The 288,358-nt window shown below is 43.7% G+C and overlaps 2 protein-coding genes across 2 annotated transcripts; one reads left to right on the top strand and one right to left on the bottom strand.

Annotated features, from left to right (window-relative positions):
• Nucleotides 1-318: 318 nt before the first annotated feature.
• LOC131288804 (protein patched) lies at nucleotides 319-41,258 on the top strand. Its single transcript, XM_058317979.1, has 7 exons — nucleotides 319-2,110; nucleotides 35,483-36,033; nucleotides 36,105-38,025; nucleotides 38,126-38,333; nucleotides 38,401-38,672; nucleotides 38,765-39,291; nucleotides 39,349-41,258. Exons 1-7 carry the CDS (start codon nucleotides 1,973-1,975, stop codon nucleotides 39,626-39,628), a joined length of 3,897 nt encoding a protein of 1,298 aa, XP_058173962.1. The 5' UTR covers nucleotides 319-1,972; the 3' UTR covers nucleotides 39,629-41,258.
• Nucleotides 41,259-115,100: 73,842 nt separating this feature from the next.
• On the bottom strand, nucleotides 115,101-225,683 carry LOC131283977 (microtubule-actin cross-linking factor 1). Its single transcript, XM_058312826.1, has 33 exons — nucleotides 225,149-225,683; nucleotides 216,122-216,183; nucleotides 198,030-198,089; nucleotides 197,274-197,363; nucleotides 197,012-197,182; nucleotides 174,623-174,902; nucleotides 172,585-173,293; nucleotides 172,317-172,521; nucleotides 171,880-172,248; nucleotides 171,650-171,673; nucleotides 170,320-171,235; nucleotides 168,796-169,426; nucleotides 168,587-168,722; nucleotides 167,219-167,302; nucleotides 165,351-165,572; nucleotides 153,114-153,250; nucleotides 142,642-153,028; nucleotides 139,060-139,206; nucleotides 131,483-138,993; nucleotides 128,732-130,911; nucleotides 128,462-128,648; nucleotides 127,962-128,027; nucleotides 127,491-127,535; nucleotides 126,702-126,782; nucleotides 126,160-126,449; nucleotides 125,853-126,082; nucleotides 125,647-125,764; nucleotides 118,354-118,529; nucleotides 117,741-117,895; nucleotides 116,609-116,905; nucleotides 116,202-116,261; nucleotides 115,970-116,035; nucleotides 115,101-115,260 (listed from the first exon to the last, which is right to left on the bottom strand). The coding sequence occupies exons 1-33, from the start codon at nucleotides 225,681-225,683 to the stop codon at nucleotides 115,101-115,103; spliced, it is 26,787 nt and encodes an 8,928-aa protein (XP_058168809.1).
• Nucleotides 225,684-288,358: the final 62,675 nt, after the last annotated feature.

Below are 288,358 nucleotides of genomic sequence, written 5' to 3' on the forward strand. Positions count from 1 at the left end.
TCAAACGGCCTACATAATTGTCATAACAGTGCTGTGCAGTGCGTGCGATAGGAAAAGTACTAAAAAATTACAATACCATAACCGTCAAGGAGTTTTAAGGAAAATCTCGGCAGCTGCGAAATCAACTATTCTCGACACGATTAGAAAACTGTAGATCTACCAATCGCACAACGAAGCAACAGCAGGTGGTCTGGAAAAGCGAATCAATCGAGAGTGGGCCGCAAAAGGAAAAACGGAAGTACTCGATCGTAGATTGTCTCGAGGAGCTCCAACAGCTTCCCTAACATCATTATCTACAGCTTCATCGCCCGCGCGGTGGGATGATCTAAAAGAAGTGCCGGTTTTGTTGGTGGAAAATCGAAAAAAGTACGACGTCACTGCAACGGCGAGACGGAGAGATCGGAAAACGTCTCCGGTACACGCATGCAACCTTTTCCGCGTATGTGCGTTGTTGTGACCGGCTCTGTGTGTGCACCTCAAGATCGTCATTTATGTTTATGCTGCATGTCTTCTCCCCACGGGACGACGGCGCGCCGAAGTAAGACATAAATAACCAAACCCAACGGAACTGGGAAAAGGTGATCTCGAGCGCGCGCGAGAGCAAGAAGCCACGCATTCGACCTTACGAACGTACGAACGCGCGTGGAGTTGAAAGAAAGCAATCAACAACGGAGTAGAGGAGCACGAACGAACAAAAAAAAAAACGGAGGTCTGAAGCGAAGAGGGCGAAACAAAAGAAAGAAAACACCCAAGAAGAGGCTCGAAGGGAGAACGAAACGCAAATTTGTAAAGAAAAGGAAACTTCCAAAAGAAAACCTTCCCTTCGGTGGGCTCGGCTGCTGAAGCGAGCGGGCAAGCGAGCGGGAAAAGGGATAGCCGATAGGTCGAGCCGGGGAACGGCGCGGAAAGGGCGAAAGGCAGGAAAAGTCCAAAACGAAAAGCGGAAGGGCAAACGGAGAAGATATCTCTGTTCGACGGAAAACAAAGTCAAAACGACGGAAAACGATCTTCGCCGGCGCGGGGCGAGGAGAGCAGCAGGCAGGGGCAGTTTGAAAATCGAAACCCCGCGAGCGGTCCACAGCAGGACGAACGTGCCAGAGCGAGACAGAGGTAAACAATTTTTGGGCTTGTCGCGCACGGCCTGTGGATTTGTGTGTTTTTTTCTCGTGTGTCCTCCTGTCCGACCCGACACAGACTCCGGACGGTTCGAAGCCGAACCGAATCCGTCAGAAAGGGCCTGCCGTCGATCGGAGAGCGTTTATGTCGTGTCGCTCGTCGGTCACAAATTCCGAACGGTGGAAAATTATTTTTCCCCGCTACGACTACAGAATCCCGTTTGCTGGTGTGTGACACAGATTGTTTCTTTTATTTTTCCGCGAGCAAGTGTTCTGAAAAGTGCAACTGAGAAGTAAACACCCAAGCATCCCTACCGAGTAGGGTGTGTTGTGCACCCCCCCACGGTTAGCAGTTCAGTTTTGGATTCCCAAGGAAGGTAGGAGCAAAAATGTGCACCTCAATCGTGGCACGAGCGGTGATCAATGGTTTCGATTTGAATTTCTCCCCATCGGCGAGAGTTCTGTGAAGTGGCCACTTCACAAGTGGCACGGTGTGCGATCGTCGTGGTGAGCCAGGAGGGGCAGTGCGCGAGTGCTAGGAAGTGAAGGAAGCTACCCTCTTTCACCTCTTCTTCACGGTACTAACGAGAGTGAGTTCATTGGAATGAAGAAGAAATAAGCACGAGTGAAAGAAAGTGAAAGAAATTCTGGAGAAAAGAAGCGAAAAGATCCACATCTCCCCAGAGCCTACTACAGCGCAAGGATCTGCGTGGGAGTTTGTGTGTGCTTGTGCGTGCATATTTGTCTGTGTATCTGCGTGTGTGTGTGCATGTAAATTGAAGGGTGCGTGAGGTGAACCGAATTTCGAAAATACGATTGTTTGTAGCAGCAGCAACAACGACAACGTCAAACAAACTATGGTGGTGCCAACGATGGATAGCCTCCCGAGGGTACCCGACACCCACGGGGACACCGTGGACGAGAAAGTATTCTCCGACCTCTACATCCGGACGAGCTGGTTCGATGCGTCGATAGCGCTGGATCAAATAGAGAAGGTAAGCTCGACTGTCTTTTCAGCGTTGTTTATGTGGACCATATTCAAACTTCATCCATTTCTTTGTACTAGCGAAGGTTGAGAAATGTGGTTTGGTATACTGCAGATATACTGCAGCGGAGTTGATCAAGGTTGTTCTTATAGTTTACCCACATTGTATTTGAAGAAACTACACTAACAATATGTGTCACCTTTGACCTTTCGTAAGGTCTCACTGAAGACGAGCAGAGGGAAGGAGTACTCACAAGTCATACACAACAGCATACAGTTATTAAGGTACCTTTCGTAACGCTGTATTTGTCGACTGTCAAAACTGTCAATAGAAGGGACCATCAGAGTTTAATTCAATTCCTATGGAACTCGTGCATTGTCCAAGAAAAAGTATGAGACAGAAGATCGCCTCGCGGTTGAGAGATCGCCTCGTGGGGAATGGGACGCAACCAAAACAACGTCACGTCATCCCGAATGGACCACCGCAGTCGGCCGAGACTGCGGCAAAGTCAGCTCCCTCCGGACGATATTATTCCATTAACCATTACAACTCAATCGACTCGCCCGTCCCCGGGGGTGAGTGCCGCTGGTACAAACGTGGCCGATCGAAAACGGTTACGCCAACCGGAGGCTGCAGGAGGCATGGCAGCACGGGGCGGGGAGGGTGGAGAAAGCGAAACAGGCGGATAGATAGACGGCGTAACATAGCCGTGCAGCATAAGGCAACCAAACCCGCTGGCAAAGCATAGCCTCGCGCTGCCAGCGGGGCACCATTGCCACTCCGTTCAGGCACAAGGTGGTCATTCGTGTTCGGGGCTTGGCTCTTTAGGCGAGCACCCTCCGCCCCGACGACGGCTTATCTCCTTTTATTTCCTTTCTGCCTCCTGAACCTTTGTCGATCAGCGCGTCGCCCCATCGACGCGGCAGAGCGATACTTACGAAAGACGAAATGGGCAGGAATGGAGGAAACGAGCGAAGGAGGGAGAGGAAACAACATCCAAACCCAAAACGAACGAACACAGCATACAACGGTGGACACAGCATTCACAGTGTCAGCGCTGGAAGGGACGGCTGGGCAGGGTAAAATAAGACATCAAAAGAAATCATCTAGCCCTACCTCTCCTCTGTCGATGTCAGTGTCGACCCTCGAACGATCGCTCGGTGGTGGAAAATTCGATGTGGGTTTTTCGGTCCCTTTTTATTTTGGACGGTACTCCGCAGCGAACCTTCTCCGAAGCGAGGGAGCTGGTGGTGGTGGTCTCGATGCATTATTGAACGTCGACCTCCGGCTATATATCTTCCGTTCCTGTGGAATCGGGCGAGGTCGGTGGCATATGGTGAACGGCTTTCCTTCTCCTTTAGTGACGGGATGAAGAGGGTTGAAAATACCGCCCCGACAGAGGCAATGCGTCAGGGAGGATTAGCGTATTTACGACTCCCAACAGTGTACACAGGCAGCGGTTTGGGTAACAGGATTCTGGATTCTGGAGTTCCCGTCACCTCCTCTGGAGCGATGGAGTTTGTAACGGACCGGTTCTGGAATTCCATTCCCCAAACTTCAAGCAATGACACGAGTGTCGTCACTAGGAATTCCAAAACGTCCCGCCTAGTCGTGGAAGTCGTGGGCTAGAAACTGCGGCCACCCAGCAAATCGAATGAATGAACATCGCAATTGAATGAAATGCGATCGGCGGAATTGTTATTGGGTCCTTGACTGTGCCGAACGATGTCGCGGCACGCTCCAAAGCCGCCCGACGCCTGATAAGGCGCGGCCCAGTCACCACAACAAGGCATCGAATTTACAAACAATCCCAGCGACATCGTTCCAGCAGCTGATCAGGCGCGCTGTTTCGAAGTAGGCGCTACTACGTGCCTGGACTTCACATCAGCTCCCGGCGGTCGCCTGACATCGTACATCATCGGCTAGACACAGGCTGATGCGAAACGTGCCAAACCTCCACTCCAGACGGCGCAAAGGCAGAGACATTCCTGATCGATCAATACCGTTGCCGCCAGCAGAGGTCACGTTGGATCTTCGATGACGACTGCGATGTCCTCGATATTAATCACTGGGCAGGGCAGAAGTTTAACTTGATCGATTGATTCCCAACCATCAATATCGATTTGGTCTTGAGAATTGTGTCTGTTTTCATATTCTCTTCACATACTTTAAGGGAATAAAGTCTATAGTCCGTTCATTATGAGCGGAAACCCTAAGGGTTATATTTGGTACTAGGGAACCTTGGTCTATTGTCTTAGCCATTCAAACCTTTGGGTCTTTGTTGGGATCTATGTAACAAAATCAATGGACCGTTACCAATTGTGATAAGAGTGTTTTAAACCACAGCTTTGTTGACAGTTTCAGGTTTTAAGTTAATCTACCTACGGTTCAATCCTCCACGTTGCGTGATCGCAATCGTGGTTACTAAAATAAAGGCAATCTCTGGGATTGGCCATAAATTACCGACTGACTGCGTGAAAAAGCGTCAAGCGCAAGACACGACCGACCCGGGGCAACCTTCCATTCATGGTCGAAGCATGGACATGTCCGCACAGCTAGACACCAGATTTGCATTAGAGATGAAACTGTCACTTCGCGGGAGTCTGTGATCTTTATTTGCGGTCCGTTTCGTACGCGGTCAACTTTATCCAACAGGCTCCAAGCTTCACAGGTCTAGACGTCGCCGTGCCGTGTCTACATTTGTAGGCAATTGGATCTAAAACGCACCGGAGGGGGACTGTGTCATGCGTGCGCCGGCACCGTGTTATTAATCGTTTTTCGTACGCGTGCGGTCAGTTTGGAACGACGAGGTAATTTCGAAAGCTGGCAGAACTTGATCTTCGATGTTTCAGATTGTGAACCGAAAATCCGTTGCGAGCTTAAACCTAAGCCTTACTACAGACGCGGTTTCAAGACTTCGTTATGTAAGATCAGAGTTCTGTAGCAATTGGTTGGTAACAAATTAATACATCAAGTTTAGGGAATATGCTGTGACCTACTTTAGTCATAGTTTATCGTGGCCGAATATAGATTTCTTCAGTTTCTCCTTTAGCTCTAAATCCAGCATGACTCACACGATCGGCCCTCGTGCTCTCCGAGGTGCTAATGGGCTTGACCTTTCCAGAGCTTCTTTTTCGTGGCTTTTGACTAGGCCACACATTCCGAACCCATGGGCAACTAGTTTTTCTAGTTTCGTTCGAACGCCAGAATGACCGACAATGCGATGGAAAGAAGTTCTCGTCGGTTGTTCAGACCATTGTGAAGTAGAAGAAGCACAGCCATGCTTTAAAGGTATCCCATATGAAATAAGTTGTCCGAGTTCCGCCGCCCTTCGTATAGCAGACATCCGTGCTTTGACAGTTTATGCTAGCGGAATGTCAAAAGTACGCAATCTTCTGATGCCATCTTGCTTCACTTCTCGGAACACGGCCGAACCGGGAGTGTGGAGCAATTGGGGCCACCATTTCAACTCATGCGTTTTCATTAACATCGTTTTCTGCTCGACTTCTTCGCTCCCTCAGTTTTTGGTGTCCTCAGTGGGTCCCCGTTCTGGGTGGTTGTCCGGTGGTCGTTAAAGAAAGCCACCCAAAAAGTACCTCTCCAGTTTATTGCTTTATCTGAGCGCTGCAATCTTGACGTCGTAGCCACGGTCGCCGTCATCGTCGCTGGGGTGTATTGTCTCTGGTGCTACCGGATTCCGCCCATTCTCGACGGCAACGGTTCGGATCTTCTGAGCCATAATTTGTTATTCTGGTTTTGTTTTTAATCCGGTCCGGGAGGTTTGCGGAGATGGTTACGTAGCCTTTCTTCTCAACCGAGTGCTGGTTTTAGTGTGTGTGTCTGTATTTCTCTCCATCCTTTTTCACTGACTTCCCGTTTACGACATTTCTGCGAACCCATTCCGATCATTCACAAGATCGTGGCTGATGTTGGACCGTTTGCAGTTTACTCCATACGATCGCTTCGTTAAAAAATGTCTCGTGATCGAAGCGCATACGCTGGTAAGCCTCGATCGAAGCCATGCGGAGAAATAAACACGGATGCGGATATTTGTGTTTACGTTAGCGCGCAATAATATGCTTTGACAGCTTCTCACTTGGCAATATTTTTCACGGCACGGCCCCGAACGACGTCGTGTTCTCGGGCGGGAAAATATGTATAAATCAACTCCACTACCGGTCGGCGGAAGCAAAACAAGCAACAAATGGAGAAAGGAAGTCGACCAAAGTGTGCTGCTACTGTGTGTTTATCGGAATGCAAACAAACCTATCCTCTCCGATCTTCTGTACTCCCCCAAAAACAACTTGCAGAATGATTACTCTAGCGAAATCGCAGGATTATGGCTTTGCTTTTATTTTGTTTTGTTTCTGCCACCATTCCTGGCTTTGTTTGTTTAGTCGTCTGCCACATCGTACGTATAATTTACGATTGCAACTGCACCAGAAGTGAGTTCCCGTCGTTTTCCTTCGTTAGCGAACAACTCGCTGCAAATTGTGGCAACGGTAGCAAAAAGATTAAAGAGAATGATAATTAATTGCTGGTGTGTTCGGTTAATTAAAGCTTGAACAAAGTGTGTTTAATTAAACGGTAAAATCGCGCTCTGCGGCGGGAAATTCGGTTCTTTGGCTCCCAGAGACTGTTGAGAGTTCAGACAATTACTGCAACATTGCTTGGCGATGTGTCCGTTCTTCAAATTAGCTGCGGTTGTAAACCTTTCAGCTTTGGTGAATTACTTTACGGACGACTTTCTCTTCTTTCGACCCGTTGGACGACTCGCTGTTTGAAGATGACACACGATCGAGAGCGTCACTGCAGAGGCCGTAAGTCCATCATCTCTATCTAGCACACTCGAGAGGAGGTCTCCGAGGTTGTCTTCCGCAGCACCTTTTAGCTCGACGTGCAAAAGGTGGAGAAAGGTCCCTTCGATCCGCGATCCTGGTGGATCAAAGCCGAATGGCATGGGTTCGCGATTAAACTTACATGTTTATTACGCAATTATTTCAACCCTTGATTGCTCGTGACTCGTGGAAATATTACAACCGCTTGCGTGCGCATGCCGCCAAATGCATCTAGCAAACGATCACACGACTCACCAGTCCAAGTCTAGTCCGGCGATGGTTCGCCTAATGAACCTGAATGCTGCCACAACTCCGCAGGTTTCAACTATCATTCGCTTGGCGGCTCGCGTTTGATTGGGTTGATTTGTTGTAATTAAACTGTTCGATTGTTCGTCGACGGCCGGCCGATTGCATTAGAAGGTTTATGGGAATTGGTTTAGGTTTAGACAACCTCTCGGCGCCAATGTTGCTATCAAATGCACGCGCAATAACAATAAGCTTCGCATAAAAATTGCTCATAGCTGTCACCAGTATGGGGGATTTTCTATTTTATGAACCGATGAACCATCGATTGGTCGACCATACCAACCCTGCGACCGCCTAGCAACATTACATTGACCAGTTCGTGAATTAACTTGGATGGTGCCTGTTGGATCGACGACATACTAAAGATAAAGATGGCGCCTCTGAGAATCGGCTCAGTGACTGAGTGTGCAATCGCCTGTTGATTGCGCAGGTTCTCGCTTCGTAATACGTTGTTTTGGACGCAAATGCCGTGTGAAATTAATAGCATTTAATTTCCATACATGATTTGCAACCGCCAAGCACCAACCAACGGGGAATGAAGTAGAAGGTAAGGGTGAGCAACGGTAATGGGGCGCACATCCGGTGTGGAATGCAGCCCAGAAAAAATCGTCTGCCTGGCGCCATTTGCTTGTTGGCTAAGTGAATTTTAAGAAACATTTTCCTTCCGCTAATTAATTTACCAAACTGTAGAGGTGTGTAATTCAGATTCAGACTCATGAATATGAATGACTCTTTGCTACGTTTTAATGATTCCGAGAGATTCCGTATCGGTTTCCATCCGATCACATCTCTTTGGTGTGCTGTCAACTTTGTCTCCTGACCCCTAACACGGCATACTGGATGTAAACAAACATCAAAAGGAATGTAAACACATTAAAAAAATTAAGCTCACAAAATGAGCCAAGAGTCCTTTGTTGTTTTAGGTCGCTTGAACGAAAGAATCATGAAAGATTCATGAACGATTCGTGAAGATTCATTGAGGTATCGAAAGATCCCAATCAATGTTTTAAGATTCGAATCCCAAAAGAGTTATAAATCCATCTGAATGAATCTTCGGTGAATGATTCATATTAATGAATCTCGTCGAATACTACTTTATACGTCACTCGTTGACGTGTGTGTAAAAATTGTACCTGCCTGTGTGCACGCGATCGCACGCGATCTCCGCTCCCTGACGTGCCGCTATGTCCCCCCTCCCCTCTCTTCCACTTAATCCGCACACATGGGACACGCTGAAGATTGATTAGCCCTACCTATACGCACACAGCGGAGGGTGTGTGCCGTATTCTGGCTGCATTTAAATCCGCGTAGGTCAGTGACAAGACGCCTCGGGCTGATGGCACGGGGAGAGAGGTATGGGGAGATGGGGGAGCGCCCGCCAGCGAAGGGATTCGGATTCGCGAGTAATAAAAAGAAATGGTGATGATGGTTTCGCGATTTCCCATTCACTTGCGAGAGAGAAAGAGAGGGTGAGACTCGGTGGGAACAGACTTGACTCTTCCTTAGTTTGTTGCACGATCAAACGCGGCACATGTACGTTTGTTCGTGTGTGTGTATGCATGCAGGTGAAGCCGTCAGCCAAGCCCCATGTGCATCTTCGGCACGTCGCACTCCGTGACGACACACTCCGCATACGGCGTGGCACAGGACAAGAAAAAGAGGATGAAAAAGAAGGACAAAATTGTCGTAAGAAAACACGAAGAAGACAAGCACCACCTTGGGAGAAGGTGTGTGGATCGCCGATCCGACGATGGATGGGCCTCCGGACGGAATCTCCTTATTTGGCATACGGGACGCGATCTCCAAAGCAACCCCTAACAACCGAACGACACGCCATCTCGCACACTCACAGCACAACAGCACTCGCTGTCGTCGTTCTGGTTGTGTTGCTGCTGCTGCTGCTTATTGTTATGCTTATTCCCTGCCCGCTGGCTGCTGCTGCTGCTGTTGTTGTTGATGTTGTCTTTCGGGGCGTGCGGGACCACCCGGCTAGGCGACTCTCTCTGTCTCTCTTTCACCCCCGCTGGTTCGCGATCTCTTTCGTATTGCACCCATCAAACCCCCTTACCAAAGCAACTCCTCCCTTCAGGTGCTTTTTCCCACCGGCTTGTCCCGGGATGGACGCCACGGTTCAGTTAAAGGTTTTCTGGAAGATTATTGGATGGTTTTATTGCTGGCCGGAATGCTGTCATGGGTCAGAATTCACTTTCTCGCTCGGGGTCTTCCGATTAGAGGCGATCCTCCTGGCGCTGGTTTGCTCCAATTGTGACCACCTTGACCTGACGGTGGTTTGCGCTCTTTGCAGTTATCTTCGTGTGAAAGTTACACTTTAATCAAAGAGCTTTAATTGCGTTCGAAAACATCAAACCTTGTGAACATAAATAATTTTGCATCTTTCAACTTACGATGCTTCTTGTTGTTCATAAATTAACTACGCTTTTTTGGGCATTCTTAAGACTTTTGAAACCGATCAACTTGCTCAAGAAATTGCAGTTGAATTCCTCTATTAGTAGTTGTCCGCAAAAGTTGTTGCTGTAGAAGAGAATTTTATTTTAATTGACTATTTATTGTTTATTTTCATTAATTGTTTCTCGCTAAAATACTTAAGAAAATAATTAATTTAAAAGAACTTTTCAATGGAATATTTTCTTGGGGCTTCGCAGAGGATTCCGAGTGTTTATCATTTGTCTTACACACTTGTTCACCTTGTTCCGGTTCAATTGGACCAAAAGAAGCGTAACCTTTTGCTCGTTAAATTGGTGCAAGGTTGCGTTATTGCAAACGCGATAAGATAAATTTTATGATGTTTGTGTTGATCAAATATTCTTTAAAAAATGTTTTTTTCTTTTAATTAATGTGTCACGTGTCTGGTTTGACTTGTTTTGTGAATTTCGTTGATGTTTGACTGCTTCATATTTGACCTTAGCCAAGATTTGGACCAGTAAATTTTGGACAGGATCCAAAGGAGCTAACTTTAAGTTTTTTTCTGTTGGTTAACGCATTTTTATATTCATATGTTGTATGTGCTAGCTAGAGGATATGGTATTTTGTTGGAAAATAAATATTTTCGAGTTCTTTCAATGATGTTCGATTATTCTTCTACTCAGGATTAGTCAATTTAAAATGTCACCTAATTTTTGCGACGTTTTCTGACGGAGAGATCCTTTTTCTTCGTCTCGCTGTTTATCCCGGATGACCTTTCTTGGGATGACTTTCTTCAAAAAAACAAGAAGGGCCGCTTAAAAAGCGGAGCACAAACCAGCGCAAAGGACGGGCGACGATCGCGCATCCGTACTATGAATGCGTAGCGCCACGATCGTGCATCGATGTGTGTGTGTATGTGTGGGTTTCTGATGTAACGCACGCGGCGGCGACGGCAACCCGGCATGTTCATCTCGCGAACCCCGCGGAGATCAAGGCTTGAGTAAGGCGTTTCGTTGCGTATGTTTTCGGTTTTCGCCTCCTTCTGCCCCTCCATCTCCTTTTGCATTCCTCTGTGCGCCTGTGTGTGTGTGTCGCGGTAGTGGCTGTGCGTAGACGCCGCAAGGGAATTCCCTGCACTAGCGGTTGGCGGTGACGAAGACCGGTGTGTGTGTGTGAGAGAGCTGCGGGACCGCGATGCGGTAGGTCCGAATATCAGATTAAACAATTCCCCCATCTGCCTCCCTCCCTCCCCCCCTGACATCTTCTTCGTCTTCTCCTCCTTTCCCATTCCATGGTCTTCCCTTTCTCGCGCTTTCTCGGCTCGCATGCCGCGCGCTCGCTTGAGCGTGGACCGCATTTTTCGAATCGTTCGTGCTTCGCTTTTTGCTCTTTTTTTCGGTCGTCATCTTGTCTTCATCTTCTTCGCTTCCCCTTTTTTCTCTGATCTTCTTCTCGCGCCCGGCCCGCGTGCGTACGTTGGGGGTCGTCGTTCCACTGAGAGACGTTGGCCGGGCCCGCACTTCCTTGGCTCCCCTTCCCACCCCTTTTTTCACCTTCCACTTCGCGTCCGCATGTCAACCAGAATCGTTTCATTGAGCGCTTATTCGTTGCGTTGTTTTACTCTTTTTTTATGTGTGTGTCTTTCGTGGCCTTTTTTTGTTTCTTTGGTTGGCGCTGTTTCCCTTTTTTTATACATCGCGATTTGCGATCCCGCTTCCGTTTATCGATCGTTCGATCGATCAGCGTTTCCGGAAGTGGAACCCGTTGCCTGCTTTTCTGCGCCTTCTTGTTTTTACTTCCCTTTTGCTTGGTCGGTTTTAGGTTTAGTTTCCCTTCTCTCCTCCCCGCCTAATGGATGGCCCCCGTGGCGTTCGATTTCGTTTGCTTGTTCTCGATTTTTCTCAGTTTTTCCCTTCCCAAAATCAAGGGAAAAGTCACACCTTTTCGAGCGCCCGGGAGCTCGATTGGTGCCACTCCGAAAAAGTTGGTTCCCAGAAACGCCACGAATGGGTTTCCCCGGCCACCCCAAAAAAAAACACCGTCGATGGATGGGGGATGGTCGCTTCGAAAACCCGCCGTCGACGCCATTCTTCAATTAACGACCAATTTACAGTTCTGCTCAATTTATCGCCACACTGGGAAAGTGTGAAAAGTAAATAGCCAGCGTCCACTGTGGTCCTGTTTGTTTACTGCCCTGAGCTGGAAGGGTGGGATGAGAGGGGAACAAAGGGGGAGGGGAGGGTGGAATAAAATAATAAAAACACTGCAATCAACTACCGTTTTGCTTACGCGCATTCCTTCATCGGCCGAAAACATCTCGTGGGTAGCAGTAATACGCGATTGTTGCCGTGTTGTTTTGCTATCTTAGTTTTTTTCTCTCTCCTTCTCTTCTTCCTCCTACTCCTCCGCCACTCGATCAATCAACTCCCACTGCTGAATGTTAGATTCGTCGCCAACGCATGCGTTCGTCCCTAGATGGAGAAAATGTGTTTATTTTCTTTTCCGAAACGAAAAGGACCGCCGTGATCGTGGGTTAGTTTGTGCCCAAACCTTTTCACTCGTTCGATAGCCTTTCTGTTCCCTAAATTTCTTCGGTTTACTGTGCGTGACCTTAACACCTTTGACGTGATCGAGTTTTTGTCTTCTACATGTTCGGTCAATATTGTTGTTCCATTTGCACTGGAATTTGTTTTTCGGTGGTAGCGCAGAGCGTGGAATTTTATAAAAATGTGATTGTGTTGTAAAGCCTGTTTGTTTTTTTACTTATTTCTCAATTTTTATATTATTTCTTGACCATTTTAGAAGATATTTTCTACTTTAATTTTTTTTCAACTCAAGTTACTCTACCTTAACACATTAAGCCATCTCGCCTATGATGGAATGATCGAGAGAAGCAGCTAGTAAACATGGTCGGTGGAGCGGCTTTTGTGATGGCTTCATCATCTCATCGTTCCTACTAAATATGTCATTACCGATTCACCGCGCCATTCCGTGCGATCCACCGGTTTCCCGTGGCTGTATTTCTGCCGCCGCTGGTGGGCGACTCGAAAAGGAAGGAGAGCAAAACAAGATATAAAAAACAACAAGATGAGGAATAAAATAACAACCGACCGATTACATCGTGCGATGGTAGAAAACAACCATGATTTCTCACCCAGTGAGCGAGCGTGGAACGCTGAGAGAAGGATGATGACGGTGAAGATGAGGTTAATGATGCTTCACTCCCCTTTGCTGTTGCGGCATCTCATCAACGATCGTGTCTCATCTCAGCCAAGCCTTGCGTGATCTTGCCACTCGCTCTCGCTCCCGATCGTGATCCCGTGTATTGTGACGTAGCCCAACTGCTAGAGACACTCGGTGAGAGTGCTTCGGCCTGGGAATTCGCCTTGGCGACCACAACAACACCACCCGGTACGGCAGAATAAACATCTTAATTATATTTTATTTCTTCATCGTCCGGAACCGAACCTGTTGGCCGTGCTGGAGCCACGAGTGGAGCGAGACGAAACAGAAACCCACCGTTGCGCCGTGCAAACAGAGACAGCACGAGCGAGAAAAGGTAAAACAAAGCAACGGTGGAGAGTAGAGAGGTTAAAAAAAGGAAAGCAAACGCCGAGATAGCGCCGCGCGCTTTTGGTGGCGCTACGGCAGACATGAACGGGAAGATCAAGCTCAATTTCTGATCAATTGGCCGTCGCCGCCGTCACCGCACACTCATCCGCTTTGCCGTTAATTTTTTCTTTCCCCCTTCCCTCCCCAGTCTGGCGTCCGTCCGGTGGTACGTACTTTTAGGACGGGCATAATTCGTCATCGGTTTGAGCGTGCGAGTAGCCTACACAGCTTGGGAAAGAGCACCGACGGAATGGATGACCAATCGACGAACGTTTACGAAATCAAAAATCGATTAATGTCGACGATCGGTTTTAGGTTGTCGCTTGGGCGGGGTTCGATTTTTTAAAACGGTGTTTTCTCTTCTATTTAGTTTTAAGTAAAAAGAGTAACCGTCGAGTGTTTTTTCAAAGGTTTTCACTAATGTGACTTTAAATTAAAAAAGTGTGTTTAGAAATAGAAATATTTAAATTTATCTCGTTCCGTAAACTTGTGCTTAAACCTCAAATGGATGTCGTTTCGATGTGTCTAAAAGGCTTACAGTCAGAAGAAAATGCTTCCACCTCGTTATGACCGCAAACCAATAATCAGCAGACAGGATAACAAGGCGATCGAACGCGGGAAAACACCCGCCTCGCCAGTCGGGCACCTTATAATTTAAATCGTAAATAAAAATTTCATCATAACGATAATGCCCACCCCCACTCCCCTCCCCCCGCCTTCGAGTGCTTTGTTGATGTGCATATTGTGATTGTAATATCTCTATTTACGGCTCGACGGCTCTGCATTGGCGTGCCGAGAATTGCAATGTTTTCCGCACCCCGCACACCCCGAACCGGGTCGCGTCGTCCGGAAAGGGATAATACCGCAGATGGTGGTTGTACCAGACTCCATTAACCGACCGCCGAACGGGTGGTAGAAGGTCTGCTGCTCGGCCCTGATGGGGCTTTAGTTGATGCCTTTCGCGATTGAGACATAAGCTAGAGTCAGCTGAGCGTCGGCACGAAGATCGAATCGAAGCCGCGGGGGGGTGGATTAGGAAAATGCGGTTGGTATGTGGAGGTGGAAGGAGGGAGGGGATGAGGCGGTAGGAATGTCTCACGACGGCGGAGAGCGATGGGAAAACGAGAAATGAAGTAAAATCCGGATGCGTGCAGCACGATCCCACGATGTCGAAGGTACGAAAGGTACATAGAAAAATAACCCTTGCATGATCAACGCGTTGGCTAATTAGTTGTTTTTTATCAAAAATACAAAAAAAAACCCTTATTGAAACCATCTTTTCGAGCTTTTGGGATAGAAATATTAGCTTTTTTACTGAAACAGAAAGAATATTGTTTCTTAAATTACATTCTTTTAAATGTGTTTTTCTTTTCGAAATAACATGTTTTAAAAATTCTGCAACGTTTACTTGTTGTAACAACTGGGAGAAGGAGAAGTCAACCAGACATCGCAAGGTTAAAATGCGCTTGGCGCACGTCGACTCCAATAAAAACGGCGCACTTGGCCGGGATCAGTCGGTCAGAAGACCAATCATTTTATTTCATTTTCTTTTCCCTTGCGTTTTTCGTCCACGGTTTGTTTTTGTTTCCGCATATCCCGCTGGCGGATCCCCACCACCCAATCCCCCTCCACCCCATTCGCTGCCTTCATATCGTATTTCTGTCTCCATACCGGACTCCGAAAACCATCCCACGTCGCTCGGCCGAAGCGGAGAAGACGGTTCTCGAAGAAATGCCTTCTCGGGTTCGGTGTCTTGTCCGTCGCTGTCAAGACGGGTGGCGGCCTTCCTCGCTCTTATCTGGCTCTCTGGGCCATTCGCTGCCGGGGTGGCGTGGGACGGTACGGGGGGACGCGGGGCTGTAACTCGACGAAAGATTGCATTCTTTCGCTCGCCGCGCAAACCGACCGCGCGATTGGAACTCCGGGTGGCCTCCGCCTTGCGGAATGCTGCACCGGGTTCGAGAGAAAAAGGGCTCGCCGTTTGTGTGGGGACGAAGGTGGTGGGAGGGCTGTGGGCTGACTTTCGTTATTTACGCCATTTCCCGTTGTCCGTCGGCGTCGGTTTTTTACCTTACCACGACCGTTTTTCGGATGGCTTTTCATGTGGAGCTTTTTGCGTCGTTTGAGGTCCGTGCGATGCAGTTTGGACGAAATTTGAGTCGATTGAGGTGAGCAGAAAAACTAGGGCCAGGATATGAGGGAACACTCGGGGCTTACCGTAAAGAGCCTTCAAAGTGTCGCATATCCTTCACACGATAGTCGGGAGTCAATCAAAACAAACGCTGCCCAATGATGGTATGCTTAGTTTATTCCACATCGAGATTGCTCTTCCTTTTGAATTTTGTTTTTTTCCTAGGTATTATGTAGGGAAACCCTGTATCAACATCATTTCAAAATAACTCAATTGCTCAACAAGCATATTTTGGCAAGGGTATATTATTATTACCGGTTCTTTATAATTGCATATTTTGATAATTTTGTTCTTTGATTGTTCTTGTTGTCTCAAAATGTGACAAAAATGGTACATTATTGCAATTTCCTCATTTGGACATGGAAAGCGAGGTTTTTAAATCAAGTTAAGTCTTTGTTAAATTTTATATTGTTCTTGTGTTGGTTTTTAAGTCTGAAAATTGTGTGTTATTTGCCAATTAGTTTGCTCCTTCCAAAACAATATTAAATTTGTAGCTCGCAAATAACATAGTTTGTGCTTTAAGGGTTTAAAAGAGGTGCTGAGTTCTCATGGACCGTATTTTTGGACATTTTTAAAATAAATTTTTCTACACTTGTTTTCTTGATATTTTTGCTAGGACGTCGAAGTGATTTTGCTGAATCTATTTGGCTTTGCTCTTTTTCTTACCTTCTGTTTCTTTACTTTTTTATGTTTTTGGGTATAGTAAACCCAACAAAATTGAAGTGTTTTTTTCGGAAATGTAATGTATTTTTTCGAGATACTTTGTGAATCACTTCCCGGTGGATACACGCACGCCAGTCAGCATCCAAAACAGTCGCAGCCTCCGGCGCTGGTTGTTTGCATCTTTTCTCTTTCATTTCGTCTCCCGGCGCGGAACCCGGGCCAAGGCAAACATATCGCGCACGTTTCTCCCGGTGTTCGTAGTATTTGTGTGTGTGTGTGTGTCTGAGTCGTTGAGGGTCCTCCGGTGCGCTCCGGTTAGTACTTATGCACACCCTGGTGCAGCCCCAGCCCTTGGGTGGTTCGACCTCCATCGGTTCGATCGATCGATCGTAGAGCATGACGCCGATTCATTTGTGGATGTGGAAGAGCGGAGGGCTGGTGGCGGTGGCGCCTCCCAACCCATCCCCTTTGAACCCACCCGTCGGTGGCCCATTAGAAGGCATATTTTCATCCGAAGAAGTTGGATGTTTTTTTTCTCTCTTCGTTCGCGCGTCTTTTCCTTTCGTGCTCGGGAGGGAGCTTTTTGTTTCGTCCGCGCCTTCGCGTGTTCGGCCCATTTTCTCTTGTGTCTTGCGTTTTCTTCTTCTTCCTCCGCCACCGTCCTCCTCCTGCTCGTTCGTTTGTGTTTTGTTCGCCTTTTTCTTGCGGCATTTTCCGTCCGGCAAGCGGTGGGGACCACCGACCGATCCGCTGATTGCGTTGCGGCTCGCCGGCTGCTGCGATTTTAATGTCTCAATTCAATCCCGAGCACAAGCGGGCGCTGGCCGCTTTGGGAGGGAACGGAGGGAGGTGTATGGTAGTTGATGAAGTTGTTGTTATTTTCCCGCAAAACAGCGCAACGGCAGCTGCTGCTGCTGCTGGCGGCGACCGGGACCCGCCAATGAAGTCGAACCGAACCGTCATCCGTGTTGCGGATAGTGGTGGTGGAAGTGAATGATTTTTCATCGTCGCGCCATCATCATCGTGGCAGGAAAGCCCGGGATCATTACATTACGAATCGGTGGTTGCCTTCCTTTCCCGTTGCTTTTTATTTTTTTGTGTCGAGCTACTGTTTGGCGGCGAACGCAAGGAAAGGTCTCGAAGCGAAAGAAGAAGAAAACTAAAACAAGACAAACACCGCCATGAAGCAAATCCAAAACCTCTTTCTCCCGCGCGCGCGTGTGTCTGTGTGTCGATTTTCTTCATCCCCTCAGGGAGCGGCGGAGGAAGTTTGCTGGCGTCAGCTGGCCGCGTCCGGCGGAACCGGCACAAATCGTACACGCAGCTTCAATCAATCCGCGGCGACCGGTGGTCAGTCGCAAGTCATCCTAGGGCCAAAGACCGGCAAGAAAAGGCGAAGAAAACAAACCAAATACGTGGATAAACTAGAGAACATCATCCAGCGAACGATGGACACACCGTGTGTGTGTGTGTGTGTTTGTCAGACGGCGCCCGACCGTTCGGTTTTGATTGGTTTTTCCTTCAACCGACCGTTTTTCCCCGTGGGTGGTGGCCTCCGTCGACGGGGTGGAACGTGCATGCGGGGGAGTGAAGAACCGGGGGGGGAAAGAAATGAATTCCATTCGCTTCTGGTTCCACAGTGGCATGTTTGTGTTTTCCCATTCAGCTCACAACACTCCTGCCCACTCGATCGTGCGGCGTGGGTTTTCCTTCGTTCGTTTGCAAATTCAAACCTCTCGATGCAGCGTAATTAGACGACTTAATCAATAGAAAAAAAAACGGACCGAGTTCACGTAAGCGGAAGAGTGAAGTCCTCCTTCGTCCGACCGAAATTCGCAGCTCATAAAAATCTGCCCTAAGTGTGGATTAAAAATAAGCCACAAATTGCAATCCCGGCTGACCACAAATCATTCGCTCGCAAATGTCATCATCTTCTGGTGAAATAGAAAATTATGAAACGTGTTGAGCTCCTTCTGCCGGATTGTTCGACCTGGGTGGATTATGACAAAAAGACTCACAAGAATCAAGTTACTTTTGACTTCAAAAACGCACTCATTAGCGATTCATAAATTATAAACGAGAACGACCGGAAAAAAGGAAGGGATGTAAAGTAACCGGTAATATGACAGTAATGTGTGAGAACGCGAATTGGTTCATTTCGAGAAGAAAACGTGAGTAAAACGAAAGAAGTCGAGGTTAAGGAAGGTCGACGAAAAAAGCGACTCTACGACGTGAGGGGGGTAGACGATCGAGGCGAATGGCGCTATCGGAGAAGATTTACATAAATTTTGCATGCAAAAAGCCAAACACTCACAAAGTGGCTCCTGTCAACGGGTGGATTGTAAAGAGGAGTGCTACCAAGTGAAGAACTTTTATATGAGGGTGTCCCCGTTGGTAGAAACCTATCGTTTAATAAGTGACCATCATCATCATCATCATCATCATCATCGACAACAAAATTATGAACATCCCTCTTATTCTACATTGCGAGCCTGTGTTGACAGATCGCACAGAGCAATCTCGATCGATTGATCTTTATTTGCATTCGCCCCGAGGACGTCATCTTCTCCTCTGTCTTCTTCCCACTCACAAATCTCAAGTACCGCGGTTCGTTCTCATTACCGTTGACTTTCGACCGACATCAAAATGGTCATCAAATATCAGCATGTGTTAGATACACTCCGACCCGAATGAGATGATTATTGCTAGGCGCCATCCTCGTCGTCGCTACCAGTTTATTGTTTTGTTCGCTACAGACGGATAGTTTAGTTTAAATTTATTCCCAATTAAGCGTATGCTTTACGACCGGCGAGGTAGTTTGATTTGTGTTTTGCGTATAAAGGGGATTTCCATGTAAGTAATGAAAATGTAGATTATTGTCAAGTTTTATATGTTTTTAATTCTTAGAAATAAATCTATTTCCTTTGGCGATATTAAGATTCTTTAACATGTAAGTGATTTTATACTTCTTCTACGAATTTATTATATTTCGTCTTTGATTTTTATGCTTTCTATACACTAGAGATCATATTATTCGAATTGAGTGGATTAAAGCATTTAGTTTGAGATCTAAATGTTCTTATAATGCAATATTTGTTGTGTATGCAGTTTTGTTCATACTAAAAACTTGACCAATATTGAACCGTGCCTTCTGAACACATTAAGCTTAAGCACTGCATATGTTGTTGAATATTTGTTTGATCACTATGTTATGATAGAATTATTTAATCTTTATAATTGAAACTCAGTTGTACTAACTCAAATAAAATAAGTATGTACACTTTCTACACTTGTTGTAAAACAGCATACCATAAAAATGCATAATTTTTGCCATTTTGTTATTTTAGTTAATACAATCATTATTGCTAGTAATTTCGGAAATTTTTTTTTATGAATATTATTCAAATCAAATTTAGCTGTAAAGTAAAGAGTTACACGCAACTATTTTCTCCAGCCTTTCTTAACCGGCACAATTTTTGGGAACGGTTTAAGGCAAGTTCACATTCTCTTGGGATTGCGTATTTTTCTAATTCTATGTTTATCTCCTGATCGATTTAAATATGACCATTAGATCAATATTGTGGGTGTATTGAATATAACAACTAAACGTTAGGTGATAAATTTGTTAAAGGATTGAAAGAACTGCCTCACCTCAACCGGTAACCTCCCTCTTCGCAAGATAACGAGCTCGCGCTTGTTAGGCGTACAATTTACCGGCAATTATTATCTTTTCGAGCGTCAGACCTTCCAGGAAATTCCCCGACCATTGATGTCCAATTTAGAGCGGGCGGTCACCACAACCACCCAACATTCTCGCCACGGATCGTACGCTTCCCCCCTGCTCGTCCCACCGATCGTCTATGAATGTAGGCTCATAAATTGTTGCTCACCGATGGGTAAAAGATTAAATGTGTCATAATTTATGGTCGCGCCGTCGCCGGGGTATAGTCGTCCGCATCTCGAGGGTGTGGGTCGGAGGGAGCGGAGCGGAGCGGATTTTCTTTTCCTTTCCCTTCCTCCCGGGGCCCAAACCGATGGGGGGGAGGTCTGTGTGTGGTCAGCGTGCGCATCGCTTTCGATTACGATTTTCCTCCCCACGAATGCCGGAAATCGGTATGGAAATCCTGCCCCTTTTCCCCCCTCCCCCTCTCCCACATTGGAGGCCGCCGATGATAATCCGCTCATTGAAGCGCACGGAAATGGGAACGAGTGGGTCGAAATGGTTGCGCTTCGATGTTCTTCGGTGCTTACGAAACTTTATACTCCGACCCCGGTGTGGTCCTGTTGGGAGTTCCTTTCCTCGCCCGAGCGCGGCGGAACATTATCGATCGCCGTGGGGTGGAAGCAAGCGGGCGCGGCAAGGTTCTCCAAACCGGTAAAGGTGGACATTGGTGCTTGCTTGCTTGTTGTCTCCATTCGAATCTCTCGCCCTCCGTCGTCGTCGTCGTTGCGACGGTTTTGTTGTGACACCGAGTGTGGGCTTAATCTAATAAAATTTATATCCCGCTTTTCTAATCCCACGAAAATTGAGACCCCCGGTTTCGAGGCGAAGGCAAGCCAACCCAAAACCCACCGAGCTAAAAATAAGAAATAAATTGAAGCCAACCTAGACAACAACCCGTGAAATGCGCGCCCGATTTGGCCGATAAATCTTGCCGAACCCGCGAGAACAACCGCGACTCTCCAGGGCAGGGTTTGGGGCAAAAATTGTTCCAAAAACATAATTCCCCCCACCCCTCCCCGGTTCCCCGGTTCTGCGATGTTGCTGTGGCAACATTGTCGTGTGGCGCATGTTTGCTTCGGCGACCCACACGAATGACGGATGGAAGGGAAGAAAAAAAAACCCAAACTCCAACACCAAACACGCGATCGTGTGGCGGGTAGCCGTTTTCGGGCCGCGTAGGTTGGCTGCTCCCCTCGGGTGGATTTCGTCCGAGGGAGGCGACAGCGAAATTGAGCTCTCAACATGATTTACCAATGGCGGGATGGGATGCTTTTTTTCTTTCTCAAACGCATTTTTTAACCCCTTGATTCCGTCGACCCAAAAACAGCATTTCTTTCCGGCGTCGAGCCGTCAGCGGGCAAAACCACGGAGGATCGTTTGCGAGCATTTGACGGACGGCTCGCCGTGGTGCCCCCTGGGACCGATCTTGTGTTGGTTTTTCGACGAACGCTTTACTTTGTAGCGAATGCTGCACTTTTGCCGTCCGCTAATGATGAAAACGAAACGGATGTTGCTGCTGAATGTCGAGAAAAGGGGGGGGGGAAATGGTCCAAGGGAAGAGAAATAGGGACGTAAACGATTGGCCTTGGTTCATCTTCCAACATCAACTGCAGCATAATTATGCTGTGCCGGTAGGAGAGGGACTTGAAAATTATTATTAAACTAGCTGGCTCGGTTGAACTGATGAAAATATTTGGTTTTTGACTACACATTTTTATTGTTCATCCTTTAGGTGTCATGCTCTGCCAAAAATTAAAGAGCTCAAAAACTCTGTCGGATAACTTACAGCTTCGCGGAAGTTGCAAACTGGATCAATGAAAATATATGATGTATGAATTCTAGCCTTAGTTTTGTATTTTAATATTTAACACTTCGACGTTTGCATGTTTTTGCTTAGACGGATTACATTCACTCATATGTCATAGGTACCAAAATCTGTTATTATTACCGACAAATAACAAAGATTGTTCTTGTTATTGAAAAATAACGATTTGTTCGAAATCAACTCAAGACACTCTGCGAAAAGGCATGCTGCTGTGGCCGTTTATACTTGCGAGTTTAGATTATTCTTCATGTGTCATTGCTGAATGTAAACAAACAAACCAATATACGACGATAGAAAATCGTAACTAATTAAAAAAGTATGTAGGTTCCAGACGTGAGATCTAGTTAAAAACCTATTCTCACACCTACGAAACATGTGAAAAAACTTTGATTAAAAATGGTATAGCCGTTTAGGAGAGATTCAAACACCAACACCGTGACACAAGAATTTTATATATATAGATAATATTTTCAACATCAACGAAAATAAAACCTCGGCCTCAATGAGCAGAACTGACCCGCATGAAAATTGATTCCTGCTTGCGTGCGTTGAGGTTTTACATTTTCCCGTTTTTGTCTGCAAACAACAAAGCGTTTGCGTACCTTTAAAACCATCCTTTTAATCACCACGTGCGGTGCATAAAGCGGTGTGCAATGAAACGCTTAAGCACGTCGTCGGTTTCAACCATCAAGTTGGAAGTTTTCCTCCGAAGGTGGTATCATCATCATCGTTACCAGCAGACAACGAACAGGAAGGAAACCGGTCGGTGTTGCTCGAAGAAACAGGAAATACCCGCGGATGTAACGTGACGACGTGAGGCTCCTCTCGGTTTCCCCGCGGACTATTTCTATTATTCCCCTTGCTATCGATTTCAGCCTTTTACGCTAACGAAACCAACCGGTGAAATGCGTATTTCTTTCCCGGGTCTGCAAAGGGAAATGTGAGAATCTTCATCAATCTCGGTGACATATTAATTAGTCTCTTGCGCGCATCCTCCTGGAAAGGCGCGGAAAGGGAAGCTGGATATATCCAAGGGGTTCGGCTTTAGTTAAAAATATTTTTGTTCATTTGAAAAAACCAGCATCTGCTTAAAATAACCAAAATTGTTTTCTTTGTACAGTTGGTTTATTTTAGGAACACAATTTCTTCGCGTTCACTTCTGGCTGGTCGTCATTTTTTATCGTATATTATTTTTTGTCAATAAACCTGCGCCTATGTTTTTCTTTTCAGCACATGATGAAATTTTGAACAAGCTGACAGATTTGAAATGTGATCGCACCCGGAAGCAGAATCCCTCTGGGATATGTTTCGTGTTGTCAAATTTGACAACACAAGCCCATCAGACAAGATGATTGCCAACGTTTGTTTTTCATCATAACCGATAAATTTCAACTGCTTCCGGTTTGGTTTCGTTCGAAATGGCGTGGCGTGGAAAACAAACTTTAGCGCACGATCGGGAATGTACGGCAAACATAACACCGCGACGTGTTGAGTTGACGGTTGGTTTTTGTAAAATGTGACATTTCAAACGTGTTCACGATCAAGTGTTGTTGCCTGCCTTGGCGATCGTTTGCCGTCTGCCCGGCTGTTTCCGGTTGGGGGCCAAATGAGCAGGCCGATGGAAATAGGGTCAGCGAGAAAATCAACAATGTTTTCGTGCCTCCCATTTGCCGCCGGTCGCGTCCGTGCTTGTCGCAACATCCGCCCACCGGGAGAACACGAGCGCAACATCGAGCGATAAATTTCGCTCCAACTGCGCTCAAGCTAATAACACGTTCGCCGATGACGGTCAGCTGCTGGCAATTAACCATTCCTTGTGTGGGGGAGGAATGGGGAGAGGGGGGTTGGGGGATCCAACGGAGCGGGAAGATGCCGTCAGCTGGCCAGAAGCGAAGTAAACAGTCGCACGTAAATAATCTTTCTTCGTGCCATTCAAATCATGAGCGCGAGTAGAGATGGGAATAAAAGTTCTGGATTGTAAGTCAGAGATTCGAATCGCAAAAGAATTAATGAGTGAGCTAAAGAGTTCCTAATACTATACCCAAATACTAATACTATGACAGTGAGCTCTTAGGCGCTATAAATGTTTTAATCTGAGGGATTTGAATCCCCTACTCATATAAACTGTGACGAATAGAAATTACTGATTTAACCGCTCATTTACACTTTGTTTAAAACTCTAACCTTTTCGAATTTGAACCCTTTTTTTGGGAATCGCAGATTCAATTCCTTAATTCGAATTTGTTTCAAAAAATTTCTACTATGATTTTATTTTCCATTTCATTGGCAAAAGCTGCTTTTACTCACACTCACAGCCGGGCACGTCTTTTTCTCTACTGACTTAACAATTTGCGGGATTGGTGTCCGTGCAATGCAGTTTTGGTTGGTTTTTTTCTTACAGTGATTTTTTGTTTTGTATTATTAAGTATTGATTTTGCTTCTAATTTTATGAGCATTTTGAAATTTTCCTGCTTTCTTTCATCATTCTCATTACGTTTGTGGATTTGCCTATAGCGTTATGTTTGATGTTTGTATTTTTATTAATAGTTTCTTGCAGGTAGAGATTAATTTTGTTTATTTGGGATTGTTTTTAGTTTAATTCGATTTGCCTTTTCCATAGAAGAATCAAGAGTGTCACGCAAGCCGTTGCGCTGGCGCGTCTTCAGGAACGTTTATTTAAACGACTTGCAAACGTGTAACAATTTTGCTAACAATAAGTGCCATTTTAGGCGAACAATTTCTTCTGAAATTGATCCTCTTGCGAGCCGTTGGTGCCGCCGAGTTCTTTACACTAATTCGTTGCCAATTGCTCTGGCTAATAGAGACATTTGCTCCGCACCGCAAACCCACCAGCGCGTTGCTTGACCGGGCACGTCTTGGGGAATCCACTGCCCATGGGGTGGTTGGGAGGTGGGCCGCGGCGAAGCTAAAGCGAAGGCATCCAAATTTGGCCGACCGCATAATTATCCGTTGGAACGGAAGGGAAAAATTATGAGACGCCAGCATGAATGATGTGCGCGTTTGGCGGCAACCAAGCGGCCGTGTTGGGAGTTGGGTGGTTTTCTGGTTTATGTTATTTTTTTTTGAAGAAGAACCCGTGGACCGCAAGGAATCTGAATGACGCCGTGAAGGAAGGCACGCACAAACCGGGCACGTTTGGATGTTGAGGAACTCCCTCCTCCTCGGTCGAATTATGACGCTGGCTTCTGGCTGTTCGAACCGAAGGCGAAGGACCAACCGCAGCAGAGAATGGAAGAAAATTATATTAAGAAATTATCGGAACATAATTTAAAGGCGGCCAGCGGTGCGCTCGGAAACCGGGACCTCCTCCAACGGTTCGCCGGCGGTGGGTCCGGCTCTGGAAACACGGTGCCTTGGGTTCGGCCCTGTAGGCGCCTCCGCGGAGTTGGTGAAAAATAAACTACCTCCAAGATCTGGCTAGCCGGACGCGCCCGCCTTCATTAGTTACGATCGGGCTGGTAGACATCTTTTTTGTAGATATGTCGAGATCATCGCCTGAGCTTGAGGAAAGCAGGGAGAAGGAACGAAGGGCAAGAAATTTAGAGGTTTACCGCAAGCGGCGACCGACTCCGATCGATTAGGGCGTCGTCGGGGCGTTCTCTCAGTCGCAATCGCTTCTAATGCCTACGTTGAAGGTTTGAGCTGGGTGGTTCTAGCGTTACATCATCATCATCATCATCATCACCATCGTCATTTACTTCATCTTCGCCGAAAACCCACGTTCGGCGATGATCGCCCTACATTATCCGCCGTGGAATGAAGACATCATCCGAGCGCAAACGAACGCACCGGAGTTTCGAGCTCCGGATTTCGGTTGAACTTTTTGTTCGACACTTCCTGACATTCGGTAACATCTGCTTTTTCTGGCAAGTTGTTTTTTTCCTTCTGAGAAATTCGCTCCTTTTTCTCTCCAGACCTCCAGCATGATGTCTTCTTCAAAGCACTTGCCCGCTGTGAAGGATAAGAAACACCGACCTCGGCGATCGAGTAGCGTCCTTCGGTATGCCGGACTTTGCATTCGTTCCGTTCCGGAGGGTGCATTGTGTTGTTTTCTCTCTCCCTCTCGACGACCCTCTAACGGTTGTGGGAAGGGCATGAGAAGGGTCGCAAAGTCCCCGGGGGGAAAACCGGGCTTGGACAGTTTTCGACCACCCGTTCCGCAAGCTTCCCTTCGTATTTCGCTGGAATTTCATTTCAATTTTCCGTCACTTCCCGGGAAGGGTCTGTTTGGGTGTTTGGCCATATTTTGTGGATGTAGCAGAGAGGTAGAAAAACACGTACATAGAAACGGAATGTAAAAACATGTTCTCCGGTGCTGGGATGGTAATGTCGTGAGATGGTGTTACTTATTCTAAAATTTCTATTTCTTTTTTCTGTTCTCCATATGCGAAAGATCTGTGAACTATGCGAAGTTCTAGGAAACGTCAAGCATATGAAAAAAGCAGGTCTGAAGATGGTGAAACAAATCCAAGAAAGCGTTGAATCAATTCAAGATGGTTTTCTGCTGCCATTTCTTTCATCTTTTGTTTTTTTCAGCACAAGAAAACTTCAGTCGCATCAAAGTACCTCGATATTCTCATGTTGTTTATTATCTTGACTTTGTGTATCTTCTCTTTGAAGTTGGATATTATTTTGACGTTTTCGATACGATAGTTTCGGTTTAGAATCAGAAGTTCAGTGGAACCACATGTAAAAGCGTAACGCTGGGAGAGAAGTGTATTTTTAAGGCAACATCTGCTTCAATATCTCGATTCTTGGGACAATCCGCTATGTAAATGTGACCATGGTTCCAACGTCGCGGACGTCGAGCATGATAAGATCGATGTCATGTACTGGCGGGTAAAATATGAGTCAAGCGAAGGAAAAGGACGGACGGAAGCAAACGCAACGCCTGTGCCTTCGAGGAAGACAGGGGGTTGTCGTGCGTGTACGCGCCATGCATATGGGCGTCCGGCAAGAGTTCCCACCGTCAGGGGTCGAAGGGGGAGAGCGGATGAAACCCCAAGAGATAGCTAATTGCTAGGTAAGAAGCATAAATTTCCTTAATTTCCTAGAATTTGACACAATTTCCTGGAACTGTCCGGCGCAGGAAGCCGGTAGGCCGGTGTGTTGGTTGGATTCCAAAGACCGGGCCTTCGGCGGAGAAAGACGAAAAAAAAGCTGAACTGCTGAATCAAAGAGCCCCCAACAGCCACACGCCGAGCACGCACGTCCACGCCACAGCAAACCGGCACCGGGGGGGTCTCTCGAGACCGCTGATGGTGGTGAAGATGGGGAAGCAGGAAGGTGGAAGAGGCACACCTGATGTCGATGTCTTACTTACGTCTTCTCCCCCGAGGGTACCAGCCTCCGGAGGGGCATTTGCAGCGTTGGGAGCGATTGGGGGGAGCTCGGGTAACCGGTTCACTATAATTTTCCCAAACCAAATCAACTTTCCTTCGGTGAGGTTATTTTTTCTTCTCGTGTCCTCTCTGTCGTTCCTCCATCTTTTGATCTTCGCTCGCGCCACCGACGAAGCCATCGTCGACGTGAGACGCTGCCTCACGATGGTGGCCGATGTTGATGAAGTTGTCCCGACGCTGAAACCGAGTCCAATCGCTGCCAAGCGGCAAAAGAGACCACGGGGCGATCTTTCTGATCTCCTACGGGGGAAGTTCTTTTTGCTCCAGGTTTTCACACGGATACCTCCTCCTCTGTACGCGGAAGGATTGGACCGAAGGTACCGATCATCTGCCTCGAACCTGTTGCTAATAACATGGGCTCAATCTGGTAGGACTTCGTTACGCACCAGACGGTAGTGGAAGATCGAATCTGGTGCGTTTTGGTAACGACGTTTAGTTCCTTTCGACATAGCTAGCTCTAAAATTTTCTAAACAAATTTGAATGCCTCTCTATTGTTCAAGAATTCAATCGTAATCTGTATCTGTATCTGTGGAGATCAAAATATCTGATCGTCGGAAGGAATACATACTCGCCTCCAAAATAACGCCACTGGTTCGATAACCAAGCGAATATAACTAACATAACAATATAGAGCACAAAACCTGATCACACGTCTAATCGACCTACCATTTTGAACACTCCACAAGTTATTTGACTGTGGAAACGGATCATCTAACATTCAACAGTCCTAGAAAGATTCATCTTGCGAACTAGCACGTATTGTTTCACATCGACTGCTTCAGAGATTCAAATCATACACCCACGTAAAACCAACAGTTCATTGACAAAAATGCCTATCCCCATTCCCAGGAAATACCAGAGAGCACAAGGTCAGCTCACGACTGGAGGTAATGAAGATGCTATACGTACGATTTACCCCTTACAACTCCCGAAATCAGTGGAATGTACGTTGTTTCAGTTCCCTGAAGGCAATCGGTTTGCGGTCCGTCTGCAGCCACAAAACCTGAGAGCCCCAATCAGGCGAACACAATCGGGAATTCCGTGGGCACACATCTGCTCGTTAGTCGTGAGCTTGGGCAGTACAACAACACGCCTTTAGCCTGCCGGTCAAGGCACACAAATGCCGAAATGGAAGCTTGAAGGCACATTCTAAACGCAAAATTCCAAACTTGGCTAAGCTTTTTCTACCCCACGTCTCATCTTTGTTATTTGCTGGCGTCGTCCTTCTCCGTCCTGCGAGTAGAAGGTAAAATGGTTTGGTTTGAGCTTAAAATTGGTTTTCCGCTTGCTCCGGTTTTGGGTTTCCAATAATTTTGCAATAAATCATTCAACATGGTGCCCGGGGAACCGCGCGTACCCAACCATGCTGCCTAATTTTGTGCCTAACTCTCCCACCCTCGTCGGAAGCGGGAGAACCCTCGACGGTTCGTGGATTCTGTCGGTTTACAAATTATACCGGCAGAGGAAGAGAGCGTAGCCGTCGACCCGATGCCGACCTCAAATGCTGCCATTTTCGGAACGTTGGGAAATGATTTGTGTTTTGAAATCGCTTTCGGCGCTTAGGCGTTCGTTCTGTTTTGTTCCTTGAGGTACTTGCATAGACCCGTCCTCCAACTGTTCGTTAGAAGCTCGTCGGATGTATTAATTAGCAATAAAAGAATGGTAATACCTTTGAGTGCCCGAGGCAAGCAACTTTTGTATGGCCAGAATGAAGTAATTTTTCGAAATGTAATAAAATTTCTTATATCTCCTCCTCTGGTAGCGTGTAAGTGCATCGCAGAACTTGCCTCAAGGACTGTACGTTGAAGGTCTTTCATATTAACCCTGTTTCCTTTTTCCGCTACTCAGTTATTGTTGTTGTTCTGGTTGGGGTGTACCTCAGGATACAGTTGTCCTTCGGAAGGTTGTTTCGGTGCGTCTGCAATGAATTGCCACTGTCAAGGATACAATCGGATTTACGATAGGATTTGGGATCGTAATCCTGTCCCGAGGGTCTTAAACGAGGATGAAAGTAGACGGAACCCAAGGTTGCCATGGAATGCGAACAATCCCACCCGGTGATTTGTTTTCCAACCAACAAGCTGGCAGAATGTGGTCCTTGTTAAGATGTTGACTTCTCCGCCGTCCTTGATCCGGGGCAGGTAGCAGCGTGCGTTTTAGGGATGCGATGTTTCGCACTCATCAACTACAACATCGGGCTGGAAAAATGGCGACTGGAGATCATAAAGGACCAACCGTTGATTGTGCGAGGGCAATCAAGTTGTTCTACATGGGGCTTCGAAGTCGATGTGCTGAAAAAACGAGTGCCAATAAACCCAACGGGGAAGGTTGCTCGTCCGGTCACTCTCCCTGGTGTCCTCCTGCTCGGTGGGAGTTCGGGGCATAAATCGATTAAAGTTATGCACGGACACTTGGCTGGCTACGACGGTATGCCCTTTTGTCCTTAGATTCTCTAGCACTCTCGAATGCGATTGCGATTGATTTACAATGCACCGGAATGTACGGCATCTCCATCGCCACGATTGGTTTCACCGTCGGACATTATTCCACCACCAGGGATGATGCATTCCTAGGGAGGAAATCATCACGACCGGTAAAGATAGGCGTCCGGGTGAGAGCCCGGTCACCTTCAAGGTGGTCTTCGGAAGGCTGGCGAAGGGCACGGGAGACTAGAACACTCTCTGGCAATAATCGTAAAGCAACAACATGTAGAGAACGGAATGCTTAGGTGGACCGACATCAGGGTTCGACCTTCGACAGGGATTAGAAGCGGAAATACGATGGAGATACTGTGAGTCAACTTCTAACATGACTTCAAATGTGTTTCGTGTTGGGTTGAAGCAACATGAACCGCTTTAAGATCCAACCAAAGAGGAAGGGATCCGAAAGTCCACGATACTCCCAGACGTTGGAGTTCTCCCGGATATAGGGTTCCTCCCAGGGTGGGCTCGAAATCGGGCTTGGGAGCGTTTGTTTCTCTTAATGGTTCCGCTGGTTGATAGGCCGACTAGGTACCCAATGGGTCCCCGGAATGGGTCTATTAGAGCATGAGTGGGACGCGGAGGGCGCGTGGCGGAGAATAGAAATCATCAACCAAGGTGGTCGTCCGGCGCGGCTGGTGAAGGTCGCGCTGCAGCACAGACGGCTTGGACCTGCTTTCCCGAAGCGCCCGTGCATGCTTATCTGCGGCGGACCTCCCGCCGGGTAGGCTTTCGAGCTCATAAAAGTGTTGTAAGCGCGCTTCAGCTTATGGCATCTCGGTGGCTGCGATTCGACGGTATCTGCGGAGTGTTCCGATGAGACTCGTAAAAAAATACATTCAAGAGCAGCGAGCATCATTATTAAAGCGGCCCCGGACAAACCCAGTTCCTTCGTTTGAATGGATCGAGCTATCGAAACTGAAAGCAAAGCAACACTCGCAAGCTATCGTATCTGCCCAACCACGCGGATGAAATGTTCGAGGTCGAGCATAAACATCTTCATAAGCAGCGATCTCCAACCCGCCGGGGAATGGGGGATCGCTGGACATCGCCTCTCTCTCTCGGGGGTGGTCGATTGACGTGGTGGAGCCTAAAGATCATCGCTCGTAAATGACGGCTCACGCTAGTGTTGGCCGCTCCGATCTTTTTACCATCTGTTGTGGGATCGGTTTCGATGTCTCCATTAGGATCGCGCCGCATCCTTCGGGAAGGTAAACGCTCGAAATGATCTTTGAAGAAAGCAACAAATCAACAAGAACGTCCGAAAAGGCACGAACGAAAAAAAGAAACCGAAAACAAAAAAGTAAGGTGAGCCGAACTGGAAACGGATTGGCAAAGATCATTTATTATCTCAGCGGGCTGCAATCTGCAACATCGATCTTTGGGCACTCCTGGTGATGGCAGTCCAGCTACGCTCTCGGAAGCCACCACCGTCGGCCGCATCGTAAAGCTGTTGCGCGGTATAGTGGAGTCGTATGCCGTTGGTAGAACGTTCCGCAGGAAAGGGCAAATCGAAGAAGCCGAACGTTTGGCATTCGGCAGACATTTTAGTGATTTACATTTTAGAGCTCTCTCACACGCGGTAGAAGAGATCCTCGGCGAAAGGCGGCGGGGCGTGTTTTTTTTTGGGTAGTTACTTCCTGGAATGGAGGAAGTCGTTAAACGGCAGTGGAAAAACAACCCGTATCCGTCTTCAGTTTCACATTACCGTGCTGTGTGAAGATTAACTTCTCTTGCCACATCCAAGTTCGCTTGTCCCTATCGCATGGAAAACATGGCATTACAAAACAGCTTCTCCGCATTCGCAGTGTATCGCAGACAACTTCAAAGGAACTGTCGCGAAGATAGCGCTGAAAGATGGCTGTCATTTTGCGTCCCATTCGAAAAAAGGGTCCCCATCTATCTCGTCGTTCCTCTGAAGTGGCCGCATTCCGGCCGGCTGCCAAAACACTCGCAGCGCGTAACGAGTGTGTGATTTACGAGGAATCTGGCGCGATTTGTTAGAGCACGGCAGCAGATGGCGGATGTTTTGCTAGCGGAGTTCTCTGAAATCGGTCGCTCCATTGACCATGGGCTGGCATATGTGGCTATTTATGTACATTGCAACGTTGCAGTGGACTGTTGGTTTTGTTTCTTTCATCTGTGTAGCAGATGTTTGCATGAGTTACCATAAAAAGTTTCATTGACCGTTCCTCATCTTGTGCTATTCCCAGTGAGCCAAGGAACTGTGAAGCACCCGTTGAATGAGTGATGACCATATTCGATTTCCTACGCACGAAAACTACCGAGAACTAACACAAATTTCAACTTCCAAACTAATTTAAAACAATAAAACTTATGAACAACAAGCACAATGACACACGAAAGGCAAGCGTTCCTTAAACACAAAGCCGGAATGCTAGCGGAATAAGCTGTCAAAGGCTCGTTAAACGGGAACTGGAACTTATCGGAAAAGGAACGGTTTGGATCGGAGGAATCCGTTTACGGGCGGAATGAACCCAGTGTTAGATCTCTGTTTGGTTCAAAGCAATGTAATATATTATACGATGGTGGCATGGTCTTACAGCTGCTGACAGGGGGAAATGTAGAGCACAGCACATTAAAATGTCGTTCGGGGGCCATAGTACAGGACAATGTTAATGAGCCGTAAGCATACGCTACATTGTGGGTAATTAATGCCCCATTAGTGGCGAGGGGAAACACCACCATTGTAGGCCTACTCTAGAGAAACCGGGACCACCTACCGGGTCATTTAATCTCTGAAGATCCGGTTTCAGAGCGAAGGGAACGAAAGGCGGTTGAACAACGTACTTGAATCGGCAATTATGTTTCAGTCTGCGTACAAATAACAACTCCATTTACCATCCATCCGTGGTTGCGATGGATTGTACTTGGTGTTAGCATTTCCTTACCTTCATTCATAGAACTTCATCCATTCTCGCGAGTTGTGAGTCTTCACTCAACACTCTGCCCTGCGCGTTGGGAGTGGAAATTGAAACGAAGAAACAGCTGAAAGGAAAGCTACAGCTCTGAAACCGGTAAATGGACGTAGGAACCGGTGGTGGTCTTGGAAGGGCACAGACGTAAGTTGTTATTTCCGGTGCCTGCAACCGGCGAACCCGTGGTGATAATCCGTGGTTTATCTCGTACCATCTTTAACCGTATTCAACTTGCAACCTTTTTTTTGGGGAGGAAATGGGGTGAGGTCCATTCATGGGAAAACCCACAAGCCAACTCGAGTCGTATTCATCTCACGTCCGATCGGTGAACCTAAACACAATGCGCCATATAGCGGACCTGGTTCTCCACCGGCATGTTTCGGCGTTGTGCCGTATCGATTCCGGGTGATCAACACAGCTCTCTATGTTTCCAAACTACCTCCTGAATAAAACGAACATATGTTCTGCGATACTTACCGTGCCGAACAGCACGTGAAGGAACACCAGCGTGTGTTAGATCATACCTGCCATATGATCGGACATTCAGGTCCTCCATTTCCCATTCACCATCATTCATGTCGATCCCTCGGCCCGACTCGGGTGGACTATTCCTTTTTCTGCCCGCGGCTATATTTTACTTACAATCCAACTCAGTCTAGTGTTTTTTGTGATGTCTCCAACCCTTCCCAACCAATAGCTATCTCTCTCCTCTAGTCACTTGCTTTCTCCCAAATGGCAACTCGTCCGTTCGACAGGCGGTCGGTCGCGCTCCTTTGACGAGGCGGGATTAATTCGATTAATCTTCCGCGTGCGTCTGTGATTGCGTAGAGTTCCATGCCGCTCCATCACGATGAACCGGTTGCGAGCCGGCCGTTACGTTTCCCATGACTTTTCCCAGCGCAAAAGCCGCACAGAGAGGCGTACGATGATTGCCGTTCGTGATTGATCGGCGGCGACGGGACGGGCATTCCACAGCGCCACGAGGAAGAGATTAAGACGTAAACATTTGTTTTAATTAAGACGTTCACAGGCGCCCTTTTCCCTTAGAGCCGGCCTTAGTTCAGAAAGCCGCTCGTGGGAGATTTGCACGAAAAACTTTGTTTTTGGTACGATGGTGAAAGGTCCCCCGGGAGGGGATTTGGGAGAGAGACCGTAATGGTGTGAAATGTGATGAAATGACGAGTGGTTCATCAAGGTTTAGTGCCAGTAATCTTGGGTTTTGGGATGTCAAATCCCGTATGAACATGGGAGTTAGCAATCCCACGAAAGTATTTGTAAATTTCACTCCTAACCATTTGCTGATGCTTTCACCTGACTTATTCGATGTTTCCAAATTGTGAGGTACATTCCAAGCATTTTAAACTATTCGAGATTTAAGAAAACAATTTTTTAAGCTCTTGATATTGAGTCTATTCAATCTAACAAAACTGGGAGAAGAAGTTTCTGGGAGATTTAATTTCTAAAACCAGCAGACGAGTCTAATGACATTTATATCCTGAATCGTAACCTGCTACCGAAACAAACGCCAGCCTGTCAATAGACCCTTCCAAAACGCTACATATCGTGAGAACCAGCAACCTCCGGTTAAATCCTATCTCGGTAAATTCGCTTCCAGAATTACGCATGCACGGATCAAACCTGTTTCTCTCTATTCGCTCGACACAGCGCCATGTTAGAAATTTAAAAAAAATTAAGGCGATTAAGGAAGCAAAAAAATCCCTGCCGACATATGTCTATTCGATTGATCTTTCATCCGTTGACGGGTTTGCAAAACCGCACGCTTCCCAGATGTTGTCCTTTTGGGAGAGGACGAATCACTGTGCTCCCAAAATTGTACCTGTTCCAGTTTCGCATTCCCTTCAATCTCGGTGTGTCTCCAAAAACTAAGCGATTCGTTGGACCCGGCTCCGGGTGGTCGCGAGCGAAATCTTTCCGTAACTCAATACCGATCAGTTTCCTTCAGTCCTCCGGGACCCTGTCGTTTTGGTTGGTTGGTTGGTTGGTTGCTTAAAGTTCCCGTCGTGAGTTCACTCGCTGGGCAACACTTCCGAATAGGTTGGAGATGAGCGTAATCGCTCCGACACGGCAGGAGGATGGACCACCGGGCACCGAGCAGTGCAGCTGTTGGGTTTGTCCTGTTGGAATTGCATGTTGGGTAACCCGATCGGGCCCCTGCCAGCTTGAACCCGGGCGGGGGGAGCTAAGGAAATGGGTGATACGACGTGGTACGATTTTCCGGCTGAGTAACCAAAAGCACGGTACGCTGCAATTCGAGACCACCACCGCCGTACAGGGGACACGGTCACGATGAAACCATTTACAGACACTCTCCAAGCCTTGGAAAGCGGAGGTCTACAGAAGTGGTTAGGAAGCCTAAAAAATGCAGCCTCTGCTTGTGTGGGACGGTGGCGCAGATGCGGTAGTTCAGATTTAACGCTCAATTAGACTTCGCATGTGTGCGAAACGAAGTCAATTAACCTACACGACCGCAGCGCCCATAAGTGTCACTCTGTGGAGAGGCAGCTTCCGTGGGAAGTGGCCTTTTTGTCCACGTCATGCGGTTTAGTAAACCACGAAATTCAAGATGAAGAAATTGATCCAATGAAACGTCACCTGGCAAGCTGGAGATTTTCTTCTATCGTGAAGAGTAAAGGGAATCGCGCTATATAGAATCTGATCGCACAAGCAATTGATACTCATACGAACAATGTCGTCGTCTTCGTAGAGAACTTCAAGTTCTTGAGGAGTGTTCTAATAAATTTTTGTTTTCAAACACACTGGGGAAGAATAATTGTATGCAATATGAGATCGTACAACCTTTTGCCATACAACAGTACATGGCAAGTTTTATAATTTATAGAATAGAATATTTATATAGCTAGAAGATAGACAGCTCCACCAACAATACTTATTACTTGTTGTTTAACCTGTTTACTTCTGTTTCTCAATCCCCAGGGCAAAGCACGGGGGAGACGGTCAGCAGTGTACATGCGATCGCTGTTCCAGTCCTATCTGTACAATCTCGGCTGTTCGATACAGAAGCACGCCGGCAAGGTGTTATTCGTGGCGATACTGGTGCTGAGCACGTTCTGCGTCGGGCTGAAGTCGGCCACGGTGCATTCGAAGGTGCACCAGCTGTGGATACAGGAGGGCGGGCCGCTCGAGCACGAGCTGGCGTACACGCAGAAATCGCTCGGCGAGATGGACTCGTCGACGCACCAGCTACTCATACAGACGCCGAAGGACATGGACGCGTCGATACTGCACGCGGACGCTCTGCTGACGCACCTGGAGGTGGTGCGGAAGGCGATATCGGTGACGGTGCACATGTACGATATTACGTGGAGCCTAAAGGATATGTGCTACTCGCCCAACATTCCCAGCTTCGACACGCACTTCATCGAGCAGATCTTCGAGAACGTCATCCCGTGCGCGATCATCACGCCGCTGGACTGCTTCTGGGAGGGTAGCAAGCTGCTTGGCCCCAAGTATCCCGTGCACATACCGTAAGTTCACTCACCCTCCCATGAATGTTAAGAGTTGTTGTCTAAGCTCACTGTTTTTGTTTACATTCCAGTGGTCAAACTAATAAGGTGCAGTGGACGTCGCTGAACCCGCAGATACTGCTGAAGGAAATCAAGGCCCAGAACTACCAGTTCCCGTTCGAGACGCTCGAGCAGTACATGAAGCGGGCGGGCATCAGCACAGGCTACACGGAGAAGCCGTGCCTCAACCCGAAGGACAAGCAGTGCCCGGACACGGCGCCGAACAAGAAGTCCGGTCAGGTGCCGGACATTGGCGCCACGCTGACCGGTGGCTGCTATGGGTTCGCCGCGAAGTATATGCACTGGCCAGAGGAGCTGGTGGTCGGAGGGGCGGTGCGCAACCGCACGCACCACCTGAAGTCGGCCAAGGCGCTGCAGAGCGTCATCCAGCTGATGGGCGAGCGAGAGCTGTACGACTACTGGAGCAACCACTACAAGGTGCACCACATTGGATGGAGCACTGAGAAGGCTTCGGAGGTGTTGCGCGCGTTCCAGCAAAAGTTCCGGGCCGAGGTGAACCGGATCACGCAGACGGAGGTGACGCCGGTGTCATACTATGGCGTGTACGCGTTCTCGTCCGCCACGCTGGATGATCTGCTCGGGAAGCACTCCAGTCCGAACCCGGTCAGCATCGGTATTGGTATCGCGGTCGTACTGGTCTACACGTCTTTCATGCGCATCCGCTGGAGGGACGCTGTGCTTGGCCAGAGCGGTGTCTGCGTTGCCGGGGTGCTGCTAATCGCGGTCACGTCCGCGGCCGGGCTGGGCTTCTGCGCGCTGCTGGGGATCGCCTTCAATGCTGCCACGACTCAGGTCATCCCGTTTCTGGCGCTCGGCTTCGGTGTGGACCACATCTACGTGCTGACGCACGCGTACGCCACCAGCGACACGAGCGAACAGACCGGCCAGGTGCTGAAGAAGGCCGGCATGAGTGTGCTGCTCACGGGCGCCTCGACGGCATGTGCGTTCTTCGCGGGCACACTCATCCCGGTGCCGGCGCTGAAGGTGTTCTGCTTCCAGTGTGCCGTGCTGATGGTGTTCAACCTGGCCGCCGCGTTGCTCGTATTCCCCGCAATGATTTCGCTTGATCTACGCCGCCGGAGGTCCGGTCGTGCCGACATCCTTTGTTGTGCCCTTCCGGCTCTTCCGAGCACCACGCATGACCTCGGCCGGTCACGGTATCACTATCATCAGCAATCGCAGCATCCTCCACAACAGCAACAGCAACAAGGACAGGGCCAATCGGCAGCTGGCGATACCGAAACGCAACGCCCCGAGGAAGACTCACTGATCGAATGTCAGACGCAGTCGTGGCTCAACTTCTCGATGTCACGGTTCGCCGCCAAACACTACGCGCCGTTCATCATGAAGAGCTCGGTCAAGGTGTTCGCCATGCTGCTGTTCTCCGGCATCCTTGGCGTGTCGATGTTTGCCTCGATGCGACTCTCCGACGGGCTGGAGCTGACCGACCTCGTGCCGCAGGACACGAACGAGTACCGGTTTCTGAGCGTGCAGGGCAAGCTGTTCGGGTTCTACAGCATGTTCGCCGTGACGCAGGGGGATTTCGAGTACCCGAACAACCAGAAGCTGCTGCACGAGTACCACGAGGCGTTCGTGCGCGTCTCGCACGTGATCAAGAACGACAACGGGGGCCTACCCGACTTCTGGCTCAGCTTGTTCCGCGACTGGTTGATCAATCTGCAGAAGGCGTTCGACAGGGACTATCGGGAGGGGCGCATCACGCAGGAGCGCTGGTACGCGAACGCCAGCAACGATGCCATCCTCGCCTACAAGCTGCTGGTGCAGACGGGCCATGTGGACAATCCGATCGACAAGAGCCTGGTGACGCAGGTACGCCTGGTAGACTCGGAAGGTGTCATCAATCCGCCGGCGTTCTACAACTACCTTTCCGCCTGGGCGTGGAACGATGTGCTGGCGTACGGTGCATCACAGGTAAGCTTATCAGGCCTATCCTTCGATAACCTTGAATCACAGAAGATAAATGTGTTTACCCAATGCTAACCTTCTCGCACGTTTGTATCGCTTTCTCCAGGGCAACTTGCGACCGGAACCGAGGGAATGGATCCACACACCGTCCGATTTTGAGCTGAAGATTGCAAAAAGCGCACCGCTAACCTACACCCAGCTGCCATTCTACCTACACGGGTTAAGCGACACGGCCGACATCAAGACGATGATCACCCAGATCCGGGAGTTGTGCACCAAGTTCGAGGCGCGTGGCTTACCAAACTATCCGCAAGGTAAGTGCGCAAAGTAATTGGCCGCCTTATAGCGTACGCTAACTAAGTTGTCTTTCGTTTCATGCAGGTATTCCATTCATTTTCTGGGAGCAGTACATGTATTTGCGTACGAACCTGCTGCATGCCGAGTTCGGCGCCATGTTTGGGGCGGCCATGTTCACCTTCATGTTGCTGTTGTCGCTTTGGGGCACGCTGTTGGTTCTGTTCAACGTACTGACGCTGCAGATTCAGCTGCTCGGCGTTATGGTGCTGCTTGGAATCAAACTGTCCGCCATCCCGGCCGTCATGCTGATCGCCAGCGTGGGGTTGGGCGTCGGTTACAGTGCAAATGTGGCCTTGGTAAGTGCTCCTTTAATGTTTGTGTCGGCAAGACGACCTTGTATTCAATTTAACTAACAATCGCCCGCTTTGTTTCCGCTTTTGATCACCAGGGTTTCATCACTTCGATCGGAAATCGCGATCGTCGGGTGAGGCTGGCGCTGGAGCAATCGTTCGCACCGACCGTCCACTGCGTGATGACGTCCGTGCTGTCCGTCTCCATGCTGTACACCTCCTCGTTTGAGTTCGTCGTGCGCCACTTCCTTTGGCTGCTCCTGTCGGCCATCGTGATCGGAGCCGTCAATGGTCTGTTTTTCTTTCCGATCCTGCTCAGCCTGATCGGCCCGGGAGCGGAGGTGATCCCACTGCAGCACGCGAACCGCATCTCGACGCCGTCGCCACCACCGAAGCGCATCAACAAGCTGTCCTCGGGCAAGCCGATCATCCTGAACAACCGACGGTCGTCGTGTTCGCGGAGCTGCACCAAACCGCACCATCACCACAAGCACAACAACGTCAACCTGAACAACGAACCGTCGCTGACGACGATCACCGAGGAGCCGCAGTCGTGGAAGAGTTCCGCCTCGTCCATTCCGTCGATCCATGAGAAGGCGAACGTCGCGTCGGCCACCGCCGCCACGTCCGCCAGCCATCTCGGTGGTGGTAGCAACGTGGCCGGCGTTGGAGGGGTTTACAGCCATCCGCACGCGCACCACTACCATCACCATCATCACCAGCAGGCGCCGGAACTGCAGAGCATCGTGCTGCAGCCGGAGGTGACGGTGGAAACGCACCATCACGGGGGTGAACACCAAAACACCAAAGTGACGGCCACGGCCAACATCAAGGTGGAGCTGGTGACGCCGGGACGCGCCACTCGGATGATGCACACGACCGCCAGCAGCACCAGCAGCAGCAACAACAGCTCGTCCAGCAGCAGCAGCGGCAATGGAAGCACTGGAAGCAGCAGCAGCTAACCCTCCCTCCGAAGCAGTATTTCGTCCCGAGCGGACGAGAACCTACCAATACCTAGACAATTCCACCATCCAACCCGGAGGATCGAGTCAATCACAAACCCATTAAACCATCAACCGAGTGGCAGTGGCGTGTACATAGAAGCTATTTGTTAGATTCGTTATTTATTTTCCTTCCCACACATCCGATCGATTGCGACGACTCCTTACCCTGTTCATAGGTTAACGCTAGCTGGCGAGAGGTTAGAAATCAAAGAAAGTGTAGCAGTGTGTGCGTAGTTAATAGACCGAAAAAACCGAGCAGAGTGACAGAAAGTATTACATTACACATGACTCTTGTGCATGCTGTAAGACGATAGGCATATCTTGTAGGCTCGGCAGAGGTGTTCAATAGGATGCCGTGACGCGTAGCGATTAGTAGCACTAGAGTTACCCCTCCCGTGTTTCGCCAGGGTAGCAACTGCGTTGGACTGATTGTAGTAGCTTTCGTTTTGTCTATTGTAAGTATTCATCATCGTAGGATAATGTGTGAAGACCTCAACCTGTATATTTGGGGGAAACTATCACGAACACGACAGAAAACGACATTAGTGCGTGTTGATCGAGAAAGATGGACGAAAGATAGAGAACACATTTTCAGGGGCTATGTAGATATAGGAGACGTTGTTTAGTTTTCGTTCTTAACTTGTGTCCAATGTGGGCCCGAGTCCAGCAGAGTCAGCATAAAACCCAACAGTACTTAATTGCAATTGCGTACTAGACAAACACGAATAGAACTTCACCTCGGCGGATCACGTTCGGTTGAAGAGAGAAAAGAGCAAAGAGGAGTAACAAATAACAACGATAACAGTGTAAATGATAGTTTGTAATAAACATTATTCAAAGGAAGGTGAAAACCGTCGGATTGCGGAGATGTCGCACCATCGGACGCATCGTCAAGCAGACACAAAACATGTATACCGAAAAGTATCAAAGACACAAACCAAACCGATTTTAACAAACAAAACGAACGAGGAACAATGTTGCGAGAGGAAACCGGATAATAAAGTCTCCGTTCAGCTGAGTTGAGGATCGAAGAAGAAGTTCTAAACCAACGAAACACAGCGCACCCCCGTGCGTGTAAATATAATTTGAAAAATAATAACAAAAAACAACTTTATCTACTTACGAAAATTCCCACCTGGTCGAAGTAAAAAAACAAGCGATCCACTAGTTTAGGGATAGGAAACACAAGCATACGTGAGGGTATTGGACGAGCACAGCGAAAACCTTCTTTTGTACGGCAGTCATTATAAATTCGATTAATAAATTGGAAATTCGATTGAAATTAAAATTAGGGTTACCAGAGAAGGGTTATCTACAATTTCAGCGGGTTTCTCACCGACAAGGGTGGAGAGTTTTTCGACACACTATATTCTGAATTCAGTTCCTCGGCGTAAGTAGTTTTTAGCGTAGGAAGCGAACGTCTCTTCGAGCTGTAGGTTTTATAATGTAGATGCTAGCGAGGAACAGGTGTATTGTAAAGAGTATATTTATTTATTTTGCAGTAAAGTGGTGTCTTTATTAGGTTCGGCTCCTCCTTAGGTGGCGATCGCAGTGGTTTCGAATGTTGAAGCAGAGAAATAATAAAAGATTCGTCAGATGCTTCAGTGTATGAAATATGTGTGTATTTGTTTTTGTTTCGAAATGAAATACCAGTATTTTGTAGGAATTTATCGACATTTCCAAGGCTTTCTACAACTTTAGCGGTAAAAAGAAAAGATCTACAATAGACATATTACATCAAAGGAATACGAAGGCCAGAAAGAGAGATAAGTGTATGGGGTATTCGGTTTAGGGTACCTGCTCGCAATCTGCGCTACTGTTACGAAAAATCAAAATCCCTAGCATTTTACACAAAACTGCCTCCGAACAAACTCTATAAAACTAGTCGCGCCGACTGCTGTGATAACTGGGTCATGCCGACTGCTGTACGTGTTCTCGGGGGAGTACATCGAAACGCAGATACTGGCCCAGATCAATCCGGATGATTCGGGGCAGATCGAGCAGATATGATACCACTCGTATCACTATATACACCTTATATATAGTCATGAACGTATCTTTTAAACGTTTACTGGAGCTTATTCCATAACGCCGCGTCTGTCTATGATGCTCTACACTCCTTCAACCTCATTACCACCTTCCCTTTCCCTACCTGCTGTCCTCGGCTGAACCCTAATCAGGTCATGTTGGAATCTGACTTCTCAGACTAGTATTCCTTATGTTTGGAGATGACCTAAAAATTTTCAGCCCTACATCCTCTGTAACTGATTGTTTTGCCTTCCAACTCCTTATTGATGAGTTTTCCATTTGGTGCTCTTCAAACGGATCATCCCTGTCCCTATCTACGTGTTCTACGATCGATCCTTGTGCTGATCTGGCCGTCCTCTGCAGCACGAGTACAAACTTAGTAATGAGCCTATAACCAGAGTGTCGATTTGCTTTCTTCCGCCGTGCATCATGACAAAGTGATAAGTTAGGTCTACCATACTCTAGGACTCCAATGTGTCTCAGAACCCTTTACTGCACCCTGGTCCGGTCTTTTCTAGAGTTCGCTTGCGTCATTTGGACCCCGTCCTCGCCTTCTATCATTGCAAGGTTTGAAAGGGTCCAGTGAGCATCCCGTTGCCCTCCTACGTTGCCCGATGTCAGGTTCTGAACCTCGAGCCACTGGAACAGAGGTGACGGACAGTGGCGGATTTACACCCTAAGTGGTAGAATGAACGGGGTCTCCACGTAATACCTTAAAAAATGATAAATTTCGTCTTGTTTATATGCTTTTAAAAAAAAATCATCGTCATCATCATCTTCTAATAAGGTCCGTTTGACTTAAAATGCTCTCAATTTACAGTCCACCAGTAGAAGTCTGCTTTGTTGTTTTAAATTGTTTTCGTCATCGCTGTTAAAATTGATAAAAAGATTTAATTATTTGAGAGCGATTTAAAAAACCATATTGCGATTTGGGACACATGAAAAACACCTGTGAACAGTAATCTACATCTACAAGCTACAGGTGGGCCAAAATAGAAGCAAAGCGGGCCAAAATAGCGACAAAAAGTGTGTTCGTAAATTGATAATTTTTCAGTAAAAACATCAAATAAACTAAAAAATATGAATTTTAATGTATGCTTATATAGCTACTCTACATTATCATACCCAGTTTATCGTAATATGATCGGTACAATTAATGCAACGATTTATTTTGTGGTGACCCTTCCCTAAGTGGGCCAAAATGAGTACTTTTACCCTAGTTTTCAATAGTGTGTGGCGCACAGCAGCACCATCTAGGTGTCAACGAGTCCATCGTGGGACCCAGTACGCCGGGGAACGGAACGGAGTCGAGCAAGTCCGGAACTCGCGATCGTCTTTATAAGGCCGGTCGAGCAGGACATCTCTTCTAGTGATGAGAAAACTCCAAAATTTCAGGAGCAGATCAGATCATTTGCTCTCAGTCAAAGATCGGATCAGATCAGAAGAGCATAATCGTACTCCAATGCCATGCCGCTACGGGTAATGGCGTCACTAGGATCATAATGGAGCAGATCAGATCACATCGCCATAGGCCCGCCGGCAAAGAGCATATTGGATCAGATCAGAACACATTGCCTTACCGCTACGGGTAATGGCGTCACTAGGATCATAATGGAGCAGATCAGATCACATTGCCATAGGTCTACAGGTAAAGAGCATATTGGATCAGATCAGAACACATCGCCATAGCGCTACGGGTAATGGCGTCACTAGGATCATAATGGAGCATTTGCTCTCATATTTTCGGATCAGATCAGATCATATAATCAAGAGAGCAGATCGGATCATAAGAAGCTATTCCTTCTTCTCATCACTAATCTCTTCTCTTCTTCGTTCATAGAGATGAATGTCGCCGTTAAGGCGCAAAATCTCTTAAATAAAAAAAAAAAAAAAAAAAAAAATTCTTCGTTCATAGAAACGAAAGAGGCCACCAAGGCTCAAAGTTTCTAAAAAACGTATAAACAACAACAACATCTTCTTCGTTCCAAGAGGCGAATGTAGCCGAAAGGCTCAAAGCCTCTATACAAATTAACCAACAACAACAACTTCTTCGTTCCCAGCCAGTAGTACCGACACACGCTCGCGTACCCATCGGCCCGCGTTTTAGAATCAAGAAACTATTGTAAAAAACGACACACGCGATCGAATAAAAAGTTTAGCTCTTTTACCCCGAAACAGCTAAAAGTGCTTTTGCATACATATCGCTGGGGACTTCAATTAAAGGGAGACATCTTGCGCGTGAAGATCAGGCACTGGTCGAACAGAGAGAGGGTAAGATTATGTCGTACTTTTTTATCCCGCAATTCGTATTTGTATTTGAACCCACTTACCGCTCGGCAATTGTCAACACAATATACCTTCGGTAGTAAGACCTAGAAATTGTAACGAGGATGGCATGGAACCTTCCAAGGGGCGGTACGTGAGCAAGGGACTGCCGACGGGCCAGGTACCTGGCCTAAAAAACCTAGTACCAACATAATTTCACATGCACTCCGTGAAAAGCTTGCTCAAAGCGGTAACTTATTACTGGATGATTAGTTTGACTAAGTAGATAATTTTTAATTTTATTGCTTCAAGTAGAAACAAAACTTCAACGTCATCAAGGTACACCGGTAAATAAGACACTGGAGAACTACTTTACAAAGATATTTACTCTGCCTGTTTAAAGCACAGGAACCAATAGGAGGGTTGATAAACTAGAACCACACTTTGCCGTCCTGATCGAGGATAAGAAACATTGGCATTTTGATTTAACAATTTTGAATCTTGAAGCGATTTAGGAAAATCCCGTCAAACTTACCACAAGTCCAGAAACGCACCTTTCGGAAATTTTAATCAAATACTATCAAGCATGTTGTTTATTTGAGTTAGTACATAATTGCAAGTTTCTCTCTCAATTTTTTGTCCTTACATTAGCAACGCTTTCGTATATGTTTAACAATGATAAAGTTTTTTCTCTTTCTTTTTCACGTTTGTATTATTTAATTCTTTATCAAATTTACCATTTTTCTATTTAAAAATTAACAAATCGATTGAATTTAAGACATCTGACTTTGCGATCGCATGTATACGTCTCGACTGATTTAACAAATTCGTTAAGATAATTCACATCGTTTGGGCTTCTTGTTGATTCTACATCGATTCATCCTTTTAAAATTTGATTTAATTTTGACGTAAATTTTATGTTTTGCGTCTAAAGTGGAATAAAGCTTCCAATCTGATAAAAACCGATCGATAACCATCCTTGGTAGTTTAGATTCACTCAAATGTTTTGAGAACATCAAAGCCCATTCTTCAACTGAAACAGAATTATTTGAGGGCAACTCCTTTCGTATAATATAGTCAGCAACGCGAACATTATTCAACAAAGCATAATAAAACACATTATGCTTTCTGGAATCCAATTGACCAAAACAGTCCAAAGGATCCTTCTCCATCAAGTAATTGAATATTTCCAGTTTGTTTGAAGCATTTTCACTTTTCCACACACAGTAGAAGAAAGCGTTCCAGTTGTTTTCTTTTTCATTGATTTCTTTTGCATCGAAACTAAATTGTTTAGTGAGACATTTCGCTAAAATTACCCAACCCTCAATGCAAGCGATATGAAGAAGATCCCGACCCGTTTCATTGTTTTTCCAGTCCAGTTCTCCAGTTATTTTCAAGTAATCGCAAATGATCTTTACCGACATTTCATCAACTAAATTATTTTGCTCAAATTGAAGAATCTTTCCGTAGCTATTGATGATAGATTTTTCTAGCTTGTCCATCAACACAGGGACTCGTTTTTCGATAGGAAGATGTTCCTGCAATGTACACTCTCGTTTGAAAATATTCTTACTAATATCATCATTATTTTTCGTCGCATACCAAAAGACGCTGGTTCCCTCCGAATCCAGTTGGCCGAAACAGTCGAAAGGGTATTTCTCCATCAAATAATTGAATATTTCCAGTTTGTTTGAAGCATTTTCAAAGTTGCACACGCAATAAAAGAATGCGTTCCAGTTGTTTTCTTTTTCATTGATTTCCTTCGAATCAAAACTATAATGTTCAATGAGACATTTCGCTAAAATTAACCAACCGTCAATGCAAGCGATATGCAGAAGATTCCTGCCGACTTGTTCGTCTCTGTAGTTCAGTTCTCCATTTTTTTTCAAGTATTCGCAAATGATCTTTACCGACTTTTCATCAACCAACTTATTTTGCTCGAATTTGAGAATCTTTTCGTAGTTATTGAGGTCAGAATTTTTCAACTTATACATCAACACAGGGATTCGCTTTTCGATAGGAAGATGTTCCTGCAATTTACACTCTCGTTCGAAAATATCCTTACCGATTTCATCATTATTTTTCGTCGCATACCAAAAGACGCTGGTTCCCTTCGAATCCAGTTGGCCGAAACAGTCGAAAGGATATTTCTCCATTAAATAGGTGAATATTTCCAGTTTTTTTGCGGCATTTTCAAAGTTGCACACGCAGTAAAAGAATGCGTTCCAGTTATCGTCTTTTTCATTAATTTCCTTCGCATCGAAACCGTAATGTTCAATGAGACATTTCGCTAAAATTAACCAACCGTCAATACAAGCGATATGAAGAAGATCCCGACCCGTTTCAATGTTTTTCCAGTTCAGTTCTCCAGTTGTTTTTAAGTATTCGCAAATGATCTTTACCGACTTTTCATCAACCAAATGATTTTGCTCAAATTTGTCAATCTTGCCGTAGGTATCGAGGACAGAATGTTTCAACTTGTCCATCAACACAGGGACTCGCTTTTCGATAGGAAGATGTTTCTTCAATCTACACTCTCGTTTGAAAATATCCTTACTAATTTCATCATTATTTTTCGACGCATACCAAAAGACGCTATCTCCTTCCGAATCCAAATGACCGAAGCAGTCGAAAGGATCTTTCTCCATCAAATAAGTGAATATTTCCAGTTGGTTTGAAGCATTTTCTCTTTTCCACACGCAGTAAAAGAAAGCGTTCCAGTTCTCGTCTCTTTCATTGATTTTCTTCGCATCGAAACTATAATGTTCAATGAGACATTTCGCTAAAATTACCCAACCGTCAATGCAAGCGATATGCAGAAGATTCCTGCCGTCTTGTTCATCTCTGTAGTTCAGTTCTCCAGTTGTTTTCAAGTATTCGCAAATGATCTTTACCGACTTTTCATCAACCAAATTATTTTGCTCGAATTTGAGAATCTTCTCGTAGTTATTGAGGTCAGAATTTTTCAATTTATACATCAACACAGGGATTCGCTCTTCGATAGGAAGATGTTCCTGCAATTTACACTCTCGTTCGAACATATCCTTACCGATTTCATTATTATTAACCGTAGCATACCAAAAGACGCTCTTCCCCTCCAAATCCAGTTCACCAAAGCAGTCGAAAGGGTATTTCTCCATCAAATAGGTGAATATTTCCAGTTTGTTTGAAACATTTCGACTGTTGCACACGCAGTAGAAGAAAGCGTTCCAGTTGTTTTCTCTATCATTGATTTCCTTCGCATCGAAACCGTAATGTTCAATGAGACATTTCGTCAAAATTACCCAACCCTCCATGCAAGCGATATACAGAAGATTCCTGTCCGTTTTCACGTCTCTGTAGTTCAGTTCTCCAGTTGTTTTCAAGTAATCGCAAATGATCTTTACCGACTCTTCGTCAACCAAATTATTTTGCTCGAATTCAAGAATCTTGCCGTAGCTTTTGAGGGAAGAATGTTTTAACTTGTCCATCAAAACAGGGATTCGCTTTTCAATAGGAAGATATTCCTGCAATTTACACTCTCGTTTGAAAATATCGTTACCTATTTCTTCATTATAAGCCATCGCATGCCAAAACACGCTCTTTCCTTCCGAATCCAGTTGACCGAAACAGTCGAAAGGATCTTTCTCCATCAAATAATTGAATATTTCCAGTTTGTTTGCAGCATTTTCAAAGTTGCCCACGCAGTAAAAGAATGCGTTCCAGTTCTCGTCTTTTTCATTGATTTCCTTCGCATCGAAACCGTAATGTTCAATGAGACATTACGCCAAAGCTAACCAACCCCCCATGCAAGCGATATGCAGAAGATTCGAGCCCTTTTGTTCGTCTCTGTAGTTCAGTTCTCCTGTTGTTTTCAAGTATTCGCAAATGATCTTTACCGACTTTTCATCAAGCAAATGATTCTCTGTTAAATATTCCCAAATCTTTTCTATGGAAATTTCTGACTTTTGTAACATGTCAAACAAAGCAAAAGCTCGCTGTTCCTTTGGAAAATGCCGTAGTTTGTCTAGATCTGATTTCAATAACGTTGTTGTAAGGTTTTTGTAAAACTTATGTAAATAATAAAACAAATTTTTCATGTTTAAATCACGGTGCTCGAAGCAATCGATAGGATCCTTTTCCATCATGTACAAAAAAAAACGTTCTCGGTTTTCCCTGAAACAATATTTGTACTCTGATACACAATAGAAGAATGCGTTCCAATCTTTTTCTTTTTCATTGATTTCTTTAACATCAAACCCATAATTTTCAATGAGACACTTCCCCAAAACAAACCAACCTTCCATAATGGCAATGTGTAAAAGATTCCTACCCTTTTCATCGTGGTATTGAAGCTCCCCGATTGCTTCTAGATTGTCAGAAATCAATTTACAATTCGTTTCAAAATAAAAATGTGGTTTAGGAAGATATCCTAACATTTGGTTTGAATCAAATTTTAAATGGAGATCTTGAATATATTCTAACATGCCCTTTGCATTAAAACCTGATGTTTTGAGGACCTTAATCAAATCACTAATCTGATCAGATCTGAAATCTTTTAACCTCTTCTTAAATTTCCGCTGGAGGATGTAATCAGAAATGTTAGGATTATTCTTGACAGCATAATAAAAAACACTTTTTTCATTCAAATCCAGATGCTCGAAACAATCGATAGGATCCTTATCCATTATATGCCGGAAGAAATTTAATGTTTTGGCAGTAAATTCAGAAAAACATACTGACACGCAATAGAAAAATGCGTTCCAATTGTTTTCTTTATTATTGATTTCCTTAACATTAAAACCGTAATATGCAATGAGACATTTCCCCAAATCAAACCAACCTTCCGTAATGGCGATATGTAAAAGATTCCTACCATTTTCATCGTGGTATCGAAGTTCCTCGATTGATTCCAGAGTGTCACAAATCAATTTACATTTCTTTTCATCATCTAAAAGTGGTTCTTGAATATATTCTAACATGCCCTTTGCATTAAAACCTGATGTTTTGAGGACCTTAATCAAATTAGTAATCTGATCGGAACTGAAATCTTGCAACCTCTTCTCAAATTTCCTCTGGAGGATATAATCAGAAATGTTAGGATTATTCTTGACAGCATAATAAAAAACACTTTTTTCATTCAAATCCAGATGCTCGAAACAATCGATAGGATCCTTATCCATTATATACCGGAAGAAATTTAATGTTTTGTCAGCAAATTCAGAAAAACATACTGACACGCAATAGAAAAATGCGTTCCAATTGTTTTCTTTATTATTGATTTCCTTAACATTAAAACCGTAATATGCAATGAGACATTTCCCCAAATCAAACCAACCTTCCGTAATGGCGATATGTAAAAGATTCCTACCATTTTCATCGTGGTATCGAAGTTCCTCGATTGATTCCAGAGTGTCACAAATCAATTTACATTTCTTTTCATCATCTAAAAGTGGATCTTGAATATATTCTAACATGCCCTTGGCATTAAAACCTGATGTTTTGAGGACCTTAATCGAGTCAGTAATCTGATCGGAACTGAAATCTTGCAACCTCTTCTCAAATTTCCTCTGGAGGATATAATCAGAAATGTTAGGATTATTCTTGACAGCATAATAAAAAACACTTTTTTCATTCAAATCCAGATGCTCGAAACAATCGATAGGATCCTTATCCATTATATGCCGGAAGAAATTTAATGTTTTGTCAGCAAATTCAGAAAAACATACTGACACGCAATAGAAAAATGCGTTCCAATTGTTTTCATTTTCATTTATTTCCTTGACATCAAAACCATAATCTGCAATGAGACATATCCCCAAAAAACACCAACCTTCCGTAATGGCGATATGTAAAAGATTCCTACCATTTTCATCGTGGTATTGAAGTTCCTCAATTGATTTCATACTGTCACAAATCAATTTACATTTCGTTTCATCAGTCAAATGTAGTTCTTGAAGGTATTCTAACATGTCTTTTGCATTGAAGCCTGATGCTTTGAGTAGTTTTTTCAAATCAACGATCTGATCTGAGTTCAAACGCTCCAACTGCTTCTCAAATTTTCTTTGAATGATGTAATCAGAAATCCTCCAGTTGTTCTTAGCTGCATAATAAAAAACACTCCTTCTATTCGTATCCAGTTGATTAAAACAATCCACAGGATCTTTATCTAGCATATGATCGAAGATATTTTCTCTGTTAGCATCATCCCTTCCGCAAATTGATGCGCAGTAGAAGAAAGCGTTCCAATTGTTTTCTCTCATATTTATTTTCGTCGGTTGGAAACCGTAATGTTCCATGAGACATTTTACCAAATTTAAATCACCGTGAACTACCGCAAATTGTAACAAATTTCTACCTTTTTCATCAGTGTCATTAAGATCTATCTTGTCGAGAAGAAAATGGTAGGAGTTTAGGCAACACCACTTAATTTTACAGTTTATGCAAATTTGCCTAACAAAACGATTGTCTAGATTTGTTTTTGATTTGTGCAATATGTAATCCACTGCTGATGCATTATCAAGATGCAATGCTCGTGCAATTAAAAGCTCTGTACCACTATCAACACCAGTATCGTCTCTGATTTCAAACTTTGTAGGAAAATTTTCCATAAGATCTTGTGGCGATGAAAATCCTCTTTTCCAATTCTTAGATTGAAGTGGAGTGTCTTCGCCACAAGTGATGTTATGGCTAGTACAATATTCGTGGTAAAGAGATTTGAATTTCGGTTCATCATTTTGCAAGTATGTAAGCAATTCCCACAACTCCCGCTCAAAATTGTCTTTTATCACATTCAAATACTGTGGATGTTCTGTGATCAAATACTGAAGAACATTAATCGAATGACATTTCAATGCTAACATGAAGTATTGCTTAGGTCGTTTGAGTTGAAAATCATCTGAATTTTCAATGATAATTTTGGACATCACAGAATCAACCATGATGCAAAACTCTAAGATTGGTATTCTACTGGAGAAGTCTTCAATAATTTTTCTTATGCGTTGATTTAGTTTTGTCAAGAACTTGCCACTCATTTCAACTCCGCGAAAAGCCTTAATCGGTATAATTAAATTAAGTACTTTATTTGAACCTAAATACTTCACTAAGTTCGTGAAAAACGTTTCAAAGTTTGGTGTGTAGTTTCTCTTTGTGAAGAATTCAATGATTAACACGTCTACGACCATCACGAAATATGTTGATTTAGAAAATTTAAATAACATTTCAGGAGTATCGATGGAAGCTCCTTTGTTTAATAATGTCAATACGCAGAGCCATTCTGGACCGTCATAGCTGAACAAGGTGTTCCTATTGGAACGAGGAATTATTTGGTTAGCGCATAATAGCCTAATCTTCCTACATTGTTCGAAATACGCGTCTTGTAAATTCGCGTTTTTATCATTTCTGAGCATAGTTTCCCTGTTGGAAGATTGAATTATGATGTCAGCGCAATATGCATAATCCAATGGAAACCATCCGAAATATGTGTCTTGTATATTCGCGTTATTTTCATCAATCCAATGCAATAAGAATTCAACCATTTTTTTATGGCTCTCAGATGGAGGAAGTAAAAATGACAAATGCAATGGAGTTCTTCCCCAATCGTCCCTTGCAGTAATTAAGTTGGGGTTTTTAGTTAGAATTCTCTCCATTTTACCTTGCGAGCCATCAAGAATGACCATATGAAGTGGACTTTTCCGACAAATCATTCTGTCTAAAAATTGTCTTATTTCTATTCTGCGGTTGGTCTCATAAAATTCACGTTTCAGGAAGTCTTTAACACCGTTCATTTTTTGATTCGAATAAAACCAAAAAGCAGAAAAATAATCTGCAAACAACCTGTGATTGAAGATTGGTGTGTTATTTACAATTCCATCGATAAGAACAAATTTTTCCGAACCGTTCTTAACATTTTCCATGTACCGAAGTGCAGTGGTTCGCGTTTCATTTTTCAATAATTTCTCTATATCATCTTCGGACATAATTGTGTACAAAGCCAAGAGTGAGTGGGTTTCTTTTACCTTTTCTAGTTTTTGTTTTGCATAATGCATTGCCTCGATCGTTTTAGAAATAGCAATAGTTAAACCGGTTTTCTCATTGTTCACGATGTCAAGCTTCTTTTTAACAAAACTTTCCACCATGCTGAGAGGTTCAAAACAATTCTCACAATCTTTTATGATTTGTTTGGAAATTGTTTCTTCTTTTACACTTATAAACGTTTTCACCATAGGCATCAACAGCTCTATTCCCATCGATAAAAACAGAGGGATTTCCATAAGATCTCCCAGGATCTCTCTTAAAATAGCAAAAACAACACGACATGTGCTTGCTTGTTTTGTATCGTCTGATGATTTGTAGCTGTCAAAGTGCTTTAAAAGATAGCGACCAATAAAAGAATATTGATCTCCTTGGTCGAATTCCAATAAACGATAGCATGCGCAATTCTTCAATGAGGTTTCTACTTCGTTTCTCAAACCATACGGACGACTAGAGAGGAACAACTTGCGAATACCGTCAAAGGTTTTAAGCATGGATAATAATCTAAGCACCACCGTCACGTAATGCGGCGCGATTTCGTCAAATCCATCCATCAAAATGACGATTTGTTTGCTGTTGAATTTATGTTCAAATATTCTAAGCAGAATTAATTCCTCAGAAGATATGGTATCCACTTTGTGTCTATCCAGCTTCAAACGACCGTTTGAAAAAATCAGTGCTTCCGCAATAGCCTGAGCATTATTGGATTTTTCATTTGAATCAATTCGAAACATGTTATCGACAAACCAAGCTAAATAGACAAGTTGAAAAAGAAATCTGATCGTGATCAGTTCATCCATAGTTTCACATTCACCCCTTTTTTTAAATTGATCGAATATCACGCAATATTCGTTTAGATTGAACTTAATAATCCACGAAGACGGACTCTTATCCTTCAGATATGAAGCTAACCAAGTCAGGTAATATGATTTCCCCGATCCGGCTTCGTTGAAAATAACATGTACTTTAGGATCGGTTTTATTTAATTGTAATTGGTCCTGGGTGTTTCCGTCAACACCGGGTGGGTGTGTGAATTCACTGTTTCCATGTAATAGAATGCTGTTAAACCTTTTGTTGTTATAATTCAAAAATGTTATGTAACTGATTTTATTCTCAGCTTCACTACCAGGAAATAGTTTGGTGAGGGTTGTACCTTGTTTTCTAGCAGACCAAAAGCTTCGAGTCGAAGATTCCCGTAATTCTTTTCTATTACAATGCTGCCATCTTCTTTGAATGAACACATCTTCAATTTTTTCATAGCTTGCCTTCAATTTGTTATATTCAACTCGTGGTTCACTGAAAAGTTGTACGATATCGAAAACAAAATCAAGATTATCTTCATCGAGGATAAGCTCACTGATTGATGTTTCGGTTCCAAAGAAATTTATGATCTTGGTTTGATTGATTACTTGTTCTCTACTGTTGTCTGTCAGATCTCGGACAAGAAGATCCTTTTCATTCTCTGTAGCATTATAAGTTTGATCAATTAGTATAATCTTTTTGATAGTTTTTGTTCGTATGCCTTCAACCCGCCCTTCTATATATCCTTTAATATTGTGCCAACTTTTGCATTCAATCACTAAAATAAGTGGGCTTTCCATTGTAGCAAAGGCATCCATTATTTGTTTTCTCCGTGATTCAAACTCTGTATCTCTAAAGAATAAAAAATCCACTTTGGAAGAGACAGACTTTATGATTTGAGGTACAACCCACGAAAGGGTGTTGTATCGATCAATATTCACGATGAATTCCTCATTTCCATTATGATATACTTTTTCAACCATCGAATGCATATGTTTATATAATTTCAATTGTTCCAAGGCTTCTCGTTTGCATTGAAATCCCAGATTGATTAATTTGGTACAATTAGAGTTTGATAAGCCCTTTAACTGTAAAAAATTTAACGATGAATCAATGTACAAAAACAACTCATTTATATCCCGTCTTTCAATAGGTGTTCTACTGTTGTCTTTCATCCTATCCAAAATCCACATTCCGACTTTGTTAAAAGTAAACGCGGCAGAAGATTGTTCTCTTATGTTTTCGGGTAGTAATTCGCCTTCGAGAATGCTGGCAGTGACTTGATTTTCCTCGTGTTTTGTATTGCAAACTATCATAAATGATTCTAAAAATGTCTTGATTTGATGATCTTCTAATTGTTTCGGTAATTCCGTTTTCTGGCCATTGTTGGATTGTTTTTCTTTCTTGAGACGGATGCCTTTGTTTTGAACATCACTCCAAATGTCTAGAGGCTCTGGTTTGAGCAGGTTTAGATACTCCACATCGAACAACCTTCTGAAATCCTTACAACCTACTTTATTGAAATTGTTTTCATCGACTACGTAACAACCTTTACGATTCTTTTTGTCTGTGGTAATAAACTTTTCTATGATATGTCGGTATTTTTGGAATACAGTAATCTGAAAATCAATATCCTTCTCGTGGTAAATATATTGGGCTAACTGTGTTGCAAGGTCAGCTAAATTTGCATTGCATATTCGTTTAAGATAGTTCTTGTCCTCAAACTCTGATGGTTTTGTCTTTCCAAGTTTAATGCCTTTCTCTTTTATATCATCACGAATGAGTTGTTCTATTTGTTGAAGTTTGTACTCGTGTTCAAAACGCCTTTTAAATTCCAAATTTTCATTGAAAAACTCTGCATTTACTTCGTAACACTCATGGCCTATTCTTTTCTTTGCGGCAACTTGGTTTTCAATGACAGATCGGTATTTTGTTTGAACCGAATCGTTGCGAAAATCGACATTTTTTTTCTGGAAAATATAGTGTGCAATCAGTTTTGCTAGACTAACTAATTCGGAGTCTTCTTTTAAGTAGTCAAATAATCGGTTTTTGGTTTCGTATTTCAAGATGTTCAAATCAATGTTATAAACATCATTAGAGATGGAATTGAGAATAGAATCAACAATATTTGTGCCAAAAGGGTATTCTTTAACGGCCGTTTTGACATCTTCGTGTAGTCCAATGTTTGTACAAAGTGCTAATACAGGATGCTTTTTCCTCTTAACCCATTCCTTTTCTAAAGAACAATTCAAGTACTTACTAATCGCAAACGGCGCATTTTTATCCGTCGATGTAAGGTCGTCCCATGTGATGGCGAAGCTCTTATCTTCCTTGTGCTTAGCTTGGATGAAAAGGTCTCCATCGTCGGACTTAAAAACAATGTCGTCAAACAATCCACCTTCTTTTTTATCCTCGTTGGTTATTGTGAAGATTAACTGCTTATCTTTTCGAATCAGAGTAGCGAATCGACACAGCATCGGTATGGACAGCTTTTGATGATAGGCTGCACCAACAAGAGCGCGTCTCGATCCATCGTTGTTTGGGTTTGCAGAAGAACCATTTTTGGGGCCTTTTGATGCATCGTTTGTTGGCGTAGCTAGAGTTATAGGGTTTGTTATAGGGTTTTGCTGAGGTGGATGCATAACTTCATTCGGTTTGACCTCGTCTCGTTGATTTGCTTGATTGAAAGTTCCAAGATCATATGCTGCTCTCGCTGATTTCGATCTGCGTGAAGTATGCTTGTATCCGACGAGGATGCGTTTTGTTCAAAGACTAATACAATATCTTCCTTGTGACGATTTTTTTCTTGGGACTGTGTATCTTTCGTTACATTGAAAAGCTGCAGCTTCTTGCTTTACTATTCTGTAAAGAGATATTTAAGAAATTTGGAGCAACGTCTACTGTAATTTTTTTGTAACTTATACTGGGTGACATGTAGAGTAATATACTATTCTCAATTATTAATTATAATGGTCTTCTCTTCTTCTTCTTGGCGTAACGACCTGTTGGTCATGCCTGCCCGTTAAGGGCTTACGAGACTTGTTTCCCTGTAGTACATGGATAGTCAGTCCTTTCGTACAGTGGAGGGTCCCACCCACGGAGCACTCGACCCACACCCCTAAACGGGCGACATACTTAGGCCCCATAATTATTTTAGAACAAGGCACTGCCTTGACATAGTTAAGAATAAAATTAATCCTCTTCGAATCTGGACATCAAGCGAGTAAGACCATTTTCCCAGCGACCATCCAAAATCCGACATCGATCCGAAATCGATCCCCAAAGTCGTAAGCCCCCAAAGACACACAGTGGCAAACAAAGAAAGAGGGAGATTGAAAGAGAAGACGAGAAAGAAAGAAAGAGAGAGAGAGAGAGAGAGAGAGAGAGAGAGAAGAGAGAGAGAGTGATAGTGAGAGGGGTGGGGGAGGGAGGGAGAACGCGAGAAGCATAGGACGGTATGTCCGAGTTGTGCGAGCAGGGCAGGTGGCAACCGAAGTTGCCGCGGCAAAAACGAAAAATGGCGGCCAGATTTCGTCGGAAGCTACCGAGCTGGGTTTGTTGGAGGCAAATCCACCACCGACCAGATCTTCACTCTACGGCAGATCCTCCAGAAGTGCCGAGAGCACCAGATCCCGACGCACCACCTCTTCATCGACTTCAAGGCGGCCTAGACACCATAGACAGGAAGGAGCTATGGAAGACCATGCGGCAGTACAGCTTCCCCGAGAAGCTGGTTCGGCTGTTAGAGGCCACAATTTTTGTTTTGGACGAGGGTTCAGTTTGCTCGATGCCCTGGAGGACTACGAAACACGCATACTCCCTCCTCTAGCCTTTTTTGGTTCCATCCTGCTATGCACCTACACGGTAGAAGCAATGACGGAAAAGGCGTCTGTCCCTAGGATAAAATCTCAGTTTACGGACGCTGTGGCACGCAACTAACTCCTGAAGGGTGAAAGCGCGTGTTGCTAAAGGGCTAACTGGTACCCCCTGCCTACCAGGGTCATGTTTCCCACGCCTAAAGCAACGGACTCGGTGCAGTACAACTTAAGCGGCTCAGGAGATCGATCCGACAGCTGACTTATCTGACACCACTACCTCCTAAAAACCCGTAAGTGGACTTGCGGTAGGTTTTGACACCTCTTGGGCGGAACACAAGGACGGTGTGCGAGGCGTATACCCGACTGAAACGCGAGGCCGCAAGGATTGGATTGATGATCAATGCGACGAAAACAAAGTACCTGCTCGTCGGAGGCTCTGACAGTGACAGAGCCAAGCTGGGGAGCAGTGTATCAGTGGACGGCGACGAACTTGAGGTAGTAGAGGAGTTTTGCTACCTCGGCACTGTCGTAACTCCGGACAACAACGTGAGCTGCGAAATCCGGAGGCGCATTGTTCAGGGGAATCGTGCCTACTATGAACTCCACAAACTCCTACGGTCCAGATGGCTTCTCCCACGCACTAAGTGTGCCATATACCGCACGCTGATTAGACCGGTCGTCCTTTATGGGCACGAATCTTGGACTCTACTCACGGAGGACGCTAACGCTCTCGCAGTCTTCGAGCGGCGCGTGCTCCGGTCTATCTTTGGCGGCGTGTATGAGCAGGGCGTGTGGAGGAGAAGGATGAACCACGAGCTAGCTGAGCTGTATGGCGAGCCGGACATCCTGACGGTGGCCAAAGGCCGGCAGGATACGTTGGTTGGGGCATGTCATGAGGATGCCGGACTCATGCCCCACCAAGAAGGTGCTCACCAGCGACCCGCCCGGCACGAGACGACGAGGAGATCAGCGAGCTCGGTGGATGGACCAAGTGGAGCAGAATCTGCGAGACATCGGATGCGACCGGGGTTGGAGGGCTGCAGCCATGGACCGAGCTACCTGGAAATCGATTGGTGACCAGGCCATGTCAGCACGACGTGCTCAACTGTGAGCGGGCCATTGAAGAAGAGAAGAATCACATAAAGACAAAATAGAAGAATGTTGGAACAATACCTAAATTAAATTGTTTAATTATTAAGCTATGTTCTCTTGTAATCGGAGCTGCAACAATCATTGCATTTCTTTGCAAGTTGAAGTTGTAATGATAAAAAAAAATGAGTTTACCATAACTGTTCCGTCTAGATCGGAAGTTACGGAACGCCTAAAGGTAGGCAATATAGTCAGAGCCATAAATCGCGAACACGAATAGCACACTGACAAGAATTGTTCATCACTAACCACGCATTGTGTAGAAAAAAAGGCAGTAGTTAGAAATTAGATTTCGCTATTATAGCATCCGACATTCTTGTTTCAACCGCCGAGCAGTGAAGACGTGCCTACACTCATCGCCGTTGGCACAAAACCACACATTTAAGACAAATCAAACTGCCTCCATGGCAATACTAATGTAAAAGCGTATGAAAAGCGTGCGATCGCTAAGTCTCGCAAAAACGATCTCGGAATTAGTTCAAATAAACGAAATGAATTTATCATCATCAGACGTGCCTACAGCAGCCTACCTCCAGCAGTCAGCTTTGTGTGCAGTGAAAGTGCTTAAGAAAGTGACAGTGATTGCTATCCTCGAGGGCGTTTCGTTGAAGAAATAAACCCAGAAATGACCTGTCAAGAAATTTGGCAACGGGTTTCTCTCCTCAACGGAACTTACAAAAAACCCAAACCAATCCTTTACCTGAATAACATGTACACCACAGACCCAGCAGTAATAGCAGAAACTTTCAACGAACATTTTTACAATACCTCGTCTACCCAACAATACTCAATCCCATTCCAAAGAACCAAACAGACAGCTGAACTCCACGAAATCAACTTTCCTACCCAAACGAACGCTCCTACAACAAACCTTTCGACGCTGCAGAACTTACCTGGGCACTATACAAATGCAAAGGAAAGTCTGCAGGACTGGATGACGTCGGCTAACCACTGCTCCAAAATCTGCCCCATTCAGGAAAACTGACCCTCTTATCCATGTACAACGACATCTGGAACACTGGCAATATACCCTCGAACTAGAAAAATAGTTTAATAGTCCCCATACCCAAACCAGGCAAAAACCCACATGAAGCAACAAACTATCGATCCATATCACTCTTAAACTGCGTAGGAAAAGTGCTAGAGAGAATGGTAAATCGTCGTTTGGTTTACATTCTCGAAAGCCAAAACCTTCTCAGCGACGCTCAGCACGCTTATCGTGCAGGGTGCGGTACAGAATCCTACTTCGCCTCATTAGAAACAATAATCCAGAAATCATTTTCCAAAAATGAACACATCTCCTGTGCAACAATAGATATCTCCAAGGCTTTTGATGGAGCATGGAGATACCCGATCTTAGATCAGTTATCGCGCTGGGGCATCGGAGGAAACCTTGCTTCCTTCATCTTCAGCTTTCTCTCAGACCGAACCTTTCAAACAATTATAGGAAACACCCGATCATCAACAAGACAGTTAGAAAATGGTGTCCCTCAAGGCGCCATTCTCTCCCCTACACTATTCAACATCACAACACAGACACTTATAAACTCACTCCCTCACGCCACTCATATACGCCGATGATATCCTTCTGATAGCTACTGGCTCAACACCGAAACAAACACAAAAATTTACGACATTTCCCCTGAGAAAAGCAAAATTATTTGTTTTTCTCAATTTTCTGCACGCCGCTCAAAACCACTATTCATCAATAATTCTAGAATCCCTAACGTAACAAAAACCAAAACTCTAGGAGTAGTCATTGACTCATCTCTTACCTTCATACCACACACTCAATATCTTCAATCTTCCACCAAAACCAAACTACAGCTGTTCAAGTATCTTGGCTGCGGTAAAAAGCGAGCTTCTCGCGAAACCCTGTTAAAGATCATGAACAACTGGCTTGTTCCGAAAATACTCTTTGGCGCCGAACTCTACTCTAGAGGCGGCCCCAACATCCAAAACAAAGTAGAGAAAATTTACAACCAGGCCCTGAGACAAATCTCAGGAGCTTTCCGCACCAGTCCCATATCTTCATTAATCTGCGAATCTGGACAGCTCCCTTTCAGTCACATCTTACTCAATAGACTAGTATCAGCACAAGCACGACTCAACGAGAAAAATTTCCCAGCTCAGCCCCTTACCAACAGAACTAAAACCCTCTTCAAACAAACTACCACCAAAGAACTCTTAGAAATAGAAAAACTAAACAGACTCAAAGACAGACCTTGGAACGCATCAAAACCCAACATAGACTGGACAATGAAAGACATTAAAACGGAAAACATCAACCCCATCATTGCACAACAACTCTTCCAGTAGCTCATCAATGGCAAGTACAAAACACATCACCACATCTACACAGACGGTTCTGTTCAAGCGAATGAAACTGGATGTGGAATATACTCTGAAACTACATCTAGCAGTCAATAATTTTTTTTTTTTTATGTGGCACGACATCCCCTAGTGGGACAAGGCCTCTCACCGAAGAGAGTTTGTGTGACCGAAAGACGGTATATTATAGATCGGTGGTCAGCCGTTCGTAATACCGGAGGGTGCCAGACTCGAGATTCGATCCCACACCTGTGGTGTGGTGTTTCCTCGCGCTACCGCTGCGCCATGGGCACCCCCAAAAACTCAATAATAATCTATCTATTTTTTCCGCAGAAGCTTTAGCCCTCCTAATAGCGGCCGATGAGGCCACAATAGACAACAAAGATAACGTTATATTTACAGATTCCGCAGGCGCACTTCAAGCAATAGAAAAAGGAACATCAAGACATCCCTACATACAATCCATAGACGAACACCTAGCCACTCGGAACATCACCCTTTGCTGGATACCGAGTCACATGGGAATCGCTGGAAACGAAGCCGCCGACCGATTGGCGAACGAAGGTCGAGCGAAACCGGACACCATCGAGACACCCTTCCCAAAGAGAGACCTCCTTCGCTGGGCCCAGGACGAAGTACGCGCATCCTGGGAACGCAAATGGAGATCGCTCATCAACGCCAAACTTCACAGCATCAAACTAACCACACTACCATGGAATGACACACCGAAACCACGTGACCAACGGATCCTCACCCGCATCAGAATAGGACACAGCAGACTGACTCATAGCCACCTTTTTACGAAGAACAGCCCACCACCAATGTGCATTACCTGTGGATGCCAGCTCACCGTCAAGCACATCATAGTGGAATGCGGAGCCCATGCTACAGACAGACAGAAATTCAACATCCCACAAAACCTCGAATCCGCCCTCATCAATTACCCCACTAGCGAAGACAACATTATCAAATTCTTGAAAGAAATTAAAATGTATAAAGAAATCTAACGCATAAGAAAAGATATAAATAAAAACGAAAAACACATCTAACCTTAAATTAATATTAAGGAAAAATTGTTCCCCCTCCCCACTCTTTCCTTTCCTTAGACTATCCCATGACTCCACTTCTCCCAAAAATGTAAACCAAAATGTAGATAGAGATGAATGTCGCCTTTTCGGCGCAAAGTCTCTTAAATAAAAAAAAATATATGTATATATATTATAGCATCCAATCGTGGGATGCCTTGACGCTACGAAATAGTGAAATACATGGACACTTGAAATAGAGAAGCATATGCATTATCTATCGAGGCAATTAGATCCGAACTTGAATCCAACCCACAGTAGTTCACTTTGGACAACTTTTTGCCGTCTAAGTCTCCATAAGTGGGAAAGCTAGAGTACTAGTCAGGCCTGCCCATTGACTTTACTGTTATTTCCAGAGCAAGTAACCTCAACCCGCGGAGGTTACTTCCGAGCTCTTTCCATCCAGGCAGTGGTGGCTTCCATCCGCTGAAGTTACTCCCTGAGTCCTTCCTCACGCCACGAGGAAGGTCGGTGGAAGTCTGTGCAAGTAGTTCGGTCGCACACCAAACAATAACCAATGAAAAAGATTTGTAAAACAAAGAAGAACATACTGCTATAAACTAATGACTTTAAAAGTACAACATTTGTTTCATATTCGTCTGCAATCAATTGTCTGTTTATCTGGAAAATATAATTCGAATCTAAAAGCTAAGCAGTAACTATGGGTTAAGGTGGAAAATTTGGGCAAAGTAAGTTGAAAATTCAAAAACATTCATTCAAACATCCAAATTTGGTAAGCTTGATCATTCGAGTTCGATTGAGTTAATTTGAGCTGATTAATTTCGAAATATTTTTTCAAACATTTCCTAGTATTTTGTTACAATGAAAAGTCGCTCGCAATGAAAACTTCGTCAGATTTTTCGAATCGTAAATACTTTAAAAGGCTGTTGTTTAATAAAAATGTAAGAAATAGAAAACCTATTTTTGAAATCGTACATCGTTCTAGTTGACGGCGAAGTGCATTAATACAACAAAACCCATAGCATAAATACAGCAGTAATAGTTATTGCAAATGAAAAAGCAAATGAGTTTGCGGGTAATGTAAACAAGTCTCAAATATTCAAGGAATTGTTTGTAATCATTGCAAGACAGTTCTCTATTTTCTAATTAGCACCCAGGCATTCGGGATAGACATTATCTAACGGTAAATGGAATTCATGTATGACTTATTTCATGCAAAAAGGAAAGTTTCTGAAAATTGGTTTGGCAATATTGAGAGCAGTAAACAGCCAAAATAATACAGTATGTCCCATAAAAAAATACAAAAATTTTCAATAACTATTTATGGGTAACTTAAACGTTATTTTTACCGTGGCCATGCGTGTGTGTAATCATTTGGTAGTATACTGTGAGAAGATGTAATCAAAGGAGTGATTCTCGAGTAATAAAGTTGAGAAAAATGTACGTTAATATGTTGTGACTAGTTTACTGCTCGCCCAAAAGCCCGTAAAACAAATTGTATCGATCGCGGGATGCCACCTGGCTACTGTTTACCGTGTCCAACGATCACTTCTTGATGGACCATATCCCACGAATCCAGGAAGTGGCCATCCATGGTCCACTCGCACGCCGAATGTCATCAGATCAATGAGAGGTTAAGTGAGGCAAAATCGCAGCCGATCGATCCGGAAATTGCCTAAGGAAGCCGATATTTCAAAATCTAAAAATGCATGGGTTGATCAAACATGACTTGAAATGTTTGTCCAGAGTCAGAGTAAGGCGTCACCTTGTAACAGACCGAATCAACAACTACGGCTGGAGTTCTCGACACGTTTGGTGTTAACATCTAAACAAAAGAATGGCGTCATCGTATTCTCTGATGAAAAAATATTCATCATCGATCCCGTATCTAACACACGTACAGACAGATTTATATCACCCAAGAAGATTGAGGATGTTCCAGAGAACCTGAAAATCAAGTTTACAACCAAACATTCGGCCGGAGTCATAGATTTTAAGACCATTTTGCCCAATAGCTTTAAAATGCCTTCAGCATTTATCAAAGCTGAATTAAAATTTAATACCGAGGTTAATATGAACATTTTGAAGGGCCACGTTCTGCCATAGATAAAAGCCAACTTTGTAGCACAAAAACACGTCATTTTCCAATGGGATGGAGCCCCGTGACGTACTTTAAAAAGGACTCAACCGTGGCTAAAGAAAAACACGGAATTTTTGGCAATTACATTTGACCTCTCACCAGCCCGGACTTGAATCCTTTGGAAATTATAAAAAACCTACACATACTAAAAAGTTTTTCTGGTGATATTCTCTTATTTTACACCCCAAATAGCCAAAATATTGTGTTGTATTGCCAATTTTAGGCTTGAATAGCTTACGGTCGTGAAAGGGTTAAACAACATGGGCACATGCTCAGGTTAAGGCCTGTGAACGTTCTAGCACCATTGTTGGATCCCTGACAGCTTCTATTGCCAAGGCGTGGATCTCGAAAACTGACTCATACTTTGAGAAGGTATGTTCTCAATTTTGTCCCCGTATGGAGGAGGCGATCAAGAAAAATGGTATACCTCATTATTAATGTAATCATTAAAGGCTTAAAAAACGATTCCTTTACTAAAATTACAATTTGTTTCATTATTTTGTTTGAAAAAAATTATTTAAATCTAAGGTACCGATTTTCGCATTTTTTTATGGGACATACTGTAAATACCGAATTGTTTTTAATAGAAATTTAGCTAAATTTAATGGGACTACTACTAAAATTTAATTTAATGGGACTACTAATACTACTAAATTCTCAAATGGGACTTGTATGACTCTGAAAAAAGTTTATGTGGCAAACTGGCGCTACATTGTAGACCGATGGTTAGCTGTACGACATCGAATGTCCCATGTTACAATGCGTTGTGTGTCGATGTCGTATATGAACACACCCAAGGAAAGGGTTTTATATGATGAACATAATAGAATTACTAGTTTCGTTACTGTTATAATATTTGTTAAAAATTACGTAATTTTTAAAATAGGCTAACGGTGACTCTGTGTAACCTTTATCCGGTGGAATGAAACCTTTTGATTTGAATGCGTAACAATCACTATTGCATGAAGTTTATTAAAGACTGTAACACGTTGCAATTTACGTAATAAACGTGTTGAATCTTTTAAACAAATATAATTGTGAACATGTACAGTCGTAGGCTATAGTAATTACAAAATGTATCCTTTTGGAAGCCTAGTGTATCAATGTTTTTAGTTAAGTTTAACTTGCGTGAGGTGGAGGGAAGTAGATGAAAGCAGGTAACGCTACAATTCTACCACCATTTTGGTACCCAGAACATAGCATGGTACAAACGTGATTGAGAGGCTAGGAATGTTTCCAAAATTTCGGTATTTTTTACAAAGCTTCTGATTTTAGTAGCTCTGTGCAGCTATTAAAACACAATTTATTGACCAATGTTACATGAGAGCAAAATCGAGTTATTAAACTCCTACCATAGATTGAAGATTGAGTTCAAGGGTATTTTAAATGGAACAGAATCGCCGAAATGATTTAAAAATATTGGTGTTTACCCAACCGTAGATATAAAAAATCAAACACCAAAAAGATCGCTCACCTGCCTGTTTAAATTGTTGCGCGAAAATGTGTTGTATCGGTTTTGATAACCAAGATGTGATCTTCTGCTTACTTAACTCAGATGTAAACACCGGGTGATGTACGATAAAAAAAAATTGATTGTTGGATGCTCTGGCGCGGCTTGGTTGATCGCAACAGTTCTGTGAGAACAGGGGTAAAAAGGAATCGTTACAAAAGGACGAAAAAGTAGACAATTCTATGTTTATGTACTTCTACATTATAGCTGTGCATATGTTGTATGCATGATATGACATGATCATGATCAATATGAGATATTTCTTAAGAAACTTGCTACTTCAACCATATGTATATTGTTCTATTCAATCTGTGCAGATCTTTGACGTCTACAGATTTCCTTTGTTCTCTCGTACCCATCGTCTGTCAAACATCCCTCCAGATATCCCGAATATCTCGAGGGATGTTGGAAATAGCTAAGGAAAGGCTGTAGACGTCAAACATCTGTGCAGATTAATATGTAACGTCTACGGTTTGCTACAAACGTTCAACCGGACTACCCGGGTAGTCCTTACATTTTGTATGGAAGATTCCGTTTTCCTGTACTTCAGACTAATTATCTTTTTATCGAGTTGTCGGATCGATTTTAAATTTTCAGGGAAGATACTTGAGGTTGTTTCCCAATATATTGTATAACTTTAATAATTTTAAAAATTCATTAAGTATGTTAATTTGGGGTTCCAAAAAATTTTACCCTTCACATCTAGATTCATCTATCTTTCTGTGTATTTCATACACTTTACAACTACTTGAAATGTTGTAGAAAGTTACATAAAATATTGTAAATATTAATAAACTTTTAGTCGCTTCATGCTATCTTCATGCTTCAACTGAGAACAGAGTTTTATCCGTTATTTTATTCTTTTTTCGTCGGAAATGCTGTTCCTAGTAATTCTTCTATGTGTCTGTTCGGTTTTATCTATACTTAGAATTGAGTTTTTCCATAGCTCTCACTTTTACTTAGCTTTTGTTGTACCTCGAATCACACACATAGTCGAGTAGAATCGGATAATAAACGTCTTTGCGGCGCACTTGTTCTGAACAAAATTATGTGTAGCATACTTGTATTTAATATTAGATTAAGATTTTAAGACCTCAACGTAAGGCATAAATGTGAATATAGAATTCGTGTTTCCGAATGAAACAATCCTATTTGAACATTTAACATTTCGAAAACATTCTTAGAAAAAATTTTTTTTGAAAATTTCAAGCTATTTAGTTTCAATGATCAAAGAAATGTATACTGAAATACAGAAAATGCAAACCATTATCTAAAATGTTGGAGCTACACAGGTTTGGGTGATAGATGTGAAGGGTGAAATTTTTTGGAACCTCAAACTAACATACTTGATGAAATTTTAAAATTAAAAAAGTTATACAATATTTTTGGAAACACCCTCATGTATCTTCATTGAAAAAGTCAAAATGATCTGACGTTTAGATAAAAAGTTATTTAGTCTGAAGTACAGGAAAACGGAGTCTCCTGGAGTTAGTCTACACGAAGCGCAAAGTAACCTTTGCAAACGGCAAAATGCTGTGAGTTAGCGGTAAAATGCTGTCAGTTGGTCAGTCAACTGTCAAAGTAAGCGAAAATCTGTTCGGTCGGCGAGTGAAAAATACATTTGCAAACATTTGCGCACCTGGTATAGAGTGCCGATGGATCGAAAATAGTTGTTTGTGATGATGTACAGTGGTTGTTGATAAGATTTCGGTGTACACAATACCTCTGTGCTGTTTTTTTACAATTAAACAATCAAATCAACAGTGAACGCGCTTACATCTGCATCGGCGCACGAATGTTAACGTCTACACGAAGCGAAAAAAAAGTGACAGAAATTATATTTTCGCCTGTATTTTCAGTTTTGCGCCTCGTGTAAACTAAGCATCCCATACAAAATGTATGGACTATCCGGGTAGTACGGTTGAACGTCTACGTAGGTAACTTTGGTTGAACGGGTGACGGTTAATAATATCATGCACTGTTGACCGACTTACAGTGTGCCAATCGGTAAGTGGGACGCTCGAAAAAAAACAAAAACTGACTTTGTCTCTAACGCGTCTGGCGTTGTCTCAAGCCGAAAACTAGGGAATAAACAAAGTAATTGTGGTTATGATACATTGTGAAACTCCAAGAACAATAAACATTTTTTTTGTATGCTTTATGGCGTGACTACATTAAGCGTACCATACCAAAAAATGGTGCGGCCCAGGTGGTAAAAACCGACTTTTCTCTCTTTCTAGCGCACCATCGTCACTGGTAAGCTGTCACTAGACCGTACCAGGTTTTTGGTATGGTAAGCTTAATGTAGTCACGCCATTAAAGCTAGTCTTATGCTTGGTCTACACGAAGCGCAAAGCAACCTTTGCAAACGGTAAAATGCTGTGAGTTAGCGGTAAAATGCTGTCAGTTGGCCAGTCAACTGTCAAAGTAAGCGAAAATCTGTTTTTCGGTCGGCGAGTGAAAAATAGATTTGCGCACCTGGTTTAGAGTGCCGGTGGATGGAAAATAGTTGTTTTTAATAATGTACAGTGGTTGTTGATAAGATTTCGGTGTATACAATACCTCTGTGCTGTTTTTTTTACAATTAAACAATCAAATCAACATTGAATGCGCTTACATCTGCATCGGCTCACGAATAGGAACGTCTACACGAAGCGAAAAAAAGTGACAGAAAAAATGATATTTTCGCCTGGATTTTCAGAGTTTTGCGCATCGTGTAAACTAAGCATTATGCATTTTTGAACAATTTTGCGTTTAATTTTTACACCTCCACCACCGGGTTAAACACCACAATGCAGCCTTCTTAGTTGACACACGTATGCATGCACGAGTGAAAAGCATACGCAAAATTGTTTAAAAATATATAAGAATAACTTTAAAGCATACAAAAATAATAATTGTTATTGTTCTTGGAGTTCTACAATGTATCATAACCACAATTACTTTTTTTATTCGTTGTTTTCGAGTCAACCCAGATTCGTTAGAGACAAATTCAGATGAGTTACTAGGGTTCCACACTACAGCGCGACGTCCCGTTTCAAAAGTAACCCAGTTTCGGTAGAACAATCGCGCAAGCAAAGCGCGACAGAGGTAGGGGAGTACGAGCGCCAAACTCACTCAGGGTGCATAAAATACATAGCCTAACAAATATCATGCATTACTACCTTAAAATGTAATAAAAAAAATTTCGTCGAGTTTCAATTCAATTAAAACAGAGTTTCATAACTGAATTACATTAGTGAAGGCTAGAAAGTACAACTAAAAATCCGATTTTTCGTGGATAATACACTGCGTCCCAAAATGATAGCCTCACCCAGTTTTTTCATTCATATGCTATTTTAAATGATCGCAAGGTAAAATAAATGACAGAAACATATTTCTTAATCTAAAAGAAATGTGTTTCAGTTCTAACTTATCAGAAAAATATATATATTATAACATTTTGATCAAAAATTTTAAAAATGAAATGTCCCATAATGATAGCCTCACTTCAAAAATCATTCAAATTAACAAAGCAACCCAGTTCCTAGCCACGTCATCAGTTTTCAAAAATAATTTTTAAGTTCTCTTTCTTTAGTTTGTAATTTGATTCGAACATTGGAAGCGGAAAACAACGCTAAGAACGAAAAAAAGTCAAATTGATGCTCAACGCTTTAATGGCAAGTCAAATCATGAGATTGGTGTGCTAATAAGTAGATCCACAAACGGCATTACGATTATGATTATGATAATGATTATGTAAAAGATTTCAGTTAATATGGTCTTCAGAAGTCTCCTGGTCGTCTTCAAAATCTTTCCTCGCGTGATAAACGGAGGATTTTTTAAGTTGCTTTCAATTCAACCAAAGGTTGCCGTAGGACAAAAACGATTTGTGGTTGAATGTACACAAAAAGCTGTGTTGCGAGCTTTGAATTCATGTTCTGATATTATAAGAGAGTTTATGAAGAAAGTTTCTGCCCTCAAGCTTCACCAAAAAGTCGCTAGTTTGGAGTTTGCTACAGAACATATGACATGGAAGAACGAGTGGAGAAACGTAAGTTGACACTTTGTAGTCTTGTTCAAAATTTTAAATTAATAATTCATGTTAGCTGGATTATAATGATGAAAAAATGTTCAATCTTGATGGACCGGATACCGGCGAGATTTCGAACGTTACCCACGTTTTTTTCTCCAGTCGCAATTTTGAAGGTGAATCGGTCATGATTTGGGCTGCGTTCAGCGGTCTTAGTAGAAGTGAATTGGCTAATGTACTAACCCGTATGAACAGCGATATGTTTATCGACATCCTGCCCTGGTGCAAAATCATCATGCTTTCTCATTCTGGTGGTATCAATTGTCAATTGGACAGAATGAGAAAGCATGCTGATTTTGCCACCGGGGTGGAGATTCATTTGAAGCCTTATCTAGAAAATCACAACACTTAACAGCTCATTTTTAAGCAAGAAAATACTGCCGTGCACGCAAGCAAGACAACAAAAGCTCACCATGCACGATCGAGTATCGAAACTATGTCTTAGCCAGCCGTTTCCCCAGACCATAATCCAATAGAAATTGTTTGCGGAATGCTAGTTCAAGAGGTTCATGAAGATGGGAGACATTACGAGACCATATAGGAGCTTAAACTTGCTATCCGAACTGCTTGGCGTTCCTTATCAGTAAATACGTTAGAAAAATTATCGAGAGCATACCATCAAGCATTTTCCAAGCAATAAATCGTAATGGAGAACCCACTGATAACTAAATCATGACTTTTTAATCCATTTATGCTATTTTTGTTGATAATTCGATCAAAATCCTAAGTGAGGCTATCATTTTGGGACACCACTGATTTTAGTTTCTTGATACAAAAGGGATTGTTTATTCGTTTTCTTCAACAATATTTATGCAAAGTAGTCATTGTATACTTACAAATATTTGTGTATTTTTTGAAAAAAGTTATATGCTCGGTATTCGCCGTGCACAGAAAAAACTAGGTGAGGCTATCATTTTGGGACGCAGTGTATTGCTCGTTTTGTTTGCGTTAGTGTTTCGGTTTGTTTACGGTTTGTCCAGCTGTCGGTTTGTTTACGTTTCGAATTGACCTTTGACAAGAGCTAGCGCGATGTCGCGTTTTTCGCTGTTTCTACACTAGGCATCATCTAGCGCGATTTGTGCGACACTTTTTTTGTATGGAGTTCGGCCGACTGTCAGGCGACGTCGCGTTTCGTGACGTGACGTCGCGCTGTAGTGTGGACCTCGAGATACACTCCCCGGATGCAGCAATATCACGACGTCATTTTTCCGGAGCGTCAAGGTCTCGTATCCGCGAATGCAATCTTTCGCTCCACTTGCTTCGCCTGCGATTGAAGCGGGTGTATTGACTTGTCGATCCCGATTGACTTTGATGCATTCTTTTGCAGCTTCGACATCCGTCTCGCTCGAAAGCGTCGTTGGACCCAAATGGTCACTTCGATGAGCCGCGCCAACTCCCGATCAACCCTCGTCATTTCCTGGGTGCATGACAACGCTGTAACCAACTTGGTGTTGTTCTGTGGTGACCCGAAAGTGTGTGTCGTGTCGAAAGGGTGTGCGGTTTGAAGCTTCGTGGAATCGTACCTCGTTGGTGCTGTTTCACTCCCCGGTCTGCACGTCGCCGAAAATTCTGTTGGTGTCCTTTGCCAACCAACCACTTTGTTTTGGTTCGGAACCATGGTGCAGCAAATTTGTGTAGAAGTGTTTGGTGCGCGTGTGGTAGTGTTGATGACGTAAAATGTCTGCGGTGGTTGACCCCATGCGAGGTAAATGTTTTTTTCCCCGTCAACTCCCGTGCCGTACTCCTTCGCGTGGCCAAACATCCAAGGTTGATGACCTCTCGTCGGGTCATCTACTGTCATTTCACCTTGTTGAAGTTTTATTGCCAAGTCCGAAACCATTCGCGATACTCCTTTTCGCCCGTCCATTGGTGATCGAGCCCGGCCGACGGGTTATCCGTGCTCGCATTGAACACGGTCGCGTTCTTTAACCGGGTCGCGTAGCGGTGATCTTGTCTCTCAACGAACGTTATGTCAGATCGATCCTGTACTTTCCTGCTTTCGACCTCCGCTTTTCTCGCGTCGGATAATTGGAGCTCCAGCAACGCCAAGTCTAGGACCATTTTCCGTTTCCTTTCTTCTATACGAGCCATTCGACTCCTCTGGTTGCCCGTTCTAGCATCGACGGTCGCGTCGCTTTTCAAATATGTGTCGGAAGATTTGCATTGAACGGAAAACTGCTGCCAGGGCCCCGAGCTCGCTGGAAACGCGTCACACACCGTGACGCTCCCGGCGTTGCCCTCCTGTAGCGGCGTTAATTGTGCAGTCGCGTTGAATGGACCTGGGCCGAACGAAGCATTACGGACGCCATCGCGCCATACCGTTGGACTCGTCGTGGGCGAAACATTGTGACCCCACGCCAAACTGTACGCTTCTTGCATCGGAGTGTCCTGAATCATCTTCACTATCACTTTCGATCGCGATATCGGCGTGCTAAACGCGGAACTATTTTACTAGAAAACTGAACGTTTTCTTTCACAGCGCGCGAGTACTTTTAACGTATAAATCTTACCGCGCGCGGTCAAACTGATTTTTTGGATTGTTAAAGACAGATTTTCTTTGACGGGGCTCTAAGTGGAACGAAAATAAAAAAGAAAGCACCCAGCTTTTCTTACCTACGCGAAAACGTTTTATTTTAACTGCAACAGCCAAAAAATCGTCTGGCTTTTCTAATTTACGTATGACGAAGTAGTAGTAAGTAGTTTTTAGAGAGGCTTTGAGCCGGGTGGCCTCTTTCACCTCTTATACGTATGACGAAGTAGTAGTAGTAAAAATGGTTTAGAGAGGCTTTGAGCCGGGTGGCCTCTTTCACCTCTTACGTATGACGAAGAGGACGAAGGCGCATCCTTCGATCCCTTTTATACATCTACCAAAAAACATCGCCGCCGCGGCTACGTTTCCGTTCGGCCAGCTTCGTTGGACCGAAACATTACAGCGGTTCCAACAATGTTATTTCTGTTATATTCTATGACTGTTTGTTGATGCATGGCAAACATTTTTACTAACTTTATTGCACATTTCTGCTCAAATTTCTTCCTATTGCGGTTTTGTTACCAAATTATGTTATAAAATGTTTGTAACATAGTGTACTGTACAATTTCACTCAAATCGGCTATTGGATTTCAAGCTGGAGACTCAGAAAGACTCATTTGAACATTGAGGCTGGTTTAGAGTAGTAACTTTTGTGATATTCGTAACTAATAGCGTGTATAGTTAACCTGGCGGAACTCTTAATCTTGGAATAGTCAAACTATATTACTTTTGCACTATTTCGATCATTACGCCACTTGGTGGTCGATTTTTAAGCTCTCATTTTGTACATGCTTCGTAGAAATATAGACAAAGAAGACGTGATAAACGAAATTCTTTTATATCAATTCTAAGGACTCTAAAAATGTCCGCATAGCCAGGCAAGTGCTCTTTTTTCAAGTGTCCTACTTACCGAATAGTGTATACGATTAGTGCATTTTATGAATAAATAAAGATTCTAAGCCCACAGCAAATTTAAAAACTTGTCAACTTTACGTTTGATGAACGTTTACGTCGCGCATGATGACATTTCATCAATTTCACCTAACCTTGCATTCGCTAAAATCCTTTGTCCGATACGATAGCATTTCGAATGCCTTTATGTCATTTGACCCCTGACATTTGCAATTACTTGTAATAGACTGGAAGATAGTGCAAATGACGATAATTATATCTTACTAAACTTCATACACATAGCAACCGGAATCTTACAGTTTTGCATTATTTTCACAGTTTTCCATGGGTCTTATTTTATGGAATAACAAGAAATGAATGTACCTCGTTACACAAGCGCCTCAAGAAACTTCAACAACAACGCGTAGGTTTCTCCAATGTTGCCTGCAGGAATTATGCTCACTTCTCCATCAAATCACCTTTCACTTTTTCCTTCTAAATGACTTTGTAAAATGTAAACAAAACGAAACTTTTTAAGGGCAGGGGACATTTTTCTCCTGCTTGTTTCCGTTCTATACTAAACGAGTGTCGAACTGGAAATGCTTCATTTCGATAGGAATGGGTTCCTTAAATCGGGGTCTCGTTATAAATACCTTACGATTGAAAATGGCAACGAAAGATTACCGCGACTGCTATCAAACGTTTTACTTTTTTCTTTCTCCATCTTATCGAAACTGAACACTAGAATACATTGCTTTGGAAACTTGCCCGAATGCTTTTTATGGGTCATTTTGACCTCTATTTGTAAAACGCTATAACTTCACTATTTTTGAAGATTTTTCAAATCCGTAAACTGTTACTTTTTAGCATATTTGTTGAATATCTTTTGGCGTTTTTAATTTTTTAATGTACCTCTTCATCATTCCGCTAGCTCGGTGTAAAGCAAAAACGATCGATTTGAATCGAATTTTAATCCTTTTCAACTTTTATTTTTTCAAAATGTATCATGTGAGGACACAATGATACATTGTGCGCTATGATGCTTATATACAAGACCATTTTTTAAAAAGAATTTAATATTTTTGAGATAGCAAATGACGCCACAAATTGACATTAAATTGTGGAATCGCCTGGACGATAAGGTGTTAGGTTCAGCATTAGGGCTTATTACGATTCTCGAACAACTCTCTCATTACACGGAAACCGCCGACTCGAACGTTAAGCTGCGGATAGACGGATGCAATATTTCAATGCAATGAAATAAAATTTGACATTTCTACCTAAAATGACAGTCATTGCAATATTGCTATGCGTATTTCATTGCAATATTGCAAAGATCCAAACGAGATGGTTAAGCATCGAAATATTGCATTCACTGTCAGTTTTGGTAGCAATGTCAAACTTTATTTCATTGCAGTGAAATATTGCATCCGTCTATCCCCAGCTTTAGAGAAAATTGCATTATAGTCACTTGTTCGAGTCGATGAAAGTTTCCAAGCGCAACTGTCAAAGTGGTGTGAATCGACTGTTGCAGTTTGTAAACAATGAAAAATCTGTGAAGAGTTCGGTGTGTGTTTTTTCTCCAATTTAAAGCGAAAAGATACCTTCGCATTATGAAAACGCTATATTTTACTTCAAATGTATCTTATGTATCGGAATTTACTATGGGAACTGCCATGAGGTTTCTTCGATTGAACTTTTTGGCACTTTCCGTAGCACTAGACTTACGGATAAAAATTTGTCGAATTCGAGTTCCCGTTCGAGAACCGTAATGCAATTTTTCCCAAATTGTTCGACAGATTACTTTGATCGACAAAAAAGTTCTCGAACGGGAGCCGAACGGAAACTCGAAGATTAGGCATATTGCAAATGTGACGTTCGAGTCGGAAATTCTCTAACGTTCGAGTCTCGTAATAGGCCCTATTGGTTTCTGCTGCAGCGTTGAAAACTCGTGTGTAATGCTTAGTCTACACGAGGCGTAAAACTTTAAAAAACAGGTGAAAATATCATTTTTTCTGTCACTTTTTTTTGCTTCGTGTAGACGTTGCTATTCGTGAGCCGATGCAGATGTAAGCGGATTCAATGTTGATTTGATTGCTCAACTGTAAAAAAAACATCACAGAGGTATTGCGTACACCGAAATCTTATCAACAACCACTGTACATCATCACAAACAACTATTTTCGATCCATCGGCACTCTATACCAGGTGTGCAAATTTTTGCAAATCTGTTTTTCACTCGCCGACCGAAAAACAGATTTTCGCTTACATTGACAGTTGACTGCCCACCCGACAGCATTTTACCGGTAACTCACAGCATTTTGCCGTTTGCAAAAGTTGCTTTGCGCTTCGTGTAGACCAAGCATAATGCTTAGTTTCAACTTTTATATCCGGTATACTAACTCCAGTAACGTGGTTCCATTAGACAGTAAGATTGAGCGAAGCGAGCACGTAAGCGAGATACACTGTTCTGATGCTTTTCTGATGCTAAGCTTAGATAGCAATATACGTAGCAGCGAATGCGAATGCGAGATGCACTGTTCTGACACTTTTCTTACGCTTAGATAGCAATATAGCAACGAACGAGCGAAGCGAGCGCGAAAGCGAGATGCACTGCAGCATACCGGTTTTCCCACGTGTTTGCTAAGGATACTAATGATGAAGGGGAAATTTTTGTTGCGCTCTGATCCGCCCTGGTGGCAAAATCAGCATGCTTTCTCATTCTGTCCAATTGACAATACCACCAGAACGAGAAAGCATGATGATTTTGCCACCAGGGCGGTGAACGATTTGATGAGCGAGTTTTTGGTAATACAGTCGGACGTCGATTATCCGGGGCCGGATTAACCGGGGTGCGGATTATCCGGGTGTCTTGCAACTGACAACTGCACAACCGGGTTAAATTGTTTCCATGAATATCAGGTTGGTTCACAACATTTTTTTAGGAATAGTGTCAAATAAAATTTGTCTGATCGAAACTAGCATTAAAAATTACCATAAAAAAATAATTCAAACATGTTTTATGATTAATCAACTAACTGGAACTGGTCAAAAGAGAACTAGCCAAGACTCAAACCAGGTATTATAAACGTATTTTAGTATATGTTCGATTATCCGTGGAATTCGATTATCCGGGGACCTCCCGGTCCCGACACCCCCGGATAATCGACGTTCACCTGTAGATGGTTACATTGATTATCGATGGTAACTTTGTCTGAAAATAAAACAAAGCAAAGCGAAAATCTGCAGACACAGTTTCTTTCAATGTTTGTAATAGAAAAGAAATGAAACGTTTTCGTGATTATGGAAACTATTTTTTCGAACATTGCATTTACTTTTGGGAAAGGTGGTGCTTCAACGTGATGAAAATAACCAACGCAGAATAAAATTAAATTAATAAAAATAAAACTACATCCATAAGGTTGGGCCCTGTAAATTGGCCGTGTTACCGGGTCACGTAAACGGGTCCTGTTATTTATTTATTTTTCAGAAGTGGACCTGTCAACAGGCCGTGTAAATGAGTCATGTAAATGGGCCCTGTAAACGGGCAATTTAACCGGGCCCTGTAAATTAATCGTGTTACCGGGCCATGTACAGGGGCCCTGTAAATGGACAATGTAACCGGGCCCTGTAAGTAGGCCGTGTTACCGGGCCCTGTAAACGGAACCTGTCAACGGGCCGTATTACCGGGCCATGTAAACGGGTCCTGTAAAAGGGCCCTGTACATTAACTGTGTTACCGGGTCCTGTAAACGGGCCCTGTAAATGGGCAATGTAACCGGGCCCTGTAAGTTAGCCGTGTTAACGGGCCCTGTAAACGGAACCTGTCAACGGACCGTGTAACCGGGCCATGTAATCGGGCCCTGTAAACAGACACTGTAACCGGGTCCTGTAACTAGGTCGTGTGACCGGGCCGTTTTACCTAGTTCTTTCAAAATGTATCATGTAAAGGCAGAAAATAAGTGTGCGCTATGTTGTTGATACATTAGGCCACCTTTGAAAAATAATTTCATATTCATATTAACAAATAACGCCACAAATTGATCTTGAAGATGTGGATTTTAACATTTTCCATAGGTAGTTTCCCTTCTGCGCTTTGTTCTGTTATTCCGTACCCGAGCGTTTCGAAGCGTTATGCGCGATGCGTTACTATGAGAATTGGCGTTATTTTCAATCTTTGAGGCCAATTTATGGAGTCATTTGTAATGGCAAAAATATGATTTTATTTTTGAAATGTTGCTCAACATACTAACTTTCTAGTGAACTTTTTTTTGTAGATTTACGTTATAGACTTTGAATGAATAAAAGCTAAAAAAAACGCAATTTCGACCATTTTTGCTATACACCGAGCTAGCGGAATTATGAAGAAATGCATCGATAAACCAAAAACGTCAAAATATAGTCAACAAATATACAAAAAAGTAACAGTTTACGGATTTGAAATTTTTTCAAAAATAGTGAAGTTATAGCGTTTTACAAGTAGGAGTCAAAATGACCCCTAATAAGCATTCTAGGGACAGTCATATTGGTTCTCGGAACAGGTCGAACAGAAAAATCTGAAATTTTTGTTTTGGATATAGCTTCGGATTTTAAGAAAAGCCTTATTTTTATGGAATAGCTCAGCTGTTTTCTAGATATTAAAATCGAAAACTGCGTTGGGGTCAAAATGAAGAATCTGCAAGAAAGTGCAGATTTAGAGTGAGAGATCTGAACAGTATCCGATTTTTGCGATTGGGACATGAGCACTTGTCTTCACCCGATTTTTGCGGTGTTGCGGTGTATTTAGGGTGATGCCGGATTAATTCATGCATGGCTTTACTGTTCGGATGAATGCCGCACAAGTGTATGCAACCATATCTTATCTCAGTCTAAAGAGGCTTAAGATTATATTTTCCATGGCAGGGTAATCAGTATTTGTCAGGTCCCCTTGAGGTTTAGCCGGTCCGAGGTTCAGCCCGGACCTGTAGCCGCGGCTATTAGTTAATCTACTCCATTAGACTTTGTTCATTCTCAGAAGGAGCTAAAGAAAGTTTGTCACGTTTCTTGATTACGTTGAGCAAAAAGGTAAAAACCAAGTATGATGTAACCCCCCCCCCCCCCCCCCCCACCCTCTCACGAAAGTCGAACACTGGTCGATTCTGCTCGATTCTGCTCGATCTTGTACGCAAAGGCTCTCGGGGCTAAAATAGCCGTCATATTGCGCCCAACACGAATCGGTTATATATTTTAAGCCGCCAGTATCAGTCGGTTGACCCATCAGATGGGACTTTGCCCAAGCGCGTGACGAAGCAGCTTACGGAAAAGCTTTACAGTTTTTTCAGTCATACAATTGCTAGTTTCAACCGGTAATTGATCCATCCAAACGCTGCGGAGATTCATACAACTGCTCAGTTGCGGCTTACAAGCATATAGTGGCGAGATCCAATCGCTGGGGAGATTCATCGAAGCCAATTGTGACGGCTGTCAACCGGTAGCAAACTTGCGGTTGTCTGGCAAACTTACAAGGACGGAACTGTTTACCGCACATTCTAATGTCGGTAAAATCCCAAATGAAGCCCCCCCAGCCAAAATCGCAGTCGTGGCTACACCATTTGCGAACGGATGTACCTTACAGGTATGCAATTGGTGAACAAATGCCGTTGTGTGAACCGTTTGAATTGAATTCTCGTTAAATTAAAGATGTTGATTGTACAGGAAAGGATGTACAACATAAACTCCCTCATGCATTACTTGCATGAGTGTATGAAAATTCGGCTACGCCACCAACCTAGAGGTGCGGTCTGAGGGGGACCCACGGGCCCCCCTTATTTCACAAATTTACAACAAACTCCCTTTTTCGGTAGACCTAGCGCAGTCCGCTCGCTGCGCCCGCTGCGGGCGCGCCGCCGTTTCATACTCATTTTTTCACTCCAAATCATTGGTTTATGCTGTCCATCTTGCCCAGTTCAACCGATTAGTTCAAATCATTACTGCATCTAACGGAAATTCAACGGTTCAAATATTCAAACGGAATTGATGTGCCATCTATTGCATCTTCAATTCCGTTTAAATATTTGAACCGTAGGATTTCCGTTCGAAGCTGTAATGATTTGAACTAATCGGTTGAACTGTGCAAGATGGACATAAACCAATGAGTTGGAGTGAAAAAATGAGTATGAAACGGCGGCGCCTCTGCAGCAAGCGCAGCGAGCGGACTGCGCTAGGTCTACCGAAAAAGGGAGTTTGTTATAAATGTACATCTTTGGTAGGAAAGTGCAGCACGGTTCTCCTTGGTTTAACACTAATAAAAGTAAATAACAGCTATAAACGTAAATAACGTGCCACTACGGTTGAATCGTTGCCAATTTTGACAGCCGGTATATTTCTGCACAAGATCTGAAGATTGGAAATTCGATTGAAATGAAAATTCGGGTTACCAGAGGAGGGTTATCAACAATTTCAGCCCGCTTCACACCGACGAGGGTAGAGAGCTTTTCGACACACTATATTCTGAATCCAGTTCCTCGGCGTAAGTAGGTTTTTGCGTAAGAAGCGAACGTCTCTTCGAGCTGTAGGTTTTAAGATGTAGATCGCAAGCGAGGAACAGGTGTATTGTAAAGAGTATATTTATTTATTTTGCAGTATAGTGGTGTATTTATTAGGTTCGGCTCCTCCTTGGGTGGCAATCGCAGTGGTTTCGAATGTTGAAGCGGAGAAATAATAAAAGATTCGTGAGATGGTTCAGGGTATGAAATATCTGTGTATTTGTTTTTGTTTCGAAATGAAATAATACTATTTTTAAGGGATTTATTGCCATTCTTCCAGTTTTCTACAACTTTAGCGGTGGAAAGAAAAGATCAATAAAGAACATTACAGATTACAGATAAAGCTCATCAAAGGTATATGAAGAGAAAGAGAGATAATAGGAAGAAAAAGAGAGAAAAAGATATTGCGGTATATGCTAACTACCAAAGTTCAAAAAACAATTAAAAGCACACGCAAAACAAATCAAAATTCATATTCATATGCATATTCATATTCATTTATTGATAATTCATCGAACACTCGGATTACATGAATGTTGGTGTGAGATTTAGGCTATTTGCCTGAGACGTTCACGAAAGCTGGCCTGTGTCAAGTTGAAGTCAAATACATCGTAGGCTTCGTTCAATGTTACACACATTGCAGCGTCTCAATGCCCAGTAGCAGGCACCTGGTCTCGTACGTGGGGAAAATATCGCGTCATTTTGCGCTGGATTGCTTTGAGTCGATTCATACATACCTGGGCCGTTGGAGGATACACTACGCTGCAGTACAGTACAGCACTTTAATGCAGATTGGGGCGCGAAATTCTCGCGACATTCGGCCGACGAGCCCGTGCATCCGGTTTCCTTTCGAAATTACGTTCTCCCAATGTACTGTGAAGGTAAGCCAGCTAACCAACAGAACCCCTGGGTCGCAAACGCAGTTCGTTCGCTCGACGGTCACACCATCGATGGAGTATGCGAAATCCAGGGGTATCTGTCTTCTCGTGAAGGAAATAACTAGGCATTTCTCCACACACAGGGAAAGGGTATTTCGGTTGCACCAATCTGCAAAAACCACCGACAGCCTCTTGCAGGCGTTGGCAGTCCTCGGCGTTCCGCACCGTTCGGTGTAATTTCACGTCGTCAGCGAACATCACAAATTCAAACACACGAATATGTTAGAACCAAAATTCCCTTTATTGCCTAAACATTTTTTGAACTAAACTTAATTTCAAACCAGCTTCGTTACCATAACCATCATAATAAATCATAATGATACAAAAAGGCAGGAATCCTAAAAAAATTTCATACAATTTTTTAACTTTAGACAACAATTACGATTATTAATTTGTAAGTTTGGTTTCTTACTAATGGTTTCTTGGATCCAACTAATGGTTTCTTGGATTCTGGTTGTGCAAATGCTTTTAAAAAACTATACATTTTATTTCTCTTGCTTTATCTAAAGTATGGGGTAGTAACTCGTAATTGGAGTAATTTGTTGTTTTTTGACGTAACGATCTTCTTGAACCCATTAAGTGGTTACTAAGCTACTTTCCTACATCGATGCTACAATAGCTTTGGCCAAGTTAAAATGGCGGTTGAATATAGCTAGACGTAATGGCTCTTTGCGTTCAATATCAAGGGCCCAAAGGTAATTTATGGCACTTGCTTTCGTCAACAGGTACATTAAAAATTGTTTGCGTGCCTTACAAGAAATGTCAACTTCAGTAGTATTCCTTTCCATTACACAATAGTGGAAAGAATTTCATAAGTTATACCTATCTGGTTCTCCTATTTGAAACCTTTTTTCATCTATAAGATGTTGTGCGACCAAATAAAGCTTGTGCTGGATTACAAAGTGTAACAATGTCATCCCTTCGTCTAATCCGTCCAGACTGTTTGCGTTAGCGATGAAACATTCTATGACGACAGATTGGTAGTGGTCTTTACAATGAAATTCTTTTGTGCTGCGTACTACCGAACGAATAAGTGAACTGTTAATAAGTATTCCAGTATGTTCTATACAACATTCTATTGCTTGTCTATGACCGCTTGCCAATGACGTGCATAGAATATTCAAAAGTCCCTTATCTATTCGTGTTTCCTCCGCTGCCTGCGTATTTTCTTCGATAGGATTGAATAGCTGCAGATCGGCATGCAGCAGGCCATTGGCGTCTTGGTTAGTTTTAACTTGCGTCGTGCTCATTTCAATACCCTTCTGGGCACAGTATGTTTTCAATAAAATTAAGAATATTCGTTTACTATCATTAGAATTGTTACATTCGTTCCAATCAGTAACAGTTTCCAACCACAAGCAAATCTGTTCTTCCAAATTTACGCTATAACCACAATCGAGCAACAGATATTGAATCAGATTACGGGCATTATTTTTCAAGGCTCGTTTTATTACTGTTTCTCCATTTTTATCCCAAGCTTCTTTCAAAAGCTGAGTCCTTTCATGGAGAGTTTCAAAAATGGCGTAAGCATCATCCCTGGCACAGTCTTCTAAATTAAACTTGTCGTGACTGTCATGAAAACTAATAACTCCTGTTAGAATGTTATTCAAATGCTCGTTTACGCACTCTGATTGCTCATTCTTCATCATGACATTAAAAAAATTGGCATAATCACCTAATCTCTTCAACATTTCCTGCCTATCATAAAGACGAAGTACACTAAGTATCACTTGACTATCTAATACTGCATGACAATCAAGCAACATTTTTACAACAGTTTCATCGTATTGTACTAGTGCGTAATCGAGTGCACTCCACCCTAAAACTTTATCTTTTTTGTTCAATTCCGACCATCCACTCATGAATTCAAATAGTTTCGCATCGTTCATCATCTCGCGAAATACGCTTCCAAAATTGCTATACATGTGTCTGATTACCATCAAGTGCAAAGTTGTTCTTCCTCCCGTATCAGTCACATTCAACAGTTCTGGATTATTGTGTAACAAATTCAATACTTTTCCAGAATCATGGTCAAGAACTGCCAAGTGAATTGGTTCATTCCGTTCATTAACGAACATCCTGTCAACATATTCTCGCAATCCCCAATTGTTTTTTTCCCAGAAATCATATGATTTCAAATAAGTTGTTACCTCTTCACGATCCTTATTATCATACAGCCAACGAGCACCAAAGTATTCGGCAAAGGTTCGGTAGATGAAGAACGGTTTGTTTTTGTTGTCAATATGAATAAGACCTATCTTTTCTTTTCCTTCAATAACTTCCTTAATGTATTCATGTGCTTCTGTAGCCGGAAATAATTTCATGCTATACTTGTTATCTATGACAATGTCAAGCGCTAGAATGGAATGCATAGTTTGAGCTACTTTATTCAATTTATCAAGCATTAATTTTACAGCAGGTGTATAAATAGGCATCTCGGCCATTTGGAATTTCTCCGTGAACATTCTCGGAATTTTTTTTTCGATAAACTGTTCTATTAATCGATCCTTTTTTAAAGCGTCCTTAAGCTCATCTATCAATTTATTTCCAAAAGTGCATTTTTCGAACGATAAATGTTCCTCAAGTAAGGGTTTAAGTGTATCCAAAGCCCAACTTACGTACAGTGGGCTTTCAGACAGCTTTTGCAAATAATTTTCTATTAAAATTGATAAACCATCGCATAAACGAATACTACTCTGCTTATCATATTTGGAATATAACTGAAAATTATGTTTCAAGAATTTATGTATTGCTTCTTTTCTATTCTCACTTGTAAATGGCTTCAATTGATAAAACGAAACATCATTAAACTTATATTTAAAATCTTCGTAGAAGTTATGTGGCCGACTAGTAAGATACATCTTTTTGACTCCACTCAAATTTACAATACGCGAGAGTAGAATCAGAACAATATTTCGGTAATGGGGAAGTATTTCATCAAAGCCGTCAAAAAGTAGCACAAGGTATTTCCGTTTAAACTTTTCTTTGAACAGTCGTAAAATTATCAGCTGCATTGATGACATTCCAGCATTTTGTAACATTTCTTCGTTAAGTTTAATTTCACCATTATCATCAAAATATAAATGATCGGAACATTGTTTCGCTTGTTGCCGAAGCTCCTTGATTTTATACAATCTTGTTTTGTCCAAAGATAAATGAATCATTCTGTACAGCATTCTCAATGCTTCTAAGTTACTTAGCTCTTTTTCTTTTTTATGCAAATTTGAATCAAAATCCTCTGAATACTCAATTGCATTTAAATATAACACCAACCACGATTCGTTTTTCTCTTGCAGATCAATAGCTAACCTCTTTAGATAATATGATTTTCCGCATCCTGCTTCTCCTAGGAAAATGTTCACTTTTTTAATGGAATCTTTAGTTTCTAGAGGATCGTATTGATTTACACTTTGTTGGTTCTTATTATTCTGCTCCTCTTCTTTTGCTTTTTCACTATTCGGAACATTAAAGCATGTCAGACATGTTGTATAGAATGTTAGCCATGTCCAGTCTGTCTCAATATTTTCTAAATGTTTTATCATTTTATAATTGGGTTCATTTGGATTGGTCTCAGACAGTTTTTCCAATTGTCGTTGAACGTACTGGGTTTTAATATACTTGTGACTGTTTGAAAACCATTGATTTTCATCCTTTATTTTTTGCAAGTCTAACAGAACCTGTACATCATCTTGCAACATCATCTCATATACAGATGTTCCGAAAAGTTTCAAAAAGTCTACAGATTCCAGATATTTTTCAATTGAAGCTCTCGTAAAGTTTTGCACCGTGCAATATAAATTAATTGGTGTATCTTTATTTGGTGCAATATAACTTGATTGGTGTCTTAAAATGAGCAGTATTTTTGGGGCATCTTTATTTTGAGTAATGGATCCAAGATATGTTTCATACCAATCAGAAGTACTATTTTTGCCAAAAATTACTAGAATAACTGGAAAATTTAAGGAATTCAAACATTCAGAAGTTTTTTCTTTTTGGAATTCTTTTACATCAATGAAAATAATTTCCTTCGAGTTTTTACAAGCATTCTTCTCTTCTTCAATAAACGTTTGAATAGTCTGTAAAACAATATTTGCACTGAAGTCGATATTGTAGGGTGTTAAAATGGTTTTTGGTTCGATGGTTTCGTTTGGTAGGGTGTCCAGTTGTTTTGTTAGAAACTCGTATAAGGGTTGTATTTTCAGTTGTTCCAATTCCAATTCGAATTCGTATCTGTTGTGATCTTTAATGTACTTTTGACTTTCTATCTCTAGCTGAATGTTTAGCCTATTGCATTCTATTTCATTCATAATATGTTTTACATTTATTTCTGTAAGATGCGGATTATTGGTTTGAATGTTTAGAGAACTCGTCCATTCGTCAATTATTTTGCAAAGATTATCAAACGTAAAATTCAACATTGAAGTACTAAGGTTCGGCCAGATATGAGTGCTGAGATTTTGTTTAATTATTTTGGATACATCATCACAACTTTTAGTGTGGACTAAAACAAACTGTTTGAGAAATGTAGTTTTTTGATCCTCCGTGACAAAATCGTTAGGAAAATCTATCGGAAGCGATTGGGAACCATCCGTGACAGCACCTTTTGAATGTTTGGTGTCTCGTTTGTTTGTTTGCATATTATTCGTTTTTTCATAAGTATGGTTTGAATAATCGCTGTTATTAGCAATTGTGGAATGTTCATTTTTGGTCTGATGTTCGTTTGCGCTGTTCCTATGCATTTGAATTCTCATTCCTTTTTTTGCTACATCAACCTCGACCGAAAAAGTTTCGTCAAATTTTAGTACGTTTTGTCTATTTTTTGCAGTTTCTTCGTAGATTTTTTCAAACAGCTCCCTAAATTTTTGCACATTTGGTTCCACACTGGAAAAAAATTCCTTTTTAATCGGACAACAGACTCCTTTATTATCATTTGTTGCATTTGTTTGTTTATTTATTGTTTGTTCTTCAGTTTTTTCCAGTTCTTTATCATCGATCATGTGATGAATTATTGCTTTTATATATTTGCCTAGCAAATACCTAAGCTTTGGCTGGTTACAATCCAGATCTTTTTGATCATAAATGTGGATCGCAAGTTGTTCTGCTAGCTCGTAAGCATCGGAGCATTTTTCAAATAATTCTAACAGAACGTTAATATTTTCAAATTCAGTGTCGAGATGAAAGCATTTCCCTTCCATGAATTCGAAACTTCGGGTCAAATCATTTGAAGTCATTTTAATAAAAAATCTGTTCAGTTTTTCTTCGATAGTTGCATTGGTACACAATATTAAATATTCCATGCCCGCTTTTTCGTTATTTGAATGCTTAAGAAATGATTTAAAATATTTCACTATAGCAAAAGAATTGGTAAAACTGCGTGTTTTAAACTCATTCAATGTTAGTGGTTTGTCAATTCTATGCTTTGCTTGTATTTTGTAGATTTGTTTGATGGTTTTCATTTTATATTCAAAATATATATCATCGAACTTTCCTGCTTCCCCATATTCGTTGGCAATCAAGCAACGAAAAAATTCGGATCCTTCCCCAGATTTGAATGCTTGTAGTATAAACATGGCCAAAATGTGATTCATATAGTTATATCCCTGCTTAGCACCTGCCATGGTTTTCTTTGTGTCCTTAGTACTATTTCTACCAACGAAACTGGTCGACGGATTTTGAGCGTTCGGTGTAGGTTCATCTGAGGAACCATTTTGAGGGTCCTCTGCCATTTTTTTATTGGTTTTTGTATACGGTGTTACCTCAGATTATGCTTCTGAAATTAAGTACAATGGTTGGATTAAATATATGCTTAGCATAAGAATGTTTTACACGCAAGATCGAGCTCAAGCATAAATGCTTTCTTGTTTTTGCTTTTGACATCATTCGTTTTGTTATGATATGACATAAGAAAACGAAAATGTATAAACACAGTTCTTCATTCCTCTATAACGTATATCAAGAGTAAAATAAATTGGGAGTGTAAAAACACCGGCGTAAAAATACAATTGTGAATGGGGTAGGATTCGACGACTCCTGAAGGTTACATAGGCTCTCCTTCTCAACTCCTATTCTGGTATGTCCAAGCCATATTGGGAGGATGGGTTTGCATTACTAAGGCAGAAGGGGGTTGAGCCGTCCGGGTTGCCGGGCTGCAACCAGGCACAACCAAAGCTGCTGGGTCGCAGGGCCAGTCACCCGGCCCTAGTATTAAGGACTACTGACAGACAAATTAAGGTAAGGGACATTTGCAACGCCCCCGGATAACGATTAAAATGGGCTTATGGAACGTACGCACAGTGTGTCGAAGCGGAGCCTTGAAACAACTAGATGACGAACTAGCCAAGCTAAACATGCACCTCGTCGCACTACAAGAGATACGCTGGCTAGGTAATGGTGTACAGAATAGGCGTGGCAGTTGCTATGACATCTTCTATAGCTGCCACAACCGCCACCACATGGCCGGTACGGGTTTCGCCGTAGGTCAACCCGCGAAGTCCGCAGTCATGGATTTCAAGGCTATAAACGAAAGGCGGGTATGCGAGACAAATTTTACAATATAAGCCTCATTAACGTTCATGCCCCTACTGAAGACAAAGAAGAGGAGAAGGACCTGACCTTGCCCCAAGTATGACCACAAAATCTGGGGGACTTCAATGCAAAAGTCGGTAGGGAGTCGATGTACCCGCAGTCTACTCGAGCACAGTAATGAAAACGGTAGTAGATTGGTCCAGCTCGCAGCAGCGAGCAATCTGGTCGTCGGAAGCACCAAGTTTGCACGACGGGACGAAACCACGTGGGTGTCCCCGGATAGAGCCACTTCCAACCAGATCGACCTCGTTTTGATAAATCGTCGCCACCAATCGGGTCTGTTAAACGTCAGAACTTATAAAGAGGCCAACACCGATTCTGATTATCACCTGGTTGGTTTAACGATAAGGATCGCCTACCATCGTGTCAATGTTGGCAGAAACAACCCGCAGACACGATACAACACGGACTCTCTTAAGGATAGTCGAGTCCAACTCTCCTACCAGGAAGCCATAGATGAGTCTACTGCAACAACGAGAAACAGATACGAGCGGGAGTTGGGATGCTCTAAAAACAACAATCACGAACTGTGTCAAAAACATATTAGGAGAACGTCGTGGCAACACCAGATCTGGCTGGTACGACGAGGAGTGTAGACTTGTGAATGAACGCAAAAACTGCGCATACCGAGCAGCAGAAGCAAAGAACACGGGCATGCGCAGAAGAATACCACCGGTTCAGACGAGAAGAGAAACGGGGTTTCAAGCGAAAAAATCAACTGTGGGAGGATGCTAAAATGCGAAAACTCGATGAAACCAGGGTGCGTTACGGACCCACAAGACAGTTTTACTAAGTAATAGCAGGCCACCGAAGCACCTTTACTTCGAAGAGGACCTGCTGTCGCAGCAAGGATGCAGATCTGGTCAGCAACCAGCCAGAGGTCCTCTCGCGGTGGGCTCAGTACTTCGATGAATTACTAAATGATCAGTTTAACGAGCAGCTGGAGGCTCCACCAGCAGATGAAATCATGCTTCATGGCAGTCATGCAGTCATGGAATATGCTCAGGAGGATTTTTGGACCAGCATGTGAGCAGGAACAATGGAGGAGCCGATATAATGACGAGCTCTACGAGCTGTACGGAGACCTCACTGTTGTACAGCGAATTAGACTCGCCTGGCTCCGGTGGGGTGGTCATGTCATGAGAATGACACTGGACGACCCAGCCCGTAAAGTCCTTTTAGGCTGTCCCCAAGGACAGAGGAGGCGTGGTAGGCCTACATTTAGGAAGGATGATGTAGACGAAGCCGCCAATAAAGCCGGGATACGGAATTGCACCAGTGTGGCGAGGGACCGTGGGCGGTTTCGGATGAAGCTTCGTCAGGCCAAGACCGGTTGTAGCGCCATATAAGTAAGTAAGTAGTAAAATTACAAAATCTTTACACAAGTTCAAATTTCTATGGATAAATGATGATTTTTTGTTAACAAACCATTTTATCTGCCAGATATATAATTAGATACTTCTTAAGTGACGTCACAACCGCAGAAGAATATTCACGTAACAAAACTTCATCCGTAGCTCCTCATTCGATCGCCTGGCAAACCTCTTATTTCCTTCGGTGCAGGACATTTACGGGCTGGATCGTCGGGTGCCATTTTCATAACTTGTCCAACCGACCCGAGCTTGGCGAATATAATTCACAAATAAAACTCGTGATCCAATCATCTTACTCATAAAAAAGATGGTCATAACGGTAAACTGTAAGGGAAAAATCAAAACCAACAAACTTAAAATAATTTGAACTGGAACCTTTACGATGACTTGCTACCCACGTAACCAAATGGAAAATCCTTAACCATCACGCGGTCGTTACGCCAACGAAAAATATTCTCAGACCATAGTGGGACTCGTAAATGAACAGCATGATAAACTTTATCATTATTACTCAATATTTCAATTCCGAAACATATTTTGCCACATCAAAACAACGGTTTACTATCGCAAGATCTAAGACGTTCCTGGCTTTACGATCCTCATCTAAAAGATACCGCTTTCCATCTCTTATATTAAGCAAGTATTTGAAAAACGACATCAGTTTCAAATTTTCATAGGGTTTCACTCCCGATACACAATAGTGAAGAGAGTTCCAAAGGTTTACGTTATCCTTGTCTTCCACGTTAAATCCTTTTTTCTCGATCAAATGCTGAGCAACACGATACAGCTTGTTTTGAATTGCAAAGTGTAACAGTGTCATTCCCTGTTCGTCTTTCATATGGAGATCGTTTGCAAGATCCATAAGTTTTATAAAACAGTTTTCAAATAATTCGTTTGAGTGATGTATACGTGCGGTATTCTGCATGAAGGCACGAAGAGTTAAACTATTTTCTGCTACCTTAGTTAAGTTCAGTATACTTTTTACTGCTGCTTCATTTTTGTGTAAGAATGAGATGCGAAGGATTTGTAAAATACCCTGATCGATCTCTGCTGCAGTATTTGTAAATGCTGTTTGTTTTGTCCGATTACTTTCTGCTACATTATATTTGTATTCTGCTGGATTTGTATGGTTTTGATGTTTGCGTCTATAAAAGGCAGTTAATAAAATTTCAAACAGTTCGTGGTTCAAAATAGTTGTTTTAATGACATTTTTAAGTAATGTTTCATTATCAAGCTGTGCAAAAACATCATACTTAAAATTATTGAAAAGATATTTTATCACATCAAAAGCTTCATTTTCAAATGCTTTTGATGTGGTTGCTTCAGCAGAAGGCAAGCTTCTACCAAGCACCTTGTCCAACCCTCCGACTGCCTTTACCAGATGTTTCATCACATTAACTGTGTCTTTGCTTATGCAATACTCTATTAAACCTTTCAATGCACCGGTACTTGGCGTTTTCATTTGTTTGATCAAGTCGATGTTTGGAAATACTATATTCTTTCTATTGCCGTACACCTCTTTCAATATGAATCTTTCATACGTAGCTACTTTACATATCATTTCTTCATTATTGCAACGCAGAAGCATGCCGTGCAATTCATTAGTGTCAATTTCATTAAAATTGTCACTAAGAACTTTAATAGTTGTTGCTTCGCATAAAACCATAGCGTAATCCAAAGGCCTCCAATTCAACATTTTATCTTTTGTTTTTAAACAATTCGCTGAACGAATTATATCTTGCATCTTCGCAATATTATTACCCTGCCAGTACATTACCATTAAATGTAGAGTTGTTCGTCCTGCCACATCCGTTTCATTCAATTTGGATTTATCTTCGATTAACATCTGTTCCACCTTATTGTAATGATTGTTTAGAACAGCCATATGGATAGGATTGCTGTCTCTAATGAGCATTCTATCAAAATATTCTCTCATTTCTCTTTTGTCTTCTTCCCAAAAATTGAATGATTTCATAAAAGTTGTCGCTTCCTCGTGATTTCTATTATTGAACAACCACAGAGCGGCAACGTATTTAGCAAATGTTCGATGGATGTTTTTGAAAAATTCGCTTTCCTTGTGTGCTACTCTAGCGCAAACTAAATCAAATGCTTCCTTCTGAAAAAGGCTGCTGGTATAGTTGGTCAAATTTTGTTCGTTTACATACTGCTCTGTAAACCGAAGCTTCTCAAACATTTCCATAGATTTATTAACAACGATGGTGTCAATTACGCCATTATTGAAATCAACATGTCCGTTTATAAAGCCTTTTAAAATTTCTAGAGCTTTTGGAATGAAACATGGAGTATTCCACACGAAAAGCCCAGACAAGATTTGAACGCCTCCCAACAGGTATAAAAATTGATCGTTTACGAAATATTTTGAAAAGTTGTTTTTCAAGAACGTATGGATTGCTACCAATTGATCTTTTCTTGAAAATGGTTTCAAGCTGTAGAATATACCTCCTCTAAAATTCATTTTAAGACCATCTGACACTTCGCACGAACGACTAGTATAGTAAATAGTTCTAACCCCTTCCATCTTTTCAAACCACGATAGCATAGCCTTTACAATATTTTTAAAAACAACATTAATTTTATCAAAATCATCAAATAGTAGAATAAGGCATCGTTGGTTTAACTTTTCTTTGAAAAGTCGTAAAAGTAACATATGCCTTGGACACTGTTTATTATTTTGACAGTCTTCCTCGTCAACTACAACCTCACCGTTGGAAATACTCAACAGGTTAGCATATTGCTCAACTTCTTTTTCTATGTTTTTCAAACTATGCATCGTTTTACTATTGATACTCTTGAATAAAATCGCTAAACAAGTCATTTGATAAAGTATTCTCATTGCCTGAGTTTCACTCATTGTCTGAACAACATCGCCTTTTAACAGTTGATTGAAGAACGTCTCATATTCGAGAGCATTAAATCTTAAAACCCACCATGATTTGTTAAGGTTTTGCAAGTACCAGCCAAGCCAGCTTAAGTATGCCGATTTTCCACAACGTGCTTCGCCTAAAAAAATATGAACTTTCGCTGGGCAATTGTCTTCAATTCCGGGGGGATTCTGCGTAACACAATTTTCATGGTCATCTATAACTCGTTCGATACCTTCTATTGTAAGTTTTTCGTAACTAAAACGCTTGGCTCCATTCAGTAAATTAAAAAATGCAATCCAGGATATTTTACGGCTTTTTAAAACAGTTGTTTCTAGACAATGTTTTGAATGATCATAATTTAAAGATTTATATTCTGGATCCTGTTGTTGCACATAATGACGGTGAACATAAGAATCCTTTATTTTCTTGAAATGGAGCCAAGCCAAGCTTTCATTGAAATTTAAGTCATTTCCGTAGTCCTTGAGACTTAATAATATGTTTGTAACATCTCGCTTTCGTTCAAAAAATCTGGAAGGAACAGATGTGCCAAAGAAAACATTTGACCAATTTCGTTCAAGATGCTGATCAAAGGATAATTTCCCATCATCAAGACATGAAGAATACTGTTTACTTGTAGTTTTCAAGTCAAGAATTTGTTTTTTTAAATCGGTGTTTATGTTACACTCCATAATTTCAGCGCTTTCGTGCTTTTTTATATTGCATGTGTTATTCGCATACATGATTTGTTTGTTGCCACGGGTAGTTTTTGACGAGAAAAATAAATGCTCTGCTACGTTATACAAGGTTTTGTCGCACATGTTACTGAGCTGTAAACTATTAATTAATGTTTTCAAATCGAATCGAACTATTTCACTGAGGTCTAAGATTACTTGACATTTATTGTCAGTGGAATTGAATGGAATCAGTACGTCATCGGTCCCTTGAGCTAAATCATTACTTATTTTGTATCTTTCACAAAATTGTAGAAAGTTCTGTATACAAATACACTTAACTTTCCAATTATCTTCTGTGTTTTGTTTTTGTATCAAACCAACTTGGTCTGAAGAGTTTTCTAAACTTTTAACTTTATTAGGGAATAATTTAAAACGTCTATAGGTAAAGGCAAAGGGTAGGGCAAAGGGTTTTGGAAGTTTTTCCTGATCAATCTTTAAAGTTTCAAGTTTATCATATTCATAACTTTTCATGTAAGGACATTGTCTTGCCAGCTTTGTTCTTGTTCTATTTTTCGGAATAAATTTCGGATGATCATTTGGATACATTATTCTAGCCTGGGAGCTTACAGTACAACCTGTAATAAGATAGTAGCAACTAGTCGCTGTGCCTTGAGAATTACTGGAACCATCATCGTTATATCCAGAATCATTATCTGCACATACCTCCGACATTATTTTTAAGAGTCTACTTGTAATTTATAAATCCTTTTGATTTTTGATGTAACAAATGTCTGAAACGATGAGAAAAAGAACGTTTAATGGTTTGTTCCAACCGAAAGTCTGCACATGGCCACTGGCATGTTGACAAAAAAATATTTACATTTTGTACCATTTATGCCATGCAGATCGTCGTGCAGATAAAACATGAAAGTATTGCAGGGAAAGAATATTGTGCCTGTACGAAGCACATTGTTGACTTTTATTAAATTTGATTAGCGAAAAGCAAAGATGTTGTGTTTAAGGTTCCTGTAAGGTTCTTTTTTACCCTTTTAGTTTGAGGGTAATCGACATTAAATAAAAAAGAAGAAGGTTGAAACAACACCTAAATTAAATTGTTAAATTATTAAGCGATGTACGTCTGTAATAAGAGCTGCATAGCATTTCTTCGCCAGTTGAACTTGAAATATTACTAAAAAATAAGTTTTCTATATGCAATCTAATAGATTTGTAAACCACAGAAGAAAATACCGCTATAAATTAATATTTTTAAATTTACAACTATACTGAATGCCAAGGAAAAAATATGGTGTAAGGTGGAAAATTTGAAACAAAGTGAATTGAATATTCAAAAACAATCATCCAAACATACAAAATTAGTAAGCTTGACCATTTCCATTCGATTGTTTGATTTTAAAAAAAAATATTCGAACAAAAACCAGTAATTTGTTAAAATGAAAAGCCGCTTGAGCTTCCTCAGATTTTCCGAATCATAAAAACTTTAAAAGGTTACTGTTTATTAAAAATGTAAGTAATAAAACCCATTTTTTTTTTAATTTACATCCTACTAGTTAACGGCGTAGTGGAGCAAAAATAAATGCAGCAAAACCCATAATCATAAATACATCAGTAATAGTTAATGCGAGTGGAAAAGCAAGCGAGTTTTCGTGTAATATAACCAAGTATCAAACATTTAAGGAATAGTTTGAAGTTATCGCTAGACAATTTTTTCTTTTCTAATTAGCACCTAGGTATTCGGGAGGGGGGTCCACGACAGCCGAGCGGTAGCGCCGCTTAGAAAATCGGCCCATGAGCTCCGGGGCTCACCACCTCGACGGCGTGGGTTCGAATCCCAACCGAGACCGGACCCTCCCCTGTACGAGAGGACTGACTATCCACGTACGCACAGAGTAGAAAGTCTCGTAAGCCCTTAATGGGCAGGCATAATGACCAACAAAGTCGTTACGCCAAGAAGAAGAAGAAGTAGTATTCGGGATAGACATTAGCTAAGCTTAAACGCGTTGATCGCGTCTGTGAACTCCGTTATCGAATCGTAAAACCAGAATATCTTGCAATCATTCATGACATCTGTGAACTTCGCTAATGATTCGATACACACGAATATGCCATCCTTAAACTTCATTATCGCCCTGTCAGATTAGAGGCTGGTTTGTTGTGTTATGTTTGATCCGATAACTCCGGTATGTAACTTTTTCAAATGATTGACTATTTATGTATGTATACATAATTTGCACCTATGACCCACAATAAACCGGCAATATTTGCAGTGGCGGATTTACACTTATCGGGTCCCTAACTGTTCATCTCCACATAACGCACTCATAGGAAACTCTGGTGAAACTCCTGTAAAAGTTTTATGGTACAATGAACGGGTTGCGGTACAATGAACGGGGCCCCAACGCAAAAACATGATAAATTTTTGTCTTGTTTATACGCTTTTCCACAAAATCAATGTTAGATATTATTTTTGTCCTATAACCAATAAATTTTCTGATGGAAAAAAATGTGATTTTATCAATTTTTTCTAACAATTCCTATTCAATAATTAGGGTAGCAAAATTATATAATTTTACTTCCCTCATTACGATCTGTTTAAATTATTTGCTTAAACTACTTCCTCGAAGAATGAATGAATAAAGAATGAATAACGATTTTCATCAAAAATGGTATGCAGCTTTGTCAAATGTATGGCAACATCTAACAGATTGCGTCAAAAACACATTTCTCAATATCAGTTGGATGAAACTGTTTAACGTTTTCAACACGTTATTTTAGTCCTATGCCTAATATATTCCAAAACCTTGTTGTTTTGATGGAAATACTACAGTTTAGTACATGCTTGTTTCCAATTTATTACCTATAAACCATTTTTTTCTGTTTCTCTTGAACTCAGATTATACGTATACCAGACCATTCTTTCATTGTTTCATTTGATTCTTTGTACTAATTTTTATAGGATACAGTAAAATTATCCATTACTGTCCGGTTCCAACTTGTCAATTATTAAAGAAAATAACTAATTCTATACACTATTTGACTAAATATAAATATTACAAACTTGGCCTTTAAAGATTCGGGAGCCCTTGCGACCTCGGGGTCCCCGCGGCCGCTCAGTCCGCGCTCCGTTAAATCCGCCTCTGAATATTTGGCAATATTGAGAGCAGTAAACAGCCAAAATAATAAATACCAAATTGATTTTATCGAAATTTAAAAAAAAAGGTTCTGGGACAGACTGGCGGTACATTGTAGACCGATGGTTAGCTAAACGTATCGAATGTCCCATGTTACAATGCGTTGTGTGTCGATGGCTTTTATGAACACACCCAAGGAAAGATTTTTATATGATGACCATAATAGAACTACTAGTTTCGTTACTGTTATACTGTTACTGTTATTTTTAAAATTAGCTAACTGTGACTCTGTGTAACCTATTTACCCCGTAGGATAAAACGTTTGATTTCAATGCATACACTATTGCATACAATAAATAAAAGCTATAATTCCACCACCATTTTGATACCTAAAACATGGCATTGTACAAACTCAAATCCTTATGGCCATGCTCTTTACGATGTTATAAATTATTGAAACATCAACATCGTTTTCGTGGTACGTATTGTGCAGAATAACTTTAAGAGATTTCAATTATCCAGAGAGGTGGATCCAGAGAGGCTAGGAGTTTTTAAAAAATTTTCAGTGTTTTTACAAAGCTTTTGATTTTAGTAGCTCTGTGCAGCTATTAAAACACAATTTATTGACCAATGTTACATGGGAGCTAATTCAAGTTATTAAACTTCTACCTTAGTTTGAAGAGTAGTTCAAGAGTATTTTATATGGAACAGAATATAAAAAATCAAACACCAAAAAGATCGCTCACCTGCCTGTTTAAATTGTTGCGCGATAATGTATTGTATCGGTTTTGATAACCAAGATGTGATCTTCTGCTTACTTAACTCAGACGTCAACACCGGGTGATGTACGGTAAATAAAATTCGAAAGTTGGATGCTCTGGCGCGGATTGGTTGATCGCAACAATTCTGTAGGGACAGGGGAAATAAGAAAACGTTACAAAAGGTCAAAAAGTGGGCAATCCTAGGAACGCTACCTTCTTCTTCTTCTTCTTCTTCTTGGCGTAACGACTTTGTTGGTCATTATGCCTGCCCGTTAAGGGCTTACGAGACTTTTTACCCTATGTGTACGTGGATAGTCAGTCCTCTCGTACAGGGGAGGGTCCGATCTCGGTTGGGATTCGAACCCACGCCGTCGAGGTGGTGAGCCCCGGCGCTCATGGGCCGATTTAACACCCGGCGCTAGCTCTCGTTGTTTTAACTATGTGTCTTTTATTCACAAGAATTTAACTTGTTGTCTTCAAACACTTTCAAATAATTTTATAACCAAGTTTAGACCAAAGTGGTCCGATACAAGTATAGCCGTAAAACCTCACGCGTTAACCGAAAAGCGTGATTCGTTTAAAAAATTGATTACTCTGCAGAAAACGAAACTTTCCTGTAACCTACAAATCTACATTTGCCAGATCATTTTATCCTATCCGGTTCAACTCCTAATACCTTTATTAGACGACCCGGTTGACAAAAATTCAAATTTTTTGCAGCTGTCATGTAGTACCAGCAAGTTTTTCCATGCCAGATTGCTGGGACTCTTGCTGGAACTACATAGTACCAGCAACAATGTCAATTTCTGTCAACCGGGGAGGACTTTATCTGTCATCTTTGCCCAGAATGTTCCACCACCATTTCCACCAACTGCGTTTGACAGATACATTCCGTCCTCAAAATCGGAATCGGGCACAACCGGTTCCGATTTTCTTTCGACTGGAATTTTTATGTCAAAGTGGCGATTTGTTTACTTTTTGCTCTGTTGTTTGCAATAGATTTTGTTCATTACTCTAGGATGATCAATACGCTAAATTCAAACATGAAAATGATCAAATAACTGGAAAACCCATTTTGCGGAACTTTGCGTTATTACACGTGCGGACATCATTTTTATGTAAATCGTCCTGCCCGAGCAAAAGACTGGGCAAAGATGACAGATAAAATCACCAAAACATAAACGCACAGATGACGCTTGGCTTAAATATCGACGATATACGAGGGACCAGCGATTACGCACGTTTACCGCGACCTTCAAACAATTTTTGTTGTATATTTTAAACATGTTTATTTTTAAATAATTTATGATGTTTTCTTTCTCTAGTTTTTAAACACATTATCAATCAATTTGAAACTACCACCAAAAGAACAAAATGCAAAATAAAATACCTGGTTGATCAGTAGCTCAAGAGCGTAAATCTTTCACAGTGACGTGAACAAGTCTGGGAAAGCTGCTTTAAGATTGCTTGGTTCGCTTGCTTTGATGTGAGTGCTGGAGATAGCGTGCGTTTTTGTCAGCAACCACTAAGGTGAAACGAGCTCTATTGTACCTAGCAATGAAGATTTGGAAAAACATGTAAGAAAAGTTCATAAATTCGATAAGTATGAGATGGAATACTACGAATACCAACTTAAACCGGCAAAATATTGCAAGCTAAGTCTACTGTACGATCAATCAGCCACTATTGTTTTACCTTAAAACTGTTAAAACATAAGTATTTCCAACGAATCATGGTTAGATTTGGCGTGTTTTACTTCTTTTATGCGTATTTGAAGCGAAAATATTTTGCGCAAGTTTGGCCTCTAATGTACTATCACCATCTATCTATAATCTTCTATCTTCTATCTATGTATATCTTCTATACATCTATCTATCTATCTATCTATCTATCTATCTATCTATCTATCTATCTATATCTTCTATTCTATTACATCTATCTATAATATATAAAATTTAGCAAAGGGCGCTTACAATTTGTAAGGCTTTAAGTTTTACAAGCTCAGCTTGCATGCAAGAATGCTATGAAACCAGTGTTCTGCTGCTGAATTAGAAAAAAAGTCCCAACCAACAGTCTTGTAATTGCAGAACAGAATTTGCCTCTTCATGGTCGGCGATTGTCCGCAATCATGAAATATGAACAAAATAACTAAGTGCATTTACTTTTGACAAAAACTACCAAACAGCTTTACCCATTACATAGTATTGAATGCTATAGCAGCCAGCGGGGGTCCGCGACAGCCGAGCGGTAGCGCCGGTTAGAAAATCGGTCCATGAGCGCCGGGGCTCACCACCTCGACGGCGCGGGTTCGAATCCCAACCGAGTGCGTTCAATAGAGTGGAGTGAACAAAAATGTTCGACACCAGGTAACTAGCAAGAGTCTTCGAATAATAAAAAAAAAAAGAAAAACAAAATGCAGTAAAAATTGAAGTGATGGCGAATTGCATTGTCTTCTCGAATACGGAGATACACGATTCTTCAAGTGCTTCGAAACACATACACAATTTAAATTTCATATAAAACATAGTCACACACAAAACAAAAATATCGCGAAAATTCACAATCCAACCAGAACGCAATCCAGAGCTACCTCCATTGGAAAACAAGCAGAAACTGTAGGAGATGTCTGATAGACGTCATTTGGCAAGAAATTGTTTCAAAGTCTCCTATGATTGGTATGAAATCGGACAGTACCGATTCCAATGGTTTGAAAAGTGGCCCAAGTGGACTTGAAATAAAATGTTGAATGAATGTAATGTTTGACTAAAATTCCATATTTCACCTCTTAGATATCTTTCACATAATTTGTGTGTTCATCATACATACTAAGGTTCAGCTTTCGCGACGCTCTGTGTTTCGTAAAGATTTTTACCGTGTTTTCGTCATCTAACGGCCGTTGAGTGTACCTTCCCATAAACTTTTAACGCCTCTGGACAACTGGAGTCTGTTTGTTTCGCTCGTGTGAGCCTCCCTGTTCTGCTTATCCAAAAAGTTTTGTGGTTCCTGTCCGCGGCACCGCCAGTTTTTCGGGACTAAACAAACGCCAATTTGTGTGTGTGTCATCTATCGTCATGGCCCCTACGTGTCCCGCCTGCGAAGATCTGGTTGACTCATCCGAATATATGTGTGCAGGCTTCTGCAAGTCAACTTACCACTACAAGTGCATTGGTCTGGCCAGCAACCTGATCAAGGAACTAAAGCGTCCCAAATCGCAACTGGTTTGGCTGTGCCATGGATGCCGGGATTTTAAAGCCAAGGGCATGTTTCCTTTGATCCGTGAAATAGACTCCCGGCTCACGGAAATTAAAAATGAACTTCTTAACGGTCTGAAAAGTGAGATGGCGTCCGAAATTCATAAACAACTGACCGGCTTCATCAACACCACCGTCTCCACCACCACCAACGCGCCTGCCGTATACCCTTCATCCGACCTGAATCCAAGGCTCAACTTTAACCAGATTAACACCACCGATAGAAACACGCCACTGAACGCGCCTAAACGTAGGCTCGTTGATTGATCACCGCCACCGTTACTAACAGGCACAGCGGACATCACCTCTCCATCGCTTGCGATCAGAACTATACCTGTCCCCGAGAGAGAACCTAAGTGTTGGCTCTTTCTAACACGCATTGCACCTGATGTAACAAAACAGCAAGTCGAGACAATGGTACAAAAGCACGTGGGGACCGAGGACACCGCCGTTTACTCCCTTCTTCCCCGGCTTCGTGAACCTTCGACTATCACCTACGTTTCCTTCAAAATCGGTTTGCCTTTATGCTTGCGCGAGAAGGCACTTAATCCTGAAACCTGGCCGAACGGTCTCGTATTTCGCGAATTCGTTGATCGTCGCCTAAACTCGGCAAATTTTTGGCGTCCTACGCCGAACCTACATCCGCAACCGTCTCAGCACCAAACTCCTCAAGTCACTGCACTACGCACAGAAACACAACCCACCGTACCACACGAACTTCACGTTTAACTGGTCACCAAACGAAACACATTTCACAACCCACCATCTACTACCAGAATGTGAGAGGCCTTAGAACTAAAACCGCCGAACTGAGATTAGCTGTGTCTGAGTGCGAGTATGATATTGTGTCCTTTACTGAAACGTGGCTCGACGATGCGATTCCATCCCAGATGATATTCCCATCTCAACCGACCTATGGTTACTCAGTGTACCGTACCGACCGGAGTGTAATGAATAGCACTCGCTCGCGGGGTGGAGGCGTGCTAATTGCAGTTTCATCGAAACTAAAATCTCAAGAGTGTCCCGCCGCTGTCCGATCTCTCGAAATGATCTGGGTGAAAATTCATCTCGACAAGGGGGTGCTCTACCTAGGGACTGTTTATATCCCACCATATTTAAGCAACAATTACGGAACACTACGCGATTTATGTCTTTCAATCGAAGCAGTTGTCAGCAAATTGAATTCCAATGATCGCCTCATTATTCTAGGGGATTTTAATCAACAAAACCTGATGAACAACAGACCGTTTAATGACATTGTTGACCAATTTGCACTGAATCAGGTCAACAACATTTATAACTCACATGGCAGGGTGTTGGACCTAGTCCTAGCGGACGACAATACTTCCCCACTTCTACATGTACTTGAGCCACCTGAACCTATGATGCCGGTCGACATGTATCATCCACCCATAGCCATTCAATGTAAATTTGGAACGGTGCTCAAACGTAGTAGCTCAGTTGGCACAGCTCAGGATCTGGACTTCTACCGCGCAAATTTTAATCACATAAACACTATTATCTCGGGCTTGAACTGGAGCGACCTGTACCGATCTAACATCACTGTAGACGAAGCAGTAAAAATATTCAACGAGAAGCTTACCGGCATATTTATGGAAACAGTACCACGTCAAAAGCGGCCAAATCATCCTCCCTGGTCGACCAATGGTCTAAGAATAATTAAACGTCATAAGAAGGCTGCTATCAGACACTATCACTACAGATCAACTTATCTTAATCGCTGCAGAGCATCTGTTTTAAGCCGAGAATACCGCTCACTAAACCGGTCATTGCACAAATCTTATGTCAATCGTATTCAACACAGCCTCCGACGCAACCCGAAGCGATTCTGGTCTTTCATCAAAACGAAGTCGAAGAAACAGCTACCTTCTTTCATGACATATAATGAAACTACTGCCAGCACCGAAAAAGATATTGCCGACCTATTCGCGTCGCGATTTTTTGATGTATTTGACCAACGCTCGCCGAATGAGGATGATATACTGAATGCCACACGTGACACGCCATTAAACATGCTCAACATTCAGAATATTGTCATAGACGAGGAATCAGTGATAGCCGCTATACGGAAGCTGAACAAATCATATTATCCGGGACCGGACGGCATTCCTTCCGTAGCTCTAGTCATGTGCGGGAGTAGTCTGGCTCCCCATCTCGCCCGCTTATTCCGTCTGTCTTTTCTCCAAAGCACTGTACCAAAGATTTGGAAAACCTCCTCAATGGTACCTATCCATAAGAAAGGCGATCTCAACGTTGCATCTAATTATCGAGGCGTAACATCTCTCACCGCATGTGCCAAAACAATTGAAATACTTATATATAACGCACTGATTAATCCGTCCGCGACGTACATCTCTTCGGCTCAACATGGGTTCATGCCTAAACGCTCTACTTCTACAAATTTAGTAGAATTTGTCTCAGAATGTATGAGTAGCATGGACAAGGGCAAGCAGATTGATTGCATTTACACAGACCTGAAAGCCGCCTTCGATAGTGTATCTGTAGATATACTATTAGCTAAGCTAGATAGGCTCGGCATGTCAGAAGCAATCCTGCTATGGTTCCGCTCCTACCTAAAAAACCGGGTGTATTACGTCAGCTATGGTAGATCTCGTTCTAACGCTTTCCTGTCCACGTCCGGAGTTCCGCAGGGCAGCAACTTAGGACCATTGTTGTTTTCGTTATTTATTAACGATCTGTGCTACGTTTTACCGACCGAGAATTTCCTCATGTACGCAGATGATGTGAAACTCTTCCAGCCAATGAGTTGCGCTAATGATCGTGATAGCTTGCAGCAGTGTTTAGATAAGTTTATCGACTGGTGTGACCGTAATTTCCTAGTCATTTGTGTTGAGAAATGCTCTGTGATATCATTTACTCGTCTAAAAAAGCCTGTACATGCTGACTATAGAATAAGACAAGCTATTATAGCGCGTACCGACCGAATCCGTGATCTAGGTGTCCTTTTAGATAATAAGTTAACCTTTTTACCACACTATGACAACATTTTAAAGAAAGCTAATAGGACATTAGGGCTAGTTAGGAAAATGACATCTGATTTTAGTGATCCTCTATGTTTAAAAACTATCTATTGCAGCCTTGTTAGATCAATATTAGAATTCGCTTCTGTAGTGTGGAGTCCAAGTGTCGCGTCCTGGACAAATCGGCTTGAGGCTATACAAAAAAGAATGACTAGGTATGCCATAAACCTTTTACATTGGCCCAATAGCAATGACATACCATACTCTACACGTTGTCTGCTGTTAGGGATAGAAACACTTGAGAGAAGGAGAGAAAAAGCCAAGGCTATGTTCATGTTAAAACTGTTAAAAGGTGAAATCGACGCCCCGAACCTACTGCAAAAAATCGGTATCCAAGTCCCACGTCCAACCGCTAGACATTACACCTTATTGATGACATCGCGGCATAACAACCAGTATGCCAGCAATGAGCCTATTTCTGCGATGATAACTAGCTTTAACAGAGTGTACCACAGCCTCGACTTCAATAGAAACACTCATGAGTTGTTTGAGGAATTAAGACACGTGTCCAGATGAGTCCTTGTTATATCACGTCCAGTAAATAACCATTTTAAATGTAACTATGTCTTGTGAAGCCCACGGAGGCCGACAAGTGTCTTAAACAAACAAATAAACAAATAAACAAATAATAAAATGTATAGTGCATCCCGTGTAACAGTGCAAATGAGCTAGTATTTAATAAACTCTAAGGATAAATCCCGATAGGGAATGTCATGTCACCAAAAATGTCAGTCATTTGTTTATTTCATATCGGTGTGAATGATAAGTAACATAATAAAAAATTAAGAAAAATATCCACCCTTTTTTACTCTCAATGTTTTTAATTTAGAAAATTTTCTTCAAACCGAAACCAAAACAATCTTGTTTATTGTTTCAAATAATGTGCCTAACGGTTTAATTTAGTTTATTCACTCGGTTGACAAAAATTCAAATTTTTTGCAGCTGTCATGTAGTTACAGCAAGGTTTTCCATGGCACATTGCTGGGACTCTTGCTGGAATTACATAGTAGCAGCAACAATTTAAATTTTTGTCAACCGGGCAGGGCATAGTTAATTCAAAGAACTAGAAAGAGTGAAAAGAATGAGAATCACATTACAAATTAGCTTATTTCTATAAATACAATTTTCCAATACTTTGTTTGTTTAATAGATCTCACCTGCTCCTTGAACACATTGATTCTACACTTAGTCAAAATATGAATATTCAAGTAAGAAAAAGGAAACCACACTGCTCCAGCGATTGAATTTCTTTTTAAATCCGGTTTCAAGAAATGTCAATCTTAGTTGGTCAAACTCAGCATTGTTCGAAGCGCTTATAAATATTATTCAAGTATGCATATGAGTGTAAATGATTAGATTATGATGATTTTATGTTTATGTTTTTCCCAATTCCCAATGCGGACCTATTGCGAATCTGAAAATGCTTAAGTAGGTGGTTCATAGCTCTAAGTGGATGCTGGTGCTGAACATCGAAGTACTGAAACCGGTTTTAGATTTTAGACATTTTGGGTAGTTTATTATTATTATTCCAAGACTAGTCCCAGGAATGTCCTATAAATTCCACAGAACTACAACTTCGTTGCTATAAGCTAGATAGGGATGTGATCCAGGCATAAAACGAAGCTATTATGTTTAGCCGGCATCGTAGCGTAGAGATTTTCGCGTTTAGCATAGTGACACTCCATCGTAGTGTCCAAGTTGGTCGAGAGGTCGTAGCCAACGCGAAAAATAAAATTGACACTACGATGGAGAGTGGGCGTTGAATGTGGAAAAATCGTTTGTTATTACTAGAGTTTCGTGATAAAATTTATGTAAAATGATACTACCGTACTTGTAATGTGCATAGGTGGCACGCATGTACCAAACATCGCTAAAAAAGTAATAATAACAAACAAATCGAATCGTTGAACATCTCCAAAGGTTTATTCTGAAAGTAAAGTGGAACACCTTTCTATACTTTACATACACCTTGATAAACATCTCGAATTCGGATTTGGAAATGCCCAATATCGAATCTCGAACGTAAATCTCGAACGTTCGGATCTCGGAATAGGCCAAAAAGTCTCTTTCTTCAATACCATGTCACAAGCATATGGTATACATATTATAACAAGTTGACCCAACGAACTTCGCCTCGTCCCAAAAAATCGTGGTACCACAGTAAAGTTTCACACCGTTATACCAATTCATTTTATGAACTGTTCTTTGGTTCCTTGGTATACCAATTCCGTAGCTACCATAGTATAGGAATAAAGTGTATGAACTAGAGTTGTGTAAATCTGATTCAGATTCATGAATCTGAATGAATCTCTGCCTTATAAGGGATTCATTAATTTTTCGTCGAGAGATTCATGAATCCTAAAGACACACCAACTGATGAAAAGCCACCAGCCAAAAATGGGTTGAGGGACTCCTTTTTGTTTTTTTTGCGCATTGTCCACGCCTATGAAAGAATCGGGGTGATTCGTGACAGATCCATGAAAGATTCATGAAGATTCATTAAGGTTTCGAAAGATTCATTAAGCGTTGAAGATTCGAATCCACAAAGATTCATGAATCCATCTGAATGAATCTTAGGTGAAAGATTCATATGAATGAATCTCGCCAAAAGATTCATTAAGCACAACACTAGTATGAACCAGTCTTTAGAATTTTGAACTTCGTTTTCACATAATCTTTAAATTATTATTTGTATAAAATAACTGATGTTATACGAAAATGATGTATGAAAAGGCTTCGATTGAAGTGCGAAAGGAACGGTTCAAATCCAAGAAGAAAAGATCTCCGACCCCCCAGGTTGACCGAAGTTTAAACTTTTGCTGCTATCACGTAGTTCCAGCAAGATTCCCAGCAATCTGCCATAGAAAAACTTGCTGTAACTACATGACAGCTGCAAAAAATTGGAATTTTTGTCAACCGGGTGTGTTATTTCTTTGTTTCTCCTGGTACCCCAAAATGTATATTTTTATGATGGTAAGTTTCTGCACTAACACTACATATACAACTTATGTGCTGAGAGAGTGGCGAGTGTACGGAAACAATTAATAATTAGAGGTTAGTCAAATGTATAAATGTACAAGAGATCACCCAGTGTACACAGAAGAAGAAGAAGTCAGTTCTTAAGTCAAAAGAAGAAGAAGTCAGTCAGAAAAACGTCACGAAGCTTAATAACTAGCTTTTTAACTTTTAACGACTTATGGTTTTCTTATAAGGAACACTCGCTGTAATTGCTTGTGGTTTATATATTAAAGTGTTGAATAGAAGTGTGATTGACTAAAGAAATTATCGCAAAAACATAACATCTGGAAAAATTGTGCACCTTATTTGAGTTTTTCCTTAGAAACTGTGTATCAATTTTACATTATTACATTCTTCGATACTGTTGCACACTTTCGTGATTTTGTTTTTGCGCGTAGAGAACCAACACACTTGTTGAACCGAACACGTTGCACACACGTTTTTAATCAAAAAGGTGTTGCTGAATATGTAAATGGAAACATTTTATGTCTGTATGATACTTTACTGTGCTACCACAAATGCACAGCACAATAAACTGTGTGTGATACTATAGTACGGTACTTCAAAAAGTGTTACTTGACCCAACACTATCCGTAACTAGTTAACACTAGAATACAATGCATTGGGATCTTGGCCGAATGCTTTTTAGCGGTCATTTTGACCGCTCCTTTTAACTCGCCATAATTTCGTTATTTCTGAAGATTTTTCCTGTTACTTTTTAGTAAATTTGTTGACTATTTTTTGGCGTTTTTAATTTTTTGATTTTCTACTTCATCATTCCGCTAGCTCGGTGTAAAGCAAAAAAGATCAAATTGAACCAAATTTTAATCCTTTTCAACATATTTTTAAATGTATCATGCAAATTCAGATAAAAGTTTATGCTGTAATGTTTATATATAAAGCCACCTTTAAAAAATAATTTCATATTTTTAATATAACAAATGACACAACAAATTGACAAACATACAAACTTTATAATTTTGTATTAAGAACACTAAGCTACTACAAACGTGCGCATTTGTTTTCTTGTCCTGCAAGCAGATGCATAGCGAGAAAATGAACGAATTGATAAAAATATTAATGAGAAATTCTTTCTAAAGAGTTGTCGTAAGAACAATAAAATGAAACTTAGGTAGCATCAGGAGATACATGAACTAACTAATCATAAAAAATCTCATGGCAAAAAGATAAGATGCACATATAGAACGCCGTACGGATTGCTTACAGTGTTTTACATCTCATCTAGCAATCCCGGTAGTATACGTAGAACATTAAACAATGGTAGCCTACTGTAAAGTATTTGATGTTTAATCGTCAAACCTCCTAGTTGCAACACCAAACGGATCAAGTAGAAAATTTGTCGCTTCCTAGGATCTTCATTTCTTGTGGTGTCCCAAATAGTGCATTCTTATTATGGTAAATTTCTTTACTCACACACTCACACCATATACACTTCTAATGTGAAAAGAGAATTACATAAGTGTACGGAAGCAATCGACAATTAGAAATTATTCAAGTGGATAAATATTAAGAGATCCACATAAACAGTGTCCACATAAGAAGAATTTAGTTGGAGTTATACCATACAAATGTACTTGAAATAAAAACGTCACGATGCAAAACTAAAAAAAAAGTTCTTTGAATAGGTTCATGGTTGATAGATAATTTCTTATAAGGGACACATTTTAAACATTGGCTGTAATTGGTTTATATATTATAGTGTTACATGGAAGTGTAAATGACTGCAGTCTTTATAGAACAAACATAACATAAAGCAAAACTATGCACCTTTATCGTGTTGTTCCTGAAAAACTATGTACCAATTTTGTATTATTCAGTTCTTGGATACTTTTGCATACTTCTGTGAATTTTTTACACACTTGTTGAATCGAACACTTTACACAGACTTTTTGAATCGAAAAGGTGTTGCTGAATAATTAGAGACATTGTATGACTTTATGACACTTTACTGTGCTACCACAAATGCACAGAACAATAAATTGTGTGTGGTACCACAGTACGGCACATCAAAAAGTGTTACTTGACCCAACACTAGTTCGATGTCAATCACTAGCGACTGACGCGGCGTAAAAGGAAGGTTAACTTTAAACTGCGACGCGGTTAACGTGTTAAATTTGCATTGCTCGACCAACTCTGCAGGTTAGCACCGCTGTCAGCTTTTACGATTTTTTCGCATAAAATATGTAAAACTAATACTTTTGGCGTTTTTCATTACGTATATTTCCACCACCACCTTATATGACGATAAGACGAAGTCACTACGAACTTACCTTGTATGCTAATGAAGCAACTTGACGCTTGGGTCGCTGATCACAAACAATTCGTTTCAGCAACCAGCTGCCTGTGTATTTGCTAAAACGATTAACGAAGCGAAGTACTTTTCATCAGTTGTGTAACTTTTAAACAATAAAATAGTAATAGTAACCTAACCATTTAATTATTTGTCTACAGAATTTTTCACTTGTTTACAGAATGTTTGCATTGGTTAGCGCGGTTGATACAAATCAATTCAAAGAAAGGCTTGGCTTTCACACTTTAGCACTATACATTCGTAGCATAAAACACGGTTTACATTTTCACGACCACACAAAAGCATTTTGATTTTTCCCTAAACTGTTTGAAAATTGTTGCTTTGTTTGTTGGTCTCCAAACACGTAGCAATGATTTGATCGGTGGTTCGACGTTAAATACTGTCAGCCAAACGTGTCAGTCGCTTATACAGGATATCTCTTAAAAACGAGAGGCTCAACCAGAGAGGTGAAAACCAGTTTTGTTATGTGTGCGATACGATACGAAGTGACGTGTTTCCAGATAGCGACAAATATGATAATTCTTTTTTGGATGTTGAATGAATTTGAAGCTTCCCAAAGACTACAACGAAAAGAGAGGATGAAGAATGGAAAACAAAATGGAGGTTTAGAGCAGCGATCGGGGATTTGTTCATGATGTCACATTTGCTTTTTCCTTGAAACGAATGTTGAAATTATTGAGCACAGTATTCATGTTTATTTTGCATCAATAATTCGAGCAATACAATTTTCGATTACACAAAACAAACAAAATATGGTTCACAACATACAAACCTTTTAGAATCTGAATTATTTTAGCTATTACGATAGTATGGCAGTAAAAACTTTTTCCAGCAAAATAAAAGGGATAAATTTGTAGAAAACAAACCATATGTCGATTTGATGTTTAAATTGAAAGAAAACAAAATTGTACGTTGAAAAAATACAAAATCAAACGAACATAGGTATCAAAATAAGAAATCAAAAGTAACACTTTGCAAGACTTTTGTCTTATGTTTATGTTACTTCTCGGAGTAGAAAATTGACACTCCATTTAAAAGGGTTTTAAACAACGTTTAAGGTAGCTGGTCCGCGGTTTCGGGTACTTTTCATCATCAGGAAACGTGTGCCGATCCCTGGTTTGGAAGTTTTAAGTCGCCGTGTACGTCAACCTAACGAGCGAAAGAGCTGTGAAGCACCCGATGAATGAGTGGCTCAATGACCCTTCCAATAAGGCTCCATTAGACAGTTATGCACCTACCAAAGATCTATTCATCCCAGTTATCACAATTGGATGGGGGTTGTATATACGTTGGATTGATACGCCGATTGACTAGAGATGCACTAATCCGAACATCTAGAATTCCTCCAAGGCTGCCGCTGATGACTATCGTCCACTCCTACCCACACAACACAAAGTCGTAGAAAGTTATTTGAATTTAACACTAGAACAACAGCGATTGATGTTCAACATTAAAAAGAAATTTTTATTTTGAATACATAAAGATAAAGAATAAATATTCCATTTGATGTGTGAAAGTCATGCATTCATGACATGAGTGAAGGCCCTTTTCCGGGGAACGGTCGATTTCGTTCTCGACGATTTTGACAGTACACAGTATGACAGTATGTGTCAATTACAGCTGAATCATCAACCGCGTTGTTTGTTTACTGTCGTTTGTTTACTTTTGAATTGTGATTTGCGAGATTACAATTGCGCGAAACTTGAAATTCATTTATTTTCCTATCATAAATGATGTTGAAAACATCAGAAAACTAAACATGAACCGTCGAAAGCTTCGGTTAACCTTCACCTCTTTTAACATAGTTACCTACGTAAATGTTCAACCGGTTTACAAGGAGATTTCGTTTTCCTGTACTTCAGATTTCATATCTTTTTATTGAGATGTCGGATTGATTTGAAATTTTCAGTGAAGATACTTGAAGATTTTTTCTTAAATATTGTATATGAGTCATAATTTTATTGGGGTTCCCGCAAATTTCACCCTGCAACCTCCTACCAGTTTAGACCATACATCATAAATGGAGGTTTGCTTTTTAAGCAATTTAGTTAGTTTATTTTCGATCCTCAAGTATCTTCACTTACGAGGGCTTACGAGACTTTTTACCCTATGTGTACGTGGATAGTCAGTCCTCCCGTACAGGGGAGGGTCCGTTCTCGGTTGGGATTCGAACCCACGCCGTCGAGGTGGTGAGCCTTGGCGCTCATGGGCCGATTTTCTAACCGGCTCTACCGCTCGGCTGTCGCGGACGCCCACATGTAGGTCATATTAATCTACTGATTTATGTTTCTTACGTGACGTGTGACTTTAAAATTGTCTTTGTCACGAAGGGAACATTTGTCAATAAGCCGGCGCCAACTACGGTGTAGTTACGCCGATTACACCGATTAAGGATTACGCCTACCCAAGGTAGGAGTATAAAAGGGAGACAATTGTAAAGGCAGGCCCTTGATATCAAGTTGTAAATCGGTGAATAAAGATACTAAATTTGTGGCGCATCAAGAAGCGACCAAAATTTACCCTTTTTCTTAAAACAATTTGCAACAGTCTTTGTGTACGTTTTCTCGGTAAACAAAACGAATCATCAGGTTTAACTTTCAGATGTGTACAGTGATTCAACGGACAAACCCATTTTACAGATCGGATGATATGGAAATACCTAATGTATTACACAAATACACCTTACGACACGTTGCGAAACCTCGGGCTCTTACTTCGGCAGGGGGCTTTCGATGTGCCAGGAAAAGTTAGCTTTATCGCGGTTTTATACTCTGGTCACTTGTATGTTTTCAATTGATGTTTTAGTTGGAGCTCAGCACAACTTAAAGTAAAAGTATTCAATACAACGACAGTTGGTAAATATAGATGAATAAACATTAAACACAAAACATCAAGCTTTAAACACTAAACACTTTATTGTTTAATATACAAAACATTTTAAATACAGATCAAAAATCAAACACTAAACATCAAACATAAAACATCAAGCATCATTTATACATTTGCTGATGAAAACAGAATAAATTGGTTAGAAATGAAACCCTAAAAATTTATGAACTCGAATAGTTGTAGGAGCAAACGTAACTTCAATTATAGATATTAATTTTCGAATCGTTTTCCTGCTGCATCGTGTATATAAGCATTTCTATTGCCTTCATACCCTGTAGCGTTATTATGAGAACGGTTAATCTGGTAGAACCGATTGTGTGAAGAACCAAATTTTTGATGAGCATTCCTCAAAGATGCGTAAAGAACTCGATATTATGACGACCAGGACCAAATTTCGTGTTTGGCTCGAATGTGTTTCGTACGCAACAAACTTGACATTTAAGCAATACGGTCAGGCCGTTCTTTCTAAAAAAAAAATAAATAATCAACTTGACATTTACATATTTATTCCATAGATTTCATTCATGGTGCTAAACCGGTTATTGAAAAATATGTGTGATGCGAAAAGAAGCGGATTGTAGTTTTCCGGAAAGATTTCGTTCTATTCAGTTTAATATATTCAATCTGTTGAATACGAAATGATCGACCGCACGCTAGGATAGATTTAAAATCCATCTCAGATTCCGCTTTAACAAAACAGCTTTAAAGTATTTAATTTTATGGTGATAAGAGTAGTATATACACTGTTATCATGGTCTATTCAGCTAAACCGTAATTCTTGTTTGGGGCTCTTATTAGGAACTACAATGTTGTTCTGGGTGAACTTCAAACTAAAACATAAAAAAATGCGCGAGCAAAGGCCCGATCTATTCCGGAGCCCTAAGCGATGGGTAATCGGAACCCTCTAGACATTTCTATTACTCTAATTATTTATATACCAAAGGCTAAAGTTGGACTTATTTGGTTTAAAGCGCTTGTAATCCATCATCCATAGTTTCTGTGTTTATCAATAGGAATAACATCTGAAAAAAATAACAGGATTCTTTATTTTTTGCCAGCTTGGATACATATTTTATAATAAATTTTAGTTGATATATGTAGATGGGGAATATGAAGACAAGAGTGTAAAAAAATGGTACAATTTGAAGCCGCTTCGATAATCTACGATCGGATTTCGATTCAGACTCTATTTTAAATTATTTCTATAAATTCATCTACAATATCATGTGATAGCTAATTGCCATTTGCGTTTGTCGCGGACACCTTATGTTTCTATTTATGTTATGTTTTACGCATGTTTATGAAATCTTGCTGTTTAATACGGCCTCTAAATCTTAAACCGAGCCAACATAATAAATTTATTTCGGAAACTAGTTTTGTAATACTTTTCTCCGACCGTTTCATTACTTTCTTCTTCTTTCTATCAACGAATTCAAATCTACTCTTGTGGTAATAGAAGAAATTTTATAATTTAAGTTCAAATAACTATAATTTTTCTTTTGATTTTTAATGATCTCACACTACATGTGAAATAGATCGCCAATTACTAAATCAGTTGATTGATTTGGTCTGCGATGAGGAAAATCATTTGGATGGATAACGATACAAATTTTTTTCAAGTGACCACAAGACGCATAGGTCTAGGTTTTCATGCTTTTTATGGAGAAATCAACGGAAAAATCAATCGAATATCGGCTTCGCTAATGATTAGAATTAAAAGATCAAAAAGAGAGTTAAGCATGTTTTTCGTTGAGATACACCTTCTCGCGATCTACGTTCTTTGTTGTATGAAATTGAAATCGCTTTGATTTAACTGGTATGGGCTGCTCTGCTGGTCTGGGATACAGGATTGACAGGATATACAGTGCCAGACATTCAAGGTCGGACACCTGAAAATCGGACAGTCTTCAGGTTTCGTTGTCTTCTTCTGTAAAACTGGTAACGATACGAAACTATACAGGCTACGCGCGAATGATGAGTGGAAAAACTTTATTTTAGAAAGTAATGGGAAGCAAGTGAAGAAAGAATGAAAACATATTTTTTTGTTTTTCTTCTTTTTTTGTTTGAAATAATTTTAGATAATGTTAAATTTTCTGTGTGGCTAAGCAGTAACAAATAACAATAAAATAATTTATTTGTTTCTTGAGCGACTTTAAATGCCTGATTTAAAATAAAGGTTTGTTTTTTTCAAATGAAGTTTTTTTTTCGAGCATCTCTTCCTTCCTTTTTCCAGGAAGAAAGATAGAATAAATCTCCTAAGCCAGAGGTATCGAACATGCGGCCCACGACCCCTTTGAAACAGCACATGGACAATTTTAAACCTATAGTATTGGCTTTCGTTTGAATGGCAATTTTTTTTGTGAAAGTGGTTCCACGAACTATGAATTTCATTCGAGCAAGAGGGCTGAACCACCGTACACTTTAAACAATTTCTATAAGAAAGTATTACTCACCATAGATCCACACCATGCCGACATATGGCGATGGATATGCTGTATGTAACCGACCAATCAGCATCGATCGAGACGCCATTCAAATATTTGTGGATATGAGTGCAATGTCGTAGGTCAGAAATTCAGAGTCAGGTTAAATCTAAATCGAAATCGCATATGGATTTTTTTTTTTTATTTAACGATCTGCCGTCTTGCGTTGATTTTCGAATGCATTCGTCAATCGTTTTCGTCGAAATAAATGATCGTTAAAATCAAAACAAACGATCGTCACTAACCTTGACCAACTTCGAGATCATCTCAAGTCTATGAAAATTGACGATCGCTTTATTTACCATCGTTAAAGTTAAACAAATCCGTATGCGATTCAATCTGTTATTTATTTGCTTGTTGATCAATTTCTTCACTGCATTCTGAATAGTAAAACAGCGGTGGTTAGATTAATTCTTTTCTTTATTTCTGTCAATTTCGTTTGTTACAGTTACAAATAAGCTAGAGTTAATCGTTTATTTCCTCCGAATGGAGAGCAATTGGGTGTGGGTGTATTTTTTTGTTTTTTTCTTCTTGTTTTTTCTAAAAAAAATCTATTAATCTACTGAACAACAGAGCGCGCTACGAGATTATGTACTAGGGTTTAAAGTTAAGTGTATGTATATAATTACAAAGGGGGAGCTAATTTTGCGGGGGGAAAGGAAACCTTACGGTTGCGCAGCAATTGTAAATGGAATTATAGTCGGGCTCGACGTTACACTTTGCCACCAACGCAGGGAAAGCCAATTATATAAAAAAAAGATAATGAACAATCGGCGCGATTGGAAAAGAAAATCATTAGCTTTGTGAAGTTAGTCGTCGTTTTTCGATCGTCCGTCGCCGTCCGGATCGCCCTCGCTTATATCACTACGTTTGTTACTATATTTTATCGAACACGGCGCGCGTAATTACTTTTATTAGTGTTTAATGATTAATTCCTGCTCGCTTGCTTTCCTTGCTTCGCCGTCGCTCCTTCCCTACCCTGCGCTTAAGGACTAAATGACTTTTTTGTTTGTTGAAATCGACACCGAAGGAAGCCGCCGGGTATGCGGGGACAGATGCTTTCCACATCCGTGCCCATTCAGCGGCATTCCGTTCGCCTCGCGGGACGCATCGATTGCGAAAATTGTATATAACAACGATTTTTTGTAAAAAAAAAACAAATAAAGACGCATGAATGTTAAGACGTAAAGAAAATAAAACAATAAACAAATCAATACTCTGTCCTTCTCAAAACGTTTCCATCATAATGGCTCTCGGTGGCCCAGCTGTCGTTCATTCATCGTTTGGCTCACGGCAGTCCGCTGCATCTTGGGTTTTCCCTTGAGACAAGAAAACCCCTAGCAGAACCAATGCATTCATTTTCGAATATTTACTCTGTTCTGTTCGGTAATAAATATTCTTCCATCGTACCGAGTAGTTAACAAGCACGGTAAAAGAAGAGGTTAGGAGATTCTAGTTGAAGCTCGGGGGTAACCTTTCGTTAACATTCGGCGCGGAATCGAAAAACTGGCGATTTTCTCAATCCCGCGCGCATTTTCTTTTCTATCTAGACTTTCAGATAAAGCAACGGAACCTCACACGAAAGGCTATCTCCTTCCCTCCCTGATCGATAATGTTTCCTTCATTTCTTCCCTATCTAGGTAAATGTCGTCCGATGTAACTATCGCTTGGAAACCGTTGAAAAAGAAACTCGACCACAAACGGTGGAAAAGCTGGCGATCTTTTCCGTCTCGTTGCGCGACGCGATTTTCTTTTTCAAGAACCTGTTTGCGATTTGGTGTTTTAGTTTAGTTTCTACCGAGTCCTATCGGATCAAGGATTGGAATAGAACGAAAAAATATTAATGTGACAATAAATAATTGATTTGTTTCCTTTTTTTCATATGATAGCTAAAGAGTGAAGAACATAAAAATATGAAACGAAAAGCATCGATAAAATCGATGAACAAGAACAAAAAACAACAAAACAGAAGAATGCCAAACCAACGGTCGGAGGCATAATTTTGCTTCGTGAAATAAACGGAATGATGCTTGGGTTTTGTGCCGGATGGATCGTTGTTGCTATTCTCCTTGGGCGTCGTCCTAGCTTCGGTGAAGGTAAAACTGGCGATTTTTACCTTCAAACCCCGCACACAAACGACGCAATACTATGATCTTCCGGGCAGATGTATGTTTTTGCTTCCAAGCATACGAATTCTAGTTATATTTCACAACTACTTTACTTTAACGTTTTCAGCAAAGAAAAGCTCTGGCATAACTGGCAACACCTAGTTTAGAACTTCCTGTTAACAATTTTCTGGCATTTCCCCCCACAATGCACTGTTGACTTTAGTTCCTACACTGGTTCAACCTTCTGTGGTCTATGGTTTTTTTTTGTAATGCGAAGGCGCTTGGTTTCAAAACTGTTAAAGAATCAAAAATAATTTGATAGAAAACCAAGAATTCTATCACCCTGCAAGTAGCCCTCTTATTTGTTGCTTTCATTTAACTTTTCACTTCTTGCTGCTCGTATCCTCTACGTCCGATCGTAGACTTTCATTTGTTCCTATGACTGTAGATCGATTGCATAAAAATTCTGTGCCTTGAGAAGAACGTTCGCACACTTTTGTTTGGCGATTGTTGTTTGGCCTCGCTTGGAATTGGTTCGTTCGTGTCTTAATGCTCTACTTTCGTTTTCGATCAGGATGATTATAGCGATGGCTCTGGGTGTACCGGGGGGAGGTGGTGTTATTTGTCTCCACCGGCCACGAACGTACACGTTGCGATGCGGATGCTCTTCTTCTCATTGGCGTTATTGGGGCTCACTTCCTAATACTTTTGCACACACCCGACCGCCTTTTAGTTGTGCTGCACCTTCCCCTTGTGTTTAATCCTGTGTGGCACTGGTTGACGGGGGAAAGGGGTGGGGGTTTTCTTACAACCGAAACGGTGCCCGCTTCTCGCTCGGGGTTGCCCCGCGTGAGTTGCGGCTTTCCGGCCGTGGCACGGTCGTCGTGCTGCCGGGCGTGCCAGGTTCTACCGACGTTCGGCGGGGCGTCTGCATGCCGGAAGGCGTCGATGCTCCGCTCGTTTTTCTGTTGATCGGTGCGTGTTGCAGGGGGGAAAAACAAACAAAAGAACGTTACGTTAGAAAAAAGAACCTGATATGTGATATGTAAAGCAACAACTAACTCAGTAAGAACAAAACTGAAATATAAGCTTTCACACTGACAATCGTTGTTGTAACAAAAACAATAGGATGCATAAGATCTAAATAGAAAATCAAATTACATTGCGACACAACGTCGTCACAAATAAATGTGAAACGTAAAACAAAATCATTTGGAAATTAGAATATTTGGTTTGTTAAAACAAGTTAGTGACATAAGCAAGCAATAGATCATTCAACTCATCAGCAAAAACATAACGATCACTTTGCAGTATGGAAAATACTATAAGAGAAATTGGAAAAGCATGCAGTTTGTCGTTCATCGGTTCAACCGTATTCGGTATGGAATAAAACATTTTGGGGTTTATGCCCATGTAACAAAATTTCATGTATAAAACGTAAAACTAATCAGCAACGAAACTTTGAGGAAGCAAACTAAGCGTACAAAACACGCCAAATAATTTGGAGGTTGTGCCAACGACAACGCGTTGTCCGGAAAAAAGGACGAAAGCAGAAACACTAACACGCAGGTGTTGTGCACACTAGCCACAAAGAGTAACTAAAGGTTGGCAAAACGAAACGAAACGGAACAAAACCGGGACGCTAGACGTTCCCGTTTGTTCTGCAACAATTACCCCGTCGCTGACGATGAGTTGGACACGTTGGACGTTTGACGAACCGGTATCCGTGAGCGCGGTTGACTATAGCGTTACAAGGTCCGGAAACAAATCGTTCGGTTAGTAAACAGTTAGGAAGGAGGTAGGAGAGAAAGAGAAACGAGATAGTGTGGGAGCTGTGGAGCTGGTGCAATCCGTTTCGAAACACTTTCACCGAGATTCGACACACTCCTTTGGTAGGAATAATTACCTGCTGTTTGGTAGTCCGATTAGTGTTGGTATGCTGGATGATCGACTCATGCCACCGTTCCTGTTGCATCCAAGCGAGTAGTTGCAGCAAACCGCCACAAGCCATGAGTTGTTAAGTTGCGTCAATGTGTTTGTTGAGGGTTTTGTAAATTATTGGATTGATTTAGTGAGCGATGCGCAGATGCGGTTGGTTGAGGTTGAATTTTAGGTCGGGTTAGGTTGGTAGGTTCCGTGTCGTTTTGCAGCAGGCGATGCAGTCAGTAAGGCATGGTGCGGGATATTTAGAGGTGTTGATGTGAGTGGGAGGGATAGAAGAGTAAAATTTATATTAACATCTATGACATATTCGAATTAAGAAGAACGGTTGAAGGTGGACGGAGATATGTGTGCGCCTCCCCGGATGGTTACCTCGTGGGAGCGGGCGATGCGGCCCCGGAAGCCGTCCTCGATGAGACCCCGTTCGTGGTGGTGGTGGTGGTGTTGCCGGTGCGACCCGAGACGGATCCAACCGACAGTCGGGACGGCCGCGGGGTCGACGTTTGTGTGAGACGGCGGGTCGGAATGCGCGACGGGGTCGCGTCGTCCGTGCTGTCCAGCGACAGCGTGGACCCGTGGCGGGATGGGGGCTTCGAGCCGGCGCGACTGGCCGGCCGGGAGCTGGGCCGAGAGTTCGCCCTCGAGCCACCCGGTGTCATTTGAGATCTGCTGGAGAGTCGATAACGGCATCGGGACGATTAGAAATCGCGACAAATCGATTTCAGATAACAACAAGGGAAGGGACGCAAACATCGAAATACACCGATGTTGTTTTCTTTCCTCTTTCCATTAACTTAATTTAGCTCGTACATAGAAGGAATCAATTGGTTGCAATAAACCGATTCGATTCACTAACACAAATTTGCATTTCTTTGCAGGAATGGTCAACTTTAGGGATGGAGTTCGAAAAATAAAAGTTGAAAAAAAAAATAAAAGTCTGTCCATAAAATCAAATTCTATCACTATTCCTTTAAACTTTATGGAACGATTTTGAATAATAGAAGTTGATCGATCGAAATTATTATTCCGTAAGAAATGTTCATCAAAGGTACAATTTCTTTAACATACATAGAACGAACCTAACAATTCATTTTTGTGGCTCTTCAACTCTATAAACGGAGTGATGACTTCGCGTAAACTATTTCTCAATCGAATCATTAGGTGTTGATACTTGTTGATTAAAAAAAGGTAGTGGTGATTATAATTAAATTTGTGCATTTTAGTTAAGCTTATTCATGACGGATCACTTTGAGTGTGTTCAGGTGAAACAAATTGTACAAATTAGGATAAGTTTTGATTTATCTTGTAAGTTTCGGTTTAGGCAGCCATCGGTGAGATCAGTATTTGTTTATTCTATTTTATATTGACTCCGAAATTGGCTAAAACAAATGCATTAGAAAGCAAACCATGGGGTTGTGCTGCTTCTCGAAAGTGTAAGCATCAATTCGACATGTTGAAAACATTTCTTCCAAAGGAGGGAGATGTTTTAAGTGGAAAGACTTACCTAACTGGCACTGATGTTTTACGGTTCGGCGTCTGGAAGCGTCCTGGCGTTCCGAGGCCGCTCTCGTTGTCGCTTAGCGAATCGGGCGTCGAGGCGGACAGCGATGAGCGTGAAGGACGCGACATCGAGATCGATTTTGCCGAACGTTCGCGTACCTGGGCGTTTGGTGGGCGTTGCGCAGAACGGGAAGCAGGAAGAAATGGGTCAGTAAAATGTACAGGAAAAATATTCACTGAAGAGGAAGGTCCGGGGGTCGTTAAAAGAGGAGAAATGATGGTGGAACAGGTGGAGCGAACGTCCCGAAAACAGATGACCTCCAGACGGATTTACGATTATCGATTTTCCTCCGGAGACACAAACCACACATACACCCGAGACACAGTTACAACGATCTAGATCAAATGGAACTTTTGTACTTGACACCTAGAGGGCGCTAACAAGGTTTGAAAAACCGATAACGAAACGATAGTTACGATGTGTTTGGGAAACGAAACGAATAAATAACCAAAAACGAAAACAACGCGATGGCAGACGACGGTGAGGACGTTGCCCTCTGGTCTATCTTCCTGATGGCGCGGCAGACTGGCAGGGAGCTGGCGTGGAACTGACTTACCCAATGCGTCGACGGATGACAGTGAGGGGCGTGTGGACTGAGCGGTGTCGACCGGGAGCCGCCACGGATAAAGGCGGTCCCACTGGACGTGACGTGCAACGGGTAGGTACAGGGCAGATTGCCCTGAGCGCGCAACTGCTCGAAGATTGGCATCAGTTCGGCCAAATGTTCGTCAGCTGGAAAAATTGCACGAGGTTTTGGTTTTTGTTTGTGAAACAGGCTACAGTATTCCTCGGTTCGCGTCCTTGTTCTCCTAGTTTAGCTACTTTGCTTACTATGCTTTTTACTCTGTTCATAACGCTTCAACTAAGCCGTGAGAGCCTGATGCTGGATAACATTTCACCTGAGCTGAATTAGCTACTGTTTTCCTTCTTCATTTCTATCAGGCTCTGTCCGGGGCGGAATTATGTTGCACGAAACCAACAATATTGCCACGCTTGACTTAGCAGCGTAGGGATCAGCGTGTAGCCTTTCGTCAGTGCTATAGCTTTTCTGTTTATTAACAATTCCAGCGGAATTTCGTTGCGAGCATGAAGAAGAATATTGCAAGTGAGATGCATGGCAATATGAGCCCTCGTATGATAAGCACGGTAAAATCGGGGAAAATGCATGTTGTTGCTATACTCTTATCGTATGCAATGCAAGATGTGGTTTTAGTAAACAATGGCTGACAGATTGTGAGAGCGACAATCCAATCGACGAGAAACAATGTAAAGCACACCCGTGTGATGTGGTGTACGAGAAGTGCGTGTATAGCCGGTTATACGCACACTCGACGGAGCCGTTGCAATATGCACAGTGTTAGAGAGAGGTAGAGAGACAGTGTGTAAGGACACCAGCAATGACGATATGGTGGTGAATCTTGCATTTGTATGACTCATGATTTCACCCCGTAAGAAATGAAATTGAAATAATAATATAAATCACTCAACAGAAAACAAAAGACATGCAAAAAATCCAACTCAAAAACTAAACCGATGAAAGATGATGAAATAAATAGAAAACACACATTCAAACATTCCCGAGTATCAAAATAAAAACATACTCTCATATCGCAAGGTGCTGCAGTAAGAGGAAAAAAAACAACAAAACAGGCAACTTCAAGAAACTAGGACAGGCAGGTGGTGCAATGGAAAACATTCATCGATACTTCGCAAAATGCATCATCCTTCGCATACTGTATGTGCAAAGATAACTGTACCAAACGAAAGGAACTACCGACAGTGACAATAACAACAACATCGAACAATTTCAAACTAGTCAATTGCATTTCAACACACATCGATCAACGTCGTCTAAGACATTCACTGTACGATCCAAGCGCAACACGCGATATACGTACCTTTTCGCAAATTGGGATTGACGGGAAGTGAGGGAGATCGGTAGAAGATTACGGAAAAGGATCATTCAATGGGATGGGACAATATTTTTTATGAAACAAGGTAACAAGAAAAGAGAACACGACCAAATGGTTTGGGGGAAAACGAATTTTTCGAAACGATACACAGGAGTATTTCATGGAAGAAAAAGAATAATGAAACAAACTGTTGATGCAAAAAATTAAGAAACAAAAAAACATTGCATTCATAAACTATCGACAAAAATAAGGATGTATGGGATTCGACACGTGAAATGAATTAGCATTCATTTATCAAAAGCCGAATGAAACTATCCAAATTTTCACGTCAAATATCACCTAGATGATATCGTTACGTGTGTTTTACCCATCACATATAGACATTGTGTACAGCGAGAGAATACATTCATTGATAATCCTCGCAACATTCATGATTGTTATTTTAGATACTGATAGTTGATAGAAGAAAAAAAACACATAGGAAGACACCATTTAGAAAGGATTTGAGACAACGAAAATTACAAAATCTGTAGACTACACTTAACGGCTAGAAACTATAGAACGGTGGTATATACACTAATCAAACCGAAAACAGCATCTGCCTCGGCTGGGAGAACCTAACGTGTGAAACGATATGTTACGAGACCCACACCAGTAGAGATCGAGTGGTTTTACAGTGGACAGGAGGGGGCGAGTTTAACGCCACCGCCGGGCCAGGTTTTGCACGTAGGTGATTGTGATCTAGTCATTCTATGGTCTCCGTAATGCTTTCCCAACTACTGACAAACGGGTGATTGTACAAGTTATGTGGACAGGGCGTAAGAAGATCTTCGTTCGAACAAAAGGAAGAGACGTATGAAGAATTCGAGACTGGAGAGATCTGGTCAAGTTTTGCAGAGAATCCGGTGTAGGGAATGTGCACTCGGGAAACAAAATCGAATAATCGTTTGCAGGAGGAAAAAGAAAAACGGAATGGAACAGTAGAAGATATAGATAGAGAATGGGAGTAAGACAAGAAAGTAACAGAAGTAAAGTAGGGAAATTATTCAAACATAAGTTCTTGTTGTGCAAAACAGAAACATAGAACCACGTCGAAACACAAATTACGTATGAAAAGATCAAAATTCAAAAAAAGTGTTAGGGGTAGGTTAAGGGATTTTTCAACAAGTACAAGAGATAAAATAAAACGGAACCTTCCAATTCTGGTGGACATTAAAAAAGAAAAAGACACATCCAATGAGAGAAGAAACTGGGAGAGAATAAGAAGGAGCAGAGTGAGAGACAGAGAGAGAGATAGAGGGAAATATTTACCTTCACAATAGGACCTTGTGTTGGTATCGGCGAGCTGGTTTGATTCGATCCGGAACCGGCCGAGCCAGACATACGCGGCTTAAAGGCGGCCATCGACTGCGACACACCGTCGGCTAGTATGAACTGCTCACGTAGTTCGATGTTTGTGCGTCCCTTGGCTATTATTTCGGTTTTGAATTTGTGGTTTTGAATTCCGATTTTATTCATTACAACGAGGCGGGTGAGTGAGAATGATGTAATGCGTGAATGCAGGGGAGAGCAATTTGAGGGGTCAGGTAAGTTTGATTAATTATAAATTGTATATCAATTCGACCAGCACACATGTGATCGGGATCGCGTCAGTTCAAAAGGTCACACGTAGTCGGTTTAGAATGATATTATTCGTCGGAATAATTCGTCCAGCCGAAGAAGGGATGAATATGTCCGTATCGTTCATCGCGTTACGAGTAGTCCAGCATGTTCAGAGATAATCAGTGAAATAAAGGACGATTGAGCGTAATGGGAAATGATTGTTTTTGGTGGGGGTTTGATAGGAAAGAAAACAAAATGGTAAGAAGGAGAAAAGAAAAGAATTCCGAAAATGAAAGATTTTGAAATGCAAATTTTGTTAGATCGTTTAATAATTTTTGACCAAGAATAATAACGAAAAATTGGGTACCCATCACCAAAAACCAAAATAAAGAAAGTGAAATTGGAATGAAGAATAAATCAAATCGAATGTAAATGTATGTAACCAAAGGGTAAATTATAAGCCAGTGGAAGGGATATATAATATTTATATTGGGAGTAAAGATGGAGCACAAAACAAAACGTTTAAAAGAAAGAAAAACAAACAAATATAAAATAAATAAACAAAACAACACAAATAAACAAATCAACTCAATACGATACTAACACTAAAACTTAAAACTAAAATACTGAAGAAAGGTATAGTTATAGTATCTGGTCGATCCTTCAACCCGATCAATTATTTGTTTAACGTATACATTTCTTCAGCAGTTGAAATAATAACTTATCAAACACACTCTACGGGTACCAACTAATAAAAAAGTATGTGCGTTACACCAGGTGAGGAACTCAAAACGCGGCATGTGTTTCACAAACTTAAGAAACAAAACGACGAGGGCAACTTATGGGTGCGAAATGGTTTGGATGGATGTATGAGTTATATTTTCAATAGATGTACAACTGCATCTATATATAATGTGAACGGTAAGCTTAGGTTGCCGAAATGTTTGAAGGAATTTGCCTTTAGGCTATATGATATGCAATTGTGGCAAACGGGATGAAATTTCATGTTCACTCTTCCTTTGATGAGTTTGGTTCGCGTTCGATTTATGTTCCTCTTTCTTCCAATTTTGTGTACTAGCCGAAGCAAACAATGAATGACGAAAATAGTAGGCTCTCACAAACAATGCGAAAGAAAGAATTAACTAAACAAACGGGAAGCTTGAAAATAAGTTAATAATTGCAATTGAACCAATAATGCACATAATTTTTCATTTAAAATAAAAAGAATAATATCATTATCAACATATTCTAGAAAATTTTTTTTGACATTCAGCGTAAAACTAAACTATGATATTCGCTAAAATATATTACAAAATTCAACAGTCAAACAACTTACATTAAAAACTAAGATAAAAATTAAGCAATGTAAAACAAAAATAAAAACAAACACAGATAAACAAAAACAGATGCCAACAAAACGTAACACGAAAAGCTTGCTTAGCAATTAGAAGAAGCATTTAGAAAGTATAGAAATATTGCTCACGATAAAAAAAAATGTGACGATAAAACAGTAGAAGGTGTGAAGTTGTAAGTGCGATGTGTAAAACATGAAGTTTAACGTAATGTTTAGTGTTCGTGCGAGTGATGAAAAAATGAAATCGGAAAAAGTGCAAAACGTACTGTGTGTACCAGGTGATTGATTTAAAAATATACTCAAGGTATAGTTGCCATATGTCAACAGATACTGCATTGAATGTACTGGAAAGTATCACTTCAAAATAATTGAACTCCTGTTACCAGGATAGTCATGGCGTGGACATGTTTAGACTGGTATGAATGATAGATTTGACGATTGATAATAACATCGTTTCGTTCAGACAAAGAGTAGTATATTTTCACGATTTTCTTTTCAAGATATAGCTACAAAAAATCTGCTCTTTATTTTTTACAACAGTTAACAAACAACATTCACGATACGTACAGCAAAAGAAAAAGAAAATCAAAACGTTAAAACTTTTCAAACAAAATTTACGATAAAAAAAATATTGCAATAAATAAAACAAAACGGACACAGAACTCGAAAAAAATGATTTAAGTGTTTCAAACGAAGTGAAATAAGTCATTGCATAGGCAAAAGAGAAACCGAAACCAAACTTATTAGCGACGAAAGATAGAAAAACACAATCACACACACATACGACGAAACACTAAAAAGTCTCAGCGTTCGGCAAGTGCACACAAAATTGGAAAAGACTATTGGCTCCGCATGGCGACGAGAGGCAACCACTGACCGCCCCGCTGTCAGTGGCCCTTTTCGTTGAGAAAAATGTACCGCGGGCCTCCGCCACCGTGGTCGGCGAACTGAAATTTCTTCCGCTGCCACATCAGCAACTGTCGAAGGCTTAGTAATTCAGGCTGCTTACACAACGGACAGCAGGCTTCGTGCTGGCGGGGATCGTTCGGGTTCGGTAGTGGCAATACCAGGGCCACTGTTGCCGTATAAGGACGAAAGTGTAAAGCATACGCAATTTGATTGGGCGACGGTGAATATAGCAATCCGTCGCCCGCGCGAAAATATAAAACATTGGCCAACATAATAAAAGAAGGCAGCAGAGTTTATAACAAATGAAATTAAAATCAAAATAAGGCATGGAAAAGCGGTCAGTTAAGTTAACAAAATCCCATTAGCGCGCCATGGTTTCCATGTTTGGATTCATTCAGTCACCCGCGTTAACGAAACCATTTGTGGTGTTTCCATTTATCAAATTTTCCGGACGCGACGCAGACGAATCCGCAGGATGAGATGATGGTTGAGATGTGTGTTTGTTGGCAGTGTTGTGTGTTCGTTATGACGGTGACATTGGTGTGATGTTGATATATGTTTTATTATGTAGTTTCACGAATATGTTGGTATTTATTTAATATTCAATATAATTGACGGTTGCGAGCCGTAAAGGAACGGATTCATGGTGTGTATGCGAGTATCGAGTATGTTAGCGTTAAAAGAAAGAAAAGAAGGAAGAAATTGGTTGATTAGTTTGTTAGAATCACCACGCGGCCAGCAAGGGGTGGATAGGTACGATGATGAGGCAAGTACGGCAGCAGCACGTTAAAAAAACACACGCACACATAAAAACACATACACACTATGAGAAGGACGAATGAACGGCGTCCACCTTCCGAGTGGATGCGAAAGGAAGATTTTGTTGCACAGAAAGCGACGATAGAATGATGCGTTTGAAAATATTTCAATATGAAATGCACTTCATTTAGTATTTAGTATAGTTTTCATTGCTTGCACACGAAGAACAAAAAAAGCAGTTGAGCATGGAAAAGTGCAGTGGAATGCTACATTTCCTAGTTAGCAAGGCGAAATTATTGCACATGTATAGAACACCTCATTAGCTCTTCAAAGTTTTAGCATCTGTTTCGAAAATTAACCTAATTTTGATGTACTAGTAGTTGTTCATGATTCCTTGTTGGTTGTTAGTTTTGATTTGATTGATCTTTTGCACCATTTGTTAAATGAGCTTCAGGCATCCAAAACCGTTGCTTTATATCGTCAAAAAACTGTTAAACACGATTCATCCAAACTAGACACAAGCAAAGGTGGTTAGCCACAAGATAAAGAGGAAATGTTTCTCTTTGGTATAACTGCTACAAACATCTCTTAAAGAGATGGGCCAGTGTTGTCACAAGGCATGCAAAACATAGGACACCGGGCGTTATAGTAAAAGGGTGGGGAGGAGCTAGCTTTGGAGGAATACAGAAACGGCTTCTTCATAAGAGCATGAAACTCCCGCGATGTTTAGGGATAAGTAGAATTGTTAATAAACAGAAGTTTGCGTTCTTGCCGACCATGGATTATTTTGTTGTACGCTTAGTGGCGATATTAAAGTAGCTCGTGGATTAAAAACTTCGCCCGTTAATATTATAGATTGTTTTTTGAAAGTGTCAAAAATTTTGCATTAAAGCATTACTTTATAGATTGGTTTGAGAAGGGCACTTGGGGAAGTGTTATCACAGCTCACCATTATTGTATTCATGTTTAATCATTTGCACCAGCAGTTAGAACTGGGAGAATTAGCGAATGTAAAAGAGTCCTCCTATGAAACCTCTTATTGGCATCTTTTTATAGTTTGAAAATTTGATGTTTTGAAAATAATTATTAATTATTGACTTTCTCTTCAGCCTACTTTAAAACGAAGCATGCGAGTAATGCTCCATTATCCTCTAACGAAGGAATAAATGGTAAGATTGAATTTGTCATGTTTTTCACCATTCAGCTGCACTAATCTTATCTATCTCTATGCCTAAAACTAACCTAAATGCACGCTAAAATAACGTGTAAAAGTAAAAAAAGAAAACAAGAGTGATGGAATGACAGTACGTACCTCGGCAAGGATCGTTCTTGACCAGGAACTCGTCGAGCGCTACCCAGCCACCTCCGACACGTACCATGACTGTGCTTCTCAAGATACGCACCAGGCGGAGCTTCTGGGAGTCACCGAACTAGAGGGCATCGAGTAGGAGAACGTATTACATTTTTGCTTTTGTTAGATACATGCTGCTTTTTCGCAGCCTGCACAACGAGACATACCCGATATTTGCCTTCGCCAACCTGGAACACGCGGAACTTCTGACGACAGGTGCACAGCATGACCAGCCGTTTCACCTCGTCGTGGATCTTGTCCGCTTCGGTCTTGGGCTTACGGTCCTGCCAGTCCGGTCGCAGGGCCGCAATGAACTCCTGCCAATCGATCAGGCCTTCGCCGTTGCGATCAAACAGATCGGCCACTGCGCCCATTTCTAGCTTGGATGTGTCGAACTCTGCAGGTGCAAGAAAATTAATATTAGAACCAAGTGAGCATTGCACTAAACCGCACACAACTATCCCTAGTACATACTTGTTCCGATGATGCCATCGATGAACACCTCCCGTGGTATCAGGCCATTGTTGTCCTTGTCCATCTTGCGGAACAGATCTGTGAGGCGCGACTTCTTGTGGTTCATGAACTTCAGGAAGCGCTTGCGCCACTCCTCCCAGCTGAACTGGCGGACGCGCTCCACGTCCTGCAGGTAGAGCAAGTGGTCGTGCAGGCGGCGCTGTCGTTCCCACGCCAGCATCCACACGTACCGCCACTTCTCCCACAGCAGCTTGGCACGTGGCGACCGGAGTTCCGTATCCGCTTGATTGCTGCAATGAAATGTTTGCAACGGTTAGCATTTTGTTCTAAGGTAAGCCTAACGCTTCATGCAGTGAGATAAATGATGTGTACAATATGATACAAATGATGTCCTGTGTATAGGAGCCACAGCTCGCTCTATTTGACGATGAGTACCATGATCATGCGAATGGCGAATGTTTATGTGGTACGATAAGAGGATGTGTTAGTGGTTCACCACAACCGACAATTTTCTAGAGCGGTACAAAACTAATCTACAATACCTTGGCGAAAACCGTGGACCGTAATGTGGCAATCGATCCCGCTCCGGCGTTTGCGTTTCGCGTCCAGGACTCACGCGGCTGCTGGTGGTGGTAGTAGTCGTTGTGCGGATATTCGTAACATAAGTGTGCACGCAGCGGTGGCAATGGAGAGGAGCAACGATTCACACAATGGATATTGGTATGCCATGTTTCCAATTATATCATTATTTGAATTTTCATTTTTCCCATTTCGGCAGTACCGAACGATGAACGATGATGCATGACAATGTACACAAAAACATACACACAGCGGCAAAAATGACGTCGAGTGCAGCATATTTTGGAAATTTCGAACCGCAGAATACATATTCACATAGATGATTTCCAGCCAGGCAAACGCATACACATAATAATACAGCATACATAAATTCAGAACGGCAGCGACGATGATACATAACGGCGAACAGTACATAAGAAAAAGAAAAAAAACAACCAAACAAAGATATATATAACAACAAGCATGCAACGAAATCGAATGAAAATGTATGTACAATAACGTATACAGCGAAGAAGAAGCCTGATAACCCTTGAACAGTGAAACGTGGAATGAGACAAATGTTTAAATAACCGTATTCCCCATATACCAAAATGAAAAACTTTAGAATACTAGACACAATTTAAGTTTAAGTGTCTACAAATGTCATGACATTTGTTTGACGAAACATTGAGGAAAACTATTGAGGCTTATTCGTGTAAAACAAAGAAACAAATACCAACTTAAGAGCTAAGAACCCATTAACCAATACACACCTTGTACGACGTGAATTGAGACCTTGATCACGCGATCCCTTGAAGCTGCACGAAATGAAGAAGGCGAAACAATAGGAAGCGAGAAAGAAAGATAATACACGCAAACAAACAGAACAAACATATGAAAATGATGAAGTGAAAGACACACGGTGCATGCAACGATGGTAAAAACTTATGAGCACAATGATATCATGCCATGCTAGCTTCATTAAGATAAGATGGGAGCACACTGACACAAATGAATATGAAATGCGCTATAATATAGGCTCCATGAATGCCATCATTGATAGATATAATATGCACAGCTTTTACAAAGAACAATGGCTAAAGATTCATGGTTGTTTTTTTTCAATTAAAGACTCTAAATAATAATAAAATATACCATTATTGTTTGTAGAGCTATGACAACTCAAAAATAAGAAACGTAACGGAGAAAAGTGAAGCACAAACAACCAAAAACGTAAAACAAACCTCTGCTTGCGTCCTAGGGTGCCGTAGTCTGGGGAATGCTCACGAAGATCGGCCTGGGATCCGCGACTGTTGGGTATGGGTGGATGGTTCGTACGGGGATGGGACATATTTGAATGGTTCGTGGAATTGTTGTCCAACGCAAACACACAAATAATGGTGAACGAAAAAATATAATAAAACAGGTGTTAAGTACAATAAAAAAAAATCAAAATGTGTATAAACGAAACAAATAAACACACGGATGCATGTGCGCGTTGAACACATAACGAGTTACTGTTATTTTGAGGCAGAATGGAAACACACTCCGATGCAACAATCAAACGGATTTTGTTCATTCAAAATTTAGTAAATCGATGCCGAACTAAAGTTTACTGGTTTTAGTTAATCATAAGAACAAATGAACAACAACACGCAAGCAAACAACTCGGTCTATGTTCATGAAATCTGCTGGAGGTAAGTTCCGTGAGAGATCTACTTGGAGTTTTGGAAATGGTACTTACACAGGTGTCTTCAGTACACCACGGGATGGTTTGCGTGTTTCTTTCAAACCTGGCGGAGGCTGTCGTGGCTTGCAGGCACGATCTACCTCGCCCTGGCGGCGCGCCGTGTTCTCCATGAACTCTTTGTGGTCCGCAATCAGAACCTCGAGCGGCGGAATCTCGTCGGGAAGTGGTTCCGTTTCAAGATCTAAAATGAGTACGCGTTCATTAGACATATCAAGTCGACAAATATTGCATCACCGCTACTCGAGGCGAAGCGTCAACACTTACTCAGCAAAGTTGCCTCCAGTCCAGCCAACCATGCCAGCAGTTCCTCGATCGACTCGTCCAGATCCTGCAGATCCTTCAGATGCTGTTCAAGCTTCGTTTGCCGGCTGATGGCCCACTGCGAGATTTCGTCCCAGCGCGACTGAATGATGGATATCCAGTTCTTGATGATGGGAATGGCATCCGGGTGCGCCTTGCCAAGGATGCTGTTGGCCAGGCCGATCGTGTCTTCCTTGTCGTACTCCTTCTCGCGCAGTTCCTTCATGAACTTAGCGTGCACGTCCAGCAGGTCCTTGGCTTGCGACTCGTCATCCGGGGCGGCAGCGGCAAAGCGTAGCTTCTGCTCTGCCTCCGACAGCCACTCGAGCAGCATATGGACGGACTTGTGCAGGCGTTCCGCTTCCTTCAGCGCCACATCAAGTCGACTCTTGCGCCGGTTGCTAAGCTCCTGCACGTCGTCCCAGAGCCGCTGCATTTCCTTCAAATGCTTGCTCGTCTCACGCGTCTCATCCGAGCGCTCTAGCTCGAGTCCGGTCTTCATTACGCTTTGCATTTGCGCCGATCGCTTGTCCAGGTCGGACTCCAGCTGCCGGTGATGCTCGACGAGCGTCGTTACCGTATCCAGATCGCCGTGCACGGGCCCGTCTTCGGCCAGCCGTGCCTTGGTTTTGCGCAACCAGTCGAGCAAAGCCTGCAGTGCGTCGGCAAACTGACCTGAAAGAAGTAGCGCTTCCTCGAACTTGCGCTGCCGCTCGACACTCTTGTGGCAAACGCGCTTCCAGGCGTCCTTCAGCTCGCCCAGCATCTTCACTAGCACCGGCTCGTCGGACTTAGGCGCACGGTCCATCAGACCCTTGCCGCTACGCATCGTGCTGTCGTACAGGCTCTCCTTCGATTGCAGGTTCCGTTGGATTTCGCGCAGCTTCTCAAGATGCTTCTTAATCTTCACCGCATCGTTGCTCGTCTCTTCCGCCAGCGTATCGAGAGTCTTCTCCGTGTCCTTCAGCCACGTGGTCAGCTGAGCCCAGGCATCGTGGAACTCACGGGCCTCCTTGTAACCGTGGTCGAGAGCTCGGGTGCGTTCTGCTGCCTTCGCCACCACCCGTTCCCAGCGATGCTGCACCGATACGAGCAGATTCTTGATCAGAATAACATCCTGCTTCTGGCTGAAGTATTTCAGATGTGTGCCCTTCTTGTCTAGCAGCAGCATCGATTCGCGGTGGATCGAAACGTCCTTCTGCAGCACCTTGTGTTCTTCCATCTGCTGCTGGATCGTTTCCAGTACGCGCGAGACGGCCGGTGCACTCGAAAGTTGCTTCTCCGCTTGCGTCAGCCACTCGACGAATGCTTGCAGTGCATCGTGGAACTCGGTAGCTTCCTTCAGCGCAATCTCCAGCTTGATCTTCTTATCGGACGCTCGCGATACGACAGCATCCCAACGCTGCTTCAGCGTGCGTAGGGTGTGCTGCAGATTGCTAGCCGACACTTGCAGTTGCGTCTGCTTGCGCACGTACTCCTGACCTTGCGCGATCAACGTTTCCACCTTCGCACGGTTCTCCTCGAGCTCGCTGTACACCTCCATGAAGCGCTCCAGCTGCTCCGATGCCGTCTCGGGCAGACCGCCAACCGGTTTGCTCGCACCAATCACCGCATCGACGTCACCCAGCCAACCCAGCAGGTCCTGAATTTCCGCCGTAAACGCCTGCGCCTCCCGGAGCGACTCCTCCAGCTCGTGCTGCCGGTCTGCAGCCTTCTGGAGCAGATCGCGCCACTGCTTGTTCAGCTGCTGCAGCTTGTCCTGTGTCGTCGACGCTTCCAGCGAACCACGATCGTTTTCGATCAGCTTCCGCCCGGCATCGTTCAGTGTATCCACCGAGCTCTGGTGGGCATGGATGTCGTTCGCCAACACCTTCAGCTTGGCTAGCTCAACCTCGAGCAGCTGCGGATCGCCCGGTATCGGCTTCAGCTCGTCCAGGTTAGCGTCGGTCTTGTTGATCCATACGAGCAGCTCGTTGAGAGCGTGCTGGAATTGGCCGAGGTGCAGCAGCGCATGCTCCAGCTGCTTCTGACGCTCGACCATTCCGCGCAACAGGTTCTCCCAGCGACGGTTGACTGCATTCAGTGGCTCCCGGATGGCACTAGCCTGCTCGGCGGAGGTACGTTCCGTCAACTCGACCGCTTGTCTGCAGAAAATAAAAGAAGCAATCAGTAACAGCACCGGCAAACGTTGTGTGACACATAAAAAGCAAAATTCATGCGATCAGCTAGCAATAATTTTTGTTTCGAGGGCTTTACAAGAAATAACCCGAGGTAGGGCAAGTGGTGTTGGCTTAAAGAAGGTAATTTTTAGTCAAAGAGAGAATGAGGTCCCGTTCGTCGTTTTTTTCGAACGTGACGACCAGTGATTCCAAAACAAAACCAAATCTCAGAGAACTAGTTTAAGCCAACATTTTCTGCAACCAGTGCGACAATATGCAAACCCACGATTCCTCTGTTTGCCAATATTTTCCCACGCAACGTTCCCTTGAAGGGAACAACAAGCCACAAAGCTACATCAAAGTTGTTGTGCCCCTGATACACATCATCTTCTAAATACGCATTCCGCAACTGTTAAAGCTTATCCATTTCTTGCCTGTTTAGAGCTCTAAAAACACATCCATATGTGACGGCATGAAAACGAGAGAGAAACAATTAACCCATATATATATAGGAATGTATAAACATCGTCAGGTCGTTCCATGGCATGCTACTTACCGGTTCAACGCCTCCACCTCCACCATGTGCGGATCGACATCGTCCTTGAAGTGCTTCAGCTGCTCGATCTGCTTCTTCACTGCCTCGATGTCCGAGCCGAGCGGTCCAAGCTTCTGGAAGCGCTCCTCGGCACGCGCCAGGAAGCTGAGCAGGTTCTGCAGCGTCTCGTGGAACTCCATCGCCTTCTCCATCGCGTCGATCAGATTCTCCTCGCGCTTGGCGTACAGGGCCGTAATGTTGTCCCACGCGTGGTCCAGATCCTCGATGTGTTTCTTCACCTCCGGCTTGTCCGGTTCGCCGCAGAGCGACATCAGGTTGCTGCCAGTGCGTCGTACCTGCTCCACCTCCGGTTTCGTCTGGTCGATCTCCTGGCGGATCTCCTGCAGCGCGACCTGCTGCTTCTGGATGGCTTGCGGCTGTGCCGCCGGTGGTTCCTGCGTCTGGAGCGCCTCCTGTAGCTCACGCAGCGTGTCCATCACGGCCTGCATCTCACGCCAGAACCGATCGGCCACGGACAGCGTATCGTTCAGCGCAGTGCCGCGCTTTGATGTCGTCTTCTGCAGGTCACCCCAGAGGGCGTTCAGTTTGTCCAGCTTCTTCTTGATGTCCCTCACGGCTGGGTCGGATTGGTTGGTCGCCTTTGCGATCACATCGCTGGCCGCCCGCTGAACGGCCGCGAACGCTTCGCCTCGTTTGTCGATGTCCTGCACCAGGGCTGCGTTTTCGTCGAGCTGGTCACGAATCTTCGGCGGATGTGCCGAGATCGGATCGGCCTGGTTCGCCTGGTCGGCCGTGTTCTGCAGCGCTCGGAGCATTCCTTCGAGTTTGTCCGAGAACTGACTCGACTCCTGCAGCGCCTGATCGAGTGCGTTCTGGCGTTCGCGAAGTTCCGTACGCAGAGCCGCGTACCGTGCATTGTCCGAGTCGAGCAGCTCGCCAATCTTGGCCGCATCGTCGTCCGCAACCAGCGCCATCAGTGCCTCGCCGGTCTTGTTCAGCTTATCCAGCAGCGGCTTGTGTTCGGCAATCGACTGCGTCAGCCGCTCGTTCTTGTCCTGCTGGATCGCGATCTGATCCGGGCGTAGGGCGGGCATCGAGAGCATCGAGATCTGGTGCTCCATGTCGCTCAGCCAGCCTACCAGCCCGGTGTGCGAGTCGGCAAAGTGCTCCGACAGCGGCAGTGCCTGTTCCAACACCGAAAGGCGGTTCGAGCAAAGAGCGGCCACCGTCTCGACCATTTCCTTCAGATCCTCAAGCTTCTCGCGCAGCGCCATCGTTCCGTCGTTTGGCTGCGATTCGCGCAGAACCTTCTTCGCGGCTGCAGTGACGTCGCGGACGCGACCCTTCTGGCTCGAGATGTCGTCGTTGATAGAGCGGTGCTCTTGCAACTGGGCGCGCACCAACTTCGGTGTCATCGCCGGTGGATCAGCGTCCCGCAGGGTGGCATCCATATCACGGAACCACTCCAACAGCTCGTCGATATCGGCCGTCACCTCGTTCGAACGTTGCTTGCTCAGGTGCAGGCGCTCGGCCTTACGCTGAATCTGTTCGACGATGGCCTCGAAACGGCGGTTGTCCCGCGTAACGATTCCCTCGATCGTCGAGGCACCCTCTCCCGGCGAGATCTGGCACAGTTGCGGTCCGATCGAGTTCACCTGCTCGAGAAGGGGTCGGATTTCCGACAGTTCCGCCTCCAGCCGAGCAATGTCGGATTCGTTCGCGTCACCCGTTGCCAGGGACGATTCGGCCGCTTGCATCCAGTTCACCAGGCGTAGATGGCTGTCGTGGAACTGTTGCACCAACGGAAGGGCGTCTTGGGCGTGTTTCAGCAGGTCGCCACCCTTCGTCGTCAGCTCACCGTACCGTCGCTGCAGCGAGTCCAGTTTGTCCTTCAGTTGCAGTGCCTCGTCGGACGAAATGTGCTTCATAAGCTCCGAACCGGCGTCCACCGTCGACTCGACGTTCGGTGAGCGGCTGGCGATCTCCTCGTTCAGCACCACCAACGCGTCCATCTGCTCGAGCAGCTTCTCCGTGTGCACCGGAATGATCTTGAACCGTGCGAGCCGGCTCTCCGTCTTCTCCATCCACGACACGAGATCCTGGTAGGTCAGAACCAGATGGCGCAGACCCTGCCGGGACTCGTTCAACACGTGACCGATGTTCTCGCTGGCAACCACCAGATCCGTGTACCGGTCGGTGGCGTTTTTGACCTTCTCGCTCAGCGTTACACCCTCATCGTCGCCCACCAGCTCCATCAGCTGCCCGGCAATGTCGGCGAGCTCGCTGAAGTCTGGCTTCTTCGAGAGGATCTCGTCGTGCAGTTGCTCGTGTTCGCGGATGCGTGCCTGGATCTTCTCCTCGTCCGTCGGCACCAGCTCCATCGCTTTGACGGCTCGCTCGGCTCCTTCCAGCCACTTGGTGAGCGGCACAAGCTGGTCCTGGAACTGCTTCGCCACATGCATCGCCTGTTCGAGGTCCAGCGTGCGGCGCTGCGTTGCGTCAGTCAGGTCGTCGAAACGACGCATCAGTTCCTTCAGCTGGCGCTCGATGGCGGCCTTCTCGGTGGCATCACAACCGGCGGCCACCTCCTGGCCGAGCTGGAACAACGAAGACATCGAGTCTTGCCTATCGAACAACAGCCGTGTCAAGACCTTCTGCTCCGCCAACTGCGCCTTCACGACCATATAGTCCGCCGATGGAGGTTTCTGGTTCGCAACCATCTCTTCGGTGTTCTTCAGCCACTGCGAGAGCCCGTCGAGCGCCTCCTGGAACTTGCCCGATTGCAGCAGACCCACATCGAGCCGCCGGTCGCGTTCATTCATCTTCTCCTTCAGCTCGCTCCAACGCTCGTTCAGCTTCTCGAGATCCTTTTCAAGGATCGCCGTCGGAACGCCACCCTGGGCAGACCGGATAAGCTCCTGGCCGGCTCGGTTGATCTCGTCGATCTTGCCTGCCAGCGGATCGACAACGCGCTGCCGGAAGCGGCGCATATCATCCTGCTGGTTGCGGATTTGTTCTAGCTCCGAGCTGACCGGTTTCATCTTACGCAGCTCGTCGCTCACCTCGCTCAGATCTTCCAGCGCGTGAGCGTGCATGTCGTAGAATTTCTCCAGCGCCTTCAGCGCACGCTGTAGTGTATCATCGCGGTCACGGGCACGATTCTCGAGCCGTCCGAGTTGCTTGCGGAGTGAACCAATCTGATCGCGTGTCTGTGCCGTATCCGGCGCAAACCCGCAGTCGACCAACTGTTCACCGGCACGCTCAACCTCGCTGACGTGCGCTCCTACACGATCTATCTTGCCCAGTATTCCGGCCACCTCGTCGAGCTGGTTCATCACGAGCTTTATCTCACGTGCCGGTGGGGCCAGCGAGTCCAGATGGTTCTCCAGCTCACCGAGATCCACTCCGAGAAGTTTTACCTGATCGTTGAACTGCGCGACGGCCGTGGCCGCCGACTGAAGCTCACCGCAACGGTCGTCCAGGCGGGCATGCAAGTCTTCGATGCGATCCGCAATGCCATCCACCTCCGTCTTGAGGTGGTCCGCATCGCCTCCAACGGCGCGAGCCTCCCCTGCGATCTCTCCCGCTAGCTTGCGCACCGATTGTAGTGGCTTACGCAAAGCGCCTGCATCGTCCTTGATAGCTCGTACTCGCTCCAGCAGCTTCGGATCTTTCGCCGCACCGCCAAGAGCATCGTGCGCTCCGAGCCGATCTTCGCAGCGTCCAACCGCATGATCGAGATCGCGCAGTTCCTCGTTGAAGTCTCCCAATCGCTTGGCACAGGTCTCCAGTGTTTGTGCACGTGCCAGCAACTCATTGTTCAGGCGCTCCCAGCGATCGCGCATGTCCTGCAGTTCCGCCTTGATGGCCTCCTTATCCACGTCGCACGCACCGATGAAAGTCTCCCCGAGGCTGCGGCACGTCTCATACTCGCCGGATCGTTTCCACACGTCACTGCGGAATGTTTGCAGCTCGCGCAGCTGCTGGTCGAGCTGCTGTTTCTTCAGCACACCCGGCTTCAGTGTGGCCAGTTTGTCCTCGGCTCCACGCAGCCACGCCAGGAATGCCTCGGAAGCGGCCGCATGCTTCTTGCAGTGCTCCATGCACGTCTGCAGTCGCGAGTGACGATCGACGGCCGCCGAACGAAGTCGATCCCATTGTTGGGAAATTTTCTCCAAATCACGCTGCACCGTCCGGTCCGGAGTCTGGCCCGGTTTCTCCTGCAGCTCGCGGCCCTTGTTGAGCAGCATGATGACCTCGTGCTCGCGGCCCATTACCTCACGGTAGATAGGTTCGTGCGTATCGATCTGATGCTGGAGCGTTGGTCGGTGGGCCGACACGAGCAGCCGATCGGTCAGATTACCCAGCTCGCCCGACAGCCAGCCGAGCGTTTTGGCACAGGTCTCGGCAAACTGACGTCCGTCCCGCAGTGCCGCGTCCGTCTCCGCCTTGCGCAGGTCGAGCTTTTTCTGCAACGTCTGATACTGCTTGCCGACGGCGGCCACGCGTGCATTTACGTCAGCTCGCGATGCCGGATCGCTAAGCACACGGCAGAGCGTCTCGGCAGCCGCTTCCGAGTCGGCCAACAGTGGTCGCTGGCCTTCGAGTTGTCGCTCGAGATTTTCAATCTTTCGCAACGCCTCCTGATGGTCCCGGTCGGTCGGCAGCGCGTCCAAGTTGTCGCTGATCGTCTGCAGCGCTTCACGCAGCCGGTTCAGCCCAGCGTCGAACTCCTTCGAGCTGTCGGCGGCAGCACCAAGACTCTGCGCACGCTCATCCAACCGTGCCACCAGCTCGTCCCACTTCTTCTGCACATTACGAAGCTTCGTCGAAACGGCTTGGCCCTCGGGCGAGGACTCTCGCAAGTGCTCCAACACCGCATTTCCTACCTCCTGCAGGTGATTCAGCTGCGGCTGTTGGCCGCGGAACTCCTCACGTAGCACTTGCACCTGCTGCACCTGGCTCTGGACCATGCGCGGGTCGGACGAAATCGGACCCAGCACCGTCAGCATGCGTTCCTTTGCACCCAGCCAGCCGTTCAGGTTGTCGTGCGTGTCCAAGAAGTCGCGCAGCTGCTCGGAGAACGTGATGCGGTCCTTGCACAGGTCGTTCAGGTTCTTCCAGCGGTCCGCCACGGCGTCAAGCTCCGAGCGCAGCCGTTCGGCACCCTGTACGTCCGGTTTGCGCTTCAGCAGGTCCTTCACCTGGGCGCGGGTCGAGTCGAGAAGGCTCTGGCGTTCGTACATCTCCTCCAGAATCTTGCGGGCCTGTTTGTTGCAGCGATCCGCCTCCTCCTTGTTGCTGATAACGTCCCGCGGAACTTGCCGGTGAATCTTGTCCAGGAAGCTCGCCAACGTCTTCAGACTGTCCGCGTGCTTTCGCACCTCGTCGCGCACCGAGTCGAGTTCGTTCTGACGATCGTTCAACCGGGCGCCGACCAAGCTGTAGCGATTGTTGATCTCCGTCAACTGCTGCTGGATCGGAGTCAGATCGGTTAGCTGGAAGCCGTCCTGGGACGAGCGCCGGCTACCGAATCCGCTCGATCCACTCGCGGGCGACAACGGCGATGGACCGCCGCCGGCACCGCCCTTAGTCGGGCTGGGCGAGCGTGTGTCTCCCGAAAGGCGTCGCATAGGGCTCACGGTCGAGCGCTTGATCGGGCTGTACACCGAACGCTTGCGCGTGGGGCTGTCTGGCCGAATCAGTGCGTCATACTGCGCGCCCAAGTCGTTGACGCGATCGATCGTCACGCCATACTCGCGGTGCTCCTTCACCAGGGGACGCACCTCCTCGATCTGGTACTTGATCGCATCAACGTCCACTGCCACTGGGGCAAGATTGTTGGTGCGCGTCTCGATACTCGACAGCCACACCAACACCTGCTCCTTGAGGTCTTCGTACGCGTGCAGCTGCTCGGCCTTCTGCTTGGACAGCTTCAGCTTCTCCTCCAACGTCGTGTCCATCGTCTTCCAGAGGTTCTCCAGCGTTTTCACCAAATCTCGTACCACACCAGAGTCGGTAACATCACGTTTGCCCACGAGCTCCTTACCCAGACGAACGGTGGCGTCGTACTGTGGACGCAGATCTCCCTTCAGACGGGACAGTTCCACCATACGCTGGGCCAACACCTCCGCCGGGAGCGACACAAGTTCACGGCCCTCCAGTGCGTCGTTCAGTGCGGTCAGTTCCTGCTCAAGGTTGGACGAATCGTTCAGGAACTTCGTCAGCTGAGACAGCGTGTCCTCGAGGAACTCTCCGCGCTTCAGAGCCTTATCGAGCAGCTTCTCGAAACGCCCGGTCACATCGATCAGGTTACTTTCGATGCGCTTGGCTAGACGAGTGTTCGATGGTGTCGCCATCAGCTCCTGTGCGGACAGCGTCACACTCTCCAGGCTAGTGCGGTGCGATTCCAAATCGTTCAGTAACCCACGATGCTCGCGAACCTGCTCGTTTAGCCGGTCCTTGATCAACGAAGCGGGCCGGTTCTGCAGCTTAAACTTCTCCTCCGACTGGTTGATCCACACGGCGAGTCCATCGAGTGCATCTTGCACGCCCTGCGATTGCACCAGCGCCGTATCGAGTAGTTTGGCACGGTCTCCCAGTGCCTCCAGAAGCTGGCTGTACTTGTCCTTCACCTCTTCCACCGGAATCTCCAGCGCGGACACCTCCGACGGGCTGAGCCGGCCGGCAAGTGATTTAAGCAACCCATCGAGGGAATACTGTACGTTGTCGATCAGACGGCCTTGTGAAAGGAACTCGCTCTGGAGCGCTCGAGTCTGATTCATCTGGTCTTGAACCGACTGCGGGTCCGCAGCGATAGGGTCGGACAGCGCGCTACTAACACGTGGCTGCACATCCCGCAGCCAGCTGCGCACCTTCTCAAGCGATTCCTGATAGTCCCGCTGGCGACTGCCGAGGCCAGCCAGACGATCCAACAGCGCGTTGGCCCGGTTCAACAGATCCCGGTACTGTGCCGTCACCAGAGACACCTCTTGGCGGATCGGACTGTCCGAGCTGGAAATCTGCTCAATGTGAGGCAGACGATCCGGCAGCGTCGTACGGAAGTCATTCAGCACACCCAAATAGTCCTTGCACTCGTCGACAAACTTCTGGGCCGACATGGTGATGAAGCGCAGATCGGCCTGGTGCGCAATAACGTCGCTGTGGAATTCCTTCACCGTGTCGGACTGCGACGGCAGATTGTTCAGATCGGACAGTGTGCTTTCCTTCTCCTCCAGCGTACGGCGTGACGTCTGCAGCCAGCCGGAGAACGTGTCCAGCTCGGTGCGCAGTTTACCCAGCTCGTCGCGGGCAGCACCAAGGCGTCGCAGCAACTTTCCAGTGCGGTCCTGTGCTTTGTCGACGCGAGCACGCAGTTCACGGCCCGAGGTCTCCAATGCGGACACTTCAGGTGCGCTTAGCACATCTCCACCGGTCAGCACCAACTGGCGCACTTGATCCAAGCATGAAGCAACCGGCCGGCTCTGTGCATCGATGTCTTCCTTGATTTGCTGCAAGAAACAAAAAAGAATTAATTTTAGGGTTGGAGAGAACGGGTGCAACTGTCGATAATTTACCTTCAGCGAGTTGATCTGATTGCGCAGATCGTCGACCCGTTCCTTGGGTCCACCGACGGCGGCGATGTCTTGCTCGACGCGAGTTATCCATTCCAGGAGCTTGGCTAGGTGGTCCTCACAGAGAGCGAACTTCTCGATCACTGCTTGCTGTTATTGGTATAATTGGGTTTTGACGGAGGTAGAAAGTAGAAATTAAATGCAATACAATTAGTACAGTTTCAGTAGAATGCAACAAAGAGCTCGACTGAGCACATGTCGTTCTTTACGAGTTTACAACGTTATGAAATGTACACAAATGTTGGGTAATTCATGTTGAAAGTATGATACAAAACAAAAATCGAGAATAAACACAACAAACGAGGAATAAAAAAGTTCATTTCAATGGTTCAGATATTAATGATGATGATAATGCACACGGTTCTAGAAAATAAGAAACATATAGAGTAAGAGAGATAAAATGAGAGAGTATATAAAGATACATACAAATAAACAAAATGCAGAAAAACAAAAAAGAGAAGACAACCAAAAACACGATCAAACCGAACACACAGCACAAACCAAAAGCAAACGAGTACGATAGAACGAGGGTAAAACAGAGCATAATCACAATCCCGATGCACACAACCGTGCAGGACTAGAAGAAAGTATGACCGTAGTGGGAGTAAATAAAATATAGGATATTTTTTAAATGATACAGAAAATCGATGGAAATAAACGACAGTTGTGAAAACACCACAGAGTTTGAGTACATAGGAAGAATATGGGTAAATAAATAGGAGGAAAACCGACTCACGCAAACATAACACGCAAACAAAAATGAACGAAAATATCACACAAACGCAATAGAAGCAGTGGAGTAAGAGATAAATTAGGCCAAACATCATAATGTGGAACATCGAACAAGGAGATACACTGCAGTGGGACAACACGCTGTTTTGGGTTTTCTTTTGTCAAAAAGAACTGTATCGTTTTGTTGACCGCTTCTGTGCGGATTTTGATCCACCTGACGTTGCAAAACATAGAGTAAATAATATTAAAATAAACATAAAAATTACTACGACCTAGGTAAAATGCCAAATGAAGCACACAAAATTTTAGTGGCTCTACGATAGCAAACATGTTGTTGTTAGGAGGTATGTGTTAGTATTAGCTGTGGTCAAACATATGCTTCGTGCACAACGTTGGTACGGTGTGTGTTATTTTTTCTATTTTAATGGTCCGCAAAAAAGGTTATATTATGTTCAAAAGTTCTTTAGTAAAATCAGTAGCATATTTACAAGTCCTGAAAAGAAATTTTGTTGTAAAAATTGTCAAATAATTTAAAATAATTTGAAAATATTTTTCATAATGCTACACTTGTCCCGACATCACGTCGAGACTCTACCTTATAAGTATTGTACGAGAGAAACATTACAGTTACGCCGTAGTGGCAAGAGCAAAAACTTGTCTTACTAATAATGTGCAAAATATCTAATAAAACTGTACAAAATTGGAAGCAAAAGTATTGAAGATGGCATTAAAGTTCTTAAATTGAGGCCCTTGCTAATTTTCCTTATTTCTATTTGCTAGGTCTGAAACCATCGTATCCTGAAACAGACCGGTTTTCACAATATGCTTTTTAATATGCAAACCTTTTTCTTCTCTAGCAGAAAATTTCGCATCCCTACACTATTCAAAAGCTGTTTTTGCTGCTTAGTTTTATCGCACATACATTTTCTTAAACAAGTAAAAAGCACACACACGCGCACACATGTTTTAAACCCTTTTTTGCAGTCCCCACAATAATGTTCACTTTTCCATTCCTGTTTTCCGCATGCAAATGTTTTTTCTTCATATATATTTTTTTTACCCAATGCAGTTTAGGTTTTGAAGGTTCAATATATGCCATGGTGAACGTGAATGAGCAGGCATGACAAGTGAAATGACATGAGAAAGTAAAATGTGGACTTGCACCGCGAGGTGTTGGAACAATTTTACGATTGTTATATTGTGTCCTTCAACATTCCTTCTACTAGTAATTCAAGACTATTTCAGTCCTTATTCCGTAGTGTGCAGTCTAAGGTAATTTTGCCCAGTAAGGCGTACGTAGAAACAATATCTATTTCTATTACTCGACTACCAACACTCCCACGTCCTCGAAAGGGAGTTTGCATCAGCATATGCTCACTATTTTGGTTGACCATTTCTTCAAAGACAGTTAAGCAAACAAAAAAGCACTTGATAGTCGATAAAGAAGTCATGTTACGACACTAAGCGAGTAAAGAAACAAGGGGAAGAAAATTGTTAATTGCTTTAGGTTAATTGCACTAATTTAAATAGATTATCATTTATAGGACGTAATCAAACCCAGTTGCTCTGCTCGTGAAAGATATCACATGCACAACAGATACAAACCGAACAATAGATTTGAAATAGAAATACAATGAATTGGAAACAACAAGAGTGAAGAACAGTTTGATATAAAGTCAACGATTGATTGTTGAAGGTACTATATAAGCGGTATTTTAAGATTTCCATGCGGAGCGGGAAAAAAGAAAACGTAGATTGAATGAAATTGAGAAGGAGTGGCCAGAAAAAAGAATGTCAGAAAGTAAAAAACCGTTATGCATTTGCTAAAGGAAGGAAGAATTTTGCATCATATCAATTTAAAAGGCGCTTGGTCTTGTTTGATTAGTTAAATACTTTTCTAAAGTGGCATTGAACTATTATATAAAAATAAAAAAATATAAATATTCAAACGAAAATTAACACTGTGGTTGCTTAACTTGCTGAAAAATGGCCAACCAAAGCTCATTCGAACACTTTGAATGAGAGCGAGAGATTAACAAAACAAAACTAAGAACAAATGAGAACTAGACATACTAACTGTTTTCTATAGTAGATGATGTGACAGTTCCAATTCTCAAATTAGTTTTATGATAATGGCTTTCATCTAGCATAAAGCTAAACAAAACCTAAAATAAAGAATCAACTGAATTTGTGTGAAAAAACAGAAAAAAACAACGCTTGCAAAAGCCACTTGCGTTAGGATATGATGAGAATGATTTAAAGACAAACGTTTCATTTCCGTGAACTTCTTTGGTTTAAAAACGATGCCAAAAAGGAAAACAAGATCCATTACATAATGCACAAGCTCTGTGAAAACCGCACTTTGCCGTTAAGGGAGCAGTTGCGCACACAATTCTCCACGAAAAAAAAAACAAAAAACGCATACCAAAACAAAGATGGAAAACATATTCGAATGGAATGAGTTATTGAGAATTAAGTAAAAAAAACAAACCAACGAAATAACAGAATGGATGAGAGCCCAGCGGGGATAAAAACACATAGAACGGAAGGATGGTTTTTATCACCGGGTTTAGAAAAAGAATGAAGAGCAGGAAACACGAAAACCCACCGATACCCTCTCTCCACCCCAGCAGCAGTTGCAGCAGCAGAAGGAGGGGTTTTAAATGAAGTGGAAAGAGGCGGCGGACGGGATTTGGGGAGAAAGAGTAAGAGGGCTTGGGGTTTGAGAGGTCCGAGAGGTGGGAGAGGGTTCGGTGAGAAACGAAGGGTTCGTGTGCAGCACGGCGAACTTACCCGTTGCTCGGCTAGCAAAAGATATCCTTTCTCACGTGCTTGCACGAGATCGATCGTGTCGTGATCGTCCAGGCGGTACTGACCGCGCGTGGCATCAACCCGCCCGCTGGCGATGGCGGCCTGCAGGGGCACGATAGCACCACCCCCACCACTTCCACCGCCACTAGCAACACTTGGTGCGCCGTCGCGCACGACCGTCGTGGACGGATCGAGCAGTCCGGCGTCGACGGTGGCCGCCAGCGTCCGGGCCGGGGCCGTCTGGTGGAACGGATCGCGGAAGAGGCCGCCGGCCGCGGGCGCGTATAGGCCGTAGTCGAGCGCCTCGAGCAGCCCGAACGAGCGGCGCGGCGTGGTGAGCAGGCCGGCCTCGACGGCCGCCTGCAGCGGCACCAGCTTCGAGCTGGCCGTGTCGAGCACGTGCGACTTCTCCGGCTCGATCAGCCCCTTGCGGAACGCTTCCGGCAGGTGCAGCAGCTTGCGCTTGGCGCCGTCCTTCAGCAGGACGGACTCCGGGTCGATTCGGCCCTGCACGATCGCGTCGCGCAGGGTCACAACCACCTTCGGGTCGGTGGCGGTCTGGAACCGTCCGGTCGAGAGGTCCAGCAGCCGCGACTCGACCGCCCGGTCGAAGCTGAGCGGCTCGCGCACGTACACGATGCAGTCGTTGTCGAAGGTGAAGAACAGCAGCGCCGGATCGACGGTGGCACGGGCACTTTCCTGCAGGATGGCGCCATCTTGCAGCGCCTGACGTAGCGTCACGAAGAGTCCGGTACGCGGGTCGCGCACCACCGACTCGTCGAGCGAGAGCAGCTCGTGCCGGAGCGCATCCGTCACACTCATCTCTTTCGGCCCCCGCCCGAGTGGGGACTCCTGCTGGAGCAGGTTGTCAATCGACTCCTTGCGCTCCAGGATGCGGCCCGTAATAGGGCGCGCCACCGTCACCAGCAGACCCTTGGCGAACGCGGCATCAAAGTTGTGCGCCCGATCGTGCTTCCGATCGAGCACCTTACCCTTGCCCACGTCAATGTCCCCCGCCCCGATAGCTGCCCGCAGCGGCCGGTCCTGCCCGGTGAGCGCGTCCTTGTACACGGTCGTCTCGCAGTCGAGCAGTCCGGCGTCGAGCGCCTCCTGCAGCGTAAGCAGTTCCGGCACACCCCCCCTCTCCTCGGTCGGGCTTGGGTCCGCGAACGTCCCCGACTCGGCCCGATACAGTCCCATGCGGATGGCTTTCTCGAGCGCCAGCAGCTTCTGGTTCGTCACGATCAGCCCCCGGCGGCGCGCCTCCTGAAGGTCGATCGCCGCGTCCGGCAGCCGGTAAACACCCTCCTCGGCATCCACCACACCCCGCTCGATGGCCGCGTCCAGGCGCATGTAGCGATCACCCTGGCGCACGATCGAACCCGCCGCACTGACCACATCCTCGGCGCACGCTTCGGCCAGCGTTATCTGACGTCCGGTGATCGGATGCAGAACGTGACCCGTGTCGGCCCGATAGAAACCCATCGCCAGCGTCTCGTACAACCCGAAGCCGGCACTCTCGATGTCCACAATCAACCCGAGAGCGAGCGCTTCACTAAGTGGGATGAACACCTCGCTACCTGGCTCTCGGAAAACACCCTCCCGCCGGTCGATCAGCTTCGCCCGGCACGCCTCGAACAGGTTGAGCATGGTTTCGTCGCGCTCGGAAAAGTAGCACGGAAGCTGCGGGTTCACGATGAACTTCCGCATCGCTTCCTGGAGCGTTATTTTACGACCGGTAGCCGGTTCAATCAAGCGCCCACTCGCGTCCTCGTAGATACCCTGGTGGATTGCGCGCTGCAAACTCACCGGTGCCTTCCGATCGTACAGCAACCCAATGTCGAACGCGTGCCGCAACGAGATCGTACCTTCCCCGTGCCGCACCGCGGCCGTTTCCCCGTCAATCAACCCGCTCGCAATCGCCTCATGCAGATCCAGATCCCGATAGTAGCCGGTGGCCGGATCGCGCAACTGCACCGAGTGTGCATCGATCAGCCGCTTGTCGGGCGAGATCGCCTGCGCCAGCGTCACCCGCCGTCCCGTCGACGGTTCCACGAACAGCCCACTACCCTCCCGGTAGACCCCCTTCAGCACGGCCTCGCTCAAGCCGATCGGCTTGCGGACCTCCACCAGCAGCCCGCGGTCGAACGCCTCGCGGAAATCGATCCGGGTGCCGGCTTCGTCGCGCACCGTTCCCCGGCGCACGTCCACCGTGCCGTTCTCGATGGCCAGCTCGAACGGGACGATCTTGCCGCCCACGTTCACGATGGTCGACTCCGGGTCGAGCATACCGCGCCGGATGGCCCGCTCGGTCGACATGCGTTCCGGCGTCGTCGTGCTGCTGAACTGACCCGACCGCGGGTCGTACAAACCCCGGTAGACGGCGTCCGGAAGGCTGCAGCGACGTTTCGAGGCCACGATCAGGCCCCGGTCCATCGCCTCCGCCAGGCCCATGCTGAGACCGGAGGCGGAGTCGACGGCGAGGCCGGCGTGGGCATCCACCAGCCCGGCCCGTATCGCTTCGCCCAGGTTGATCACCGTGCCGGACTTGGAGTCTCGAACGCACAGATCGGCGGTCGAGATTTCGCCCTCAGCGATCGCCTGCTCCAGCGTCACCGGCTCCTTGTCACCGCCGTCATCGTTGTCCCCGTCCTCCAGCCGGAACCTGCCCGTCGACGGTTCGTAGAAACCACGCAGCAACGCGTCGGCCAGCGAAATCGGCTTCCGGCGACTCAACACGTAACCCTTCTGGTAGGCCCGGTCGAGCGTGAGCTCGGGACGCGTCAGTACACCGCGCACATCGTCCACGAGCCCACTCGCAATGGCATCCCCACACCGGACCACCCCAGCTCGCTCCTCGTCCCTTATGAGCACGCTGTCAACCTCCACCAACCCTGCTCCGATGGCGTCCCGCAGGGTACGCTCATCTCCATTGGCCGGATCGAGGATTCCACCCGTGGCCGGATTGTAGAACTCGCGCGCCAACACGTCCAGCAGACTGTGCGTGACATGCCGCGTGTCCATCAGGTTCTTCTCCAGCGCCACATCGAGCGGCACCAGCTCGTCGCTGGCGGTGTCCTTCAGCTTGCCCGAGCCGGCGTCCAGCAGCTTCTTGTCCAGCGCGTCCTGCAGCGGCACGAGCGTGTTCTCCTTCGTGTCCTTCACGTTCGAGATCTTCGCATCGACGATGCCCTTGTCGACCGACCGCTGCACGTCCACCATCTCCTCGGTGATGGTGTCGAGAATCAGGCCCGACTCCGGGTTGTAAAGGCCCTTCCGGACGGCCGCCTCGAGCGAGATCGGTTTGCGGCTGCCCTCGGGCAGGTATCCGCGCACGAACGCATCGTTCAGATCGATCTCCTCCTGCGTGTCCCGGTTGAAAAGAACTCCAAGCCGCAGATCGATGACGCCCCGCTCGATGGCAACCGCGAGCGGCACAATCTGGCCGTCGGTTGGGTCGCGCACCGACAGCGACCCACTGTCGATCAGGCCCGCTCGCAGTGCCTCGGCAATCGGGATGCTTTCGCCGTTCCGCACGAACTCGCCCGTCTGCGGGTTGATCTGGCCCGCGTCCACCACCTCGGCCAGCGTTGGCGACAGATCAGCGTCGGGCGAACCCGCCGGCTCCCGCTGGACGATCCATCCGCGCCGGCAGCACTCCACGAACTGCACCTTCCGGCCCGTCTTGTTGTCCAGCATATGGCCGGTGTGCTTGTCGATCAGGTGCTTCTGCAGCGCCACGTCCAGCCGCTCGAACCGGCCCCGGCCGAGATCCTGCACGAACACCGTGCGCGGATCAATGAGCGCGCCGGCGCCGTAGATGAAATCACGGAACGAAACCCGCTCGCCGGTGGTCGGATCGAGGTAGTGGCCCTTCGCCGGATCGTACACACCCAGCTCGACCAGCCGCTTCTCGGTGAGGGCGGTGTCCAGCACCAGCAGGCCCTCGTCCTCGTCGCCCTCGACGAACGAGATGAGCTCCTTCGAGAGCACATCGACCACGTCGTAGATGCGCACGTTGCGATTGTTCAGCCCCTCCTCAACACTGTACGGCATCTCCTTGTCGTCCACCAGGATGCGGCAGCTCTTCGGGTCGATCTTACCCTGCGAAATGGCCTCGCCGAGTGTCATCCGCTCCGGTCGCTCCGTCATCGAGCGCCGATCGGGCGTACGCTCGTCGAACGTTACGTGACGTTCCGTCGCGTCGCCGGCAGGTTGTTTGTCTGACTTAAGCGCGTCCACCACCGCTTTACCAGCAAGCAGTGGAGCTCCCACCATGGCCATCAGACCCAGCTTTGCCGCATCCATCAACTTTTTGCCAGCGTCACCACCAGAGGACGCTTCGACTACTGGAGCAATTGTACTCTCCACCGACTTCGTTGAGGGTTTCTCCACCAACTGTCCAGCAGTAGAATCTGCCTTCGACGTTTTACCTTCCATTGGCACACCAGAGGCAGTCATATCTGGTTTATTAGCGGATACAGTTCCTTCCATTGCTTCTTCTGACTTAACCATCACTGGCTTTTCGTCCCCAACCAAAGGTACTCCCGTTTGTTGTGCTACTACTACTAAGGCATCCTTCTCCGGTTCTGAAACAATTGGTTCAAACTTCACGGTAGGTTGTAGAACTTGCTCTACCACGCTTGATTCTGCTAGTTGTGAAGTCTTCAAAGGATCTGTTTCACCTGAGCTAGCAACTGAGCCATCAGTATCCGTCTTCAGAGGCACTGCGGTAGCTTGCCCACTCTCCTGACTATCAATACCCGACCTAACAGGTTTATCTTCCTCACGGGCGATTTCCTTTTCAACTACTGGAGCCTTTTCTGATTCGGATGGAATCGTCACCTGCGTATCAGGAACGCTCGGCTCGTTAGTCAACGGTTGTTTGGCACTTTCTTGTTCCGTTGTAGGTTGTTCTTGTGCTACGCCGCTTGTTGCAATGGCCTCCTGTTGATTTGAGGCATCTTGCGCCAAGGGCAACTTATCTTTACTTTTATCTCTCGACTCGAGGGTGACTTCTCCCTGCTTCGAAACGGCATCATCATCGGTCGCTGCCGACGGGAGAGTCTTCGCCTGTGAGACAGATCTTTCGGCATCCAGGAATTGAACCAGACTGTCTTTATTTACTTGCGGTTTCTTCGTCTCCGGATGCAACTGTTCATCTTTACCCTGGCTTGGAGTATCGATGGCAGGGTCCTTTACATCACTCTTGGTGATGGGTTCTCTAACCTGATCTTGTGGGGAAGCAATTGATGGTTCAGTTGAAGCTACTCCCACGCCCTTTTGTATGTCACTAGCGGATTTCTGGTTTTCTACCTGATCGCTAGAAACAACAGAGGCTACTTCTGTCATCTTACTGAGTGATACGTCAATAACCACCTTTTGTTGTTCTTTAGCGGGTACTGATTCCAGTTGTTGTGGCGACGCAGAAGCTTTACCAGATGATTGGACAGGGATGAAATCCTCCGCCAGATTAACAAACGGCACCGTCGGTACTTCCGCGCTTCCGATAACCTCAAACCCAGCAACGGGTGCTCCGGCGTCGTCCTTGTCTTTCTTTTCGAAGGCTTTTTTCATGGCCCCAGCGATGGCCATACCGCCAAGCACTGGTGCTCCAACGACGGCCATAAGGCCAAGTTTGGCCGCATCCTTAATGCTGGTGCCAATGTTGCTACCACCAGCGCTAGCGGTCGAGGAACTTTCACCGGACGGTGTCGAGTAGGACGTAGGTCCGCTAGGTTCACTACGTTCCAAGGCACTTCTTCCCAAGGCAGGTGTGACGTCACCATCGTCGACCGACTTCTTCGGCGACTGCGACGATGGCGTGCCCTCGGAGACATCCACTCCCATCAGTTTGTGTACCATTTCCGGTGACCGATTCAGCGTCTCTTCGCTGGACGAGTGCGATCCAATGAACCCACGGTCGACAGCGACGGATATCGACATCACCTCGCCGCTGGTTGGGTGCGTAAACGTTCCCTTGGTCACATCGAGCAGGCCCCGCTGGAGCGCATCGTTAAATCCGATGCTGACCTCGTGCTGCGCGAGCTTCTGCTGCGACTCTTCCGCCTCCGAAATGATGCCCTGTTCGCGGGCATCCGCCACGGACATGATAGTGCCCGTCTGCAGGTTTTGCACCTCGTTGGCCGAAATCAGCGCGTACCCGGTTTGTATCTCGACCGTTTTGGTGGTGATTGTGTGGTACGCCGACACCGTTTCCTTCACCGAGGTGACGGCACGGTTCGCCTGAAGGGCGCGGATGAGCTTCGGCAGCGGTTTCACCACAAGCTGACCCGTCTCAATGGCTTCACGCAGCGGAACTTGACAGGCCTGGGTGGATCCTTTCACCGGTGCCAAAAATGTCCCACTGGTTGTATCGATGCGACCTTGCTCGATCGCATCCAACAGTTGCACCCCGTCCGGATTGGGCGTGTACGGTGTGGCCATAATGAAATCGCTCTTCAGTGCGTCTTGCAAAGCCATCGGTATCCGTGTGATGGGATGCAGCACCTGTTTCGCATTGGTGTCGAGTAGTCCCCGCTCGACAATCACCGGCAGTGTCATGCCGATCGGTGGTATTTTCGAATCATAGTTCGACGGCTGACAGAGGCCCTTATCGATGACCTCAGCGAGCTGGAGGTTACCAACCGTGGAGCGATCCTCATCGACCAACCCGGCCGTAATCGCTTGCTCCAACGGCATCTTCCGACCGTCGACGGTGACCTGGGCCAGCGGGTCAACGATTTCACACAGCAGCGCTTCCCGAAGTGTCAGCTGCTGACCCGACTCCGGATGGTAGATTCGCGAATCAACCGGGTTCAAAAGTCCCTGAGTTTCCAGCGAAGGTAAGCTCAGGGAGCGAGCGATCGGGATGAACACTTTGTTCGTTCCCTGCGGATCAAGTATTCCCCGCTGGGATGCTTGAGTCAGGTTGAGCACATGACCACGCTGTGGGTCTACGATTTGACCACTCTCCCCGCTCAGTCGACCACTGCGTATCACATCGGCCAACGTTAGCGCGGGATCAGCGAAAAGGCTTGGATCTTCCAGCTTGTCTGCCGTGGCCGCATCCATGAGACCCTGCTCGGCGGCGTCCTTCGGTCGGAGGACACACTTGCGAATCTTCTGCAGTTGCAGCGGCTCCCTCAGCCTGTCCGCCGGTTGTACCACCGCCTTCACCGTCACTCCCTCGGTCGAATTTCCACGACTCTCGACGCTGAACCTCTTGCGCAGCAGTGCCGCCCGCTCGGGGCTCGGCAGCTGACTCTGCGAGATGAGCCCACGCTCGTACGCCAACTCCACCGGCATCTCCTCTCCCGTCGTCGGGTCGGTGAACAGCTTGAGCGAGTCAATCGCTCCGGCAGCCGCCACCAGCGGCGCTCCGGCCACCAACAGAATGCCCTTCTGAATCGCGTCGATCATGCTGATCTTGGACGTACCGTCGGCCAAACGAATCTCACCCGTTTGTGCATCGATAAGGCCCCGTTCGATTGCTTTCGCGATCGATAGCCGCGTGTCCGGTTCACCCGGCAGCTGCAGCTGCACCAAGCTCGGGTCAATCTTGCCACTCGCCACCGCCCCCACAATGCTGTCCGAGCGACCCGTTTCGGCGAATATCACTAGCGCCGTGCTGGGGTCAAATATTACTCCCGGCGCAAGCTGCAGCGGCTCGGGGCTGAGCAGCTCCGGCGTCGGAGCGGCAACACTGCGCACTTCCACCATCGTGGTGGCCGCCCCCTTGAGGGAGGAAATTTCCACCCGATCCGGCAACCCCGGACGCTTGGTGATCTGTATTGTTCGATTGCGCGATCCGTCCGTGCCGGTCGGTAGACATTGCTCGAAGATGATGTACTCCCGCTCGATGGCTTCACGCATCGTTACCGGCTCGGTACCCTTGCGGATGGTGTACCGACCGAACGGGTCGAGTATTTTCTTCTCAAGCGCCCGATCGATGGTGACGCGACGCTGCGGGTTCTTCGGGTCGCACACGAACGCCGACTGGCGGTTAACGATGTGCAGCTTGATGCACTCCTCGAAGCTCACCAACCGGTCGGTACCGGGAATGACCAGCAGACCCGTATCCGCGTTAAGCAGTTGCCGTTCGATGGCTTCGTTCAGCGGCCACCCGTTCGGGGGTAGCTCGTACGTTTGCCTCTCGTCTTCCGCCAGGTACTCCGTGGTAATGTTCAGTGTCTTTGTCCCCCGTTCGACGCGCGTTTCGAAGCGGATTGATGCTTCCCCATTCCCATCCCCTTGTTGAGCGAGTGCTTCCGTGTCCGGTAGCAGCAGCCCGTGGTTGAGGGCCTGCTGGATAGAGTAAAGGTTACCCGTTGCCGGATCACGGTACGTGCGAGTACGCTCGTCTATAAGACCCTGCCGTACGGCTTCGGTGAATGAGAGCAGCACCTGTGGCTGCGATTCAGCCGCCTCGCCTGTGTGCGTGATCGTGACGTACCGCTTGATTTGCTTCGTAACCGTCTCGGTCGTGAGCGTTATGTTGAGCAGGCTGATCAACAGCAGGGCCCCCTCGGGGGTTATAATCTTCCGCTCGATGGCGGGCTCCAGCGGAACAACGCGACCCGTCGCATCGAGCAGGAAGCCCGTCTTCGGATCGATGCGCCCATGGTACACCAACTCCAGCAGTGTCCACTCGCGGCCCTCCTCTCCCTCGGCCGGTACGCCGATCGGACGGTTAAACATTTCGACCACCTCCGGTCGCGCAAGACCCTGCCCGACCGCTTCCCCTAACGGCACGAGCACACCCTTCCCACTGTCGAGCACAAATTTACCCCCGTCGCCCCGCCGAAGCACATTCTTCGCGAGTGCCATGTTGAACGACACGAACTCGCCGCTGTGCGGATCCTTGAACCCGAAGATGTTGAATATTGAGCGGATCGAAACGGACGATATAAGGCCTCGATCGACCGCCTCCGGAATGGTCATCAGCTCGCCCGTATCGTGATGGCGGTAGCGATTCTCGAACGGTAGCACAATGCCCTCGTCCATCGCTTCGGCCAGCGTGAGCAGCTCAGCGCCGGCCGTCTTGAACACCGACCGCACCGTCTCCCCGTCCAGCACCCCCAGACTGATCGCCCCCGGAATGTTCACCCAGTCGCGGCGCGTTGGCGACGCGATCCGCTCGCGCTTGTCGTACAGCTGCAGATCGCACACGTCCTTCAGCGTGAGCGGGCGCACGATCAGCTGCCGCTGGCGTGCCTCCGCGAACGTGAGCTTCTCCTTCGTCGCCGGGTTCATGTAGCGCCCGGTGCGCGCATTGATGATGCCCTGCTCGAGCGCCTGTGCCACCGTGATCTTCGTGTCGTGCTTCGTGTCGACCACCTCGCGCACGTGCGGGTCGATCAGCTGCCGCCCGATGGCCGAGTCGAGCCGGAACGTATCGCCAGTGTTACGGTCCGTCACCCAGCCGCCGGTATCGACCAGCCCCTGTGCGAGCGCGTCCGCCAGGCACAGTGTGTGCGGTGCTATCTTGATCGTTTCACTCCTAACCAAATACCCGCACTCGTACGCGTCGGCCAGCGAGAGCTCGCGGCCGGACGGGGTCCGGTAGAGCCCGCCGTCACCGCCGGCCGTCGTGTCCACCAGGCCCTGCCTGATTGCCTCGACAATACTTTTTGCTTCCTTAGTGCTATACTGTACAGCGCGCCTCGACGACGACGACGTTGCTGCGCCTGCTGATGGTGCGGCTGCTACTACAACACCAGCGACACCACCACTACCACCACTACTTCCACCGCCGCCTTCGTCGACGATGCTGCCGCCGCCGCCGCCCACGGTCGTTACCTTGATGCGCTTCTCCGTGCTCTCGTACGAGCCGCCGTTCTCCGCCTCGAGTATCTCCTTCTGGATCACCTCCAGCAGGCTCATCGGGCGCCCGTCCCGATCGACGGCCGCACCCGGGCGCAACAACTTGCCCACCAGCTCCGGATCGATCAGCTTGCGCAGCGCAGCCTCCTCCAGGCTGATGCGCTCCCCCGTTGGGCCCACATGCAGCAGCCCGCTCCTTACATCGAGCACGCGCAACCGGATGGCTTCACCGACCGTCAGGGTGCGCCCGGTCGCCGGATCGACTATGCCGGGCGTGTTCAGTATGTTGTCGCCACCGGTGGCAGTGTCGTTCTCCGGCCCGACATTGACGCCATTTGCGCTGGTGCCGACCGCTTCGCTCGTGCGTTGAATTCGCTTTAGGCTGCGAATTTCCGTGAACTGCACCGAGGAAGCACCGTTGGTCGGGCCGAGGTCGTTCGCCTTCGGCTGCTTGCCGGCCGGTGAGCCATCTTCGCGTGTGTTTGCTGCTCCATTGCTCTCGAGCGTATCGTAGATCAGTTTGTTGTTCGTGATCTTGGTAATCCTAGGAAAGGAAGGAGAAAAAACGTTCCATCTGTAAACAACACTTTGCAGAACCTTTTGCTGCGAGTGAATTTCGGAATACTTACTGCGATGTACTGTACGTTGTTGTGTAGATGTCCTCTTCGACCTCGTGGTGGCCCTCAGTGCCATTGTTCGCCGGCCGTCCTAGATTGAACTCGACCCGGTAGGTTCGAAGCGGTTTATGAAGACTTTCTGCGTAGCGCTGGATATGTAGAAAGGAAAAAACAAACATCAGTAAATTATGCCAGTACATATGATTCTGTGGAAGGAAAATAAACTAATCTGGAAACAGTCGAAGACAAGGACGATTTCAATTACCCGAAACTCGTACGAGAAGTCATACTCGTACACGTACTCATCGATCTCTCGCAGGCGCTTGGTAACGGTGGACGACGACGACGACGACGATAGCGAAGGCAACGACGATGGGAAGGGGGTAGTGGTGGCGGAAACGGAAGATGAGCTGCCAAAGATGCTGCTGCTACCGGTACTGCTGGTGCCACTGCTGGTGCTTGGCACGCTGCTATCTCCGGTCATTTTACGCTTGTTTCTCGACCCTCGAGACTTTTTCGCCACCTTTTGCTCCGGATGGCTCATTTTGTTTGCATTCACGAGGACGCTTTTTTCCTCACTTAAGGCAACTATAGCGAGCTCTTTCGAGCTCTTTTTATATGAAACGTATTTTCTTCTATCTTCACGTCACGACAAGACCTACCAATGACGCATGAGTTTAAAAATCAATCAACAACGATAGAGCAAATCGATCAGTCGACCCGCGGGTTCGACGTGGCACAATTCTCCCTCAAACTCTATAATCCACAGTGAAATGTTCGCAAAAGATGCCATCGTCAGCCATTCAAGTGCCCGCCCTCCACACTATCTACCTCTGCTCGATCAGAAGCTCAACACACAAATGACGTTCGAACACGCCAACCGTCGCCTCACCGAACGCCACGTAGGGTAGCGGTAAAAAATAAATAAAAACACGAGAAAACATCCACTTCCACACGAAGGTCGCCTCGAAGTGCCTTTGGATCACGTTTTCTTGGGAAGTGGAAAATTGCATGACTAAATTAAACTAGCGCCCAAACAACAGCAAACAATTGTTTAAAGCGCCGTTCGGGTTGAATTAATTAATTTCGTACCACCCGTTGCAAGTGCCAGTTCATGCCAGTTCGTTTTGAAATTAAAACCGGAAACGCTGGGATGGTTCAACAGATGTAGGGCGATCCATTTTTGTATCGTTTCCCAAAGGAGCAACCAAAAACTGAAACATTCCGTTGAGATACACTATCCCAACGTGTATGAATCATCTCTTCCTTACCCTTGTTACAGAACGAACGCCAGCAACAATAAAAACCTGACGTTCCTCAACCCGGTGAAACATCTGTGAACATTGCAAAACTCCCGTGCTTTTGTTGTTCGCTCAGAAACAATTTGCCAAGGAAAAATAAATAAAAAAAGGCGTACGTTGCGAATAAAAATACGACAAATCGTCGTCCGTTCCGTCTGATGCCATCTGTGCTTCGAGCGTCAACCGTGCGTTTGCGAAACGAAAGTGAAAACGCACACCCAGCAACGTGGCACGGGGCCATCATGTCATCCTTTCGCACGAATGTGCTTGTTGCGAAGAAGAAAACCGGTACGAAACCGATGAGGCAATGCATTCATTTTCGCGAACATTACATAATCGTGACGAAAATGAAACGTTTTCGTAAGCGAGATCGTACACAAATGGAAAAACGGAAACAAACATGAATAAATAAATTCTGAAATCCGTGTCTACGTCAGCGACTAGGCGCCTCCATTGCTCTTTGTGTTCCGGGTTTGCGAAAGCACTCCTTGGGCATACGGTTGCTTTTCCTCTGCTGTTTGACACGCAACAGAAACGCCCACACTATGGAATGCCCGTCCGATAAAGGTCGAGATGATGGGTGCGCACTTAAGGAGAGGAGTTTTTAAAACACTTTAAGGTGAAATCGGATCTTGCCCTAGAACAACTTATTTTTCTTCTCCACCCAGCGCCGTTAATAGAGTGCATAAATCACCACCACACAAGCGCGAGGCGAGTTCGCTACTGCAGGAAAGTCTGCAGCTGGCCTCGCCGTCCGGTGCGACCAGAGGGAAAACATCGATTACTTCCGCACGCCAAGGGTGTTCCACTCGAAATACCGGCACACGAGACGATGCCCTTTGGGGTTCGCCCTTCTGGGCGAGCGATGATGACTTGCTCGATTCGGGACTGCGGCAGCGAAGTGCCGTCACATGGCGCACCGGCAACAACAAAACCGTTTGACAGTTCACCGCACACACACACACACACACACCGTTGGGAAAAGGGTGGTCGGAAGAGATTACTATCCGAAACATTCTCCCTCTCTCGCGAGTACGCTAGTTTTCCCAAGCGTGTGACATTTCGCCAGCAATAGGTGTTGGTAGCATTAGGATGAAATGTTTTCCTAAAAGGCACACCAACACTAAGAAAAAGCGTCCGAACCGGAAGAGAGAACAGATGATCCACGTGAATGTCAAAATGCTGCAAACGTGGTCAAAACAGGAATGAGAATAGGGGTGACATTACTCGCAGACTTTCCTTCTCATCATTGCTGAGATGGCTCTTGTGAGATGCAGAGAAAGAAAATTGCTCTCCTTTTGAAAAAGGGTTCCAAATTTTCACGAAAAAAGGCTCACATGAACCAAATGTCGTTGCCACATAATCGCATAATTTTAAATTGTTTTGAATTAAACTTATTTATCTTTTTAAAATTTGTCAATTTGTTATAATTTATATCTTTGAAAACACAAATCATGGACGCGATTCCTGCATTGGTGTGAGCGACCATGCGCCTCCTTCGGTATATGCTGGTTGCATTCACAACCAATTGCATCTAAACTGCACCAAATCTTATCCATATCGAAATCCATACCAAATATTATACATATGGAAATGCTAGAATTGGCTAACATTGCCTTGAAAAATTGGCTATTATGAAGAAGTGGTAAGATATAAGCATAAATTTATGCTGCTAATGTATTTTCAGCTCGTTATTAAAATATTTTCTTCAAGTTGGTCCTACTACAAGACCCCACCATGAGAAGACCACATCAAGGAAATGATAACCATTGGAAAACCATGGCATCAGTTCAGAATTTTATCTATATCCCCTACGAAGCATTAGATTCCAACCCACCAAGGCCAAAATCAATAAACTGCGATGAAAAAAGAGTAGAAAAAATAGTCCTACAAACTGAACTTTATTCGTTACTCTCTCCCAAGGTCACAACACTTTCACCCAAACGAAAACGTGGCACGCGGACACAGCATCTTCGGACTTTAATCGCCACGATCTGCCCCACTATCCGTCTATCCGTGCGCTTCTATCACTTGTACTTTTGCCCCCCAGTGGCGTCACCTGGCGGTGGAAACTATTTATAAACCACGCTCGATCATCATCGTCTCCGCGTGAGTGACGGTATTCCCTCCCGTCTGGGCTGGGCGGTTTGTCATTGGCAAACATGATCGATCGCCCTCGGGGAGAACGAGGTTGAATTCTTTCGTAGCTGTTCGGTGGCGCCATTGTCGGTTACATGTTTCTCATGATGAGTTAATGGCAACTCATCACTTACATCGCCGGTTGGCAGTTTCGTCCGATTTAACTTGTTCCCCACACACACACCCGTGACCTCAACAAGTCATAAACACTTGCTACACGATCGTGAGAATGCCTCTGCTTAACGGTTTGCTGCGCTCGGTGACCTCGACGAAGGGCGTCCACTTACATTACCATGACCGATCGTCGCAGACATTACATGGAACAGAAGACGCCACCAACGTCTCAGAGTGCGTCATCGTTCTCGACGATCGTGTCTTCCTGCGTGCTGCGGAATTCACACAACCGAAACACAATTCCCCCGACGAAATATGATACTTGCGCTGCGAGAAATGGAAGTGCCACTTCCTCTACGGTTTTGGTAGCAGTACGTTCACTCCGTGTCATAGGCGGGTTTCAGCCCGCCCGAAGTGAGGCACTTCGAAATGAAGGCCACCAATGAAAGAAAAATAGCAAGAAAACGACTGCTGACAAATAGAAACAGAATAATAACAACCAAACGTACCGTAGAACAACTCGTAATCGTTTTAAACGAGCACATCAAAAAAAAAGAGGAAAGAGAGAAAAAAGATACAGCCGGTGCGCGGTGATAATTGAAACAGCACAACAGAGTCGCTCGTCTCGACGATTTCGGCCGGTCTCGAGCCGGAAACAGCTGTAAAAGTGCTTGCGAAGCATATGGGAAGCATAGTGAGCTTTGGAACAGACAAGAATTCCGCCATCAACATAAGGCACGATGTTAATCCAATTTGTTCGTACGCTTCGCCGCGAGTTGTAACAAGTCTGCCGAACTTGTCATCGGCCGACAATGGGCTAAGAGGTTTCCTTCATATGGGTTGTGTCGCCGCCGGTGGACGTTCCCCAGTGGCGTCTGGGACAGTCCAATCAACTCGGTGGCGGTGTCAATGGAATGATCAACAAACTCGGAAACCTTGTACGCAATAGCTGCATGCCAATGAGGCAGAGCTTGCGCAACTCCGGAGGTTTGGTTTACCAGTGAAAACACATAATCGCAACCGGATACACATAATGGAAGCATTGTGTCGCGTGCCTGTCTGCAGCCTTCACGAGAAAGAGGATACTGAGGAAGATTCGTGTGGTTAAATCCAACAACAAACGAAAAGGTATCCAAGAATGGGTTGAAATAAGGCGTATGCCATTGAACGACCCAGTATTTGCCGGCGCTTGACACACACGTTTGCCAACTCCAGGGAACTCTCGAACACCTTGGATGAATCTGTGCCTCGACCTCTCGCGAAATACTCACACCAAATGCTAGCAGAAACAGCAACTTCCAAGATGCTTGTCAAAAGGTTCGCAGAGTAATAAATGGCCATGTGTCAATTCATCTCACGTACAAAGGATAAGTGGCACAATGTGACTTTTGTAGGTTAAGGTATACAAACACCGGCAGTTATTGGCATGTCGGGGGTTTTACCCATCCGGCCGAGTACAATAGAATATACTTGTCGGTGCAACTCGTTGATACTCTGGACATACGTCATCATCTGTACTTCTCATGCAGCAACCCTGAGGTCAAATCCATTGATGTAAAAATAGCCTATCACGACTTCGGACGGTTGTGCTCCAGAGATAGTCCAGGAACTTTGCTTCCATTATTTCGTTCGGTAAATCAATTCCTCGCTGTCTGTGTCTACTTTATCGCAGCAACGCGACTTCGACCAGAATGAGTTCATCTTGACCACTCTCTCTCGCTCTACCTATCTAGTTATGACACACGCTCTGCTCTGCGCGAAATCGTGCCAATACACCCGTAAGGCAATAATTGGCACAAATAGAAGCGCTTACATGGCACTTTAGTGTTTTGTTTACAATTCTCCGATAACGCTTCATTTACACCGTCTTAAATACTTGCTGTCTCCCCGGAGTTAGCGGTGCAGCGCCGACGCCATGGACCAGCGATAGTCTTATCAAATGTGCTGTATTACTCCGCCCGGTGGAGGATCTTTCTGGTTATGCCTTTACCATTCGCTTTGCGGAATGCGTCGATAAGCAAGATACCAGCGACGGGAAATTACTATAAGTGGTTTTAAATCCTCCAGCATGTATTCGTGCGTGTAGTCAATGATTGCTACAACCTTCGACGCTTATCTACCAGCCACACCTTCACGTTTCAGCCCGTACGATCGGGTGCCATAAACACACGATTTCATTTGCAACACCACTGCACCACCCCACACCAATTGGTCTCGTCAAATCTGAAAATAAACATTAAGTCCAGCGTTGCCTCTGTTCTAGGGTGAGTTATTGCCAAATGGGCTGTAAACCACTGGCCAGTAACGAAACAGCCAAGCGTTGTGACGTGACATCATTGCATTTTGATCGTAAAAAACATTCAACAAAATTGTTAATGGGATATTGCGAAAATGAAATATGTCTAAACAAATAAATACTGAGGTTCTTTTTTTCTAGTTTTTTGTTGAAGAAATTTTTTAAACATCCAAACCAGTTTTCATTTTGTGACACAAGAAGTTGACGAAAAGACGCAAAACCCCCAATCTCTTTTATGCTATCATCGTGAGAAATTATGCACACAAAATATTCCCCACCATCCAACCATGACGGTTGGTGACGGTGGTTGCGCTTCATTTTGCCAGTGCAAGTTCTCATCCGGCTAAAATTTCATGCGGTCACAAAACGCCGAAAACCAAACCACGAAGCGGGCAAGAACAGCAAGACGTGCTCTTTCTATGGTTATCCTTGAATTTAAATTTGTCGCCTTCGCGTCCAATAAAAGCCGACCCAAAGAGTTGGCCGTTCTGCGCGAGACATTCTTCTCGTCTTATGAGCTGTTTCTTTTCGGATACCCCCGAAAAGAGAAGGAAAAAACAACCCCACACATAACTCCAAGCTCATCAGCAGACGAGTAGGTCTCTTTTGTAGCGTGTGCTGGGGCGGTTTATGCAGATGTTTGATGCTTGATTAATTTATGATCATGTTGTTGCCCCTTGCTGATGTTGACTGCTCGTGCGAAAGGTCACCGCCGGAGACGCGGGACCGATTGGATCGTAAATGTTGCGAGATTGCGAATGCAGACAGGCAAAAAAAACTAAACAAAATTTGCAACCAGCGAGAGGCGAGCGGGCAACATCGAACAGCATCGAATGTTTATGTCACCGGAAACTCGGAGGGGCTTCTACACTCATTCACATGTGGAGCAAGCACGTTCACACAATATTCATCTGGATCTATATTATTGCTGGCAGTTTGAGTTCGGTGGGACGCGCATAACTTACTCCCTTCTGGGAACAGGTTAGGAAGTGTAGATTAATCACCGAGCTTGGCAATCAACCAATATTCAAAAACATTTCTCGCTCAACACACACACAAATACCAAAATCAGCCGAGCAATGAAAAGGCATACCAGCATTCGCACCTTCACGGCCTGACGCAAGTAAAATGCGAACAAAAATAACATTTTAAACCGTTGACGACGGTTAAGGCAAATGTAAAAAGAAAAATAATCCCTCCGCCGACATTAATAAAGTGGCGAACCATTAAGACGGGCTGCTAAAATGAATATGCGCTCGGTGTCGGTTCGAACCAACTTCCCACCGCATTCGCGTGCTACCGGCGAAGACCTGGTCCGTCACGGTAATGATCAGTTTTTATCCGCGACTGATTCGAATATTCTTTCATCAACCTTCATGCGGCTTTGAACTTTACGCTCAAGGAATTCCATATTTTCCCGTGAAAATCTGCTTGAATAAATTAAGATTCGATTCAACGATGTTCTCAAGAACGCAGTGTAGCGTTATTAAACTGACTAGCATAATCTGAATCCAAACGACTTCATAAACAACCGTAAAGGTCACAAAGAGAGGCAACTCCGTGATAATGACCATGAAACGGATGCCGAATGAATGAAATGTTGCGTATGGTCGAGCTGCTGCATGGCGTGAGCAACGCATCCCCTCTGAGAGTCACTTCTTTTCCAAGAAGAAACTTTCCAAAAAACCATTGTTTCTTTTTATTTTATGACATCAGCATGATGCTGGAAGAAAAATTAACCAGATATGTTAGATGTTAGCCCATAGCCCCACTTTTAGCACAGATTTATTCACCAACAAGTAATGAATCATACGATTGGTTCCGAATTTTGTGTTCTGTATATAATAATTACAGCTTTGGTCAACTGTGGTGACCATATATAAATTTGAAAATAGAAGTCGTTCATCCAACTTTCCTTGTTGACCTTAGGGTGATACTGAAGCAAACATTCGTTTACGATTTCCTCTGGATTTTGTGTCGTACTTGTGGCGATAAGTATGGCAAGGTTTCATCTCGTCCCAAGTATCAACACAAGTTTCATGCAGCTTTGCTTTGAATCTCTCAGCTGAGCGTCTACGTGATCTCTTTGCGTTGGAGTCATGAAGCTGCTGCTGATAAGAAGTTAGGTGGTCGTGCACCACCGTCCTCTAGAACATTTCATCACTTTAACGAGCCTACATCCAACTCACAAACACAATATTTAATGTACAACGCTCCAGACGAATAGAATAATCGATTGCATAAGCGTAGTCGCATTTGAGCGATGAAATATTTCTAGAAAACTGTTTCCAAACCAGCTACAACTTTTGCTCCGTGATGCAATCGCGTTTATTATAATTCTTTTTAGTTTGCTTCTTTTCGATCGGTGCCGCCTCCCCTAACGCCCTTTAAAAATATCAACTTTGTTTACATTTCCCATCACGAATGCAGTCGCGTTGCACTCGCCGTTCCACTGTTGGGACCGTTCGAAGTGCAAACTGCATCTACTAACAAACGGTGCAGGCAGCATGGCATCCACGTTCACTAAGCTGGTTGATGATGCCGAATGTTGTAACCGAAACGCGGGGGGATGGAACGGGAAAAACTATTTTTGCCCCAATTACTTGAGCCCCCTATCGCTATCGGTCGGTTGTTTCTCTCCCTCTCTCTCTCTCTTTTCAAAGCCACACAATCTTTCCCCATTGCTCTACTACCGTACCGAAAAGGTACCTGTTTGTGTGCGTGCTGAGCCAACTTTCAAACGATTAGCTTCGGTCGAGTTCGGGAAAAAGAAGCACTAGGCGGCTGAGTCTATTATTGATTAGATGATTTCAGGGACAAACGGTGGATTTGTACGTTGAGCTCTTGGAATTCTAAAAGGATTAAATTTAAACATCCACAGTTTGTGCTGGTGTATGGCATCGATTTTTGCGTCACTGTGTGGATTTAGGACTCTCATTTTACTACTTCACATCAATAGGGTAATTCAAACATGGGAATGCATTTTCGTTTTGCTTCATCGTTGATGATCGATTTCGAGACTAGAAGTTATATCAAATCATGCCCCTTTAATGAAAGAACTTGAGCTCCTAAATTAACCTTATCAAAATCGAACAGATCTTCTCACAAAACACGTGCTGTGCTAATCAACACCGATTTCCACTTGACGGCTTCACTCGCAGTTTCCCTAATCCCAAAACATGCGATCATCACTGCTTCAATAGCGTTGGTTAACATTTCCAACACTACGGCACATATTCTGATTTTTCTGTCGACGCTGAACGATGGCGATAACGACAAGAATATCACTTCATTTGGCGACACTCGTTAGACATTTCTTTTTCCTTTGACTTTGCGCCGCCTCCCATGCGGGACGACCTTCACACGAAAATATATTCTTCACAGAATAACATCAACGTCACTACGGATAGCCACGAGCGGCGTACCGTTTAACGACGCACGTTACCGATGAAAGGAATAAATATAATTATTCTTCCGATTCAACGCTTTGTGCAACAGAGGTGCCTTGTTAAATAATTGAAGGAACACCAAACCAACGAACCTTTAACACTTTCTTGATCAATTCACAAACTAGTAACACGTTGCTCTTTTTCAAACTTTGCCCGTTGCCTTCTTCCAAATCTCGGCAAACCGGCTCACACCGCAACGAATTTCATTAGCATAGAAAACACCCCAATCGCACACACGCGCTTCACGTCAAACTGTTAGTATTAAAAGCAGTCACTTCGGAACAGTGAGAGAGAGCGTTCGCGCGCGCACTTGCTATCGGCTTCACTATCCTGTCAATACTGAACTGACCGGCCGCGATGGGGATGGTCAGTGGGCCCCAAACACAGAGCCGCGAGTTGCCGGCTCCCAACAACATCCCCCGGGGGGTCGCGAATCCAAGAGAATATCGCGAGCGAAAATAGACGCACGGAGAAGTTTGGCGCATACTATATCTCGGGCTTTTGATACGACGTGGAGGGGAAGATTCATGTGTGAGTTCCATCTGAATGGGAGGGATGGATATCTACTAGGAGGAGGCAATCTACTAAACAGACCACTCACTCTCCCAACAAGTTTGAGCGCGCTTCTCTCAACTAGTGATCTGTGGGAAGAATCGCATCGAGAGTTATATGACATCACTGGCACAACAGTCGCCAGGAAGGAAGAAAAATCGTGGTCGCACCCAAATAAAAAGTTGCACCTACATCTGAGAAAAAAGCCTGTTTTGATTTTTTAATGGGATATTTTTCTTCCTCTTCAGCAAACATTCACAACCAATTCCGGTGGGCAGCAACGACGAACGGTTTCTACAGATAAGAGCCACAAGAGGAGAACAACAAGAAGGACATCCGAGCAGAAACTTTATGAATCGCCGAGTGCCTGCCACCCGGGAATGCGATGGGTAAACAAATGTAAGCGCTGACGAGCCCGAATGGCGGTGACTCTGGAATGGGACAACTCGATCAGTAGCTCGGGATCTTCGCCTGCGCTCAGCGATCAGGGTTTGCGCCACAAACCCATGGCGAAGCTCGAGCTCAAGCAATCGGACGTCTTCTTCCCAAAACGATGACGACGCCTGCGACTTCTTCGGTGCGTATGATGTCAGACGCTATAAATAAACGTACGCTTCGGTGCGCTTTTGAGTCGCTGGTGGAACGAACACACGCCAGCAGGCAAGCTTTCTGGGGCCGGATTGCAAGCAATTAAGTTTCGGTTTTCCTTTCCGTTTCGCAGTGAAACGGTCCACTATCTGGTGGTCTTTCACAATCTGCCGTTGCGGAACGTTAAGTTTCTTGGTGTTACCTTCTACCCGCTAGTAGACAGTACGTTCAAGGGGTTTCTGCATCGCCCCCTACGTTTTGGGAAGTGCGATAACAAATAAACCACTCAGGACGTAATGAGTTGACCAAAGCTCAAACATACATATAGATAAAACGCATCGTGTTAGATTCCGAACAGTTTAATTATGATGAAACTGCAAAAATATGTTCGAAGATTAATCCAAGAGAATATGTCAGCAACAGTGTGCATAAAATAAAGCAATAACATTGCAACAGGCTGTGAAAGGTTATTGAAACAATAACGAATGATATTGTGCTTTTTACTCGACGTTTCGAGGGCTATTGGCCCTCGATTCGTTCATGGCGTCATATTTTATTATAGCTCCTACGTAATGTGACGGGCTCTGGGCATACGCAAATCTCATGGACAACTACTGATGACGTAAAGTTCACCTTGCTGGTATGGCATCGAACTAAACAAGTCAAGTCGTATATTTTACATCAAAAATATGCATAAAATGCAATGAACGATGACACTTGTCACCTCGACTAAGATTGGTAGGGTTTGTAATGATTTGACCGATACAAACATTCTGTAATGTATATGTTTTTTTTCCTAAACACTGTTTACTAACAAATGAATAACTGCTACAGTAACAATTATTACTTTCCAAAATGTTTATAAGTTTAAGATTAATTTGAAGCACAAAATCAAAAATGTCCATCCACATGAGTTGTCAAAAAAAACGAAACCGAATTCCGGGGTGCCTCAAGTATGCGCAGGTGGTAGAATTTCAACAGGTTTACTATTAACCTGGGCACAATCACCCAAGTGTTACCGTGACAATTGGCAACGCAAACATCCTAAACGCTGAGCGCCTCCACAGACGCCATCGAGACAAATTGGCATTTACCATTTGTTGGGCATGAAGGCGAGAAAGAAAAAGAAACCACAGTGTCAACGCTGATTTCATTCAAAAAGCTATAAAAACCTACCACAGTAGGCTAAAGAAGAAGATGTAAAATCAAATACTCCATCTCTGTTGACCTCTGTAGGCAAGAGAGGATCGAGATAGAAGCTGACACCAAGGGAACTGAAATACAAGATGAGATAGCCACCATGCGGTAGAAATAGGAAATGACGGTATTGACCGAGCTTGCGTAGCATGAATGAGAACTCGATCGGCATTTGTGCGAAACGAGAACCGACATCGAATCAACTCAAGGGGACGGTGATGATGTCAACCATATAGCTCCTATTGGCCCTGGTCTACGGAGGAACTGCTCCGAAAGTTGGAGCCCTCCAGATGGAACAGGATTTTGGTCGAACCAACAAGTTGAGGTGACGCCTTTATCGCTTTATTGCCCGACTTGATTCGAGACTTTTAGAAGTGAAACAGGTTTTTCTGGAAAAAGTGTTCTTATTTTTTACCAAAATCGGCACTGAAAACCAAACATCCACGAAGTAGAAAAAAGAATTTCACTACAAATACATGTGAGTGACCTTCGAACATCTGAGTGACTTTTTTGGAGCTTGAGTACGCACGACTGACTTTTCGTGAGAATTTCGGGTAATTGAAGTCCGGAAAGAAAATATTTACGGAAATAAGAGTTCAAATGCAGTACTTACCAATCCGTCCGCGCCATTCACCTCGATAGCCGTCTTCAGCCGCTGGGTCAGCTGTTCAAGCAGTGTCTCAAAGCGTCCGTTTAGCGTATCGAGCCGCTTCGAGTACACTTCCGTCGCGCCGGGATCCGCATCGGGCGGGCGCAGGTCCTGCCGAGGGGGCGAAAAGCTGGGCCGCACCTCACTCAGCCAGTCGATATAGTGGACACATTTACCATCGTAGATCTGATCGATTGACGCATGCCGCAGCAGCAATGGCGGAAGTTTCGGTTGCGTTGTTTGTTTATCGGTACGGTTGTTTGAGTTTGGGCCACGTTTCGGATCACGTTGAGATCGGTCGGAGAAGCGTAGTTGGCGTTGTGGCGGAAGTGCGGTGGCCGGTTCGGATTTGTTTGTGTTAAATGTTCATCCCCAGTTCGATGAGCATCGGTTCGGTTGTTCGGGTGCAGATATTAGGTTGGATTTGCCGCATATTTAGGGTGCGCAAAGGGTTGTTGTGAAACAATGGCGTATTGTTGGATGGTTTGTAGAGAGCGGTATTTGTGTACGAATGGTTTTTGGTATTTTTCGAATGAATAGTGTAAGTGTATGTGTATTGAGATCGAGTTATTATATTGATTAGTATTTGCAGTAACTTAATAGTGGGCATCAAAGTTCGGAAAGAGGAGGAAATGACTTCATCGATGTCGGTAGGTAGCAAGCAAAAGGAATCCAAAATTTGTCTTCCGGACGATAGGAAAACCGGGTTCGCAAAAATATTGCACCGACGTCTTATTCAACGCGGTTCCAAATTAATTTCGAGCTCGCTACTTAGCAACAACAACTACCGGAGGATTTGCGGAGGAATCGTCAAAAATGTAAGATATTGCAGGGTAAACCATAGCGACAGTGAACTTGCCACAGAGAATGCTATGAAAGTTCGTTCAGAGTCGTATTCGTGCTGTTCTCCCGCTCACACCGAAACGACATATTTTTTCCTTCTACTTTCAGTTAGTCAATAATTTGAACTGCAGAATTAAAAATTTTGTAGGTGCATTTTGTTTTCAATAAGTGCAAACTTGGTATTAATCACATCTACTGGCCGTTCCGGTGCGGTAGGAGAGCATTTTAGAGTTTCTGGAAGCTAAAATTGATTAAAATGCTTTCGACCCGGCAGGGCAACTTAAAGGTGACGTTCATTTGTTTGCCAAACTACTGCCATCGCAAACAAATTAACATTGAAGCGCAAAACTTGGCTGCTGTTTCTCTAACCAAAAAAAAGCTGTCAAATGTTGGAAAGCAATGAAGTCTGTCTTTGGTATATTAATGGATAAAAAAGCATCCTTACAGCTATGGTGGGAAAATGTGTGGTACCCGTTCACCAAATAATCCTGCATTCTGTACCATCAACGGACGGTGCAAAGAGAGACACGCACAATCGCACACACGCACGCATACACAATCAAACGCACACTCGCAGTGGACAAAAGTACACGGACAGAGCTATTGTCACAGCAGAAAGGAGGACACGCGAGAAAGTTGGCTCTCGCAAAGACGAAACGCAAGACGAACGAGGCACTGCCTCCAAGTGTATCATTGCACCAGGGACGAAAACAGGAATCATCATCACAGAAATATAGAACCTTTTTCCCAAGAGCATGGAATAGCAAACGCACTGAATACCAAAAAAAAACAAGGACGACAGACGAAAGGAAAGTTTTTGTTTTGCGCAATCCTTCCAACAGTACTGTACAAGCACGACATGGAAGGAAGGTTTTCTTACACTTTTGTAGATTACAGAAGGATCGGAAGGACGTTGATGGTGGAGAAAAAAATAGAATACTATCCCTATTCCGAAGAGGGAGTGGGAGAAGGACCAAATGACTACATACCTTAGCTTCTCGGATCAAGCGGCCACCGGTGAGATTAACCTGTTCAACCTTCGGAATGCGCTCCACCGTTTCACCGAGCATCGACTGCGTTTTCCGGAAGCGAAGTGATACCACCCGGTCGTCAAACCACACCAACACAAAGAACAACACAAACGCGCGGAGGGAAGGGCGCGGCACAGGGAGGTAAAATAGTGGAGCAACAACACAGCAACATGACCGAGATGTGTTTTGGGGAAACCAAGAAGACGGTGGAGAAGATTGTGTTGGTGTGGTATTTGTTGTTGATGTTGTTGTTGTTGTTGGTGGTATTGTGGTGGTGGTGGTGGTTGTTGATGTTTGTGGTTCGTAATTCGAAATTCGTGTCATGGTGAAGATTACGGAGGAAATGGTTGGAGGGAGGGGAAAGAGATAAACAAATTTACGCATTAGTATGGAAGTTATCTACTGTCGCTAACAACTAGAACATTGTTAGACGTTACAGTGGGTATTAAAACAGCTGCTAATAATGGTTACAGCTAATAAAGATTTAGGGGTGTAAAACTTCGGAAAAGTAATGTTCTTCTACGTTGTCATTAATCTACGTATAGCCTACAAGAATGATGTATGATTGGAGCGATAAACTCCTAAGTAATTGTGAACATGTCTGGACGTGTCGCATGCTTGTCAAAACCTTGAACCTGTGTGTTTTGTACTATAAAGAAAATATAACCTCATTACTACCACAAAATGTGACGATGAACAATCATACCAACGATTGAACATCTATTCCTTGGTTCAAAGCAGAATCGAAGACTCGAATGTAACTATTTTCTGTGTCCTTACGCGTGCGCCTTTGTCACCTTTTTTGTTAGTCATTGCTGTGTTCTAGTAGTGCTCGTTATATGAACTTCTTAAAGAACAGTCCCTTTTCTTGCACTGCTCATAAGATTTGAGGCACATTTTCGGTTGTCTAATAAAGATGCGGTTAGTTAACAGTAGAATTATGTTTTGCCTTCTCCGTCTAGTTCTGGTAGTACAGTTTACGTGCTCTATGTGCTACTTTACTGCTTTAAAGATCATTAATGAGTGTATGTAAGGAGTAGATTGGGAGTGTGAACCTGAAAACACTCTTCCTTCGGTCGTCGAGAGAGAAAGTTCCACCGATTATGGGAAAAAGGTCATCCTCTTATATCACAGCTAAGTACGAAAGCGGGGGTCTCTCTATATATCTCTCTTGAATCATCATCATTAACACCACTGAAATATGTCCACTAGTCCAGTTTCCTATCCAAAGCTTGCCCGACGCTGAACGTTCGAAGCGTGTCAAGCTAAAAACACGGTGCTGCAAACGAAAAACGGGTGGGGTGTCAACGACCAAGCCATACTTACATCGAGCTCCCGCGCGGATGTTGCCGTCGGAAGAGACTGCAGCTTTTCCGTCTGCTTTTCCACCCAAGTCTCCTCGACGACAATGCTGGTTTGCAAGTTTTTCATCAATCCGATTGCCGTTTCAACGCTGCGCATTCTGTGTGGACGAAATCGGCGGACCCAAGTTTAGTACATGATCAACCAAGTACGCTTGACAGATTCGACCCTACCTTTCAGCGAGCTGTCCGCAGATGTTGTTCCAGCGCAAATTCAAACGCTCTACGTTGGAATGCAAGCGCTTCAAATCTCCGAGCACCTTCGTCGGAACACCCATACGACCGAGCTGATCAGCCGAGTCGTTCATCTTGTCCATCTCGGGCTGCTGGCTGGAGATCGCCTCCTGGATCGTTGTCAGCCGTTTATACACCTCGTATAGACCGTCCTGTGTCGACGGGAGCTCCAGCTGGCGGGACAGTTTACCCTCCAAATCGGAGATGACCTGCTCGTTGTCCTCCAGTCCGGCCAGGGCACCCTCGAGCAGCTTCAGTCGATCACCGTGCAAGACGGCCTGCGTGTTCAATTCCTTCCACAGGTCCATCAGGTTGTCAAGGCTCTTCTTGAGCGCGGGCGTTTTCAGCGTGATCGTACGGAATGTTTCCTGTAGGTGCTTCAGATCCGGCTCAAGACCACCGAGTCGGCGCTTGTAATCTTCCAGTATCTGTACCGTGTGCTCGAGCGAGTCCAGATCGCGTGGCATCGGCGACAGGATGATATGGTCCAGTTCGCGAGCCATCTCCTCCAAGCGCGTCTTCAATGAAATGCATTGCTCGGTAAAGATGCGGCTCGCCTGTTTACTCTCCTCTGTAAACCGTGAAATCGACAATAAATATTTTTATCAGTTCTGATCGAAAAATAACCATTCAACACGACACTTTTTTCGACGTCGAAATCACTCTATCTCACCACGAAAAGATCGAAAACGAAAGACCCCCTTCATGTTGGGTAAGTTTCAAATTATCACAATTCACTTCAAGTTTACACAGAAAACTAAGCGAATGTAAATTCTTTTCCAAGCGGGAGAAATAAACTTTTATGATGAAATAATGTCTCAACTGTAGAACCTGACTGGTCCACGACAGAACACAAACTGATTGACCACAACTGGCTGCTCAATTCAGGAGAACGTTAAAGAATTGTCACCTACTCGATACCATCCGCTACCCAAAATTAACTAAACGAGAATCCAATGAATGGCCATTTTCACTGCACAAGCAAACCGATAGATCAACATCCACCCACCAAACGCACCTTGTTGGGAAAAACAATTGGGAAATAAATGACCACAGAGAAGGCGAACAAAACGTTGCCCACAATGTCTCCGAACAAAGATCTCATATGAGATCTTCAGTAAAAACACATTTGGATAGAAAACGATTATTCTTACCCACAAACGTTCTTAATGATTGGTCTATAATTCTTGACCTTCGCGACAGTCCCAAAATGGAAATGCAGTGCGATCCAGAGCATGCGATCACCCAATTATCCAATTAAATCGCCTTCATTCATAGCATTATCATTGATATTATTTTTCCTTGACATCCAAATATCGACACCACATTGGTGAGGTTAAGTGAAATATCGTTCGAATGATGGCTGAAGATGGCCACATACATTTTTTCTTGTGGTCGTGGTTTTGTAGAGCAAGTGATTTCGAATGACGAAAAAAAACTGTCGGCTCCTCGTGATGATTTTACCTTCTGCTCTGGCACGTTTCTCGAATTCATCGAACAGTCGGTTCACTTCATCCATCTCGCGACGCAGACGACGCAACTGTGGATCCGCCGGGTCGCCCTCAGCGAGCAGCTTGTCGGCATCGTCGTTTAGCGCGCGCCGTATCGCCGTGCGCTGTTCCGCTCCCATCGCCAGGAACTGCTCAAAGTCCCAGCCCTTCACCACCTTGATCGTGGCGAAGATCATGTTCTGTCGCAGGCGAAGCTGTTTCTTCTGCCAGAGCGCAACCGAGCGATCGAACAATCGCTTCAGCCGTTCGGCAGCTTCGATCGCTTCCTGATCGGGTGGTGGCAGGAGCAGGCAAACGCCGTGCACGGACCCCTCGACGCCCTTCGATGTCTTCACGCGCCACTTGACGCGCCCAGACGTGTCGAGCAGGGTGCAGGTTTCGTTTTTGTCCAGCGAAATGTTACCCTGCTTGTAGGAACAGATCGACTGCACCGTACACTGGCGATTCACCGGCTGCTTGCGCTGCTTGAGCGGAACGATGGCGGTTGCCTGGTGCTGGAGCTGCGCAATCGTTTCACCGAACGCGTTCAGCTCCTCCCGAATATCCTGCATGCCACGAAGCAGTGCCTCGCCCTGGTCAAGCGTGAACTCCGACTGCGAGTACTTGCTGTTCAGGATCTCGTCCCGCTTCGTCAGCCAGTTCTCGGCCTCTCGCACCTCGTCGAAGAACGAATGGTAGTCGGTGGCGTGCTTCAGGTGCACCTCCAGGCAAAGCGTTAGCTGCAGCAACCAGGACCACTGAGACTGGAGCGCCTGCAAGTGACCCTCGATACACTTCGATGCCGGATGAGATTGCACCAGCAGGGCTTCACCACGATCCAGGATGGTTGCGAAGTGCATTTCTCGCTTTTCCAGCTCGGACATGAGATTCTATAAAGGATTGAACATTGCGTTAGATAACCGTCGTAAAATCAGCAAAAGCAATAAAACAGTTTGCAAAAAAAAAACAATGAGACAAAATAACAAAACCAAAAACAATACGAAAAATAAGAAGAAATAATACTTTGAAAACAATCAGTAAAGCAAACGAATGAAGAACAAAACATAGCCTAGAAAATTATGTGAAATGAAGAAAATTATGTGTTTTTACCTAGAAGTAGGTAAAATGAAACGGAATCTAAACAATCCACAATGCAGTACGAACAAAATCATAGCAACATTATTAAAAATGAAGAATGGTAAAAAAATTCTTTCAAACAAAAGGAACAACAATAACAAACATGACAAAACTACCAAATACAACAAAATGCATCCACAAGTAAAAGGCTGAGCATGATTACTTACTTCCTCGCCATTTCCGTACGTACGCTTGCAAGTAGACTTTTGAGGTTAGAATTTTGGCACAAGGACAAGTTAGATAAAGAAAAGAGATAGGAAGTGAGAGTAGGTGAACAGAAGATGGACATGACGATCGATAACGGTGATCGTGTAGAATAAGAACAGAAGAAAAGTTTAAACCTATTCAGCGGTATACCTTCTTTGTTGAAAAAAGAATTCCGCAACCAAACACTTACCTCATAGTACCGATGCACCGCCGACAGGTCGAGGTTCTTATCCGCCCAATCACGGCTCACTTCGATCTGTTCGCGATCGTTCAACCAGCTCAGCTCGGCCGTCGCCGTGGCCAGGAAGTCAACGAGCGCATCCAGGTCCGACAGCCGTTTGGTCGAGGTGCTAAGTAGCTCGGCGTACACCTTTTGCAGCTGGCTCAACCGCTGGCGATACAGCTGCTGCTCCTCGCCGGTAAAGTTAGCGACGTGCCGCTCGCACTGGGCAATTTTAGAGTGGAACTGATCGATCACTTTGTGCTCATGCTGGTGGCGCTCCAGCTCCACTTTAGCGGACGGCAGGTCGGAACCGTAGTCGGAGGTGTGCAGTTGTTTCTAATGGAAGGAAAAGTTTGTATTATTATTTACGCAAAGTATTATAAACAAAGTATAATGCTGCTTACCAGTTTCGATTGGCACCATTCGGTGTACTCCTGGACGTCCCGGAAGTACGGATTGGTGCCGATTTGTCGCGTTTCCGTGACGACGCGCGTTTGCTTTGTGATGGTCGTCTCCTGCACTGGGTAGCTCAGACCGGACAGTTTTTGTACTAGGCTAGTATGGAATGTTGTCCGCAGCTGTGACCAACGCTGGTGTAACTTTGTAACCCTAAGGAGAAAGAAAATTACAATTAGTATTATTATGATATTTTAGAATTATTCCGGTGCTTACTTCTTGTGCAGCTCGTTAGCCTGCGGATAGCGACCGTCCTTCAGGTTGTGGCAGTCGTCGTTCATCTCCTGCAGCGGTTGTTCGAGCAGCCGGATGTCGCCATCGAGCCCTTCAACGATATTCTTCGCTTCCACCGGATGTAGCCGCTCGATGCGCCGACTTTCCTCTGAGATTCGCGTTTCGATCTTCGTGATCACCGTCTCGGTGTGCTTGTACTCCCGTTGCACCTTCTCGGCGAGCTTTTGGAGCCGCTCGAGCCGCTGCACCTCCTGCTGCAGGATAAGATCACGGTCAGCCAGCGCCGACATCAGGCGATGCCAGGCCTTTTCGAGCGCCTCCGGACGAAGCTCCGTTTCGACGTCTACTTCGCCGATCGACTCGAAGTACTTCTCCAGCTCCTTGTAGATTGCGAAGAGGTGCTGCTTATCGCGCTGCCGCGGAGGAACCTCCTCGGTGCGGAACCGGTTCAGATCGGACAGCAGTCGCTTCAGCTCGATCAGCGTGGTTGGGAAGGCACGCTCCTGCAGCAGCGAAGTCTTCTCGCGACACCAGTAGAGCAGCTGCTGGGCCTGCTCACGGTACTCCTGCACGCGCCTCTGCGAGTCCATGTCAAACAGCGGGTGCATCTGCGGTGGCTCCGGGAACACGTCGTACAGCGAGCTCAGATAGGTGATCATCGATTTCTCATCTGGCTCGTTTGTGTCGACATCTGTAGAAGACACCGGAAGGAAAAAGAAATTAGAACATTTGGTACAAAATGGGTACTTCAAAAGTGTGCAATTTTGATATTTGGTTTTCATTCGTTATAACTAACTCCTAGCGTAAATCCCCCATATGCTAAACTAACAGTGCTTTAAACCTTATGATCAAGACAAAGCATTTAACTTTAAACAATTCCGCGTTATGCTCCAAGGAAGCGACAACTGTGTATACAATGATTCTTAAGCAGCGCTTAACAAATTAGTAAATTCAGAAACCAAGAACCATGACAGCAATTTGATGCAATTTAATACACATTTTTGTATCATCAACTGCGGGGTAAGCCAACCAGAACCATCCTGTGATTCATCGGTGTCACCTTGGTTGGTATATTCGCTTCCGTTGTACACGATCAACAAATTTTTCTCAAGACTTATTTCGAATCCAACCTCTCAACACAAAAGGTCAAGTCCGTTTTGGAATGTTAACAGTTCATTTAAATATTCACAAATTGCCAATTCTGTTAAATATAGGAAAGAGATTCGACGAAAAAGGAAGGAGAACATCCAAAAAGGGCAATAAAATGACTCAGAAAGCTAAAATTTTGTCAAATTTGTCATATTTGGGATTTTTCCCTATTTTTGTACTAAAGACTATGGCTTAAAGGTGAAATCTTAGCTTCAAAAGTAAACAAACAGCATTAACAACTGAACCTTGAGGTAACCATCACTCATGTCTTACTACTAAACTAGGAGCAACGATGATCCCCAAGAGAAAGACCATGACAAAAACCTCCTTAAAACGAACACCTCAATCAAGGGACAACCCCATAACTCAGGCTAGAGAGCTCGTTCACAGATCAAGCGTGAAATATTGCCCTAAGGGCCATCAACAGTTTAGCGTTGGCATTGTTGGACTTGGTTCTACACGAAGCGCCTTTTTTGGACCACGACGAACGCGTCACTCGTCGTGCATCAAAAGACCTCCTTCGGTACACGATGTGTTTGTTTTGATTACCTACAGCGCTACGGCTCGCGGGCTCGTCTTTGATGTTGCCGCATCTGTTAAGCCTCTTTGGGCGAACTACTGACTTTTTCTGTTTGCTTTCGGTAGGTGTGCTCTTTTTTAGTACTCGTATGATGTAATTGATTTCATTAGAAAAGGGCATCTTAGTTAGGTTTCTTTTTGGATCTTTTTTTAATATCTCAGTGTCTGACACACTTCACGCAGTCACGCGACGTTTTCCGAACGACTTAATCAATCATCAGATCATATCAATCACCAAACCCCATATGTGTGTGTGTAAAAAGCGGTGCAAAATAAAGTGGCCGAGCCTTACCTTCCGGATCGAGCAACCGCGTTACGCCGTACTCCTTCTCCACCACGTGGAAGGCCATCTCGAGCCGCTCCCGCGGTCGGCGCGATCGTGATTCTCGCCAGTCGATCAGATCGGGCCGATTCCGGTGGATGAGCGCCGAGAACGCCAAACCGTCCCGCCACGAGCCGGTGAAGTCGTTCACCCGGACGCCCGGGTATTTGGCCGTCGAGCGGCGGGCCCAGCGAAGCAGCGCCTCGCGGGCTGTCAGATTGTCCTCTTGCCCAACGACAATGTCGGAAATCTAAAACGGAGAGAAAAAAGAACAATAAATAATGAGTTTAGAACGTTACTGGAAAAGATAAGAGGTTTGAGGTTTATGATTTTGCAACCGGAAGAGAGATAAGTTGTTTTCCCAAAATGAACTAAATGCTATTTAACTCGTTGTCTGACATGTATCATTGTTGACATCCAGCTGTCATTAATTCTTAAAAAAATTTCCCCACAAATGAATTAACACGTTGACTGCCATGGCTATCATTTTTGATAGCCAGTTGTCATTAGTTCTAAAAAGTTTTTGCCCTATAAATAAATAAAAATGCCACAAACAAGTTACAGTAATATTTAACATCAATTCTTTGGGAAGCTACGTTTTTGCTTAGACTTTAAAGTTGTGTGCTAGAAACGCTTGGCAGTCAACGTGATGGACAGAATTTATCAAACAAGTTTGTACTAAAAAAGTGCATTAAAAACGCTAGGCAGTCAACGTAAACGTTAAAATATCCTACGATTACGCAAACATTGTAAATTCTTTAGGAATTGTGAAAATGTGTAAGAAAACAATTCAAACATAGCAAAATATAAGAAAGAAGAGATTGAAAAATTGATTCAAACCATGGTTCCCACGGAGTTGATGATTGCTGAATGCAAGCTACTTTACTAGAGCGCAATAACAGATGCCAACGTCAATGCATCGTACAATGTTCTTCTACATGGTAAAATAACACATTTTAATACCAACCGCGAACTGATTTAAATCGTGCCGGAGCCCATCAGAACGGAACAATTCCACCGCAACAATGCACACACTGCATTGTACTTTGAATTGCCTATGGCGTGGCGTTCTACTGGTTCAATGTCAAATCAACACACAGAAAATGTGCCTCACACATAGAGGACCATCCCGTGGACCGATTGAAATGACAATTTCACGGCGAAAAGCGTCAACATCACCAACGGTAGATGGAAGGTTTTACCATTCCTCCGCAGCTCAAATGAGCTGTTGTATTAAGCCCAGATCACAGCAACCTGTTAGGGCTCAATCAACCCGTGTACTGTGCTGTCCCATTCGGCCATCAATCAATGTACACGGGAGGAAAAGTTGTCTGGTTGCCAACCCAACATACACCCAACAGTGTTTAATCAGCCCCGCATTCCATTTCACGATATACAAAATATCCAAAAAAAGAGCTGCCTCGATTAACTTGCGGTGTTGCCACCAAGTTTGACGCAGGTTTAATTGAATTAGGGAAAACTAATTAATTCATTTTACTGTCAATCTGCACCACCGACTCCCCTTGCGAGACGCCCCAATCATCTACCAACACGCGGCGAGTGGGGTGTTTTTTTATTTCGCTTAATCGTTTCGTAAATGATTTATTCTCCTTCTTCGGACCGATCAATGTCCAAGTGGCTCCGCCTCCCGTACAACCATCTGGGAAGCGGCAAAAGGGTAAACTGCCACATCATGATCGCATAATAGTGCAGGATTTATCGGGCGGTCGGACTGATTATGTTATCCTTTTTACTCCTTCTTCGACAGGGAATGTGTATCCGACAACGAGGCTAAGAAAGGTAGATTTATTGCCGGGAGCATAGCTTTTGTGCTGCTTTCGGTTCCATTAATATTGCACGACCGGTTGTAATGCTGTCGCATTTGTGTTGGACGAGGTGTTCCGCGACGATTTTGGATATAAGTTTTTATATAATAATTTATTTAATGTCGCAATCGTCTCAATAATCATGTGAATTTGAGTTGAAATTTTATATTTATTATTTAAAACACATTTTTACAGTTACCTTTCCAAAACGATCAAGACAGTGATTTATGTGAATAAACTAATCAAAATATTAAATACAAGCTCAATGAGCACTTGCGGTTAAAAAACCAGCGGAGAGTGAGGCAAATATATATTTTCTAACCAACGCAACGACCGAAGCTCGACAACATCGTGCTCATTAATGTAAACGGATAGCCTTGCAGACATGATCCACCGCACGAGAATGCCTCCCCTCAGCCCCGTCGCCAGCAGGCCAGTAAACGATTTCGCACCAAAAAGGGCAGAACACGTACAAAGATAAACAAACATCGTCCGGCTGACGGGAATTATGATCTACAGCCATAACCTCACTCAGCTGGGGTCAGCTGTAACATAATCCAACGTACGCTTCCGCGGAGTTTGCGATATTATGTTCACTATGATTTGATAGATGAGGGATTGGGGGGGGACAGAATCAATGAAACGAAACTGCTCTTGCCCAAGACATATCGTCGGAGATTGATGAAATTGTTAATCGCACCGAGGCCGAGCGTCGGACGAAACCGATAGCGATGTCGGGACCATAAATACCGGCAGCCAAAGACACGACCGCGTGAATGTTTTGGCTGGTAATGAGCAAGGACTCGGCGCAGTCCAACCGTATTTACACCAAAAGCCATCACTCATGCACTCGGTGGATCGAAAAATAAAAAAAAAGTATCGACCAAATCCTCAACGTGTTGAAGCAGTCAAATGAATAAATCAAAAATGCACGCTCGGGAGGCGTAAAGTGGCTTTCGGTTTGGCGCCTTGCCTCATTTTCACGCCACACGACACACGGGGGGGATCGTTTAACGTCTGCGACTATTCGTGATGATGGATTAGCCGATGGATTTGTTTTTTTCGTTGCGTTTCTTTTTGAGAAAGGGAAGTTGAAGACTCTATTTTAATTAAAAGGGTGCCACACAGAAGCGCCACGGAAGAGCCCTATTATTTACACGCCCTAAAGAGCTTCGTCTCAACTCAAACCTGTCCGAAATTTAGGAACTCTCCCCCCTTTATGGTAGGCGGTATGGTTTATGATCCCATCGACTAACGCATTTTAAAAATTAAGAAACTTGACACTTCCCAAGTGGTTTGGCCGCAGACCACGACCAACCCAATGCGATCGCTTTTCCGCGCTCCACAATTGGAGAATGATGATGAAGTTTGTTATTTAAGGAGGTGGCTGGGCAAACAATCGAGACGAAAAACCGTTTGGTGACATTTAACACATTTTCAGAGTGTTTCCAAATGCGAGAGCAACCGACGCTAAGCAGCTGAAACCGTCAGCCGTCGATCCGTATTTGGCGTTTGTTGACAGAGTTTATCTTAGGAACCGCGAAAAAATAGAATGTTTCCGGAGCCCGCTTGTTAATTGAAACTGAGCGGCTGAACGTTATAAAAAAAAGAGCTTAAATAAATAAATATCGCTCCCCATTATCTTCACACGCCTGCCTGCCTCTCCCAAAAAAGGAATGCGTGGCGAATGTCGTTCAAAAACGGTATTAACGCTATTTTTTCTGCAGTAGGAGTATCATTTTCTACCCCCTTAATCGATTGGATCAATTTTCGGTCGCAAAAGTGCCGTTTTTCTGCGCGAAAATTCACATTTTTCTCACAGCTGCCCGACACAACACGTTCAAATGCCGCGATATGTGCAGCTACTGGACCGCCATCGCACACGTTGATCGATTCAATCACCTAAAGATATGTGAGAGAGAACCGGGTAAAGGGCAAACCGGGCGGAGGGTGAATGGAATTCATCGCCAATAAATTATTCACTCTCGTGAGCATACCAAGCCCTTTGCAAAGCCCCTAGGGGGGCACAAAGCCGACTCGGGTTGCTGATAGAGATGCTGATCCAGCTCCTATTCCGTCGTCGTTACCAACCTCACGGTAAAAAACGAAGCCACGAAGCGCCACAACAAACCAGGGGGGAGGCAAAATATGACCAACGAGCACTCGACCAAATATTGCCCCCAGGGTAAGCAAACGAACCCCTCGGTGCGAGAAATGGCCGAGAACCGATTGCAAGGCGTTCACAACAAATAACCTCTTGCCTGTGTGGACGTTCGGCGTCGGGGAAGGTTTTGGCTCGACGAGATTCACATGTAACACGGTTGTAAACATTGAACGGTACAACAGCAATTACCAATATAGAGCCACCGGTTCCAGGCTGGCCAAAACAAACGCCCTAAGTAGATGTGCATGCCCCCCAGGGGTTCGTCGCTTGCTGACGCGTTGAAGTCTTTCGTGTACGTAGACGGTAAATCAAAGGTTTGATAAAAAATTAAAAAAAATAAACCTACAACAGCAGAAATATTGTCCTTTAAACAACTACAAATTTACAATCCCATTTTAATTAAGGTTGAAAAATAAAATTCCAATTTTATCTGAAAGTTTGCGATCGGTGATCGTTGTAAGCTTCTTTTTAAAGCTGTCAAAATTTCCGGTACAATAAAATGTCAAAGAAAAAACCATCGGGCTACCAAATCACATTTTACAACCATCTTCCATCTTTTTCAACCGAACCATATTTTATGGAGGATATAAATCAAACAAAGTCACCTTCAAAACATTAAAAGGAAGGTGCTTTTCGTTCCACAATAATTCAGATATCAAGAGTAAGATAGAGATTGAATCGTTTCAATTAAGCTCAGTTAAATATAAAAGGTTCTGTAATACGTCGTTAAGACTCTTTGGCCAGCTCTACACCACCACTACCTTCGCCCGCTTGCGGTCCAGCGTGCCGGTGCGCATGTAGCCGATCTCGGTCGTCTTCACGTCCCGGTTCTGGCGGATCATGTTGTCCGCCTGTGCCTGCTCCTCGGCCCGCGTCAGCGTCGTGATCTTGCGGACAATGTGGGTCGTCATCCGGCGATGACCATCCGCTGCCCGCTGCGAGCTCTTGGTCGTCTCGAGCGTACTGCCCAGCACCTCCGTCGAGAGGCGCTTGTTCCGCGTCACCTCGGTCACCGCGCCACCGCCCGGATCCGGATGGCCACCGCGGAGGGTCGACCCCGCCGCCACCGCCAGCTCGTTGCCGTACGCCAGCGACGACGGCAGGGCCCGCCAGTGGTCCCGGTTGATGCCATCGATGACGTCCGGCAGCTCGGTGACGGTCGCTTCGATCACCTTTTCGTTGAGGATCTCGTGCCGGAAGCGCAGGTTGCTGTCGTCCAGGTTGGTCGTGATGGGTGGACCGCGCGGCACCACCCCACTTCCGGTGCTCGAGCGCGAGTTCGAGCGGCTGACCAGCGCGTACGAGCTGCCTTCCGAACCGCCCGGATGGTTTTCGCGCTGTGCCTTCATGAACACCCGACCCCGTGGTCGGAACTCGTCGTCGATTTTGTACATCGTGTCACCTCCTCACCGCCTTTCACCAGTTTCGCGACTCTTGCCAGCGGCGAATACGGGGACACTTTATACGCTTGCGAAATCGATAAAACCACCACTCACCAACACCGGGTTCGTTTCGCTCGCCAGAATGAAACGTCTTCAACCGGACGACTCGGTATGCGCTAACGTAACAATCACAACGGAAGTACTTTTCGACGGTTCACAATGGTTCGTTTTTCGCCAGCAACTGCGTTGGCGCGCGCGTTTCCGTGTGATTTGCTAGACTGAGTTCATTTGTCAAGAAAACAGTAGCGAAGGAGATAAGAAAAAAAATCCAAACAACACTTTAACTCACGTGTCAACACGTTTGAGGAAAGAACAACTAACCCAGAAAGAGAAAAGCTAGAGTGAGAGGAATGAAGAGCGAAGGTTCTTTACGAAATACCCTGTTTCACATTACGGAAGGCGGTTCCCTAAACAACTCAACACGAATGAGGTAACATTTTGTGCTATTTTGTATTTGGTTCCATTGACCTAAGGCTGTTTAGTCGTGCACTCCCAAAGGCAACGACCACTACAGAATATCGGTCCGTATGGTGGAAGATACTTGGGTCACGCTAGGTGGCATATGTGACGTTGAAACAATTTATTTACTCCTATCTTCTCCATCGCAAGAATATGTAATTCTTTCTCGACCTAAGAAGACACCGCCGAGAAAAAAACGACGCTAGAAACGGTGGTAGAATGAAAGAATCAAAAACAGAAAGCCTGAGGCAAGGGGTAACAACAAGAATTAATTACGAAGTAGCTCATCCCTTCACCACTTCCGGAAGTAACGGGACCATGACGGGGGCCGTGGCGCAATGTCAATCAAACAAATACTCCGTGCCACTCGGGTAAAATGCTTCAAGCACGCTGAAAGGTGTTTGAAGCGTAATGAATACATTTTAAGTGCTAGTTACATCCTTAAGGGGGATGTCAATAAAATAAAGATTTGTATCGTGAACGAATAAAATACTTAAATGCGTTGTTGCGTCACGTAAACCAAGAGTTATCAATATTTATTTTAACGTTTACCGAAACAAGTTTTTCTATGTCGGGAAAATTCATCCAATTGATTCAAATACTGCAAACGATATCAATTCAGATAACTTCACAGATTACAAATGAGTTGGTTTAAAATTTGTTTAACATATTTTAGGAAAAAAACAAAAGAAAGATTTTACAATTGGAATTATATCAAAAAAATTGAAGATGAAGTTTTGCATCAAAGTGAAGGGAACTCCATCGCCTAATGGCATAAAAGTTTTGGAACATCATCAAAATAACTTAAAACCAATATGCTTGTCAATGTCGACCATGATTATAAGTAACATCTGCGCGTAAATGTATCTATGGTATGCGCATTAAACATGAGCAGAAGGCCGCCTTCGCCAATTTGGTAGAATGTCAAACGCGTGGAACAAGCCTAATCACGATAGGAATCCCTTTCCCGTCTTAGAAACATTCATAATGAAGGCTTCCTGTGAAGATTGATGACAATTAGTGATAGCTATACATCAATCATGTCTTGTCATTTTACTATTTAGTCCAAATCAAGTGATGCAAAGCAATATTTTTTTTTTTTTTAAATGTAAAGTTTAAAGTGAATTGAGACAGAGTTATGAAGATAAAATTATACGCTCCAGACCATGTCCACCATTTTTGATGGCCCATTTTAGTCGACTTCATCCCACGGCTCGACATGGATTCCAGCTTTCAACAATGCCATCGGGTTTTTACAACGTGTCAGAAATCACTGACCACTTCGGTGTGGGTCGACCCTGCACATCCGACCGGAACAACGGTGGGTGCGCGTACGATGGCGTTGGCGATGATGATGGTTTTTCGAGCGATCAAATCCGCACCAAATTGCAATAACATATACTGCCGCACGTTGGCAAACAGGCGGTGGACAGCAGCGAGGAAGGAAGAGACTGGCCATAACAGCATTCAAATTGCAATCTTTACACATTTGGCAAGCGGGCAACAAAGCGATGCCATCATGGCATGCAAAAAGGAAAACAAAACTAAAAAGCAGATCGCAGCCATCATCCGCTGCCGGCAAATGTCGTTACATTGACTGCATTTCGCTTTGAATCGCGCGGCCGATTTTGAATTAAGTTATTACTGCTCATATTTCAGGAGTGTACAAAAGCGATCAAAAATATTATTTTACAAAATTTAAAATCAATTAAGAAATTTGAAAATACTCTTTAACACGTTGACTGCCATGTCACCCAAAAGTGGGTGACAGTTCTAAAAAGTTCTAAAAAGTTTTTTTTCCATAAACAAATGAAAATGCAACATAAAAATTATAGTAATATTTTTTATCAATTCTTTAAGTAGCAAAATTTTTGCTTAGCCTTCAAAAATCGTTGGTTTAATAAAAGTTTTAAGCAACGGTTTTCGAAAGCCAAGCAAAGGCTTAGCTTCCCAAAGAATTTGTTTAACATTACTATAGTTTTTAAGTTGCATTTTCATTTATTTATGGGTCAAAAACATTTTAGAATTAATTGCTGCCACTTTTGGGTGTCAGTCAACGTGTTAAGACGAGCATCATGATTTAAATACTATTCGAAATCGTTCTGATATCCTACAAAACAAGTTCTACAACAACAACAATCCCACTGTAGCCTATTACGGGTAAAGAATGCTCGCGTAGGGCGATATAAAAACAACATCAAGAAACCCACGCTGGTTTGCGACCGGCCACTTGCGGAGGTCCGGATTTGTTTGCCATACACAAACCGACTCCCGCCCCCTTCCCTCCTGACGGTCGCGACACCGGAACTAACTTTGACAAAAACGGTAAAATAAAAGATCTATTTGCTGTACCATTTGTGGCCGCGTGCGGATGGTTCTCTCTGCCTTCGGTGGCTTCGGAAAGAGCGCCCGGAGCGTTGTTCTGAACCCGCCTCCACGCGGAAGAGTCCACACCCACCTGCGTGCTGCTCTTTCGGTCAGCTCAGTTCTAGCTTCCTAAACGTTCCCCGTCCGGGAATGGAACACCGATGCCCAATTACGGCCTCTGGTGTTTCCTCCCGCGCGGGTTCGTTGTGCACGTAATTTAATTCAATTAGGCGTCCACCGACTGCCGAACGCAATCGCAGTTGACAAACGTGACACGCCACAACAACGAGTAGTGGGGGGGTAGTGGAGGCGACGCATGCAGTGAGGAAATGGCGGCTCGTGAATGACGAGTGACGACTGTCAAGTGCATGGTACCGAAAGGGTGGTGTTTGTTGCCGTACTGAAGGAATTTAACCAGAGTCGTCAAAGAGCCGGGTTTCCTACAGCTGACGATATGACGGATGATGTTTCCTTCATACTACTTGCTTTACAGTGTGGCTCAAAAAAGGGCAACAAAACGAATGGCAAACCACTAACGAGAAATTGAAAATAAGGATTTAATTTATTTCATTAAAAGTGCTTTTGGGACTCGAAACTTAACGAGTTTCGGGTTAAATACTCAAAAATAATAGCCGATGGTGGTTCATGCTTCAAAAATCTGTATAAATTTACATTGCAAACCATCCCAACCTGACATCATCGTTCAAATCTGTCAGTCTATTTCTTTTTGCTTTTGCCAACTGTCAACAATAACAATTGTCGATGGATGACGGATGGCAGATAGGCGGTGTCACTGTGTGAGCGCGCGTGCCCATCACCGCATCCTCGTTTGTTGACTTAGATCTTCAACTGGCGTCGTTCGATGTGGCCAGGTTATACTACGCTGCGCAACCTCTTCTGTTGACGATACTGGTTGGCACGTAGGAGGCTGTTGTTGTGGGCGCCACCGCGTGTAGGATGTGTTGATAGACTTCTGTAGTCCACTGCTACCCTACACACCTGTTATCGGTAGCACTAGTAGAGGTCGTCCGTGAGGGAGCCCTTAGTATTTAAAAAATGACGAAAGTTTCCATCAATACAACGAACGTACATTGGTGTTCTATTCCCGCTTGCTCGACGAACTACTACTAGACGTTATCAATGACATATCGCTGATTGCACGTCGCGTTCGATAAGGCGCGTACCAACATCAACAAACCATAAATTCATTGCCATCAGCATCATTTATCAAAAATAGACCGAAAAGGGGAAAAAATACGGTACGGCTTTCTAGTTGAGGGCGTTGGTTTTTTAATACCAGCAAGCTCTTTCCGAGGGGCAACCGAGAGAGAGTGATTTCATTTCTGGATGGGACGCTGCCTTTAAACATTCAAGTGAACCGGTGGCTTCATCAGACCCGCTAATTTTAGGGGTCAATGATTTTTGAACTCTTCACCTCACTCCACTTTTCATCTTTCCGCTTTTCTCTGGGTAACTTTACGAAATGAAACAAATTGGACAAATTATCAACAGTCAAATATCAGCCCTGTTTGCATCTTGGGGGTGGTTGCACGGCATTTAAATTTCACAACACATTGCACGGCGGTTGGGAAATACTCTTTTTTTCACAGCAGGTCATTGCAACCAATTCCTGTCTCGAAAGATGCACCGGATGCACCTGCACGAAGTCACGCAAACAAATACACCATTTTAGTCGCACGGCCATCAGCACACCAGACGCACACAGCGAAGTTACTTTCGACCGGAGAAGTTATTGGTATCGGATTACACCGCCCTCCTCCGTCTACCACTTATTCTCACACATTTCACAACGCAATGTTGTTGGAGGTTCGTGCAAATGACACCTTAGTACGACATTAACGACAAAAGGGATCGCACAGATAACGAAAAAAAAAGAAACACACCTAGCCGCAAAGCAACAACAACAACAACAAAAAACTGGAGCAGACAAATAACGCACAATTACAACCACTTTCGGTGCACCCAGAGATCCCAATCTGCCGGACGGTGGGAAACCCGTACACAATGGGGACCCTTCGTCGACCGGCGGAAGAAAGTTTGACAGATCACTGGCAAAGCGAGTCACACTTTTTGGGACGGGGTCGGAATAAAAGTCGGTTTGATCACTGGTAAACTCTTTCGACGCACTTACGGAATGTTATTATCATGCATCCCATTGCAGTAAAGGGATTCAAGCCTGTTGTCACAAACTTTTGGACTAAGTTTTACTTATTGGCATTTCAAAAAACACACTTGCAAATTCACACTGAACTCAAAAGAATTAATTTTTCTGTCATTTTCTATTAACTTAAAATCACAATTCGTATGATTTGAGGATGAACGCCACAAAAAAAGTTGTTCGACAGTAGCACAACTTCCAGGAAAACGGTTACGAACCAACCTTCGCGATTAGATAAAACTTTCAACTGAATTTTATCAGTTTCGTTCAACCGTAGAAAAGAAAAAATAAATAACACACTGCACCATAGAACACAAGGGTGGAAGTTTTGAAAATAGATAAAGGGGTAAAAAACAGATGGCAACGGAGAGGAAAACAAGGATATCGAAAAATGTGTTTGAAAAAGTCCACGATCGAACCGAAACCGAACTGTGTGAACCGTTCGTGACGTTTGCTTGCAGTTGACTAAACCAACCTGACTGAAGCGCTCGGTGGACACATTGTTGCTCCCCCTCGATACCTTCCCCCGCGATGTCGATCGCTCTCACTCGCTCTTGTGTGATGCCTCTCGGTCACCGTAAAGGTGTAGTTGCGAGCCGCTGTTGGCGGCGGCACCTCCTCCGCCACATGTCGCGCCCGTGTTCCATTCCTAGACCGAGCCGCGAGCCAGTGGAACCTCCTACTGCTTCAGCGGCATATCGGTGTGGGTCGCAAAGCACTATACCGTCGCTCTCTCGCCGGTTCAGGGGACGCGCCAAGACCGACACTCTCTGCTAGAGGATGGCACAGTAGGTTAGGTTAGGTTTCGGTGTCTCTCCCGCTCTCGGTGTACCGATGATCGGCTAGGCATCCAGCATTTTTCCTACAAGGTTTTTGGCCACCGAAACCCCCTTCGTGAGGAACGACAAGTGTGTGATCTATCCCGCATATTTTTCTCACTGTTTCTCTCTGGATACTGTGGAGTTTTCCAACCCTGCACATTGTCGTTCCGGGGGGTTGGCGCAACGAACCGCAAAAGTCGAAAATGGTTCAGTTCACGCCGTTGATGAGGGCTGTTGGGGGTGGCCCTGTTTCCCGGATGTAGGCCAATGGCAATGGATGGAAAAGTTTATTGAAGGGAATTTCCAACGGAAATAAGTTTAGATAATATTTGGTTTATTAAATGCATTTTCCCCGTTCAATTTAAAGGATAAATAAAGCAATACAAACTAGAGTTGTGTAATTCAATTCAGATTCATTAATGTGAGTGAGTATTGTCCTGATATGAGAACCATGAATCTTTCAATGAGAGATTCATGAATCCCATCAGATGCAAAAACCGATGAAAGGTGAAGAGTCAAAAAAGGGTAGCAGGACCCTTTTTTTCGCCTGATCCACGCTAATGAAAGAATCGTGGAGATTCGTCAAACATCCATGAAAAATTCATTCAGATTCATACAGGTTGCGAAAGATTCATTAACGCTTGAAGAAACGAATCCCACAAGATTCATGAATCCTAGGTGAAAGGTTCAAATGAATTAATCTTGCCAAAAGATTCATAAGAGGCAACACTATTACACGTCCCTTACACCGATAACTAAAGTAGAGGAGCAAGGGACTCTTGCTCTTAAAAGTTGGTATAATGTAAATGAAGATTCCAGCTCGGTGAACAACCAATCAACCCAAACTGTTATACCGGGTCGTTATACCAGAAGGAGCCAGCGTCGAGGTTCGAACCCACGTATTCTAGATTGGTGTGTACTCGCACTACCACTGGGCCATGAACACCACTCTTTACTTACTTCCTAATACTTGATAAAGATGTTTGCGGTGTGTTTGTAGGTTTTTTATTAAAAAAATTCTTATAAGACCATGAAAGCCTGGAATGTTCCAGAAACCTTTCAACTCGCAGGTTTATCCACACTCCTGTTACCGCTACTGTGCACCCTACCGGAACGCCTGGGGAAGCCGTAGAGAAAAATTCGGCTCAGCAGCAAATGTTGAGCGGAACAGGCAGCAACAACGGTGCTTCCCCTCTTCTACAAAACCATATAACACACACCGTACAGCAGCTGGTCATCGGTGCCACGGGAGGTTCTTTGCCTTTTCCTACGCAACAACAACTACACCCGCAAGTCCAAGAATTAAACCGTGGCCAACATTACCAACACACCCGGAGACCACGGGTGGGATCTCCATTCGTTCGTGTCGGTGGTTTTTGACAGCTTTTGGCAACTTTAGTACATGACCAATTTCGGAGGAGCGGAGGCAACCAAAACCGACGCTGTTTACACCGGAGCATGGCAACACCAAACGGGTACGAACTTTTGTGCGGTCAGTCGCTGTGGCTGTGACTTAATTACCGAAACGACTCTCTTTTGGCGGAGATGATCCACAGCTAACTCGCCTCGAACAGTTCCTCCTAGTCGTGGTTCGGCCTGATCTAGGCAGGTCATGGTTTGAGCATTTACTCTGGCAGTGGCATCCATCCCATCCAGCGGCGCTTGTTCGAAGTTTGCACGAGTCAAGACCTCGGCGTCGTTGGACGCGCCAAGATTTATGATCGATGTAAGGAAAGCGCTTGAGTCGTCTCACCCTGGCTGCTCACGGCGGCGCCAGCTCCTTATGTCGCAGCTGAAAAACCCACACCGGCGACCCGCGAAATGTAGTACTCGTGCATGTACCGCACGTCTCCGCTGCTGAGGGGAGGTGGGTTCCCTTCCCTTCTTCGGAACCTCTTCAACCATCGCTTGTTAACTGACGCCCGTCCGTGGAGCCCTCCATAAGCCGTCGAGCGATCCTTACCAAAAATGGTACGATCAAGTTCAGCGTCTCGTTCGAGAGATTGATTACGTCACGGATTGACTGGAAGCGGGAGGTGGTGTTTAAAAAGTGGAGGACGAAGGCGGTAGTGCCCACACACTGGCGTGTTTCAAGGGGAGAGGGAGAGAGAAAGACACACCACAACCCACCGTCTTCAAAAGACTAGCACAGAAGTAGCAAATCCGCGGTTACCGCGTAGGAGATTACCGACGCTCGATAACACCAGACCTCGCGGACGTTGGACTACGTGTGGGAGTTCTCCCCGTACACCGCACACACCACACCCCGCACGGTGGCATATGAAGATCGAACCTTCCGCGCGCAGGTTGTACTATGAATTAGGGCAAGGACAAACTACCAAGGTCCGTCCCGTGCGTTGGTGTGAAGCACATTTTCAAGGTTTTCCACCAGTGAATCAAGTTCGGAAACGCCGACACCCCGAGAAACACCTATGTAGTGCGTGTGGGTGGGATTGAGACCGCACAGCCAACCCGAGGGATCAGCCCTTGTCCAGGTATGTCTATGCAAGGGCACAGATGTTTAGGTAGCCCACTAATCGAGAGTCTATTAGCGACACTACCTACACCGGAAGCGTAGCCTACGCTGATTGAGGCCTGGTATATAAACTACCAAGCTGGATGGAGCACTTCACCATATAATTCCTACGGACCCTTCAAGGAGCTCGATTGTTTAGCGGCGCCCCTAGTTTGTAACCAAAATACACAAATTAGCAAGTCACATTCATTATCAAACCCATAAACAGGGTTTACACAAACCAATAGGTGTGGTTGAATAAATAATTTGTTTATCATCATAGCTCCCGAAAAGGTAAAAGAACGTACTCACTTAACCGGTTGCAAAATACTTATCTTAAACAAAGTCGGCATCCCGGACATTTGTTATTGTAATGGAAAACCGTGTCTCTTACCTGGAAAGAAATAAGAATAAAATAGAAAATATTAGTTAAAATAACAGCTGATTCTATGTAAATCCTTTAACAATTCAATAGACATTGATCCACCAAAAGGCGCAGCTAGATCTAGCAGCAGATATGTTGGTAACCAATTTTGGGAAACATTTTTGAAGGCCAATAAAGTTATTTGTTGACAGCAGCCTAGCGTATTTATACAATCTTTTGCGGAGCATGCAAACTAGTATGATGGTGAGTATGTTTTCCTAGTTACCTGCGTTAACTACCTCCATATCTTTCAGAATACTGTAGGAACAAGGTCTTACTCATATGACTAAAGTCTGATCAAAATGTCGTCTTTTTACTTGTTTTCTTTCGTACCCAATCCTAACAAGAGAAAATATTCAATAAGAGAGCTGTTTTCCTTCGCATGAACTAACCGCAAAATCCCCTTTGTTTAGAACATTTTTTGTGTGTCCGTACCCTGCTGGCTCTTAATGATCAGAAATGTATGGTGCACGAGCTCCACAGTACAAAGGAGCGGACACGCAGATGACAGCTTGAACTTAGCCGTTGAGATTCACGCATGGTTGATCCCGTGGAAGAAAGCCAGTATGAAAATGACGACTGGTACCGCAACCCTCCAGTGTTCCTGTTCAAAATTCCTCCCCGGGTGAATATAGCACCCAGATGCACAATATGCTGATAGGCCGCACAACTGCGCCGGTCGACATCCATCCACCGTTTGTTCCGGTTGAAGAACCGGCAACTCTCCTCAGCTGGTCGAGTGAACTCACACAAAGTGTAAGTAGAAAAGAGAAACAAATGGCACGATTTTAACATGCAAATTAAATGTTGCTTTCTAAGCTAATGCGAACAATTATTTATTGCTGTCCGTAGATAATGAAAGAAAAACTGTCCAAAAACCTTTTCGATTCAGTAAAGTTTTGAATGGAAAGGACATTAAAATGTCTGCTGCTACACTTAGCGCCAGAGTTTGTTGACTCAATTTATCACTTTTAGACATGGATTTATTTGTGAACATTCCGATGGTTTAAAGGATTAAGGCATCTTTCTCTTTATCAAATCACTGCTGGGTGTGTTTATGTTCCGGACATCGTGCGCCTCGTTATCTTTGTTTTGCGTCACGTTACCGAAACGCGGAAAGGATTACTGCTAGGCTTATTTTTAATTCTCCTGCATCGGGGGCCAATCCCAAAACTCGCCTCTATCAGGTTGCTTCTAGTTTTGCTCCAATCTTGCAATTTTTCCAAATAAGCCCAACGGAGTGTAGAAATTAGAATTTGGAAAGTTCCTTGCTATTTTCACGAGAAAAGAACTAAAATTCCTTTGATGAAACAAAAATACCTCAATCATCCCAATGAAGTAGGTAAAACAACTTATTTGGTTTTAAATTTCAACAATTTATTTTTCCAGCAGATGTTTCAAAAACCATTAAACCTTAAACGCGGGTACTTCGTTTTCTGGTGAAGAACGAGAAAACAAAAGACTTCAATGCGCGGCACGCGTAAATATAGGAGACGAACTCCGGTGAAATGAGTGCACTCACACCCCCAGTCTGCTTCACATCTGTTCCGATTCCCAACAATCCTCCTCTCTTTGTGTGTCCCGCAGCCTAAAATCTGTGTCACAAAGCTAAACTGTTTTGCCCAAAAGCAAAAAAAACCCACCGGCGGAAATAAGTTTTCCGGCACACCGGAGTAAAGGCCAAACGGACGGCGAAAAAAAAGCAAACAACTCTATTACCAAAAGCGTCTCAATTGGAAAGATAAACATTCGCGGGAAATTGGAGAAAAGTTAAAGCGGTGATAAACTGTTGCGGTTTCCACGGGACGGGGGTAGAGAAAAAAATAAAACAATGTGAAAGGCTTCCGAAACAGTGTCCAATTAGCGGCGCGATGCCGAAACCGATTGCGGATTTTGGAACCGCTGCCGGAGCGAAACGGAAAACATCTCATCTCCGCTCGCCGGGTGTCGCCTGGTTTTGAAACAGCACCGGAAGCTCGGAAGTGGATGGATGTCACTGATTGACGTTAATTTTTGCAGTTATGTCTAGTTCAAAAGCGGCTGCGTGGAAATTGGAGTTTTGCTTTTCACTTTTCGCCCCAAAACGATTAATGTGGCAACATCTGCATGCCACATGCAAACACATTTGAGTGAACGGAACACAGTCAGGTACTTTTTATAATAACAATATTATTAGAGCCTTAATCGCAAGCAGCAGTGGCGTTTGCACCTATAATTTTAGTAATTTTAATCAGCTTGACATAAAGGCCGAGCACAACAGCACAACTCTTGCACCCTTTCCCACCTTTCCCTTTCTTTATGTGCGCAATAATAATTGGACTCATGTAAATATCTTCTCACGTGCTTGTTACCGTTGTCCCTCGCCTAAATACTGGCCCACTGAACATGCGCTGCTGGCGGTAGCATTCAATCGCAGCAAACATCAGACACGCTGCATTTAAATGTCGGTTGCGGTAAAGTACAAAAGCGACCACCAATCCACAGCAACCCCCTGGTTGACTTCAACGATTTCTAAGCGAGACCACAAAGCTTGCAAGCTAAGTGTTAATCGGTTTTATGCAAAATCAACATATTTAAAACTCCTTCCCGATTCCGCTAGCCGCCACTGAAGTGCACAGTGGTGATTGCGGGATTGAAAAAGTCTCAAGAGTATCTTTTATGCTAAATAGCTACGTAGAGCTGGATACTGGAAGTTGTTGCCGGGGTTACGCAATTTGAACAATTTGCCTACCATCGTGTGCGGTGTCGTTTAAAAGACATGGGATTTTTTATATGCATTGCAGAGCGTTAGTCATGGCGTAATGTGAGCAAATGAGTGGCCAATTCAAACTCTTAAGCCAGTGAATAAATTCATTACCTCGGCATAATACCAAAGTGGTTTATTTTGGTTATCAAATACTCCATAAAATATCCGATGAAATGGTGTTGTTCGTAAATCGGTCAATCCGTTTGTATAAGCTGCATCATCCTTCATCGCATCAAAAGCTGCAATTAATCTCCACTGGGTACGAAAACATCTCCGTAAGGTTGCGATCGAAATCAAATGCACCGAGAAAAATATTTGCAATCATACATTATGCATTCCGTTCCGTAGCCGACAAACTTGAAGCAAAATCAATATTTATTCAAACCACACATTCGCCAGCCGATATAGCCATTAAAGGACATCTGCAACGAAGCTCGAGCGATTCTATTCTGATTTGCAAATATTGCCTAAACCTCGTTCCCAACGCATAAATCAAAGGAAACGAAGCATTCCCAGCGGAGGACGGCAGAAAAAGAGTCGAGTCTGCGTTAGCCAAGACACCAACACGGTTTGGTTCGCTTCAGATGCCGCTAGATGGCGCTCGAGGGAGATCTCATTTGAACAGACGAAGACGCGCGCACTCGCATCGAGCATTATTCAACGTCACGAAAATATCGTTCGTGCACGTGATCATTACGCCCGATGATCGCGCGTGACACGGATGCTTAATGGTTATTTTGATTAAATTCAAAGCAAAATCGAACGGATTGGACGGAGCGGGCGACGCGCAGCCTCAGAGCAGCGGTCTATGACACAACAGAAGCAATATTGCGGTCACTGCGCGTAGGCCGACAGAAGGTAGCAACCGATTTTTTCTCGAGGGCAGTCGGCGACTCTGGAAGGATTTTACTTTTGCGTACCGGGGGAAAAACACATCCACCAGCCGACAAGGTTCGCCGGCGGCGTGGGATGTAATGCGCCCCCGTATGGCCAATAATCCTTCGACTTATGCATTAAATATGTGCTCCCATCGAAAATGGTTGCGCCTACCCGGGCTTATGACATTTTCAGCTCAATGACAACCGCATCGCAGCGCCACCGCGTTCGATTCACTCGTTGACAGATTTTGTGGGGAATAAATTTTCCATTCATTCGACACCCCAGCCACAAGCAAACATCATAAAATGTGTCAGCAGGGTTGGGGATCAAAATGGAAGTGAAGATTTTCTTCGAGCCAACCGAACGTCAGTGGACTCGGCGCCATTGGGATTGCCGTAACAAAGAAGGGTCTAAATTATTTTATGGTCTCGCAATCGGCATTTTATGGACGAGCTAAGTATGTTGTGACGCCAGCGAAAGAGGTTCATCATTTTCACAACACACTAAACACACACGCATGTGTATCGCAGTATATCCAGTGTTTCAATAACTGACATAGGTTTTGGTGGACCCGTGTCAATTAATCAAGCAAATCGAAGAAATTATCAATTCAATAATTTTAAGAAGGGCACATGTCAGTCTACCTAAATCATCAAATCAAAACAAATTAAACGTCAAAAACGTATTAAAAAAAGGGGAACGAAAAGGTAGTTTTCTCTTGAGATTATTATTGAACACCGTTGATATCACAAATGACAGTCAAAGTAGATTAAAATACATTTTTATTGTTTCAATGTAATGAACTGTATAACTGAAGGTGTTATGTATAATTCAGGAAGAAATATAATTCTTTGTATGTGTGATCCCAGTTGAATCTCAGTGAAATGATTTCAAAGACGTCAATTCGGATCGATTATGATATGAGTAATTAAGTAATTAACAATAACTAAAGTGAGTCATCGTTGCTACCTAGTCCTTGATGGTTCTGGATATTTCTTTAACCATCCCAATTGAAAAACAAATCTACACTATACCTTGGTTATTGCAATCCGCTGTACGGTATTGGGTTGATTTCTACCGGAACGGTACAGATTGCCGGATAACGTCAAGGGGATTAATTTGTCAACCTGTTTCAATCGCTCGCAACGCTATCAAGATGGTTACGCATGACTTCCTGGAAGCGAGGTGTGGTTCCGGCTTTCCACGCAACCATTGTGCGGCAATTATTTTCCCATCCTTCTCGAATATGGTGAGCAATAACGTTAGCGAGATGCTGCCTTGCGATAATGACACAACGCGATAGCCAAATTGATTTGCCAACAAGCAAGGAGGGCACATTTAATTGATCGATCGTGAACTTAGACAGAGGAAAGTCAGCATTGGCGCGCTTGCTTCGCTACCGATGCAACCGGGTTCTGATGATGATCTTCTCCCAGCCAAAAGCTTTCACGCATGGATACGCGTTCGATTGATTTATGGTGCAAAATCAAGCATATCATCATCGTTAGGGGAGGTTCTAGCTAAACCCGGCCAAACCGATCAGTGCGCACGCAGCCAGGCGTGGGATGATTTTACTGGTGGCGCGGTAAAAAGGTAAATCTCAAACGATTTCTTCAGAGGAAAAAAAACACGAAGTAAGGCAACATTACTGGGTGGGTGGCATGAAACACGATACAGCGTGCTGCCTACACTCAGGTGCTTAGTGCAACGTGTGTTCGCCAACTCGGACCGCCAAAGACATGCCGAATTCTACCGACGCAAACCGTAAATCAGTCGCCATGAGCCACAAAACTCCAAAGTCACCCTCACAAGAATGAGAAGGGTTTGTTTCTTCGTCGGTTCATAAATTGCAAGAATGAAACGAACAGATGTGGTTCGATCACCAGCAGCCTACCATTTCTGTAACATTTTACGGCCAATAAAAATATCGTACCGTAGTTTGAAAGCAAAAAGGAATAAAAAAAACGAGTGGACAGAAAAGGATAGAAAATTCATTCATAAAAGTGTGGTAAGGTAAGCAAGTTCTATGGAGCGGGTGAAATATAGGTTTTTTTTACTTTCTGATTGCCTCCACCCAACACCTACTACCAGCAGAAATATACGCAAGAACCTCACACGAAAACGCTTAACACAGCTGTGCTGTCCCGTGCGTGGTTTTTGTCGCCCAAGCTGGAGTGGGTGGAGGTGATCTTGAGACTATTCAGCGGAGAGAACCTTACTGCTGTCATTAATATGGAACGAAACGAACAGAAAATTTAAAAAACCAACCCACTGGAATAAAAATCACCACCGGCAAGACCGGACTCGCCCTCGCAACCGGATGTTCCGGTGACATTTTTTGTGGACTATGTCAGTTTCCACCTTTCAGCGTGGTAAGTGAATCGGAGATCAACATTGACGTCCAAAGAAAAAAACAAACAACCATCCAAAGGTTTAAAAATCATATGTCTAAAAACAAGATTCCACCCTCAGAATATTCATTAAGCGACGAACCTTATTAGTGGGATTTGTGTTTGTAATTCACTTTTATTTTTTAAGCATGTTGACTAGAAAAAGCCAGATGTGGAATACATATAAAACTCAGATTAAACAAGTTCCCTCCATATTATCTCTGCCAAAACGATTTTGTTTCACTCAGCAGATAAAAGGTTTTGCTGCGTGCACAAATAGAATTGTAGTAAATTATTAGTTTAAACATCAACCGTCACAAAAAAAACCAACAAAGTTCTAAGTGTTCGATATCGTATTCATCATCGATTTGAAATACCTTAAAAATATATAGTGGAATATTTAAATGCAATTGTAACATTATACGTCTGTGTTGTAAAAGCCATATCAAAACATATTAATTGAAACCTACAAATTAGCAACACGCGCTTGTGCAATAACATCCCCGTAACGCTTCGTCATCATCATCAACTAAACACCTACATCTACAGATTAAGTATGCTACTAGGCCAGTATATCTGTTCCTGCTACTCATGGCAAATAATTCCGTACGCCTCGTTTATCCTGCCCGCCGCAAGCCTTTCCGCTAAAATCTGCATACTTCTCTCTTCATTAGTCAACTTCCGCTGCCCACGACGGCCAACAGGCAGCGCGTGATGGAAACAACAATACCGATTACTTTGGCGATTGCTTACTATCTACTACACTGGTAAATGTAATCGATAGTTGTCATTTTAATTAGTTACGAATGCAACTTACTTGTCCGTTTAGATCAAATCGTAACATCCTGTTCGTCTGTCTGCAGTTCAACATCTCAATATTGCATCAACACAGGTAATTCTCAAGTTGTTTTTATATATTATACAATTTTCAACAAAATAAAACACATAAAATATTTTATACCAAATGAACTTAGGTTGTATCACACAAACTGGACAATCCTTAACGCACTCTGGACCGCCTACACTTTGCGAACATGAGAAACGTTAATAAATTTAAAGATTATGCTGTCAAAAATCGAAGCAATAAAATAAAGTAGCAATATATATGCCGAAAACAAATGTGCTCGTTCGATCGAGCCATATTTTCGCTTGGGTGTCCACCTATCGAATATATCGATCTGGTCAATTTGGCACTGCTTTGCGACTCGCGTAGGATGGGTTCGCGAAGAGAGGGATTAACACGAAAGCATCCGAAATATTGTCAAAAAATCATGCCATCGTTGAACAAAATTAATACAAGAAACTAATTTGCGTCTTTTTCAACAATGTTATGCAATCGTAGTCTGCAAGTTTTTCTAGTCTCTCCATATGTATGATAACATGCATTTTTGTTTCACATTGAAATGAATTGTATGAATATGACAAGAAAATGAAAATGTATGCATAAAGCGCAAGCAGACGCGCTGAGGCAGTACGAAGAGATATACTGATGCTAGCAAATCTAAAATGGACCAAACTTACCCGTCGTGTCCACTACACAAAATACGATGTAGAATCATCATTTAAATGTATCGATTTTATGTTTTCCAATTCATGGTTTCATTATGCAATTATCGTTTCAAATGTAAGTATGGAAAAACAACATTTGATGACGACGCTTATTTCAGTTCATCGGACAATTTGTAATCATGTCACGAAGAATGGATTTGATGGTTTGTTCAAATAATTATCATGTGTTACAGATAACATGCGCAGTTTGAGGTGAAACATAGTTGAGTAGCATCGTGTTATGCGTGAAAAAGATGCGGAATAAAATGGAAAATATGGTGAGAGAAACATTAGATTTGTGAAATTTTAATTCAGAATCTTTGAAGAAGAATGAAAACTAAACTACAATATGCTTCGGTAAACTACATGACAGAATATGTTAACATGTTTGCTATCGATTTTTGCTTTCATTTAAAACCAACAAAAATCTGATTTCTTCCTCAAAATGTAAATTCTGATTGAAGTTAGATAAATCCCAGATCATCAATCAACAAGTGATTCTAGTCCTACTGAATGTCAGTAATATAGCTCCAACAATTTATATGAAGAAATTTGGAGAGCTTTCCAATTTATAAAATACAACAAATCTTAACACCTACCTGGAAGTGCAGAATGATGGTCCATATCAGGCCGAGCGTTAGTTTTGGATTTCCGTCGACGATATCCTCCGCCCGAATGTTGACTAATTTGATTTTTTTGTACCGCAGAAAGTCCAGCGCCATCTGGGCGTTCTGTAGCATGTGAAAGCGCATTTTTCCTTTCTCCCTTGGCTGTTCGTATTGGAGGAAAATAAACAAGAGTAAGAATAAGAACATGCAAGAAAAATATGCTCAATCATACGGTAGCGTTTTAAGAACTTACAAGATGTTCGCCAGATAATACTTCCAAGAGAGAAAGAAGATTGTGTCCATCGCGCAGATCCTCAAATAGGTCATCAACTCGTCGGGAGGCCTGTAGAAATTGAAAAAAAGATATTTTGTAAGAAATTTTGGTCACCAATTTGTCGATTTTTACATGCTGCAAACGTAAACACAAGAACAACAAATAGTGTGTGTCTGAGTGTGTTAAAGCATCACGGTTTTTATCGACCAAAGTTGAAAAGTATCTCCACACGTTTATCAACACCAAACCCAAAAATAGAAGAAAATATCGAAGGTTAAGCTTATCTGGAAATCTATAATCAGGTTGAATCAAACCAAGAGAGCAATGTGTAGGGAAAACACAACAAATGTAATTAGCCATGACGGAGGATTAAGCACACTAGCGAGCATCCTGACTAATCTTTAAATGTAAAAAGACCAAACGTAATCATTTTGCAGAAGATTAACACTTTAACACCTCAACCAGTAACCATGATACTTGAGGTGCTGCGCGAGTGAAAATAAAAAAAAATCAGCAATTAGTTACGCAACATTCCAAACAATGATAAAAAGCTACATTGAGCATACAGTAAAGGAAAGATAAAAGTCGAAAAAGAAATTCAGCTGCAGCAAACATCATCACACATCAATTAACAAACATAAAACAAAACGGATTTCTCAAACAGTGTGCGAAAAAACTCGATTTGCTTTCATCGAGCAATCGTCGCACTCTTCTGAAACACAACTTTAGACTTACTGCTGGCGGACAACACGGTAATCCGTTGATCATTACGCAAACATGTAAATGGGTGTAGGTCTGTAATAGATTTTTGGAAGAAAAAAGAAATACGAAAAGGATTTTGGTTGAGTTCTTAATATATTGCCCAGGAAAGGAAACGCAACACACAAAACCAAACTGCTCTTTAAATCTATCAAAAATAAATAGAATTTGTAAAAATAATTACGAAATAGGAAGCAAAAGTCATCGCCGTGTTTATAAAAATTAAAACGACCTATACTAATAATGCATAAACCAAAGTAGATTCAAATGTAAACAGCGTATTGGAGAATGAAACCGCTAGCGTAAGGGGAAACAAAAGAGAAACACGGTAACGCAAAGCTAAAATGCAAATTCATGTAACTACATATACTACAATCATATCATAGAACAACTCTAGCGTACCTTTAAATATTTCCAATGCTTTAGCGGACCAACCACAGCAGGAAGAAATTGGGGAGATAATACATTGAACAAGAAATATTTAATAAACAGCATTAAATCATCAACCATCATTTATTAACATTCAGAAAATTAAATGAGAATGATGCAAACAAAATTATTAGAAATTAAAATAAAACAAGATCAAAACGAAAAGATATAGGTAAAAAACATAATGGAACAATTGATTGATAAAAAAGATAAGTTAAACTACAACCTTTACGAAGTTTGACAATCATGAGACTAAAAATTGTCCTCTTGTTACCACGATACGTACTTGCAAACGTGACCTTCGTTAAGGATCGTGATATTATAAAGATACCTACATGAGGCGTAAATAACTTATTGATGTAAAACAATTCTGTGCGCGTTAATATTTGATGGATTAAGTAATTAAGTAAAAACAGAACAGATGCTTTGGTAATGCCTAATTTAACGACCTCACGGATGATAATTCTCCACCAAACTGATAACATATCACGCACTTTGCTTTGCTGCGAGCCGCCCGGAAAACGGTTTCCGATAAGAGAATACGCAATCCACGCAAGGTCGTTGAAGGATGTTGTGAAGCAAACCAACAGTGGTATCAGAGACTGTTTTGTTGAACACTATCTGATATACCAGAAAAAAAACTACATGCTGCCTCGCTAGCTCATTTATCAAATTAATGTCGACTCGCGGCGAAATTAAAAGTGAGGAAAAAAATTGATTGTAGAAACGTTATTTTGTAAATGTGTAAACAATGTTATTTTGATCGCTTTTATACTAGTTTCACTTATAAAAGAACCAATAACCAGCTTTTTATCATGCAGGTAGCTCATGGGCGGGTCAAATTATCAACATCGCAGACATTTTCCGTTGCTATCGTTCGAGCCGGTGTGTCTTACGAAAAGTGTCTAAATGGAATGATGCGCGCCAGCTCTAATCTTCTGGCGAATAATTTGTTTAGCTTTCACCTAAAACCCGCAGTCGATGTTACACGTTTCGAGTCAATTATGCCGCGAGCGGTTATTAGAGAAGCATCTTTTCAGTCGTCTCTGTCAAAGGTTAACATCCATCCATCCGGAAAGTGCGCGTATGTGTAGTGATTCTGCCAAAACGATTGAACCCGCTGCTACTTCACTGAGGCTCAATTGAAGCCGACTGAGGAATTAAGGGAAGCCAATAGGAAAAGGAAACCTAACTACATGAAATTGTGCAGCGCTTGGAGTGGAGGAGGAAGAAACTCATTCCCCACCAAAATTAATCGATTGATTGATGGGAAACTGCAACTTTCCAACGCCAAACAAGGTAATAAAGAAACATCGGCTATTCACGCTTGGAGAAGGGAAGAGACTGAAACACTCTGTTATTTGCTGTACAAAACGGTGCACGTGAGCTTTAAAGTTCCAGCTCTTCGCTCTGCAAAACCAAATTTAAATCATCAAAGCAAAGCATCGTTTCGAAAAGCCTCTACAAAACGCGGCGACCTTTGATTTCTCTCGGGTTCGATTTCACACTTCATCAGCCGGGTTTGAAACAGTTTGGCATTTGCATTTGTGTGGTACGAAATAATATAATATGTGTGCCACCAGCGAGGCTCCGAAGCGGAACTAAAGCGACCTCCCCATGCGTGAAAATTGATCCTCAAACACTCGAGGGTGGTAAAGGTGGCTCTGAAGGTTCAAGATAAAGAAAAGCAAACGTTGATCCGGCTTCCAGATGAAGCAAAATTTAGGAAACGAAGTATGCATGGCCTAAAATGTTCATTAATTTCGACCAAAGTAATTGAATTGTGCTTGAAAATTTGCTCTTTTGATCCGCTGTTTGCAAGGACGGAGGAAGAAAAATAACGTTTCATTTGAATGAACAAAAATGTTAGTAACCTTTTGGATTTCACTTTTGGAGATGTTGTTTCTTTTAAAAGCAAACATGAAATTCTGCACCCTTATTGTATAATAACCTTGAATTCAAAACATCTTCTCTTTAATCTACCTGCATCTACGTCGAAAGTAAAATTACCCGCTAGCGGATGCGGGAAATTGCCACCCAGCTATAAGCCCAGCATAAGTTTGGAACCAATTTTCCTACCATGCATATGCACACGAACCTCCACCGGATGAGTGGAATGCCCCGTAATGCGGGAAGGCGTTTAACGGAGTTCTAAATGCGTTCGCCTTTCGGTTCGACGCACCTTCCCGAATCCCCACTCCCCGATGATGTGTATGTCATCTTAATGCATCGCGAAGGTTTATGAGTTCGCATCCGTCAAGGATGTTTACTGCATTTTCCATACTGCTGGTGCTGTTGCAATTTCCGCGCGGTTTCTTCGCTCGCTCGGGTGTTTGTCTTTCGGCTCAGGAAGCACGCCTGCACATTTGATGTTCCTGTTTGTGTAAACGACGATTCGAATACAAAGAAGGGAGGATAAAATAACGCATGTGTCGTAAACATGGCGCGTTTCAGAAGACAAATGTAGACAACATAAGCGCACCAAACCCTGCGGAAATGGGTAATAATTCATTTCGATTTAAGATTTGCTGAAGAAGAATGCCTCTTTTTTCGAAAAGTAACACATCAACTGGAAGTATGTTACTCCATTTGATTATTTAAGTAATTCATTTGACTTCCGCAAAAAAAGAAAACTGACCATAAATTAAGTGAAAGAACAAATGAATCCTACACATGTGCTGCCCTTAAGCTGAGAAATTAACCCTTAATCTTTGTAATGCCCTTTCGACAACGTTAGGGGTGATTATTTTTGCATTCTTTGAAGAGGAACCATAAATAACTTAAGGCGGTTGAGGCATCTTTTAGTCGAACGAAAGTGTGTGAAATCTCATTCATACGCTCCAAACCGATCGTTACCGAGCTTGAGGCGAAAAATAGATTCCATTTCCTGCTTAGCTGCGACTCGCCAATGTGGGAAAGGCAACAACAACCAGCCAAAGACTCACGTGCATCACCCCATTCGCGAATGCGGCGCCGCGATGCAAATGCAGCCGTAAATGTAGACCCCGCCGACAGCGCGTACAGAGTCAACTGCCAGGCGAAAAGTATCCATCATCGTCACCGGCATTTGCAACTTCAGGCCGGAGAAAAGGAGTGTTTCACCGCATCTCGAGGGGAGAAGTATGAAGCCGTTCGCGTCAAGACGGCATATGGTACAATTTTGCGCCTGTGCGCATCACCCGAAGCAGGTCATTGTACCCGAGTACGCGAGAAGACGGGAATACAAATCTGTTGTCTCGTCGGTTGGAGGAAATACGCCTTCGAGGAGGACTTTACGGTCGCCTAGATAGCAATGAGCACTGGGCCGGTGTTGGCAAACCCTATGGAACGAACGCAAGAAACCCGGCCGACACACACTTTCGCAACATCGTTTCGCGAAGAAAAGAACAACCATCCAACACTACAAAGTGTGGTACGAAAAGATGGCAACATACAACACATGGGCCGGAAAAAATCTCGTGCGCCATTCGTGTGTACGTAAACTATGTGTGGAGTTGATTCAGGCTTCCATATGGTTGATGTACGGACCTGGTTCGAGATTCGCTTTGCGGCGTAACGAATAGGTTGATTTCATTCTGCATGACATAGGAAAAAAAATAAACCACAGGTTTAGCTCTTCTTTAAAACGAAAATTTATTCTTCTCGTGAGGAATGAAATAAGGAAGTATTAAAAAACCTGTTTTTTTTTAAATATGGTTAGGAAAATGTTCAGTTCACTTTTATATCAACAACTATATCTTTGAAAGAGAGCAGAAGTTTACAGAAAGAAATAACTCAAGAGCAGATACAAAATTAATCGACATTGATCATTTTAAATAAAGTCATAATGTTACGAACCAAACGACAGCCAGATCGTGTCCAGAGGCATTAACAGGACAACAACCTAAACGTCCAATCTCTATATGGTCAGCTGTCACAGGCAATTAGAACCTCCCTGCACGCGCATCATCCCACAACAAACAAGCTCTCCCGCTAATCGGCAGCTAAATTAACTGGGAACGGACACACCAGCCCAGCACATCTTCGTTGCCATCGAAACAACGTTCAATTACTCCACGGATGCACTCTCGTGTGCATCCGGATATTGGAAAACAAAGCGCACAAACTCTATTTCGATGATCTTCCAGAAATTGAACCAGACCGGCTCTGACCTTTTTGATCTGTTTCCGAGCACGCACGATCAATAATGTCAACAAGCACTCGGATACAAACCGAGAAAAACGAGCTGATCCATTTAGAGGGATTTTTATATTTCGTCTTTGCAGATGACTTCCCTCCCCCCTTGACGACGACGCCGAATGCCGCTTCTACACCAATGAAACGCGTTATTAATGGGTGATTCCAAAGCCAACGTCAAAATGGATATTAATTGTCCGATGGCACACAAACGGTTCGTGATGGGTTTCGGGCTGCATATGAAGAGGGACAAACGGAGCATCGCAAGCTCGCTGTAGGGTTCCGAACGTCACAACGATGCAGTTTGCTTCACCCATCCCAACCGCGTGCTGCTGTGAAGGCAATGGACCCACAATTTATACAATTAGCATCGTCATCGTTCGCGAAAACGATAAATAAACTGTAAAAAACCCGGACACCAGTTTTGCCAGTTGAAATTGCCAAGCAAGATTTATGAGCATTTCAATTACACACACACACACACACAACAGCCAGGTTAGAATGAATGACGTTCTCGACCTCTTTCGAATAGGAGACGTGAAGTATGTACACTTTTGTCTAAATGGCTTCGAACAAAGGAGTTTTATCCCATGAATCTTTCGACGAGATTCATTCTTAAGAATATTTCATCCAAGATTCAATTCGCACATTGTATCAAGTTCTAAAATTCATAGTTTATCACATTATGGCAGTCAATGTGATAAACTAAGAATTTTAGAACTTCTAAATCATTTTTTTTGGGGGTGCCCATGGCGCAGCGATAGCGCGAGGAAACACCACACCACAGGTGTGGGATCGAATCTCGAGTCTGGCACCCTCCGGTATTACGAACGGCTGACTACCGATCTATAATATACCGTCTTTCGGTCACACAAACTCTCTACGGAGAGAGGCCTTGTCCCACTAGGGGATGTCGTGCCACATAAGAAAAAAAAAACATTTTTGATATAAGTTCAAAAAAATGTATGCCCCATAAATAAATGAAATACTGCATTAAAACTATAATAATATTGAATACTAGTCCTTTGGGAAACTAAATCTTTTCTTGGCCTTTTAACTAAGAACGTCGGTTACTAGAAAAAAATTATCAAAAAAGATTGTACTAAGTGTGCTAAAAACGCTTGGCACTCAATGTGTAGAGATTCTTGAATCCTTTGGAAATCTTTATGAAACATTTGAGATTCATGAATCCTTCATCTAAAGATTCAGACAAGAGTCATACAGATTTATCAACCAGAATATGAATAACCCAACTCCAGCATCGATCAATACATGAAATTACTGCGTGACCTCATCCGTCACCTCGTTCTGTCAAACCAGTGGTTCAGTGCACTTCTGTGGAAAACCGGTGCATACTGGAAGAGAAATAGGAGCTCGCAAATAAGTTCTTCCACCGCATTCAGCGAGGCGCAATTGGAAAGCATCTTGTCAACGTCTTATCGCCGAAACCAGTCCATTGCCGATCGCGTCAATCGAGTACCATAATTCAATCTGTGTGCGGTTTTTCGCTGGCACCTTCATTCACGGAACCGGCGTCTCGTTCAACGGCATCTCTCGGTGGTGGCTTTAGTGGCTTTCCGTTCCGTCCAGTTTTAAAACAACACCTCGTTCCGTTACCCATTAGCACAGCTTGGAGACATACAACCGACAGTGAGCTATTTCCATATAAACAAACGATCCGTTGCAAGTACAAGCCGTGGCACTTGCTTCGACAACGACAACGAGGGAACGACAGCGACGGATTGACATTTTTGTTCGAGAGGAGAGTGCGCGAGTGCGGTCGGACACGACCGCTAACACGTGTTCTTGCCTCGGCGCTCCGTTCTTGAGTATGGGCCGATTTAATTAAATCTTTTTTTAAACGTTCCCATCCATCCCCAGTTTGGTCCGAACTGTGCTCGATTCTGTTCGACAATCTGGGATTTGTTTTTTTCTTCTTCAGACCCGTGGAAAGGGCGTGAAGTGACTCCCAAGACAGTTCTGTTTTTTTCTTGTTCGTACGGCAAGCCAGAAGACTTGCGCTTTAGGGCCATAATGAGCAGCTGCCCACTCTGCAACGCCTGCTACTAATTGGGGTTGTTGTTAGTACAGAACGCAGCATAGCGCTCGTATAAGCATGTGCACAGAGGCTTGTTCAGCTCGCGCGATTCGATTGGATTGCATCCTTTTTTGGCATCGTGTCGAACAAAGTAATATTTATCTGACGTTGCAGTTGACCTATTTGTCAGTAGGCGACTGGAATTGATTAAGAATCAGAAGCATAGCAAAGTGTGTATGTATATGACCTGCTTTAGTAGTACAAATTTATCCTTAGTCTATTTCTTATTGGTTTAAAAAAAGTCTAAGCTTTTGTTTTATAACACGTTGACTGCCATGTCACCCAAAAGTGGGTGACAGCAAAATTCAGTTCTAAAAAGTTTTTGACCTATAAATAAATGAAAATGCAACATAAAAACTATAGTAGTATTTTATATCAATTCTTTGAGAAGGTAAGTTTTTGCTTAGCCTTCAAAAATCGTTGGTTTAATAAATGTTACAAACAAATTATATTAAAAAAGATTGTACTAAAAAGGTGTGCTAAAAACGCTTGGCAGTCAACGTGATAAACAAATTGTACTAAAATATTGTTGGCTTGGCTTGGCAGTCAAAGAGTTAAAAACAAGTCTTGATATTTCTTTTATAAACCAATTTTATCACAATCTATTGTACTAAAACAAAATTTAGAAAAACGCTTGGCAGCCGACGTGTTAAACTAGCAGTGAATATGATTATTTGTTTGGTTAATATATTTTCATCACAAATATATCAAAAGTTCGAAATGGAGCAGTAGAAGAAAAGAAGATAAAAAAGGTAAATTTATATTTTTCATGTCCATGCTAGTAAATCATTTCACTCTTCATCTATCAAAACATATCAATCTTAAAAATGACACAACGCTCTCCGGTGTTTCTCCGGTCTGCTTAAAGTTTACTTTGTAACAGCGGCACAATTAAGTAGAGACTTTCTTCGAGATGTGGATGACCTTTACCAAATACTTTTGAGCGCAAACGAGCGGGAGAAGGAAGGCCGCGCGACACGGTTACATTCCACAATCATAGCTGATTTGCTAAGCCTCCTCCGCTGGCGCATAAAAGGGGCTGCTGCCTATTCTTTTCGGTCGATCCGAACCACAGTGTTCCCATCGGCGAAAGACCTCCGCACAGAAATGAAACGGTAAAACATGGAAAAAATACAGCTCAAAACTATGAGACGCTCCTGGCGGCCGCACCACGCCGCAATCAATTAATCCTGTCCGTCGGTCGTGCTAAGGTCGGCGCAACGTGGCGGGAAAACAACACGAGCACAATGGACGCGATTCACCGAATTGGCGCACGACGAAAACAGTATTTCGCGAAATGATACCATCTTCCCCTGCGCGTCATGCTCCACCTCGGTCTCAAGGCGCCTTAATGGTAAAAGATGCTCATCGTGCCATGCTCATGACTTCGACCCAGCTTTATCGTTCAACGTTTGCTCTCGTTGTGTCTTCGAACGCCCTGTTTGCGAGGAAAAGATGAGCCGGTGCGAACATTCCCGCCAGGGTGTTGGCCATATGTTGCGATGCCACGGAGAGGTTGAGCGTAATGGAAGCAAGCATTGCCTGCTACAACAGCAGGTACACACCAACGTCCACAGGGTACTCGTCGTATAGATTACAACTCCGGTGCATTCCGCTGCAGGAACGTGCGCGAAAGGCTTGCCCACGTTTGTTCGCTCACCTAATTGGCCCGCTAAATTCGCGGCACGTGACTACAACAAAGTGGTCTCTGAGGAACGATGGCATTTATCCCATTGTATTGGCCAGCAATCCAGCGTGCAACTTTAAAAGGAATCAAGTTGGGAAAACAAACAAATAAAGCAAAAAGTTGCACAAATATGCTCGTCTTCTCACGCAAACAAACGCCTGATAATCAACGGAGCCATTTTATTCACCTTGATTCAAGAAATAGTGAAAGTGAAGCTGGCTTGCAACGGAGCGGTGAAAAGATTTGGAAAAAAAAGTTGAAAATACCAAAGGTAATGAAAGAATAATCGCAATGCCAATATTTCAAAACATTCCATGAAGTATTTAAAAAATAAAATAATAAGAAAATAATAATAGTAGCACTTGAAGCCGTTGTTTCATACAGAACATGTGCTCGTATCGAACCATGTTTTATCTTATTCAGCTACACTCAGACGGTTTTCGAAATCCAAGCAAAAAGAAAGCTTCTTAAAGAAGTAATTTATATAATAGATGCGTTTCAATTTATTTATTTGTTTGTAAACTTTTAAGAACTAATGACAGCTGGCTATCAAAAATGATAGACATGGCAGTCAACATGTTAACGAACCAGACAAGGGTATCAGAAATATAAAATCATCACAACCAGAATATAAAATCCTCTATGGAACAGTATATTTAATTTGCAGACAGTGCAAAATTTTAAGTTAACTTCCTTATCAATTTAATTACTTCTTTTTCGCTTTTGTTGTTTAAACTTTAATATATTTGTTATAAAATATCATGAACAAATAAATTGGCACACGCATCTGTTTTTGCAAAACCGATTTCTAAACACCGAAACAAAACATTTTAACAGAATGAATAGTTACAACGGAGCGTTACGTAACGCTTCTAGCTTTCGCATTAATCTCTTTACGGTTCGCGTTAACTTAACTTTACGTACTACTTTACGCAGTTTTTTATTTATTTATTATAGTTCGATGAATAGAAATTTAATATGAAACGTCTGACACTTTTCAAATCAATCCATCTCATGAACAATCGATACAACCCCATCCTCCATCCAACCCTCTCGATGACGAATGAAAAATTGATCATAATTTTTCCAAAGACAGCACGCAACGCGAGCTTCCGCGCAAACGCGCCGTGCGACGATGACGAAAAGGTTACTGGGTGATCACCCGGCCGGCAGAGGCATTCTCGAGCCAGTGATCATAAAACAACACAATTTACGACCAATAACTCAATTTAATCATCAATAATTGCGCCAGTCGCACAGCCCAACAACCAACGGTAGCTACGGGAGAACAGAGGTAGTAGAGCCCGAGCCGCAAGACAAGATGGCGATAAAATTGAAATGAACAGCCGGCACTATCTCTTAGGCGCGCTCTCAGCGGTGGCGTATCGATCAATGAGTGGTTCGCCAGTGCACACGCCATTAGCCAATCAATTTGTTCGTTTACGTTTGCCACTGGGGAATCAATTTCCTACCCGATTGTGCCGCCGGGCAGATGATTTCACCGCGAGGTGCATTGCCAAATGATTATCGTCGTGAAGAGTTATGGCAGCAGGGGTTATTGAAAAACAAGTCTATTTAATGTATGTTTTTAATTTGCTGATGCAAAAGAGGAACTCAAAGTTTCAGGATAGACGGTCCACTTGGAAACAACGGAGCTCCATAACGGATCTCAAGTCCCGGAGAAACACAAACTCCAACATTCCAAGGGTTTCTTCCTTTCTCCAGGTTTCCAAAAGGTACCATCCGTGAGAGAACCATTAGAGCAAAGGTGCCCGATAAATAAGTGGCTCCACGATGCATTGGATCCCGGTGTACATTTGCTGTCCCAATCAATCGCGAAGGCTCAACAGTTACCGCTCCTCGAAAAGCCCTCGAGAAACCCGGGGTAATTCCCTGCGCACGGCGAGAATCGATCGTCCGGTGGCTTCCCATGGTGTCGAAGTCGGCCGGCGCGTGGTGGAAAGTGTCCGGCTTCATATTTCACGTTTTTCGCGAACATTTCCAACACCGCGCCGCTAATGAATAGTTAACAACCGGATCATCGATCGATCGGATCGGATGGAAGAAGGGAGCAGCAAAAGAGTTTTCGATTTCTGAAGAAGCAGCAACGAAGGGAAGGGCTCTTGTGGCTCTCCTTTCTACTCGTCCCTTAGTAGCTTTGTTTTGACACCCGCCAGTCACACACACACGATTGTCAGTCATGCGGCGAGGTGTGCTAAATGACGGGGTATACCATGTCGCTTCGTTTCGTTGGAGATTTTCTCCCGTGACAAGGTGGATTTGAAACCAAGCTTGTCCTGCACCGACGCCTGTGATTAGCCCGACGTGAAAATGTTAGAGCCATGCGCTGGCATGTTGTACGAGATGTCGAGATATTGATTGGGGGGTTGGTGGACGAAAAGTGAAACTTCCTGGTTCGTCCAACTCATGATGATACTGACGGTCGCTTGAAGGGGTTCGTGCTTCTATCAAATTGGAGAGATGGCTTATGGATCGGCAAGATAAGGCATCAACATCAAAAGGACAGAGGATCAATGTCCAAAAGGAAAATTGTGTAATAATATGCAAGTGGAATGAACAGTAGAAAATTAAAAAAAAAACTGTCAAACATTAACAGAAACTTAGGTACAATTGTACTAATCGTCCATTTAGTTTGATTGCCAACACATTTCAACTGTTTTAAAACTTTTTTTTTTTAACGACCAGACAATCAAAAGATCATCAGACTGTTTTAAAAAAACGGCACAAATTTTCGTCAAGTCCATTGTTGTTCCCCAGGATTAACAGACACACTCAAACGCACAAACAAACAGGGTCATACCATCATCGCCAACATCAGAGGAGGGCACCCACATAACTCCCAGCCCTGGTGAGAAAATCGAAAAAACGGTCAACTTTTATTTAACCTTCCAGGGACAACCGTCCCTCCATCTTCCCTTCATCAACTCGTGGCTCTCTCTCTCTTTCTCTCTTTCCCTCCATAACCTCTTGTGAGCCCATTGTATGCAAATGTCTTTTAATCGAAAAAGTAGCCGACCAACCGAACGGGGAACAATGCAAGAAAATGGAAAAGAAGTTCAAGACGAGCGCGGTGTGCTGAGGGCCACCGGGAATTTAAATTGATCCACAACCAGCCAGCGGCAGACTGAAAGGCGGCGGCACAGCAACTCCTGTGCCCGTGTCTTGTGTCCAAGCTTACACCGGGCTATGCTCCTTGTAAGGAAGAAATGACCAAAACCGAACGGACGGCAGCAGCGCCTTATCCGAATCACTGCAGTCTCAAGGATCGCCGTGGCTTTGGGGAATCGTCACCGGGAGCGTCCGAAGCGTCGGCACCGGGTGGGAAACGAAAGTATATAAAAGTGAAACGCGCAGCGACGTGACTCAACGAGATCGAGAGTTTGTGTTGCAAGAAAACAGTCATTGCAATGAATCATGTACTAAAAATCCTTGGAAGGGACAAAAAGGAGTACAACACGTACACGTTACTCATCGGGCCCCGTTTTACATTTAGCCACCGACCGCAAAGGCACAAAACACAAATGAAATTGAAATTGGCAAAGGGTACTAGTTCTGTGATGCAACCAAAAAGCAAAAAGCATAATTAATTTCATGTTTTGTTTTTCCTTATTTTTCGATAATTGTTAATTGACAACGAAACGCTGCGTGAAGAACAGCCTATATAGCCAGCTGTATAGCCAAGTATGCCAGGTATTGAAATTAAAAATACATTATCTGTTCAGGATGTTAAACTGCTTTTTCACTTTCAAGCAATACCTATTTTATAGATTCCGATTCAGAAATCCGAACCACTTTTTGCTTCGATTTTGGGATTCATGAACCTTTTAATATGAGAATCATTAATCCCAAAGATTTAAGAATGTAAAAAGAACAGTAAAGTTAAGCCCCCAAAAAGTTACAAGAATTGAAAAAGAGGCCTCCTTTTATTTGTCGCTAGATCCCCGACAATCAACAGCTCGTGACATTTCGTCAAAGATTCATTAAGGTTTCGAAAGATTCATCAATGTTTTGAGATTCTAATAAAAAACATTCATGATACAATCTGAATGAATCGTAAGTGAAAAACTATCGGTTTGATAAATTGTATGAACAATTTTTCGTCATCGAACGTCATCAAATATTGAAATAAAAACGCTGGGCAGTTACAATTTTTTGGCTCATATTTCGATACATGCGGTGAAGTGCTGCTAACTCCAAATTCATAACTCACTACAAACAAAATAGTGTTTATATGATGGCTCCAAGCATGGAGATTAAAGCTAGTACTATAACAATCCCTGTTTCAAGATGTTTAGGTTCTTCTTTCAGACTGTTTGCAATCTATTTTTATATATTTGGTATTGATTTATTTTAGAATATAAAGAAATAAATAATTTAGAAAATAGAATGATAGAAATAACCACCACAAATTTCCATTATTCAGATCGGAACCCGACATGCTAAAATCAATAAGGTTCCAATTTCTTGTGATTTGAGACACAATTTGGACATAAACATACTTTTGAAGTTCAATGTCCAATACAAAACATGTTAAAAGCAATATAGATAAATTAAATTACCACACCTGGTAATATGAAGAAAACGATTTTCTGAAGTTTGAAAGTAGTTGATGAACTTGATAGTGAGTCTGCAACTTAATTTTGTGTTTCATAGCATTTGAGAACAATAACATTAAATTCTTCTTTTCTAGTTCATATTCTACTATGAATGTAATAAAATACAAGAACCAGTAAAGCGTGCTTCAATATTGTCCGTCGCCTCACTGGGTCAACACGGGTTTACTGTTCGCCCGACCCGACCGCTTGTGAACGTTCTAGCGTCAGCCTCGCCCGGTTCAGATCATTAATGGCGTTAATGAAGAATGCAGCGAGTTCGCCGATTGATCATCTACCGAGCTGGCGGCAGAAAAGGCAACCGTTGTGAACCTAGCGCGCATCTTAGCGTGTTGGTTGCTGGCTTTCGCGTGCATAACAAACGGCATTCATTAATCTCCGCGGAGGAAGGGAGGGAGAGCGAGGGGAGAAGCGGGAACGGGACAAAGAATCAATGCCAACCCCGGGCTGGACACTGCTGGCGCACGCTTCACGGTGCGTCGAAATTGTGGAATGTGGCACATAGTCGCGCTTCGGGGAAGAGCTACATCGAAACGGACCCCGCACACCACGCCCAACACGCCCGAGATATTCGCGATGGAGCAAGAACCCATCGTATAGATCACTTTCTTGCCAGATATTGCGGGGCCATCTCGCTGGAGTGGAAAATGTCGGTCAACGACGAGGCTTGGCCCGCTTCCGCTTGGTACGCGAAGCCGTTTGGAACAACGCATGTCCCACGGATTGAGGCAGCGACCCGTTCCCAAACGAATCTGACCCCAGCCAGACGACTTCTGGGCGCCACCCGCGACTGAACACGCAAACCGCCCATTAACGGCGAACTGCTGTCGGGGAACTGCTTACAAACGATGGCATTTGCATCGGTTGTATAACAGCACCGTCATCAGCGTTGGCAAAAATAAACACCAGGCAACACTATCCGAAGAAGCTTTACAGCTATCTCTGTTTGCCTGCGCTTGATGGATTCTTATGGCGTTTGAAATTTATAGCGAATTTGATTCCCTCTTGCCCTTGCCATTAATTCTCCAGTTCCGCCAATTTTTCTTCTGGCGTCCTCTAGCCAGTTAAAAATATTGCCTGAAAACTGACTTCCTGAGTTAACACAGACCTCAAAAACCCTCAGAAGAATTAGCATACGAATGGTTAATTTGGTGTTAGTTACTCGGTGGAGGGCGACCGGAGTAACCACAATAAACCGCAGGCTCACACTGGTGCCTACGGTACACGACCAGCATGGTAAACGTGTTCCACCCACACCGAGGCTCCACAACGAGATAATGAATTTTATGAGCTACCTAACGGTTGTCAAATAAGTCACGCCTTACGGTCAGACGAATAAAGAAAATTACACATTAACGTAATGTCTGTGACCATCAACAGACAGTTTACAGGGTGAACAGAGTATTGCTCGGTGACATTCCTTCTGAACCCTGACAGTTTTAAAATGGTTGAAAATAAAGTATATGTTTTGTTACTTAATATATGAAGTATTTAAGTTAATTCTTAAATTGCTTCATTTCGAACAATACACCTTGGGATACGTCGAGTAGGGCTCATTTAATCTCAACGAAACCACGACCGCGATTAGTAATCGAATCCACGCGATGTACGCATCATGTCAGGCAGGCATCGGCAACGTCAACAACGTTACGCCGCCGGCTGGCAATGACCATTGGAACCATTACCGACCAAGTATGACAAGTAGCTTAGGTCCATAAAACGACAAATGCAACGGGCACTTACACACACGTACACACACACGACATGCTTTCCTAGCTGTCAAAATCCTTGACACGGTGGCGGACGAGACGTTCTCGAATCAGCGATGCATTGGCTCCACGCTTGGCTGCAGTTTTGGAAAGGAAGTGCAAGACTTTTATGTCCGTCTAGCAAAATGCATAAATATACAATTAGTTCGCGTTCGGCTATATCTGGATGAATCGTCTGGTAGTATTTGTTTTTGTATGGCTTCACGTTGCATCAGAGTGCGTCATATTGTATTTTTCACGAATTGACACATTTGGTTTAGTCAGTTCTGGCTGTTTTGAAAGCAAGTGAGATGTATTCAAGAATGACTAAGGGTACTCAGATATGACTAAAAACAGAGGCTGCACCTATGAAACACCGAAGTTACCTGCTTTATCGGTGACAAGATTTCAAAGCTCCAAAGGCACTTAGATAAAGATCCCATAGGAATTGAATCATGCTTAGCATGGAGACAGCTAAGTCTATAACCAATTTTAGACAACGTTGACTCATATACTCAACGAAACAAGTAAGGAAACCTTGCTATGATTAAGCCAACTTCAGATATACTCTGAGGCAACCTAAGACTTCACCAGAAGAGTATAATCTCGACCGCTTCGCATAGCAAACTCTTACAGATCGATCGAGTCCACGCAAAGGCGGAGAAATTAGAGCACAAACGCAGGAAAGCCCGAGTTATCCTACGCGTATCGGTACGTAACTCGAGCCTCGCCGCGCAAGAGGCGAAGGGACAACACTTTCTAGAGCACAACGCGGCACACGACGCCGGGTGCGTACGCTGCTTTGGCTGCTGGACGCCGCCACAAATCATTCGTGTGATCAGACGCATGACTTACATACTTAGCCAGTTTTGAACGCCGTTTTTTTTCCTGCCTTTCCAACTTTTTGCCAACATCGGAGGCAACCCTCTGGTGGATTTCCATGCTATGCTCTCTCTTACACAGTATCAAAACCTCCAGAGTACGTTCCACCGCAACGATTTATAGCCTCCGGGGGTTTCCTCAGCTCCATAGTTGCTCGAATCTCCGGTAGTTCGCGGTTTTCTTCAATCGAGCCGCCCGATACGCATGCGGTCGGTCGGTAGTTGCGTAGTTACGCCGTGTCGAGCAGCTCAATATACCACCGAACAACTGGGACACATACACGCGATAACGGCAGCGAGAACCTGAGTGCCCCTGCAGTCGCGCCACCGAAAGGCGACACAAAAATCGATCAAACGAAACGAAGCAAGCGGCAAATCGCGCCATTGCGAAAGTTTCGCAAGTCAGAAATTCGATCTTGACGCACGGCGCTGCTGTGAATGTGAGAGAAATGCATACTTTCTTGGTTGGGACCGGCCGAAGACAACTACCATCGCAACGAAGAGGAACCCCTCCTGGGGTTCAGCTCCAGCATCGATCCGAAAAGGAATGACACATTGGAGTGGCTTGTAAATGAGCGAACGATAGAAACTTCTCCTTTCTAATGGACCGCTTGCCTCGCGTCCATGACTTCATCTTAGCCAACATACTTTCACGCGCTCACAACTCTAGTTATTATTTTTTTTTTTTTCGATCAAAACACCATTAAAATAGTGCAAAATCAAAGCCGGAACGAAGACACATCGAAGCAACCATTTCGAAACACACTAAAAAACCGTGTGGAACGCATTTGCCTTCGCGTTCCGATGAGGTTCTGCAATATACGCCGTCAAACAAGTTTGAACTAGGCACACCTTAAAAAGAATATCGCATTCGAATTTGCAATGCAGATTATTAGAAAGCTAGGAGCAACCGTGCAGAATGGTTTGGAAAACAACAGGATGTAGCGCATTTTGAAAATAGTTGTCACCGGTTGTGCATATTATTCAAAATGTCTCCAGAATTTAAGATTGGACATTTTTACGACATTTTGATCAATTTAAATGGGCTTTAAATAACGCTGAGTTCATCAATATATTGGCCACAAACAACGATCATGTTTTTGATGCAACCGGACGCAGTTAATCAACGATGGACGCAATTGAAAATGTACTTTAGATGCGTTCAACGATCGATCACGAGACACAAATCGAAGTCTTTGCGAGCTGCATCGAAGAAAATCAGCCCAACGCTAACCAACAACCCGAGGCGGATGGATGCCCTCGATTGACCGGATCGAAATAAATCTCTATTAAGCCATTCATTCGAGCGACACACCCAATCGACAGCTTCCAAAAGCCGGACGACGGGCGTCTCGATCGATGGCTCTCACTAACTGGACGGACGGTGATATCAACCCGTCCCCGGGGAAGCTGCACACAGACGCCGAGATTTGTGTTTTCACAAATGAACGGTCGACCTATATTAGGGTTCCGAGGAATCGCGCCCATGCTCGGTAGACGAAATGCCAGCTCGAGAACCACATCAATTAATCATCTACCCATTCCGGTGGCCAGTTAATTGTTGACCGTCGGAATTGGCGTCGAAATTGGCGTCGTTGAGTCTCGAAACCCGAGCGTTCTTCAACATTGCGGTTGCGGAGCGTAACAATTCCCATGACTCAAACCACCCATTTAGAAGGGGGACAACAAAAGCTTCTTACATATCTTGACTCGCAACCATTTCTCAACCTCTAAATGAAACATAACAAGCGGAAAGGTCATCGCATAAAATGACTTTGGCAGATTTTCATAACAGTTTCCTATTCTCGCCGATTCTGAATTTTTAAACAATGAAAACAAATTATTTCCGAAATTCATTCTAATAAATACAAAATCTGAGTAAAAATGACAAAATTTACTTAACAGCACAAATTACTCAATGGAAATACGATTATGATTGCAAACATTTGCATATGACCTCAAAATAGACAAAAATATTACAAAAACTAGAAAGAGTTCAACGGTAGATAGAACACGAACGTTTTATAAAACAATTTGTTTACACTCTCACTTTTCTTCTGCTTCGAAATTTAATTGGACGTTTTCCATAATTACAAAAATTAATGAAGGTAAACCCAAAACACTACAATTATGGACAAGAAAATGAAGCCAATGAAAACATCAACCAATATCCGGTGCCAGAGGAATGTACGGTGAGTGAAAGGTGTTCGAGTATGTTGTGCACTCCACCTCCCACCACCAAGCACACACGAATCGTTGCTTGTAGGTCGATGTAGTGGTAGTACCGGTGTAAATATGTGAGTGTATGGGAAACGAGCATGATTTTCATCACCATCATCATCATCGACGGCATCTCATCGGTGTCATCGAAAAATGGTTACGAAAAAACGAAAATTAACCATGTCCGTGTCTTACCTTTTTCAGATGTTTGTTGACCCATTTTGTGAAAGTTTTCTTCTGTATGGCATCTCGTTCATCTGCGGCGAGGATGGGTGAAGTAACGCCATGGGCAGCATCGGAATCCATTGCGACAGGAGGAGACGGCACGGCACCACGGGATGGATCGGATGAACCGATGGCGAATTCGTTTCGTATCGTTAGATTCGCATTAGTTTGACGTTGAAAGAACGGCAACAGAGGTTGGTGGTAAAGGTGAAAATGAAGAAAAAGAAGATTCATTAGTAAGTTTATCTAATAAAAATGATGAATTGTTAAAATCAATCAAACTTCAACGAGCGCATGCTGGAAAAAAACGGACACGAAAAACTGACAACAGTGTGTTAGAAAAATATTTATCGTAAAATTCAACACATCGTAGACTGGTTGACCAGGCATCTTTGCTTCAATCTCAGCTCTGCTACGAGTAATTGAATTGTATTAGTTAGCAGATATTCCATTTCTTCTTTCACTTCCCCGCAGAACCTCCCCGATCGCAAAACCCTTCCGGAATCGGTAGCGACATTCCTGATCGTGGTTGAATATGTTTACGGCACGGGAAACAAGCCATCGACGTCGGATTGATTTACTTGCAAAAAGAGGTTTTATGATCGAACTAACAGACATGCTTTCGCCAGGAAGTGATCAAATCACTGCGGAGAGCACCAGCTTCACGGTCGCTTCGTGGGAAGAGATGTAATTTGAAGCAGGAAGTAAAACAACACTCATTTCCGATCTTACTTCAAAACGTTTCCCAAGAAATAGACTAGAGGAAAAGTAAGCAAAAATATAACATATGTCATAATTTAGTTGTACAATATTAAAGTTTGTGAAAAAATATTTAACTTATTTGACTTTGAGTACGTTTGTTGCAATCCATCAATCTAGGAATTACCTCTAAAAGGGAATGGACGATTTCAAAGATATCAATTTACTCCCGCAATTTTAAATAATGCCAGTTTGTTTATTTTGACAACTAAATTAGTGTAATAATGTAGTGGCCAACTCGAATGTGCATTACAAACAGATAACCAACCTTTCGCTTTCCTCTTTTTAACACTTGCCATATATGCACAAAGCCCGTTGTTTGGACTCACCCTTTCAAAAAATCGTAAAAGGGCTGTCAAATATGCAGCCCTAATGATTTGCTCAAGTGAGAGCTTGAAACGTCGTTTAGCTGGCAATAGTGGATGGTTCAATTGTTGGTGCCTACGACCAGGGGTAAAAAAACACATGATGATGTTGTGTACAACGCCCGAAAAGAAACCCGCTTGTGGGGAACAAATCTTTAGGGGACACAACACTAGGCGAAGGGGGGAAGACACCTTTTTCAAGGTCCAGAAAAAGTGGGAACCACGCAACACATGCTGCCACACACGCACAAAACAGCCACCATTACAGCGATGATGATAACCGAACAAATTTGTTTACTTCCTCTATTGTCACCGAATGTTCGAAGCCGAAAGAAAGGGAACCACGGCACGGGATGACGGCGAGTTGTTGTGCGTATGCAGCGCAGCGCGTGGTACAACTTGTTTGACACTCATTAGCATACTATTTTCCACCTCCCTCACCCCTGCCCTTCCCCCTAGTAGTTGCTGCCTCCAAAACTGGAAGAAGGTTATCATCGGTGGAGTGATGGTTTTTTTTCTCTTTCGACAAAATGTTTTCATTTGCTGCTCAAAAGGTAATTTTGTCCGCTACTTCCAACGAAGAAGAAAAGGAGTTGAACCGGGCGCGTTGTCAGGCTGTGCCCTTTTTCAACGTGGGAGAGGGGGGCTGATTACCAACCCCGCTGATTACCAACCCCGCTGGTGGATGAAAGGAAAACCCGCCGCGTAGAGCGTAGGGTTTTTTTTTTGTACGGAGAGAAGGGAGCTTACGAAACGGAACTACTTCACCACTGGAAGCCCTTGGCGGTCGGATACGCATATGACATCTTGTCAGCTCGTTATCACATTACGCAATTATCGGCTCGAGCGGCTTGGTTTTTGGAGGAGCTTAGTCGTTGCTAAATTGCTGTGAGAAATGAGCGATGAAGTGAGTAGCACGCGCACACACGAAAGGAAAGGCGTAATCAAACCCTACTTCTATTACTGAAGGACACTAGAATCATTCGTGACCCATATTAAATAGTGTTATGCCTAATGAATCTTTTGGCGAGATTCGTTCAAATGAATCTTTCACCTAAGATGGATTCATGAATCTTTAGGGATTCAACTCTTCAAACCTTAACACGTTGCCTGCCATGTCTATCATTTTCGATAGCCAGCTGTCATGAATTCTAAAAAGTTTTTGACCCATAAATAAATGAAAATGCAACATAAAAATTATTGTAATATTTTATATAAATTTTTTGGGAAGCTAAGTTTTTGCTCGGCCTTTGAAAACAATCGGTTTAACAAATATTGTAAACAAATTGTAATTTTAAAAATTGTACTAAAAAGTGTGCTAAAACGCTTGGTACGCAACGTGTTAAATCATGAGTGCTAAAAAGTTTTTGTCCCAAAAATAAATGAAAATGTAGCTTAAATATTATAGTAACATTTAATATCAATTCTTTGGGAAGCTAAGTCTTTGCTGAGCCTTAGAACACCGTCGATTAAATACATTATATGAACAAATTTAATCAAAAAAACTGTACTAAATAAGTGTGCTAAAAACGCTTGGCAGTCAACGTGTTAAAAAATATTTCGAAACCGTCATGAATCTTCATGAATCTTTCATGGATCTGTCACGAATCTCCACGATTTTTTCGTCAGTTTGGATCATGTGAAAAAAATAAAAACAAAAAGGGTTCCTCTGCCCTGTTTTGGCTCATCACTTTTCATCAATTTGTTTATCTTTGGGATTCATGAATCTCTTATCGAAAGATTCATGAATCTCTAAAAAAAAAGAATCATTCAGATTTCTTAATCTGAATCTGAATTACACAACTCTAATATTAAATGTTCATTCATAATATACTTAATCCAATGAAACATAACTTCGTTCAAAAAAACCCTTTGTAAACATTAAAACTGTGTTCAATTTCTTCCAAAATTTTTCTGAAAGTATGTCATCTGAACTTTCTCCCTTTCATTTGTTCATTGCTGCATCACGAACTGGTCATTTCATCCAGGAAAAATACCACAAGATCCCTAGATAACGAGTCACCAACGGACGATGATCATGGTCAAAGATGGCAGCAAACTGTGGCATGGGATTGAAGACAATCTCATATGAATCATAAAACAATTTAATAGTCTATCTCACGGTGCTGCGGGGCAATCATGCACGAGTCGCGATATCTAATCCCTAGAGCTGCGTACGTTGCTTCTCGCTGAGCAAGATAAAGCAAGAGATCCTCCTTCGAGCTAGGAAAGATAAATCCAGCAACTCGCGCTCCATCCGCGTAACAGTGAGTGAGGTCGCGAATGTTTTGCGCGTTCCCTCCCCGTTCGTTAGCCCGCTCAAATTCAATTACCACCGATGATGGGCACCTCACACACCGCCAGGGGAGTCGAACAAAAAAAAACACCAGAACCGGTTCGCCACGCCGTCATCTCAGCCGCGTCCGACTTCTTCTCCACCGAAAACCCCCAACACACGGCGGGGACGTCGACGCTGTTGACGCAGTCTTCAGGGAGAAAAGAAGATGAATGGCCACCCGAAACGAACCGAACCCCGGAACGGAATGTTCGGCGGAGGTGTGCGCACAACGTTTCTCAGAGGGCAGAGGAAAAAAAAATCGAGAAAACTCAACACACCGATGAATGCCGCGAAGGGCGATCACTTCGGCCACCATTGTCCAGCGGAATGGCGCAAGCTTCCTCTCATCGTCAAATAAAATCACGGTCAACAACAGTTGACGCACCCCGAGATGAGGTTGATGTGATCTGATAGGCTTAAGGTAAGTGTGAACGGTTGTGTGTGTGTGTGTTGAGTTACTCTTTGCATTGGTGGTTCATTCATTAAACGGTATATCAATTTTAAAGCATTGTTGTAAACCAAAAATATGCTTCAAGGAAACAAAACTCTTTGGCTTATTCCGATTTATTATTACCTTAATCATCTCATCGAGGAGTGCCTGACTTTTTTTTTTGGTACGAGTAAATATAAAAAAATCTATTCTTATGTTTGGGCACCAATATTTAGAAAAATTTGACAGCACTGAAAAGGTTATTCAGTAACGTATCAGAAAATATTATCTAAAAATTACTAATTGCAACGATAAAGGATCAAAAAGGTCATCGTTTTATTTTGCACCGGATATTGAAACCTAAAGGATAGATGAACAGGGTCACGCGGGTTTTTTATGAAGATGACAAGGCTAAATGTAATTCGTCGCTTATTAACTTTGGATAATCGTCGTTTTCCATTGCATTGCCAAACCTCGGTACCGAATCGATAATTTCAATTGGGTATCTTGAACCGAACCGGCTGCTAAACGTTTTTAGTACACATGTTTAGTACAATCTTGTTAAATAAAATGTAATTATAAAATTTGTTAAACTGACGATTTTTGAAGGCTAAGCGAATATTAAGACTTCCAAAGAATTAGTTTTTGATATTCCTATCGTTATAATATTGCATTTTTATTTTTTTATGGTACTAAAATTTTTTAGAATCAATGACAGGTGACTATCAAAAATGATATCCATAGCAGTCAACGTGTTAAACTTCGTTATAAGATTGATAGGCTACAGGACGGTTTGTTTTAGTTTATCATACGCTGCGTCCATAAAAATCAAAACAAACTGGTTTTCATTCTTATAATTCGTTAATGAAGATCAATGCTACCCTATAGAAATTTATCGTCTGGCATCGAGGTTTACCGATGTCTTGTTGTTAAACGATGTTAACTTTCTAGTGCAGTAAAATTATTAATATGTGAATTTTGTAACGCAAAAATGAGAAAGAATTTGTTCAAATTTACTAGAAAAATGAGTCACATACCCTACATGTCGAAAACACATTTTAAAAACAAATACCAATAAACATCGATTTGGAAAGTCTATCGAATTGTACTAAATCGAACGAATTGTACTATGTAAAAACCATGAAACCACTTCAAAAATAATTACCTTCTCTGTCCGATCCGAAAACTTGCAAAGCAAAATTAAAGCATCATGTGAATAAAAACGGTGCGCTGACGAACGAACCTGACCAGCGAACACACCGCCTTACGTGAGTTGAAATTCAATCAGGGCACGGGCAGGCAAAACGTTGCACTGGCGCCAGAAAATGCCAAAACGAGTGTGTACAAAATATTGGCTCCCCCCTGCTGCTGCTTAACATTCGATAAACGATGTAGGGTCGAGCGGGTGACACTCGCGATCGTCCGAGGAATAACATATCTTCGATCTTCGGCTTCACATACACGCCTAGGTGAATATGGTGTAGCTTTTGATTTATTTTTAACATGCACCTGGACTTGTTCATATACTAGTTCCTCTAGCAGGGAGGGGAAACAAGCATGTACGGGGACGTCAACATTGTGACCGATCGATCAAAGATCGCGCGTGAGTCGCATGAAACCGACACCGCCGGCTATCGATAAAAACGTGCGATAACATTAAAACGCTGACCGATTCGTTCCCCCGACGTACGATTACTCACCCAGAGTTGCGGAACGAGAAACGAAAAGTAAGCGGATATGTGAGGTGTCCGAAATTTACACCCGCAATTGGCAGTGACTAACTGCACAAGCCCCATCTTGACATCCACCACCAAACTACCGTATCGATTGTCGGATTTCGGTGATAGACGTCCGCTTGTTCAACATCCCTCCCCGAGGGTCCTATCCTTACGCAATCAATTACGGCGAGCATCAAGATAGCTACACTGCCAGCAAGTGGTTCCATCCCCCGATACTGACAACGTCAGTGCGAGAGTGACGCTGTACTCCGCTGGACAATGATTGAGAGTATGATGAATTATGTGAACGACAGAGCTTCTATTTGAAACACATCTTGTGTTCGACCTCACGGAGGCGCTTTCGTCAGAATCTGTACAGGAATTCCCGCTGTTGTTGTCAATGTTGTCCCAGAATTCTATTGTGTCAGCAATGATCATTGTGTATTTACGAGATTTACGAGTAGCTTCGATGATTAATTCAATTGCAACATTCGATTACATACAAAAATCAACTTACACTTTGTCTTCCAACATCCCTCATAGCGGGTGACAGGTAATTCTGATCTTACCACGAAACCAGTACAGTATTGCACTAGTATAGAAGTAGACGATAGTAATTGTTTAAATTTATCCTTATGAAACTTAGTGTATATGTTACTTGTATAAAACCAAATCTTAGTATGTGTTTAATTAATAAGTTTTATGAAAAATAATTGTACTAAAACTTGTTCTAGAAAATCCTATTTTTAGTACAATCAATGATGTTGAAAAATTTGGTTATCAAATTTACTGGACCAAACTAAACAAAAACTAGACTTCGCAAAGGATACATTTTAAAAATTATTATAGCCAACTACTACAGAACGTTACTACTGTGTTTGAAAAAAGAGTGATTAGCGTTGTTGCTGTCACCCGCTCTTTGGGTGACACGGCTGTCAACGTGTTAATATAACTAAATCAATTACACAATTGCCACAGATTGACCAATCATCGCATGAAACTAGAACTCGTTGGGTAAAATTCTAAAAAAAGCAACATATTGTCATACGTGTAGTGTAATTATTGAGAAAGCTCGGCGTAGTTTAACAAATCATGCACATCAAACACCCCCAGGTTGGGTTCCAAATTACTATTATCAGCAACAATTTTATCTTCCAGTAAAAACCGTTTAAGATCAAACGACGCCGAAAACGACACCATACCAAATAACTCCCCAAATAAAGCAGTAAACATTTAAGACAGTGCGATTTCATATCACAAAAAATCAATTTCATTTTAAGAGTGTGTCTACTCAATTGTAACCACTCCTACAGAGTTTTATCTCCTCTCTATAAATCAAAATGAATCCCTCGACGACGATGAGGACCGCAGAGTGACGTGAGAACGGTGGGGAATTTTATGTTATCTTTCAACCGCCAGTCGATGCAAATGACGTCAAAACAATGCAAGCTAGCCGCAATAGCAAGTTCACGATTACATTTAAGCTTTTTATTGAAAATGATCAAGAAGGTGTGCAGATATTTTTGTTAATTGCTTGCTAATTCGGTTTACTGTTGCAACTAACTGTGGTCGGCGAAACAATCGACCCTGCCTTCCTCATTTGAATGACTCGCAAATTGCACAACAAAACGCTCCTCAATGAGTAATCGCCCGGGGTCGCTGCTACATCATCTTCATTTCCAGAAAAAAAAGGAAATACTTAAGGCAAGCAAAACCAATCCCCCTGGCACATTCTTTGCCACTGACTGCAATCACATCATTCGAGCGAAACCCAAACCCTTGGATGGTTTTTGTTCCCCTTTTTTCCACAGTTCCCGTCGCTAATCGACGAACGAACGAGCGCGAATGCGAACAGGACATACTACATTGTGCGCGGAAACGTGACTCACGGCTGCATATGTCAACACCATAATCATTTAGTGGAGCGAACGAGCGAGTGAGCGAAATCAAACCCCTCTTCGTCGATGTCGAACAAAGTGAAGGAACGTCAGAAAAAAAACAATGAACGAAAGCAGCAATCAACAAGCGCGTCTTTTATCAGTAGCTAAAATAAAAAATTAAAAGCAGTCAAATTCACGATCACTGAACAGTCATATCAAATTATAAAAACAAAACCGCGCATAGCGACGCGACAAGGTGTCGAATATGTCCGAAAGCAAAAAATTACTACAACGCCGACTGCGATGAGGAGTTGTGCCTACGATATTTAGGCCAGCCTTTGTTTCGTCCATATTTTTTACTCGAATGCGTTACTGGATGTTTAAGAATCAATTAGCATACATCAAGGATAAAAAACTCATGAGTGCACATTCAGCGTCATTTGTGATCAGAAAGCCAAAGTTTTTAAAAATCTATTTTGGAATACAATAAAATATGTACATCCTACAACAATAAGTTATCCATCAAAGAAATGCAAGAAACTTGTCTTACTATAGTAGTGCACTTATATAGAAGTAAGCCACAATAAATACAAACATTCATCCTTTGAGAAGCTTAGTTTATGCTCTTTCTTTCTGAAAACGTTGCTTTGACACGTTCCATGCTATTTTAGTACAAAATTTTAGTACAATCATTTACGTTCAAATTTGATCATCAAATTTTATTGAATCAACGATTTTAGAAAACTAAGTCCACTACTATGAGCGTGAAGACCTGATGAGCGTTGTTCTTGTTACCCGCTTTTTGGGTGGCATGGCAGTTAACGTGATAATAAATTGTGCATCTAAATTTTGTCAAAAATGTACTAAAACAGCGTAGCAGACGTTTACGATGATTAAATATAAAACTTTAAGTTAAGCCATGTTAATGAAACACTAAAATCGACAACCACATAAGAAAACCCATCAAAACAATTGTTTGTCCTGTTTGACTGTCAGGATGTTTGACGGTATTATGCATATAGCGGATGTTTATCTTTCTACGTTTGTTGATGTTTTCTTAAAAAAAAATCTAGGATCCCACGATATGTGAGACTTTTGCGGACAAGTTCAGAGCAAGAACATGAAATGTTCTTTTCGAATAAAAAGAGAATCTTTCGTTAACAGTTATGAATGAACGATCCAGATTCCTAAACAAACAAAAACCTTACACAAACACACTACAGAAAAGACAGGAAATTAATCCTGCACACAGGTAAGAGCACACCGATCTCTCGCGTTGGTTAGTACGACTCGGATAACATTTAGAGGCAGGAGTTATGGGCGACCCGTTCCGAGCGCCAGTCCTTGTGATTCCTCGAACGAGCCGCCCTCAGCTGCACAAACACATTCGGCGATGCGGCAGAAGAACATCGAAAAGTAACGGCGCGGGCAGGCGATGTCAACAAGCAGGGCGTTGCGAGACAACGAAAATCGACCAACCAACCTGCGCACGGCCATCGCGACATACCTATGATATCCCAGACAAAATGTTCCCATATGGTCATCAATTCGGTACCTTTGAACTGCGTCAGCGCGTCCTCGTAGCCGCCCTGGCTGGTGACGTTCAGCGTCGAGCCGGTAGCCGGCGATGTCGCCGTGAACGACTGCCGGTGTCGCTTAGCCGGCGTCGTGTGGTAGTACTCGCCGCCATTGTTATTGTGGCTGCCGCTGCCGCCATTGTGCGGACTACCACCGCTGCTGCCAGCTGCTCCGACGCTCACGTTCCCATTGCCCGGCCCCGGACTGCCACCACCGCTAGCACCGTTGTTGCTGTAGTAGTGGTGGTGCTTGCCGACTATTGTTCCACCGGCGGTACCGCCGCCACCACCAATACTGTGCCGGTGCGTGGTGGTAGTCGTGATCGTCTGGTGGTACTGCTGCTGATTGTTGACGTTGCTGCTGCTACTGTGGTGATGCTGCGACACCTCGCCATTGTTGTTGTCGTACAGTGCCTCCCGGGGATCGAACCCGAGACGGTCCTTGTAGTACGACTGTGTCGACATGTCGTTGTGGTGAAAAGTTGTTCGTTCTTCGCTCTGTTCGCTGTCGTTTCGCTATCGCCTTCGTTTGCGTTTGGTTTCTCGACCGGTTGTCATAAATTTTCGCAACGTTTTCTCCTTCTTTCGCTTCGTTGAACTTCGTTACAATTTAAGCAGGTTACTTTACACGTTCCGTTGAACGTTTTGTTTAGTAGGCTGGATTGACTTGTGTTTTATACATTCGTAGCTAAGTGGTTATTGCAGGTGGTAGTAGAATAATTGGGACGGATATGCTTCTTCTTGATATTACGCTTGAATCACGGGATTAAATACTTAACGGCGCGTGGTTTGATCTTGTTAATGGCACTTTAGTGGATTATTAATTAATTTAAAAAAAAGACACTCGCACAAACACAGCGTAGTAAATAAACGAAAAAAAACGAAAACGCGAAATAACTTTTCACTCGCGAATTGCGCGTTCGATCGCTACACTAATGACACACAAACACAAACACACTCTAGCTGGAAGCTGCACAACGGAATATGGCTTTGCATTCGTTCCGTCCACGTTTGTTATCGTCGTCGACGTCGTTGTTGTTGTCGTTCGCTGTTTTCAAAATTCGATCGGGTATTTTTCTCCTTTTTTTCTCACGCCAGTAGAAACTGAAATACGAAGCTGCTAACTTTAGTAAAGCTGACCTTTTATTTGGCCCTGCAAACCGGAAGACCGGATGGATTTAATTTCTTTCGCCGAAACTATCCATTCCCTTCACGCACATCGCACACAAACACACACTCTGGGAAGGCGCTTTCTCGTTTTCCTCCCTCTAAGCGTGCACTTGAAGCAGCATTCCTGTAAATTTTCTTCACCGTTCGTATTTTCACTCACAAGTGGTGCTGCTTCCGTGCTTCGCCTTAAGATTCCACGGTGAGGAATGCCCGGAATGGAAATTGAAATACGGTTCGGAAGGTCACTTTTTGCTATGATCTCCCGTGGGTTTGAGAGAATTGATCGTTTGTGTCCAAGTATGTAAAAACAGTTCAAATCAGATACCCTACAGTTTGTAGTCGAATATTCCTTTCTTTAATCATCGTTCTTCTTGTTTTTCTCGTTAACAAACATTCCTTCTTTAATTTTGAACATTTCAATATCTTATGAAATTTATATTTACGAATAGCCCCAACAAAAAGAAGGAAGGGACTATTCGGCCCTCGGTTCACACAACGGATACACAGAACAAACAAACACGCGAAACATAACAGGCTTAACGACATAGAAGACGACGGGTATGTGCATGTATGTATGCGCAAAACTGCCCATTTCCAGCGGGATGCCATTCGCGGCCAGGAACTCCACGCGGGACCGGTTTCTGCGCTGGGAAGCTCGGCCAAGCAGGAGCGAAGAAAATTCCTCTCCATCCAGGTCACCACTTTCGCTGCCTGCGACGATCTCCGACCATCACGACCGAGCTTGGGGAGGGAATTCATAATCGCGAGAACCGTGCAGGAAGAAGAACGTTTGCGGCAGGAACGGGGTGTAATGAAGCGGGGAACACAGACCGGTATTTGGTGGCGAGCTGTTTCGGGTCAACTGAGCGAGTCCCATCTTTCGCCGGGGTTTTGCAAATATTTCCCTGGACGGCGATTGTGGATTGCATCTTCAGCGTACAACGAAGAGTACCAAACCAAGTTCGCAAAGAATCGGAAAGAATCCCGGTTCGCGAAATGGCACACATGTTTCAGCACACACAGACACACTCCTGTGAGCTACGGGGTGCTTCAGAACACCCATACCACACTGCAGAAGACGCCAGGTATTTCTGCACGAAAGGAAGAAGGAAAACCCAACAACAGAATCGCCTTCGAAAACAGGTACAGCGCCTCTCGCGAGATATCCGGGACTTCTCGGAATTGGATCTTGGAAGGAAACGAACCGCTGGAGTTATCTCTCTTGCACCCGCGAGTTCGCCTTTAAATTATTCCGTCTTCTCGCCTGTTTGCAGGGGGTATGAAAATCGCTGGATATAAATTCAATTCGGGTAGCGTTTTAAAGTGGTACCCCTCAAAAGCAAACGGACTATGAGGCTAAAACATGAGTTAAACAAATGAATTTAGCATTTCAAATGAAATTCAGATATGTTTGCATTCATTCCAGAACGATGCAATTTATTCTTTTTACAAAGAAAATTAGAACAACCTTCCCAACGTTTCTCTACCCCTTAGAAGTTCTGGGTAAATTTTATAGGCTCCAGACGGAAACAAAAAGCAAGTCGTTAAGCCGGCGCCAGTTCCGCGTTGCCTTAAGGTAATTAAGAACACATATTTTCAAACCACATTCCCTTTTTCTTCGCCACATTCGCTAAACGCAAAAAAAACTTTGCCTCTGAAAAACGAACTGTTCGAACAAGATTATTAAACAAAACAACATAATCAAATCGAACAAGCCAGCTGTTGGCTACTTATACGAAATTTGGCTTAAATTCTTTTCGAAAACATGCATTCTTGTCTCAAATTCAAACCCTCGAACAAAACATTTTTGTTCGGTTCTGAAACACATTCTACACGAACGTTTAGGAAACTGGCTTTCGCGTCCGATTTGCATAATCGGTTCCGAAAGGAGAGAAGAAAAAAAGATAAGTTCACATTCTTTCGCATAATCAAGCCAGATTGTTTCCCATCAGGCAAGATTAAGACAAAACCGAGAACAGTCATGTGCAGTCGGTGTGCAGGAAAACAGCCATAAAAAAGCTGTTATCATACTTCGCTTGGTATCGCATTCGAAAGCACGTTCGTTTGGGTGAAGCAAAAGCAGCCTTCCTTCCCCGTGTGTCACAAACAAACTGATATACAACACCCCTAACGAAAAGCGACACAAATTGATATGCAAATGGGTCCGATGCTGGTAGTACGAACCAGTTTAAGCAACTTTTGATAATCGATCGACGAAGTCTGCGAGCTTCGATTCCGCGCGGTTTCGGCGAGGGAATGATCGTAATTAAATACCAATAAAAGTGGCAGCTGTCGATTAAACTTGAATTTTAAGCACATTTCTGTTTGCTCCGTTCGGTTTGTTTTCCTCAAATTCGGAATCTGAGAAAAGGGTGAAGAAAGGTGTGGAGCACATTTGGGTTGCAAAGATTGCTGCTTAGAGTCACGAAAAAGCAGATGAGAAAACCTGAAAGCTTATATTTTGTCAACTTTGCCGTAAACTTGCTAATGCAGTGTTGATGATACCCATTGTCGTGTTTGTGGTTTTTGTAGATAGGCAAAACAAGATCAAAAATAAGCAGAAAAAATGAATTATGGTTGTAAAATTAATCGAACGGAAAGGCCTTACATCACCGAAACAGTCACTGACGAACGATGTTCGCCTTTCGAACCGTAAACGAATCACAAAGTCGCAATATAAAAGCAGAAACGATCCATCCGATGCATCGGCAGATTACATCTCTTCATCAGCATTTGCAAAAATCGACGACGTTTCCGAAACGAATTTATGACTTCGATATTGGATACCGTAAAAGTTTTGGAAAACTGAACTGAAACCTCTTCACCTAACTTGAAATAACTGCGTTTGGGAAGAGGAAAATCATCTCAGGAGGACATCAATAATTCATCAGTCGCACGAATCGCACTTACACACCTGTACACAACTACCACTCGGGGAATGCATTTTCCACCTGGCCATTGGACGAAAGATCCATCCCATTGTTGTATAACCCCGGATTGGTTTGGGGATGATCGAAAACATTATCCAACGAGCAAACGAAAAGGAAAAGCACCGCAAAGCGAACACAGAGAAATGATGCTGAAACGATGAAAAATGGTCACTTTAATAGTTTTTCACCCTGTTTCACATTGCATCAATGAAACAAAAACAAAAAACGAAGCGTTTTCCTTGATCATTTTTTCGGGGTTTGAAGTTATTAATTGTGAAATCATCAAATCAGTGAACAGCAGTTTTTTTTCGTGTCCACACCGAGAAAATTTGATGATTTTATTTGTTTTTCTAAACAAGACTCGTTAGCTCTCGTTGGAAATGAGTTTTCAAACTCATTAATATACTTGTTGAGGGGTTTTCGTGTTTGAAAACGTAATTATTTGACAAGTGGTTCGATACTAATGTATAAGATTTTGATTTTTTAAATGAAATATCACTTATTTCAACTCCAAATGAACAACATAAATGGGTTCCATTAATAACTCGCTTAACCTAGACATCGTGAGGAACGAAGGAATTTCCCAAAAACAACCCTAAGATGCATGGATGTGTGTGTGTGCAAAGCAAGAAGGCCTTCCACAGTTAACGAAGAAAAGCAACTTGTCTCATCTTCACGCCGCTTCTGTCTCTGAGGTCTTTTCTCCTTCCTCAAAGGCCACTTCTTAAAGGGCCTCGAGAGGCACAATAAAAAAAAGGAAAACAAATGGCCAGAATTAAAAGCCTCTTTTTCGGGGCCTCAGCTCGCCTTATACGGGCTGCGAGCGCAGGGAGAAGGACTGACTCTCTGACGCGCGGAAAACAAGGAAAGCACCATCGGAAGAAATGGCTCGGCACGCTCGCTCACACCGTGGCCGTCTCTGTGGGCCGCCGTATCAGAAAGAGTTTGCGCTATCTCGCACGACGCCGTACGTGGATCGCCTGGGAGGCAGCGAAATCGCGCAAAGAAAAACCCCTTCCAAGATACGAAGGGGGGCCTACCAACCAACCGACCGACAAGACAACACGCTGGAGACTGGTGCACACCCCGTCCTTATTGCTCCGGCGAGGCTTCCTCTTATCGAGCCCACTATTTCCCTCCCTGTCTCGGGGCGTCATTTGGTTCGTTAAAGTCTTTCTTTTACGTTCCCATTCCACCAGCCACAAAACGCCTCCTGAAGCGATGAGAAAAGAAAGGCACACGGGAGGACTTCTTCATCGTATCGGCCGTATAGTTCGTAAACAATCGCGCTCTGATCTGTGTGGATGCGTTGGACAGAGTTTTCACATTTCCCGAACCCGTTTCAACCACCGATAACTTATAAGCTTAAGGTTTGATGATTTGTGACACTATTCCTGACGTTTCGGAAGGGCACATTTGTTGCTCACGTTCGTGTCTATCTAACGATACGATATAAGCAACGCACGCACACACATATACACTTTTACATCACTAACCAAACACGCACGCACGCACAAACGGCGAGAAAATTCAAGAGACGGACCCAGAAGGGATTAAGAAATGAAACAGAAAAGCAGGAAACTATCACACAACTCAACCGACTTAAGAAGGGAACCGGGCGGCGATCATCAAACAACACTACACGGGGGGATTTTTTTTTCTTCCTCGTACAAACAACTCCTCTCGCTTCGATGCGCAACCGTACGCAACGAATTTCAGCCAAGTACTGACGGATTCCGTGCTTCGCCGGCCGAACGTTAAGTCAAATGGTGCCTGACTCGCCGGTTCTCCATTTTCGTCGAACCGCGAGACGCGACAACGCTCTCACCATCGCAGCCTGTTTCTACCGCGTGCTCTCGCAGTTCTCGCCCACTTCTCCAAGACGCCACTCATACACATACATCCAAACAACAGAAGAAAAGAACGATTCATGTAGGCCCGCTTCCAAGAAACCGCGACAAGTCGCGACGGCGACGTCACAGGTTCTTCTCTGTTCGGTTGGAGTCGCCGACGCGCACCTGACATGAATTAGCCAGGCACACGCGTTGGCGTGTTTGTGTGTGTATGTGTAGGTGCGGGCGACTTACCTTTTTTTTCACCATACCCACAAACTGCTCTCCGCGAGGCTTTCATCGTCTTCGAGACGAAAGATTTCTCCATCACTCTCCGTTAAACGATCTCCCACGTCTTCAAATAACACTCTCTCCGTTTCTCCGTCCCCGACCGTGTCGAAACTCTTAAAAAATGCCACGAGAAACTCTCAGAAGACTCAGAAGATAGGAGAAAAAGGATCTTCAAAGATCAAGAGAAACAAAACAAAAGGCAAGTTTGAAAAGAAGGAGGTAGGAATGTCCACACAACGAAAACAAAATAAACACGAAGAGAAACAGAATATATGAGTGTTGCAAAATGGAAGTGCAAATACGAAACATGCAAAAAAGTTGATAAATAATTGGAAAATAAAATAAAAATAGCAGTTTGAAAAGATATCAAACAGAAAACCCAGAAATGGATAAGGATATCCATAATTCTCATAGTCCACTAATGTTTAGTTAGAAATAAGGAAAAAAAGATCTAACGTAAAGCTAAAAGAACACGAAATCACAATTTTGTTATCCTTTACGAAATAATAGCTCGAAATACAAGGAAAGAAACTGAATTCTGAATCATTTTCACAAATCCAATACCCGTGGAGACGAAAAAAGGTTCCCCGCTAGGTTCAACGAAATCAACAGCTACAGAATGTGCAGTCAGATATTGAAAACCGGCTACGTTGTCAATCCGAAACCACTTTACTGTTGACCGCAATGGTCCCTTAGCGGAGCGAATCGAACCGGTTGGAGCCACCCGCCTCGGATGAAGTCAGCGCCAACCGGATCGCGGAAAGGCGAGTCAATTCGCAACGGAAGCTCGCTGCGTCGCAGATCCGGTTCCGGAGCATATGAACAACAGGAGAAACCAAGAGGAAGGTAGATAGCACAATATTAACCCCATGGGTTGAACATTTCTGCCCACATAAGAAACCGTCGAACGTAAGCAGTAGGACAAAACGAATTTGATAAATAAAATTGAAACAACCAAATAATTCAAAATTGGTTTAAAAATTATCAAAAAATATGAAAGTAAAATGAAAATAAAATAAAAATGTTGAAAATACACATTGACCATTCGGAACCCGATAGAACAAATAAAGAAATGGCAGATGTCGCTAACGACTAACCAGTATACAAATAACGATGACTTCACGGTCGCTCCAGAACGATCAGCAATTAAATCATTTCCTTCGAATCTCCTTAAAAAGCCACAAAAAAGCACTTCCCCTGCAACACCTACACGGAGGAGTAGGGCCAGTAGTAACCGGCCGTGGACGACTAAGTAGGATGAACAACAACAGGTTTTCGTCGACCTCGCAGCAAATACGCAGGAACGAATAAAAACAGAAGAAAATTGCCTTCCGATCGCAAGCCATCAGTTACCGCCCCGAAAAAGACCCTGACGTCATCGATATTCGGATGATGTGGGAGAGTCGGTGATCGTCGCGACGCCACGCACTCTCACTTCGCGGGGGCTTATTGCTGCTGATTGAGTTCAAGCGATGGCCTAATCGGGACATCCACCATCAACAACCGGTAGGGAAACGATTTCGATTAACCGGGATTTTCGTGGCCAAAAAGAGGAACAACAAACAAATGCTTTAAATGGTTAAGATTTATGTCTATTTTTAAGGGAAGAACTATATTCAAGAAAGTATTCGAGTACGTGTTATGTGTAACAGGCTAACTAAGTCCCTAAGGCATATTTTGAAATAGCGCATCAGTTTCTGTCCCTAACGCAGCTGAGTTTTTCTCTTACTTATCACCCGAAAACATGAAAATAAACAGAATAATATTTGCTGTGGTATTGTGTGCTATTCCTAGACAATAACATTGTAAAAACAATAAACATAAATTCATTTATGCTTTACAACTATTTTATACCTATTACCATGATTGCGAATTTCGAAATCCACACAGAAGCGGTTAAATCGGGTATATAACGTATTTTCATAGCTACTAAACATCACTTGTCTCGCTACCGTATATTTTTCAACTTATGCTCAGCACCAAACTTTTAATTTGTTAATAGTTTTGTCTGATTTTAGTTTTTCAAACTACTTTATAAAATCAGTTTTTAGTACAACCAAAAATCTTCATATTTACATTTATTTCAACTCGTTCAGAGTTTTACCCGAACCTAACGGATGGAATTTGTACTGCTTTGCTCTACTTTCGTTACGAGGCGTTCATTTCAAGTGCACCTGCTTCAAAAATACGTTCTAATGTGTTTGTACATTTTTATTCATAGTCATATGGAACTAACAGGGGCAACTGAACCAAATTTTTGTTTATTATTGCCAAAATATTGCTGATCACAATCACAAATAACATATATGGTAGAACAAAAATACTTGCATAGTTGCTGACAATCAATAAAATCTTAATATTTTTAGACAAATCTATTTTTTTCTTTGGTTTTAGACTAAAAACTATACAAAAATGTAAACAACAGTGTGAAAATGTTTGAGTTATTTTCTTAGCTTTTTTTTCTATCATGGGAATGTGTTGAAGGCAAAGCTGTGATTGCTACCACTGTATGATTGATTATCGTTCTTACTTTTTCCATAAATCTGTTACGATAGTAATAACTATTTTCACTGTTTTGAATCGTACAGAACAATCATAACGATGATACGTTTCTTTTTTATTTTTTTTTTTGTAACTCTTGCTTACTCATTTATTGTTCAGACTGATCCAAATCCCTAAAGCGGTTATTACTCCTATCACAAAAATATTGTTTTCCAATCACTCAACGAATTATGCTAATACGTAGTAATAACTTGAAAACTTTCCTATCCTAAGCCTATTTCAGGCCGGATCATATCGCGGGCCGATTAGTTTGCATCCACCTCGAAACAATTATCGCGTCTCGTTAAAACATTAACGATCAGAAAACTATCGCAGCGAGCCGTCCGCCAGCGACCGGAAAACGATGTAGCTACAGCTTCACGCCCATACGCTTTTCGCAACTTATCGCATCTTTTAAATCTTCCTTTCTTCCAATCCCTCCCCCCCATTCCTCGCTATTTGCCTGTACCGGGTTTTCTTTCTTGCTCTCGCTCCTTCATTAATGTAAATTTATTAACCGCTCGCTTTTCGAGACCCTAATAAAAAAAAAAGCGCCTAGGGTTGAACGCCGAGCCGCGGAAAAGGGGTAAAATAATAGACCACCTTTTTTAACTGCGTTTAAAAAGTAACAGTCTACCGGCTTGCGGTAGCCAGAGATCGGGCTGGTTATCATCGCCTGCGGGGATTGTTGTGTGGGGGGGTCGGAATCGCACGTTTCTTCCATTAATCTGCGCTGCGCGCTCCCCCGCGAGCAGATTTTCTCTTTTTTCGATAACGTTACCTCGAAAAACCCCCCCGAACGGTTCCTCCTTTGCAACGAGGCGCGATCTGATGGTGGTTATCCTCGCGATGCATAATGCGCGGACCGTCCAAAAGCGAACTCGGAATATCGAAATTGCGCAATCAGCTCCATCACGACGGTACGCTCGACGCTCGGTTGGACGCATTTAAATGGGATATGTTTGTTTTAACACCCCCAAACCGCAGAAGGTGGCCACATCAAATACCGAAAAGCAGACCGAAAACGAAGCGATTCGGAGTGGATTAAAAACACCACACGGCGGGAGGAAAGTGAAACAACGTCCAGTGTGAGTTGGAGGAAACGGTACAATTGCACCGTACGCAACTAAGAAGGCCTTTAATTCCTCAGCCTCAGCCATTGGGGAGGTGATGGGATGCCTCTTCAACCACCGTCCTAGGTGTTGGGGCCTTTCGGGGCGGAAATATCTTGACAAGCGCGCGATTCTCCTTTTCGTACCACATCTTCAGCAGCTTCTCACTCCCGTCACGGTATGTGAACAAACGATTTCGAGCTACTTTCACCGCTCCAATCGTGTGCAATTGAAAGTGCCAACACCTACGCTTGCCGGACGCTGCGCAGTCTCCCTCCCCAACAGCTCATGTGGTGGTATTTATACGTAGGTCGAGCTTCTTGAGACACACAATTGTGTTTCGATAAGGCGATGGTTTTCCTTCTTTTTGTTTTGATCCGTTGCCGATGCTGGATACCATTTCGCCATTGTTGGAATTGGCGGAGAATTGAAGCATCTGCAATTCCCACTGGGTCATCCGTTGCATCCGTTGTTGTTTGGTGCGTCCTCTCACCCCCTCATCCCAGGCCACTCAAAAACCCCCACATCAATCTTTCCATTGCTCCCGTTGTGTCAAACCTCTTATTAAGAGTCGGCGAGGTTGGCTGGCTGCTGTCAATTGGATGATGGATGGCGCGTCCCCGCCGTTTCTGGATTTGTTTGTGCATTGTCTTGTTAGTGACGCTTTGGGAGACGGTTGTTGTGCTGTGTCCACATGGAATTTCCGCATCACCGGCGGATGAGATCTTGAGATCGTAACCGAAAGTCTACCGACGAGCCGGGGGTCGGGGAGATTCTACAACGATTCAGGTCGAGGTTCGCGCGGAGGACTTCTTGCGCACACAATGGAACTTTCGACCGTGGAGTGATGGGCGTAGGCGGGGGCCGGTCACCACTTCAGCGCCAGTTGCGCCACGACGTCTGGACGATTCCTTGGGGCGGGAGCCTGGCGCCTCCGCTGGGGCTCTCAATATGGTCGTCGGCCGCAAAAGGCCACCATTCCATCCAGTTGGAATGGCTTTCCGATTTGTACCGAAACCAGTCCCCCGGTTGTCATGCGTGGGAGCACTACATTGCGCGTTCGAAAGTGCACTGGGCAGGAAAATGGTCGACAACAAATGAAATTGAAGCAGTTGGCAAGTGAAGAAAAATAAACCGAAGCCACACACATGCACACAATAAGTGACCCAAGGGTGCCCAAGGGAATGTGTCGGACGATTTCCCTTTTCCCACATTGAATCACCCAACGCCGGGATACGAAAAGAGTCCAAATGCGGACATCATCGATAAATAATTTAATAATCAAGTAAAGGAAAAGACATACACACATCCTGCATGAAGGGAAAAGTTAACAGCAGAGTACTTTACTCAAAACCCTAAGCAAACAAAAACCTATCATTGCCATCAAAACCTGGAATTTCTATACATTTCTAGATATGTCTTTCATGTTACGAATAAAAATAATGATCGCTTAAAATATAAAAAAACAAGCTAACAATCGTCAAAAAATTAAGAAAAATATAAGGAAGTTTCTTAACTGCGGAAAAGAATCATAAAAGGTCACTCTGAGATCGTAATCAGACATTGATTGACAAAAAAACTACCGTTACTTTAATCCTCAAATTCTTTAATACCAGGAATGCATGCTAAAACATCTGGATATTAAATTTCAACAAAGCAAAAATTAGTGTTTCTTTTTTTACCATAACAAAAACTTGTGAAAGGCACGATCAAATAAAAATATCTAACAGAACAAAAAAACAAACCATCGCAAACCAAAGCGATAGAAAAGATTGAGGAACGACAAAAAAATTACCATTTTATGCACAAGATCTAGAATCCAATACCAGCGCGCCTTCAAGACATTCGTACGGCTCCGCACGACAGATTTTGAATGCCAACTTTGTCATTTTTCTTCCCAATCAAAGCGACCCAGACACCACAAAGCGCTCGATAATGTGGGATACGAAACAAAATGTATTCAAATTAGTTCAATGAATTCGCTTTGGTGAGTGTGGCCCCCACAGGTTTAGATTATTTGTTCGCCAGGTGGGCCCTCAGCAGTCACACACGCTCCTAGAGGAGCCCAACAAAAAAAAAAACAAACAGTTGATAATAACCGGGGGGAGCTCGAAAACCCTCGACACGGAAATCTTAAGCAGTTCCACCGACCGACAGATAAACGAAAGACTTGAGCGACGAACCCCGTCCCCAAACCGGCAGCGGGGAGGTTCGTCGCTTGGGTCTTTTGATTGAGTTATAATACCATATCGTACGCTCGTCTATCCTTGCCTTCTCCCCCACTCACCCCCGCTCGCTTTTACGACTCTCAAGGGTCCTTGTATACGTTCAAGATTGAGCTCCGGAAACGATCGCTTTCTTGCGAGGCGAAATGGATTTCGCAAGAGGCCATAAATCGCACCTATGCCGTTCGCGCATGCAAAGTTGTTCCTTTTATACATTTATTATTTCGCCAACGTAGGCAGACCTACACCTTTGCGCCTCGCTCCTCGAGCTCCGGACAGTGTTCCCTTGAGTGGCAAGGCAGCTGCACCACTTCTGCGTGGCGGCACACTCGAGACATTTTTCGCCTCCGTCGTCATCGATCGACCGATTTCTTGTGGCTCAATCTCTAATGACTCCTTTAGAGCGTGCCGTACAGTGCGCGGTGTTAGCTCGTAAAGGTTGTTCTGGCCGCGGAATGTAGGTGACATAATTTCCCGCCCACGCGTTCCCGGTGGTCACTTAGCCTTCACGCCGCTCGGACACTTTGGTCGTTCGTGAAACCAGCTGCCCACCGCCAGAACGCCGGAAGAACTAGTCACGAAAAAAAAAGAATAGAGGGGAGGAAAGAAGCACGACTCCACCTTCGGGGACAGGCTACAACCCACCGCTGCACGGGAACCATATTAAAACGTGCGAGAAAATCCCACGATCCCAAGAGCGTTGCTTCCGCGAGTGGGAAGATGTCGCCCTTCTTCGTCCAACACAAGCACACATACACCCGAACGCAGTCCGAAACTTTAAAAAAATTAGGCGCCTCCAGCAGCCGGGCGGAGCTGACATCGCGCGACCTGCGTTCGGTGAGAAAGGGAAGATGCAAATTAGGAAAGTGATGGATCACGACGACACAAGTCGCTTATTTTCATGACGTTCCGGGCGGCATCGTTAGCGTTTCCCGTCACGGTCACGCCAGAAAACCTTGACCGGACCCTCGGCCAACCGGAGACCGGGGGGCAGTGTTTGATTTAGGCGGAAACCGGTTGGCTCGAAAGCAAAGTAAAGGCAAACGAAAAACCCCGGGCCGAGGAAGCGAAACCCACATATCTCGGCGCAAGTTCACGAAGGCATCTAAAGCACCACTAAGCTCGCGAAAACACTACCTACTTCGCCGGACCAACACAGGAGGAATTTTGAAACAAAAACAAAAACACCCGACGGTCGTAAACCAAAGCCCCATTAAAGCCGCTCCAACACGGCGAGGAGTCCGCGAAATTGAGAGAAAGTAAGGTTAAGGTGAGCGGAACCGCCACCTTTGCCGGGGCGTGTGACCTTCTCCAGGGGGACTGGGAAGATCCAAAAGTGGAAGATGGTTGGTACGCAGATGTAGTTTTCGTAAACTTGTGAGGGATTCGTTACTCCAAAAGCAGAGATCAGGCTGTCTTTTCAATTAGACAACCTTGAATGCTGCAGCACCTACACTCGACGACTGTCGACGTCTGGTGACTAATTGTACAAACAACACGAGCTTAATAAGTTCGGACAAGGTCCAACGACCGTTTACGGATAGAGGTAGAACTGTGTCACAAGTTTTCTTCTGAATTCGCACTTCCCGGCGGCGCATTCAAATTTGACATTAAACCATATAATATTTTATATCCCTAAGGCAAAGATTACCAACCTCGCGTGTCATGACAAATCCGCACTTGCAGAGTCCGCAAAACTCTTCCCTATTGCCGGTTTGGCATTGACATTACACGGAAAGGATAGGCAACAACAAAAAGAAGAACATGCCGCCATTAATTAGCGAGATCTCGCCGAGAGGAGGGCGGCCATAAAACAAACCGCTTAACCTTTGCCTCAAATTGCGACTGGGGCCTCCTACTAGTCATCACCGGCGCCGAAAAAGACTGAGCGCACTTAAGCGACGCTGCGTTGTGATCGATTAGCATCGATTAAAGTTGATACACGCCGTCATCAACATAACTTCTTCCTTAGCCCTCGGGCGCGACAACGGAAAAAAACATCCCATTGCAACGAGTGTGCACGCTGCATCCATTCGGAGTCCAAAAATATCAATTAATATCGCTGCAGAAGCAATTAAAACTCTTATTTTCTTTAATTGAACCACGGCAACGTTTGCCTGCTGATACCATCAATCTCGCGAAAAAGCAGATCGGCTTCGACGAGAAGCATTTATTTCGAACCCACAACATTGAACGGGGGCCCGAACCGAAAAAGGAGTTCTTTCATTCGTCTTGACACAATGATCCATAAATCTGCCATTCGCGGGCGAACGGTGCCACCACCTGCCCAGGCCAAACAAATACGACACACGCAGGAAGAAACCTTCTACAAACAAGGACTTTGAGTGGTCCTCTCAAGCATAGCCCGAGTGTACCCCCATCGGATGAAGTTGGTCAACTCCAACCCGACTCCAACTCCAGATTTTTACCTTTTGTACCCTTAAAAAATCACCAAAGACAACGGTAGCCATGTGTTGACGCTTGCGGAAGTGGTGGATTGATCTTAACCTCACTTTTGCTCAAGAATAACAGTGCACCGTTACTTCGATGGTGCTTGGTGGTTCATTCCGAACGACAAAGTTCTGCCCTGCTCGAACTCTCGAATTCTGAGTGATTTCGCTTTTGAACGAGCGTAGTTGGGCGTATGCCTACGCGTACGATGGCGATGTCGTCGAATGCTAAAATTAGCCGGCAGAGTCATATTGCCATTCGCCCTCCTTCCGAACGTGAACAACTTCTTGCGCAGGTGTCGCCCGCTTGGTCGTGCCTTAATTTGAATAAACCAATCTTGGCTTTATTTTTTGTGTGCCGAGAATTAAAGTGCGTGAGCGTTGCTTTTAAAAAGATGTACTGTCGACTTACTTCTTTTGCCCAAGGTAGAGCGATTATTAAGCGATTTATTTTTACAGGGTTTTGATATACATAATGGAATGTTTCAAGTAGTATAGGGAAAGTTGGCGACATAACGGATGTTTACAGACATATCGGGGAGCTTTGCAATCATATAGGGGAATATGACAGCCGAGCAAACCCACCGGGAAGCTTTGCAAACATTTAGGGGAGCAAGCTATCAACTTCGCTAAGCTTATCGTCGTGGTAAACATGAAATGCCACGTCGATGGGTAACATCCGATGCGAGGTTCTCCACGTTTACCGTACCGAATTCGTTGCTTGAGAAACGGGTGTAAACTGGTGGATGAAAAAGTCTAAGGTACAAATTTTAATTTAATTAACATACGAGTAGAAATACACAGTAATTAATTCAATTCTTGCGCAAACGTAGTTCATTCTTGCGCGGATCAAAGTAAAGAAACAAGTTACAATAAACGAGGACTTTTGTTAGGTTGACAACTTCCATAACTGGTTACAAAGCTCCCAGTTTGGTATGCACATTTTCCTTAGCTGTCTGATACATTCCCCTATATGAATGCAATGTTTTCCCTGTCGATTGAATTGATCCCAGATGTTTTTAGAACAATCAATACTCTTTTTTAGTACAATCATGTTTGATAAAATTTATTGATAAAATGTATTAAACCAATACTTTCTAAAATGTTATGGGGCAAACAAATTTTAGAACTTCTGACCGCTGGCTAACAAAAATGATAGCCTTGGCAGTCAACGAAAACAGAGAAATTGACAAACAACACAATTGTATGAATTCATTACATTATTCTAGGTTTAGAAAAATATAAAACTAGACAAAATTAAAATTACAGAAAAAGTACTTGTTAAAACATAACATTCAGAAACAAAACTACAAAAACTAAAAACAAATAACTGAAAAGGTGGTTTCATTTTCAACTTCATCAAGCTGTACCGCAAGCTAGGAAAGACTCTCCATTTCATCTATGACGATCGATGACGTTCTCCCCGAAACCGTTACAGTTGCCCGAGCCTTGCTTTGCCAGTCCATTTCACACCGGTACGGAGGCCCAACTTTCACACTTTTTCCTGCGCCCGATGTATTCCATCCCCGCCGCGACTTCCCCTCTGCCCATTGTATCACCCCCGTCACGTAATAATCGCGAAAATGACCACCTTCAGCTCGGCACAGCAAAAGGTGAGACCGAGAGGGAAGCGTCGGCGCGACGGGATTTTCGGCCGGACGGACTGCATTTTCCACCCGAGTAAGCTCTGGGTGTTACGGACCGTTTGAAGTCCACCACTGCGGTCCGGTGCGGGAAAAGCAAACGAAAACAACAAACAAAAAGATGCACATCCTAAAACACTTAAACTCCCATCAACTAGCCACATCGGGCTGCGGGTTTTCCCATTCACCAGCGCGGTTCCTCTATCCTCGTTTTATTTTGTGCCTGTTTGTTTTGTAAGCACAACCATGCGAAAAAACACGAAAGCTTTTTCGCGGAAAATGCGCCTGCCGTGCAAGTGTTCCTTCTCCCGAAATGCGAGTAAGGCAGTAGCGCGGCCAGCCATAAAAGACAAATAGATGGACGGCAGAAGATAAATCACGCCGGACGAGAGCCGCGCACACGTTCACGTAATCTCATCCGAGATTGTTTCGGCTTCGATGAACCTCACCTCCGTGGTGGTAATAAAAAAAAGCCATTTACTCGGAGAAACGTCCTGACACGGACAAAAAATGCCACACCATCAAACAAGTGATCGCTTCATGATGACTTCTCCAACCAATAGCCCAACAAAATAACAGTATCTCAATGTCGCCCTTAGGTCATCTTTGGCTCCACTATGCATATGACGTCAAGGGTTCTACTTCCCCCAAATGGATTAACAAACTCCAAAGTCGAAGATCTTATCCGATATGATCATCAAATGACATTAGGCGATTATCTGAAATCCAACCCGCCACACAGATTTACCAAACACTCCTTCCATAATTGACGGGAACCGTGCGAAAACCGTTGACACCTTTTCAACCCTGACGTCATATGCTTTGGTATCTATGACATCATCCGACAAATATTTTAAAACCGCTGGAAGTTGTATGTTATTGAGACGATACATCCAAATCAGCAACTTTAGATCATCTAATCCCAATGTCAGGAATTGAGAATCCCACCCGAAATGGCTCTCATTTATAGGCAGCCCATTCTATATCTCGACTTTAGTCGCAAAAGACAATTTGCATGGATTCCAGACGGGCAACATGCGACGAAGTACTGCGGACCTACCGGAGGCCACTTTCAGGGTCAATTTTTGCAACAGGTGCACGTTCCACAGCGAAAATTCCAGCTCACCGCGAGACACATCCACCCACAACGATGACGCCATCTATCCGGCACGACCCGGAGCGCGGTTCTCGCCGTTAATCATCATCCTCGACCTACGCTACCGGAGCACGCCGCACCTACAGCGACGTGACAAACAAGCTGGAAACCAAACAAAAATATGTCGTCGTTTGCCGTGCGTCTGCTGAAAACCGTGGGGTGACCCGCGACAGTGCGTCTTCTCGTACGCAAAACTAGTTTAACGGCCGTCAACACGGAGTAATATCCATAAAAATTTACAACCTATCAGAGGACAGTATCATCTCATCCCCGATAGAACTCGTCAATAACCCGCGGGCGACTCTAGATGGACTAGTTCCACTTAAAGACAGACACTAATGTGAACCAATTAGCATGAGATACTAAACCGAGATTCTGACACTAACGCCTCCTCTTCGACCGTTTTTTTCCACAATGCCTACGGACTCACGCATGGTCCTTGTATCTCCGGGCTCAAATCTGTCTTCGGAGCGTTCTTCGACGCACCCTAAACGGGAAGGAAGTTGGCGCCCACCACTTTCGGAAGTGTGTAGAACAAACGTTCAATCCAAATTGAGTTCAGCTAGCTCCAGTATGGATGTGCGTGTAAATCTCGCCGCAATCGGACGACAGAACACCCACGTCTAGCCGGAGACGAAAAAGGCCAACAAAGTTGTAAAAATTGCGTACCCACAAACTCCATCTGCAAAGCTATAGATTCTCCCATTCGGAGGTTCCGTTGGTGGTTAAGTCATTTTCAGAAGAAGCAATGATGTCACTTCCAGGCAGCAGAGATGCATAAGCTGATCTCTCTTTCTCACTAGGAGACAACCGGGGGGAGTAAGACTGTTTTCAACCCGCGGGCAACTTTTGAGGAAGATCGAAAAATGCTAACGGCGCCAACGGTGGACAAACAAGCGCAGAAAACGTTACTGACCTCAGCGTGTTCGTGGACCTTAGAGCCTCGTGGACCATCAGCTCGGGGTGCTATGTTTATCTCCTCTTTCCGGCCCATGATCCGGTCACTTCACACCGGTTTGCTTCGTGGCAGAACGGGTTTTTCTTTGCAGGCTGTAGTGCTATTCATTTCATTACCTACACGTAAGCATATCCTCAACTCCGCAAATATATTCGATTGGGAGATACACCTCGGACTCGGAAATCGGAATACCAGGAAGACGCACTGACTACTCCACCACAACCCCGCGGTTCCGCCCCGACTTGCATCGTAAAATGTTGTAAAAACTGATGAGCTAATCGTTGCGGTCAACTTCCTGCTGCCGCGGGTGAGAGTTTGATAATGCTTTTAAAAAGCGATGCGACCATGCAATCGAGATGCAGCTTTTAAGAGTTTACGATGCCTTGAGAAACGTTGCACGGTGGATAACAATCCGCTCCAAACCGCAGGATGGCACACACCACACCATATCTTAATGTTTGCGCTGGGAGAGTGCTTTTCCCTCCAGTGCTTGGCATTACCCCCGAACGCTCGAACGATTGGAGATAATAAAATTGGTAAAATATCCCCTGGTGTCAAAATGTCATCGGATGTGGAAGGTGTTGGGCTGGGTGGAATTTAACATTGCAACTGCACCCACAACAACTAACAACAACGGAGTAGCGTTCCCTTCGAAGCAATCCTACCAGATCTGCTTCGTTTATCGACTTCCTATCGAACGATCTTATTTTCCCATTGTCCGGCTCTAACATCTACCCTGTCCACCCAAGTAAAGGAACAAATCTAGGAGTGCCTGCGGGAGTGCGTGGGGCTCGCATAGTGGTTAAGAGATGTAACACAAGATTAAGCCTGCAGGGTGCAGTTAAATAAAAAGGCTTTCGGAAGCCATCAAAAGTAATGTGACGAAAACAAAAACACCACCACGAAACATAAACAAAAGGCACGGTAGGGTTGCGCAATACCTGGGAGAGATCCAATCGGTTTGTACTAAAACCATGAAAAATAAGATAAACCTACGACAAGCACTAACAGCGATACGATAAGACTTTCTCCCACGAAACAAATTAGTATAAATCACCGTACGACGACAGGCAGCGTTTGCGGTTGTAACAAAAACAAACCCATGCAGCGATTTCCTACCACATTGACCTTACTTTGCATATAATAGAAGTGTAATAAAGAGGAACACCAACTTGTAAACAGATTGCAAACTGTAAAGAAAATATCGAACATGTCGAAGATGAATTAATCACATCATTATCGTTACATTTTCTTTAACATTTTAGGAATAATGTGGTGTTTGAAAAGATAGTTGTTGACTGTCATTTATTATTTACATTTCGATGATTCCAAAGATCGGCAACATTTTTATTATCCTATAGACATCAACTCTTCCCAAAGGTAAATTTAAAACTCCAAAGGTGGGTTCGCTCTACATGTCGTTAAAACAATCAAGCTTGCTGCTATGGCTTCAAAATTTAGAGGTAAACCCCCTACAACACCTACGCAAACGACGCTCGAGACTCGACGAGCCGGATCGTGAAGTGAAGTGTACCCACGACCCTCGGATCGATCGATCATATCGGATATGTTGACTAACTCTCTAGCATGATTCGATCAGGAGGTGCGCGCGCAACGTCTCACATTACACACCTCATCCGCACACAGGCACGCGTACGTCATGCCAGTCTGCGTGTTCTATTTGCACATTCATTAGATGCCACCACAAACACTCGACGACCTCATATCCCGCCGATGCAACGGACCTGACCGGGGTATGTAAATCTGCGGCAAGGAGGTCGTCGCCGGGGAAAGCCTGACGCAAAATGATACGTTCAACTTCTCCGCTCCTTGAAAGCTGAAGCAGTCGAGCGGCAGCCACAGCCCTTCGGCACGGCGTCGAAGGGATTGATCATCACATTAATCAATCCTCCCGCGGGCAACCCTCTCTCTACCGCGCGATAAATAACCACTACTCTCGTCACCCACCACCTTAAGGCTGTTGCAGGCACCGTGTGGATGGAGAAACCGGTGCCAAGGCCCTATAATTTTACCACCTTCTGGGGCCCGGTTTTCACCCGTCCCGTTAGAGGAAGAGCGAGCGCATTCGTCAACCCGCGGCGGCGGCGCCTAGTTCACATAAATATTCCACCGACTTGCTCCACATATCTTCCGATCGGGAAAAGGCTTCACTGACCTTACAAGCAAAGAACGGGGGAACCCGGTCCAAAAAAGCCCAGTGTTTGTTGGGTGATGCAAAACGAAGGGCGATATGCACATTGTTAGCATGTTCCATAACCCAAACCGAATGGGTGAAAGGAGGAGGAGTTCCTGCGGGTTAATTAATGTCGTCCATCGATGCTCCCCCCTTTAAAGCCAATTAGTCATTAGCGAGAAGATAAAATCTCCCACCAAATCGGTACAAGAGGGGGTGTGGAGAATCTTAAATCTGATCGATGTAAATAATTGCATCTCCGGGTCGTCAGAGTCCGCCTTGCAGAGTGGAACACAGAGAAACAATCAACTGGACCACCCAAGCGAAACTTTAAATGTGCAGCAAGAACTCTTCCCGGTCTTATCTGTCCTCGTCTGTCCTTCCCGCGTGCACTGCGGACGTGAGGGTTAATTCAATTAAACCCGAAAACTGCCCAACCGTACCATTGCGGGTCGCTGATTGATTGGTTGTGGTGGATGGAATTGGCGAAACAGAGAACCAACCAAAACAATGATTCGCGCAATTGATAATATCGTCCCAACCGAGGCTCTAAGGGAGGCCCTGATGGGTAATTCTACAAAATTATCGAATTTATGGCGAAATCAATTATAGCCTGCAGGTTTTGGACGCAATCAATTATTCGCGAAATCGATTGTGAGACAAGTTGCCCGAGGACTGAATGGTAGAGCGGTAAAACATTTTTTCATTAGCGTATGTTTCGTAGCAATACTGAAGAATCACGCGTCGAGTTTCTCCAGACTTCTACTGAATCCAATTATCGAAAGAGCTCCCTATGGGTAACATCGAGTTAGTGTGGGATTCCCTACAACACAAACAAGGACATATAACCGAATGTCTTACAAGCCCCCGACATTCTCGAAGGCATCGAGGTTCGCTAGTCCAAGTCCAAGTATAGCCATATCGAGGTTCCGAGGTACCACCTACGCGCCATCACTTCGAAATCACTCCGCACCGACGGCCATCGACACCCGTTGTTGAAGCCAGTGATTTTCTAGAGCACCAAGAACTTAACGCTAACCGTCGGGGTGAACCACTCTCCGCGTCGTCTGCGTGGGACGTCGGTACGGCAAGTAGTTAGGGAGTCGATTGACGACCGCCCTTGCAAACCTCTTCGCACTGGATAGAATCACTCGCGCCGTGAAACGATTCCGAAATGAACACGTGTCGGAGATAACGCCTCCTCAAACGCTGAGGGCAGCGCTAAATCCGTACGGATGCAGCAGAGCAGGGCATACTCGAGACGGTGAATGGCTTAGGTCGTCCACTTCTAAATATCTCCTATGACTCGCTCGAGATTGTTTGGGTTTATTTATTTTCATTTTTAAGGTGCAGGTGCCAATCGCACAAACCTAAAGCCCCGGGGGCCTTGCGACCGGTGACTATAGACAAGCTCCATCTAAGGTTGAGGAATTGCGCACTGGCAACCGCTCCCGAGCGATTTGCATACGGCGGCTGGAATGGCAAATATTGTTGTGTACATTCAGACACCGAGATGCACCGACCTCGAGGAAATGCTTCCGGCGTCAACAAGAAGGGTGGAGACGTGATCTAGGCGCACCGGAGGAAGTCCAGATGGGCTAGGAAAAGTCAATATCCGAGTGACTGCATCGTCATTCAGGTGTTAATCCGAACCATTTTGCTTGGCGTACTGAAGCTTGTTCGAATTTATCGAAGAAGGAGGAAGTGTGTATAAGCATCGCGTTAATTGCTTCAAGAATAAGTGCGAGAACCATCCACTCCTTTCTGTGTAGGTCACAGATCTAGAAGTGGCTTGACCATCGCTAGATTTTGCCTTAGTCTCTTTTCCGCTGTCTGACACCTTCCGAGGATCTCTTGGGTAAAGAACTAAGATCTCGAGCTCCTGGTTGAGGGAAACAAACGGGAGGGGGATCAACAGGTCACCACAATCCTCGTCATCGTCAGCATTCGTCATCGATCGAGAGAGCAAAGACAAGCCTAGCTACCAATGAAACATCGCGCGCGCGCGGGGATGATCTTGGAATTGCTACTCCAGGGTAAGTGTCAAGTGTTGTGCCACTCGAGACCGGTCCCTAACGCAACCGATGGTGATGGGATCGAGGTGCGACGCGGGTTGCCACCGGTTTTGCGAATGCAAAACTGGCCGCTTAGCACGCTCCGATCATTCCACGAAAATCGCGTCAGCTCGTACAAGGGAGAAGATTCACAAACCACCGTTCGCTGATGTCACTGTTTGCTTTAACACTAAACGAGCGAACGAAGCGGAGCGAAGTATGGTGAGATGATCTGCTGCTAGACGAAGAAACGACAGCAAAAACTGTAAGTTCGCGTCTGAAGCGTCAAATCAGAAGCAGCTAGCCAATATATCTCGATCGATTTTCGAACATCCAACATTGACTGCCATAAATAATGCAATTTCCATAAGACACGTAGACCCTGAGGTACGCGGACAAATCAATCGAACCTTTCATAAACCATAAAACGTATGGCACTCATCAGACGTCCGCGACGGAAACGGATGATGCCGCCGACGCGACCGCCACACTTTCGGCCTTTAAAGGTCATCATAAACAGAGACCCGTGTGCGGCTAATTGATACTAGAGGGACGGACGTGCCCGTCCCTCCAGCGCCGTGTCGAAACACCCCGCGTTCGGTTGTCTCCGGGAGACGAGCGAACAACTCTATCACCCGTAATTGAAAGCAACGCGCTAAAAATGTAATTGCCAACGTGATAAGATAAAAGAAAGCTGACCACCTACACCTACCAATGATGCACCTTCTAATGGTCACCCTTGGTGGACGCAGGCGGGAACGCGATTGGAGGCGACACTAGTTCTAGAAGTGTTATCTGTTTGCGGGACCAACTCGTGTAAATTCTTCTTCTTCTCCACATGGCTAATATTCACTGCCTTTGCAAGGTTTGAACGCGAAAGAGAGGAAAAAGAAGAAAAAAATTACAAATGAGGACCAAACCTTACTGAGAGGAAATGTAACATATGTAAATGTACCGAAAATACTTCAATAGAAAGGGCCTTCGCAGCAAAACAAACACATAAAGATCGGGTAACTTCAGAATGGAAGGGTAAGTATTTAGTAAACATTTTGCCGATTATGTTGACCAAAAATCAATCCAAAAGATCCATTTTTAAAATGGTTTTCCGAACAAACAAATTGAAAACTCATAGTTCAGGGGTCGGCACACGTTTCCTGAAAGGGGCCAGAAGATGAAAAAAAACTTTCGAGAGCTTTTTTTTGTCGATCAAAACAATCTGTCAAACAGTTCGGGAAAATTTTGATTGTACTTTTTATAACATTTTGAACAGTCATCAGAATAACTCAGCTTCGGGATGCTTTGAATATTGTGTTACCATATTTTGTTACGTAGGGGTGTCGAAAGTTGTATTCCTTAAATGTAGTTTTTGTGGCTACAAAGCAAACATGTTATGTTGCTCCCGGATTTTGGAAAAAAGTCACAAGACTGAGAAATTTAAGAACGATCATTAATGAATATGTGATAAGAAAAACTCACAAAATTATACGAGGATAGTATTGCACACCTCATTTAACAGTTTCAACGTCCATTTTAACGAAAAAACAAGCAAAATATCTTGAACAAATGTTTGTTTTTACTTTTGTGTGTTGTAGTAAAATTTTCTTATTGAATTAGGCGCGCGGGCCACCTTTTGCCGACCCCTGCCTTAGACCACCTTCTGCATAAGAGATCACTGAAACCCAACCTCGGGGTTCGTATGAAATGAAAATGAAAAATTTTGTACGATGTTGCCAAAGCTTCAAGCAAGCAATTGATGGTATTCAAGCCATCTCATGCATACCACCGAAGCATTATATTACTCCTAGTCACGCCATCGACATCAAAGTCTAGAAGTGCATCTGGTACGTAGGTCTTGGAAAATAACATACACAAAACAGTGCGCACCGTCGCTCCGTTCGGCTGCAACCGACACCAGAAACCAGCGGAGGAGAGACGAAAAGAAAAAATACTGACCGAAAACTAAAAACAGAGTCGATCGAACAGAAACATAAATAATGCACGAACGAACGCTGCCACAAAGCCACACGAAGCGCAGCAGTAGAACAAAAAAGGTGGTGCATCTCGGCGATGCAACAGCAGCATAGCATACATAACCACAACACTCGCTGTTCTGGCGAGAACGCGTGTCAAAGAACATAATTCCAGGAAAGCCGAACCGACGGGCATCGTTCCATGTCGCGCTACGCGCTTCGGTGATGGTGTTGGTAATGCTTCGCCGGTGCATTGCACCGGTGCATTATAAAATTAGACACCGCACACCATAACCCGGCCAGTCGGTGAAGCAATTTTTGTCGCCTAGACAGGCATCCGGGAAAAAAAAGAAAGGACAAACCAATTGAACCTCACCGTCCTTAGGCCGTAGATGTAATCGCAGACGGGCTTATCGATCGCGATTGAGCCAGCTCCTCGCGCGAGTGACGCAATTACACCGTCCGTCTCGTGGCCAAAACCGCCGTCCCGTACACATACACAATGGACCGGAGATTCTTCCTGCTTGACGATACCGCCGGTTGCGGACGAAGAAATAAACAAAACGCACACACCAAAAACCGAACGCCGCACGCAAATGCGCGAGACGCGCGATAAAACGGCGTGATCATCGCACGAGTACACAGGAAAATATTAAAATAACTCTCTGGGTAGCATGCTGCGTTTCAGCTGCTCTCCGGTAGTTTGCGCTATTCGACAGAGAATCGCGTTTTCTCACCGCTTTCGAGTTAGAAACGTGACACACCGGAGGCAAAGCTGAACACAGCGATCAGCACAAAACGCCCCTTATTGAATACGATAAGTTACAACCATCGTGAAAATGATCATGATATCATGAGACAACAAAAGAAATATTACATTGTCTAGTTAAGTGAAAATACATAACAAAACCAACTAGAAATAAACGAAAGAGTAGCAAACAACAGTAGAAAAATTAACCACCTATCAGTGATAGAAAAAAAACACTAAATAACAAGATCAAATCGACGAACGAAAGAAGCACGAAAATTGTGACAATAAAACCTAACAATGCTCCACAAACGTCAACTCATCTCGCATTTCCCTTCCACCCCTTTTCCCCTCCCTTGGCAACGAAAAGAAAAGTGACGTCGGCGGGTAGTGTGTCAAGCTTATTTTTGGAAACTATAGTCCCACTGTCGCCCCCACAGACCGGATGAGAGCCCTAGGCTAATGAGATCACAACCGTGGTGACAACCGTTTATCGATCGCTTGCGGAAACGCACTATTCCCCTTCCTTCTTCGGGAAACTCCGTCCCCCCGGACACGTTGAACCGGGGTTGGAGTGTCTGGGGAGGAGGGGGGATAGCAAAGTCCACAAGGTGTCAGCCGGCAGACGGTGCAGATAAACAGCCGCACGTACACAACGATACACGTTCGTTGCTATCAGCTGTTTGTTTGCCAGTCACATTGACGTTTGATGTCACGTAATTTTTTCAGTCAACTTCGCGGCACGAACGGTGTTCTCTTTTGCTTCTTCCCCCGTTGGGCGGACGTGTGCATCTGGGGGGCGAGGAGTTACGCACCCGTAATGCGTTTCGTAATGCAATCCAGCAAGAGGTGTTGGTGAAAAGTACAACGCCAACAGTCGGCGGTATTCTTCTGATGTGATGAAACATTAAACACTTTCCTGGGCTTCATTATGGCGAATATTGAACGAAATACATCCAACTTAATTACTTCCAGCACGACCAAATGGGCCATTCTTTTGATAACAGTACACAGTAGGGTTTCTAGCATTTTTTTTCTACCTCGAATTCGATAGCGATCGCTTTGTACACTGCGGTGTGATAAGGAATAATCAATTTACACTGTTTTCAAGGCAATCCAGTGTTTGTTTCATATTTTCAACACTAGCCGGCAATCTCCCAAGCTAAACAAAACACTAAACATCCCACTGGACAAAAAATGCTCGGGTTTGTAGAAAATAATCGGTAAGAACTGACGTCGGCCGGTCGATGTTCGAACACTTCACATGGGAGAATAAAAAACACACAACAGAAAACACATACACCGGTCGCGCAACACTGTAATTATTAATCGATAATGAATGCGTTCGCGAAAAATGGACGCAGCACGATAGGTGTGTGTGAAAAAAAAAAATCATTCACACAAGAGGAAGAACCAACGCTCTATCACCCCACCGCTTTTTTCCGCGCACTTTCCCCCTCCCCTCTCTCTCTCAAGCCTACCCGGTTTCCAAGTGTGAATGGAAAACGGAAAACGACCCGCGAGCTCCCACGTTAAAACGTAACTAAAAATCGCGACCGCCGGACCTTAGCACCGGACCGACTAGCGGAGAGGAAAATCAAACACACGTAGCGCAAAGTGTGACGAATACGCACTAAGACGGCCGTAGAATTAGAAACGCGCGCTCTTCTCTCCACAGCACTTACAACCGCCCCAGAAGGGGCAGTTCTCTCTCTTTTTCACCCCTCGCGAAGTGATACGAAAAAGCCGCGATACGCGGAAACCCGAGAGGAAAGGAGAAACCGCGCGACACAAACGGCGGACTATCATCTTCGAGGTGGCACACCCATACACACAGTAGGTGAAGATATCGACGACCATGCCGCCGTATGCCGGGAAATTTGTCCACGACCCGCGATGAGTTATTTGACGATCATTCGTATTTAAAAAGTCATCAAAACATAACATGTAGTTCTCGTTGAGGTGCAGATAGATGACAGCAAGATTCATTCATCGGAAACATTCATTCATTTTCATTTCAGTTGACCGCAAATTTCCCAACTCAGTTTCCGAATAAACAAACTGTGCCAAATTGTAAATGAACTAAATTATTTCATTTCTAAAATTAATAATTACATTAATGTACCGTTGGGAATCTAGCGAGTGATCTTAATAGGTTTATTTCGTTTAAAGGTTTCATATTGTTGATTCCTTTCAAAGCTGGCAGTTGAGCAAGCTGTCAAATAAATTTCATTGCTATGAAATAAATTTCTACCGTGGCCACTTTAAGTGAAATTTTAGTTGCGCGTTTAGACAAGTTAAGTTTTGTTTCAAATGAATGAAATGAGTGTTTGACAGTTGCTGTTATGTGAAAGTTGCAATCGTTTAAAACCCCTTAAACGTTTAGTAAAATTTTAGCTGCGTAACTGAAATTGCTCACATGTTTTGCTTTCAAACAGGCTAAGATGAAAACTCAAAATGAATGAATAAAATGACCGTTTTTATTTTTTGGCTACTGTCTAACTCGGTACGTTTAGTGTCAACGCCGGGCTCGGCGTCAGTGGTAGTAGAATAATTACCATACAATTAGGGCTGCCAGCTGCTCACGAATACTCTGCAAGTCGAAAAGTTCTCCGACGGCGATTTGCAACACAACGGCAGACCAGACGGCCAGTTTGGTGGTCAGTTTGACGGGAAAAGTCGAGCATATGTAAGAAAATATGGCCATCCAATCGATTCCACCCATTACGCTACTGCTACGGTGTACATGGGAAGTAAATAAAGCAGGTTGCGGTATCCAAATAGGTGCCCTGAAGGAACATTAGAATACAGGGCGGGTTTGCGGTTTTGCAAAAATTATCTAAGAGGAATAACTCTTTGCTCATGCGAGTGGCGCTGCTAACGACCTGATGGCATACAGGTGTGGCAGAGCATTAAAATAGCGAGTCAGCATTTTACAATATCCTAGCACAACACACGGGTTCTAAAAAAAAGTGATTAAATTAGGTTTATCGATAGCAAAAGAAAGTAAACACTAACTAAGCCTCCAAGGCGAGGCTCACTTCCGTTGCAAGCTCTAATTTCCTCGCTGATAATGTTAAACGCTACGTGTGAAAGCATGGCAACAAGACCTATGTACGAAGAGAAAGAAGAGCAAACACATGAGGTCACCAGGGGGCTGGTGAAGGCAGACTATGTTGACTAATAAGCCGTATCATAAGCACATCCACACAACGTTGGACATATGTAATTGAATATGTCAGCGCAATGGGGCGCGCACAGTTTCTGTCATAAATCAGCACCACTCAGTAGGTTAGCACACCAAAAACGAAAAAAAAACCCACCTAGTTTGATTAAACTGATGCCACCAGAGAAACGCGAGACATTACTTTTCACTACACACACGAATGACTGTGATTGAGTCATAATGTGTGAGCTTCTGTGCTGGGGTAAGCGCAATTAAAAAAGGAATCAGGAATGCAAAAACCATCGTAAGTAATATAACCCAACTCGGTTCAAGCAAAAACAGTGAAGACAAGAATCAGACACTCGCTAAGGAGACAGGATTACGCGATCTCAATGACGTAATGCATCAGAAATTAGAAAGACTTCCGCCCTCATTATATTTTTCCCAAAACATACGTTGAAATTACTTATTTAAATAACTACAGGAATAATAAACAACAAAGTTTTATATTTTGGTTTCATCTAGCAGTGAATAAGTTGAAAATGTTGGTTTAATCTTACAGTGAATAAGATAGAAGAACTTGAATGAAAGATAAGCGGAAAAAATAGAAAAGTCAACAAGACCGTAAACCAGTGTTTTGCATTTCGATGGTAAAATCAAACATGTTCCCCATAAAGCATATTAAAATGATAAAAAAATAAAGTAATGAAAACAACAAAGTTGCAAGTGGAATAAATAAAACTGTTAGCAAGACCGTAAAACAATGTCTTTGCCTGGCGATAGTAAACGCAATCGATCCGATCCCAGCGAATATTGTTATCTACTTTCACTATTTTCATTTCACTTTCAACCGTTTAACATTAACCCAAGATTGCGATCTATCGAGCAGACCCCTTTCGATGATGCATGACAAGGGTGTTTCAAGGAATAACAAAAAACAAAAGACATAAAAACCCGACACAGGAAGGATGGATGGCACAGGATGAAGCGGAAAAAACACGCAGCGGAAAAAAAAATTCCGATAACGATCGCGATGGAAAGTGTTCGCTAAATGCCATATCGAACGGAAAGGCGTCGTACCGAGTGCAATGCCATCCGGCCATCAGCGCGGCAGCTTGTTTGACACGTTGTCGGCTATGCAACCGGCATCATCGCAGAGTTGGAGCTCGTCAATGAGAACCAGTCACTCTCGCGGTACAGTTTTCACCACCACATTCCGTCCCATTCCGGCGGATCCCAGCCATGGCGTTCCGTTGGAAAGCAGCGAAGGTGAACCGAGCGCGCACACACGCGAACAACAAGACCTCGCCGTTCATTCAGAAAACCAAAAACGATTCTCTCCCCCTCCACCGCGGATCGGAAAGGCAAGAAATAGCCCTAGACAAGCATCGGTTGGGTGTCGGCCGGTGCATTACCTTCGATCAGCCGACGAAACAGCACAAAAACTTGTCCCTCGTTGCGCGATCTCGTTGTTTCGTTAGTTTCCGACCCGGACTACCCTAGAGGAAGGGCTTGGTGCGCTTCCCACCCCGCCCGGAAAGGAATAACAACCTGACGAAGGAAACCGGAATATTGAGATTGACGGTGATTGAGAAGATGAACCCGTTTAAGGGAATGGACAACAAGACACCAAACTGCAAAACGATGGGCAATTAATACGCGATTATGTAGCGCAAGATCATCTAGAGATATTAAACACATTCGTTTGCATTGCAAGCGAACCATAAATCTAACACAGACAAGAAAATCAGATTATGCACAAGCACACGTAAGGTCTATGTTAGATTCTCCCGAAGAAGGCATGATCATGTTTCGAAATTTGAGGATGAAACTTACTCCCTCTTCTTAGTCACCTTTTTTTTCCTTTCCTTTAAACCCCCGGGAAAAAGGGGGAAAACGATCAATCAATCGATGTGATCCATTATTGAGCAAGTATGGGCCCACTCTAACCTCGATATGCAACAACTCGAAGATGTATATTCTTCAACCATAAAATACCAATGCAAGAATGTGTTGCTTGGGGAAAGATAACGCCAAGAAGAACAGACCTAACCTATTTTACAAATCTATCTTCTATCCTCGTGGGACGGGGAAAGTGGTGCAAGTTGACACCGTTTAAAAATGCAACGGGTTGAAACGATTGTCGCGGAAGCAACGAACAATCGAACAACACGGCGGACAAAGAATGAATATAGCAAGAAGTCACAACTTCACAACGGTCTCGAACTGCAACCAAGGCGGCCCTTGGCATCTTCTGCGACTATTTATAGGCCATGACCGCTGGGTAGCCGGACTTGAGTGACTTTGGTCGAGGCCATAACGAAGACCCACAGAATGCATCTAAAGCGATCTAAATCTCAATACTAGCTACGAAAGGGGAATGTAAGGTGAAAATGGTGAAACAGTTGGAGGATACTCTTGGGACTATGTTTTCTTGGGGAACTAAAATCAACTAGAGCAAAGACAAATCAACCAGTGTTATCGATCCAATCCAGTTTGTAAGATCATGAATATGTCATATTATGAAACGAATTGGTTTGGAATAGAATCGACTCGACTGTAGATAACCTCACACTTAAGAGGAGCTGCCATTTTGCTCAAAATTCACCTTGTATGGCGTTGTCTTAACATCAATGTCACCACCGAAGTCCCACGATCTTAGCAACATTACGCAATTCAACCACCTCAGGACCAACTGTTGGTCCAACATACGATGATCCACCTTCAGCGAATTTCAGCAAATAGTAGCCGTGAACCTTCCCGCGGACCGAGGCCGACATAATATAAATAAGCTTCCATTTAGCCAAAAACGGAACCGTCCGATAGAGACTGGCACTTCTCGGTTGCGGGCAGGAGTAGATCTCGATTTGATCAAAACAGAGACCGCGGACCAGCGCGATGGCAATTAAAGCATCATAAAACCATCCGCCCCGTCGTATCCGTACGCCTTAAGGTTCCGATTCGAGCGAAAATCGCATGGGGAGTCTCTCCAAATCAGCGTATCATCAACGAGCGGCACGATCAAGAGCCGTCGGATGATCCGCAGGGGGTCCTTGGAAATGAATTCGCAGCAAACGGCTGGCGGGATCCAGACTTCCTAGAAATGGTCGTCGCCACCGGGTCGTCTGCAACCAAGTGCGGACCTTCATCAACCGGAGAGTCGAAACCTTCATTACTTTGGTTGACGTTTGTTACGGTAGAGATGTTGAGAGAGTTTGTTTGTAGTTGAGGAAGCGGCCAATGATAACTGGGAGTCCTTAGAGTAGCCAAATACCAATGTTCCGGAGTAAACCGCTCATCAAACGCTTTTACGTTCGCTCAGAACTGAGGTTAGGTCCAGACACAATTCTTATTACACTCCACGCGTAAGACGTGAACGCATAGCATATGACGTTAAACACACGTCCAATCTTGTTCGGCGATCTGGTGGTACCCACGCCAGTTCCTTACTTCACACCTCATAAATTTCCCCGAACTTTGATCACGGTCACTCGATAAAGCTCTAGCTGGCGTCTTCACTTCGCAGAAAATCCGAAGCAGAGTCGGGTGAACGTGAACGGAATTGATCACGTACCGTTGCTAATTAATATGCGATGAACTGTGCGATAACCATTCGGAGGCACATCACTTGAGAGCAATGTATATGAAGTGAGCGGGTTTAAAGTTGAGACATAAGATCAAAGATGCAGGTCTGTTTTATGCATGACACTGAATATAAAATTAAATATTAGGATTTACAGATCATTCTATTTTGAGCTTCGACAAATATCCTACGATTAAATTGATTACTTAATCTCATAAATCACATACTCAACCTTCGCACGGTAGAGACTTTATTATCGCAAGAATGAAAGCCAATGTCTAAACCACCAGCTTCCCTTCTCCACAGTTTCACCATCCAAATTGACTATCTTAATCAAATCACAACATACGCCTCGTAAGATAAATCTTCCGAGAAAATTGCGACTGTCTCGTGCTACCGGACCCAAGTGTTTCCTCCTGAGTAGCAAACGGAGAGATCTGCGATACGTTTGCTACCAAGCGACGGAAGGTAGGGAAGTCCCCGGTGTGAGGATAAATTAACGCATGACATTAAAAATAGCGCATTGCGTACTGAGAGCCAGGGGCGTCTGGTCGGGCCGCGTCGCGAGTACGCACCAGGCACAGATTGCACGTTGAAACGAAGCACAACTAGAGTATGGATGGCTAAAGGTTGTCGCACGACGTTTTTTAATGAAAGGAAAGATGCGAAATGGTGAAAAGTGAGGCAAAATTCTTCCATTCCAGGAATATCTTTCAATCACCAAACGGTTTATTATTATTGATCTTCTCACATTCTTCACACAGAAGAGAATTTAGACGCGAAACTTACGTGATTTGTCTAGAATCGCCGTTATTAAGAAATTGAAAAATCAGTACAGAAAAACAGCATACCCTCCAATGTTGACGCTATCATGCATACGCTCGTTGAAGAAGTTGGAAGTGAAACAAAGATGTACATACCTGTAAAAACAAGAGGTAGGTTAAAGTTATTAGAATGTCAAGCTTATTAAATGTCACGGTTTTACTACAATATCATAGTATAATATAAGAAAAATTTAAGAAAATTTTCAATTACGCAAGTGAAAATGAAAGTTGTTGATATATGATTGGCAAAACTTAGTTAAACAATACCTTCATTTTAATGGATGAATTGATTGCACGAACAATAAACAAACAATATACGATAAGCCACGGTTTGACCAGGAATAGCGAGCTTGAGGTTTGTTGATTTATGTTTTTATCAAGGAGACAACATGAGGTACTTCAAATGAAGCGTGTGTGAAGTGCGGCTTTGGGAGCGGTGATTGTTGATTGGATTTCAGTTGTCCTTAAAGATTAGAAGCAACATGTACTTGAAGAATCAATCACATGGGAAATACATCAAAGATTATAGAAATCCCCAAAAGAATATAAAATAATTTAACCAGTATCACATGTGCTCGCAAAAAAATTAAAGAAAAACATATCAATTTTAGCCCGATTAAGGAATCATCAACAGAAATTAACAACCAAGGCCTTATCTTGACACTCCCGTGAACCAGTTTGACATAATTGAAACTGTCTGCTCCTTTCATAAAAACTCCATCAACCATCATCAACTCGATCAATCGGACGTCTGGAAGAGTACGTTGTATCCCACATGATTACATAATAACAGAAGAGACAAGCTTTTACCACCTCTTGAGAAGATAATACGAAAACGGACAGATTTACTGACATTTTCCCAGGTTTTTCATAAGGTTCAATTATCAAAATAAACGACTGCATACTTTTTCGTGCGCCAAAACTGACGTAGCTCGGGCTTTCAACGTGTTGATTGACGACAGAGTCATCAGGATTCAGTCACGCACGATTTCAGTCACGATGCATCGGGAACTTTGAACCGTCATATAAACGTTTCGCACATTCAAGGATTAAATGAAACACTAAATAATTAACAACTTCAAAGTTAAGATGAGGTCATATATCAGGAATTTAAGTGCAAAATCTTCTCATCATACTTCAAAAACAAGTTAAACGATACAAAAAGAATTGGTCGTTACACGTACGATATATTCTTCCGTTACGAACGACACGGGCGACATCTGTTGGAGTTGTGTTGAGTCACAAAATACCGCTAGCGAAGACACAAACCGTACCAGCAATTTATACAGCCAAGGTCATCGAACCGGTAGTAACGTGTCTCTTCTTCAAGGAGAGGTAAATAAGCACTTGTGTTTTTATCTTAAATTGTAGCTTAACCATACGAAATGAATAATTTAAATATAAAGAAAACCAAATGGAAATATCCGAAAATGTTTAAAAAGGATCTCTTGAAAATACCCAGGAAAACTCAATTGATACAAATACTCAATGTTTTCTGCCAACATTCGCTTGTATTACCCTGTTTTCAATAGAACACATCTACCCACCACCAATACGAGATCTGGAACATTTGAGAGCACAAATCATGTCTCACAAGGAAACCCTCTCTTAACCCACGTTTCTCATCAACCATATGGCGCCACATAAAAACGCCTGCATGTGCTTCAAATGCACCGTTAGAGTGTCACACTTTATACCATGCCTGCATCATTATTATCCAGCACTTCGGGCCTATATTTTATTGAAAAAAAGTTGAGAAAGTGCAAAACGAATTCCAATAACACTCAATCTGAATTCCGCGCACGTTAAGATAGGCACGGCAAGAGTTGCCAATGATCGAAACAGTTGAGTAGGGTATCGCTTGTCAAGAATCTTTATTGCCAATTTACTTCGGAAACCTGATACTGTTTAGCGTACTCAAAACAAACGGTTTGTTCAAAGATGCACGAGCAAGAAGAAATGTTAGCTTAAGAGCAGGCATTTGCCGTTTGCGCATAATTAGGCGCCAGGCGGTAACCGACCTAAGAAGTTAATTCAAAACCTCAGCCTATTTCTCACTCGTTTCACACCATACCACTCGGCGGGACCAATATTTTCACATTTCTCGGCACCACTTCAAAAACGTTCCGCGCTGCGCTGGTTATGATCATGGTTATGATGATCGTTCGAGCCACTCGAAGTGTAGTGCATAACACCGTAACTTCGACATCGTTTGTGCGCTTTGGAATAACGGTAATGTGTTAATTAGCTAATAGAACCAACGGAAGACACAGCGGGCCATCTTGTGCTACGGGAACATCTTAAAGAAACCCCACTTTTGAATGCACCAGTACAAGAATAAGAGTGAAGGAGAAATTGACCCTCATTGTTGGAATGACAGTTTATTTCGAAAGAAAATCCAACCAGAACCGGACATTCGTAAAAGTTCATGGCATTTAAGTCAACCAATCTTTAAACTATACTGAGCGAAACACCATGTGGAAGAAAACATGTTCTCATTCTTTTAAATGATCTTATTTATACAATGGAAGCTGCATCTTCTAGGCCCCTTGCTTGATTATTTTATTGATAAAATAATTGAGCCAGAATGATTCCTCGTGCAGCTGCGATTTTTTATCGCAAAACTAAATATGCAGTCTTATTTACAACACTAATAACCGGATGACGGCCGTGGCGGCTATTCATTATTCTTTTGACAGAACTCGCGTGCGCTGTCATGCAAAATCATCCCACCAAAAGGGACAACATTAATCATACTTTTCGTTTGCCCCGTTGTCGGCCGCAGCACGGCAAAGGAGTCTGGCTCGTGAGCTCGCCATGTATGCATGATTGTTATTGGCACTGCTTGTAGCAACTTCCTCCCACGCCATATTTTCTTTTGTGCTTTCTATGATTTGTTTGCTAAAAATTGGCGTCTGTCGGTCGCATTCATGACAGCAACACTCGTAAATCGAAGCCAATCGATAGTTGAATTCCCACCAAACCGCGTCGAAGTTCAATTATTGCGCCGGTCTACTGATGTGTTGTAGAAAAGTTCAAATATTTGTGTTTGGTTTGTGCTGTCTTTGTTTTGTTCCTCATACCTGCTACAGACGATCACTGCTATTAACCTGTCAAACGGTAAAAATAGAAGGAAACACGACTGTTGCGTCTATTTTATAAATGTGAATGAGACGATTGATTCTTTTTCATCTTTATGCTGTTTTTTATTGAATTTTATAACGTAATTAATGTTCACAGTAGCAAAAACATGAGGTCGGTGTTTCTTTTACGCTTTTGCTTTAACGAGACTCAATTAGTTCGTCACTTTCGACCTGTTCGGACAGTTGAATACGCGGTCGTTACGGTAGGTCACGGTTGACTTTTTTTATTGGGGATATTTATAACAGGGAAGCGGTGAATATGCACTGCAAAAAAGCTGGCTGACAAAAATTAAAAATAAGCAAATTGCATAAACCAAACCGGTGTACGAATGGTATGTCGATCATTTTTCGATCATTTTAAATCGACCAAATTTGCACGCTAGCGGCAAACTTCGTCGAGTTTTCGCACGAAGGATCGAGTAAAATTATATTTACTAGTATGGTTTATTGGTAATTATCTAATTTGCAAAAAATACAAAAAAATACAAAATAAATGAAGAAAGAAGGGAAATATATAATTTTGTTTAGTTCTAAATTTTTGTGTGAATTTATTTCAAAATATGTATAAAAGGTGCTAGGGTGTAACAAATGCCAATTTTAACGAGGTTTCACTCGTTTCCCATATTTTTCTTAATACAAATATATTTAAGTGTCTTTTTCCATACACGTATAGAAAAAAGAATAGGAGAAATCCCCAAAAAAGTTTGGTGCCGTTAGCAACAATGGAGAAGAAGATAACTTAATTGAAATAAAGATTGTACAACAGGTTGATTGCCTGCCACTATCAATGTCATCTCTTATATGAAGCTTTATTTGATCTCTTCATTTTGACTTGTTATCATGACTTAAATGACGGAAACCTCCAACGAGATGCAATTTTATACAAAACGTAAGCAACCTCTCCACCAGATGCTTACTTCGATTGAATAAAGTTCACACGATCGCCTTTTATACCTGTTCCATCACACAATAACGTCACCAGCATAACATAATCAGTTTATTTTTGCTTAGTACACTCATGACATACTCATAAGTTTTATCTTGTTTGTTTTTTTTTATTCTCATTAGCTCATTGTAGAGAGATCCCAAAGGAAGCATTGACAACATTCCGCAGAAAAGAGGCGAGCATAATTTACAGCGTCATGTTGCAGCATCGTTATCGTTTACATGACGAGCTCTGCGCGAACATGTGTCAAAATTGACGTCTTCCGCATTTGTCCCCAGACGAACACCTTAGCACAGCGGCACTTTTAGGGAGCATGATCTGAGGGTTTGTAAGTGAAGTGTGAACCTGAAGGCAACACCGTAGACCCGTGACAAGATGGAGCTCAAGCTGCAACACCGGGTGTAAAGAGTAAGCACGACTTTGGGACGTCACCAAGACGCAGGCACCATACTCTTCTCGTCCCATGGGAAAAAGTTAGTTGACCCGGATTCTTTGAAACCATCGTCGTATACATGAAGTTCGCGGGGAATAGGTCCATTAATGCCTCCACCACAACGACAAAGCAATCGAGTACGGTCTAGTTCAAGGCACCATGACACTTGAACATGGTCGAGAGGGACGGAGTTCAAGACGCCGACGACGAATGCTTCCCATGACCAGATCACAGAAGATCGTTACAAGATGAACAATATTTCCGTGGAAGTCGCCTAAAGAGACCCCGATCATTGCTGACACATTAATATCATAGCAAGAAGCTTAATTACAGAAGATAATTTCGCTGTATCGGCAACCATTTCTTAAATTCATGAGAAATCCATTTCTGGATGCGCGTTGTGTAGTGTTGTTTTAATAATCAATAGATTTAACCACAAATCATATCGAATCATTTATAATATTTTCCATATCTTTAGTTGCTCGCACTAACAATAATATCCTCTAAAGGTAGCATATTTTATCCACCTTTACGATTGAAGTCAAAGATATTACGCTCGAATCCATTGTGGAAGTCATACATTTTTAAGCCTGCGCTCACAAATTTTAGAAAATATATTTTTATGGTAATCTGCACCGGTCATCACAACATGGGCGCGAAACGTGTTTTACCACATGAATAAAATTAATTGAATTAACTTCTTTTTAAAGCGGAAACGACGAGGATTTGTATCAATCTTTTGTCAAATTTGAGAACTTTGTTTTTTTAGACTCATGAGAGCACAGTAAATTATGTTCCTAGCTTTTATGGTTTTGTTAGTTAATTCCAAAGAAGGTTAAATTGTTCGAAATAAAGCAAATTACATTTCAAAGAGAAGAAATATTTCGTCAGTGCACTACTGTGACAAAAAAGTAAGTACCCATATTAACAACGAAAAACATTACATTTCTAATAAAAACTATACATCCAGTATTTCAAAATTTATACAACATTGAATGAGTATTAATTAATAATAACTTAAATTAAAAACAGCTAAATACTAACATGCAACCGAAGAATATGCATGAAATAATTAAAAAGTAAGACATTTTTCAAATCGATCAAAAAAGCATCAAACCCGAGCAAGAAAAATCATTATACAGAAGCGAAATTCTCATTGCATTGAGCTCCACCAATCCGAAAAGAGGCGCAAGTCATGTCGAGCTAATCATTACCGCAAAACGGAATTTTTAGTGCTTTAATCTAGGCAAGAGACCGTACCTAATCTACCGTAAATGTTCTCTCCAGTTCACATACGATCGGTCGGAATCAATGTCCGTTTGAAATCTTTTTCCTCAACGAGACACCTCATGCAACAGTGATCTGGGCCTTCTGTCTCGTAGCTGTTTTCAGGTGGTTCAATCCCGCTGCTTCTTCAACCGAGTAAAGCAGCTATCGTCACGCAAAGCAACCCTATCCGTGACAGCGTGATCACATTAACACCCTTCCGTAATCCAATTTCGTATTTGTGACACTTTTTTTTACAGTAAAATGGTTCTAGTTATTTTTCCTTTCAGATTGGAAATTGTGTAATGCTATGCTCATGGAGGGTACGCTATTTTACGTTAAGCCCCTTGCGACCCGTTTTCCAATTCCAAACTCCAAAAGAAACAGCTATGACCTTGTTTTGCCAATTTTAGCCGAAAAATAGGACATATTTTGGGCAAGATTTATTTCTTAATGCGAGATAGGTCTTTCCAATATTTTTATTGACTAAAAGTATAGTAGAGCAGTGATGACTCAGTTTAACCGCTCACCTCGTCGGTCGCATTTCCTCTTAAAATTGGTTTGCGGACCAACACTTAACACTGGTTGGATTTATAATAATATTAATAATAGTTCTTATCAGTGTGATATAAACTTAAATAATAATTAAATTTTTACATTTTTGGTATATTACAATATCTCTTATAAATTTGCTATGAATCATACCCAATATTTAATTATCACGCTGGCATGAGGTGGTGGATAAGAGCAAGGATTTTACACATATTTTTCGAGACAAGCAAAAGTGTTCAGCAATCAGTTGGCAGTAGATGCACCGTCAACTTATCTTAACTCTATCCTTAACAGCACAAAAGTGTTGAATTGCAAAATATGCTTCAATAAATTTTGCTACGATTTCGTTAGAATTCAAAAACGATTACATGTTTCAATGCGCTTACGATGGAGCTCATTCATTGCTGCTCCAATCAATGAAGTGCTTTCTAAAACAAATCTTAAGGAGGAGTTTGCATAAGCTGGTTGAAGTGCAATCTATAAGAAATCTTGCTTCGACTTTTCCGCAAACATTTTCCGCAAACTATTTCCGCAAACATTTTATAAATTTTTGGGAAATAGCTTTTATCCAGAGCAACTTTTTTTTAACAAATGAATAAAAACTAAGATTTCGCATAACTAACGATCATGTTTGTTGTACTCAGATTGAATATTAAACACGCGAACTTTGATTTGGTATCACTTGCATATCACGTGTTAAAAACGCGGTCTTTATTCTCCGTTACAAAATGGTTTTTACACAAAAAAACATTTTTCACAGCACGCTAAAAAAACATCAATTTACAAAAAACGTCTATTCAGTTTTCTGCAATTTTTCATTGCTAAAACTCTTTTACAAGATTACTAAACACTAGACAGGTTGCGACAAATAGAACATTTTTACCGGTTGACGATAAAAAAATGAAAGAAAAAATTGACAAACAAGTTGGGAAATGCTATTTTCAATCAAAGAAGGCAGTTTACTCTCGAGCATGTCCGTCATGAGCCCGACCTTGCCTTCGTTCAACATTGCAAACGCGATAAGTTCCTGATTTTCCCTATCGTAGCTTACATTTGAGTACGGGTGTGCCTGTAGTGAGGCTAAATCCTCGATCAGCTTCGTAAAAGGTTTTGACTGGGGACGTACAAATGGGCTGAAGTTCATATCATTCTTCAAGATCAACTCATTGTACACATTGGGTCCTTCCTCCGATTCTACGATTTAGAGCAATGTTGTTTCTCATATCTTACACTTATCACAGCCTATATGGCCATGGTCCAAGCAAACCAAAAGAAGATTAAAAGAGAAGCATTTTTACGCGAGCCACTAAATAATCTCCATCGTTCCTGCAAACCACAACACTACCGCTATTTTGACAGCCAAGTTGTAAGCAAGATATCCAAAATGGTTCCGAGCAAACTGCTCTGTCGAAACCTGTCTAGTGTTTAGTAGCCTTGCTCTTTTAGTTCACCAGGTATATTCGCTTGTCTCTAAACATCGGTGTAAAACCCTTGCTCATGTCCACTGCCATATCTTGGAGGGATGTTAATGAATGGTAGAATTTTCTTATCGAAATTGTTGAAATTGACAGTGGTTCAGCCCTCGTTCTTGCTCGTATATTTACAGTTTCGTTGAGACACGTTCACAACCAATTTTTGCCATTAAAACGAAAGCCATTACTCAAGGTTGAAAACTTCCCATGGATGGTGTCAAAGGGGTCGCGGGCCACATCCAACGTTCTTCCGGGTCACATATTCGACATCTCTGTAGCAGAGCAACAACTCGTGAAAACCCGGTTTAACAAGATTGGACAAACTAAGAATGTACATCGACCGTGAATCATTATGCAATGAAGAAAGCGGGAATCCCGAGAGCTAACCATAATTGTTGGAAAGCAATAACATGAACAAATGGCCAAGACATAGAAGAACAACATCAGAGAAAATTTAAAAAAATTCGCAACCCCAGAGCTACATAGCAAACGTGATAACGAATTTGATTTCATCGCCCAACTCAGCCCCTATATAACCCCGGGCAGTTCAGCGTCAACCATCATTCTCGGCTCAACGCTGACACTGAGTGACGAGAAATTAAAATGTGTACTCTAAAACAACCCGCTTTGCTGCGTATAGGAATCTTACTGCTTGGTAAGTAATTTCAAAGTGTTAAAACTGTATGGTTCTTAAAAAATCAAACCTTATATTGTGGATGTTTTGGCAGCCATCTTCGAAAGTGCACATAGTCAAGGATGTAAAAATCCAGGAGATCGGTGCGTTCCAATCCGATACTGTCCATCATATGATAAGTTGTTTCAAAATGAATACGACGTCAATGACAAGGAACACACGAACCTAAAGTGCAAGCCAGAACGAAGAATAGACTACACTCCCCATATTTGCTGCCCAAAGCCTAAAATACGGTGCTCAGAAGGTGGACTCGGAGAGGTGTGCACACGGTATGACAGCTGTCCCACATTCAGCAACAAAAACGCAGGCGATATAAAATTTAGTCTGTGCTATGTCCACAACAACAAGGTAACACAGAACACGATACCAAAACTATGCACAGTTTCCTTTATTAATCTTAAACCATATGGTTTTTACTGCTTCCATTTTCAGAAATTCTTCTGCTGTCCTGATCCGTATTGTGCTATACAAGCTGGACTATGCGATGATGATACAACCTCCACATCCGACTGGAATAGACCACCGACTGCATTCCCAAGCTGCCGAGGAAACGGATCAGTAGTACCTCCCGTCCTATGCAGTGGTGCTTTTGTTTTCCCAGGGCAAAATGAAACATGCTGTATGCCGTCGACACCTCCAAAGCTCGTACAACATACCAGCTCTACGATCCTGGCCAAAATGCAATGCGGGGATCCAGGAGACGTGAAAAAAATACAAAATGGAACGCATGCCCAACCTGGAGAGTTTCCATGGATGGTTTTCCTTCGCATCTCCACTGTCAACAATGGCAACAAATTTTGCTCCGGAACTCTCATACATCCGCGGTATGTGCTCACCGCAGCACATTGCATTCGTAAATACGCCGTTGGACAACTGAAAGCATTTCTCGGCTTGCATGATGTGCGGCAAATAGCAATGTCATGTGAGTCTTACAATCAGTGTGAGTTTCAAAAAATATCGATCAAAGACAAATTCTATCAAAACAAGCCGCATGACATTGGATTACTAATACTGTTGAAGCCAGCAACTATAGTCACTGGAGTAGTACAACCTATCTGTTTGCCTATTTACGACGACCTACAGATGCATCTTCCACTCAGACTTACCATTACCGGCTGGGGAGCCTACAATATCACTGTATTCTCCTCCAATATCCTTCTAAAGGCCAACACACAGGTGCTTCGAAGTGAATGTGAGATCGGTCATTCGTTCTGTACTGGAGGAGAAAGTTATACGAATCACTGCCCGGGTGACTCCGGTGGACCATATCAGGCACAGGATACGTACAATGGGAGTGTAAGGTATGTTCAGTACGGTGTCATTTCAAGTGGCGGGCCCTATTGCGGATATTCTTATCCACCTAGCAAGGGAATGTTGGTGGGGTACTATATGAGATGGATTTTGGATAATATGAACCTGTCCTGATAAGCGAGAAAAAAAAAATCACGAATAACGGTCTGTTTATAACTATGCTCCATGTAAATGAAAAAAAGTTATACGCGTACACGAATAAAGAATAATTACCCAAAAGCCGTTAAGGTATTAGAACTTGTACTAACTGATAGCCCAATGTTGAAATATATAAAGTTAGTAGAGCTCCTGAATAAACATTTAAAAAAAAACAAACGCCGTTAAGTCGGACGCGTTTCGGTAGAAGAAATTTTACTGTTCCCACCAAAGTTTTCCAAAATTCTTATGTCGTTTTCCAAGTATAATTTGTCGAAAATTCATCTGAACCTAGGAATGTCATGAATCAGCAACATGTGATCAAATTACCGTAGTCAATACATAAACCCCTTGTAAAATCGGAAAATTATTACACACCCGAGTCAAGACATACATAGCTACCAACTATGAATTCATGCAAGATAAGCGAGGCCCTAACATCGGTTTGCTAAAACTAAAGCCCACAAAAGGCCGACATGAAGGAGCTAGAACGTTGAAATAGATGCAAGATCGATAGTTCTTTCTATGTTAAGAAGGTACTTATCCTAATTACTGCACAGAACATTTATATTGGAAACCTTAGGAATGATACGGAGAAACAAACCAACCAAGTAGACGAATTTTATAAGATGCTGGTTGATATTGATTTTCACGAAATAGAGTTACCGTAAGCATCAAATTGTGTAGGAGCGTTTTAGTTACGATTTAAGGTTTTGTAATACAATAATTTTTGGTTTACTAAAAAAAATACACAGGGGAAAAACCTCAAAAGTTATCATTACATTGTCGACGATTTACTAAGGTCATCGTAACAATCGTTACGACTCACGACGTAAGTCTTCATGAACCGATTCACGTCCAATGGGGATGAACTGATAAGAACATAAAAAAAAATGAGAGGGAATATGAATCATCGTGTGCTATGTTGCAAATGCATGTTATATGGAACTGGAACAGTGTAGAATCAACACAAAAAAAACCCCAATTGATAACAAATAAAGTTGCTCACTGAGAAAGCCAGATGAGGCAGTGTACAGAGAACATCGTCAGTTGATCATCGACCACCGTTTACTTCACACAGCAGAGTACCAGTGACAGAACATCAAAACCAAATGAATACTCTTGTCAAGAGAGTCACCGTGTTGCTTGTTGGAGTCCTGTTGATCTGTAAGTACAGTCCTGTTCCTGGACGAACAGTCCTGTTCCTTGCCGGTATTTTAAATTCCCGTCGAAATTTCAGCAAACTACGCCGACGCCACCAACGACAGCCATGGATGCAGTGCACCAGGTGATCGGTGCGTTCCATCGCGATACTGTGCACGGAATAGAGTCGGTTCGGTGAAGAAAGATCGAAAAGGTACCGATGCTCAACCGCTACATAACGTCACATGCATCCCAGAGGAAAAAACTGACAGCACACGCCATATTTGCTGTCCAAAGACTAGCATCCAATGTTTGCGGAACGATGAGCGACTGGCATGCACGCGGTTTGAGAGTTGCCCTTCCTTCGACGCCAAAAGCGAGCGAGAATCGGTGCTTTCGAATGAAACAAGTCTATGCTACGTACACTATCAAAAGGTAACACAGTGCTAAACATTCGGGAGTTCGTCTGAGAAGCGAAGTTCTAGTGCCCAAATTAGCCAGAAATATGGCGCAATTGAAGTAGTGAAAAACAATCACCCTGGTTCGCCTCTTTCAGAAATTCTACTGCTGTCCCGATCTACTTTGCGCGATACATACCGGACTTTGTGACAGTGACGTTGATCCTCCGGTTTGGGAAAGACCGCAAACAGCTTTCACCAGCTGCGAGGGTAATGGAACCCGAGTTCCTCGTGAGCTGTGTCCACAAAATGGTATCGTTGGCAATAATACGTACACATGCTGCAAGCCATCAGAAACTATCAAGCTTATACCGCACAAAAACGCAGCTATCCTGGCCAAGATGCAGTGCGGTGATCCAGGGATTATTGAAAAGATATACCACGGAAGACAATCTCAGCGGGGCGAGTTCCCTTGGATGGTGCTCATTCAAAACAAATTGAACAAAAACATTTATTGTGGTGGGAGTCTGATCCATCCGCAATATGTCCTCACCGCAGCGCTTTGCATCAAGCAATTTAAAGAGGACACATATATTGCACGCCTTGGTGTATACAATCTGCTCATGGCGTCAAAGGCTTGCCGAAAACCGGCCACGCAGAAATGTCTCATTCAGAGTGAAAAACACTACGTCGAGAAAAAAATATTACATCAAACTCACAATATCGGTTTGATGAAACTAACGCAGTCAGTAAGTTTGGTAGAAGGATTGGTGCAGCCTATATGCTTGCCTATATTTGAGCACCTTCGAATGCACCTGCCAGTACAGCTCATGATTACCGGTTGGGGAATGATCGACGACGTATATCAACCCGCCGGGACATTAATGAAGGGCAACACAGAAGTTTTACAGAACAAACCAGGATGCGAAATAGGGCACTCGTTCTGTTCGGGAGGAGATGACAAAAGCAACAACTGTCCCGGGGATATGGGCGGGCCGTATCAGGCTCAGGACATGTACAACGGAACTGTCCGATACGTACAGTACGGTATAATTTCAAATGATTCAAACAGTTGTCAAGGCTCCAAGCTCATCGGTAACGGGATTTCGGTGGGATATTTTATGGGTTGGATTTTAGCAAACCTGGCACTGTAGAACATCAATAAAGCTTGCTTCAGAAACAAACAAACTAAAGCACAAATCATCAGATACTGTTTAATACTGTTTAATACCAGCTTCCAACGAACAATCAGTCCAAACGGGAAAGAACCAAATGATAAGGAATGATGTGGTAGTCGAATAAAACATTAAACGGCACAGTTGTTTGTTCCCTCAGTGGCTTTCATGCGCTGATCATTACATAAAGCTCAGTTCAACTCTCTGATTCCAAAACCGGATGAACATAATTCGCACACACAATGTTATGTCGCTGGTTGGGCTTATCACAAAAACAGAGCTCACACTAAATGCAAATCTACTTCTTGTCAAAGTGCGCTAACTGCTACAACGACAACTGAGGGTTCGGTGACTTTCAACCCATGTGCTTCATGTATAATTCATTGACTGATAAGGAGTACCTTGCAAGCAATAATGACTACAGAAATCAAGAAGAACATTCATAACAATTGCTTCAGCATTACGGTTGATGTTTAAACACTCCTCTAAAATTATGAAGAAATCTGAAGGCACTGAAGAAGAACCATGTACTTGCAAAAACCGGCATGGAAAAACCCAAATCAAATGTTAGTAACCCAATCGATAAGGAATTACGAAAACAAACGTGCGCAATACTGGACGCGCCTCCATTCAGAACTGTATTTCCCAGTTGATGGTCAGCTGTTGGCCGCTCTACATCGCTTTACCAAACCGACCGAGCACTAATTGAGTGAACATGGACTAAGTACTGCCCTGGTGCTCGCTGCAGCCTTCTTCGTGTGTAAGTTGTAGCTGAGTTGATTGGTATCAAGAGCAGAAGCTAGCTATTACCATCTTCATATCGTAATTCCTCGAAAAACCTAGCCTTAAGCTAGCCTGAGTCGTCGGATACGAATCATTAGGATTTAGTCAATTTAATTACCGTTGTCTCCCAATCCGATATTGTCCAGTATATAACAGTCGGGCTAAGGCCAAGGAGCACCGACCGGCACTTCAGAAACCAGCTATTGGAAGTCCAAGGCAATTCCAACAGAAGAGTCGACATCACGACTCACATATGCTATTCAAAGGAGCGCGTTCAGTGCAGATGGAACGATGACCAAACGACATTCCGCAGTAGTTCTCGTAAATATAAGACATTCCTAGTACCAAATGCAATGACCGACTGTGATTCTATCCCAAGCGATGATGCTGCAAGGTGCAATGATCAGCTTATATCCCATCCGATGACATCTGTCCGAGTTCTGTCTGAAGTAAGGTACACATCAATTTTAAACAAAGCAAGGGTAAAGAATAGTACGAACTCACTTTGCGCCGGTACGCTTATTCCTTCTCGGTACGCATACTGAAAAACCCCATAATGCGACAACTCCACTGCAACGGACTGCTCGGCATAGATTCAAGTGATATCGATTGACAAACTCATCTTACATAATGCGCATGACTAGCGTTGTTGAAACTTCGGCATCCTGCAGATCGAATCCCCGGGGTAGTGGAACCCATCTGTCTCCCGATCATAAACCAGCTTCTAATGCATCTACCGTCGACTCGCACCATTGCCGGTTGGAGGGAAACCCAACACTACTCGGATCCATCTTCTGAAGGCAACCGACCAAGTCATGCGAGATAATTTTTAGGGTTTTTATAGGTAGTTCCGAAGGCAGCAACACATGAAGCGGGAACTCGAGTGATCCATACCAAGCGCAAGTCAGGTGTAACGGAACTGTTAGGTACGTTCAGTATGGTCTCTTCCGGATCAATCTAGCAATAGCATGGTTGTAAGTTACTTTATAAACTGGATTCTGAACAATATGTAACTTGCGTAACTCCTGTGCGACCCAAAAAGGCTCTTCTTAAACAAATCGTCGTTAATTTCAATCAGATTGAAAACTTGTTAACTTTTATATTTATTTTATATATTGATGAACTCCTTTCCTATCCCGTATATTTTTCCAATATTTTTTTTAACTCTCGAGCAACGATAACGTGCTCCCAGAATTCACAAATACGGCATAGCACGTTTTCGTTGCTTAATTATTTAGAATTTGAAAACAACCAAGATTGATCATGAATACGCTAAAGATTTTTTATAAGATTAAACTACACAGAACTAACCTCATCATCATCATCATCACCTATAGTCAGAATAAACTTGCGAATTCTTTATTCTGCTGAAAACAAAGTCGTTACCTACGATTTCAAAGTCGTTACCTACGATGACATTTTCATAAACCGTATTGCTATGATATGTGGTCGGGAAATTTTTAGATCGATTTTCATGGAATAGATGCTAGCATCACGGTCAGTTTTATGATTATTTTATTTTTATCAAATCAAATCTCTTTAAAACTTAATGAACTACCCACTAATAAAATCTAATTTCTAAAGTTTGGATCCTACAGTAAATATAGAGTTATAACTGGTATAACGGGTAGTGTCAAGTGTGACCCGAGTATATGGCATCTACTCTCCGTCAGCACCTGTCACTGGAGGTCAGGAAGATGAAACGGTCTCTTCCAACGTGATAGTCAAGAAGAACGAACGGAATCATCGAAAACACGACACATTGTCATAGATATCTTCAAACCCCATTTCAATAGGTTATTTGTTGAAATATACGCAACCGCTGAACAAAAAACCAAAGCGGTGCTATTTTTATTTTCAAACCTTTTGTTATAGATTATTCGCTTAAATATTAATAGTTCACATTAATAAGATCGTATCCCACTGAAAAGTTGCGAAACAGAGAAGAATAACATTCCAAACTGAGAAAAGCTACAATTTTATGGAAATTTAACAAATATTGTGGTGTGGTGATGATTTGGAAAGGGAACAACTACTTTTACTATGTTCATCTGGCATACCCGACCAGTTTTCTAGCGGCTCAGGAGTGCCTCAGGGTAGTGTCCTTAGTTCTTTGCTGTTCTAAGGACACTACCCGTTCCTCTTGTTTGTAAATGATGTTTGCAATGTACTTCCTCCTGATTCATTCATTATGTTTGCTGATGACCTAAAATTGTTCAGTCCTATATCATCTGTAACTGATTTGTTCAAACGGATTATCCCTTTCCCTTCCTAACTGTACTTCGATCTCCTTTTGCCGATCTGGCCGTCTGCTGCAGTACAAGTACAACTTAGTAATGAGCCATTATCCAGAGTGTTCGCCATCAAAGATCTTAGTATCTGGATTGACGATCGGCTTTCTTTCACTTTGCATCATGACAAAGTGATAAGTAAGGCCTACCAAACTCTAGGACTCATCCGACGCATGGCATCTGACTTCACAGATCCTATGTGTCTTAGAACTCTCTACTACAGCCTGGTCAGGTCTCATCTGGAGTTCGCTGGTGGCATTTGGATCCCGTCCTCTCCTTCTGTCATTGCAAGGTTTGAAAGGTTCCAGCGAGCTTTCACAGGTTTTGCGGTTCGCAGAGTGTTTGGTCCAAGCATCCCGTTGCCCCCCTACGCTGTCCGTTGTCAGGTCCTGAACCTCGAGCCACTGGAGCAGAGTTGACCGGCTACTCAAGCTATCTTTGTCGCAGGCCTGCTCTCCCAATCCTTGGACGTTCCTTTCCTTTTATCGTCCTTAAATTTTCACATCCCATCACACCCACTAAGACCTCGTCCTATCCTCTCCCTGGGTAGACGTCGAACCCAGGTCGGCATCAATGACCCATTTCTCAGCGCAGTGCGGGAATTTAATGCGTCTGCTGATCTGTCCGACGTCAACACCTACCTCTCCAGCTTCCGTGCCAAACTTCGCCATTCATCCTCCTCATAAACTGTATACGTCCTGTTCCCTTTCCATTTTTGCAACATCGCCATTTCCTTCACCGTTGTGCAAAATTGTATGTCGCTCCCAGAAATTGTTAGATTTAAGATGTTCTCTTTTTGGCGTAGCGACCTCTTGGTCATGCCTACCCGTTAAGGGCTTACAAGACTTGTTTCCATGTTGTACGTGGATAGTCAGTCCTCTCGTACAGGGGAGGGTCCGGTCTCGGACGGGGTTAGAACCCACGCCGTCGAGGTGGTGAGCCCCGGCGCTCATGGGCCGATTTTCTAACCGGCGCTACCGCTCGGCTGTCGCGGACCCCCATTTAAGATGTTATATAGTGTAAAGCCTAAGGTAGAAAACATTAAGTTTATAAATACAAATACAAATACGAATACGAATACGAATACGAATACAAATACAAATACAAATACAAATACAAATACAAATACAAATACAAATACAAATACAAATACAAATACAAATACAAATACAAATACAAATATGTTTCTTTTAGAAAACCGTACCGTGTACAGTTACGGAACCTTGGCAAAGTTCTTTTTTTAAACGAACAAAACATAAATATACAGTGATAATGCGCACAGTATGACGTAACAGTTAAAACCCAGCGCTAGAACGAGAGTGAGACAAAATGCCAGCGAGATAAGGAAACACAATACTTAGCAAGCCAAAGCTTGATTTCCAGTTCTTTGGCAAGTCGATCGTGATCCTCAGTCCGCTGCAAACAGCCGAACGAAGTCGACTGTTATCAAAATGAAATGAACACTCTGGGGAATACCACGGGTGTTGTCATGCTGTTCGCTTCAGCTGTGTTGGTTTGTAAGTCAGTTTGATACTTTCAAGTAGCAGCCATTTTTATTGAATAATTGTTCTGGTAAACTTTTCAGTCTTTCCCAACATTGCGGCAAGCAAAGTACAAGGATGCGGCAAAACCGAACACCGTTGCGTTCCAATCCGGTTCTGTCCACTATACTACGAACACGCACAAACACAACCCTCTGATAGAAACTTCGAGAAACGGTTACACCATCTTCAATGCGATCCGGAAGAAAATATCGACACAACTTTCCACGTTTGCTGTCCCAAGCGGAGCATCCAGTGCACCTGGGAGAGTAAACCTACGTCTTGCACGCGATTAGAGCACTGCCCTTCGCTCAACGCAAAGAATGGCCGCCACTGGAAGGAACATTCGAATGCTACCACTCTTTGCTACACTCACAAGAGGCAGGTAAGGAGAGAATGTATGGTGATAAGAAAGTTACATTTAGAAAGTGTTCTTTTGCGATGAGGTATACTACTCGTTTCGTTTCATCTAATTTAATATTATTTCTATTTCATATAGCAATTCATCTGCTGCCCAACAGCCGGAAATGATGGTCGGCGGCGCAAACGCTCAACAAACAATGAACTGGAACCATCTCCATCGGTATTCCCTGCGTGTTCTCATACCGGTGGCGCATTTCTGGTGCCATCGACGGTCTGCGACAGTGAGTATACATTGATTCGTGGCTCGTCGAAGGTATGCTGCAAGGTACCGTCGTCGAATCTGCTCATATCCCATCCGAAGGCAATCGCACTGGCTGCAGGAAAATGTGGAACAAGTGCAGAAAACTTATTCAGTCTCCGAATACATAAGGGCTTCGAAACCAACCGTGGAGAGTATCCCTGGATGGTGGTGCTGGTATACAAACCGAACACGAAAGCGTTCTGCGCCGGTACGCTCATTCATCCTCGGTACGTTCTCACAGCGGCGCACTGTGTTAGAAAGTTCATTAGCAAACTGACAAAGGTACGCGCAGGTGAGCACAACCTGTGGCGATGTGACGAGTCCTCTGGCAACGATTGCTCGGCGCAGGTTCAGGAAATTGCGATCGAGCAACACATCCTGTATAAATCGGAAGCAACGACCGATAAGCGCATGAACCAGCACGATATAGCACTGCTGAAGCTTCAACGTCCGGCCGAGCTTGTCCATGGAGTTGTGGAACCCATATGTCTACCGATCACACGGCGGCTTCTTATGCACCTGCCGCCCACCCTCACCATTACGGGTTGGGGACTAACCGAGCACGATCGGCCAACGATCGCGACCAACCGATCACTCCTCCAAGCGTACATCCCGGTGGTGCAGGACAACACCACTTGCCGAGAGGATAATGAATTCTGTGCCGGTGGCTCCGATGCCAGCAACACGTGTCCGGGCGACTCGGGTGGCCCATACCAGTCCCAGAGCTTCTACCTGGACGACAAACGATACGTGCAGTACGGTGTCATTTCCGGCGGTTCGCGATTCTGCGACGGTCCAGATCGTAGCAGTAAAGCAATGCTAGTCTCGTACTATATACCTTGGATATTGGATATGATGGACATTGTTTGAGGCGTGTATCATGGAATAACTATTTAGGAATAACTATAACTATCCAACCGTCATCAAAAGGAGCGAAGACTGATAGGTAAGCTCCAAATGATGTCAGTAAAAAGAACATCCACAGAGAGAGCATGCAGTATTTGGGAGCTTCATACAAAAAAAAGTTCGATATCCTTATTCAAGAGTACAAAAACCTATGATACCTATGAACATATGAACCTATGTATCACCTCAATGTAAGCCGGGACTATTTTTGGACTGTAGAAAACGACATTTAATAAAAAAAATAATAATAAAATTTCATTATACACGCTTTTTTAAAGAGACATAAACGTTGAATAAATTTAAGAAAATAATAATAAGATATGCCCCGAATTATAATAATTGATTTATCAAGCAGATCGCTTTATTTCTTACTTGCCCGTGGAAAATTCAACGAGATAAAATTTAACTCCGGGAGGAACAGGTTTGAATTTAAATAACCACTTTTTTCAACGTTCAGACAAATATAGACCTGCTCCTTCGAACAGCACAAAGCAAGCCATTTGTTTTCCTAATTTCTTTAATTAATGCAAATTGCTTATATCCAGCCTGTACGTCTCACTTTAGGCCTTCGGTATTTTGTTTTGGAAACCACAAGATGGAATTCGCATAACCGAAGATCGTCGTTAAATTGTACAGGTTTAATAAAAAGTCCAGGCGTAAGAGGTGTGTCTTGATTTTTATCCACAACATTTCTCTATGTTGGTTTCGTGCAGAATTATAACTGTGCACAGAATATAAAAAAAAATTACAGTAAGTGAAGTAAAACAAAATGGTAGATAACGATTAACTACGGCCTGTATTGATGTCAGAATTTATCCTGTCTTTCGTTTAAAACCTATTTTTTCTGCATATTTTTAGTTAATGCTTTACTTGGAGCACTTTAAATATCAAAACCTGAAAACAGGAAAAAGAAAGGAAATTGCAGAAAATAAATACAGGATTCCATTCCAAGATTCCAAGTAGTTGACCCACCATATCCACGTCCAGGAGGTTTAAAAAGTCAGACATACCTGCGGAAGAGCGAAAGAAAACAAAATAAAATGTTAGTAATTTTCAATTATTATCAATCATGGATGAAGCTAGTATATTTATTATCAGTTTTAATACAACTACAAATTTTTTACATTTTATTCAAATCAATTTGTTGCCAGTTCTCCATTTCTTGGAAAACCCCAAACTCACTTAGACGATATTTTTGTCGCACGGAAAAACCAGTCCTTATGAGATCTTCTTGTAACAGCAGTATGCAAATAGACATGAAAGCTGTATGTGCTAAACCACCCGGGAAACCAAGCGAAACAGTCGTCAAACAATGCACACATTTCTGCTCCCAGCCGGAACTGTCGTTTCGTTTGGTGATTCTTTCTGTTATTCTGCGACGATCGCTGGTGTGCCTTCTTGGAGAACAACACAAACAGTTGTATCGTGAGCGCCGCTTAAACATCAAACGCGACGGCACAACCGAAGAAGACTCTTGACAAATAATCATCCGTCTCGTTCGGCACGCTTGGCGCCTACCGAGGAAGCTGTAATGTTATTGCAATGTCAACACCAAGCGGTGGTTTGGTTTCACCTGGCCGATGTTATCTAATGAGCCGTGAAGACCCCAATTTGACAAATAATAAAGTCATACACCGTGACATTTACAATACGGAAAAAGCAAGACAATAATAAAAACATTCCTGCCATCCGGTGCGATACTAATGAAGGTTTTAACAGGTAATTTATTTGTTTTACTTGATTGCCCTTTCGCGCTCCCTTGGGTAGCGCAAACTGACAAGATTTTACAGGAATGCTGGAAGCAAGTGGATGAGCTTCCTTAGCAGTAACTTACTTGTTAGAGTCAGGATCATACAGTCGTACTTGTTGAAGCGCGATAAAACCGAACGCATCGGTCCCTTCGATGTAGAGCATTTCATGTTGTTACATAGTAACTTTAATCAACTCACACAAAAAGGCATAACTGTTGCGCAATATATTTCACTAGATGAACGAATGATTGTAAGAACCTTTTTCACGCCATATTCTCATTTGAAATTCAACATTCAACCATTATAATTCTAGCACATATAACAATCGCTTTATTACATTTCAAACAACATCATTTCAATTACATTTCTAATTTGATCGCACAATAACACAAAACTGAATTAATTTTCCACTGAATAAAATAAAATTGGGAGTGCCCATGGCGCAGCGGTAATGTAAGGAAACATCACGCCACAGGTGCGGGATCGAATCTTTAGTCTGGCACCCTCCGGTATTACGACCACCGATCTATAATATACCGTCTAAAATTTACTAGTCTCGTGAATTTCGTCAAAAATCTAATAGCAATAACCCGTTTTCCTTACACCCAAAATCCATTACGAAATAAATTCTGGCTCGCAATACTGAGAACTTCTCGATGCTGAGTTATTTTCAGTACTGCGAGTACGCCAGTATAGCCAAGATATTATAAAATAATTTGTGTTAAGGATGGATTACAAGTACAATTAAAGAAATTAGTCAATAGTATAACGAACCAAAACTTTAATAAGAAAATGTCTAAAGTTCAACGAAAATGTTTAAAAAAGTAGCCAATAAAACTTCAAATATATGATCAGTTCCCACTTTTTGAAGTAACTATACTATTTAGAAAATTGACACTCCATTCAAAAGGATTTTAAAGCATTACTCTGAAACCATTAAATCATCGTTTAAGGATTCGACCTGCCCTTTCGGATCCTTTTTACCTCTGACCCTATTCATGAAATGTATGCCGACCCCTGGTCTAACACATTTTTCTAATATGACGTTATTTTTGTCATCAAAATCGTCAATCAAAAAAGTTGCAAATGAGTACATGACCTAACAAATGCAGAATGCGACTTATCACAAGAAACACTCAACTGCAGCTGCAAAAACAATTGAATGCAGTTGACCGGCGACTGGTAGGCAAAAAAAATATACATTGACCACCAGTGCAAGGGTGTGGACGAGATGCAGTTGCTATTAATAGCAGTGCTAGGGTGGAACGGGATGCCCACACATCGATGCAGCAAACAGCTAATCATACGCGTCACTTGCAACGAGGCACTGCTAGCCCACCCCGTCTTGTGTAGGTCGGGAGAGTAAAATAAAAAAACCCACTTTATTTTTACACCCGTGATTTGCAATTCGATGCCGCGTGATCCCTACTGCACTGCAACCACGCGCCAAACGTGGTTTGCTATCAATCTTCTGAAAAGCAATGAGATCACAATAAATACAGACGCGCTTGAGACTCTGGCGGAAACGAATAGCAAACGTGCAATCATTTCTGGAAAATTAAAACTCGAATTAGAAGTCGTCAGGGTGTGTTATTCTGGCAAAAAAAAATACCTGATACACTCCACGACTACCATTAAATTGGACAGGTCTACCAACCTTCACCTATGTCGCGTGTGCCATTCGGCGGCTCCTGTGAGGTAATTAAGAACACATTTGTCCCATTGAGCGCACAAATTGCTAACCTTACCAACCTTCCAAGTAGCAACATTGCACCCTCTTGCTCCATTCGCTATTGTGCAAAAAGAAAAACAGTGATCACCTCCTAGGAGGGCATTCTGAAGGCCTGATGACGACTTCCGAGGGTGTGACTGAATGGGAAAGATTTATGGATACCATTGGCGGCTGCGGCCCGCTTCTCATAGCTGCGATGTATACAAAGTTGCGATCGGCGGGTGAATAGAAGACGTTGACAGGGTACGCTGTGCTCGCGGTCACCCAAGTATCTATTAGATAACGCTCTTTCGCCGTCATTCAAAAGAGCAAAACACGCACCCAGTGACAAGCCGTTCTGTGCAAACAGTAATCAAGCTTTTATTCAAGTATTCAACCTTCTTGGTCGTGATCCAGTACCTCGTCCTCAATACGATCTTATGCTGATCGCACACCGAAAGTTGCACGACCAGATGGTGTCGGTTCGGAAAACGTCGTTTAATGCAAATTTCTTATTTACATGAGCAGTCCATTTAGGCTGTGCGCATACGCATTCGCACTCGATAGATAAGCATGCAAAGCGGCTCTTAAGTAAGCAAACATGGGCGTAATGACTAGCATTAGAGCGAAACTGTGTCATGCATGCAGCATTACCACCTGGCTCTAGATTGCTGTTTTCAATAGTAAAAAACAGAAAATTAAAGCTAAAATCAAAGCAACGAAGTGAATAGAGAAGTCAGGGGATGGTTCTCCTAAACGTCAGAAGATTTTTTAATTTGAAGTAGCATATAAATTTCAACGGTCCAATATAGTTTAAGAATGCTTCTACTAACGCCAAATATTTCAAATACTACCTTTATACGGAAAAGCATAACAAGATTAAAACCAAGACGAAAATATTATTTTCTCTTCCATTTCCAAAGAGCAGAAGATTATGTTTTTCAATCGTCACAGTTCTTATTCTTAAAAGTTCATCATTTGACAAACATTGGAAATATTCAACATCATAGTTGAAGTAAAAATCGAGATCCAATCGTTACAGAAGGAAACTTTCGGCCGATTGCTAAGACTCTCTGGTTCTCTAAGAGTCTCTTTTAAGTCCCAAGTTGTTGGAAAAGCTTACCATCTTTTATTTCAATGATTCTTGTTTTAGATTTAGCTCCTCAACGCAAGACAGAAGTGGATGAGTCAAATTCCTCTTTCAAAACAATATTCTAAATTATTTTGTTTATAGTTTTGGTGAAAGTTGATGCGCTGTTCAATCATTGTTGAGATGGAGGTAAAAGTAACTACCATACCAATATACAGTTGATATTGAAAAAATGTTTGAAGATAATGATAAATCAAAAGTGAAAGGATTATGTATGCAACCAGTTTCCAAACGATACTCGAAACAAATGTACAACCTCATCTGAATATCTCAAACTAAACGTTTGTAAAGTTTGAAAGCAATACTACTAAGTCTGCTACTCTTCCTATTGACAAACCCGGAAATATTCCCGTTCTCTACCCGATTGGTATGGATACTCTTGGACACTTTTCAAGAATCCACACTACTATTTTAACAATTTTATTACAAAGCATGAAGATCGAAAGGCATGAATAATTTCGTTTCAATCGATCCACGGGGTTTTGACTCGATGCCAAGTAAAAACCAAAATATAAGAATCATAAATGACATCATACGTATTTAGCGTATGCTATAACTCTAACCCAATTGGTCTATTTTCACATTTGGACCAAATTAGAATAGCGCATCGTGCGCATTAAAATGCAATTCTCGTACATCAAACGGTAAAGTGTGCTCTGCAAAAAGTTATGTTTCCTCATAAAATCAAAACCCGTACCCGTGGCATACGCTGTAAAGAGTTGGCACTCACGGGGATACTACTACCATCTCCCGGTGGAATCGTCGCCCTTGCACTTTTGGCAGCAATTCTGACACCCGAAAGTGGGGGACACCACCATAATTGCCAATGAACGTTTGCCATTGGCACTTCAACTGGACGCCACAAATGCATCACCGACCTCTGATATGTCGTAACTAACCATGCAGTGGAAGGGAAGGTGGAACATTTGGCCACCAGTGAAAGCGGTCACGTGAAGAATAAGGTGGACATGGAACATCTGGTAAAGCAAAGCCATATTGCGTCTGTGGCATTGTGTCCTAAAAATCAAGTTCTAACATATGGAACCCATGGGAGTTCCCGTTTGGAACCAGCGTCTAGCCGATTGTGTGTTACGACTTTTTAATAAACATCGCTTCTTTCTTCATTGGACCAAATTGAGCACCACCTTCGACGGAGAACTTCGAATTTAGGCACTGCTCACTTCGCAACATGCCGCGGAAGGAAATGGTCAAAACTTCACGGAACGCTGGTTCTTCCGCGGTGCCCAAAATCGCCGTTCGCTTCACGTTCGCCACCTTCCTCCAAGCTTGGGCTGATAACGAATTTTTATTGCTCTCTTACCCTTTGGCTGACATTGAGCCGCACCGTCGTTGCGGTTGGTGGGCGAGAAAATCAACGAAATATTAAATGCAAATATGTCCACGGCGACGATCAGGCCCCGACCTGGCCTGATTAGGGCAGCACATCGCGGCGACGGTGGTTCATTTGGATGAATATTCATAGCCACTGAACATAAGGGAAGAGGCAAGGTATTAGTGGCAAGATGTGATCGTTGAAAAGATCGCCGTGCGACGTTGTTGCAAACCATCCCGGCTGGATTGAATTCGCTTCACGGTGATCAGAATACCAGCGCGCACATTTTTGACCTGCCATAAAACCTGCTTGCTACGCTCATTCTGGAGCTTGTTAGCACAAATCAAAGTAGGCAGTGGTGGCTTCCGCGCATTTGCTAATTGTTTCAAACTACCAAATGGACGCCATAAAGCTAAAGGTCGCGTAGAATTTCGCCAACACTTTACGACATGCTTCCTTTATTGCACAAGGCCGTGGTAGGTTCTGGTAGCCTCTGATACGGCACCGGTTGGGAAAGATGAAAAACAGATGTCAACGTGGAATTATTACCTCCTAGCATGCGCTCATTGAAGAGGCTTTACCGTGGGCCTATATGACACACCCGTTTTGGTTGACGTTTTTAATTAGTTGATTAAAAATTGCGCTCGCTGCCGACACGGACACAAACAGCAAACGGATGTTCCGGCCAAGCCCAGCATCGTTTTTATTCAAATTTCATACTTTGGAGCAAGGTTGAGCAAGTCTCTTCGTGACCTCTTACTCAGCGAAAACACGAGAACATGATGTACTAAAACAAATAAGATAACAAACAAAATGTGCAAAGGAATTGTAAAAACCAAACAAAAAAAACCCTTTAGTGAAACTGTTATCAGCAGAACCAGCACTTATTACTTATATTACCACGAAAGTAGAACTGAACAAGGTATAAGAAAGTAGGAACGCATTTATTATTGCGTTTTGCAACTGTGCTTTGGTACTGCTTTTTCACTTTGAATGCGAACCATAAAGGTTTATGCAAATTAATTTTCACTACAGAACATTATCATACACATACAAAAAACGCACACAAACACGCACTATATCATGTAGAAGCCTGCTGCTATTTGCACACACATTTCCGCCTCGGTCGGTCGGTTTTATTGGTCGCCAATTAGCGACGTGTTTTTCCTAACGGAACGCAAAAGCGCCTCCATCTTCAAAACACATTTGCCCGAAAACAGTGAAACTTTACGTGGCAAGCACAACACACTCAAATTCGCACAACAAATAATACAGGGAAACGCGGTGGGCTGAGATCCAAAAACAAACCAAATACACAGACACACAGATCGAGAAGCGCACTCCGAGATCCAATCCGGACGATTGTGCAGGTATGACTGACAAGAATGCAGGTGCGTGGCATGCAGAAACATTTTCCTCCTGCACTCGCTGATTTCCACCCCTTTTCCGGAGCCAAGTGGCAAGTGTTCCGCCACACCCCCCCGGGAGGGGAAACGGAAGACCGGTAGGAAGATAATAGTCACGAGAGAGTATTGTCTGTGGACCTGTATCGGTGTGTGTCTGTGTGCTGCTGTGCGCGGTTAAGATAGATAAAAAGAACGACAGAGAAAGGGCGATGGAAATGGTTCCCAGCGAAAATGAAATCAACAAAAAAGAATTGGTTTTCCCCCCCACGGACAGTTATTGCCTTTATTTCTTATAAGACGCTTTCTAAACAGCAAACGTGGGTAACCAATCATTTTCGCAAATTGCCTTTTTTCTCTTCTCCTATTCGCGCGCTTACCAAGAGTTGGGTGCGTTTTTCCTCCCCATCAATAAGAGTTTCCCTACGTACGCTTCGGGCAACACTCAAACCACCAATGTGCCTCCTTATGCTGGAAAACTCTCTGCATTAAAAAAAAAACAAACAAATACACACACAAACTTCAACCAACCCTTCCATTTGCAAACGCATTTCCCTTTTCCCAGCAAGCTATGCTCTCGGAGTGTGCAAATTTGTAATTGAAAAAGGAAAACAAAAATAGAAAATAGGAAAAGAGAAAAGAGCCGGGCCTCACCGGTGAAAAAAGGGCCACTGGAAAATGGCTTAATTAATCATATATTAATTAAACTCCTATGCGAACGAATGAATCAATGAATGAATGAATGAATGAAGAAAAGAAAAAAAAAAGATAAAACACTGTATGGACGTTCACGAACGAGGAACGTAGTTTCCCCGTGCATACGATGATGGACCAACACATTGGAAGACAGAATAAAAAAGAAAAAAAATGCTTATGCGTTTTATACACAGATAGCACGCAAACCATCTTCAGTGGAATCAAGATAAAAATTAGCGCTAAGCGCGATTTTCCTTCGACTAGCGAAGAAAACTTAAAACGGGGGAATGGGTGTATTGAAGAAAACTGCGAAGCAAAAATACATCCACTTGTTGAAAGGAAAATGGATGAAGCGTTGGAAAGGAGAGAAAAAGGAAAGAAACGGGAACAGCGTAGAAAATATCGTAAATCTTACATAAAAAAAGCACGGAAAGAATATTGCTGTTCCATGTCGATTACATATTCCACCTGGGAGCAGACCGAGTGGAACTCCATGCAGAACTAGAACTGTGGAAGATTCTTAGCGTGAGATATTCGGTGCTTCACTACACTTTACCTTTTTCCTTTCCTTTCTTACTTATGCGAATAGATAATTTTAAAAGGTTCTAAAACCAATCTCGTTACTTTGTTCGCGATTGAAAAGCGAAACATTTGTAACAATTTATTGACTAAAGATGTAACCAACATGATAACACGTTTATATGAAAAAAGTTCGTCGAAAAACTTTTCTAACGAATAATCCGTTAAAACCAGCTTAGAAATTATATAGAGATTAAAATAAAACACTAATCTGCTAAGCAGTTGGATCATTACAATGACCGACTTTAATTGAACTATTCACCTTGACTTATACCGCATTTATTATCCCCGGGGGTGCGCATTCAGTCAAGGTGAAAAAAACATCCGTGAATTTCCTTTTCACGCCATGCGCGAGTTTTCCCATTGTTTCGATCGCTGAGTAACGAGAAGAAAACGTTCACACGACACCCTATCTCGTGCGTTCCTCCAAAGCCCGTGCGTGCGGTGTGCCACAAAGTCACCGGATGCTTACGACCAACCTTGCCTTGAGGCTCGACTTTGGCCAGCACGAAAAACACACATATACACACAAATGCACACAGCATTGAGAAAAATGCGAAAACGCGATAGTGTTGTTCGAGAAAAAGATAAAACGACATTTGAAAGCACCCAGTAATGCGATGGATGGTGGCTTTTCCATTATAGGGTTCAAGGGAAAACAATATTAACCGGGCGGGGTTTTCAAAGCGAAACAAGGACCACAATATCTTAAACAAAACTATGAACAAAACATCAAAAACATTATCAAGAAATGAGCATTTGTAGAAATAAACTAATAAATGGGAAAATCAATTACCCAAACCAAAACAACATAAAAACCCATCAAATTGTTTAACAATTTTAATTTCAAATTGATAGAAGTTATTATGTATTTGCCAGCATTTAGTTGCAACTTAGAAATAGCCTAAGTCTCATAATGAAACTTAAACATTCAGTCCAAACGGCTTTTTTCTTGTCAATGAAAATAATATGTCAAAAACATACACGAATATATTTATCATTATGAAAAGCGTTAATCAGAGTTATTCAATCTTATTCAAATGTCGATTCAAATATGTTTTTCAGTTGTATGAAAAGTGATACTTGAGTGTTAATAAATAGTAATCTTATAAACCTGCAAATGGCATTAATGCAAACTTCTAAAACGTTTGATTTGGCATTTTCTGTATGTCATGACAATTGCGGGAGAGCGATAATAGGGCATATTGATACGTCCAGACCAAAAGATGTATTTTCCCCAGCACTAACAACTACCTGACCTCAACTTACTGCTATGGTAGTTGATATGATGGGATATCTCTAAGGTAATTGACCTTTTACAGCCCAAATGGTCAACTATGAGAGGACGCAAACACGGAACGACATAAAATGTCGATAGGATCTGCCCTCCACGTTATCCGATACCGGTCCTCTGTTGTTGAGTGATTCGTCTCAAACACGTTTTAACCATTTAGACCAACTCCAGTTAACTTTTGCAGAGTCAGAGTCAGGGCGCCTTCGTACCAACCAACGTGACACTGAAAACTCTTATCGCAACCAGGATGGATCAACATGATTTTTAACGGGTTAACCTTGGAAGCGTAATACCGGATAAGTAAATCTGCCTTCCCGCGAAAACGAATTAGGGATACCGCTATCGCCCTACGTTGACCGACGTAGTCTCAATGTCTAAACGGTGGGAGAGATTAACGAGAGGTTCCTAATCTTGACGTTGAACCAATGAAATCTGCACTCTTGGAAGCAGGCTGTCGTAACACCTGCATGCATCGATTATGTAACTATTCGAACTTTTCAAGTTTAAACCGAGTGATGGGCAAGTAGGTGTATGGCTGTTAACATGTTGGGTGTCTCTGGGTTAGTACTTTTTTTTTAGTGCAATTATGACTGATGAAATTTGGTAATAAAATTTATTAAAATTTAAAACTTCCCAAAGAATATACGTTTGTAGTTACTCCAGCTTACTATTAGTTCACTACTATATTAGTGTAAATTACTGATGCGGATTAGTGCTGCCACCCACGAAAAGAGTGGCGCAAAGCGTTTTTAGATCATTTTTAGTACAATAAGTTTTGATAAAATTTGTTTATATACAATAAATGCTAAGACTTTTCAAAACCAATAACAAATAGACTTAGTTTCTCTGAGGGTAATTTTTAGCAACTACTACAACCTTCTACTATATTAGTAAAATACTATATGAGTGTAGAGGCAAGTTCCGAATTGCCTGTCACCTACTATGTGGGTCATCGGCAGTCAAAGTGTTAACACTTTGGCTGTCAAGCGTTTTTAGCGCAGTTTGTAGTACAAGCATTTTTTTTTTCAAATTTATTGATGCAATGGTTTTCAACAACTAAGCAAAAACTATGCTTTCCAAATTTTAGTAATTATCAGAGCCGACTACTATATAAGTCATTGATGAGCAATGTTGCTGTCACCCGCTTTTTAGGAGGCACGATAGTTAAAAAGCTGCAGTTAATTTTCTGCAACTCTTACAGCTTGCTATGACTTATTAGAACACCCTAGCTCTAACCTTTTCCTACTTCCTTGGCGACGATGCCCCTTTCTATCAACCCACAATCAACGTGTCTTCGGTGAGCCAGCAGAAATAGCCCCTGGATACACTGTCGACTCCCCCGGGTGGAGGTGATGTGCTGGGTTAATGATTCGTCGTCGCAAACAAGAGCGCATAACGGGCGCAAGTCAGAGGCAGTCGACCAGACGACGCGCACGGATGCACGGCACTGGCAAGAGGCGGAACAGCTCCACGTAGGAAATTTAAATTGAAAGATAGTAAGAAACGAAATTATACATGCAGCA

This window comes from Anopheles ziemanni, chromosome 3, assembly GCF_943734765.1.
Source record: "Anopheles ziemanni chromosome 3, idAnoZiCoDA_A2_x.2, whole genome shotgun sequence".
Lineage (NCBI taxonomy): Eukaryota > Metazoa > Arthropoda > Insecta > Diptera > Culicidae > Anopheles > Anopheles ziemanni.

What these genes read in the sequence shown, in the direction of transcription:
- LOC131283977 (XM_058312826.1), bottom strand. Translation starts at nt 225,683, where the DNA reads ATGTCGACACAGTCGTACTACAAGGACCGTCTCGGGTTCGATCCCCGG. An exon ending in GCTAACGAGCTGCACAAGAA is followed by an intron (nt 172,522 to 172,584) that starts GTAAGCACCGGA and finishes CTTTCTCCTTAG; the next exon opens with GGTTACAAAGTTACACCAGC. An exon ending in ACAACGTACAGTACATCGCA is followed by an intron (nt 153,029 to 153,113) that starts GTAAGTATTCCG and finishes TTCCTTTCCTAG; the next exon opens with GATTACCAAGATCACGAACA.
- LOC131288804 (XM_058317979.1), top strand. Translation starts at nt 1,973, where the DNA reads ATGGTGGTGCCAACGATGGATAGCCTCCCGAGGGTACCCGACACCCAC. An exon ending in CGCTGGATCAAATAGAGAAG is followed by an intron (nt 2,111 to 35,482) that starts GTAAGCTCGACT and finishes CTCAATCCCCAG; the next exon opens with GGCAAAGCACGGGGGAGACG. An exon ending in TGGCGTACGGTGCATCACAG is followed by an intron (nt 38,026 to 38,125) that starts GTAAGCTTATCA and finishes CGCTTTCTCCAG; the next exon opens with GGCAACTTGCGACCGGAACC.